At 40.0% G+C, this 202,440-nt stretch overlaps 2 protein-coding genes and 1 non-coding gene across 10 annotated transcripts; 2 read left to right on the top strand and 1 right to left on the bottom strand.

Annotated features, from left to right (window-relative positions):
- Positions 1–55,556: 55,556 nt before the first annotated feature.
- Positions 55,557–201,747, top strand: cep85l (centrosomal protein 85 like). 2 transcript variants are annotated; one of them, XM_008120324.3, is made up of 13 exons: positions 55,557–55,863; positions 84,764–84,925; positions 112,327–113,111; positions 140,996–141,117; positions 175,198–175,300; positions 177,079–177,258; positions 179,487–179,639; positions 182,206–182,360; positions 187,827–187,944; positions 188,561–188,611; positions 192,718–192,825; positions 195,351–195,564; positions 196,446–201,747. In XM_008120324.3, exons 1-13 carry the CDS (start codon positions 55,812–55,814, stop codon positions 196,604–196,606), a joined length of 2,364 nt encoding a protein of 787 aa, XP_008118531.2. In that variant the 5' UTR covers positions 55,557–55,811; the 3' UTR covers positions 196,607–201,747. The 2 variants fall into 2 exon arrangements, with proteins under 2 accessions (XP_008118531.2, XP_003215642.2); XM_003215594.4 differs by having other exon boundaries at positions 55,559–55,863; positions 175,198–175,315.
- Positions 97,547–127,667, bottom strand: pln (phospholamban). Of its 7 annotated transcripts, none has more exons than XR_010005748.1 (3): positions 127,103–127,235; positions 105,371–116,784; positions 97,547–97,605 (listed from the first exon to the last, which is right to left on the bottom strand). XR_010005748.1 is itself a non-coding variant. In XM_008120304.3 (2 exons), the coding sequence occupies exon 2, from the start codon at positions 120,961–120,963 to the stop codon at positions 120,805–120,807; it is 159 nt and encodes a 52-aa protein (XP_008118511.1). In that variant the 5' UTR covers positions 120,964–121,077; positions 127,103–127,240; the 3' UTR covers positions 118,239–120,804. The 7 variants fall into 7 exon arrangements, 1 of the variants encoding a protein (XP_008118511.1); XR_010005751.1 differs by having other exon boundaries at positions 97,591–97,605; positions 110,419–116,784; positions 127,103–127,218; XR_010005749.1 differs by lacking the exon at positions 97,547–97,605 and adding an exon at positions 105,240–105,254.
- Positions 187,377–187,479, top strand: LOC134295776 (U6 spliceosomal RNA). The gene has a single exon (XR_010002383.1). It is a non-coding gene; the product is annotated as a U6 spliceosomal RNA (small nuclear RNA).
- Positions 201,748–202,440: the final 693 nt, after the last annotated feature.

The raw sequence follows: 202,440 nt of genomic DNA on the forward strand, positions 1-202,440 counted from the left end.
TCAAGAAACCAGCTCAAGAATTATCCAAATGCAGAAGCATCACAAAGGAGAATATTAGGATGGAACACATGGTTAGGATATAAAGATCTATTAGAAAAACAGGGAGGAAAATGGAAAATGAAAACCCAAAAGGAAATGAATAAAGTAGTTAAAAAATATCTCATGGTACCAATATTGGCAAATAGGAGAAGATTTTTAAAAAGACAAGGAGGTAGGGTTTGCCGACCAAAACAAATTTTGGGATAAAATAATGCAGTCAGATAGGAAGTGATATCTAAAATATATTGCTAGAATGGGAAGTGGAGAAAGAAAAAGAAAAAAATATATATGAAAAGATGGAAAGAAAATCTAGGCAAACAAATCAAACAACACGAGTGGGAGGTAATATGGAATAAAAAATTAAGATACTGCTATGCAATAGATCTAAAAGAAAACTGGATAAAGATAGCCTATAGGTGGTATATTAACCCCCAGAAATTAGGGAAATATTATAAAAATATAAACTCAAAATACTAGAAGTGTGGGAAGAAAGAGTGAACATATTACCACATGTGGTGGTCTTGCGAAAAAGCCAAAACATATTGGAAAAAATTCAAGAAAAATTAGAAAAGATATTAGAAATCAGGATACCATTCAAGGCAGAAATATTTTTATTAGGGATACATGAAATGAAATTAGAAAAAAAAGATATATTACTATTCTTATTAACAACACGGTGCAACATAGAAAAATGCTGCATAAAGTCTACCCTATTACCCGGGACTTTGATTTTACAAAAACTGTCCAGACCCTCTTAGAAAACCGCAGCTTCTATGTGGAGTTTCAGGGCCAGAAAAGCAGATGGAGGAGGCAAAAGAATGGTTTACCCCAAGGCAGCGTTCTTGCACCGACCTTATTTAACATCTTCACGAACGACCAGCCACAACCACCACTCACAAAGAGTTTTATATATGCTGATGACCTTGGCCTCACAACACAAGCGAAAGATTTTGAAACAGTTGAAAAGCAACTCACCAATGCCTTGAAAGATCTCTCCAGCTACTACAAAGAGAACCACCTGAAGCCCAACCCTGCCAAGACACAAGTGTGTGCTTTCCACTTACGTAACCGTGAAGCCAACAGGAAACTGAAAGTTACTTGGGAAGGCCAAGAGCTCGAACACTGTTTCCATTCTAAATATCTTGGTGTCACCTTAGACCGAACACTAACATATAGGAAACACTGCACAAACACCAAGCACAAAGTAGCTGCACACAACAACATCCTGCGGAAACTGACTGGCAGTGCATGGGGAGCAGACCCACAAGTAATAAGAACATCAGCCTTGGCCTTGTCTTTCTCAACTGCTGAGCATGCCTGTCCTGTCTGGCAAAAGTCTGCCCATGCGAAGCAGGTGGACATAGCACTAAACAAAACATGCAGAATAATCACAGGATGCCTTAAACCTACACCTGTTGATAAACTCTACAAGTTAGCTGGCATTGCCCCTCCTGACGTGCGACGGGAAGTTGCTACTAACTGTGAGAGAAATAAGGTCGAACATTGTGAAAGCCACCCTCTGCATGACTATCACCCTCCTCCCGCCAGACTCAAATCAAGGAAAAGCTTCATGAGAACCACCACTCCTCTTGATGTTCCTCCAGCAGCAGCAAGAGTGTCCCTCTGGGCAGCTAAACCAGGCAATTCCAACTGGATGGCCCCCCATGAGGGTCTTTCTCCAGGGGCAAACCAAGAATGGGCAACTTGGAAGTCCCTGAACAGACTCAGAAATGGAGTGGGCAGATCTAAAGACAACTTGGCAAGATGGCACTACCTGGAGGGAATCCTCCACCTTGTGTGACTGTGGAGCAGAACAAACAACTCTGCATATGTATGCTTGCCCACAATGTCCTGCCTCATGCACGGAGGAGGAGTTGTTTAAAGCTACGGACAATGCGGTTGCTGTTGCCCGTTTTTGGTCTAAAACTATTTAGTTGCTTGTGATTTCCTTTTTTTTCATCATTTTAAAATGTATTTGTTATGCAATGCTTTTGACACGAAATAAATAAATTAACAACAGGGGCAAGAATCTGCTACTGGAAGAAAGAAGAAATTCCAGAAAAAGATGATTGGCTAATAAAGGGGCTAGACATACGAAATATGGACAGAGTTACTTTTCTACTAGCAAAAAAATAGAGGGGAACCAATAAAAGAATCAAATTGGAATGGAATTATGGAATATTTGAAACAAATAGAAAAACACCCACCAGAGGGAAAATATGAAAATATGAAAAGAAGAAAAGGAGAGGTGAACTAAGAAAATCTAAAGAAGAAAGAAAAGGCGAACACCCTGAAGAAGCTGCCAGGAAGTTTTTTTTATACTTGATTTTTAACCTACCTTTTTCCTTTCCCTTTCTTTTCCTCTCCCCCTCTCTTCCCCCTCTCTTTCCCCTCTGTACTTTCTGAAACTATTAATGTTTTAACCTGTATAAAATCAATAAAGATTATTATATATATATAAATAATTATCCAAATGCACATTCCTCTCTCCCTGAAAGGAGAGAATTCACCTTTGGTACTATGAACATCTGGGCATTGTTCTGACAGCCAGAAGCAAAATGATGGAGGCATCTCCCAGAGTTTTCCAGGTGGTCTCCCATAGATCCTGAAAGATGATATTGTTGTTACGTATGTGGATGTAGGAAAAAAGCTGTACATTCATGAAACACTAAATGGGGGGTGTTCATAGGAGTTCTTAGGGTGGGCAGTCTTTGTAGGGAAGAGATATTTATTTTGAGAAGGGCAATGTCCACCAAATGACATACAAAGAAATAATTGGACTTCTGCCTGTCCCACTAAGAGGATCCTAATCTGTAAAGTTCTAGGAAGACTTCTCTTTCAAAAATAAACATTTCAGGGAGAAAAGATTCCATGTGAGGACTGAAACTCCTCGGTGGGCAGCAGAGGGTGCAAGGGGGTTTGACACAGTCACATCAAATGTCAGAACCCACAACACAAGCAGGATATCTCCAAATAAATCACAACATGTCTCCTCCTTACAGGGGTGTTGAAAAGCATGAGCAGATCATTTGGACAGAGATGTGTTAAGAAACAACATGAAACCGTGTGCCACCATGTAGTACAAATTTCTAGGCTGGATGAGCCCACAGGAGCCAGGGAGAGTGCTCTGCATTTTATGTTCCGTTTGTTATGAATACAAAAAAAAAAGCACCCTCTTTTTCAAAGGGGACAGTAGAAAGCTGCCATTTCAGCACTACAGTATTTCCAAAACAAAACATAAAGATGGGGGGTTGGGTGGAGATCTGACAGGTTGCATTTGCTGTCACATGAGTGAAAAGATTAATATTGATGGAGGAGAAATATTGAATTAGCCGTCTAGCTTCCTTTCTGTAGATGCTGGCATATCAAGGGCTATTCCCTCTCCTGAGAATACCGGGGCTCAGGTGGCTGGGAAACCTATCATGACTTCATACAAAATCCATGCCAGAATGACCTAAAAACTACAGGCACTGGTCTATTTATTATTATAATTCTCATAATTACTACTACTACTACTACTACTACTACTACTACTTTTATTACTGTTCTGCTGCTCCTTTATTATTAAAATTGCATTTCAGAGTAGTTATTCATCCCTTGTTCCAGCCAATTCCATCTGGAGTGATCTTTCCTTTTTAAATGAACAGATTCCTCGGCCAGATTAAGCTGCCGCCTGACAGACAGCTTTATGCTACTGCCAATAAAGCTACTTCAAAACAGTTTTTAATAGATATTTGAATGCAATCTCTTTCCCATTCATGTTCTGCTCTCCTGCAGACACCCATCTAGTCCCCCCAGGACTCAAGGCTCAAGGACAGCCTTTGGAGTGGAAAGAACAGGGCCCTTATAACTAGTATGTACCTTTAGGGATTTATTGGTTGTTGTGGCAGAGGCTTATTGAAGGATTATTTTTTTGAAAAAACACGCACCCATATACACTCTCCTAACACACATTCTATTCCATTGCCACATATGCCAATATCCCCCCACCCTTTTTGACCTTGCTGTCTTTGCGTTTTAGCTACCATAAAAAAACTCTGTTAAAACAGCAGTCCTCTCCTCCATTATGTTGATGGGGTTTTTTAATGTACACTCTTCTTGTTCTCTGAGATGTACCCTTTGTTTGGATTTGTCAAACAGGATTAACCTATAAATCCACTGATCCGGTGGCTGCTTTCTCTTTGTAACTGGTGCTTTGCAGGAGAAATTAAATATTTCCTATGTGACAACCACTCCAGAGGATCCTGTTTGAGTGTTGATTTAGGATTGTGGGTGATCAGGGTTTGAATCCTGCTCAGGCACGGAAACGTACCTTTTTACCCTAAGGGAGATTCAATGTCAATACTAGCACTTATGTGAAAGTTATTCATGCCAAACAGGATGGAGAGAAGTGGCTTTTTTAAAAAAAATAATGCACATACAGTCAAGGAAGGATTTGCATTAGCAACTGATCGGGGGCATGCAAATATTTATTATTTATTTATTACATCACTTCTACCCCACCCTTCTCACCCATCAGGGGACTCAGGGCGGCTTATATATATCCTCCCTCTGTGAAGCATGCAAGGAGTGAAGCAGAAACAGGAAAGCTAGTGGAAGTAAACAAATATATTATCTTTACACAAAAAAAAGCCCACTCTCTATTGATTGCTTTCTGCTCTTCCCCTTTCGTTTCCTGTTTGTTCTTAATTGACTTCAATTACTGCAAATTTTGGCCTCTTCTACACAGTCATGTAATTCAGATTTTTAAAGAAGATAATCCAGATTATCTAGGTTGCTGTGAGTTTTCTGGGCTGTATGGACATGTTCTAGAAGCATTCTCTCCTGACGTTTCGTCCACATCTATGGCAGGCATCCTCACAACCTCTGAGGATGCTTGCCATAGATGTGGGCAAAATATCAGGAGAGAATATTTCTGGAACATGGCCACACAGTCAGGAAAATGCACAACAACCCAATGATTCCAGCCATGCAATACCAGATTATTTGCTTTGAACTGGATTATATGAGTCTACACTGCCATATAATCCTATTCAAATCAGATAATCTGGATTTTATTTGACAATGTAAAATGGGCCTGAGTTCAAAGTGCAAAAGGAATTCATACTCAATTAGCAGAAAGGAAAGGGTGGAATCTGGCCTTTCCCTGTAGACTCATGCAAAACCAAATGCTGCAGCCTCTCCTAGGTTGAATGCTCATATTCATTTATAAAACTTTTACCATTCTGACAATGGCTCATGTATCCTTCTTATCTATAAAACACATGATTTTACTCCTCCCGGCTCTGCTCAGTTGCAGCCTGAGAAGGAAGGAAACAGCTGTATGAATTTTTAAAATCCCCTTTTCCCATTTCATATGCCTACTGGAAGGTTGCTTTAAAAATTAATGTAAACAAGCAAAATAATACAGTAAAAAAACAACCTTTAGCTATAAATAAACTATATGCAAGACCCACACATTCCCATTCCTGATAGCCCACAATACATGATATTATTTTTAAAGAAAGAAACTGTGAGTGTGATGTGGTATATATTTTATAGAAATAAAATAAAGTCATAAAATAAAATCAAGTGAGATTTCAGCATAAGTTCATATTCCTTTGGAAATAAGGGAGAAGTGGGGGCTGCATAAGAAAAGAAAGGTTATTCCCTTTATTTGTTCTTATTTTCTTCTGTGCACACATGTGAAGGTTCGAAGGAGAAAAAGAGAAAAAAATACACAGCGTAGGGTTTGGAGACTGAAATGTTGGCAAAGTCCAGGGACGTAGATACATTGTAGCATCACAGGAAATATGTTTTATTTTGTATAAGTGGAAGTTGTATGTCCCTAGAGAGACCTCCTCCGGGATCAGGGTCCTTTCAATAACCACTGATGCAGACCTGTCACCAGCTGGGGAGCCGCGGGGGGGGGGGGGGGGTTTACTAGTATGCTGATGCAGCATCACAATTGAGGGACCATCTAGGATACCTGGGTACCAAGGTGGAAACCCTCAAGTAGGTTTAACTCCATGTGACCTGGACTCAGTCCTGCCATACCTGGGGGAATGTTAGTTCCCTGAGAACATGCGCTGATCCAGACCAGTTTAAATTAAAAGGCTAAGACAAAATGTGTAAGTGGAAAGGGAAATGGACCGTAGGGCTGATGCTAGCTGCTGGTCCAGGAGGGATTAAGGGAGACTTCATCTAAGAGATAGGTGTCGTTGCAATTCATTCCGGCCCCACATCCTTGGAAAACTACAATTCTAGTTCATGGTCAGACTATAACTCTCTTTAATTTGTTTGCTGGGATTTATTTGGAAGAGACCTTGTGGGCCATCCAGCCCAACCTCCTGCCAAGAAGCAGGAAAATCACATTCAAAGCACCCCTAATAAATGGCCATCCAGCTTCTGTTTAAAAGCCTCCAAAAAAGGAGCCTCCACCACAGTCCAAGGCAGAGAGTTCCACTGCTGAACAGCTCTCACAGTCAGGAAGTTCTTCCTAATGTTCTGCTTTGATAACCTGGATTATTTAGCAGTATAGATCCAGCCTAAGATTATCCCAGTCATTTTAGGACTGTATTCATTTGCTAACAATGCTTATCTCACTTTTGCAGTCTAATTGCTGATCCCCAGCAGAGAAACCATATCCAACATGCAGTATACATTTTTGAAATCCAGTGTGGTTTTCCTTCACAATTCAGCTAAATAGTGTCAAAACATATGGATCGTATAATTAAAAAGTTTGCTGCAACCCCACCTCTATAGTTCCAAGACATTTTTTAGAATGTGAAATGAATAATGAACAAATTATTCACATGAAGACATCTTCCACAAAAGCAATGTTTGTTTGCACTCAGATAGTCAAGGACAAAACATTGTGTGAGAAGCTACCCTTAAATGCATTTTCTTCAGGGTATTTCACTAATGGAAAGCCTGAACATGCTGGAGGGCAAGATCAGGATGTACTTTTCCCACAGTACATGTGTCCTTCAGTTGCCCTTCTGGATTTTAAATTAAAGCCAACACTGTATAGAATATATACGTATGCATGCATTCACGTCTTCAGAATCATAGTGGGAAGTCAAACATGATAACAGAATGAAATAAAACAAAAGAACAAAGCTCAAGACACCAGAAACCATGAATTATTGAAGTTTTGGTCCAGAATATTTTTTGGACCTAAAACTTTGGAGTCAGATACCAAATAAGTCAGGAATATAGGCTGACAGGCAAATAGTGCTGATCAAGAAAAAATAAATTAAACCCATCCCATGCTTGGTTTGTTTGAGAACTGCAGCTGCCAGGCTCCTGTTTCTGGTTTCGCTCCACAACACACATTGGGCTGCCTATTAAGGCAGCTAAATGCACCTCCAGTCCAAAGGTCCCTGCAAATCAGTCTCCCATCTTTTTGATAACACAGCCTGAACAGCAAATTGATAAACTCAGCAGATATAATATTTAGATGCAGAAGTATGAGGCAGATTACATAAATAAAAAGAGATGGGATAAATGTGGGGAAAAGATAATGCTATTATAGGCTTTCAAAGGACTCTGGTACATCACAATTTCAATCCCTGCTTAGACATGGAAACCATCATGATGCCTTTGGCCATGCCATGCTTTCTCAGACCCCATCCACACTGACATATAATCCAGTTCCTGAATCCAGATTATCTGCTTTGAACTGGATTATATGACAGTGTAGATTCATATAATCCAGTTCAAATAAAATAATCTGGAATTAGAAATGGGGTGATATGGCAGTGTAGATCCAGCCTCAGTCTTAGGCCCCATCTACACAGCCATATAAAATCCAGATTATCTATTTGAACTGGATTATATGGCAGTATAGATTCATATAATCCAGTTCAAGACAGATCATATGGATTGTTTGATAATCTGGATTATATGGCAAAGTAGATCCAGCCTTAAAGAAAGGCAATGGGAAATCTCCTCTGAATAAATTTTGCCAGGAAAACCCTAGAATAGTGTCATAACAATTTACAGTTGACTGGTAGGCACATAGCAACAACATGTGCAGCTGAGTCTTAACCTTGACTTCCAAGTGATTATGCTGTCAGATTTAAGACTGAAGATAAGAGGATCCGTGCCTGAAGAGCATTTAAACTAAACCGAATGGACCAGGACAGAGTAACCACTCACTAGGATGAAAACACATCAATCTGGTTAGAGGGGATGCAAATACAGTACAAGCAAAATGCTTTAAAGAGTACAAGCATAACATACATACATACAACAGGGACATGAGATTTTATACACTTGACAGCTATTCAAACCTCCTGTTCCCCTCCCTGACTGGTCAAAAAGGGCTGGTTTGGATCTATGCCCTGATTGGCTGGGGCTCTGCTGATGTCATCTCTTCCAGGCAGGGTTTGCCTCTTGCGGGGAGGAGACGACTGAGGAGGAACAATCAGCTATGGGGAAAGCTCTGGAAGGTCCAAGCCCATATTTGGAAAGGCTAATCCATTTCCAATTGGCTTAATTGTCCAGTTTCGGGTGACAGGGTAATGATTTGGGAAAACAAAGTTGTGAGAACCCAGGAACAAAAGGTGATCCCTGCAATGAAGGCTTGGGTTTGAAATAAGGAAGTCCATAAATGTACGTATTCTGCACTTCTGTTTCTGTGGTCAGCCATCTCTCAACCCAAGTGGAGCATTTGGCTGGGAATAGCTGGGGGATTAGCCCAACTTTCCTGTTTGAGAAATGTCTCAGTGAGGTGGCTGAAAGGTAAAGACCTCTGACATTCGTATTGTTATATCTTGGCATGAATTACATATATTATATACACACATAGATCGAATATTAAAAGATACAATGCAGACAGAGAGTTGAAAATAGAAGGATACATTCTTGTATTAAGGGTTGAAACAATAAAGTCTTTGTGGGAAAGCTGCTGCTGCCGGCCTGCTCTGAACCTCTGTCGATATGTATCAACAAATATCTGCAGATGTTTTTTTAAAAGAGTTAAAATTCATTTTTCTCTATTCCTGTGTCCTTGGGAATTGTTTCTGAAGTGGGGGTGGGGGGCGGCGGTATTGCTCTTGACAACAATTATACCATTCTGGCACCAAGTATTTTTCCACCCACCCCTTTAGCTTGTTTACTGGGTTTGTGGTTGGGGAAGGTTATAAAAAATCTTCATAAGTTAATGGGGAGAGGAAGCTGTACCAAGAAAAGAAACAAAAGCAAAAGCCACTAGTTCTTCACCTGCATTATGAGCCCATATTCCTTTCTGAATTACAAACTAGGCATACCAAGAAATCAAACATAGTTTCAATCTTCAGTTCCAAGCCCTCTTAGTCAAGGCAAGCTAATACCCTTTGTTTATTTTTTGCAGTCTGGGTTTAGTTATCTGTTTGTTTTAAAATCTCATAGCCCACCTTCATTAGTTAGACAAGAAAAAAGGAACACAAAATTGAAGTTCAGTAAATGGATATTTAAAATTATAATAGTTTTGCAGAAAAGCGATGATGGTGTGACCAGGGAAGCAAAGCAATCATTTTAAAGTTGTTAGTGCAGCAAAAGAGCAGTGAAGTCTTACAGTCAGTAAGATATCTTACTGTTACAGTTAAAATGGCACCTATATGTTTGGAAAAATTACTTTTTGGACTACATGTACCAGACTCCTCTACCTAGCTTGGCTAGTGGGCAGCTGGCTGAAATATTCTGGGAGCTGTAGTCTAAAAAGTGACCTTTAGAAACTGCTGTTTCTGCATAGAATAGATGAGGTTGACAGTAGGCTTGTATCTTTTGGCTGTACCTTAATCCGTTTCTGCTGGCCAGATACCAGTAGCCCTTCCCCCCGTATCCATTTTCACGTGCTTCCCGGAAATGGATGGGTAGCCGGATAGTCATTTTCGGTCTGTAGCTGAAAAATGCAGCTATATCCGGCCCACTGGTGGCAATAGAGAACTTATGGTTCCCCTTTCTGTTTCTGGGAGCCTTTCCTTTTTCCTTCAAGGGAGCCTGGGTGTCAGCAACTGGGTTTAATGTTTTGTTAAAGCTGAGGTTCAGAGAAGGAAGAAGCGATGACCTCCCCGGGCATCCTTTAAAAAACCCTCTTTTTTCTCTAATGCAGGCCCTGTCTGGAGTGGGCATGCTTCCGTCTCCAGGTTTAATACTTCCTTAAAGTTGTTTCTACTTTCTACTCTGATTAGGTGGTAGTAGTTTTCAGAAAATGAGGATTTTCTTTTTGTTTGCTTGGAGGAAAAAAAAAAGCTAAAAGGGTGACCCTCCCAAGCCCCCAAATGTGCGTGCTCAACCCACCCACCTGTCCCTGCAAGTCCCCAACTCCCAGTCAGTATCACTAAATAAAAATAATCAAGAGAATAAAGGAAAATAAATGAAAATCAAAAAGATTAAACTGTAGTACCAAATAGGAGAGGAGTAGCCAAGATCGGCTGCCAAGTGGTTCCGTTATGGATGATGGCTCCATATGGATGATGGATCCATGATGGCTGGATGCTTGCCATTACGGGCACCCAAACAAACCAAAGAAGCTGGATTGGCCAAAGGAAATGGCTAAAAATGGATCTGGCTCAAGCCTAGCTGACACTTCTGTATACCTGATTTTAGCCTGTGATTACTTCTCTAAACACCCACATTTCCAAGCAGGTAAAGAAAAGCAGTTAACCTTGAAACTTCAAACTATCACACCTGGACATGGTTGTTGGTGCAATGTAGTTGCTTAATCCCACAAAAGGGTAGACAACAGAAATCATTAATGCTCTGTCACCCAGGAACCACTTCACACCACAACATTATAGCACTATGATTCTACTTTAACTGCCATGGGTGCAGACCATTGAATCCCGGGATTTGTAGTTTGGAGAGGAACTAGATGAATAATAGAGAGCTCGAAATGCTCCTTCTTAAAATGCGAATCCTAAAGTTCCATAGGATGGGATCACACAATTAAATTGGAATCATAGCACCATAGTTGTGAAGTATGAAAGGACTCATAGAAACACTGTAATGCTATGTTCATTTACTTGGGAGGTAATCCTTTGACCTCATTTAGGCTAAGTTCTGAATTAGATATGTTTTCTCCATGGAACTTCTTGGCCATAGAACTCTTTGCTTGGAGGCAAGCAAATGATGATATAAAGTGCATCCACACTGTAAATGGATGCAGTTTGAAACCACTTTAACTGATATGGCTCCTGGGATTAGCTTGTTTGGGCACTAGTACTCTATGGCAGAGAAGGGTAAATATCTTACAAAACTTCAAATCTCAGAACTCCATAGCATTGAGCTATGATAGTTAATGTAGGATAAAACTGCTACAATTCTGCTGTGTGGATACAGTCATATTTGCTGTTTTTGCAGATCTTGGTTTTCCAAGCGATGTGACTCTCAAGCAATTTTCTTCTGCCTAAACTGTGATCCATCTTAATGCGCTTTAAATGTCCTATATTGTATGATTAATGTTGACTTCCTACATTTTTGAAGCAAAAAGAAGAGTGTTGTTCTTGTTTACAATCCTAAAAATATTTAATTCTATAACAAAATCTTAAACAGGAATTGCACTAAAAATGTGCTGGGCTTAATATGTACGCAGCTGAATGAAAGACCCAATTCAACTGCATCTGTCCTAAATTTCAAGCATTGTTAGTTCTGCCGAACTCGCATTCTTCATTTCCCTGCACTCCTTTCCAGCCTGCATGCCTCAGTGCTTAGCTATTGATTTTCATTTTCACTGCACCAATTTAAAGACTCACCGTAAACAAGCCCAACACTTCCAGCAATCACTTATCAACAATTTAGTGGCATTTCTTCTTTTCAAAACAATTTGGTTTCTGTGCAATTGGAACAAAATAAAGCAACAAGAAGCCTAATCAACAATAAAGCCTAATCTTTATTCTCCCTCCATTTGCACCACTTATATTGGGTTTTCAGAAGATGTGATTGAATACCTAATCATAAGTGACAGAAATATAAGCACATATTAGAAAGAAATGGCTGTGTGGTAGATTTGTCTTAGATTGCTATTTGTTTATATACTAAAGTTTGTTCCATTATTATCATATTGAATCTTGATGTTTTTCTGCCCACATTAAAATTCATACCGAATTTTGTATACATTTTTAGAATGTGCACATTTGGGGGCACTAATATACACATGTACATTTCAAAGTCGAGTCTCTTTTACAAGAGAAAAGGCGGAATATAAATGAATACAACAACAATAATATGCATCATTTCAATGGGTGGCTAGCTATTTCTGTACATGTTTTATATATACACTTCATGACTGTAGAAATATGGACTTGAATTCAGTGCTGTGACTTCTATTTCTGTAGTTCTACATAATAGAAAATGAAGGCCAATTTTACTTGATCAGTTTTATACAGGGCAACAATGATATCATTTGATTTGAAAAAACATCTAAAATTTTGTATGAGATATTACCAAAGGAATATATACATACAGTAGAGTCTCACTAATCCAAGCCTCACTTATCCAAGCCTCTGGATAATCCAAGCCATTTTTGTAGTCAATGTTTCCAATATATCGTGATATTTTGGCGCTAAATTCGTAAATACAGTAATTACAACATAACATTACTGTGTATTGAACTACTTTTTCTGTCAAATTTGTTGTATAACATGAAGTTTTGGTGCTTAGTTTGTAAAATCATAACCTAATTTGATGTTTAATAGGCTTTTCCTTGATCAGTCCTTATAATCCAAGATATTCACTTATCCAAGCTTCTGCCGGCCCGTTTAGCTTGGATTAGTGAGACTCTACTGTAGTTATTTTTAGACTTTCAAAACTGAGCTGTTTTAGAGTATAATCCTATGTACACTTGTCTGGATGGAAAGGCCACTGAACTCAGTGGAAATTACTTCTGAGTAGATATACATAGACTGCATTGTTAAATCCTATATGTTTAACTGAAATTACTGGGCTGTAAAGATATTCAAAAGGCCAGCATAATGCAGAGGCCTCAGCAAAGGACTATGTAGATTATCACTCGAGGCTTGTACCATGCATTACAAGCCCTTTAACAACAATAGAAGCACTCACGATGGCACAATGTCCCTGTTAAAAAACTTCAAAGCAACCCAAAACTCATCCACAGGCAGGGACAGTTCAACCGTTAGGCAAACTACGCGGTTGCTGAAGGTGCCATCCTCTAGGGGGTGCATTTGAGGCGCCGATGCCCTAAATGAGCAGCTTCTTTTTTGTCTTTTTGTCTTTTTTTCCCCTCCTCGCTATGTGGGGCCCACACTCTCTGGGCGAAGGAAAAGGCCACGGACTTGACGAGGAGGAGAGGAGCAGCTCATGAAGGAGGAGGCCGGGGGCTTGGCAAGGAGGAGAGGGGCAGCTCACTCAAAGTTCAAAGCAGCCATTGCCTTGATATCTGGGTTATATACCTGTGTGGAAGGACCCTCAGTGCTCTTCCCCACAGCCATATAACCCAGAATATCAAAGCAGAATAACCCACAACATCTCCTTTGAACTGGGTTATCTGAGTCCACACTGCCATATATCCCAGTTCAATGTTTGGTGTTAAATTCACAAATATAGTAATTTCTACATAATATTACCATGTATTGAACTGCTTTTTCTGTTGATTTGTTGTAAAACAGGATGTTTTGGTGCTTAATTTGTAAAATCATAATGTCATTTGACATTTAATAGGCTTTTCCTTAATCCCTCCTTATTATCCAACATTTTTGCTTATCCAACGCTTCTTTTTTTCCATTGGGGGGGTTGGGGGGGAATTCTGTTCGCTTACACTTGAAAATTACCTAGGGCCGGCCCTGTCCACAGGTTGTACTTTTCAAGAGACAGGGGACAGTCACTTTTAGGCTTCAGAAAATACTTTCTAAGTGTGTTCAATGTTTTCAAGTGGTGTGGCTTAAAGAGTTGGCCATGTTTAGCCTGCAGAAGAGAAGGCTGAGAGGAGACATGATAGCCATGAACAAATATGTGAGGGGAAGCCATAGGGAGGAGGGAGCAAGCTTGTTTTCTGCTGCCCTGGAGACTAGGACACGGAACAATGGCTTCAAACTACAGGAAAGGAGATTCCACCTGAACATTAGGAAGAACTTCCTCACTGTGAAAGCTGTTCAGCAGTGGAAGTCTCTGCCCCAGAGTGTGATGGAGGCTCCTTCCTTGGAGACTTTTAAGCAGAGGCTGGATGACCATCTGTCCGGGGTGCTTTGAATGTGATTTTCCTGCTTCTTGGCCGAGGGTTGGACTGGAGGGCCCGTGTGGTCTCTTCCAACTCTGTGATTCTATGATTCTATGATAAGTTCAAAGCACATCTGCAGTGACTGTGGGAACAGTGTTGTGTGACTGTGGGTATGTTGGGGACATCATTTGGAATTGCTTCCCTTCCCCAGCCTGACCTGCACATATCCTTTAAGACTCGCTCCCAGCCTATTTGGCAGCAATGCTGTTCACCATGTCTGTTCACAAAGTCGCCTCCACCTGCAAGACCCTGACATGTGATTTGCAATAATGGCAGGATGCAGTTTTGCTCTGAGTCAGTTGTACCTACATTTAATAATTTGCTTCTCTTAATCAAATTTGAATGCCCAAGATAAAGCTGAATTATTTTTATGCACTGCTGAAGTTCCATGCAGCCTATAACAGATTGTCATAAATTCAGCTGGCTAGGCTTCAGCAAACAAATCGTATGCAATGTGCAAGGCAGCTTTTATTCAGAGCTCCATCTGTCCTAACTTTGGGCCAGGTCTGACACAGCCTGTTAGAGCTGCCTCACTGGGGGAAAGGAAAGTGTGAGCAAAATTGCATGCTGGCACTTTTTTCGGTCTGTGTAGCTATCCCTTAGTACAATTCCAAGATGAAGTCAGTATACTTTGAATCCCAAGGTTGCAATCTTATATAAATTAGCATGTATGTGTGCATTTCAATACACTGAGGCATCTCCAGTTCTCATAAGTTAGAGTTTTAAACGTTTGCATGATGTAGTCCACCATGAACTACATGATCGCTTCTATGGGGCTACAGGTGGTGTGATGTCTGTACAATTGGCACTTATTTTAGAAAACCCTTGATGCACATCTGTTTGTACAAATTACTGCATTTTTAAAAAGTCAAATAAAATGTTATCTTGGAAATACCACAACAGAAGGTTGTGTTTTCCAGCACTGCTCTTGGAAAGCATTCAGTGTGTACAGATTGAAAAGCTGAGAAGGTTTCCCCAGTCTGTAATTGATGGAAGAATATTTCTCATGTCAGCAGAACAGGGTTATTTTAAAATAAATGTTTTGCTCTGCAGCTTTCTCATCCCATTTTCTAAAATGTACATTGTAAAACTGATGGCTTTTGTTCATCAGATTCCTGAAAAAATATATTCTGTTGGTGTTTTGCAGAGACCGAGAAAAACAGTTTGCTATTCAGACTAATTCTGGTTATCTTCAGATATGATGCGATGTAGAATATAAATTAGTCATGTATTCACATTTCATCAGAAATGTGAATGTCCACATAGCTTCCTACATAGTGTGAAGGGAAAATATCTACCTTGATCTTAGCTGTGATGCAGAAGTGGTTCCGGTCCAGCTTACCTGTCCGAATATATCTACTACCTTATGAGCCAGCTAGATCGCTAAGAACTACCAGTGAGGCCCTGCTCTCAATCCCACTGCCTTCATAGGTACGATTGGCAGGGAGGAGAGACAGGGCTTTCTCGGTGGTGGCCCCTCAGCTGTGAAACTTCCTCCCCAGGAGATCAGATCAGCCGCCTCCCTCCTAGCTTTTAGTAATTTAATTTAATTACTACATTTAATAATTTGCTTCTCTTAATCAAATTTGAATGCCCAAGATAAAGCTGAATTATTTTTATGCACTGCTGAAGTTCCATGCAGCCTATAACAGATTGTCATAAATTCAGCTGGCTAGGCTTCAGCAAACAAATCGTATGCAATGTGCAAGGCAGCTTTTATTCAGAGCTCCATCTGTCCTAACTTTGGGCCAGGTCTGACACAGCCTGTTAGAGCTGCCTCACTGGGGGAAAGGAAAGTGTGAGCAAAATTGCATGCTGGCACTTTTTTCGGTCTGTGTAGCTATCCCTTAGTACAATTCCAAGATGAAGTCAGTATACTTTGAATCCCAAGGTTGCAATCTTATATAAATTAGCATGTATGTGTGCATTTCAATACACTGAGGCATCTCCAGTTCTCATAAGTTAGAGTTTTAAACGTTTGCATGATGTAGTCCACCATGAACTACATGATCGCTTCTATGGGGCTACAGGTGGTGTGATGTCTGTACAATTGGCACTTATTTTAGAAAACCCTTGATGCACATCTGTTTGTACAAATTACTGCATTTTTAAAAAGTCAAATAAAATGTTATCTTGGAAATACCACAACAGAAGGTTGTGTTTTCCAGCACTGCTCTTGGAAAGCATTCAGTGTGTACAGATTGAAAAGCTGAGAAGGTTTCCCCAGTCTGTAATTGATGGAAGAATATTTCTCATGTCAGCAGAACAGGGTTATTTTAAAATAAATGTTTTGCTCTGCAGCTTTCTCATCCCATTTTCTAAAATGTACATTGTAAAACTGATGGCTTTTGTTCATCAGATTCCTGAAAAAATATATTCTGTTGGTGTTTTGCAGAGACCGAGAAAAACAGTTTGCTATTCAGACTAATTCTGGTTATCTTCAGATATGATGCGATGTAGAATATAAATTAGTCATGTATTCACATTTCATCAGAAATGTGAATGTCCACATAGCTTCCTACATAGTGTGAAGGGAAAATATCTACCTTGATCTTAGCTGTGATGCAGAAGTGGTTCCGGTCCAGCTTACCTGTCCGAATATATCTACTACCTTATGAGCCAGCTAGATCGCTAAGAACTACCAGTGAGGCCCTGCTCTCAATCCCACTGCCTTCATAGGTACGATTGGCAGGGAGGAGAGACAGGGCTTTCTCGGTGGTGGCCCCTCAGCTGTGAAACTTCCTCCCCAGGAGATCAGATCAGCCGCCTCCCTCCTAGCTTTTAGTAAGCACCTTAAGACCTGATTATTTAAGAAGGCATTTGGTGAATGACAGAAACATGGAAATATGGAAGTAGTTAAAGATAACCTTGGGATTGTTGCAAAGCCTAAATGTTTTATGTATTGTGTCTGATTGTTGTTTTATAGTTTTATACTTTTAATGGTTTTAATCTATTGTCTTTGTTGTTGTTTTGATATGTGTTGTTTTATACATGTAAGGCATTGAATTTTGCCATTGATTCTGTTGGGAACTGCTTTGAGTCCCCCTAGGGGTGAGAAAAATGGTAAATAAGTGCAATAAATAAGTAAGTAAATAAATAAATAAAATTTCATGCAATAAAGGCATAATCAGAACACCCCTGACAGATGGCCATCCAGCCTTGGTTAAAAAGCCTCCAAAGAAGGAGCTTCCAACAAACTCCAAGGCAGAGAGTTCTACTGTTTAACATCTCTTACAGTCAGTAGGTTCTTCCTAATGTTCAGGTGGAATATCTTTTCCTGTAATTTGGACCCATTGCTCCAAGGGCAGCAGAAAACAATCCTGCTCCTCTTCCTTATGACATCCTTTTCTAACATTTAAACATAGCTTTCCTGTGTCCTCTCAACCTTCTCTTCTGCAGGCTAAACATACCCAGCTCTTCAAGACACTCCTTCACAATGTGTGTATATATGTGTGTCTTCAAGTAATCTGTTGGCAAACCGATGAATTTCATAGGGTATTCAAGGGCTGGTTTAGTCAATTCCTTCCTCTGAAAGAGAGCCTAAAGCACTACATATTTGTTGGTAGTCTCCCATCCACTAACCAAGATTGATCCTGGTTAACTTCCAAGATCAGAAACGACATAGTGTTTTTAGGGTATCTGTTATTCTTTCATGACAGCTCAGTGCTAAAGGATAACATTCCAATATAAAATGTCCTTGGGACAGTCACTGGCATCTCCAGGTAGGCTGAGAGTACCCTTGAAACCATTAGAATCATTTTCCAGTCACAAAAGACGGCCCTGACCAAGATGGAGCAACTGTCTGATTCAGCAGCTCCCGATGTTCTTAGACACTTGCAACAAAAAGCAGAATTTCCAATGTTTTTATGAGTCACAGAGGAACGCATGTGCCTCAGGCTCACTTCCAAAGAGAAATAAAAAAAGGTGTGACCACTTCCTGCCCCTATGGTGACACCATAAAACCTGTGCCTGCAAGCATAATATAAATATCACTGTGAGTTCAATTTATCACAGCTCCAGGCAACTGTTTCCCAGATGCATGTCTGCAAATATGCATCTCTCCCTCAGATGTTACGGTATTCAGGGCTAGGGCATGTGGTGGTTATGCTATAGGCACACTTTAAACTACTGTGTGAACAGTGAACAGTCATCTGTATCTGGGTGTAAGCCTCAATGAACTCAGTTGCACCTTAGCCCTAAGCGAGGCACTTGTAAGATTGCATGGTTAGAAGCCATGTCTGCTCAATGGAGCCTTCTGAAAATAATTCATTTTTATCCAACAAAACTGAGTGGATTAAAAATTACAATGTTTTATTTAAAATGCAGCCTATTTCACCCAGCAAATGTGGAAACCATCTGATAAGACAGATCAAAAATATTTGGCCTTATAACCCAGTGTAGATATGATGACTTTAATGTGTATTCAATAGCATAATGTAAGTGTGAATAATTCTGAACAGATATCTACTAACATTATGGATTTTGTCAGGTTGTCGTAAGGTCCTCATAAGGGTTTCGTTTTAACACGTCAGTTTAAAATTTGCATGTCAAGTCCAAGCAAGTGCGAAATAGAGAAACGAAGGTTCTGCATTTGTGTGCTGATTTGCTGTTGCAAACTACAGTGTGTGGTTTGTACGTCAGTCTGTGTTTCTCATAATCTGCAGAAAAATACCACGGTTTCCTGTCAGTAGCATCTCAAATGAATATTTCCACAGGAAACTGCTAAAACAAATTCTTTTTTATGTGCCTTCAAGTCACCTGTCAACTTTTGCCGACTCCATGGATTTCATAGGGTTTTCTTAGGCCAATATTCAAAGAATATTCTTTCTTTGAAAAATAGCCCTTAGCACCTGGCATTTACTGGCAGTCTACTGGTGCTGCTTAAATTATAAGTACGTATTTGATTGCTTTCTTGTTACTTTGCTCTGCTTTTAGAAATTTAGTCATTCTTTTTCAAATGCCTTAGTGCTTTAAAGGCTATGGATCAAATAAGAATACCATCTCACCTGAAAAATGGAGACGGTTTCCCCATATCACATGATCCAGAACTTAAAGTTGCACTGAGTTCTATGATTTTTTAAAAATAGTGTAGTTGAAGTAAAATGCTGGAGGGAATTTTAAAGAGGTGGGTGTAAAATATTCCTGCAATGATGATGCCTCAGAAGTAAAGTGAGCCCTTTGTCATTTTTTTAAAAAAATTATTTTTATTTTAATTTTTTTAATTTTTATTATTATTATTATTTTCTTCCTTTCTTTGATTTTTATTTTAGTTTTAAATGTGGGAGTGAGAAAGTTTTAATTTAATCTAATAGGGGAGGAGATATTTGACTGTGATAGGAAGTGGGTTTGCAAGACTGGTATTAAAGGTCATAGGAAATGATCACATAGGAATTGAGAGTACCTTGAGTTTAATTGATTGTTGAACTGATGGTTTTGGAATGTGATTGATGGTTTGTGTATTGTTTGTTGATATATTGCTGATTGAAAGTTTGAGTGAAATAGTCAGTAGGAACGGTGTGTAAACTTTGAATTTTGAAGGTCAAGAGTGGTTTACTATAGGAAGGCTTTCTGGAAGGTTATAGGAAATGAATATGCAGGAAACTCAGAGGAATAATGATCTTCCTTACCTATGTGATCTTCTGGGGAAATCGTTCACTACGGTTCTGTATCAGATGGAGATACTGAACAAGAAAATTGACCATCTTTTTAAAGGAATTTCCCTAATTGTGAAAAACTTTACTCCTATAGACATTTCAACAACTGTACCAACCAGTTTTGTTAATACTGATGAGGAAACAAGTGCTTTGGAAGGCCAGGGAAGGAAGAGGCTGGAGGGGCAGAAGGTAGTCAATAGGATAGGATCTGAAGCTACTAAGGGAGGGGAGGGGTTTGTGCCTGGGGGAGAGGGAAAGGGGAGGGATGGTTGGAAGGAGACCAGCAGAGTCTTGCAGAGGACAAACAACTCTTTGACATCTGAATTGTTTGGAAATCTCTGGACACTCCCTGCAATTTTCAACATCTGCTACGAACAAACAATGTGGCAGTGGAAGTTTCAGACTCACTACTGAACAGAGGCAGATGGACATCTAAGAGAGGGGTCCAGATATCTCTATCACAAATTCTATCTGTAAGCTGGTCGGAAGTGAAGATCAGGACTATTGACTGGCTTCATAGAGATTATCAATCCCGGAACCGCTCCTCATGTCTTCTTATTGGACTGGAAGACAGATTGTTAGTGGAGGATTTGTTCGCACTTGGGCCCAAATTACAACAGTGGGGCATCACTCTTAGAAGGGTATTAGTAGACCCATTGATCCGCCCTTTGGTCACCGGGCTGACATCTGATACACAAGATTCAATAATTTCCAACAATGGGGTTGAATGTTCGCCGGTGTTGGCCCGCCTCTCAGAGTTCCATTTCGAGACTCCCTCCCTAATTTCAAGTCCTGCCTGCTTCAACTCCCAATCCTGCCCACAAACGCTACCCTTGTTCAGTCCCCTCTCCATGTCAGATGACTCCATGTCAGATGACTCCTTCTCTCTCCTACCAGTGGAGATGGGCTCTTTCCCTAGACAAACAAATACATTTGGAGGCTCTCCATCTTTGGACAGCTGACTAATCCCTTCAGAAGGCAACCTCAATCAGCCAATCCACCAGGGGAAAGAGGGGTCACACGGGTGGGGCACCATCGAGGTGGTGTGGAGGAGGAGGAAGATCGGTCACTTGCTGCCCAGGGAGAAGCGCAACAGAGTTCTTGCGACCCTGGAGAGGAATAGGTGTGGTAGTCTCCAGGACAGACCCCCTGGTCTTAAGGTTCTGCTTTTGAACGCCAGATCCGTCAACGGTAAGACAGCTGTCATTCAGGATTTGATCCTGGATGAGGGGGCGGATCTGGCATGCATCACCGAGATGTGGTTGGACGAGCTGGGTGGAGTGAATCTCACCCAGCTGTGTCCACCGGGTTTCAGGGTGCATCAGCAGGCCAGGGCTGAGGGGCGGGGAGGAGGAGTCGCGGTGATCTTTCGGCAGTCCATCGCCCTGATCAGATGCGCCGTTCCGCAATCTTCGAGGTTCGAGTGTGTCTTCTTGAAGGTGGGAGCCCGAGACAGCTTGGGGATTCTACTGGTGTACCGTCCACCCCGCGACCCAGCAGTCTCTCTGTCTAAGCTAGCAGAAGTGGTCTCCAATTCTGCCCTGGTCTCCCAACAACTCATAGTTTTGGGAGGCTTTAACATCCATGCCGAGACCACATTGACAGGGGCAGCTCAGGATTTCATGGTTGCCATGACGACCATGGGGCTGACTCAAGTTATATCTGGGCCCACACATCAGGCAGGACACACGCTGGACCTTGTCTTTATTGTGGACGGTGGGACAGTCAGAGTGGAAGAGCAAAATATCCTTCCATTGTCATGGTCTGACCATCATCTGATCTGTTTAAGTTTCGCCGTGTCTTCTAACCTCCGAGGGGTGGTGGACCCACTAAGATGGTCCGCCCCAGGAGGCTGATGGATCCGGATGGACTTCTGAGGTCTCTTGGGGATCTTCCTGTTCTGGAGACTGGCGATCCTGTCGATGTCCTGGCTGATCGCTATAATAGTGAGCTGGCAAGGGCTCTTGACACGATTGCTCCCGAACGTCCCCTCTCGCTTCGTAGAGTCACGTCGACTCCTTGGTTCACTGAGGAGCTGGCTGTGATGAAGCGTGCGAGGAGGGGACTAGAGTGCATCTGGAGGAAATCTCAGGATGTGTCTGACCAAGCACGGGCTAAAGCCGCTATTAAGGCTTACTCCGTGGCTCTGCGAGCAGCCAGGAAAGCTTTCACGACTGCCCGCATAGCGTCTGCAGCCAACAGGCCATCGGAGTTGTTCCGAGTTGTTGGGGAGCTCCTGCGGCCTCCTGAGACCCAGGGGCTTCCTGATGACTTGGCAACTCGGTGCAGCGATTTCGCGCACCATTTTGCAGGCAAAGTTGCTCAGATACGCCGTGAGTTGGACTCCAGCTTAACTGTAGTTCCAGCGGAGGTAACCGAGGTACCTGTCTGTCCGATCTTGTAGGATTCTTTCCGGCTTGTTCTTCCTGATGAAGTGGAGGGGATTCTTGGGTCTGTGAGGGCGACCACTTGCGCTCTGGATCCTTGTCCTTCTTGGCTGGTTAAGCTGGCCAAAGATGGGTTGTTGGATTGGTTTGTGGCTATTATAAATGCCTCCTTGGGTCAGGGGTCAGTTCCATCCTGCTTTAAGCAGGCAGTAGTAAAACCATTACTAAAAAAGATCTCTTTAGACCCATCTGTATGTAACAACTACAGACCAATTTCCAACCTCCCATTTTTGGGCAAGGTTCTGGAGCGGGTGGTTGCCATGCAGCTCCAGGAGTTCCTCGATGACACTGACTTTCTGGACCGCTCGCAGTCTGGCTTCAGGCCTGGGCACAGTACCGAGACGGCTTTAGTCGCCTTGGTGGATGACCTCCGCAGGGAACTGGACAGGGGGAGTGTGACCCTGCTGGTTCTCTTGGACATCTCAGCGGCTTTCGATACTATCGACCATGGTATCCTTCTGGGGAGGCTCTCTGGGATGGGGCTCGGTGGCACGGTTCTGCTGTGGCTCCAGTCCTTCCTGGAGGGCCGTTCCCAGATGGTGAAGCTGGGGGACACCTGCTCGGACCCCTGGCCATTGACCTGTGGGGTCCCGCAAGGGTCTATTCTATCCCCCATGCTATTTAACATCTACATGAAACCGCTGGGAGAGGTCATCCGGAGTTTTGGAGGGTGTTGCCATCTCTACGCAGATGACACGCAAATCTACTACTCGTTCCCATCTGACTCCAAGGAAGCCCCTCGGATGCTGAACCAGTGCCTGGCCGCTGTAGCGGACTGGATGAGGAGGAACAAGCTGAGGATCAATCCTGACAAGACAGAGGCCCTCCTGGTCAGTCGCTCGTCGGATCGGGGTATTGGGTGGCAACCTGTGCTGGATGGGGTTGCACTCCCCCTGAAATCACAGGTCCGCAGTTTGGGAGTCCTCCTGGATTCAGCGTTGACGCTTGAGGCTCAGGTGTCGGCGGTGGCTGGGAGGGCTGTCGCACAACTCAAACTTGTGCGCCAACTGCGACCATACCTCGTGAAGTCTGACTTGACCACGGTGGTGCACGCCTTAGTTACCTCTAGACTGGACTATTGTAATGCGCTCTACGTGGGGCTTCCCTTGAAGACGGCCCGGAAATTACAATTGGTCCAACGCTCGGCTGCCAGATTAATAACGGGAGCGAGTTACAGGGAGAGATCTACTCCCTTGCTTAAGGAGCTCCACTGGCTGCCGTTCATTTTCCGGTCCCAATTCAAGGTGCAGACCATCATTTATAAAGCCCTAAACGGTTTGGGACCCACCTACCTTCGTGACCGTATCTCCTACCATAAACCTGCCCGAGCCCTTCGATCGTCAGGGGAGGCCCTCCTGTCGCCACTGCCTTTATCTCAGGCCCGCCTTGTGGGAACAAGGGAGAGGGCCTTTTCTGCTGTGGCCCCCCGTTTGTGGAACTCACTGCCCATTGAGATCAGGCAAGCCCCCACTCTTTTAGCCTTTAGGAAAGATTTAAAAACATGGCTCTTCCGGTGTGCTTTCGGAGAGTAACTGTCATATACCTCCTTTGTTACTTCCCCCAACATCTATCCTCTAGACTGTTTCACTATCTCATGTCCCTGTTCCCCATGGTTTTATTCTTATCTCTTCTTACCCCGAGTTTTAACTTTGTGTCCATGCGGCCCGCCCTTGTTATGTTATGCTGCTTTTGATTTTGTTCTGTACTGTGCACTGTTATTTTTGTATTGTTTAATTGTATTATGATATGTTGTTTTTATATTTTGTTATATTGTACTGTCTTGGGCATGGCCCCATGTAAGCCGCCCCGAGTCCCCGTTGGGGAGATGGTGGCGGGGTATAAATAAAGTTTTATTATTATTATTATTATTATTTTCCCTTGAAGGCCTGGCTGTTGTAGGAGAATAAGGTTTAAAGTGGACTCTACTATTCCACATTGTTTCTGGGAATTGTATTTCAATGATTCCCTAGAATAACATAAAGCAGTAAAATGATAATACTAGCACAGCAGGAACCATGTTTTCTAATCATTTTGGATATGCATTTTTGATGTTTTTAAAACTACCAGGAAGTTACCATTTGACAATTCCCTTTAAACACATACATTGAAAACATTATAAGTATGCTTTTGAGGAAGTGTCAAAAATGATTTATGTCTCCTAATGAGCCCTTGATATGCTGGTGGAGTGCATGGTTCTCCTAACCTTAGTCATAAAAGACATCATTTAGCATGAAGACTAATACTTGTACCTTTTGCTTAATGGTAATGGTTTCCTGGAGCTGGTAACAGGAAATGGGGTGGAGTGGAAGGCGCATCTGACCTGTTCAGATAAACCATTTTCCACACACTGAATTATGGTACTCTTTGAAGACTATCAATATAAACCCATTTAGAGGCGGATCTCTCCTTGGAGTTCGATTCTAGAAATGCACTTAGATTAAAACTGCATTTCAAAAACAAAAGGCTGGGCGACCCAAAAAAATGCATTTTTTTTCTCCCTATATGTTGTAAGAAAATCATGAGTTGCTGTACATCTGCTTCATTGGCAATGTGGAAAATGAGCCAAAGAAGAGAAAGGCGTGGAGGCTGTTTTCATTGGCTTTTGTAACAACCCAAGGTCCTTCAGGTTTAATCAGCACTCTTAAATGTGGAGTGTTTGCTCACTGCCAAAATTGCAGCTCCTTCCTCGATAAGCAATTGCTAGAGTTGATGCTATCTGCTTATCTTAAATGAAAACAACAAAGAAGTCTTTCAGATTAACATGTTTTCTAAGGGTTTTACATGCTAGCTCTGGTTACAAATTGCAGTGAAATTGCAAACATTGACAGACAAAAGGGGTGTGATATAGTTATCCTGTGCTGTGGTTTGTTTTGGCTTGGTCTTGGAAGGCTGGCTGTAGTAGAGTGGTGGACCTAAGGTTCAGATTTGGTTGTTTTCTGCAATAGATGCACAGAATCTATGCAGTTGAAGTTACCATTTCATTGTCTAAACACTGCCAGATTAGAAACCAATGCCAATCACACAGATTTTATGTCATAAGCAAAATTGGAAAGGAATTTGAAAAGTTTCTAATCCAGTTCTCCTATCAGAGTTAGGGAACCGGTGGTTATTTTTTCCCCAACATCAATTTTTTGCCCATTGGGTACAACTGATGACCTCTTCACACAGACCTCTTCACACAGGCCAACAGAATAACCAAACATTGTGGCAAATCTGACAACCACCATGGGGGGGGGGGACCCATGTCCCACATCAGATGTCTTACATGTCAGGAGCTAGTGGTCAGTGGCTCAGAGACACTGGCAGCAGTCCAGGGGCCAACACTTTGACTAGCAGTGATCTAAGATAATTTTGGGATTCATCTACACCAGTGGTTCTCAATCTGTGGGTCCCCAGGTGCTTTGACCTACAGCTCCCAGAAATCCCAGTCAGTTTACCAGCTATTAGGATTTCTGGGAGTTGAAGGCCAAAAGAACTGGGAACCCACAGATTGAGAACCACTGATCTACACTGCCCACTTAGGTCAGTTCTGAACTGGTTTGACAGAAACGTGTATCGCTGCGTAGATTATGAGATTGCCATTTCTGCAACAGGTTCAAGCCCAGGATGGTGATTACATTGTCACAGAAAGTGGCCTCATACCAGTTCTAGAAATTGCAATATTTGTAGCTTGTCAGCTGAGTTGTCTTTAGAAGGAAATTATTTTCATAAAACTCATGTGCCATTTTTTATAAATTGTTTGCACAATATTCTACTCTTTGCAAAACAATAGTGCTCAAAATAATGGATAGTTCAAAGACATATGGGTCAAGAAAATGGCTTGTCTACCAATTTATATGGCAATTTACATGTATTTTTTTGAGCTAGGAGAGAACTGGAAGGATATTGTCTGTAATGAATGACTGATCCTGAAGAGGGCATTATTTTGTAGCTACCACACTTGTGAAAAAAGAAAAGGGCAGGGAATTAACCAATCAGTTATTTTAACCTTAATCTGCTACCAAAATGTCTCCTATTTGTGAAGTGTTTTAGAAGCTTACATTTATTCAGCCCCAGGAAAGCTCAATGATCTCTCACCACTTGTAACGCTACAAATGAATTAAAACGGTGTACAACAATCAACACTATTAAATAATATCAATATCAATAATATATTGCCTTTTTCCTAGCCCTAATGTACAAAAGTTAAAACAGATTCAGTGTTGTGATGGAGCCTTCGAGTAGAGATACTACTAGTTGTGTTAGAAGAGGCAGGAAGACTGCTCGTGAGCAAGACTCCGATGAGGAGTAACAAAGGAAGAGAATCCGGGAAATACTTATGGAACCCACTGATGATGAATCTTTTGAGGGTTTTGAAGGGGATTATGGGACTGGGAGTCAGGAGGATGGGATATCGGACTCTGGGAGTGAAGTGATTGATTGGACTAGGGTTCAAGAGATCAGGGATGTTTTTGAGGAACCCACAAGCAGTGGTACATTTGAGGGATGGCACAGCGAAGATACAGCTGGATCTCAGGGAGTTATGGGTTTGGATAGAAGGTGAACTAGCTGGAGAGATCGTAGAAGGGCAGCAGCTAGAGGAGGGATTGGTGGGGCGTTGGCCGACTCCAGCTCTGATGAGGATTTGCAGCAACAAGGTTCAGCTGTAGATAGGGCCTTAGCTGGCTCAAGCTCAAAGGAGGACTTGTAAATAAAAGTAAGTTTGTTGCAAATGTAACCTTGCAATCGGCAAGGTGTTTGTTGGGTGCTTTCGGGATCCCTGTTTCAGAAGATGTGTTTGGAAGACTGCTTTGGGACCTGCTGGCTTGCCTCCATCGCTTTGGGTCTTTGTGATTGACCTTGGACTGGAATTCGGTGATTGGGACTTCTCCCTAACTATGCGGATTGGAACTCGATGCCTGTGACTTCCCCCTAACAATGCAGATCGGACATGGCGGCTGTGACTTCTCCTTTATGACGCGGATTGGCTTCAAGAACATTTTGGGGCAAGGTGTGGCCGCTGGTCGCTGCGGGTTGTTGCTAAGCTCCAACGACTAGGTGGAGCGAGTTTACAGCCGTTTCAGTGTAGTTTTTTTTAATCCAGATTATTTTCCAGGATAAGTGCGGCTGGTGGGAACGAGGGACAGGGCCTTCTCGGTGGTGGCTCCTCGGCTGTGGAACTCCCTCCCCAGTGACATCCGGCAGGCTCCATCCCTTCTGAGTTTCAGAAAAAAGGTAAAGACCTGGCTTTGCGAACAAGCGTTTAATGAATGAATTATGATGGCTTTAACTCGGTCCGGACTAAGGTTTACGTGCAAGGTTACGTGTAAGGTTTATGTGGACGAATGGATTAAGTATTTTATTATACTGTTTTAAATGTATTTATTGGATTGTTTTAAATTGATTGTTTTAATTGCTATGTTTTATTTTTCTACTGTATTGTTAGCCACCCTGAGTCCCTTCGGATGAGAAGGGCAGCATATAAATGATGGAAATAAAATAAATAAATAAATAAATAATCCAGATTATATCCCAAATTGAGGTTTTTTGAGTTCTTTTTGGACACTGTTATTTCACACTGAAGAGAAAGTGTTTTGAGCCCTTTTTGGTTACTTTCTAGGCTCTTTTGTGTTGTTTTGCAATAAACTGAGTTTTTTATATTGGCCGGCGTCTGACTCGTAACATTCAGCTAAATATATATATCATGCAAAAATTAAAATATAATTACACCATCAGTAGAATGAAAAGCAAGCACATAATACACTTTTAAATATATCTCAGTCTAACAATAAACCATCTGTCTTAATTTTCACAACATTTCAAGGATGTTGAATCTGAAAGCTATTTAGTAACTGCTATTTTTAGAGCTCTTTCTATTATATGGTGTGTGTGTGTTGTGGCAGTGTTATATACACATACCAATGCAATTCAGGACTGTGGGATAGATGTTGTTGCCTAAGAAGTAGCACATTTACAAAAGCACATCATACCTGGTGGTTGGTGCACAGGAATGGATACAATAATAAATAATATTTGTCTATGACTGTGTCATTGTAAAATATCTTTATTTTCAGCAGAAAGGTTAAAGCAAACAGAATTCATCCCAGCTGCCGTTCTGTGTTTGTCAAGTTGCAAAAGGCATCATTTGTTGCCTGTTGAAATCATGTTTTATTTGGTATTTGTATTGTCTTCAGTTTTTGTTTGTCATGTACCAGATAATGGTGTGATTTGCATTTTATTTCTATGTAATCTTTAACACACCGAAGTCTGAATCACCCTTGCTATAGTATTTCCAATTTCCATGTTGTATGTAGATACTTCTGCTGTATTCTTGGAAATGCTGTACCCTGGCACATGAAGCAAAAAGAGGGAATGAAAGAAGAAACATGCATCTGTAAATTAAATATTTTAGCTGTTTCTTAGCATAACATTCTCACATGGCCAAATGTGAGGTGTAGCTGTGACCAGCTGCAGTAGAAAACATCCTTTGCAACAGAACAAGAACCAGACATTTGTTGCCAAAGACAGACTGTCACTTCAAATGTCAGAAATTACAGAAGTGAACTAGGTTGGCAACTGAACCTTGCATCAAAGCTGGGGATGCAATAGCCCTCTCCCCCCTTTTGCCTGTGGAAACAGGCTGACTTTGTGGGTGTGGAACACACAGCTCTTTCTTCTAGGGGTGCATCTACACTGGTGAATTGACACTTTAACTGCCAGTGACTCAATGCTATCGAATCCTGTGATTTGCAGTTTGGTGAGGCAACAGCACTCTTTGGCAGAAAAGGCTAAATACCTTGTAAAACTACTGCTCCTGTGAATCCATAACATTAAAATATGGCTGTTAAAGTGGTGTAGATGCACCTAAAGAAAGGGAAATATATGGCAGAGAGGAGGGGTGAGCAGATAAGGCTAGGGGTTTAGTTTTCTGCAATTATTGTTGTTCCCTCCTCACTAGTTGCCAGAAACAGTTGCCTCAGCCTCCTGAAAGACTGGGTCAGGCCTTCTGTGCAAAGCTGCTCTAAATATGCCTAAGCCAGTAATAAAACCATCTGAAACCAGATTTACAGAGAAGTGCCTTCACTGTTCATGCTCAATCACTTGCACAGGAGGGAGGAGGGGGGTTAGCCGCTTGTTAACTGGAAAGAAACGCCACTGTCTTTCTAGAAAGTTTATGGATTCAAAGCTTTCTGGCAAATAAAAATAAAAAATTGAATATTCCACCTATGCTAAAAGTTGCTGCATTAAATTTGTATGAGATCAAATTAAATATTTCCCCCCAGAGCTGCAAATTTTTACTTTTTCTAAACTACCCATTGCATCATCCACCACCTAGCATGACCACCAAAATTACTCAAAGGATTCTAGGATTTCATTTAACTTTTCCAGCCCCTGACCCCCATATAATACATTTTTGAAATTAATTTTATAGGGTAGATGGTGAACAGAAAAAAAACCTTCTTCATAACCATAAAATGTGGGAAGGAATATCATCTCATGAAACATTCAAAAAGTATAGCATAAGCAAGAAGAATTACTATTTTCACTGTTCATAATTAACTTAATTTACACCATTAACTCATTAGAGGATGGGATTGAAGGGAAGCTTTGGGTTCCTGTAATAGCATGCTGGTTTTCTCAAAGATTAGCAGGAGTTTATTTCCGAAGTTATCCCTATGTACTGTCATCCAACATTACAAATGCCGGGTGTGACTATCTCCAGTTGCTGCTAGGTTTTACTTTCATGATTTTTGTGTACAACCTACTACAGAGGGGAGGATGCAGAATGAAACTGAGAATATCCAAAGAGGATTCCACACCTCTTGACATCTCCCCCACCTTTTCTTACCAGGAAAGCTTCACTATAATTAGAAATCTGTTTACTCTATCTTGGCCCTACTTAAGTTTCTTGGGTATTGCTTTTCACTGGAGGCCAAGAGGAGCAACATCAGCCAGTGCAGAAGCACATGTCTTGGAACGTGCTGCATGTGTGGCAACAACCTTTAGTGGGTGCAACGTGAGCTCCCTTCCTCAAAAAGGAGAAGGGGAGCCAAGAAGTGAGCTGACCCTCCCTAGGCCTCCCTCGCATGTCGCCAGGTGATCTGTCTCGGGATGAAAGTAAAATGAACTTCACCCACAAGGCTAAAAGGAGGGAGGGGTCATGTCTTAAAATAAGCTTACATGTACTTCTTACTTAACTAGAAGAAACTCCATGAGACCTTGTCCAAATGATTGAGAAACCCTGATCCCATCCGCCCTTTGGTAGTGCTATAATTGAACTGGTTCAATTCCAGCAGCAATAACATAGTATACTGTTAGTACATAATGTACAAATATCCTATTGATGAGAGACAGGACCACAAGATTCAATATTATTTAAATAAGAAGGGAAAGAAGAAACAATTCACAAAATAGCAGGGCAATACTGTGGAGAATATCTTAGAAATGTTACTTTTAAATGTTACCCAAATTCCTGTGTGTTCTGGGTACAGCTCAGAAATAGTAGATTAACTTGCTCTTCTCTTATTTTTCTGCTGATGTGGCTTACTTTCCTAGATTTCTTGATTGGTGTTGCAGTCAAACAATTGCTTTAATACACTAACCCATGTTAAACTTGGGATTGGAGAATGTATAGCCCAGAGGATGTATATAGTCCCCACTGTTCTCTTTTGCAATCTCCAGACACTCCTAGTCCATCAAGCTCCCTGATCTTGTCAAGGTTTTTTTTTTTTTTAGCTGAAAAATGAATGCAAAACATAACGCACACAAAAGTGAGTGAGTCCTTGGCATCCACTGCAACCCCATGAAAATCAGCTGATTACTGTAATTATGAGTGATGCAACATCATAAAAAGGACCAATGGTGAAGTCCACAAGTATTCAAAAGGAATGCTTCCAACTATTACTGCAAATGCTGACCCCAGCTTTTAGAAGTTAGAATTTATTAGAAGAGATGGCTTTTCTTCTAGCACAGTAGTTCTCAACCTGTGGGTCCCCAGATGTTTTGGCCTTGAACTCCCAGAAATCCTAACAGTTGGTAAACTGGCTGGGATTTCTGGGAGTTGTAGCCAAAACCATCTGGGAACCCCAGGTTGAGAACCATTGCTCTAGCAGATGCAGTAAAACTGGAAAACATCTGAAAAATGATGCCTAGAATTGAAGGATGACTAGGATTTCTCATGGCCCTTTGATATCCCTTTCTTTGTTTATTGTTGTTCATACAGTGTTGGGGACTTGAATAATTAAGTGAAAAGATTTCCTGAACTACACTTTCTTGGCTTCTCACCTTCTCTCTTACCACCTATTCTGCTTTCTAACTACTTGCTGGAAACTCATACCCCTCCTGTGTCTCTGCAGAAATATATCCCACTGAAACCCCATGTACCTCCTTAGTGTGATGCTACTGCTCACACAGGACGGGGCACTTGGATACCTCAGGCAACTTTTCTCCTTTCCCCACCAGCTCTTCCCTCTTGATTTCTCTCTCCCACTGTCTCTTCTTGCCCGTTCTGTTCTATTATCCTTCTTTAGTGAATAATTCTATTTGAAGGATAGGAGACGTTGGCCTTCCTGTCAATTTATGCCAGCTCCATGAATTTCAAAGGGTTTTGTTAGGCAAGGAATTTTATCAAATTTTCTTAGGAATTTCCTTCCTGATATTCATTTTCAGTCTCCTATCCAAATACTAGCCAGGCTGATTCTGCTTAGCTTCCAAGATCAGATGGGATATTTAGGATGTTTAGGCTATTTTCAGTGCCTTAGAGCAATGCAGAAACTCTGGAAATGTGGAGGGCTGATTCAGAGCAAAATTTGCTGCACAACTGAATCACTGCATGCACTCTGCAATAATGCACATTCTGCTCATTTAACTGAATAATGCTTCCTTGTGAATTGATTTTGTAAAAGAGCAACATAAACAGGGATGGGAAAGAATGAATTTAACAAGATGGAACTAAAATATACCCTTTCCCATCTCTGCTTAAGTCTTTCTTTAAAAAAAAATCTACTCAGAAGAAAGCCGCATGCAGTTAAATGAGCAGAACTTGTGCTACTGCAGAGATCTTGCAGTGTTTCAGTTATGCAGAACTTTTTCTCTGAGTCTGAAGCCCTGAAAACATTTCTGATTAAGAATTCTTTGCCTTTAATTCACTGACAGATCTTTGCAGTCAACTGCAACTTTGTATCATAATACTTACAGTACATTAGTGTCCTCCAGCTAAAAAGCACTATTATTGCTCACAAAGATTCAACAACTTTTTAAAACATTAAATAAACAAGACTCTTGAAGAGCAAATTAGCAGTATAAGGTGAGTTCTCCATATTTGCAAATTAGATTATTTGTGAATTTGATTAATGGGCTCTCTCCAGAAACTTCTAGATCCTCCAGGCTGCCTCTATGGTCAAAATTTGGCATTGAGCTGTATAGCACACACTAGTTTCTTAGAGAGGTGTTCTCTCAGGAGAAAAATAGAGACAAAACAGAATTAACCTGGTTACAAGATGAGACATCATACTCTAGAACAGCCTTTCAGTTTCTGGACGTGTTGAACTCCCACAATCCCCAAGCAACAAATGTATTATGGATTTTATAATTGATCAGGGTTGGGAAGAGTAACATTTAGGACAAAAACATGAACTTTTGAAGGAGACAAGAACAAAATGTCTCCCGGGTTCAACACTGGCAAGCTCCTTGCCATTCACTGTAAATCTAATAGTGTTCTCTTTTGAAAACTATCATTCTAAATAATAAAATAATTAATGGTAACTTTATTAAACAACTTCAATTGTTTATCACTAGAATTGTGCAATTTGGGTAAACTGCAATCCGTTTTGGTGTCCTGGACTTTGGTGAGGGCCCTAATCCATTTTTCGGGAGTTTCCTGAATTCAGGACAGAAACCCATTTTTGATCTGGGAAGCCGAAAGATTTGTTTTCAATCTGGCCAATTGGCGACAGTGTGTGTGTGTGTGTGTGTGTGTGTGTGTGGGATTCCCAGGCTCCCCTTCCCATCATTTTAGGCATCATTTGTGCTTATATCCTTCGTTAAGACCTGGATTAAAAACATTAGAGTTAAGATACCACTCTTTCTGAGATCCTTTCCCTTCTGTCTTTAGAGGAGACCTGGGTTTTAGGCGAGGGCTTAAGAAACTCCACTTCCTGAGATCCTTTCCCTTCTAGCAGCTGCCTCCCTCCCCGCACTTCATATGTAACTGAAAGAAACTGAAAGCAGCCAGCTTTTTGACAGCCACTGTTCTGTTGCTGCCAAGAATAAAATTATGGCAGAGCCCATGCCATTACTGGCGTTCAAACCAGCCAAAAACAGTTTTTGAAAACAGATTCATGCACAAGCCTATCACTACAGTGGTCATTGCAATGATCACCAATGTCACAGATAACAATTTCTAGCATGTAGTAATATTGAATAATCAAACTCAGTTATCAAAGCCCCAAGCTATATCTTTTGTCAAGCTGCGAGCAAGGGTTAATGCAGAAGATCCAGTATAATCCACCCCTGTCTCCTATTTTCACAGTTCCTAGAGCTCTTACTCTTTCAGAGACCACCAAGGAATATGGTTGGCATTAATTAGGGTGGGTTTTCTGTATGTCAGGAAGGTGATTCTAACTTTTCCTCCACAATTCAAGCACATTTATCTTACTTTATAGCAGCATGAATATCAGCCAGGGGAAAATTGTAAAATAAAAAGTGGTTGTCTTGTTAAAAGTAATTTGTCCAATATGCTCATGCCAAATTGACTTTATGTGGGAATTCTGATTTGAAAATCAATGTGTAATTGTTTTATGGAAGTTATGGAAAACAATAGGATCATTATCTTAAATCATGCTTGATGTTGATTATGGGTTTTTGCCTTTTTTGATTTCACAAGAACAATTTAAACTACTTCTGTTAGCTAACAGGCTATCTACATGTGAAACAAATGGACCTCATAAACATTAGAGCATGGATCCACTTCAAATCCAATTTCTGCCTCCTGGCTTGTAGTTTATGGATGGGGCCTTTAAACTGCTCAGCAAACAGACCTGGGCTTCACTAAACTATATACCCCAGAATTCTTCAGGAGGCAGAAACCAGTTTCAAAGTGGATCCATGATCTAGTGTGATGAGGCTGATGTGATGTAGCTTTGAGCTCATCCAAAGTTCCCTTAATATTAGGCATATTGAGGCCAACCAAGTATCCAAACTAATAATATATGGCTATATATACATTTCTGTTATTGAGAAATAAATATGACATGTGAAATCTACAGCAAGAATAAACTATAGAACTAGACTATCCAGTTCTGCCTAATCAATAACCATCCATTTTAACATCTATAACTGGTATGGCTATAGATCTTCGATGATATCTTACATAGCAGTAATGGTCTTTTCGGATATATTAGTCATCACAACGTCTATTCAAAAAGAGCTTTTTCAATTAGCCAGTCATTAGTGGTGTAATACTCCTAAAGCTTCCTCTATGCACATGCATTGAAGTTGTCCCATAGTACTTATGTTTGGGGAAAAAGTAATCATATGAGTAAAATTGGTTCTGGAAAGTTCCTTGGTATTCAGAGACATGCATGCTCTTTTGAATAATTTACCTAATTCTTGGAAATTAACAAATGACCAATGGAAATGTATTTTTCACATCTCTTTGACTGCTAAGGTTGATGCCTGGTTATTGGAAAGATAATTTCATTTGCCTTGATCTGATGGATAGAAGATCATACAATGCTTGCAACATTTGAAAGAAGAATGTATAATAGACTTGTATTTGGACATTTGGTCAGCTTTTATAGAAACTTAAGACTAGTGTGGTTAATATTCCTCCTTTTGTAGTTTTTATTTTCCTGCTTTTGTTAAACTGGAACATTGTTGTATGTAGCTGAGAACCCTTTTGAGTGCAAGCTGCTCCGAGTCCCTTAGGAGGTATGGTGGTGGGATACAAATAAATTATTATTATTATTATTATTATTATTATTATTATTATTATTATTATTATTATTATATAAAAATTATATCACAAAATAAAAAGAAAAAATGTTAAAAAATAAAAGAAAAATGTATGGGTATGTGAGTGGTTGGTACAATGTTCATTAAAAGCAATGCCAGAAATACTGTTTCATATGTGCCCATGATATAATACATTTGCCCAGTCTCCGTTTGAAAACAAACTGCTTTCAAAAATTAGGTCCCTTAATAATTTATTGCTATAATTCAAAGAGGGGGTTATCAGAGCATGGGAGACTTTAGCAACAAGAGTATTTCTACCCAAGCAGGGTCGCCGTTTAGACATCACCCATAGTCAATAATAACTGCTCCAAGAATCTACCTGTGCCTGCAGCAACAATAAAAGTCAAGAAATTGCTAGTATAGTCACAGAGTTTCTCCCCTTGAAAATATCCTAATTCATGTTATTTCCATGTTTACCACAAGCGAGTGAGATGGCAAAGGGAAAGAAAAGGGATAAAGGGTCTTAGGTCCCACACCACTGAAGAAAATCCCACATTATCTGCTTTGAACTGCAATATATGACAGTGTTGACTTAGATAATCCAGTTCAAAGCAGATATTGTGGGATTTTCTGCCTTGATATTCTGGGTTATACAGCTGTGTGGAAGGGCTCTTAGGGTACTGTAGTTTTACAAGACCTTTAGCCTTTTCTTCCAAAGAATGCTGGTATCTCACCAAATCCCAAGCTTACATAGCATTGAGCCATAGCAGTTAAAGTGATGTCAAGATGTTTTAATTGCCCAGCATAGAACAAGTTGAAAGTAAAGACCTTGAAGACAATGAAATATAGTTCCAAATAAACATAGCTCTAAGGAATAATAGAACCAGATGTGTTCCAGGCTTTCATGCTAACAAATATCCTACTAAACCGAGTAAGTTAAAATTGGGAGAAAATTTCAAAGTGATCTGCTATCTTTTAAACTTTGTGGGCTTCTTAATTTCTGTTCCTGTCCCGGTCTTCCCTCAGGACTAAACAATGGAGATGATGTTGAATATGGTTTTACTTAGTTCACAGAAGGTTTCATTTAGTCTGCGTTGGGTAAGGGGCTCTGTTTTTGCTTAAAGCTTCTACATCTATCTGATACATACATATGCACGCGTACACACATGTAGCATTGTGGGTCATTTCTATTCACAAGGCAAAATACTACCACATGCTGGATTTTGAATGACGGTCTTAGAAATCTGTAAAGCTGTCTTGGAATGGTTTGTGCACAAAACTCCCATTGGCTGCCAAATGACAAACATGGCACTTGTTTTCAGCGGTAAATGTCACAAAAACAATAGTAGTGCTGTGGATGAAAAGGCTCATGTTACCACAACAGACCATATATGCCAGCTATGCAGTTCAACATTTGTTTTGTGGAATGAACTGGGCAAATTGCTATTCTCTGTGGATTTCAGTGACCAATTTCTATTAGCCCCACTGATGTTGGGATAATTGGTTTTCCCATTAGAGTACATGTGTGAAAGAGAATTAAGATGCATTTAAAAGATATTAAACCCTTTAAAAATCTTAGTAATTAACTCTCCTGTACTAAATTTGGACACTTTAGTTCTCCAGAATGAGAGCGTGTTGCAGGATCCACACAGAACTAGTCCCAGAGTGTGGTGATCCTTTCACATTGTCAGCTTCATATTTGTCAACAATGTCTCCAAATCTCAGTGACTTGCTGATTTTGTTTAAACAACAAAACAAAATGACTAAAACAAAGATCCTTCAAAATCTATTGGGTTTTGCCATTGGACTAGTACTTGCTGATCTCACTCAATGTACAGTTTGTTGCTGTTTGGTGCCTTGAAGTCATTTCAGACTTATGATGAGCAAGTCAAAGTTCTTTCCATGAGAACATTGGAAGTCCCTGAAGTCAAGAAATACCTCATAATACCAAAGTCTATTATGTTTTGTTGCATCTCATTTGATTTTATTCTATGTTATGCTTTCTAGCTTTGAGTACTGGGGATGAAACAGCCTCTGTTTTGTACATACACATACTTCTTTAAACGTGTAGAATTTTAATACATTGGAATAGATCAGAATTCCCATCAGAAAATACCCCACAACTCACACACTGGAAGATTGTGGTGGTGATTTTTTTCCCTGGCATAAAAATACTGTTTAGTCACCTGGCTGGGAGGCTGTTTCCTGCCTGGACTCCTGCCTTGATAGCAAACACTAGGGCACAATCCTGAATATATACTGAGTTGAAAAATAGGCCCGCCCATACTCCATTTCATGCCCAGATATATTTAGTTTCCTGTTTACTGTCAGAATAAGCTGAAAGGTCTTCCCTGTCCACATACAATGTCCCAAGTTTAAATAATGCTGTTTTTCCCCTTCCCATAAGGTAACTTTTGGTCACTGGAAGCTAGTTGGAAAGCAGCTCCACCCAACTGTTCTGTTAGAACATCCTTGCTCGCTTCTAGCTATTCCTGCAACTGAACCATTTCAGCAGAGAGTCCAGTGATGTACAAACCACATGTTAAATACTGGGCACCAACCCTGTGTTCAGAGCTAATGGAGGTGAGAAAAAGAACAGCTTCCCTTGTGGTGTTTCTCTTTATTGCTCCCCTCCAATCTCCTAAAAGTGGCCATTTAGTTTGCAGCAAAGAAATGCTGATCTTTGCTGGTTTAGATGTTTCAGTTTGGAGAAACTTTCTGCAGCTGAGTTGTAAATAAGGGGAAATGGGTTTATAGTGCATTGGGTGCCAGTCAGATCCTGGAGTGCAGTAATGAAAGTAGGTGCTATCACAATAATCATATCCCAAAGGAAATCTTCAGCATATTTCCCATCTGCTTTCTATTCACCATTATTTCATAACCTGCAATTAATTGCATGAAAGGAAGGAGATCAAACATATATGTGCAGAAAAAGAGGGGAAAGCAGGGGCCACAGAGGGAAAATGGACTGTCGAATTAGAGTACTTTCGCTTTAATCATTGTTTCCCCCTTTTCTGAGAAATACAGCCTGCAGCCTGTGATGAAAGTCAGCTGTTGTGCTTTTGCTTCTCTTTGTTTATTGTGATCATTTTTTGGAGTTAACGAGTGGAAATTGCTATGAAGACTGAAGTGCCTTGAGAAATCAAAAGGTATTTTTGAAAGAAAGATAGAGCTGATTTTTTAGCATCATTCTGTGAAAAATATTCCAAATTCATTGCTAAATCATCTTTCTGATTCCCGATGCATATATTATGCTTCAACATATCTGTGTATTTTGCAGTTAGATTTTTTTTCCACGTCACACCAGCGCACCAGAGGTTTACGGGATTTTTTTTTGTGGCAGGAGCGACTTGAGAAACTGCAAGTCGCTTCTGGTGTGAGAGAATTGGCCGTATACAAGGGCATTGCCCTGGGGACACCTGGATGTTTTTGATGTTTTACCATCCTGTGGGAGGCTTCTCTCATGTTCCCTCATGGGGAGCTAGAGCTGACAGACGGGAGCTCACCCCGCTCCCTGGATCTGAACCACCAACCTTTCAGTGAGCAGTCCTGCCCGCACAAGGGTTTAATCCATTGTGCCACTGGGGGCTCTGGTTTACACGATAAATAAGGGGAAGTGACAATTAAGAGTGGAGGTAATCAATTAACCCTCCCTGGTTGTCGATTAGCCCCCTGCTGCCCAGCCACGCCCTTGGGGCATTTCTTGGCAGCCCCCATCCTGAATTCTTTACTGGGCTTCACCAGAGGCAGGTGTCTACAATGCACTCTGGATTTTGTGGAGTTTTCTTTCTGGATTTGGGATATATCTGGATCTGCTGAAGTGCATTTTATGGCTTCATTCTGGACAATATCACATTAACATTATAAAGCAGAAGTACTCATTTCCCTATCATCTGCTGTCCTGCTGCAGAATTCTGGGAAATGTAGTTTAGGCTGGGGCCTTTGGCATTCTCAGCTAGCGAGGTCCACAGCTTCCCTTAAGTACATTTCCCAGAATTCTGCAAAAGCCAGCCACATGATAGAGAAACAGGCCCCTCAGTTTTATAACGCTAATGTGATATCATCGTCATGCTTTCCTGTGAGTTTTTTTAATGCACTGATGACAATTGTAGAGTCAGCTTCTTCAGAATAAAATCAGGTGGCAAAAGAAAGGGGTTATGTAAAAGAGAGTGGGGGAAGAAAAGTGGACTGTTTCAGGAACCCAAGCTTTACATCAGTAGTTCTCAACCTGTAGGTCCCTGGTATTTTGGCCTACAACTCCCAGAAATCCCAGCCAGTTTACCAGGTGTTATGATTTCTGGGAGTTGAAGGCCAAAACATCTGGGGACCCACAAGTTGAGAACCACTGCTTTACATGAGTGTAGGAGGTAATCTAAACCCTATTTAGGGATGTTTATACATGGGATTATAAAAGAAACAGGAATTTATTAAAGTTCAATGAGCAATGGGCAGATCATGATAAACTACATTCATACTGTGGTCAGTCCCTTTGTGGTCAGAAGAATGTAGCAGCAGCAAAGTCCTTTAGGTGCACAATGAAAATAAAACATGATGCTAGATTAGATCTCTGTATTCCAACATTCGGTTCACACTCTGGCCAATCAAATGGTCCAGTTTCTTGGTTGCACTTTGCAGCATGTTTTCTAGCTCTAAAAGATTTTGGGGGTGCTGTAAAATATTGGAATGGTATCCATAATTCCTATTGTGGTTGAACTTTGGATAAGTTGATTGTATAAGGTGGTTGTCTCTGCTCTTTTTTTGACCAGGGACCACTTTGACCAGGGACGACTTTAACCAGGAACCACTCTCCAACATTAGTACCAAAAGGGTTATGAATAAGTTTTTGGTCAACTTTAGATTCAGCTTGGTTATTTGGGGTGCTGATTCAGAAAATTGCATTGGATAGACCACCTTAGCTCTAGTTTCTGATACAGAACAAATGCCATCCAGTAGTCACCATCTGCTTGTTCACAGAAAACCATATTTACGAGGGTTATCCAGAAAGTGCATTACTTTTTGGAATTAAAAATGAACAAAGTATAGGAGAAAACATTTACCATATGCAGTTGAAAGCCACATCCAAATACCACATCTCACGTAGTCGCTATTCAAATCTAGGCACTTACCATAGCGATGAAGGAGCTTTGCAACTCTTTCCCCACTAACTTCTGCCACTTGCTTCCTCAACCAGTCGGTCACCCCTTCCAGCAGCTGCGTAGTGTCACCAAAACGCTGTGTTGCCAGCCATGCCCCCATTGTTGGAAACAAGTGGTTGAGGAAGCAAGCGGCAGAATTTAGTGGGGAAGGAGTTGCAAAGCTCCTTCATCGCTATGGTAAGTGCCTAGATTTGAATGGCAACTACGTGAGATGTGATATTTGGGTGTGGCTTTCAACTGCATATGGTAAATGTTTTCTCCTGTACTTTGTTCATTTTTAATTCCAAAATGTAATGTACTTTCTGGATAGCCCTCGTAATAATCTAGAGCTGATGTGGTCTATCCAATTAAATTTTCTGAATCAGCACCCCTAATAACCCCAGGAACAGGCCTAAAACAAAGACACCAAGGTGCCCCCACTTCCAGGTGCCACTGTCAGAACCCAGGCTGCAGAGCACCAATAACCATGCACAGAGACCAGAATCTATCTAATATCTTTATTAAAGGAATATATAAAGTCAATAAAAACAAGTGAAGAATATAGTTCAGAAATAGACCTTTCAGGAAAGGTCAAATATAGTCCAGGAAATCAATGTCCAATATGAGATATTAGAGTCCAAAGTTATAATCCAATAACCGAAACACACACTTTGCCGAGCAAGTGTGGGGAAATGACAGGGTCCTTTAGTCCAATGGAGCTTGATAACAAGGCTGGAGAGCAAACTAGATTCTTGGCAAACAAGGCTTGATTCAAGGCAACAAGAAGCAAGGAACAAGAACAGGGTCTGTGGCGAAATCCGTGGCGAGGTCCGGGGAACAAGGCAGGGCTGGAAACGAGAACAAGGTCCTGGAAACAAGGAACTGGAGTAGCGTAGTCTACACACGATCTGAAGCTGACGAATTGACTCCGCAAGGATCTCCTTGCGGGTAAACACCTATATAGGATCTTGTTTTCCCGCCAAGGAACACTTTCCCTGGGGAACAAGAAGTGAAACCCATACTATGTCCAGATGCATGACTCCTTAAGATTTCCCAAGGGAAACAGGCTTAATCAGTTAATTGTCTGGCAGCGATCCTGGCGCTTCGGCGATTCGCCTCCCTAGCGCCTCTATCTCAATTATAATTATCCCGGCGAGAGAACGGGGGAGATTTCTGCCCAAGGCTTGTTTGGCTGACTTCTGGAGGGCAAACATCCTGCAGGTGCAAGGGCTCCAATTCTGGCTGAAACGGTGGGAAACCAAAGTTTTCCTCTTCGTCTGCCACAATAGTACTTGGAACGGGACTACATGGCCCATGAGTCATCACAGCCACATGGAATGGCTCCACACAGGGGGAGGAGGAGGAGGAGAAGCAGCAGTCAGGAGGCTTGTTGTTGCATCTTTCATGGGTAGTCTGCCTCTCCCCTAAACATCCCCGTTGCCTCGGCACTATAAGAGGGTTTCGAGAGAACAGTCACTCTTGTTGCAACGGTGTAGTAACAGTGAGGCCGTGAACCATATTTTAGTTCTTGGGGACCACTGGTGGTCCACAAACCACAGGTTGGAAACCACTGGTATAAGGACAGTATGATGTGGGTGCATACTAAGTCAGTATTTTCACTGAGCTATCTACCAGAGGCTTCCAGATCCTTTTCTTGGTCAACTACTGCCAACTCAGATATCATAAGTATTTGTGAAATTGGGATTTTTGCCCAAATATGCACCACTCTTTGCTTGTTTACACCAAATCTCATTTGTCAACCTAATAGCAATCTTCCTTAGTTTGGAGAGATCATTTTGGAGTGCTTCACAATTGGTTTTTGCTCTAACCATACTTAAATAATTAGGTGTCATTGGCAAACTTGGTCACCTCACTACTTAACTACTCAATTTAGCTCATTTATTTACAAATTTAAAACTACCACTTCAGATATAGATCTTGGTAATATTCATTTATTCTACCCATAATTTATTCCTATTCTTTGTTTCCTATCAAATCCATAAAAGGTCCTCTTATCTTATGAATCATAAATAATAGAACCATAGAATCATGGGCCATCCAGTCCAACCCCCTGCTAAGAAGCAGGAAATCGCATTCAAAGCACCCCTGACAGATGGCCATCCAGCCTCTGCTTAAAAGCCTCCAAAGAAGGAGCCTCCACCACACTCTGCGGCAGAGAGTTCCACTGCCGAACAGCTCTCACAGTGAGGAAGTTCTTCCTAATGTTGAGGTGGAATCTCCTTTCCTGTAGTTTAAAGCCATTTTCCTAGTCTCCAGGGCAGCAGAAAACAAGCTTGCTCCCTCCTCCCTTTGAATGCTAATTTCGTTCACTAGAAACTTTACCCAAAGCCTTTTAGCAGTCTACATAACTAATGATAACAACTTCTTCTCATATATTTACAGAAATGTTCAAAAACCTCTAAAATGTTAGTGAGACTAAACTATATTTGCAAAAGCCATGTTGATTTTATTTTTAAAAGAAGAACTTGCCTTTCTATACATTTGACAATTTATTATCTTTAATTATGCTTCCATTGATTTGCCAGGGAGAGAAATTACGCGTACTGACCTACAGTTTCTTGGTTTCTTCCGATCACTTTTCAACTTTGGTATTGCATTGGAAACTCTCTGAGGCTGATAAAGGCTGATAAATTCTTTGAACTCCAATTATTTGGGGTAAGGTAGGGGAATATGAACATTTTAGCCCCAGCCTATGAATAATATATAATTTAGGGGCTTTTCTTTAAATGTGCCACATTAAGCAACAGCAGAAAATTTTGCCAGTTACATTTAACCCAAGGTCAGTGGCATAGTACCTACAAAAGGGCGTGAAATATGGAGTTGCCAATGGGTTTCCATAAAATGACATAGTCGTGGTCCTCTTGTCATGGCCTCTTATGATCATGTCCTCTGATCATGACCTCTGGTGACCCATACTTCTCATGACATTCTTCTGTCTTCTACTTTAAACTTTTGAAATATAAGTCCATTTGTAGAGATTTAAAAGCAGCTCTGTCATTACAAGCATTCTCCTCAGGTCATATGTCAGCATGGCATCATAAACTCACCCATGGGGGTTGTCATTCCTCTGGTGGTACACCATGTACCCTTCTCTTCTTCCAAGAGGAGCAGGATATTGTTTTGCTACAAAGAAAGAACTGTAGCAGCCAGAGTAGGACTGCAGTTGTAAGCATATCCACTTGGGAATACTGTAGTTCTTATTCAACTATATAACATGTATCCAATGAATTGTAATTTGGAAAGGTGAACAAGATCACTGCTGCAATGATTAGTTACAACTATTTAGTGTGACTAATAATTGCTATTAAGATTTTGCTGAGTACCAGCTTGTCCATTGATTTCAATGGTATAAGTACATTTTGCTGGAATGAGCAGAGCTTGACTGTTCCTAGGTTTTAAATCCTATCAACATTTATTTGAGAATAAGCTATAGTAAACTTATATCTGAGAAACCATAAATAAAATGTATACACATGTATCATATGTCATCATATACTTTAAAATATTTAAAGTAACGTCAGTCAGAAATTGTAGAACCTGCATATTTATTTCTGCTACATAAATGGTGACAAAGGTTTGCTTTTCAGTAGTGATACTTACTGAATATATCTTTTCAATGTAACTGAAATAATTTCTCTTATAGTAAGTATTCACTGGAAATATCTTAGTGCATCACATTGTTAAGGTTTTCAAGACTATATATTTATAAGGCAATGAATGAGAAATTTGTGGATGGGATCCACATATTTTGTTGGTAGGTTGTTCATTCACTATGCTGTGTTCAGCTGAAGGAATGCATGCTGTTGTTGGGATGCAGGCTCTAGGAATTAATTTATTGCTAAGGAAATGCAGTTACTTCTTCACTGCCAGTAAAAGCTGCAGTATCTACTATGCATAGTGTGGTTGTGGAAGAATCCGAATGCAAAGAAAAAGAGTAGAAATGTGGTTCAATTGCCAAATATATGTGCCATGCCCAGTCCCTGGCATTCCCAGTAGCAAGGATTATGGGTGGGGAAGGCCTCTTCCTGAGCAGCTGTGTTCCTGCTTCTGATGTATTTTTATTTCAATATATTTGTGCCTCTGTTTCAGTACAAAATATAAAACACTAGCTGTGCCCGGCCACGCGTTGCTGTGGCGTTGTCTGGTGGTGTTGGTGAGAAATTGTTGAGGTAGTGGTGGTATTGAATGTCTGTTGTATGGTTGTCTTAATGTTTAGTATGCAAACTGAAGTGGATTATATGGCAGCGTGGAGTCAAGATAATCCAGTTCAAAGCAGATAATATAAGATTCTAAATGGGTTATATAGCTGTGTGGAAGGGCCTTGAGTCTACACTGCCATATAATCTAGTTAAAATCTGATAATCTGTGGAAGAGGCCTAAGTGAGGCCTAACTGTGCCTGTCCCCTGGGCTGAGTAGGTTGCTAGGAGACCAAGTGGGCGGAGCTTAGCCTTCAAACTGGCAGCAATTGGATAAAAACTATTATTCCTCTCCCTGTAATTTGGACTTTATTTTTCTTTTCTTTTTGTTGTATCAACCTAGAGCCATGAATGATGGGTTGTGTTGTCAAATTTCGAGGTTGAGGGGCCTGTAGTTTTGTTGTTTTGTCTGCTGCCCTGATGCCATCACTCTTTTATATATATAGATTCGCAGCAGCCATAGTACATGTTAAGTATTCCTTATCTGAAATGCTTAGAAACAGAAGTATTTTAAATTTTGGATTACCTGCCCCCAGAATTTAGAATACCTGTATTTACATGTATGTACATAATGAGGAACCCCCGATGGCGCAGTGGGTTAAACCACTGAGCTGCTGAACTTGTGGACCAAAAGGTCGTCGGTTTGAATCTGGGGTGTGGGGTGAGCTCCTGCTGTTAGCCCCAGCTTCTGCCAACTTAGCCGTTTGAAAACATACAAATGTGAGTAGATCAATAGGTACCGCTCTGGCAGAAAGGTAATGGCGCTCCATGCAGTCATGTCAGTCACATGACCTTGGAGGTGTCTATGGGCAACGTCAGCTCTTCAGCTTAGAAATGGAGATGAGCACCAGCCCCCAGAGTCGGACACGACTAGACTTAATGTCAGCGGAAAACCTTTACCTTTACCTTACGTAATGAGATGTCTTTGAGATGGGACCCAAGTCTAAAAATGAAATTATTTTATGTTGCATATATGATGCTGCTGCTGCTGCTGCTGCTGCTGCTACTACTACTACTACTACTACTACTACTACAACTAATAATAATAATAATAATAATAATAATAATAATAACAGTAATGCTTACATTTATTACCCATCTCTCCTTATGGCATACACATGGCATGAATTTTATACAGGTTTTAAATAATTTTGTGCATTAAACAAAGTTTTGTACCATCAGAAAGCAAAGGTATCACTACCTCAGTCACCCATGAGGACAATTTTGGATTTTGGAGTATTTCGTATTTTGCAATTCCACATAAGGGGTGCTCGACCCATAGTGTCTTTAGGAGCAAAGAGCACCTCCTTCACAGTTCTAGGCCATTTTCTGGCACTGTAAAGATATATTATTTATTAACTGCAATTCTTGAAAAGCTGAGTCTGTAACCTTATGCATGCTTGGATGGGAATAAGCACCACTGAACTCAGTGGGACTTATTTCCCATTGTTATTCAAGTAATTTGTCATAGGATTGCTATTCTACACTACTTTGGTGTGCTTTGATTGATAACTCTCAGCTATCAAATCACCAGCAACAACTAGCAATCATTTTTCATCAGAACAGGGTTCAATAAGCAACATTCAAGTGTTTTAGGGTCAGGTGATTCAGTTATATTTGTTTTAATAATATTATAATGAATAGAGGCTTGAAACAGGGGAAACTTTCTGCAAGGAGTGCTTTAGGGCAGTAGCAACAAGTGTGTGAGTTTGGGGCAGTTCTCTCATATTGCCTGCTAAAGGTTCAGGAGGAAAGAAAAGACAAAATGGAAACTATACCTGCTGGAAGGTATCTTTAAAAATGTTTATTCATCCATCTATTGATATACGTCACTAGCAGCAAACCCCAGTATACAAAATCCTTAATGAAAGATTAATTAAAACTCACTAAATAACAATGATACCATATTTCTTTGGAAAGAGGATTGAATGAAACTAATGTGATGTTGTGTCTAATATACTCAGGAGTAGAATATGAAAAAGATAAATTTAATCCCTATAAATACTTGGAAAGAAAATTAAGCATTTCTCCTGTGCTATTCCTAAATCCATGCTCATATAACTTGAGTGCCAAAAAAGCTTCTCACAGCTACTTTTAGGTATCATAAAAATAAATATAGCACCACAGCAGATGAGATAGATCGGAGCATGTCAACAAAGTTAAAGAAGATAACATACTAAATTATATGCCTATATATAGCCTCCAAACGTAGTAATTGAGAAGAACTTTACATGTCTGAATAAAACTAAGCCCTTGGTACATGACAACCTTGGTACTATAAATGCCAGAGAGAACTGTTCCCAGATGTATAGTGCAGCATGCAGGTCACATATCTATATATATAAATGAGTGATGGTATCACGGCGACCAACAAAACAACAAAACTACAATTAGGGAAAATGATTAGGATGTAATGGCCTTGCAGCTTCAAAGCCTGGCTGTTTCCTTCTTGAGTGAATTTTTTGTTGGGATGGACTTAATGTCAGGGGAAAACGTTTACCCTTTACCTTAACTACCACCAATTCCTCAATACTTTATTTCCCATACCACCATACTTCGCCAAAGCAACGCGTGGCCAGGCACAGCTACTTATTTCATATTAAAGTAGAATCTCACTTATCCAACATTCGCTTATACAATGTTCTAGATTATCCTACGCAGTCTGCCTTTTCGTAATCAATGTTTTTGTAGTCAGTGTTTTAAATTCATTGTGATATTTTAGTGGTAAATTTGTAAATACAGTACAGTAGAGTCTCACTTATCCAACATAAACGGGCCAGCAGAATGTTGGATAAGCGAATATGTTGGATAATAAGGAGGCATTAAGGAAAAGCCTATTAAACATCAAATTAGGTTATGATTTTACAAATGAAGCACCAAAACATCATGTTAGACAACAAATTTGGCAGAAAAAGTAGTTCAATATGCAGTAATGCTATGTAGTAATAACTGTATTTATGAATTTAACATCAAAATATCACGATATATTGAAAACATTGACTACAAAAATGCGTTGGATAATCCAGAACGTTGGATAAGTGAGACTCTACTGTAATTACTACATAGCATTACTGCACATGGAACTACTTTTTCTGTCAAATTTGTTGTATAATATGATGTTTTGGTGCTTAATTTGTATAACGATTACCTAATTTGATGTTTAATCGGCTTTTCCTGAATCCCTTCTTATTATCCAACATATTCACTTATCCTGCTGGCCTGAGACTCTACTGTATATTGATAATCTGTTTAGAACTGGATTATATAAGGCCCCTTCTTCACAGCTGTATAAAATGCACACTGAAGTGGATTATATGGTAGTGTGGAGTCAAGATAATCCAGTGCAAAGCAGATAATATAAGATTATAAATGGGTTATATAGCTGTGTGGAAGGGCCTTGAGTCTACACTGCCATATAATCCAGTGCAAATTAGATAATCTGTGGAAGAGGCCTGGGGCCTAAGTCTGCCTGTCCCCTGGACTGAGTTGGTTGCTAGGAGACCAAGTGGGCAGAGATTAGTCTTCTAACTGGCAACAATTGGATAAAAACAATTATTCCTTTCTCTCTAATTAGGACTTTATTTTTCTTTTCTTTTTGTTGTATCAACCTAGAGGCGTGGATGATGGGTCGTGTTGTCAAATTTTGAGGTTGGGGGGCCTGTAGTTTTGTTGTTTTGTTGGTCGCCGTGATGCCATCACTCATTTATATATATAGATTGGATATGTATATTTTATGGGATTACGTGAATTGGATATTTTACTATTTTTATCTTTTATTATTATTATTATTATTATTATTATTATTATTATTATTATTATTATTATTATGTCTTTGTCCTGTATATTGCTCTGGCAAATTTCTTTACAGGAATCAATAGTGCTTATCTACTGTGCAGCAACAATTCATTTATGAATCTGCCGCAGTTCATAACAGGACAAACCAATGACTCATGCACCGATGTAAACGTGAACCTAGTGGCGCTTATATGAGCGTAACTAACATTCCTCCTGCTCATCAAATTTGTACTGGCAAAATTGGTGTCCTCCATCGACTTATCCCCTTCTATTAATAGTAAACATTTTGGTCTTCAGAACTGTCAAGTATCTTCCTAGGAATTTGTACTTCTTTAGATGGGCTAGGATTAAGAAGCTAACCCTATGGATTTCACAGAATTTTCTTAGACAAGTAATACTAAGAGGTGTTTTTGCCAGTTTCCAAATAAAAATAAAAGAATTTCACACTGAGGGAATAGGGATGGAGGGGGGAAGGGATAATATGGAGATAGTTTTTTCCTCTGAAATATTATCCATAGAACATGGTATTTGTTGGTGGTTTCCCATTCAAGTACATAACCCTGCTTAGTTTCTAAGATCAGATTGTATTTTAGTGCCTTTAGGGTATTTGCTAGGCCAGGCTAGCAAAACTGATACTTCTCTAAATCAGGACTTCTTATATCTTCATCAAGATAGCCTGCTGTCACCAAGATTGCTTGTCATACAAATGCTGAATATGTCTCTCCCATTGTTTGAGCTTCATATTAGTGTCCAGATTGCACACTTCTTCCCCCAGTAGCACAATTTGTGTCCAAGTGTACAGTAAATGGACTGCATTTCTTCCTGCACCAGATGCTCATCTTAGAGTACTTGACCCTGTTATTTCTGCCTGTTGTTCCACCCATGTGCACCTCTGCTCCTTTTGTGATTACAGGCTGCAGTTTCCTTGGCTTCCTGGCTACAAGGTTCAGGGTTTTGGCCCATTCCTTTACTTAATGGGTCAGGACATAGACCTAGATCTTAAAAGCAATACAGATGTACTATAACATGTGTTTTAAAGTCCTAGATGACCCATAGCCTCCAGGGTTGCCTAGATCCATCCCACTCAATTCCAACATCCAGATGCAGTTCAATTCTAATTTTTTGTAGCCTTCGGCTGTGAGAGATTTGGCAGAGAGGGACTTCATTTTGAGAACTGAGAACTGTCTTGAGAATTGTCAAGTATCTTCCAAGGAATTTGTACTTCTTCAGATGGGCTTGGGTAAATAAGCTGACCATATCATGAGTTAAATTTAGAAAGCTTCTTACCTCTGTACTTAATGGGTATTTTTAAGGGAGAGGAGGCAACCTTTCAATTTGCAATTTTCTCATACCAGGAGTAAGAAACAGAAATTAGGATGCTACTGTACTTTTTGTGTTTGAGTACAGAATGAACAGTTCACTTTGCTCAGTGAAATCCAGGATGTAGAACTGTATAATTTTGCATTTTTGGATCAGCTGCAGTTTATTGGTATCATTCCAGTTGAAAATATCTGTGGGTGAATATGTTTGCTTTTACTTTATCTGTTTCTCCGTTACATAAGAAGACTGCAGTATTTTGACTCGTGAATGATGTCATAAATACTAGGCACAGTTTGCTAAGCTTGTCCAAGTAATCCTCTTTCAGGCCATCGTTTGTGTTTGCACATACTGTGTAAGAATATGATGTGTATGTTGTGCTCATACTAGGACCTAGTAAAACTAAGTAAGAGTTCTTAATAAGAATAGCAGAACACTGGATTTCATTAAGTGTTAATCAGAGGCAAGATAAGAAGGAAATACCAAGATAAGGCTCATTTCCACAGTCCATTTATAGAAAGTTGCCATTTTCTTGCAAAGGGGTTCTTAAGTGAAAAGACACGACACAATGCCTAAGTTCAAACATATAAAGAAGATTGATTCTGTCTGTTCAGGCATGAACTAAGGTTATGGTCTTCTGTTCCATTACCGGTATTAATCGACATAGAAATGTGTTATTACCAATTGCAGCCACTGTGCAAGGTCACTTTGCTTATCATGTGCTTTACGAAGAACTGCTGTAGACAGAACTTTTCGCATTTCACTATGATTACAACCACTTGAATCTCACCAATTTTTGCTTCTAAACCAGGAGTAGATAACTGCAGTGGGTCTCTGATGCTGCACCCCTCTTGGGAGCACATGAGGACGCTGTACAGACTGTCCAAAATAAAAATCTGGAAGTGGCCACTGCTGGTTCAGCAAATGGATATTTTAAAAATATTTCATGCATACACATGTTATCTATGGGTGCATCTAGACTGTAGAATTAATGCAGCACGACACTACTTTAACTGTCATGGCACAATGTTATGGCATCTTGAGAGTTGTAGTTTGACAAGGTCTTTAGCCTTCTCTGTCGAAGAGTACTGGAACCTCACCAAATTACAAATCCCAGAGCTCCACAGCATTGAGCCATAGCAGTTAAAGTAGTATCAAACTGCACTAATTCTGCAGTGTAGATGCACACTATTTGGAAGATGAATTGCATCTGCTGGAGGACTGCTAAGAGAGGTAATTGACTTCTTTTTGAGAAAATGTCAATTTTTTGCTGTTTTTGAGAGCCAAAGAAACAATCAACGGAGATGCATGTGAGTCTACAAATACACTTGCTCCACCCTCGTTCTAAAACTAATCAATGTTTCTCATTATAGCTGATCTGAAGTGAAATCTAGGTAGCTTAAACAATGGTTTGATCATGAGCCTGTTAACAAATCATGGTTTCTTTCTCATTTGAACCAGCTGTAGTTTAAACTAGGAGAAAGAGTTTCTTTTAGCTAGGCTGTACTAAAGAACTCTGGCTAGTTTAAAGGAGGATGTAAAAATGTCTAATGTGTTCCTCATGGCCATGCTGATATGAGAAGGATGAACATGCAAGTCAGAGACTTATAGTGCTTCTTCGATAAACAGCATAAAAAGGGCCATAGCTACTATAGTTGTACTATATCTTTCCAGTAGTGCAGATTTGCACAAGACATATAATGTGTATCAAGTGTAAAACTCCACAAAGGCTAATCATGTAATTTAAGGAAATTGTATTTTTAATATTTTAACCAACTGGGAGAGAAGAGACACCTAATCAGTGAACTGTATTATTTCTTACAGAATCAATTAGCATCTTCTATTCTTTGGTCTTGAATGATAAGTTGTTAATTATTCCACCTGTTCGGTGTTTAAAAGGGAGGGGGAGGAGAAAAGGTTATTATTTTAAAAAATAGAGTTACTGATGTGCATTAATGGCTTTCTTTTGTGCACTTTTGTGGGAGTTTGTTGCCTGGCCATTGCAGTTTGAATCTAGCTCCAAACTGCATTAAATAATCAGTGCAGATGAGGTCTGAACTGTCATTGCCCCTTTCCCTTTCATGTTCTAGCACATCTCTTGAGTTTGACATGTCTCAAAAACTCAGCCAAATAATGCATGTGTCTAATACATAGGCATGCATTCAAAGAAAAACGCATTGATAATTGCAGTATGTATTTTACAAGCAAAGCAATATCTCTGGCTGCCAAGTCTTGAATGACTGTAAAGGGAGAACTGTATTTTATTGCCTGTGACTTGTCCTGTTTCCAGATGTTTATTTCTGGCTGCCATGGCAAATGCACTCTTCCCAACCAATCTCAAATGGACTCAGATATGTGAAAGAAGAGCTCCAAACAATTGCTTGCTGCACCAACTTTGCATTCCCTTGGAACCCCAACTATAATTCACTTCTAAAACTTGTGGGGGGAAATACATGAGTGAATGTGTGAATATACAAGGAAATCCCATATCTTGGGGTGCATTTATACTGTAGAATGAATTGAGTTTGACACCACTTTAACTGCCATGGCTCAATGCTATGGACTCCTGGGAGCTATAGTTTCACATTTAGCCTTCTTTTTCAAAGAGCGCTGGTGCCTTCCAAAGAGCATTGAGCTGTAGTAGAAAAGTGGTGTCAAACTGCATTCATTCTATGCTGTAGAAGGACCCTTGGCTAGTTACAGGTAAAGTTCTGGCAAAAGTTAGAAAATGCATTTATTTAGAGAATGTAGAAAAAGGTAGATGAAAGGCACTAATATATATTACCTTCAGATATTTTGGATGTGCAATTCTGAGACAAAGAGTGAGAATGACAGTGGTATCAGGAGCCTTTTACTTGAAATGTTGGCTGATTGTGTCAAAGAAAATAAACTGTGTTGGAACCTTCCTCTTTTAGTTGTAATGGTGGTATGTTTAACAGTGAAACCACTTCAATGAGTTGATTTTTTTTAAAATGTTACAATCATAGTAATGGACCTGTGAACTCCACAGCACATAGGGCACTGAACATAGCTTTAAGATAAATGAGAATTTCCACTGTCTTTAGGTTCACTATGGTGTTATAGACAGACACAACCATGCTAATTCTTATGTGTGTATCCCTGCATGTCTCTGGCAGGAACCATACCTCCCTGTGAAGATGTGGAACTGTATGGAGAAACTCTGATAAAGTTTAAGGGGCCTAGTTTGAACCAAACCCACATTTTGTTTGTTTGACATAGTTATGGTCTGGTAGACAGACAGCTTCAGTAGTACAGTTGTAAAATCTGAGATTATAATAATAATAACTTTTATTTCTTACCTGCCTCTCCTCAAGATGGAAAATAACATAGTGAAAATACATAAAATATAAACTATCAAAACAAATATTAAATGACATAAGTGTAAGATTAAAATACATTACAGTAATTCATATCAGTAATATATGCCAACCCACATAACAATTTCCTAAAAACACTCCCAAAGAGAGATCAGAAAGTGTTGTTGAAGGCATTCACGGCTGGAATGAACCCAGAGATCAGAAAGGTGGCTGTATTTTTTAAATCTCAATCTCTGTATTTCTTTTTTAAAATTCATATTGCAAATCTCAGCCAAGAAGTCTTTTGTAAATCTAACGTGGCAAACCACCTCCAACTACCATGGATACAACTACAGGGATAGCTACACAATTACTGGGGGGGGGGGGGGGGGGGAGAGAAATCCAGTTCTCATTCAGATATTATGAGACTTGCAACTAAACTCAGGGCCCATCCAGTGGGACCTGTCTCTGGTAAAAACAAATTAATTTTCCTCCTCGTCCCTCCTGTCTCCTTAGGCATCATTTTTTGGCACCAAGAGGATCCGAGGAGAACCTTTATGGCGGCCAGGGACCGTGTAAGTTTTGGGTGCTAAATTTGTGGCTTGGGGGTGGCTTCTTGCCATCCTGATTTGCCTGGGCATGGGTGTGTAGGTGTAAACAGAAATCAGCACTGAAGCGGATTATTTAAACCCGCTTCGGCATGGTTTTTGGCGCTGCCTGGAAGAACCCACAGTGGGAGTTTTAGGGGAAAAGAGCATCAAATATTGACAGTCCCTTAATCAATAACACTTAAAGTCCTGTGAATCCTTGCATCACCACAGCTGCTCAGCTTTGTATACCAAAATTTCCCAAAAAGGACTTCATTTTAAATTAATTACTCTGTATATATTGACGATGAGTTAGTGCAATGCAGTGGTTTGAGTACTGGATTACAACTTTGGAGACAAAATGGGTGGCCCTGGGCAAGCCACTCTCTCTCAGCCTGAGGAAGGCAATGATAAACCTTTTCCAAAAAAATTCCGTGATAGATTCATCTTAGTTGTAAGGAATTTGAAGGCACAACAACAAACATTTATTATTCTTTAAGTATGGTGTTGTGGCTTGAGTGTGGGATGAAGATAATGGGGTTCACTCAGCCATGGAAACAAAATGGGTGGCTTTGGGCAAGCCATACTCTCTCAGCCTCAGAGGAAAGCAACTGGCAAAGCTCTTTTGAACAAAGCGGCAGGTGGGAAAGACCTTGAAGGCAGAACAAATAAATATTTTGGATCCTTTGATGTAGTTTTTTTTAACATGTCAGAAGTGACTTGAGAACATACTGAAAGTCTCTTCTGATGTGAGAGAATTGGCCGTCTAGAGACATTGCCTAGGGGGCACCCTGATGTGTTAGCTGGGAGGCTTCTTTCATGTCCCCGCAAGCTAGAGCTGACAGACAAGAGCTCACCCCATCTTGTGGATTCAAACCGGCAACCTTCAGGTCAGCAACCCAACCTTCAGATCAGCAGTTTAGCCGGCACAAGGGTTTAACCCATTGTGCAACCGTGGCTCACTTATGTGGTGTGGTGTAGGGGATTCGAATCCCCACTCAGCCACGAAAACAAAATAGGTGATGATATGCTGTCAAAGGCTTTCATAGCTGGAATCATTGGGTTACTGTGAGTTTTCTGGGCTGTATGGCCCTGTTCCAGAAGCATTCTCACCTGATGTTTCGTCTGCATCTATGGCGGCATCCTCAAAGGTTGTCAGGTGTGTTAGAAATTAGCCAAGTGGGGTTTATATATCTGTGGAATATTCAGGGTAAGAGAAAGAACTCTTGTCTGCTTGAGGCAGGTGTGAATGTTGCAACTGGCCACCTTGATTAACATTGAATAACCTTTCAGCTTCAAGGTTTGGCTGCTTACTGCCTGGGGGAATCCTTTGTTGGGAGGCGTTAGCTGGCCCTGATTGATTCAAGTCTAGAATTCCTGTTTTCTGAATGGCGTTCTTTATTTGTTGTTGTCGCTTCCGACTCTTTGTGACCTCATGGACCATCCCATACCAGTGCTCCCTGTTGGCCGTCGCTACCCCTAGCTCTTTCCAGGTCAAGCCAGTCACTTCAAGGATACCATGTGTCTATCTTGCCCTCTTCCATTTTCCCCAGCATTATTTTCTTCTCCAAGGTGTCCTGTCTTCTCATGATGTGGCCAAAGATGTGGTGGCGCCTGCTTCTATGGGGTGGTTGCATGGCCATCTGCTAGGACTGCTTTCTGTGTATCCCTGCATGACAGAATGAGGTGGGACTGGATGGCCCCGCGGGGAGGGTGAGGGGGGGCTGTCTCTTCCAATGAACTCTGTCTGGACTTCTCTGGAGTCGCCTGGGTTCAGGGGCCACAAACTGGGCCTGGGCAGAGCTGCTGCCAGTCAGAGGAGAGGAGAGCAACGGCCCCTGCGCGCGCTCAAGGAAGCGCTTCCTTGCGCGAGCGGCCCCGCCCTCTCCTTCCCTCACAGTCTCCCTCAGAGCAGCCTCGGCCCAGTTCCCGCCTCCCTCCCTCGCAGTCTCAGCCCCTCTCTCTCTCTCTCTCCGTCCGCGGAGGAGGAGGAGGAGGAGCCGCAGTGAAGTGAAGGGGAGCCTTGTCCTTCTGCGCTGAGGGCGGGCGGACGGGCGAGATGGCCGCGGCGGCGCCCAGGCCCGAGAAGGGCGAGCGAAAGGCCGGCAGCCACCAGCAGTAAACCCCTTCTTCCGTCTCCCTTCTCTCCGCGTCTCCTCGGCCGCCATGTGGGGGAGGCTGCTCTCCGAGCTAGGGCAGAACGGCGACTACCGAGCAGGTAAAAGGCCACGCGTCACGTCTGGATGCGGACCCGTGTCGGGGCTGGGAAGACGCGCGTCAGGGCCTGCCTCTCCCTCGGGGGAAGGAGGGGAAGGAAGGGAAGCGGAGTCAGAAGGCCAGGCAGTTCGCTTGCGGCTATAATTAGCGCTTTCTCCCCCGGCCGCCTTGAAATCTGGGCGACACTGCTTCATTTTGTCTTCCTTGGTGCGTGTGTGTGTCTGGTAAGGGTTTAAGACATGCTTTAAAGCAGGCATGGGGAAACTTGGGCCTTGCAGGCGTTTTGGACTACAACTCCCACCATTCCTAACAGCCTCAGGCCACTTCCTTTCCCCCCTCAGCCGCTTAAGCGGCTGGGGGGAAAGCAAGTGGCCTGAGGCTGTTAGGAATGGTGGGAGTTGCAGTCCAAAAACCCCGGAGGGCCCAAATTTTCCCATGCCTGCTTTCAAAAGATAGGGCGGATCTACACAATAGAACCAATTGCAGTTTCATGCCACTTTAACGGCCACTGAATCCTGGGAGTTGTAGTTTGGAGAGAGACACCCTGGCAGGGAAAGCTACATAGACTTCTGATACTCTCTCCATAGGACAAGGCGCCTTGGCTTCTCAAACCTCTTTAAACACACAGGACACAGTGATTTGGTTTCCGCTGCCAAACTGGGGGTTAAACCAACCCCCTCATAAGGGATACAGACACATGCACAAATTGTGATGATGAATGTATGGGGTATAGAACAAAATTTTTCGTGTCAGAAGCAACATACTGCAAGTCTTTTCTGGTGTGAGAGAATTCACCATCTACAGAGCCATTGCCCAGGGGATGCCCGGATGCTGGGAGGCTTCTCTTATGTACCTGCAAGCTAAAGCTGACAGGTAGGAGCTCACCCGTCTCATGGATTCGAATCTCCGACCTTCAGGTCAGCAACCCAACCTTCAGATCAGCAGTCCAGCCGGCACAAGGGTTTAACCCATTGTGTCACTGCGGCTCCTTTTATTTAAATATATGATATGATGATACATGATTTAGTTTTTATTTCATGGACTCATAGCTTTCTCCTTAAGTTCATGCAAGACACCTACATACTGCAGATGACATATTTAGCATGTTGCAGCACACAGCTTGGAAAGCTCTGATCTGCATAGAATTAATGTATTTGGATACCACTTTAACTGTCATAGCTAAATGTGATGAAATTGTGGGAGCTTTACAAGGGTTTTTGCCTTTTCTCATCTGAACTGCAATTTCATGTTTCCATAGCTTTGAGTCCTGGCAGTTAAAGTGCTGTCAAATTGCATTCCGTCTTCAATGTAGATGTTAGAATCATAGAGTTGGAAGAGACCTCACGGGCCATCCATTCCAACCCCCTGCCAAGAAGCAGGAAAATGGCATTCAAAGCACCCCCGACAGATGGCCATCCAGCCTCTGTTTAAAAGCCTCCAAAGAAGGAGGCTCCACCTCACTCTGGGGCAGAGAATTCCACTGCTGAGCAGCTCTTACTGTTAGGAAGTTCTTCCTAATGTTCTGGTGGAATCTTCTTTCCTGTAGTTTGAAGCCTTGTTTTGCTTCCTAGTTTCCAGGGCAGCAGAAAACAAGCTTGCTTCTTCCTCCCTAAGACTTCCCCTCACATATTTATACATGGCTATCATGTCTCCTCTCAGCCTTCTCTTCTGCAGGTTAAACATGCCCATCTTTTAAAACCGCTCCTCAGAGGGCTTGTTCTCCAGACCCTTTATCATTTTAGTCGCCCTTCTTTGGACACTTTTCAGCTTGTTAACATCTCCCTTAAATGTGGTGCCCAGAATTGGACACGGTATTCCAGGTGTGATCTGACCAAGGCAGATAAAGAGGTAGTATGACTTCCCAGGATCTAGACCAGGGGTCCCCAAACTTTTTAAACAGGGGGCCGGTTCACGATCTTTCGGACCATTGGAGGGCCGGACTATAGTTGGCCACTGAGCAATAATTATAATAAATAACAACAACAATAATAAAAAAGAGTGTTGGAAGAGACCCTTTGGGCCATTGAGTCCAATTCCCTTCTGCCTTTGTGCACCGAAAGCACAAGCAAAGCACCCCTGACAGATGGTCACCCAGTCTCAATGTTTATTAATAATAATAATAATAATAATAATAATAATAATAATAATAATAATAAAGAGGGTTGGAAGAGACCCCTTGGGCCATTAAGTCCAACCCCCTTTTGCCTTTGTGCACCAAAAGCACAAGCAACCCACCCCTGACAGATGGCCACCCAGCCTCAATGTTAATAATAATAATAATAATAATAATGAGGGTTGGAAGAGACCCCTTGGGCCATTAAGTCCAACCCCCTTTTGCCTTTGTGCACCAAAAGCACTAGCAAAGCACTCCTGACAGATGGCCACCCAGCCTCAATGTTAATAATAATAATAATAATAATAATAATAATAATAATAATAATGTGATTTTGTGATACGAAATCCAGCATATCTATCTTGTTTGCTGTGTCATACAATATAATAATAATAATAATAATAATAATAATAATAATAATAATAATAATAATAATGGTTGTAAGAGAAGAAGAGACCCCTTGGGTCATTTAGTCCAACCCCCTTCTGCCCTTGTGCCGTGGGGGCCGGATAAATAGCTTCGATGGGCCGCATCCGGCCCCCGGGCCTTAGTTTGGGGACCCCTGATCTAGACACTATGCTGTACTCCTATTTATGCAGGCCAAAATTCCATTGGCTTTTTACCCATAGAGAACAGAAAAATCAGTCCTATCCAGTGTTTTTCTTTATGTGGGGTAGCTTAGGGAAAATTTGAGAAAAAGAGTTTGAGGGCAGAACCTCTGTATAGTCTCTCTCCTTTTTGCACATGTCATTAAAATAAATATAGAAGTATGCCTTCAATCATGGATCCCAAGACACACTGAGACTAAAGAGTTAATGCAGTTTGACATTACGTTTAATTGCCATTGTTCAATGTTAAGGAATTGTGGGAGTTGTAGTCTTACAAGGTCTTTACCTTTCCCTGCCAAAGATTGTGGGAGTTGTCATCTTATAAGGTCTTTAGCCTTCCCTGCCAAAGAGTGCTAGTGCCTTAACAAACTATCAATCCCATGACTACATAGCATTGAGACATGTCAGTGAAAGTAGTATCAAACTGCATTAATTCAGCAGCGTAAATGCACCTCCAGCTGCCTTATAGAAGACGTGTCCTCTCTGCTTCCAGGAAGTAGTGACAATTGAGAGGAGGAACATAGGTTTTTTTATTTGAAGGAAAGCAATCAGACATTCATAGTCTTGAAAAGAAACCTTTTCCTGTTGAGACGTCAACAAGGATCACTGATAGCTTAGAATATTACTTTAAAAGTGCTGTTTAGATCTGCTGTCATTTTGGCCTGTCCGGTTTACATGCCAATGTTTTGAATAATTAAATGATACAGTTAAATCTGATTAAACAATGATAAAATTATGCTTAATGTTCTTGCCCAAAGGAGACTGCTTTATTTGTCAGTCTTTAAACTTTCTTACTGTTGGGAAACAGTTTGCTTGCAGTATCTGAGAACAAGCTGTTCTTGGCTTCGCAGTGTGTTAGAATAAATTGCCATCCTTTTGGTAACACTGAATTCAATAAATCTGATGAGTGGGATATGCAATTTTAAATTGCCAGGGGGATGAAATCTTTTTAAATAATCCACTTTAAGTTATCTCTCTCTATATAAAAGAGTGATGGCATCAGGGCAGCAGACAAAACAACAAAACTACAGGCCCCCCCAACTACGAAATTTGACAACACAACCCATCATCCACGGCTCTAGGTTGATACAACAAAAAGAAAAGAAAAATAAAGTCCTAATTAGAGAGAGAGGAATAATTGTTTTTATCCAATTGCTGCCAGTTACAAGGCTAAGTTCCGCCCACTTGGTCTCCTAGCAACCTACTCATCCCAGGGGACAGGCACACTTAGGCCTCACTTAGGCCTCTTCCACAGATTATCTATTTTGCACTGGATTATATGGCAGTGTAGACTAAGGCCCTTCCACACAGCTATATAATCCATTTATAATCTTATATTATCTGCTTGGCACTGGATTATCTTGACTCCACACTGCCATACAATCCACTTCAGTGTGCACTTTATACATCTGTGAAGAAGGGGCCTCATATAATCCAGTTCTAAGCAGATAATATAAGATTATAAATATACAGTAGAGTCTCAGTTATCCAACATAAACAGGCCGGCAGAACATTGGATAAGTGAATATGTTGGATAATAAGAAGGGATTCAGAAAAAGCCTATTAAACATCAAATTAGGTAATGATTATACAAATTAAGCACCAAACATCATGTTATACAACAAATTGGACAGAAAAAGTAGTTCCATGTGCAGTAATGTTATGTAGTAATTACTGTATTTACAAATTTAGCACCAAAATATCACAATGAATTTAAAACATTGACTACAAAAACATTGACTACTAAAAGGCAGACTGCGTTGGATAATCCAGAACACTAGATAAACGAATGTTGGATAAGTGAGATTCTACTGTAATATGAAATAATTACTGTGGTAATCCAGTCCAACCCAATTCTGCCATGGAGGACACAATCCAAGCACGCCCAACAGATGGCCACCCAGCCTCTCAATAATAATAATAAAAATAATAACAACAACAAGAAGAAGATCATACAGTCATAAGGTCATCCAGTTCAACTTCCTTCTACCATACAGGACGACACAAAACAAGCACTCCTGACAGATGGCCATCCAAGATCTGCACAATAATAATACACATCGAATCATAGCATCAGACAGTTAGGAGAGACCCCTAAAGGCCATCCAATCCAACCCAACTCTGCCATTGCACGATACAATCAAAGCACTCCCAACAGATGGCCAGCCAGCCTCTTAATAAGAATAAGAATAATAAGAATAAGAATATCATACAATCCTAAGGTTAGCAGATACCCCTAAGGATCATCCAGTTCAACTTCCTTATATCATGCAGGAGGACACAATCCAACCACTCCTGACAGATGGCCATCCAATATCGGCACAATAATAATACACATTGAATGATAGCATCAGACAGTTAGAAGACACCCGTAAAGGCCATCCAGCCCAACCCAATTCTGCCAAACACAAGCCAAGCACTCCCAACAGATGGCCACCCAGCCTCTCAATACTACTACTAATTATAATAATAATAATAACATCATCATCATACAGTCTTAAGGTTTTGAGTGACCCCTAAGGATCATCCAGATCAACTTCCTTCTACCATGCTGGAGGACACAATCCAAGCACTCCTGACAGATGGCCATCCAGCCTCTACATAATGATGATGATGACAAAGATGATGATAATGATGATGATAATAATAATAATAATAATAATAATAGAAGCATAGAATCCAAGAGTTTGGAGAGACCCCTAAGGGCCATCCAGCCCAACCCTTTCTACTATGCAGCAGGACACAATCCAAGCATTCACAACACATGGACAACGTATAAATACTATACAATACTACACAGGGACATAGACCCCCTCTACCCTTATCACTTTCACAGTACACAAACAACCAAATGCATACTAAACATAAAGACAACCATACAACAGACATTCAATACCACCACCACCTCAACAAGTTCTCACCAACACCACCAGACAACACCACAGCAACGCGTGGTCGGGCACAGCTAGTATGTTATAATATTAAAATACCCCATGTTGATTTTATCGTGTATACCATGATTTTGTTGTTGGCTGCCTCTTTTATTCACTGACTTTGTAAAGAGAGATACCATTGTTCTTATATAAGTGACTTTGTTTTCTAATTTACTGAGACCCTCCCCCCCCCCCCAAAAAAAAAAAAGGAAAAAAAAGAAATACCCAGAGGTTTTCTTGATTTGGTGAGGAGGTTATGAGGTGATAGCAGTTCCAGAAATGAATTCACAGTGTATGTCACTAAAATAATTTTATATTTGCTGGTATTTTTTAAAGAATAGAGATTGTTTTTTCCCCCTGTAGTTTACATGAAAATATTATAGTACAGACAGTCCTCAGGTTACTGAACAGAATAGGTTCTGGAGGCTTGTTCTTATATTAAATTTACATGTAAGTCAGAACAGGAACATTTTAAAGTGTAACTTCAGCCAAATATATATAATTATATGTATATGCAAGCTTTGGATAGCATAGGGAAGGGTGAACACCCCTGTGATGTTTTCTTTGCTGTCTGTGCCCATTTAGAAGATTTCACCTCACTTTCTATCCCTGTGATAATAGGATTTTTTTTTTAAAAAAATGGCTTGTTGTAGAAACAAGGATTGGTGATAAAGCTTCCGTTGAGATGCCTTTTCCCCGTGATAACTCTTTCAGGAGTGAATGTTTAAGTTCATTGTTTGGTTATATATACCAAGATACTATTAGGAACAAGAGCTGGTTCTCCTCATATTGTTTTGTTATTTTATTGATTGCAGAATAAAATGGGACAGCCTTTTAATGATAATTAGTTATTATTTTATTTGCACCATATATGTTTATGCAAGGTTTACTTTTCAAAATATTGTTCACTTGGACTTTTCCCATTCAGAGTAATTTCTGCTTTGTATTGACTTACTTGATAAAGTTTTCTATTTCAGAACGGCTGAAAAAAATAGACCATTGCACATTTTAGAGAATTATAGTAAAACTAAAATTAGTATCATTTAGAAAACTGTTATTATCTAAAGTGAACCAACCTTTATCAATGTGTGGCCTTTAGATGTTTCAGAATATTTTGAATACCTCACCCATGATATTGTGCATTATGCTAGGACAATGAAAGCCTAGCCTAATAATATACATTTAATTACTTCTTAATAAAATATTGATTTATTGTAGCAGGAAGCCCCAGACAGGAAAAGGCAATATACCCCAGTTATTTTCATCCTGTTAGGAAAATATGTAGCAGAAAAACAAGTGGTTAAAAGAGTCTAAACCTTTTACAATAATCAGTAGAATTTAATGACAGTTCAGCCTCCTGAAGGAAAAAGACACAGAGGCTTGTGAAAAATGCACAGCTGTTACAAAGAATTGACAGTGCCTCCCAGCATGTTCTACTGTTACATCAATATTGTTTTATACCTAGATTGCTTAAATAGTGCTGAAGAGAGGAATAAAACAGAATGATAAAAAAATTTGTTGCTGTTGGATTGAATTGTCGTACTGACAAACAGAACTTGACATTCTTGTTGTCAGAGTTGGAGCTCATTGTGCTATGTTGATTTTTATTTCAGTTAAATATGTTTACTAAAAATCTATATCATCTACTTGAAGCCATGATTATGCCTGCTGAGTGCTAGAACATTAGAAGGAATTCCATTTAATGACTGTTTGGTTTAGTGTTTTCATTGGCTGAGGCATCCAGAATATAACAGTTCTCTGAACCAATCAGATTAGTTTAACTATGATGGCATAATAGTGTAGTATGAATTTTATACTTTAGCCATGGTTAATGTTTTTCCTCATTACTCTGAAGGTGAGCAAGTGCTGACATTTACATTCTGTTTGTAAAGAATTCTGTTGTTCAGTGTTGCTATGAAAATGTGTCTTAAACTCAAATTTTGATGTTTGCTGTTCAATAAAGTTATGTGCTGACATATTATGTAGGGATCACTGCTTCATTGATAGCCCAGATCTAACAGGAGTCCACTTGTTCAAGGCATAGGTTTCTTGTGCTGATTACTGTTTGCAAGGGAGGAGGTTGTTCCTCCATCTGTTCTTATGTTTGTGGAATCCCTTCACCATCCACCATTCTCTGGTAATCTGGGTACCTCATTCCTTTCAAATTTATTTGACAGGAAGATATTTTTTACAGTTACCACACTACCATTCGTTTAAGCAGTGATTCTCAACCTTTGGTTCTTGAGCTACTCTGGACTTCGGTTTTCACATAAGCTAACCAGTATGGCCCATGGTGAAAGATTCTGGGAGCTGAAGTACAAAGTATTGGGAGAACCAAATGGTGAAAACTACTGATTTATAGCATCTCACAAATGATTAATCGTGTACTGTATGTATTATGCAACTATTAGTAAAGGATAATAGTTTCCCCTGATGTTAAGTCCAGTCGTGTCCGACTCTGGGGGTTGGTGCTCATCTCCATTTCTAAGCCGAAGAGCCGGCGTTGTCTGTAGACACCTCCAAGGTTATGTGGCTGGCATGACTGCATGGAACGCCGTTACCTTACTGCCGGAGCAGTACCTATTGATCTACTCACATTTACATGTTTTCAAACTGCTAGGTTGGCAGGAGCTGGAGCTAACAGCGGGCGCTCACTCCGCTCCCTGGATTTGAACTTGGCACCTTTCGGTCTGCAAGTTCAGCAGCTCAGCGCTTTAACACACTGAGCCACCGGAGGCTCCTATGCAACTATTAAACCCCAAATAATAATGTCCCATGTGTTTTTCTGGAATGTGTGAATAGTCATATCTAATGAGTTGTTTCGTATTCCCACTAAGGCTCCATCTACACTGACTATTTCTTGAAGCTAGCCAGACAACAAACTCCCACAAAAGCGTGTGAAAGAAAGTCTTTAATGTGTATCTGTCCTCTGTGGTTTGTGTAATCACAATACAGGCCTCAAGCTGGTTCCAGGATTTCTTATATAATCATCTGCACAGCAAAACCACTTTCTTCAGTGTCTGAAACTGCATTAAATGGTCAGGTTAGATGGGACATGAGTTGGTCATATTAGCATTAAGGCTGTTTTTTAGAAAATAAGTTCTGAAAACCTATCTTCAAGGTTGGCAGTTGTGAAGATAACAGTGAGCACTAAACTAGCTGTTTAGGAACTCAAGACATTTATATGTAGTTGCTTCATCACGTATATCCCATGGTTTATAGACATTTTATGGCACCTTCCTTAATTACACAACAGGGCTTTGGGAGGCACTGAATAATTCATTGAGACAAAGTGCACTATGGGCTATTCCACATTTACAAGTTATGAAGGAGATTAATATGTCTCCCCTCAAGATGGGTCTGCTTCTGTTCTAGGACTTGCATTTTGCCAAAGTATATCACTTCATTATCTTAGGGCAATAGCAATGGATTTATTTTAAATCAAAATTCACTTTCTCTAACGTCTCAGAGGAAGAATGTAGATACTATGGCACACCATCACTTTGTCTTCTAGCATATCATTTTAGTATCTTTGCCTGACAGCGAGTATTGTGGGCTTTGTAAGCTAACTTGATTTGTTTTGCATCTTTTGGTTGACCAAAGAATTCTATTGACACTAGATTTTTGTTTTGTTTGTTTACAGCTAGCATAGTACCCCTAGAAGTATTCCAGAAGCCTTCAGATTTCTTACATGTGACTCTCTAATCTGGCCCAGCTCATGCAGTACTGATATAATTCCTGAGTGGTATTTGGTTGCATGATTGTTACTGGCCCTGTAGGATATTCCTTACATCAGTAATCATGATGATCATGCATAATATTATAATAATGTGTTTTTTGGGGGGGGGGGGGGGAAGTCTTGAAGAATGTATTCACTCTCCCTTTTCTCCAAGACCAAGAGTTACTGATTTTTGCTTTTAAACAACAACACAACATTTGTTGTAAAGGCAGTCCTCCTACATCAGTGGTTCTCAACCTGTGGGTCCCAGCCAGTTTATCAATTGTTAAGATTTCTGGGAGTTGAAGGCCAAAACATCTGGGGACCCACAGGTTGAGAACCACTGCCCTACATGAAAATATCACTAAAGTTCAAAAAATATCACTGCAGTTCATAGGCTGTATGAAGGCCCCCATTTTGCACCCCAGCATTCCAAGGGTTTTTAAAAAAAACTTTAAAAGGGTATTTGTATATTCTAGGGATGCAGTATACTAATCTGCAGTGTTTGGCACCCAGGACATGCCTTTTTCATATGAAAATGATTACCAGTCATTTTTGGTTTTGAAAAATAAGTCTCCATGGGCCTAAAACAGTTCAGCTTCCCAGAATTCATTGAAATTACTTGTCCCCATTAACTCCTACAAAAAGTGGGGAGGGGGGGCTTCCTGAGTAAAATTGAATACTTTTTGGGGTGCCCACCAAGGACCTAGAGAGGTGTCAGTCTCCTTTGGATAAGCTTGCTTATCCCAGATACCGGTATTCTTCTGTTGCTGCTGTGTAACTATTAGGAGGAGATTTAGGCTCCTTCTAAACCTCCATATAATCCAGATTATCAAATCAGATAATCCACATTTTCTGCTCTAAACAGGATTATGAGTTTACACTGCCACATTATCCAATTCAAAACAGATAATCTGGATATTATATGGCAGTGTAGAAGGGGCCTTCGTTATTTTTTAACTTTTAAAAAAACTTTTTAAAGCAATTATTTGCAAAAGTTTCTCACAGAAACTGAGGTTTGGTACCTACTGAGTGTTGACACACAGCTGCAGTCCTATGAACACTGTGCTATTCAACAAAGTGGGGCTTATTTCCAAATGAGCGTACATAAGATTGTGCTGTAGAAGTATTTCATAAAACACAAGATTAGAAGTTAATTTGCCTATATATTACTAGCTGGAACTAGCTCTATAATTTGTATATAGCTTTGTTAAATTGATAGATTCTAGACATTATTGATGTACTCTTAAAAATAAGCTCTTGCCTTAAAATGAGCAGACATGACTCAATCCATGAAAACTCCTTGGAGTCCAGCATAGAAAAGAAAAAAAAAGGTTTGTGTTAGATATACCTCAAGAAGATCCAACCAGTCCATCCTCCAGGAAATAATGCCCAGCTGCTCACAGGAGGGAAGGATATTAGAGGAGACAGGAAAGCTTGGAAAAGATCATGATGCTGGGGGAAAATGGAAGGAAAAAGGAAGAGAGGCCGACCAAGGGCGAGATGGATGGACGGTATCCTTGAAGTGACTGGCTTGACCTTGAAGGAACTGGGGGTGGTGACGACCGACAGGGAGCTCTGGCGTGGACTGGTCCATGAGGTCACGAAGAGTCGGAGACGACTAAACGACTGAGCAGCAGCATACCTCTCTTTATTTTTGGCTATCGTTTTTTGGTCTGTGTCTTCAAACTTATCCCCTCCTCCCATGTTTGTCAAAACAAGATATTTACTCTTTACCTGGATGGGAGAGGACCAGTGAATATCAAATAGTGTAAGCTACATCTTACAGGAAGGAACTGGCAAAACCACCTCTTAAGTATTCATTGCCTAAGAAAACACTATGTCTATGGAATTGACATAAGTTGATAGAAAACTTGAAGGCATATGCCTTTTCTCATCCTTGCAAATTGCAGTGGCAGCCCATGAGTAAATCAACAAAGCCTTACTTGTTTTGAGTATCCATACACTGAAGCATTGACAAGTATGTCAAAGAAGATTGGATTTAAAGTACCCCACAAAAGCCATCATGGTCAAGTAAGTCATTATAGTACTGTACAACTATTTGTAGCATGTTTAAACTGTACAAAGTAGAGTCCCATGATGAAAATTTCTGATATTGTGTTTTTCTAAATGTTTCTTGGAAACATAACCTCCTAATTATTGAATAATTTGGATCATTGATCCAGAAACCTTCATAAAGACAGCCATCAGTACGCTCATGAAATAATTACCTGAATCTGTGCTGTTGTTTATGTGAGAATTATAATATGTTGACAATATCTGCTGTTCCTTCAATAAGGTTTTTTTCTCGCCAAATCTTTGTCTCAGGTTGTATATAATGAGTGTGACCAACATCATATGTAATGTCATAATTTAAAATTGAACATATGTAGTGAGATCACAATCTGTTATGAGCTTTAGGTATCTCATAAATTTGATAGTTGTGTTCAAACATGAAACAATTGCTCTATGGATGAAGATAACTGACTATAACTCACGTCTACCTTGTCCTTGGGGTGGTGGGATGGGTTTGGGCCTGTGGTGGCAGGGATAAAGTAATTTTAAAAATCTGTTTTGAGCTTTTAAAGCTCAAAAATTGGAGCCCTACAGACAAAAATGGAGAAGTGCTGGCCTGCAAGAATGCGGGGCTGTCTTTGCAAAAACGGGAATTAATGGTAAGTTTATCATATTTTCTGTTTAATGATTTGGTCCCTTGTAAGGAGCTGTACTGTTGAAGATTTTAGGTTCAGTCCCCAGGATCTCTAAGGAGGGAAGGAAGATATTTGTCTGAAACCTGGAGAGCTGCCAGTCCCTGGCAAAAATATTAGTCTAGACCAGTACATCTCAACATGGATGATATTGCCCCTGGGAGGCGTTGAGAGGATCCAGAGGAGCAGTGGTAGCCTTGGGTATAGTTGGGGGGGGGGGGGGGGTGTATGTGTGCAGTGGAAGCACAAAGAAAAGAGTTTTTTTTAAAAAAAAAGTTTGTACATGTTTCATCTGTTGTGTAACATAGAGTTAAAGTCACTGTGATTACTTTGTTTTCCAAATGAACATACAGAATGCAAGTTATAATCTATCAATGGTCAAAGTCCGCTGACAGGTCTTAATAAGCAACTTCTGGCAGATGAGCGTGTCATGCATTGTCAGGAAGTCCAGCATGCATCAGCAGGAATATGCTCATGTCATGATATTTTAATACAATTTAATATCAAATAGATATATCTAATGTAGAGTAAAGAACAAAACCTATTTTATTAGTTTTCTTAGTAACAAAAATACAACAGCTTTCTATTATATTGTAGGGTGTAGGTAGAAATATAGATACATAAAATAATGCAAATTTGTTACTACATCTTTCTGTTTATTTGCTTAAAGAAGGGAGGTTTTCACCGGGATGCAGAGTAATTTTTTTTCTGTAAAAGGGGTGGTAGGACAAGTAAGTTTGGGAACCTCAGGTCTAGACTGATGAATGTTCTGGCTCGGTAAATACACATGTGATCTGAACAGAAAGTGGGTTCTTGCTTCAATTTGTACTACTACTGTTTTTTTAACTTCCTGTGTATTCTGTATCAGATTCAGATTACACAATGCAATAACTTGAAAAAAGTGTTTTCATTGGAGTGAACTGTAAGCTAAAGAGCTCTCATTGACCATATATCTTTAATACAGTATTTTTCAATATTGACACTACAGTAAAATACAAAACAATTATCTAACAGTAGAACATCTTCAATACAGTAGTTTTGATCTGCACAACCTTGATTTTTCAAGGATTTCTATTATACCTGCCACTTAACAACAGAATCTTCTTGTGCTTCCCATGTCTTTCTGGCCATTTCTTTCTCTTTCCTTTTATGATGGGGATTTATGCTGGGATTGCCTTGATTAGTGGCATTGCTTCTCTGGTCACCTTATTTGACTTTTTAAAATTTCTTTTTAAGAAGTGCTGTAACAAATGTGCCTGGGTACACAATTACATAATGAGCAAGCAGGGGATAAAATAAATCTCAAAGCAGATGGAGGCTCACATGAAACATTGCATTTTCTTCCGGTGATGGTGCTGAGGGTGGCTGAAAGAGAGGAAACAAGAACACAGCTGTCCATATTCACACCTAACCCTTGTGATGGGCAGTTTCTGAGTTAATGCTCAGTTGCGGTCTTCGTGCATTTGGTTATGTTGCAGTAATGATCATCTGATCATTTCTCCAACATTTAGGCTTAAGAATGTCATATTTCAGGAAAAGAACTGTAAACAACCATCCTTATTAAACACTGTAAAATAAAATCAGCATTGTTGTGAATCAGTAATGAATGAAAATGACATTCATTGTTCAGTTTCACAAAGGCTACAGTCTTCTCAGTTACATGTTAGATTCATCCTTCTTTGGCAATAGACAGTGGTCTTCACCCAATATTCTAGCAGAATGGGCACTTATTGAATAGCCTGCTTGTTAATATAAAGCACAGCATATGAAATACCTTTTCCATGCATTGCTTTTATTCACAGTGATAGTCCAGCTTCATAGATAAGAAACATCTTAAATTGATCGGCTTAGGAGGCCCGAAGGTCCTGAAATGGTTTGATTGTACATAAAGTAGCAGATGTCATTGTTAAAGAAAATCTATTTGTTGTTCCTTATATGCTATAATAGGAGGTACGCTGTGTGTGCACTGTCTCCAGGATCAAGTGTACTGCCTTCCACACAACTTTCAAATCCTATCTTTGGTTTGTAATCTCATGTGTAGGAGTTGAACACAACATACAAGCTGTTTGTTAGTTTACTACATAGCTGCACTTACATGTTCTTCATTACCCAGTTGTGTTTTCAGAGACTTGGCTAGCATTTGGGGCATTTCTTTTCAAAGATTCTCATCCTTTTCCAAGTTTATAGTAATGCATACCATACATTAAAATTAGCCCTTAAAGTTTGTTTTCCCTTTCAATATATCAAGTCTTATCTGATTACATTCAGTTGTAAACATTCCACAAAATTGAGTCTAGTACTGTGCTGTTAGCTGTACCCAGCCACGCATTGCTGTGGCCCAGTGTGGTGATATGGAAAATAAAGTACAGCAGTCTCGCTTATCCAACGTAAACGGGCCGGCAGAACGTTGAATAAGCGAATATGTTGGATAATAAGGAGAGACTAAGGAAAAACCTATTAAACATCAAATTAGGTTATGATTTTACAAATTAAGCACCAAAACATTATGTTATATAACAAATTTGACAGAAAAAGTAGTTCAATACACAGTAATGCTATGTAGTAATTACTGTATTTACGAATTTAGCACCAAAATATCACAATGTATTGAAAACATTGGCTACAAAAATGCGTTGGATAATCCAGAACATTGGATAAGCGAGTGTTGGATAAGAGAGACTCTACTGTAATGAGAAAGTGCTGGTTCTAATTATTTCTGATATTCTGATAAATGTAATTTTTCCTTCCTTCCTTCTCTACCTCTTTCTTTCCTTCTGACTTTCCCCCCTTTTTTCCATCTCTCTTCTCTCTTTCCTCCCTCCCTCCCTTCCCCATCCTTCCTTCCCTCCCACTTTCTCTCCTTTCCTTCTCTCTTTCCTTCCCTCCTTCATTTCTGCCTTCCCCCCTTTTTCTTTCCTTTCTTCTTTCTCTCTTTCATTCCTTCTCTACCTCTTTACTTCCTTCCTCCCTTCTCTCCTTCCTTCCTCCCTTCTCTCCTTCCTTCCTTCCCCCTTTGCCTTCTTCATTTTCTCTTCTTCCTCACCCTCCCTCCTTCTCTCCTTCTAAAAAGAGGAGGCCTACTTCTTTTTGTGGATTATTTTCATAATATCCGACTATATTTAACACAGTCCTTATATTATTTCTCATATATCTATTAGGTAAAAAACCCGTTTGATCTTCATTAATTCTGTCCTTTAAAAAGACCTTTAGTCTGTTAGAAATTATATTTGCAAAAATTTTGTAATCGTTATTTAACAAGGAAATGGGGCAATAATTTTTTACGTCTGATGGATCAGTCCCTTCTTTATGGATTAGTGTTATGTTCACGCTTTGCCATGAACTTGGTATTTTTGCATGGTTCAAGATATTATTCATAATTTCTTTTAAATAACAGATCAACTCCTCTTGAAATAATTTATAATAGATAGCTGTTATTCCATCCGGGCCTGGTGCTTTGTTGTTGGGGAGGTTTTTTATTGCCTGCTTAATCTCATCCTCATCAATCGGCTTGTTAAGCACTCCCCTTTCTTTCTCTGTGAGTTTACCCAATTTAGCTCTTTCTATATATTTTATAATGTCTTTTCTTTTAACCTGATCTTTTTGGTATAGCTTTTTATAGAACTCCTTAAATTGTTTTGCAATATCAACATCTGTTCTGTAAGTTTTCCCTTCCCTTATTATCTGTGTTATATGCTGTTGTTGCCTCCTTTTTTCTAATTTCTTGGATAGCCACTTGCCTGGTTTGTTAGCATTTGCAAAGTGGTTCATTTTTAAGTATTTTAGATTTCTTGCCATTTTTTTCTATTTGGGCTGAGTTAATTCTATTCTTAATCAATTCTATGTCTAGTCTTATTTTTTTGTCTCTTGGGTTATTTTTAAAAAGTTTTTCTTTTTCTTTTAATTCTTTATACATTTTTGTTTGCATTTCCTCTCTTCTCTGTTTTTCCGAGATAAACAGTACCCCCTCATCACAGCCTTACTCGCATCCCAGACTGTTTCCATATTGATTTCCTTATTATTATTAATCTCAAAATATTCTTTCAGCAGCTTCTTATTTTTTTCTATATCCACTTCTGTTTTAAGGAGGTTCTCATTTAATCTCCATCTCCTCAATCTCTGATTAACTTTAATTTCAACTTTAACCGGGCAATGATCAGAATTTACCCTCGGAAGAATTTGTACTTTGTTAACTTTGGTTACAAGTGTATTTGAGGCCCATACCATATCGATGCGTGACCAAGATTGGTGGCGGTCGGAGAAAAAGGTGTAATCTCTCTCTAACTTATTATGGCATGCACTAATTGTTATTGCTGTGGTAAAATTGCTCCACTGTGTCCACAGATTTAGCCATCTGTTATTCAAAAAAAAGTTTGAATTGTATACCTGTTTAATATACCTATGTACCCAGGGTTACATAAATATCTCTCAGGCAAAAAAGGATCACAATTTGAAAAAGTTTAAGAAGTCCTGCTCTAGATGTTAGAATCATAGAATTGGAAGAGACCTCAAGGGCCGTCCAGTCCAACTGCCACTATGCAGGAATACACAAAGCACCCCTGACAGATGGCCATCAAACTACTGTTTACAAGCCTCTGAAGAAGGAGACTCCACCATGCTCCAGGGCAACATATTCCATTACCAAACAGCTCTTATCATCAGGAAGTTCTTCCTAATGCTTTGGTGGAATCTTTTTTCCTGCAATTTAAATTCATTGCTCCATGTCCTAATCTGCAGAGCAGCAGAAAGCAACCTTGCCCCCTCCTCAATGTGCCATTCTTTCAAATACATAAAGATGGCTATCATGTAATAATAATAACAACAACTTTGTTTTTATACCCTGCCTCTATCTCCCCAAAGGGACTCGGGGCAGCTTACACGGGGCCAAGCCCAGATGATTACAGACATTGTAATAAAACACATCAAAATAAAAACAGATCAATAAAACATTTATTTATTTATTTAATTTATATACCGCTCTTCTCCCCCAAGGGGACCCAGAGTGGTCTTACAGAATGGCAAGATTACTGCCACATATAATACAAAATATAGTAAAAACCAACAATAGTAAAACACACTTAAAAACCAATATCACACTCAATTAAAACAGTAAAATACTGTGTGACCATTACAACAGGGCCAGTAGCATTGGGCTACTGTAACATCATAAAATCACATTAAAATAAACATGGTGTGATAAAAGATCTGAGGAAACTCATAAAAATGAAAAATCATGTCTCCTCTCAGCCTTCTTTTCTCCAATCTAAACATATTCAGCTCCCTCAGCTGTTACTCATAGCTCTTATTCTAGAACACTGAGTCTACCACCGTAGGAGCAGCTGCCAAAGTCTCTTCTCACCCCTACCTGTTGCCGTTGCCCTCCATCACAACTTCTTAGTTTAAATTGATAAAGACCAATTTCCTGATGAAAAGTTCTTAGCAGTATGAGAGATCTTGTACAATGGTAACTTGAAAATGCATTGCAAATATAGCTAATATTGTTCAGTTTTTAAGTAGTTATAATAATGTTGTGAAGGTCATCTTACTTCAGGGTCATAATGATCTTAGCAGCTCTTCAACGTGTAGCCACTCAGTGAGCTTTTGAGCTATTGCCATGTCGCACAATGGCAATAAGATTGCTTGAGGCTTGATTTTGACAAATCTGTACCTTTGCTTTGAAGTATGCAAAAGTTTTGTGCAGTCAAGCCTTGCCTAGCGCTCTACAGTTCGTTAATTTTGCAGAGTGGCACCAACTGTTGTTACATTCTCCTTTTTAAAATGGTTTTTAATAACTTCATAACTCTGAAAAGGCTGTATTACAGTTCTCAGCATCTACCAGAGAAAGCACATTCTGTCCAGGCTTACTGAAAACTCAATTCTGAAAGTAATGTGGTGTAAAACACCATGAAGATGTCAAAAGAGCCTTCTCATATACAATAATGGAGGACAGTTTCTGTAGGGTGAAGAGTGCATTGGTTAGAAAGAATGGGGAGGTGAGCCAGTATAGCAGGCATGAGCTAATGTGTTGCTTTTGTGTGCCAAAATGAAATAAGAAACATCTGCAACTCGAGATTTCTATTTTTGCTATGAATTAACTGACTATGTAAAAGTTAATAGGCAGAGAAATAATAGGGAGGGATGAACAATGGTGTTCTGAAGCCCCCACTCCACCACACTTGAATAATAAGGCATGTTTGGATAAGTGAAATAATTTAGCCAAACAAATCTTCATGTATATACATGGATGATTACTGCAATTTGCACTGTTCCATAAACAGAATTGGAAAAGTATTTTTCTATTCTTCAGTTTGGAGAATTTTGGATTTTGTATTTGTGTGTGTTTGTCTGAAAGAAAATAAGTTTTAAATAGAAGAAATAGATTTTTGCCATGAGAAGGGGCTGTTAGTTGCATAAAACAAAGAAGCTTCTCCCTAGTTACTGAAATTCTTGTGAGGCCATTTTATTAAAGCAGGAAATGAAAACGAGACAAGCTCCATGTGCTAATAGATGGTCAACTCTTTATTTCTTTAAAAAGCTCAACTCATTTAAGCCTGTATAAAGAAAGGCCTATTTCAGCAGCATTCAAAAGAAATCTCTGAAGTTGTAGACAACACTCTCCAAAAGATTGGACCATTCAGTAATTTTAAAGGTATGAACCATTGATCATCAATTAGCATGTGGAACTTGCCTCCTTTTTCATTTCCTACTTATACCCTTGTTTTTCAGTACCCTCTTTACATTTTATTTAAAAACAGATTTCCCCAGTACACAGTCTAAAATTAGCAGTACTAAAATTAAATTTAGGATTGCAAACAGAAGAATATAATGAAATGTTATTTGCTATAGTTCTTTCTCTTTGATTGGGATATCAAAGATATCCAAAGTCCCCACTAAAATAAGGGGCTGGGCTGTGGCGCAGACTGGTAAACAGCTGCAATAAATCACTCTGACCATGAGGTCATGAGTTCGAGGCCAGCCCATGGCGGGGTGAGCACCCGTCAATTAAAAATAAAATATAGCCTCTGCTCGTTGCTTACCTAGCAACCTGAAAGATAGTTGCATCTATCAAGTAGGAAATAAGGTACCACTTATAAAAAAAAGTGGGGAGGCAAGTTTAACTAATTTACAACGTTGGAATGAGGAAGTGAGGAAGTGCCATCAGAGTGGATGATAAAGCAGCTGCTCCCCCCTGTGGCCAGAATCGAACATCCCCTCAGGAAAAGGTTAAATTGCCTCTGCGTCTGTCTGTGTGTGTCTCTGTCTCGGTTCAATGTGTGTATGGGCATTGAATGTTTGCCCTATATGTACATAATGTGATCTGCCCTGAGTCCCCTTCAGGGTGAGAAGGGCGGAATATAAATACTGTAAATAAATAAATAAATAGGATCAAGTAAAATCTGAAAAACATGAAAACTGGCTGGTGGAAATCCCATCCATTTTTATGTGTTACACAGATGTGCTCAAACTTAAACATGAGCTTTAAAAAACTTTTCAGTTTGTACTGAAGCATATTATTTACAGGCTGACTTTTTTCTTGCTTGTGTCTCTCTAATTGCATTTCCAGCCCTCTGGACTGTGACATAATATGCCGTGTTTGTGCATCACTGTATAAATGATGATGACTGCTTGGTGCAAGTGGTGGGTGAAGAGGTCAAAGAAGATATTCCTGCTGAGATCTTCCTTTCCCCATTCTTGTATATATGTTGTTGTTTATTCGTTCAGTCGATTCCAACTCTTCGTGACCTCATGGACCAGCCCACGCCAGAGCTCCCTGTCGACTGTCGCCACCCCCAGCTCCTTCAAGGTCAAGCCAGTAACTTCAGGAATATCATCCATCCATCTTGCCCTTGGTCAGCCCCTCTTCCTTTTTCCTTCCATTTTCCCCAGCATCATTTTCTTCTCAAAGCTTTCCTGTCTTCTCATTATGTGGCTAAAGTACTTCATCTTTGCCTCTAATATCCTTCCCTCCAGTGAGCAGTAGGCCATTATTTCCTGGAGCATGGGCTGGTTGTATATTCTTGCAGCCCAAGGCACTCTCAGAATTTTCCTCCAACACCACAGTTGAAAAGCGTCTATCTTCCTTCACTCAGCCTTCCTTGTGATCCAGCTCTCCCCTCCATAGGTTACTACGGGGAGTACCATTGCTTTACTATGCGGACCTTAGTGTGCCAGTGTGATGTCTCCGCTCTTCACTATTTTATCGAGATTGGTCATTGCTCTCTTCCCAAGAAGTAAAGGTCTTCTAATTTCCTGGCTGCAGTCTGTGTCTGTAGTAATCTTTGAGCCTAGAAATACAAAGTCTGTCACTGCTTCCCATGTTTTCTCCCTCTATTTGCCAGTTATCAATCAGTCTGGTTGCCATAATCTTGGTTTTTTATTTTGACGTTTAACTGTAACCCAGCTTTTGCGCTTTCTTCTTTCACCTTGGTTATAAGGCTTCTCAGCTCCTCCTCGCTTTCAGACATCAAAGTGGTATCATCTGCATATCTAAAATTGTTAATGTTTCTTCCAACAATTTTATCTCCAGCCTTGGATTTATCAAGCCCCGCACGTTGCATGATGTGTTCCGCATGCAAGTTGAATAGGTAGGGTGAGAATATACAGCCCTGCTGTACTCCTTTTCCAATCTTGAACCAGTCTGTTGTTCCATGGTTTCTTCTTACTGTTGCTACTTGGTTGTTACACAGATTCCTCAGGAGACAGACAAGGTGATATCCCCATACCACCAAGAACTTGCCACAATTTATTATGATCCACACAGTCAAAGGCTTTAGAATAGTCAGTAAAACAGAAACAGATGTTTTTCTTAAACTCCCTGCCTTCTTCCATTATCCAGCAGATATTGGCAATTTGGTATCTCGTTCCTCTGCCTTTTCTAAACCCAGCTTGAATATTTAAATTTATTTAAAATTAATGGCTAGTTCTCAGAACACCCATGCAGTCTTTGAGCAGTGTTCTTCTTTTCTTCTTCCTTCTATTAGATTAAATATCATGAAATTTTGCAACAAGTGCCATTTTCCTTATACACTTCCATATGTGTGTAATTTGAAAATGCCCATGACGATTGCTTATTTAATAAAAATATTTGTTGAATGGAGATTACTGTATACCATTTAAATGAAAGTAAATTACAGTATTCCCTCACTTATCGTAGGGGTTACATTCCAGGACAATCCGTGATACGTGAAAATCCGCAAATTAGGGATGCAAGGCTTCTCCTTAGGAAGAAAGTAGAAAGAGGGAGGGGGGAAGGGAAGGGAAGGAAGGATGGGAAGAAGGGAAGAAAGAGGCAGGAGAACATGGCTCCGCCTCTTTCTCCTCCCGCAGTTGTTTGGGCTCCTCCACTCCGCAGCCCACACCCAACTGAGACCATCACCACTGTAAATCATAATTTTTTATGATTTATAATATTTTAATGTTTGTTTAAAAACTACGAAACAGCAAGTTAGCGAAAAGCGAACTACAAAAGTAGTGAGGGAATACTGTATATACATGATTTCATTAGATGCATGAAGAATCAACAGCTACGAATTTTGAATTATGACATAATATAGATCAGCACTGGAGTTTTACATAAGTAGAATAGTAAATTAAACAATTTTTATTCTAATTGAGTTGCCACTTAAGTCCACAGATTTGGAAGACTGAAGTGCATTATTTATGTTCCTTGTATCTTGTCTTCCTCTTTTATGTCATTTTGTTCTTCCTTGTGTGTGCTTTTGGAGAATTTTATTTATTTATTTACAGTATTTATATTCCGCCCTTCTCACCCCGAAGGGGACTCAGGGCGGATCGCAATGTACATTTACATGGCAAACATTCAATGCCATGTGAACATAGAGACACACAGAGGCAATTTAACTTCCAGCTTCCTGAGGGTCTGCTTGATTCTGGCCACGGGAGCAGCTGCTTCATCATCCACTGTGACGCCGACTTCCTCATTCCAAACAGTGCTGGACGATTTTTATGGCGTCGTAATTTATTTAAATTAGCCTCCCCACATATAAGTGGTGCCTAAATTTCCTACTTGATAGATGCAACTATCTTTCAGGTTGCTTAGGTCAACAACGAGCAGGGCTATTTTTTTATTTCAATTGTCAGGTGCTCACTCCGACACAGACTGGCCTCGAACTCATGACCTCTTGGTCATAGTGATTTATTGCAGCTGGCTACTAACCAGTCTGTGCCACAGCCCAGCCCCTTTATCTGATATAGCTCCTAACGTATCTAATCTAATATATATTAGAATATATGTTTTTTTAAGACTGTCACATCATAAAACGCAATTTTACATGTGAGATCTATAGACATATTATTTACTTTTATATTTTACAAAATTTGTTGCTGGTTCAGATATACAGGCAGTCCCCGAATTACAAACATCTGACTCATTGTTAAGAATAGGGAGTGAGACAATAGTAAGTGAGAGAAATCTATCCCTAGGAAGGGAAATTTGCTCCTGTAAGAATTAAGTCTAGTTACGTCCGACTCGGGGGGGGGGGGGGGGGTGCTCATCTCCATTTCTAAGCCAAAGAGCCGGCATTATCCAGAGACAAGGGGAAACCTTTACCTTTACTTCCCTGTAAGAATTATTATGGGGAAAAAGGAGTCTTCCCTGAAGCTTTATCATCAATCCTTGTTTCCAAAACAAGCCATTTTTTTTTCAAAATCCAGTTATCACAGGGACAGAAAGTGAGGTGAAATCTTCTGAACCTTTACTTCCCTGTTCAGAAGATTTGCATGTTTTCAAACTGCTAGGTTGTCAGAAGCTGGGGCTAACAATGGGAGCTCACCCCATTCTGCGAATTCCAACTACTGACCTTCCGATCATCAAGTTTTGCAGCTTAGCAGTTTAACCTGCTGCACCACAGGGATGCTGATAGCAAAATAAACACCACAGGGGTGTTAACCTTTCCGTGTTCTATCCAAAGCTAACATACACACACACACACACATATATATGTTTTTGGCTAGAGTTACACTTAAACATTCTATCTGTCCCAACTTACATACAAATTCAACTTAAGAATCCATTTATAGAACCTATCTTGTTCAAACCTTGGGGACTACCTGTATAGCTATCAGTTGTACCATATTTGAGAACTTGAGAGCAGGCTATAATATATTTCAACCTGTGATAGTGAATTTCCTGCTCTAGGTGTAAATGCAATTAACTAATATCTTGATTTCGATATTAACGATGATGAAAATTATTGAAAGCACATGAAAAACTTGGGACAGTTTTTCCTTGGGCTTCCTGCTCCCAGTGCCTTCCACCCAGTCTGGCCAAGGAGACTGGTAAGCTGGAGGCCAAGGGGCTGTGCTTCCCAGCTCGTCTCCCTGGAAGAAGGAAGGAGGACACAGGTCAAAGTAGGGGGAGCTGGGAATACAAGGGCCATCTGTGGAGCGGCCTCCCCTGGCCTGTTAGGGCACGAAGTCCCCTTCCCTATTGGTTGACTCATCCTCTTCTGTATGAAAAACTCATGTTCCACAAAGGAGGAATGAATGTTGCTCTTTCTGGTTTTTTTAAACTGTAGTACCTTTAGTTGGTCTTGCAGTCTTACTTATTTAACATCATTGTTTTCTATGTTCCATCACTGAAGTGAACAAAATTGGGCCATTTTTGGCTAGAATATAGCATACTAGCTGTACCCGGCCATGCGTTGCTGTGGTGTTGTCTGGTGGTGTTGGTGAGAACTTGTTGAGGTAGTGGTGGTATTGAATGTCTGTTGTATGGTTGTCTTTATGTTTAGTATGCATTTGGTTGTTTGTGTACTGTGAAAGTGGTGAGGGTAGAGGGGGCCTATGTCCCTGTGTAGTATTGGATAGTATTTATATGTTGTCTATGTGTTGTGAATGCTTGGATTGTGTCCTGCTGCATAGTAGAAAGGGTTGGGCTGGATGGCCCTTAGGGGTCTTTCCAGACTCTTGGATTCTATGCTTCTATTATTGTTGTTGTTGTTATTATTATTATTATTATTATTATTATTATTATTATCATGATCATCTTCATCATCATCATCATTATTATGTAGAGGCTGGATGGCCATCTGTCAGGAGTGCTTGGATTGTGTCCTCCTGCATGGTAGAAGGAAGTTGATCTGGATGATCCTTAGGGGTCACTCCAAACCTTAGGATTGTATGATGATGATGTTGTTGTTGTTGTTGTTGTTATTATTATTAGTATTGAGATGCTGGTTGGCCATCTGTTGGGAGTGCTTGGATTGTGTCCTGCATGGCAGAATTGGGTTGGACTGGATGGCCTTTAGGGGTGTCTGATGGTATGATTCGATGTGTATTATTATTGTGCCGATATTGGATGGCCATCTGTCAGGAGTGGTTGGATTGTGTCCTCCTGCATGATATAAGGAAGTTGAACTGGATGATCCTTAGGGGTATCTGCTAACCTTAGGATTGTATGATATTCTTATTATTCTTATTGAGAGGCTGGCTGGCCATCTGTTGGGAATGCTTGGATTGTATCGTGCAATGGCAGAGTTGGGTTGGACTGGATGGTCTATAGGGGTCTCTCCTAACTGTCTGATGCTATGATTCGATTTGTATTATTACTGTGCAGATCTTGGATGGCCATCTGTCAGGAGTGCTTGGTTTGTGTCGTCTTGCATGGTAGAAGGAAGTTGAACTGGATGATCCTTAGGGGTGTCTCCTAACCTTATGATGATGATGATGATGATGATGATGATGATGATGACGACGATCTTCTTCTTCTTCTTCTTCTTCTTCTTCTTATTATTATTATTATTATTATTATTATTATTATTATTATTGAGAGGCTGGGTAGCCATCTGTTGGGCGTGCTTGGATTGTGTCCTCCATGGCAGAATTGGGTTGGACTGGATTACCACAGTAATTATTTCATATTACAGTAGAATCTCACTTATCCAACATTCGCTTATCCAGTGTTCTGGATTATCCAACGCAGTTTGCCTTTTAGTAGTCAATGTTTTTGTAGTCAATGTTTTAAATTCATTGTGATATTTTGGTGCTAAATTTGTAAATACAGTAATTACGACATAGCATTACTGAGCAATGAACTATTTTTCTATCAAATTTGTTGTATAACATGATGTTTGGTGCTTAATTTGTATAATCATTACCTAATTTGATGTTTAATCGGCTTTTCCTGAATCCCTTCTTATTATCCAACATATTCACTTATCCAACATTCTGCCGGCCTGTTTATGTTGGATAACTGAGACTCTACTGTATATTTATAATCTTATATTATCTGCTTAGAACTGGATTATATGAGGCCCCTTCTTCACAGCTGTATAAAATGCACACTGAAGTGAATTATCTGGCAGTGTGGACTCAAGATAATCCAGTTCAAAGCAGATAATATAAGATTATAAGTTGGTAATATAGCTGTGTGAAAGGGCCTTGAATCTACACTGCCATATAATCCAGTTCAAATCAGATAATCTGTATCTTATAGGCAGCATGGAAGAGGCCTGAGGCCTAACTGTGCCTGTCCCCTTGGTTGAGTAGGTTGCTAGGAGACCAAGTGGGCAGAGTTTAGCCTTCTAACTGGCAGCAATTGGATAAAAAACAATCATTCCTCTCCCTCTAATTAGGACATTATTTTTCTTTTCTTTTTGTTGTATGAACGTAGAGGCATGGATGAGGGGTTGTGTTGCCAAGTTTAGTGTTTCTGGGATGTGTAGTTTTGTTGTTTTGTCCTAGGCCAATTTTTTAAATCCTTTTTACATATATAGATTAGAGTATAATTATGTCAAAGCACGTATTTCATTTAGTTCTAAGTATATATTTGCTAGTACAATAGCTTCTATAGTATTATAAGCGCAATAGCTGGTCAGCATTCCTTCTATTAGTTTTATTTTAGACAACTCTTTCAAACACATAAAGCAGTTACTAGGGTGTAGCCGGATCCTCCAGTGGCAGACTTGAGCATCTTCTCTGGGAACAAGGTCCATGTAGGAATCTATGTGTAGTTTCATGAGATATACAGATTCAACTATATAACTGCATGTAACTACGACCTCAAAATTGTCTTTTCCTAATTGCATTTCTCAGTTTAATTTTTGTAGAATTTCTTACTATAAAATAAAGCTCGATAAAGAAACTAACCTGGTGAATATTTATAAATACTTTGTTCATCCCCGCATATGTATGCTTGCCCACAATGTCCTGCCTCATGTACGGAGGAGGAGTTGTTTAAAGCTGCGGACAATGGGGTTGCTGTTGCCCGCTTTTGGTCTAAAACTATTTAGTTGCTTGTGATTTCCTTTTTTTCATCATTTTAAAATGTATTTGTTATGCAATGCTTTTGACATGAAATAAATAAAAAATACTTTATTTGTACATATCTGTACATATTCAAAGAATTGTGTAGATTTGAGAATTCAGTGGGAACCAGGACTATTTTGGCATTTGCAGAGGTTTCAGAATTTGCTGAAATGTTTCTTGTCATCAGTGTGTAGTGCTTTTCTATTCCTCTCTCTTTGCAAACTAGTTAACATGGCAGTTTGTTCTGACTGGCATGACTGAAGAAGGAGCAGCAAGTCAATGCTAGCATCATAGCCATTCTTATATATTGTCTGCCCATGTTTTTCTTGGTTCAATACAACTATTTCAATATTTCCATTGTAAAGTCAAATTCTGGGGGGAGGGATTTAGGGAACTGGAGATAATACTGATGACATGGCAGTCAACACAGTTGTGTTCTGCAGTACTCTTTAAACATTTTGGTACCTCAGCTTTATAAACATGCATGTCTAGCACAGGGCGAGAATCAAGTTAAACAGTTAAACAGTATGCTATATATAATCTTGCTGAAACATTAAATTTCTGTATACAAGCAGTCCCTGAGTTACATACATCTGACTTACAAACAACTCATAGTTAAGAGCGGTGGTAAGACAACAGGAGGTGAGAGAAATCTACTCCTTGGAATGGAAATTCACTCCTGAGAAAGTTATCATGGGGAAAAGGTGTCTCAGCTAAAGCTTTATTACCAATCTTTGTTTTCACAGCAATCAATTTTTAATCCCATTATCACAGGGACAGAAAGTGAGGTTTAATCTTCTGAACAGGGGCATAGACAGCAAAATAAACATCACAGGGTTGTTAACCCTTCCCTATTCTGTCCAAAGCTTTTATATATATATATATATATGTATATGTATATGTATATGTATATGTATATGTATATGACTGGACTTACACTTAAGAAATGTTTCAACATATATAGAAGTTCAACCTAAAAACAAACCTACATAACCTATCTTTTTGTAACTTGGGGACTGCCTGTATATGTACAGAAGACAGAGGATAGTGCAGACTGGGGAAAACTATACTTACCTATCTTTATGTTAGTGACATTAATAAAGATGTAATCATAAAGATGAAAACACTGTAAAATGGCTTATGAAAAAATGGCTATTTGTAACAGGTTAAGATAGTATTGTAACTGGATGGAAAACAACTATAAATGTTGAATCTACATAAAAATATTTTAAATGTGAAATATAAACAGTAGTGTATATTTTCACATTTTAATTTTAATGAGATTTCCAGATTAGTCCAAACTACTTTGAGAACAAAATATTCCAGAGGACAGAATGTGTTGTTTCTATTATATAAATTGAAATGATTTTAATTCCTCTTTTACAAGGACTTCTTTGGCTACACTTCATGAACAGCAGTACTGAATCTCTGTGTCTTTAGAAGTTCTTTTTTTTTAAAAAAAATTGTGCACTGAAGGTTACTAGCTGAATGTTTTCACATCGTACAATATAAAGTATTTGTTGATGTGATGTGAAGTTACTTATTATAATAGAGTTGGAAGAGATGACATGGGCCATCTAGGCCCCCTGCCATGCAGGAAAAAGCACCCCCTGCAGATGGCCACCCAATCTCTATTTAAAAGCTTCCAAGGAAGGAGCTTCCACTTAAACAACAATATGTGAGATTTCCATAACTTAATTGCTTTATGACCTCTTTTATTATTTAAATTAAATAACACTTTAGAACTCTGGGTATCCTGCACTAATAGAAGCCAGGAATATGTTCAGCAGCTATTAATTCATAAAACTTCATAATAGTAGGTGTAGATGGTGTTCCTGACTACAGGGGATGCTTTGTGTCACATTGTGCTGACAAGTTTTTATTTGGCCAGTAGGGGAATTATGAAATTTACCAATGAATGGGCTGAATGAGATTTACTATATTTTTGGTGTGTTTCAGATTTATGGGGGAAAAAGGCTAACAGTTTATTAATATAGAGGCTTTATGTCATTGTGATAGCTTAATGTCATGGTTGCTATAATCTGGTCTCTTGTTAAGGGTCTTACAGATTTCACTTAGCAGAACATCACTGGAGGGAAATGGTTAAAAGTCCTTTTGGAAACAGTTGCGTTTCATCCCTCAAATAATTGTGGTTCTCCTAAAAACATTTTAGCCAATGAATTCATAAATGAACATGAAATAATTAATACAAAATAGTCTGGATTGAAAAACAACTTTTTATACTGGTGTAAAAGCACAGTTTTCAATTTGTATTACTTCTTGTTTTCTCAAGATCTTAACAGACAAATGAATATTAAAAAATTGAGTATTTTGTGGGTTCCAAGTAAACTGAAGTTGCAGGTCAGCAGGAATATTATTTTAGATGAGCAAGTGAGTTTTTATTTTTATGAATTCCAATCCATTTGCAACTTCTGTGGTGAACAGTGCCATTAGCGTAGCATTGAAAGGGCTACATGTTTTGTTGTTCCTTAATGTTACATATACAGATGCATTATTATGTAAAGTTGATTTAACATAGTATACTTCCTTCTACAGGCCCAGAATATTCCTCATCAGGATGGTTGCCTGGTCCTGATCCATTGTGGCAAGCCACAACTGCCCCATCAAGCGGTCGGAGTAGCCACATCAGGAGGCACAGCATAGCTTCTGACAGTGGGGACACTGGCATTGGAACCTCTTGCTCTGATAGTGTGGAAGGTGAGTAGGATTTGTTGTTTTAAAACATGCAATACTACACTGTGTGATTACTATGAAACTAATGCCACTGAGTTTAACAAAGTTTATTCCCAGGAAAATAAGAGTATTGCTTTAATTTTATTTAGTCATCTTTAGTTCCTCTGTGAGATATACACATAAACTTGCATCATAAGTGCAAAAGCATAAATAATTAGGAAGGAATACTGAGGATAACAAAGTGGTTAGAAAATGTGACAAACAAGGAAAAACTGCAGGTACATGATTAATTTAACATAGAGCAAAATGTTTTCAGGATTGAAAGGTTGAGGGAAGCACTCTAAGTATTTTAAAATTTCTAAAGGGAATTGTTAAGGGTGAACTCTGTGATGTTACTAATGTAATGTAGGACCCCAAAGTAGTGATCTAAGTTTTATCGAAGGCTTTCATGGAGGGAATCACAGGGTTGTTGTGTGTTTTCCGGGCTGTATGGCCATATTCCAGAAGCATTATCTCCTGATGTTTCACCCACATCTATGGCAGGCATCCTCAGAGGTCGTGAGGTATATATATACAAGAGAATATACCTCACAACCTCTGAGAATGCCTGCCATAGATGTGGACGAAACATCAGGAGAGAATGCTTCTGGAACATGGCCAGACAACCCGGAAAACACACAACAACTAAGTTTTAGTTTGCATTTGGTTTAGTTACTATCAGAGAGCAATCAATTTCCTAATTACAATTTGTAACAGTGCATTGAGTAGCCTTTGTCTTTGGAGATTTTATAGAAGAAACTACTAAAGTGTCTAATTATTACACAAGTAGGAGTACTTCATGCCAAGTGAGTTTCTGCTTGGTTTCACCGTTTACTGCTTCATTAGATGACTAATTTTTTTAAAGTTTGTGTTTTGTATGTGCTCACTGGTACATTGAATGAGCAATGAAGTTATCAAATGGCAACTTAGCGGCTACAGATTAGTTTGGTTGCAATTTTTTTATTTTCTTTCTCCCAGGCATGTTGCTCTATGGCACATCACAACACAAGTCTTCAGTTGTCTCTAGATCTGGAAAACCATTTCATTGCAGTGGGTTGAAATATAAGGTCTGACAAGCTTGCTTAACCTTCTCTTGTTACTGCTTGTTTTCCTGTTTTACTTGCAGAGGAAATAAAACACTTACCATAGGTTCTGCTGATGCAACTCATCTACTTTGTTTTCACGCTGTTAGTCTAAATCATGCAGTTTTTTATGCTGTCTGAAATTTTGCATTTGACTGTTTTTCAAGGGAATCGGAAAACCTTACGAGGCAGAACAGAATTTCACTTTCAGCTCATTGGATTGCCTATTTAGTCAACACTAGCTAGACTTTATGAAATCTTTTTGAAGAAATAATTGGGTTGCAGTGTGTTTTATGATGTAACTCAGGTATCCTGCCAGGAAGACTTTTATTTTCAGGCTAATACTTCGCTGTGTGTTCTCAGTTGCAGTGCTGAAGAGGCTGCCTTAATTATTGATAGCAGAAGTTGCTGTTAAACAACCTGAAAGGATACAAGAAGTAAAACCAGGGTTTGACCATTCAAGACGTCAACGAAGATGAATATAATTGTGATCTGAAACTCTGCTCAGTATAAAAAACACTATTTCACAATAATTAACAAAATCTTTGATGGTGCTTTTCTTCCCTCTCACCCATAAAGCTGTTCACTTCTGGAGGACAGTCCTAGAATTTTCAGTATTATTGGGGAACAGTGCCAATTTTAAAGCATTCATCCCATTTTGTTAATCTAAAGGCACAGACTTGTACCTTTAGATTACACTTGTATACCTAAAAGATTGACAATAAATATGAAGTGCTGTTGGCTCGATTTCAGACGAAGCAACTGGCAAACCACTTCTGAGTGTTCTTTACCTTAGTAAACATTGTGAAATTCATGGGTTATCAGAAGTTGACGGGAATTTGAAGATCCACACATACTGTACTATGACTATATGATCCTGTCACTGTCCCATCTTGCTGAGCAAATATCACAGAACTTTTCTCTTATTCAAAATTGATTAAACACTTATGGGAGATATGCCTTCTTTGTCAAGTCAAAATTTATTGCGAAGAAAAAAAAGTGCCAACTCAGTAGGGTGGAAGATGAGAAAATAAAAAAGGAAGTTATTTCAGAACCACTGGCAATTATCTTCGAGAGTTCTTGGAGAACGGGAGAAGTCCCAGCAGATTGGAGGAGGGCGAATGTGGTCCCTATCTTCAAGAAGGGAAAAAAGAACGACCCAAACAATTACCGTCCGGTCAGCCTCACATCAATACCAGGCAAAATTCTGGAAAAGATCATTAAGGAAGTGGTCTGCGAACACTTAGAAACAAATGCGGTCATTGCTAATAGTCAACACGGATTTACCAAAAACAAGTCATGCCAGACTAATCTGATCTCTTTTTTCGATAGAGTTACGAGTTGGGTCGATACAGGGAATGCTGTGGATGTAGCGTACCTGGATTTCAGTAAGGCCTTCGACAAAGTCCCCCACGACCTTCTGGCAAACAAACTAGTAAAATGTGGGCTAGACAAAACTACGGTTAGGTGGATCTGTAATTGGCTAAGCGAACGAACCCAAAGGGTGCTCACCAATGCGTCGTCTTCATCATGGAAAGAAGTGACAAGTGGAGTGCCGCAGGGCTCCGTCCTGGGCCCGGTTCTGTTCAACATCTTTATTAACGACTTAGACGAAGGGTTAGAAGGCACGATCATCAAGTTTGCAGACGACACAAAACTGGGAGGGATAGCTAACACTCCAGAAGACAGGAGCAGAATTCAAAACGATCTTGACAGACTAGAGAGATGGGCCGAAACTAACAAAATGAAGTTCAACAGGGACAAATGCAAGATACTTCACTTCGGCAGAAAAAATGCAAATCAAAGATACAGAATGGGGGACGCCTGGCTTGACAGCAGTGTGTGCGAAAAAGACCTTGGAGTCCTTGTGGACAACAAGTTAAACATGAGCCAACAATGTGATGCGGCTGCTAAAAAAGCCAATGGGATTCTGGCCTGCATCAATAGGGGAATAGCGTCTAGATCCAGGGAAGTTATGCTCCCCCTCTATTCTGCCTTGGTCAGACCACACCTGGAATACTGTGTCCAATTTTGGGCACCACAGTTGAAGGGAGATGTTGACAAGCTGGAAAGCGTCCAGAGGAGGGCGACTAAAATGATTAAGGGTCTGGAGAACAAGCCCTATGAGGAGCGGCTTAAAGAGCTGGGCATGTTTAGCCTGCAGAAGAGAAGGCTGAGAGGAGACATGATAGCCATGTACAAATACGTGAAGGGAAGTCATAGGGAGGAGGGAGCAAGCTTGTTTTCTGTTGCCCTGGAGACTAGGACGTGGAACAATGGCTTCAAACTACAGGAAAGGAGATTCCACCTGAACATCAGGAAGAACTTCCTCACTGTGAGAGCTGTTCGACAGTGGAACTCTCTCCCCGGGGCCGTGGTGGAGGCTCCTTCTTTGGAGGCTTTTAAGCAGAGGCTGGATGGCCATCTGTCGGGGGTGCTTTGAATGCGATTTCCTGCTTCTTAGCAGGGAGTTGGACTGGATGGCCCATGTGGTCTCTTCCAACTCTACTATTCTATGATTCTATGATTCTATGAGTAAAAATACAGTAAAGTCTCACTTATCCAATCTTCGCTTATCCAAGGTTCTGTATTACCCAGCGCAGTTTGCCATTTAGTAGTCAATGTTTTTGTAGTCAAATTTTCAATACATTACAAAGTTTTGGTGCTAAATTTGTAATTATTACATAACATTCTATATTGAAGTGTTTTTTCTGTTGTAAAACATGATATTTTGGTGCTTAGTTTGTAAAATCATAACATAATTAGACGTTTAATAGGCTTTTCCTTAATCCCTCCTTATTATCCAACATTTTCGCTTATCCAACGTTCTGCCGGCCCGTTTATGTTCGATAAGTGAGACTCTACTGTAAAATTAGTCTAAACCTTTTTTAATTCCAGGTTCGGAATGCAGCCAATATAGAATCATAGAATCATAGTTGGAAGACACCTCATGGGCCATCCAGTCCAACCCCCTGCCAAGAAGCAGGAAATCGAATTCAAAGCACCCCTGACAGATGGCCATTCAGCCTCTGCTTAAAAGCCTCCAAAGAAGGAGCCTCCACCACAGTCTGGGGGAGAGAATTCCACTGCTGAACAGCTCTCACAGTTAGGAAGTTCTTCCTAATGTTCAGGTGAAATCTCCTTTCCTGTAGTTTTTAAAGCCATTGTTCCGTGTCCTAGTTTCCAGGGCAGCAGAAAACAAGCTTGCTCCCTCCTCCCTATGACTTCCAGCTTGCTCCCTGTAACACTCCTAAGCAGTGCGAACACTGGAAACCAACACGGAGGCCAATAAACAATCTGATATCTTTATTAAAGCAATAAAAGTTCTAAACAAAAATAAGCAGAGTATATAGTCCAGCAGTTGACCTTTTAGAGAAGATCAAAATTAGTCCAATAAAATGAAGTTATATGTCCAGTATTAGAGTCCAAAGTCTATAATCCAAATAACCGAAACACACTCAAACTCTTTGGAAGTTTGAGTGGGAAAAGAGCAAGGTTTCACAGGAAGATTCTTGAAGTAAAGTCCAGAACAAGGATTCAAGGCTAGGCAAGGTATTTCGTGGTGGATCTGAAATGCAGTCCAAACTTGACAAGGAGTGGAACGCAACTCCCGGTCTACTCGTGAGTAAGCGCACCGGAGGGCCGCTTGGAAGCTCAGGAACAAGAGACGATGTTCTTCTATGAATAGTCACGTTGACACCGCAAATAGGGAAAGCTCAGTGCAGAACTTTTATGGAAGTTCAAGAGCTCCCCCCAAGCAGGTGTTTGACTCCCCAAATCTTCCCAGAGAACGGAGCTGTTTCAACATCGTACCAGATGCCTGCCTCCCCAAAACTTCCCAAGGCAAACAGTTTAGTCACAATCGTTTCTCTCCGCTAATCTCGCGCTTCGCCTTAAAAACTGCTTTTGGGAGCTATGTGTTTTGAGAAAAGCCTCCCTATCAAACACCAAGCTTTCCGGAGAAACAGGCTGTTTCAAGGGCGTCCGTAATTGGCTCTGACACGAAAATGTCAACAGGGGACATCTGGAATGGAACAGAATCTTGCTGAGATGGAAAAAAGCCCAAATCCTCTTCAGTTTGATCTATGATGGTTGAGGGGTCATGGGGCAAAGGTCCCTGAGACATCACACTCCCTCCTCCCTATGTCTTCCATTTTTGGACTAAAAGAACCATCCAGCTGAGCTGTTTTGAGTGGTCAGAGGACTATTACATACTAGTCTTCAAGGAAAAATCCCTGACCATTCGGCAGCCCGCTGTGAAGAATTTGCAAGATATTTTGAAGATAAAGTAGCTCAGATATGTTCCGATTTGGATGCTGTTATTGATAGGGTTCCAATGGATGTAATTTTGGCTCCTGCTCGTCCAGTGATGATGGGTACCTTTCAGGTTGTGCAGCTTGAGGATGTGGACAGGATCCTTGGAGACGTGAGAGAGTTACCACATGTATTCTAGATCCTTGCCCTTCCTGGTGGATCAAACAGGCCAGATGGGGACTGGCAGAGTGGTGGTGGTCAGTGTCTTCTTAGAACAAGGCAAAGTTCCAGCTTGCCTAAAGGAGGCAGTTGTTAGACCTATATTTAAAAAGCCATCCACGAATCCCTCTATAATAGACAAGTCAGTTTTTTCCCTCTATTGATTAGCCTCTCTCATTACTATTGTTGCTGTATTCTCTTGCGCACCAATTTCAAAAATAATTCAGAGCAGAAAGTGGCATTCTTCAAGTGAAGAGATACCTACAATTTCAGTACCTTTTTATTTTATCTTGATGAGAAATTAAGAAAACTTAATTTTGTTGCACATAGTTGCATAAGGAAGGAACATACCAAACTACAATACACAAGAGTCATGAATATGTAAATATGATGCATAGTAAGTTGAACAAATTATTAATTCTAATTGTCACAATATTAGGGCTCATGTAATTTTTTGGACATTTTTTCCTGCTCCTCAGACTTGCCTCTAACAAGTGTTTTGGTAAGTAAACAGTTTAGGAAATTAGTTAAAACAATTCTAAGGTTGAAACAGAACAACTGTGTAGGGAGATGTGTTGTCGAAGGCTTTCATGGCCAGGATCACAGGAAACTTTCTCCATACCTCACAACCTCTGAGGATGCCTGCCATAGATGTGGGCAAAACGTCAGGAGAGAATACTTCTGGAACATGGCCATACAGCCCGGAAAACATACAACAACCCTGTGTAGGGAGAGCATATATATGCTTGTGTTTCATCATTGTGCTTGTGTGGATATGTATTTTACAAGTGATGTTCCTGTCCAAACACCTTCTTTCCCAATTTCGTTTTCTCTTTCATTTCAAAATCTTGAATATGTTATTTTCTGTACTTTTTGGAAAATGTGACAGGCAGCACTGTTTGCTCTGTCCACTCCTCGGCAGATTGGCAGATGTTACAGATTTGTTCCTTGATATTTGTTTTATTCTTTTTTAAAAATAAACCTCAACCATTTATTTAGTATACAATACTTAGTTCCTGCTTTTACAAGGGGCTGCTGCTGATCCAGGCCTAGCTTAAGTGGTGTTTCAGCCTGAGCTACTCGCAAGACGATTCATTGACTTCTGCTTGAAATGTGTTTTCTCATGAAAACCGCAATACAATGCAAGCAGTGTTTAAACTGCCAGGAGCGGAAGTGAAGCTTAAAGTCTCTCCCTTCCCTTGTGAAAGCAAACCTTGTTGCAAGATGTACTAGCTACTCAGCCAGTGATATAAAAAAGTTTGTTTTTAAGTCTGATATCTTGTCAAGATCAAGTGCTTAAAAATGGCAAAGAATAAAAAATGTATTTTCATTTTATGATAACACAGTGATATTGATAACTTTTCAAATAGAGTCCCCATTTAATTTGAATAACTCATAAATCACTTCAAGCATTTGTTGTTACTATTTGCCTTAAAGTGAACTAGTGACCCTATGAAAAAGAGACCTTCCAAACACTATCACCACTGGCTGTCTTCAGGAAGTGGCTTCCATGACTGAATCAATTCAGCTTTAGTATGTTCTTCATATTTTCCTCTTGCTTTCTGCTATAATAAGATATGCTGTTTTGAAGGCCTGAAAAATAAATAATACATGCATTGCAGGATGAAAGTTCAGGCCTAATTTTTTTCACCTTTATATCAGTAAGTCACAGATCTGTTTGAGAAAGTAGTGGAAGCCATTCTCCACATCCCTGATTTAGATACAAAGTTAAGAAAAAAGAAATTGAAATAGAATCCAACTTTCTATCTTCTTCAGAAGGCAAGCTTGAAAGTGGAGAATAGAAACTCACATTGGGATGCATCTGGTAATTGGTCGTATGAACTTCAAAAAGAAACATATTTGAAAACCTCTCACTGGCGTTAATGCTTTCAAAGTGTCACTACTGGTTTGTCTCCTTTCACACCTGGTGAATCCTTTGTGATTACCTTCACAGGCTAATATATGAAAGCCTGGAGTGGATTGTTGTTTATTCGTTCAGTCGCTTCTGACTCTTTGTGACCTCATGGACCAGCCCACGCCAGTGCTCCCTGTCGGCCGTCACCACTCCCAGCTCCTTCAAGGTCAAGCCATTCACTTCAGGGATACCATCCATCCATCTTGCCCTTGGTCAGCCCCTCTTCCTTTTTCCTTCAATTTCCCCCAGTATCATTCTCTACTCCAAGCTTTCCTATCTTCTCATTATATGGCCAAAGTACTTCGTCTTTGCCTCTAATATCCTTCCCTCCAGTGACCAGCCAAGCATTATTTCCTGGAGTTTGGACTGGTTAGATCTTCTTGTGGTCCAAGGCACTCTCAGAATTTTCCTCCAACACCACAGTTCAAAAGCATCTGCCTTCCTTTATTCATCCTTCCTTATGGTCCAGCTCTCACATCCATAGGTTACTACAGGGAATACCATTGTTTTAACTATGCAGACCTTAGTTGCCAGTGTGATGTCTCTACTCTTCGCTATTTTCTAGATTGGTCATTGCTGTCCTCCCAAGAACTAAACATCTTCTGATTTCCTGGCTGCAGTCTGTGTCTGCAGTAATCTTTGTGACTAGAAATACAAAGTCTGTCACTGCCTCCGTGTTTTCTCCCTTTGTTTGCCAGTTATCAATCAGTCTAGTTGCCATAATCTTGGTTTTCTTGATGTTTAACTGCAACCCAGCTTTTGCACTTTCTTCTTTCACCTTGTGTATAAGGCTCAGCTTGCCACGATTTATTATGACCCACACAAAGATTTTAAAATAGTCAATAAAACAGAAATTGGTGTTTTTCTGAAACTCCCTACCTTCCTCCATTATCCAGTAGATATTGGCAATTTGGTCTCTCATTACTCTGCCTTTTCTAAACTCAGCTTGTACATCTGGCAACTCTCGCTCCATGTATTGCTGGAGCCTACCTTGCAGAATCTTGAGCATTACCTTACTGGCATGTAAAATAAGTGCCACTGTACGAAAGTTTGAGCATTCCTTAACATTTCTCTTTTTTGGTATGGGGATATAAGTTGTTGTTTTTTTTTCCAAACTGATGGCCATTCTTGTGTTTTCCATATTTGCTGGCATATGGCATTCATCACCTAGACAGCATCTTCTTTCAAGATTTTAAACAGTTCAGCTGGGATCCCATCTCCTGCTGCCTTGTTATTAGCAATGCTTCTTAAGGCCCATTCAACCTCACTCCTCAGGATGTCTGGTTCTAATTCACTCACCACATCATCAGTGCTATCCTTAATATTATTATCTTTCCTATACAGATCTTCTGTATATTCTCGCCACCTTTTCTTGATCTTTTTAGCTTCTGTTAGGTCCCTGTCATCTTTGTTTTTGATCATGCCCATTTTTGCCTGAAATTTACCTCCGATGTTTCTGATCTTCTGGAAGAGGTTTCTTGTCCTTCCTATTCTATTATCTTCTTCCACCTCCATGCATTGCCTGTTTAAAAATAGTTCCTTATCTCTTCTGGCTAACCTCTGGAATTGTGTGTTTAGTTGGGCATATCTCCCCCTTTAACTTTTGCTTTTGCTTTCCTCTTTTCTTGGGTTACTTGTTTGAGCAGACAACCATCTTGCCTTCCTGGTTTTCTTTTTCTTTGAGATGTACTTTGTTGCCGTTTCCTGAACAATGTTGCGAACTTCTGTCCATAGTTCTTCTGGGACTCTATTTATTAATTCTAGTCCCTGAAATCTATTCCTCACCTTCACTACATATTCACTAGGAATATTTGTGAGATCATATCTAACTGGTCTGTGTATTTTCCCTAATCTCTTTAGTCTGATTCTAAATTGTGCAATATGAAGTTCGTGATCTGAACTATAGTCAGCTCCAGGTCTTGCTTTCAGCAACTGGATGGATGTCTGCCATTTTTGGCTGCAAAGGATGTAGTCAGTCTGATTTCAGTGTTGACCATCTGGTGAAGTACATGTATAAAGTCATCTTTTAGGTTGTTGGAAGGGAGTGTTTGTTATGCACAGTGAGTTTTCCTGGCAAAATTCTATCAGCCTACATCCCACTTCATTTTGTTGTCCCAAACCATGCTTGCCTGTGATCCCAGTTGTCCTTTGACTATCCACCTTAGCATTCCAGTCTCCTGTGATGAAAATAATGTCTCTTTTTGGTGTATTATCCAGTAGGTGCTTCAGATCCTCATAGAACTGATCTATTTCTGCTTCTTCAGCAGCTGTGGTTGGGCTATATTTGGATCAATGTGATGTTAAATGGCTTACCTTGAACTCAAATTGAGATCATTCTATCATTTTTTAAATTGTATCCAAGCACTGCTTTAGCGACTTTATTATTACAGTAATTATGAAGGCTACTCTATTTCTTCTTTGTTCCTCTTGTCCACAGTAGTAGATCTGGTGGTCATCTGTTGTGAAGTTGCCCATTCAGGTCCCAGCACCGTCGGCCGTTAGCCTTTCTTTCAGCTTTGAGCTATCTGCGTCATCACATCTGGGGCTAGTTGAACTTATCCTCTGTTCCTCCCCAGTAGCAGTGGGAGAGCAAGAGAATTAGGGAAGTGGTCCCCATGCCCCAACCTTTTTTTTTGTTTAAGAAAAATGACCCCCCCCCCAATGTAAATGAAAAAAATGGATTATGAAGTATTTTATTTTAGAATAATAGATAAGCTTTAAATAAGGTGCTCATCTATTAACTTGTCTGATGATTTCTAAACCACTTTTGACATTGATTTTAAAGAATAGAGGCCATTTTCATGTATTTGGATTGGAATGCAGACTCGGGTTCTGCCAGGCATAAACCGCTTCTATTTAACTGTTCTTGTTTCCTTCCATCTCCAGAATCCTGCATCTTCTGCAGCAAATGAAATAAATTGTTATTTGTCTCAAAATACCGCAAAGTCAAGAATTAAATTGATATGTAGAAATGGAGAGAAGCTTTTCACCATCTAGATAAGCCTTCATTTTTAGGTATCTACTAAACTGATATAAATAAAGGCTGAGAAGAAATAGCAACAACTCAGAAAATGAGATTGTCATAGTGTTGTTTCTTATAGCAAAATTAATATTCCATCGCTCCCTCTCTTCATGACTTGTTCAAAAAACGTTATGTCTATGATCTCCCCCAAATTTCTGATGACTCTCAAAAATTGGGGGGAATAGAGTGGCCTTAAAAATCTCCAGATCTGTCACATTCAGAGATTTATTAGCTTAGCTTAAAATTATTTATTGAATTGTAATGAATACTTTAAAAGCATTTCTCTACAATTGTGTGATATGCAAAAAAGGATTTACATGAAATATATCTTTGTTTTGATTTTTTTTGACACAGGTACTTGCATCTTTATACAGAGTAACAAACTGTTTGAAAGAAATGTAGAATTAAAGAGACTGTGTACTGTTGTTTAGCAATGTGTCATTTGAAATAAGAGGTAAATTTGAGAGATATCAGTTTGTTTCTTACTTTTCACTCTTAATTGCATATCAAACTACAGATCTGTGGTAACTATGTAGTTGCAGTTTAAGATAGATTTTGTTTTCATATTCAGATGTGTGAAGGTGGCTCTGATGTGGACTACAACTGCTGAATATAGGTGAAAGGGATTTACATACAACAAATTCCTTCCGACCAGTTGACCCTAATAGAATTCAATTGCATTAGCTTTCATAGAGGGGAGCTTTTTGAAATCTTGTTGAGAGAGGCTTTAATCTCCTGTGACTATGTGCAATGGTTCAGGTTTAGATCAAGACCATGAATTTAAAAATGATCATGATATTTATGTAATTATTTAGTCCTGATATCAGTAACTTATTGTGACCTACAGTAAGTTATTTTTAAAACAATATGGTAAATGACATAGCATGATTTGGCAGGCAGGCTTTGCGTTTGACATGAATGCAATATTTAGAGGGTGTCACGTTTCTGAACTCTTGAGTATTTTGTTCCAAAACTAGAGGAGAGATCCCAGCAGTTGGGAGGATGTCTATCATTGGTTCATGAAACATTAAATAATAACACTTTTAGCAAGTCATCAGCTCAACAAGGAATAGTGCTTCAACATAACTAAAAGTATCATGGAAGTAGGGGCAGTCAGAAAAAACTACTATATAGAGTGCTCTTACTACAGATGCTTCATATCAGAACTACTATACTGTTTCCTTGAATATTTTTCCCATTCCCTCTTGTCTCAGTTTTCCTCAACAATCAGAATTCTATTCCTATTATCCTTTTCAGATATCCTAATGCAGGGGTCCCCAAACTTTTAAAACAGGGGGCCAGTTCACGATCCTTCAGACCGTTGGAGGGCCGGACTATAGTCGGCCACCAAGCAATAATAATTAATAATAATTAATAATAATAACAACAACAATAATAATAACAAAGAGGGTTGGAAGAGACCCCTTAGCCATTTAGTCCAACCCCCTTTTGCCTTTGTGGACCAAAAGCACAAGCAAAGCATCCCTGACAGATGGCCACCCAGCCTCAATAATAATAATAATAATAATAATAATAATAATAATAATAATAATAATAACAATAATAATAATAATAAGGGTTGTAAGAGAAGAAGAGACCCTTTGAGTCATTTAGCCCAACCCACTTCTGCCCTTGTGCCATGGGGGCCGGATAAATAGCTTCGATGGGCCGCATCCGGCCCCCGGGTCTTAGTTTGGGGACCCCTGTCCTAATGTATTTTTGCATTACTTCTTCCCCTGTTCCATTTCTACCTTAATGAAATAATTGTGTGTATATAATGCCTCACTGGTGAGCAATTTAATTCATTCTTCCTGAAAAGAGAAAAAGAGGTATCTCCCTTAGAGAAGTTCTGGATTTTCTTCTGTAGTCCCTTTGCAGCACACACTAGCATGTAACTCAGCAAATACAGAACAACTACTGGCAATTTTAAGTCAATTCCACAGACTAATCACATTTTAATTGGGATTACTCAGCATATTTTATATAAGCTTGCTTGGACTTAGTAAAGATGTACTTTATGGTTTCTACAGTTTTGGCCATGACTGATGTGATTGATGTTTGGTTTATTTATCTAGTGAAGCATATCCAAGGTATCTGGTGTGTTTGTGCAGGAAGTGGATGGGGACTTTTTCTTTGGGGACAGGAACCGTTCGAAATAGTGTGGGAGATCATGCTAGGGTTGAAGAGAGAAGCAGGGAATAGTTAGTATTTGCACTTCACTTTCCCTTTAGCGGAAAACTTCCTCTGAATTCCAAACCCCCTTGCAAACAAAAGGAAATTGTTTTGTAGAATATCCATCTGACTGCCTCAGCCTTTGTTTCTCAGGTAAATGATTGGGAATTGACCTCAATTGTAAGAATTTTTGTCAAATGGAAAAATATCCTTTCTTCAAGCTACAAAAATGATTAACTCCTTCTCTATATAGCTGTTGCTTCAGGGCAAAGGGAAGGACAGAATCATTAATTCTTTACTGTGGTTGTTGGATATTTTGTGTGTGTGTGTGGTTTTGGTTGTTTTGGTTTTATTAGCACCCTATTGCATTGAATGCTTACGGCTGCCTGTTGTAAACTGCTCTGAGTCCCCAGGGAAATAGGAGGGATATAAATAAAGATGATGATGATGATGATGATGATGATTATTATTATTATTAAAAACTACTAGTAAGCTGTCACATGATGCATGTGTTAGTACTGTAGTTTCATTAAAATGTTGGAACTGTAACTTAGCAGGATAATTTGAGCAGCGGTAAAATATCTGATTTTAAGATGGCAAATGAAAAATTGGAGAGAAGGAAACCAGACTGTCTTACCACAGAATGTAATTCCGTGGAGAAAAGCAAAAAGCTTTCAGCCAGATTTCTTCCTCACACCAAATGCACTTAGTGCAGGAGGTGATTCTCTTGGCAACATGTATTGATTTTTTTGGTTGGAGACTCAAAGTCTCTTAAGATTTTGTAATAGAAGACTGTAATTACAGCATTCCCTCACTACTTCGCGGTTCACTTTTCGCGGATTCGCTGTTTCGCGGTTTTTCAATAAACTCTAAAAGACTATTACAAATCATAAAAAATTTATCATTTTCCACCTAAGGAACGGAGGAAAGAGAAGCCAAAGGGAGAGAAAAGGAGCCGAAGCGGCAACAGGAGGAGAAGGAGGTGATTTATCAACACAAGATTGGTTAATAAAGACTTAAAATAGTGTACAACTACTAAAATAATGCATAAATATTAAAACAAATATAGTGTCCCTACTTTGTGGATTTTCACTTATTGTGGGTGTCCTGGAACCTAACCCCAGTGATAAGTGAGGGAACGTTATAGTTGGAAAGCAAACGGGCTATAAATAAAAAAATAACTTTGTTGACCAACCTGCTGATTTTATATTGAACCAGAATTAAAGATGTGCCTCTTGCTTGCCTTTGGATTCCTTTTGAACTGTTGCTAGGCGTCTGAGTATTACAGTGAATTATACAAATATATGTCTGCTTATCATATTTAAGTATACCACAGCCATCTTTTCTTAGCTTCAGAGGGAAAGAACATTAAGTGTTGCTGCCTGAGTTTTTTGCTACAGAACTAATCAAGGATTTTGATAAATTATGTAGAATATTTTGAAAAACAGGGATTGGTTGCATCAAAACAGACATCTTAAAACTATCTTCTTAGAAATTTTACATTTCCACATCTAAATGTAAAATGGAGAAGGTGTTCAAACTCCCTATTTTTTATAGATTTGTAGGTATGAAATGTGTATTTGCCTGCCTGCCCTTAGTCTGATACTTTAGACCAGGGGTCCCCAAACTTTTTAAACAGGGGGCCAGTTCAGGATCCTTCGGACCGTAGGAGGGCCAGACTATAGTTGGCCACCGAGCAATAATTAATAATAGTATTAATAATAGTATTAATAATAACAACAATAATAATAAAAAAGAGGGTTGGAAGAGACCCTTTGGGTCATTGAGTCCAACCCCCTTCTGCCTTTGTGCACCGAAAGCACAAGCAAAGCACCCCTGAGAGATGGCCGCCCAGCCTCAATGTTAATAATAATAATATAACAATAATAATAATAATAATAATAATAATAATAATAATAATAATAATAAGGTTGGAAGAGACCCCTTGGGCCATTGAGTCCAATCCCCTTCTGCCTCTGTGCACCAAAAGCACAAGCAAAGCATCCCTGACAGATGGCCACCCAGCCTCAATATTAATAATAATAATAATAATAATAATAATAATAATAATAATGGTTGTAAGAGAAGAAGAGACCCCTTGGGTCATTTAGCCCAACCCCCTTCTGCCCTTGTGCTGTGGGAGCCGGATAAATGGCTTCGATGGGCCGCATCCGGCCCCCGGGCCTTAGTTTGGGGACCCCTGCTTTAGACTCTTGCAATTGGGGCATCACCCAGTCGAAATTAAGCATTGGATCTCCCTTTAATGAAGAAAGAGATTAAGCAAGTGATTAATTTCCTCACTGAACTAAACAAGTGTTTGAAGTATTTAATGTCTGTGTTTGCCATCAAAAAACCTATTAATGATGATACAGAAATTAATTACTTCAGAATGTTTTTGCTCACTATCAAATTCAACATGACCAGCAAAAGTATAAAAGTGTTTAAAATGTATTTGAAAACTGGTTGTCAAGGAAAGATCCTACAAAGAACATCATGGTGAGGTCGGAGTGGAAGAGGAAAATATTCTTCCGTTGTCATGGTCCGATCACCACCTGATCAGTTTAAGACTCACTGTGACCTCAAACCTCCAAAGGAGTGGTGGACCCATTAAGATGGTCCGCCCCAGGAGACTTATGGATCCAGATGGATTCTTGAGGTCTCTTGGGGATCTTCCTGTCATGGAGGCTGACGATCCTGTCGATGCCTTGGTAGATAGCTATAATAGCGAGATGTCCAGGGCAATTGACATGATCGCCCCCGAACGTCCCCTCTCGTTGCGAAGAGTCACTTCGGCTCCCTGGTTCACGGAGGAGCTGGCAGTGATGAAGCGCTCGAGGAGGGGATTAGAGTGAAGCTGGCGGAAAACTCGTAGCGTTGCTGACCAAGCACGGGCTAGAGCCGCTATTAGGGCCTACTCCGCGGCTTTGCGGGCAGCCAGGAAGACCTTCACGACTGCCCGCATAGCGTCTGCAACTAACAGACCATCGGAGTTGTCTCGGGTCATCGGGGAGCTCCTTCACCCTCCTGAGGGGGGAGGGGCACCCGAAGACTTGGAAACTCGGTGCAGCGATTTCACACACCACTTTGCAGACAAAGTCGCTCAGATTCGCTTCGACTTGGACGCTAGTTTTGTTGCAATGCCAAAAGAGGTAACTGAGGCACCTGTCTGTTCGAACTTGTGGGATTCGTTTCAGCTTGTTCACCCGGATGATGTGGACAGGATCCTTGGGGCGGTGAGAGCGACCACTTGCTCCGCAGATCCTTGCCCCTTGTGGCTAATTAAATCGGCCAGAGGAGGGTTGGTAGAGTGGTTTGTGATGATAATTAATGCCTCTTTGGATCAAGGCAAATTTCCATCTGTCCTCAAACAGGCCATAGTGAGGCCCATATTGAAGAAGGCCTCCCTTGATTCGACCATTCTAAACAACTACAGACCAATCTCGAACCTCCCTTTCTTGGGCAAGGTCCTGGAGCGGGTGGTTGCCTCGCAACTCCAGGGTTTCCTGGATGACACCGATTTTCTGGACCCATCGCAGTCCGGCTTTAGACCTGGTCACAGTACTGAGACGGCTTTGGTCGCCTTGGTGGATGACCTCCGCAGGAAACTGGACAGGGGGAGTGTGACCCTACTGGTTCTCTTGGACATCTCAGCAGCTTTCGATACCATCGACCATGGTATCCTTCTGGGACGGCTCTCTGGGATGGGCCTTGGGGGTACTGCTCTGCAGTGGCTCCAGTCCTTCCTGGAGGGCCGTTCCCAGTTGGTGAAGCTGGGGGACACCTACTTGGACCCCTGGCCATTGACCTGTGGGGTACCGCAAGGTTCCATTCTGTCCCCCATGCTTTTTAACATCTACATGAAACCGCTGAGAGAGGTCATCCGGAGTTTTGGAGTGCGGTGCCATCTCTATGCAGATGACACCCAACTCTACTACTCCTTCCACCGAACTCCAAGGAAGCCCCTCGGGTACTGGACCAGTGTTTGGCGGCTGTGATGGATTGGATGAGGGCAAATAAGCTGAAGCTTAATCCCAACAAGACAGAGGTCCTCCAGGTCAGTCGTATGTCCGATCGTGGTATTGGGTGGCTACCTGTGCTTGACGGGGTCACACTCCCCCTGAAGGCACAGGTCCGCAGTTTGGGGGTCCTCCTGGACTCAGCGCTGACGCTTGATGCTCAGGTGTCGGCGGTGGCCGGGAGGGCCTTTGCACAATTAAAACTCGTGCGCCAACTGCGACCTCACCTCGTGAAGTCTGATCTGGCCATGGTGATCCATGCCTTAGTTACCTCTAGACTGGACTATTGCAATGCACTCTACGTGGGGCTGCCCTTGAAGACGGCCTGGAAACTCCAACTAGTCCAACGTTCGGCAGCCTTGCTTCTAACTGGAGCTAACTATAGGGAGTGGTCAACCCTCCTGCTTAAGGAACTCCACTGGCTGCCGTTCACCTTCCGGACCCAATTCAACGATTTGGGACCCTCCTACCTTAGTGATCGCCTTCCCCCCTACGAACCTGCACAATCTCTTTGTTCGTTGGGGGAGGCCCTCCTCTCGTCCCACCTCCATCACAAGTGCGGTTGGTGGGGACGAGGGAGAGGGCCTTCTCCGTGGTGGCCCCTCGGCTCTGGAACTCGTTCCCCAGGGAAATCAGGAAAGCCCCCACCCTGGTAGCATTCAGAAAGAGCTTGAAAACCTGGCTCTTTACTCAGGCCTTTAGATAAAGATTGCTCATCCCCATAGCAATCTGTATGTGTGACCATTCTTGTACCGGTTTGCACTTTTTACCTATGTCAACTTGATATAGACACAGGATCTATTCCCATCCCAGTTTGCACTTCCAAGAATTTGCAGCACTTTATCAGTCACCTCGTGTTTACAATATTTATATGGTGCACCTTACCCAGTCTACTTTTACAACCTCTCCGTTTTAATCCATGTTTTTATTAGTTCTTGTCATTTGTTTTTATTGGCTAATGTTTAAATTTTTATAATTGTGCATGTTTTTTGTCTCTTGTGTTTTATATTGCTATTGTTTTTATTCGGGCTTGGCCCCATGTAAGCCTCCCTGAGTCCCCTTTGGGGAGATAGAGGCGGGGTATAAAAATAAAGTTGTTATTATTATTATTATTATTATTATTATTATTATTATTATTATTATTATCATTAGAGTGATCCATTGGTGTTTTAATTGTAGCAATCAACCAATTAAAGGAATGTACAACTGTCATGCCAAACCACTTAGGTTTATTTTTTTTAAAAAACAAACAAATCCAATGTAAAAATTGAATCTGATAAAGAGATCTGAATATGAATAGAAAAAAGAAGCAAGAAGAATATGCTTTTTACGCGCACACGCGCACACACTGCATGAATTTGTGGGTTCATAATGTGCTTCCTGAAAGTATATACCAGTATAATAAAATAAGCTAGTAAAGCTATCACAGAAATTATAAGAAAATTACACAAATAAATTGCTAGAATGTATATAAAAATAGACATTTTCATACCATACTCTAGCACAACCTGAAATCCCCAGATGTTTTTGGCCTACAATTCCCAGAAATTCCAGCCAGTTTACCAGCTGTTAGGATTTCTAGGAGTTGAAGGCCAAGAACATCTGGGGACCCCAGGTTGAGAACCACTGCACAAGTAATATTTGTGAGTAAAGCTTTAAAAATCTATTCTAAGGCCTATAGCAGTTAAAGGACCAGGCTGTTCCGAGATTTCCACAAAAGTCCTCAGAGTTTCTGTCTCAATATAAGATAAGATAAGCTCAGAAGCATTTTTTTGGCAAGAATACAAACTAAGGTAACAAGCATTGCTGGAAGTGGCCATTCCTTTCTCAGTTGCTTTTGGGAGGGAAAATGAGGTGTACCTGCCTCCGCGATAACGTGTGGTTTTAACACAACGACGGCTCCACTGCCTTGAACATTGGTTCAGTTCTGTATAACTGGGGCTGGAAAATTTGAAGGATCAAAGTGCCACATTGCAACTCTGCCCAACTTATCTGGAGGCACATTTCCTCCTTTTTTACCTATTCATTTATAATACAGTAGTTGCCAATTAATATTTAATAAAAAGAATGTAACAATAAAACAAAAATGGTTTTAAAGTATGTTATTAATCATGAAATTGCTGATGAGCTTCAAAACAAAGAGCATGCTTGTATGTATGTACTTAGTTGTGAGATGGAGGTACTTATTTTAAAGCAAAGATGGCCCAAATGTATCCTGCATGTAGTTTTTTTTGTGTATCACAAGCGACTGCAAGTTGCTTCTGGTGTGAGAGAATTGAACATTTGCAAGGACGTTGCCAGGTTACCCCCAGATGTTTGATGTTTTACCATGCATGAGGAGCTGGAGCTGACAAAGGGAGCTTAGCTGCTCTCCTCGGATTCAAATTGCTGACCTGCCTGTCAGTATTCCTGCCGGCACAAGGGTTTAACCCATTGCGCCACTGAGGGTTCCTGCGTGCAGTTCAAGGATGGGTAACCTTGGAAGATCCAAGAACCACTTCCCATCACTCCCTGGTCCATTCCCCTCATGGCCGAAGTAGAAGTGGTCATTTCTTATTTTACTTTTATTTTATGTGTGCTAAAACAATGTGTATGTGTTGGGACACTTTGTTTCAGAGGAAAATTCTGCACTCTGGAAGTATGGTCCTTTTATTTTCTGGTGTAGACGATTGGGGGCTCCAGGGCGCATGTATCTTCCAACCTACATGACATCTATCCTTGCTTTAGATCTTGTTATTGTAAAACCAAATGTCATTGGTTTATTGACTAAATATTTGTTTGTCACTACAGTGGTCACTACAACAAATTCAGTGGGATCTTGCTGCTAGTTGGTAGAGTAATTGATATAATCAAAGGTTTAAAATTACAGCAGCTTCATATGTTCTAATGCAGCAATATTAATTTCATAGTTTTCCAGAGTTCATTGCCTCACTTGCAGAAGGGCACCTCTAATCCTTTGGATAATCACTGCTTACACCTAATGAGGATGGGTGTAGATTTACCTTGCTTAGAATGCCTTTTTTGATGATCTTAACTTCACAGGAAATTCATTAGGAATGCTGCACACTAAGCCTTTGTTGAACTGATCTCAAGTAAATATATGACCCAGTTTTTTCATAGTATACATATCTAAATAAATAGGATTGCTATTGAAAGTGGCACCACTTAAGCAACTAAAAGACAAATAGCAAAGATTTGCACAATGTTTTTGTTTGATGTGCATGGAATAGAACATCTTTGGCAAGTTTTATCATTTGGAGATTTGACAGTACATTCCTAACAGTTCAGTTGTACTTCAAGCAGTATATTGTATTAGAGATGAAGTAATATAAGATTTGTTTTTTGATTCTGGAGAAACTGTGGCATAGAATAATGGGATATATAAGGTTCCTCACACTTTTCATCTGCATAAAATACACAGTTGTTTAATTTTTTAGAAGCAGCATGTTTCTTCTCCTGGCAGGAAGTCTTTTGTGTAGAAAAGATTTAGTCTTTTGTGTAGAAATTGTATTTTATGTACAAAGTCCTACAAGTACTTCTGAATTCCCAAAACACAAATGGTGCTTGAAGACTGCACAGAAATCTTCTTATTCCTTTTTCAGGATGGAAAATATTGGGAAAATCGTTAATTCCTCTGAGAACAAAGAATATTCAGAGTTACATCACCTTTCAATCTTATCTCTACAACAAAACATTACACCAGATGTACAAAGGGGTTACAGAAGACACAAAGAGCTGATTTCTACATACTGTGCAAAGTATGAAGTGTTGGTCAGGAAGATTTTTTTTCTCCTCTATTCATGGGGTCATCTTTATGCGACAGGCAACTTGAAGGCGCATACATACACAACATATTCCTGGATTCCCTGTTCCTTATATTTTGACCATCAGACAAGACTAATAGCCTGGCAAAAGAATTTTGAAACTTAGGCTAGAGAAGTCTACCAGAAACATACTCTTACAATCAGAAATAATTCTACCTCGCTTAAAATTCATGCAGGTAACCTTTACAATGTGGAAGAAGGCTCTGTGTTTTTCCCCGCCCATATGTGTAGGTCGTGTCAATTTATGACTGTGTGTGGTGGGGTGTTCTTATGAATTAAATATAAAGCAGTGTGTTTTTTTGATCCTCATTTGCATTATTTATAAAGGTTTGATTTTAGTTGGTGTTCTCTTGCTTCTGAATAGTAAAGCCAATTTGAATGTGTCAGTGCATTGCCCAAGGCTAATAGTTCATATAGGCAAAATACCATCTCGCTACATCAGGCCATATGAGAAACAGTGCTTCTCTTCCCATCTTCCCATTAATGACCACTTTTGTTAGTATTGTCTGTATGAAGATTTGCCACATGCTTATGGCCTGCTGAGTGCACAACTTTATGGCCTATAGAATTGGCTGTAATAAAGAAAGAAATTCTATGTACCTGTGACTATGGGGTCCTGTGGCTGGCTTAGTCAAACTCCATTGATTTTTGATTTGCAAACCTTTTGTATTAGAAGTTTGTGTGTCTTTAATGTATGCAGTTTTGTTGTGTGTATATTTAGTGATGTATGCCTCTGGTGTACTTGGTTTTTGACATTTGTGCTTGCATGATACATCAGCCTCAACAAGAACATACACACACACACTTAAATTGCAAGATTAGCACAAGTAAAGCAAAACCTGCTTATGGGAAGTCATAAGGAAGAAGAATACAGCCTAACATAAAATTCACAAATATATTTCAGACATTTCAATAAAGTATTGTTTTTGAGACATTCTTGGTATTAATTGTAAAGCAAAGTACATAATCTTATTGTCCTTTGTCCCCATAACTTAAGAGGGACGTTATTAGAGGCTGAATTTCAACTGGTTGTCACTGAATTAAAATTATTTCATGATCCAAACCCATACCCAGCTACTATGCTACATTTTATAAAGCACCAGAATGCTAGATGCCAGTAATCTTCTCTGCTTACCTCTCTAATAACATTTGAGCTGAAATTGGATTAACATACCGATACTTTTATAACAGGATTGGCAAAACCTGCAGTGGTTTGTTTTCTTGTCCTCTGCAGCAAAGCTTCTAAGTGGTCAGCACTTTCATTGATTATACATTGTAAATGTTTGTAATGTTAATTGCATTTCAAAAATGAAGGTTTCAGCATTTTATGAAAAAATTTAAAGCCTAGTTATCTCGGAAACAGTATATAGTGAATTATTATTACTGATTTTGGTAGCCTGTATGTTCTGTTGCTTAAATGAAGACATAGTGGTAGATCTCAGTATGGATTTCAGTATTGGGGACCAGAATTACGCTTTGCTGCTTTTAGTCACAAATGAAAACAATTATTATTTGATGCAATATTTCCTTGAATGTCCACTAACATAGATCTGGGCAAGAGAACATGTGGTCTGTATTTCTCATCAGCCTTAGCAAACCTGACCAATAATAATGAGACTAGTAATTGATCACCTTCTCAAGGGCCACAGATTTGCTGGCTCAAGATATCTTATATGCAATAGATGGGAATTGTAGTCTATTGGTAGTCATCTGAACAAAGCTAACTCCATACTTCTGACCATTCTTCCTGCCACAGTTTCTAACAACCATGTATTTGGATCTGCTGGACTTTTTTCTTCTTCATCCTATACAGTAGAAGGGCCGCATTATTAAACAATAAACATACGATTTAAGGTTATGCTTCTGAGCCCTTGTTTGTCTGAAATCTAATCTAGTATTATATCTCTGATCAGAACATTTCTTTCTGTTTGTTTGTCTTGTGGATTCCTTATAAACACATTATTTGATTTGTAGTATTTCTGCTACACCTTGCTTTTAAAAAATATCACATCGTCTTGTTACTAACCTTTTTCTTTGATTTATCAGATCACTTGTACCCTTTTGTCATGTGCAAATTGTTTTGGTGTATTACCCATTTAACTCTCTTCATGAATAATGGCGAAAAGCATTCAGGCATCAGAAAATCACTACTTGTATGTTTCTCTTCATTGGGTATGTGTTTATGCATATATCAGATGTTTTATTACAGCTTTGCTGTAGACCAGATGCCATTGCAATAAAGGATTTGTTGTTACTATTAGGTGCCATAAAATCAGGTCAGATGTAGCACTGTGTAAAATAGCTCCATTTATATTTCTACTCCCTTCATTTAAGAACTAAGGGGTAAAATAACGAGTAGCATTTTGCAGAAGAGGTTTTGTACGAGGCTGAATGATTTAATGTTTCTGGACAGGTGGTCAAAGAAGCTGATTGTATTTACATCTCGCATTTATCTTTGATACATATTTAGTGAAATACTGGGCATTGCAAGAGGGTTTACTTGGCAAGGATAGTTGTGGCTGGTCTTCATTGTATCAGGCAAGGAGCTGCGGTGGCGCAATGGGTTAAATCCTGGTGCCGGCTGGACTGCTGACCTGAAGGTTGGGTTGCTGATCTGATGGTTGGTGGTTTGAATCCACGAGACTGGGTGAACTCCCATCTGTCAGCTCTAGCTTGTGGGGACATGAGAGAAGCCTCCCAGCAGGATGGTAACACATCCAGGCGTCCCCTGGGTAACGTCTCTGTAGATGGCCAATTCTCTAGCACCAGAAGCAACTTGCAGTATGTTCTCAAGTTGCTTTTGACATGATTTAAAATTGTATCAGGTTAAGTTAAATCTGAGTCACTATCAGAATTTGGTGAAAGTTCTTTCCGTGGACTCTCATCTGAACATTGGCCATCTTCTAGCTCCTTCATGAACTTCAGGTTTAGGCATTACAGTGGGAACAACAGGTTGACATACAACACACTTATCCCACATAAACGGGCCAGCAGAATGTTGGATAAGCGAAAATGTTGGATAATAAAGAGGGATTTAGGGAAAGCCTAGTGAACATCAAATTATATATGATTTTACAAATTATGCACCAAAACATCATGTTTTACAACAAGTCATTTTCTCATCACTTTATGGTGCTACTTTTATGCATCTCTTCTCCAAAATTAAAATGCGGTTCATTGTATTTTTCTGAGATGGAAATGTATCTAATGGTTCATAATGCATTTAAGGGGTGTTATATAAATTCACAATAGTTAGGTCTCTGTTCTGTCATAATTCTATATTTTCCCTTCTCTTCTGTATCCTGTTAGTATTTCTGTCATATGACACCAGAGGCAGTCCCCAGGTTACAAACAAGAAAGGTTCGTAAATTTGTTCTTAAGTTGAATTTGTTTGTAGTTAGGAACAGGTGCATCTTAAAAGCATAACTCGAACTTTTAGATAATATAGGGAAGTATTAACACCCCTGAGGTGTTGGTTTTGCTGTCTATACCCATATTCAGAAAATTTCTATCCCTGTGTTAATTGGATTGCGAAAAATTTGGCTTGTTGTTGAAACAAGGATTGTGATAAAGCTTCAATGGAGACACATTTCCCCCATGTTAACTCTTTCAGGAGTGAATTTCCCTTCTTAGGAGTGGATTTCTCTTACTTCCTGATGTCTCATCCCCAGTTGCAACTATGAGTCTTTTTAAGTTGGATGTTTGTAACTCAGGGACGGTCTGTAGCTTGTTTCCAAACTGTGGGAATGCAGCAATGTTGCGGTATCAGTATACACAGTACCTCTCCATTCTGACATTAAAGCCAGTTGGAACAAGAAGAACATAATGGACTAGTTGTGTTTATGTTTATGTTGTGTTTTTTGATTTAGAACATCTGATAGTTTTACAGCAACCTTGTACACTATTGCTGCTAGTCATAATCTCCAGAGGGTGATGGTGAAATAGAGGATACAGTTGCCTCCGAACACTGATCTCTGATTTACACAGTGTGGACAGGCGGTCCCATCTTTTTCCATTGGTTTGCATAATTCCAAACCAGATACATTCTTTGGGAGATATTTTTTGAGACATTCTTTCTTGATAATTGATTGTGTGCATTAAAATAACAAATAATCTCTATTCAGTTTGAAAATTACCAGTACATTTTGTTGTAAATTCTACATTATATGACTTAAAAACAGGAATAGAGAAATCGTAAAGTATCTCCTCCCTTGAAATTATGTGGCAGGAATACTCATCTTGAACTGAAGCAAAATAGAAGCCTGTAACCAAATATTTATTAGTCTGAATGTTGGCAAACAGCTCTTTGAATAGAAACATCTTCACTGTCTTGTATGTTTGGAGTTCAATTAGAGGAAAATCAGCCAAGTGTACACTTGCCCATTTTCTCAAGGGCATTCATTTAATTATGGCTGAATAGATGGAGCATTAGAAATTAAACTTACAAACAATGCATGTAACATATCTGAATTGCCTCTGTTCCAACAAACATAATAGGACCGTTGCTGTCCCCGTGCCATGCATTAGTTAGAAGCACAAGCTGCTAGCTTTAATTGATTGATCAATGTGATTAATCAACAAAAAAATAATTAAAGTTTAACATCCTCTCTTTCACCCTGCTTATTTGGCGGAACTGTTAATCACTAAAGACTTCAGGATGTGTGACTTTGAGAAAGATCAGTGTATTGCAGGGCACAAAGAACCATATTCTGTATGTCCTTGGTGTCTTAACTGAAGAAGGACTTTGAACTATGACCTTTTATTTTAATTGGTATCCAGTGCTTCTCAAATGGTTTAACATTCACACTAAAACTGCTTTGGTTTCTTCTCTAACAAGACTAATTACAGAAAACTGCAGGTTTCAGCATTCAGCTGCAATCCATGCCAGTACAATTTTTGCAGTGCTGTTTAGCAATTGTACTCAGACGTAAGTTCCCTTCAGTTCAGTGAATTGTATTACCACATAAAACTTACCTTGAATTCAGTGGGATTTGCTAAACATGTAGAAAGTTGTACTGCTAAACTGTTATCTTCCATACTGCGGCTTTTTAATCTTTAGATATTGTTAAACTGAAGTTCCTAGGTTTCCTCACCATTGCTGAAATTCAAAAACACGTGAAGCTATGGTAGTTTTCCCACTTCTGGTTTCTTTAAAAAGCCACAAATGTAACTTCAGAATGATGATTAGAGTGAAATGGTAAGACTTTTTAAAAAGCTTTGCAGGCTGGAGCAACGTGAATAGCTAGGGAGAAGGTTGAGCCATGTGCCATAGTAAAGGCTAAGATTCTAATGCCAGGATTAGCTGCTTATTTTTGCTTGTCTGCTGGCTCCGATGCAAAGTAGCAGTTGCTGGGCATAGGAGAGCTGCTACTCAAATTCCCATAACCTTTGCCTCACCTTTGTTAATTTTAACTTGCTTGTCTGTCTAGGAACATTGGTACATTGGGATTTTTCTCTCAGCCTACTGACATTTCACATTCAAGATGGAGCCAGAGTGTTGAAAGCCAAGGCAGTAACTTTATATTTGCTGCATATTGCATAGTTTCCCTGGTACAAAGGTTTGGATCTTAACTTACGTTCCATTAAATAAAACCTCCCTGTTCCCATTTTAGCTCTCTACAGCCCATAAAGATATCTTCAGAGGCTCTTTCAGACAATGCAGGAAGCCTTCTGGTGTGTTTGGGGAAGGGGTGGGGTGGGGTTGTAGTGTTAAGGTGAAGATAAAACTTGGAGGTCCAGTGAAAGCGTTTTCCTCTTGTACAACTACAACTCAAGATCCAAATCACTGTCTACTATTGGGGTTTGCAGTTTAATTGTCAGATTTTTGCCCTAGAATCTTCCAGAGGCTGCACAGATTGTCAGAGATGCATCGGGGGACGAGACACAAATAATGCCCCCTAAACCTCCCAAAACTGTTTACAGGTGGTTAGAATTTCACTTTTAAATTTGGTTCACTTTAGTTTCTTTTCTTTGGTAACACACAGTGGAGAGGGGCCCTGTAATGTATTGTAATGGTAAATTGTTTTTGTAGGCTTCTGGGGAAGGCAGTTCAGTTTTTGGGGTGCAGGAGAATGGATTTTGGGGAGTGTAACGGGGCCAAGAGCCCTTTTGAAACAGCTCCTGATGGCTGCCTGTGAGCACAAGGATCTAAACTTTACTTAATCCTGGACAACTATTTGAACATCTCCTGTGATCCTATGAATAGAAGAATGCGGTTTGCTAGTGTATATTACAACTAGGAAGGAAATGACCATATATCCATCTAATCAATGATATTTTGTGCAACTTTTAGCTGTCAATGAAGTAAATATCCCAGCAGTCAAGTAATGCCCAGTCATGCAGCTATAAACAGGGGAAAATAGTATATAAGAATTGATACAGTAAATATTGTAAATATTGTTTATATCTCTCCAAAAGCTGCAGCTGCTATGGTAGTAGTAGAAGAAAAAGTTAAGATTGATGGCAGTTGGTTGTTTTGTATGTGAGTCATGAAAGGATTCATTTAAATTAGCTAATGTCTGAAAAATAGAGATTCAGTAAATGTAAATAATCTTGGCTCTGACCTGTGCTTGCAGGTCTTTCTATGTAACAAAATTTGAAAAAAAATCTGTTTCTGGTTTGAAGGTGTTATTTCCTGTTTAATTGTGAGGTACTTACTTTGAAAGTAGTTGTTATACTTATGAAACTTCGTTTTTGTGGCTGCCACAAACTATGTTGAATTGATTGAATAAACTTTTTCTATTTTTTATAATAAAACCAATTAGGAAATTACATTTATAACCCAGGAACAAAATCATGTTACATAGTGTATTGTGGCCTGTGATGTTGGCTTGCTTTTGTTAGCACTACCTTCACTTACACATTGAAAATCTTTCTCCCCAGATCATTCGACCTCAAGTGGTACCTCCTCGTTTAAGCCTAGCCGCTCCCTAGTCTCAATTCCCACTGCCCATGTGATGCCGACTAATGCCAGTTCTTCGCTTTCCAAACATCGGGAACTTCTCAAGACTGACTGTTCAAAATGGAGCACGAGCCTTTTGAGGTCCGCTGGAAGTACACATCAGGGCATGCTGGACAGCTCTCTTGACATGAAGGACTTGAGGCCTGTAAGGAAATGGTCATCTTTGTCGAAGCTCAGCCCATCTGTGAGCTGTAGCCAGGATGGGGGCATTTATGCAGCAGAGTACAGGGTCAGCATGGAAAAAATGGGAAGAGACAAGACTGTGTCACCACCATTAAGAACAAATGGGACAAGCTGCTTGCACAGTAGTATGGAAGTTCTCAAAACTGAAGACAGAGAAACAGGGAAGATGAGAAGTTCTACCCTGGACTGCAAATACAAGTTTGAAAGTTGCAGCAAAGAAGACTTGGGGGTTCCTGATCCCTCAAACAGGAGACATGCCTTAGACATGACCTATAGTGCCTTACCTGAAAGCAAGCCTGTTATATCAAACTGTGAGGCTTTCCATCCTGGATATATAACTTTGGGGGCACAGGCTGTGAGCGGGCTTCCTATTCAGCCCTCTGAGAGGACTCAGAGGTGGCTTACAGAACAATTTCATACAAATCCACCCGAGTCTAGATCTTCTGAGGAGTCATACAGTTTACCTTCTTGGCAATTACAGCAGCTTGAAGAATTTAGAACGGGAAGTGAGCATCATGTACAGGTAAGAATTTAAATGCAGCATTTACTGCCCTCAAGTGGATAGAAAAAGAAATTGCATAATACACTATTAAAGAGCACAGCCTGGTTAAGTCTGCTTCAATATGGAATGGAGGGGAGGAGGAATCTTGTGGCATATTTTAGTATGAGCTTTTGTGGACTCCAGGCCACTTCCTCAAATTCATTTATGCATCCAACAATATATTAATAAGTGAAACCAGTGGTCCTCCCGAGTATTTATTCTAGTGCATAACTGTTGTTCTATATTAAAGATTTTAATTTAAAGTAAAAGTCTTGTAATTGAAATATTGTAAAAGCTTTAGTTGAAATAAAATGGGACTGCATTTACCCTTATATGTAATCATGAGCTTGCAAAACTATAAAAATTTTCAATTATTTTCATATATTTCTGGATGTGGAGAAGAAAACAATAAGAAGAAAGAAAGAATTACATAACCTTAATTTTCATTCTTTAATAAAATTCAACTTTTTCATGTATTAAGATTAGGTACATCTTTATATCTTTAAACTGATGCAGTTCTTAATACTGGTAAATTATGTTGACAGCAGTACATTTTGATAATTGTCCTGTATATTTGGGTGTGTATAGGTTTTCTGCTAAGAGTGGCCTTTCCATTTTTCACAGCAGTGAACAGTGACAAAACAATGTGGCTTATAAATAACTAGTTAAGTGGTTTTAATTATTCCTTAGCAGGTAACTAGATTAAACCATGGGAACTAAAACAAAAACCATAAGAATGATAAAGTCTGAGGATGTTTTTAGGAAGATGACATCTCCTATGTAAATGTGAAATTTTTAAAAGAGTTCAACACACCAGTAAAATGATTTCAAGCTTGGGCAATGGGGAATGTTTGGGTCTTTATTGTATGCATCCAGAGTTTTGTCATGCTTCTGGTGTTAAAGGATTAGGTGCAAAAATACCTCAATTTTGTGAAACGTGGCGGTTTTATAAATGAATGTGGCCACGATTCAACAGTATACTTAAGTATCTCATGGCAGCAGAACTAAGACTTTCTTCCCTTCACCCTATTACTACATTGTTCTGCCCAAAATTTGCTGATGGTTTCTCAGCCTTCCAGTGCAGCATTTTATGCTACATGGGAGCTACAGGAGGATACACAGACCTCTGAGATCCAAAAGTGTATAATTGGGTTCTGCATAATCTAAAACAGATTATCCAATTTTTGTTGTTGTTACTTCTGGCTGATAATTTTGGAAATGATTATGAATCCGTGTAGCTGTTTTCCAGATAATACTGCATGTGGCGTCTGAGGGTTTTGCATTCTGTAACATAAGATTACTGGAGTTTCATGCAATATTCCATTTAATCTAACAAGCCTAACTAGTCATTCTATTTTTGAAGATCACCATTCCCCTAGGGTGGGCATGTAAGCATACATATCTCACAAGTATGTCCAGTGACACAGCATATAAAACTTGTCTAGTAATTTCACTGAGCTTTCTGAGCAAGACAGATCTGTAAACAAAACTAATAAGAAGGCTAAGTAGTAGTATTTTAGTGTAGGAGACATCTGCATTCAGAATTTTAAAAAATATTTGTTTAAAATAGTCATTACACGTCTATATTTACATCAAATCAAAGAGCAACAAATAGAAAAGAACTATTTAAGTACACCCACTGTAATGTGTACTCTGTAAAATACTATCTTCTAGCTTGGAAGGCCTATGAAGCTACAGACGGAGTTAAAATTGATCTGAAAATCAATAGAGGGAATGGCCTAGATTTGGAGTGTGGGCTTACATTTATGACGTAAGGATACGAATAACTTAATGTGTATGTCATTAAGAGGATAGTCTGTTAGTCTCCCAAACATGTCATAATTAACATGCTATTGTGGAATATACATATCCTCTTAAAATCATTTTCATGTTTGTTTGTTTGTAAGCACCATATACTGTATACTAATAGAGAAGTTGAAGACCTATTTTGATGCCAAAATTATGGATTTTGATGTGACCCATGGAAAAGTCATTCCACAGGGACAGGAAAGCACCAATGTCTCCTCGAAGCCAGTTGCCCCTGGCCACCACTACTGCCATTTTCCCATCCAGGCATTAAAAAGGCTTTTCATCAGTCTACTCAGAGAAGGTGATGGTTTCTTTTTTGATAAAAGTTAAGGTGCTGTATTAACTCTTGTATAAAGGGGGCTATTTTTGCTTTTAGTGAGATGAAAGAAGACAACCTAGTCCATCCCAGGAGAACCTAAAAGAAGCACCTTTCCTCTCTTGGTATTTCTTTGAGACATGTCTAAGAATCACTGTTACCACCATTTTATCTGCCAGGTACTCAAAAAAGTCAGAAATGGCATTGCCAAGAGAATAGGGAGGTTAGATGTTTCTTTTAGGTTCTCCTTGTATGTTCTAAGCTTTTGCTTTTCACCATTGCACTCAAGAGAAGGGGATGGTTCTTAAAAAACAACAGTTCAGCACAGTAGTTATTGACTCATGGAAAATCACAGTTTTTCTAGACTTATATATAGATATACATAGCAAGTTTCACTTGTGTTTAGTGGGCTTTATCCCCTAGTATATATGAGTAAAGCTTAGCACTGCATGCTGTGAGAGGCCTGCTTCTGAATGAGCATGTCTACTTGTTGGCATTAAGTCTTTTTCTGTACATTCTGTAATTACTATTTGCCCTCCCCTCCCACCAGGTAAAAATTACAGGAGATTGCACTTTTCTTTATACAGTAGAGTCTCGCTTATCCAATGTTCTGGATTATCCAATGCATTTTTGTAGTCAATATTTTCAATACATCATGATATTTTGGTGCTAAATTCGTAAATACAGTAATTACTACATAGCATTACTGCGTATTGAACTACTTTTTCTGTCAAATTTGTTGTATAACATGATGTTTTGGTGCTTAATTTGTAAAATCATAACCTAATTTGATGTTTAATAGGCTTTTCCTTAATGCCTCATTATTATCCAACATATTCACTTATCCAACATTCTGCCGGCCCGTTTATGTTGGATAAGTGAGACTCTACTTTATAATTATCTTCTTCTGATAGATATTTCATGCTTGCTGTTTCCTCTATTCTTCCACTGTTTTTCAGATTGTGGCGATGCAGTTCTTGCGTTGTTTTTTTCCTCCCTGTTCTGCTTGAAATGTTGTAGCGCTGAAGTCCACAATCCACTTTTCGAACAGTAGATACTTAAATATAGGTCACTGGAGTGGCTTGTTATTTTAATTCCAAAACATGAAGGTGTCGCTTTTCTACACTGTATTCTTAGTCTGTCTTGGTATAAAAATGCACACCAACAAATTCTTATTCTTAATTTATCTTTTTAAAAAAGCTTCCTCGATCAGCAGGTTATTGGGTTGCGGGGTTTTCCAGTTTTTACTTGTTTTGTACTTTAAAGGTTCAAGTTGTCATGGCAAAGTCTTCGACCAGAAATTCACATCAACTTCACAAGGATGTACATGACAACAAGAACCAAGAAAATAAGCAGGAAATTAAGTAATAGGTTGAGACCTCTATTTGTAGTAAGATCCATTTTGAAGAATAGCTTGAACAGAAGACTTAATTGTAGTTTTTTGCTTTGCTCAATTTCAGTAGCAGTAGATTGAGGTTGCCAGTTTTGAATATCACATCTTCAATACTCGACTCCTGTCTTGGCATTCACCTAAGAGAAAATGCCTGATGAGCAACAGAGGTTAAAGCCAATTTTATATAGCACTAAAAACAAAACATGAGCCTTGAGTAAAAAGATACAGAGAATTCAGTAGCATGTGGTAACAAATATTGGTGGGTACATTTGATAAGGTAGCAGGTTGTTTACTTATGTTGTTTATTTTTTGCAATGAATAGAATAATTCCATATTTTTATCATTGTGTGCTGAAATACATATTTTTAATTTTAATAATAATACATAAGTGTCCCAGAAGTTTTTAGTTATTTGAATCTCCTGTCATTCTTAAATAACATTGACTATTCAGAGAACATTTAATTGTTTAATTTTAATCAGTTTAAAATTTTATTGTGAATGTGTTTGATTGTCTTCAGGAGCCACCTTGGGAAAAAGCCAAACTAACCAACTAAAAATTAACTAAATTTAGTATATAAAGTTAATTCATGTGTCTAAAAAGTGACTGTTCCTCTGTAGATATCTGCTGTTGTGTTTGCTTCTGTCTCCATGTCACATTTCAGGTTTATTCACCTGTCCATATTTCCAGTTGTCACACTCACTTTGACAAGTTGTCCATTATCAAAGAGGACCAGACCTTCCTTTTTATCATATACCTTGGAATGGGGCTGAATGAGCTTGTGAGGGATAGTGAATGGCCATTCCCTCCCCAGTTTCAGATGGGCAATCTTGAAATGTTTTTCATTCTGGTTTCAGAAGGGAAGACTAGAATCAGCTGCTTTGGTGGTGAACAACAGAGGTGGTTGAATCTCCAACCCAGTGTCTAATTCTTGAAGGAAGCTTGGACTTGACATTTTGATAGAGATTGGCTGAGAGACACATTTCATGTTCACTGTCAAATTAAGCCCCAGTCTTTTCTTCCATCTTTAGACTCAACCTCTACTACAGCTATAAAAGTATGGACCTGAAAAACAAGAACCCAATTGAGGGAGATCTATGAGGTTATAATCCCATGTTGTTATTTTGAATTAAATCTTGTATAATATAGTAGAGCTAAAATCTACATAAAAATCTATAGGATTGTGCTAAAGATGTTAGTGTGGAGACAATCAGTAAGTTCTTACTTGGCTTCCAAGTCAGAACCAAGATTTGATGACACCTGTTTATATTAGCTAATTTGTAGTGGAAAGGTGGAGTATTTTGATTCAGAGCAAGATATTTTCTCAAAACCTTCATCAGATAATCTTGGCTATTGAGAAGTATCTTCCTGTTTCTAGCTCTTGTCTTTTTGTTGATAACATAGAAGACACAGATGGCCACAAGTAATTTTCCAGGATCTGGGAGCCTTATATGACCCCCCTTCCCAAGCCTCAAAAAGGTCTGCTTCCAATTTTGCTTGGAAAATTATCAAACTAATTTTTTAATTTACAAAGTTATATTGAATTTATTTTCTACTTAAAATTAAAATGTTGTGAAATAACCCCAAAGCATCTTGTTAATCAATTAGCCTTCATCTTTATTTTAGGAACAAATGGTTATCTTTCAACAAGGCAGAAACAGTTCATATGTAACATAATTATATGAAGAAAATTTTCTTATCATATTTAACAGCTTTGATCATATAAACTATTAGACATTCTTCTTATCACATCAATAAAAGCGATAACATATCCATATACAGTTAAAAATGATTATATGAATACTAATAAAAGTGATAAGATTCGGTCTATGATAGAGTTTTAATGCTATCAATACACACATATATATTGGAGAACTTTCATCTGAGAATGGATTTTTCATGCATTCAGCTGACCAAGTGATACCACTAACTGGCTTGGTTATGAGAAGGCATAATAGATTAATGTACTTCTGATAGTCTCATTCCCTTGACTGTTGTTAAGGAAGTTGACTACTCCATCATATACTTCTTTTACCCCCATTACTTCCCCCTCCTTGGCATGAACTGTCCTTAGCAGCAGTTGGACTTATATTTGAGATAACCATCGCGATTTAAATGAATCAGGATTTGATTTTTTTTCCAAAGCTTTGGCTAGTAGTAAATTCAGTTAATATTAACTTATCATTAAGTTCATTGCCTTAGCTTTAACCAAGATTGAGGTTAGAAAAAAAATGTGTAGTTTAATTTATATTCCCTAACCATGTTAAGAGAGTGGAAATTTTACAAATTCATCAGTAACAAGCTTAGCATTGCATTCGTTTGTCAGTTTAGTCCTCTCAGTGCTAGGGCTTGTAAATACTTGTCCCCTCCAAAGAATAACTGGATCATCATATGCTATATTAGTCCATCTGACATGAGTGATTAACAGTAAACTCATTCAGACTTCTCTTGATTAGGGAAATTGGAATATAAATATTTGATATGAGAGATTTTCCAAAGAAAAATATAGCCTCAGATTTTGTTCCCCCACATCACTGGCTATGTGTGACTTTCTTTGTACATCTCTTTTTTATTTAATAAAATGTATCCAAAATTACCATATTTACTTGAGTATAATGATAATGCTCCATTGATTGTAATGTGCACATCAATTTTCAAGGTGCACATTGCAAAAAAAAAAAAAAGTAATACATGGTTTCCCCCTCCTTGCTGGCCATTCTGCTGTCTGCCTCAGAATGGCTTGTAGGCAAAGGAAGCCATTCCCATCTAAGGCTTCATTCACAAGGCCTTAAAAACCAAGAGGGAGATTTTGAAGGCCTCCTGAATGAAACTAGTTGGGAAGCCTTGGCCTGTTGGATGGGCACAGGTGGGTTTAGGTGTGCGATTTTAACATGCCACCAGATCTAATGCGCACCTCACTTTTGGCTATGCAACTTAGCCCAGAAAGGTGAGCATTAGATTCAAGTAAATATGGTGTTTTACATTTCTGAAATATAAAGGTCTTACAGTTTTATTAAGTTCTTTGGACTCCACTTTTATGAGACAAATCAAAAAGATGTGACCAAAGGGCAAGGGACATTGTGGACTGGCAATAGTTTTTTGGTTTAACTGCTATTGAGTTCTGCAGAAATAGAAAACATTAACTTGGTTTGTTGTCGAAGGCTTTCATGGCCGGGATCACAGGGTTGGAATCCATACCTCACAACCTCTGAGCATGCCTGCCATAGATGTGGGCGAAACATCAGGAGGGAATACTTCTGGAACATGGCCACACAGCCCGAAAGACATACAACAACCCTATTAACTTGGTTGTTTATACAGTCTCCAGTTTTACATTTGGGGAGTTAGTTTTACTATATATTGCTTGGTTTCATCTCCATAAAAATCAATGTTAAAATTTCTACTTGTTATACGTTATCTAGTAATGTTGTTCACCTGTTTCTCACTACCACACTTTGAAAGGGAATATCTGATTTTGCAAGTAACATAAAGCTATAATAATGTTTGAGCACAATCTCGGTCCTGGTTCTTAATTTGAGAACAATTGATGATAGATTAAAGTGAATAATCAACTTCACTGTAATATTGTTATTTTTCAGATGTTTAACATTATTTTCAGTTTCTGTTAAAAATATAATCGAACAAAATTGTTAACAGCTTGAATTCAAAATCAAGATAGTCACATTCTTAAAACAGATTGCTCAAAGGTTTTTCTAGAATATATAGTATACCTTTTAATAGTTCATTCGTGGCTGACTTTAGTGTATTCATTGTTCAGATTTACAAAAATTTATAGTTTCTACTAAACATTTTATAGCTATTTTTACTAACACATCAATTCAAGTAAAACAAACAAACCAAACACAGTGGACTGCAGCTTTCACAGAAGACTTCCTTTTTAGCAGGGCAAGTAAGATTTAGCTCATGCATAGCCTTGTGACAGTAGGTGTCAAAATTGCTGTCCAGTACAGGTGATTTTAATTCTGTTACAATGGCTAATAAGTGAACTGTGCAGCTGATGAGACATTGCTTAGCCCAAATGCTGGACTTCCTTGCAAGCATGTCCTTGTTCTGGAAGATTCTTGCTTGGTTCTTTTCCCCCTTTGGCGTGCTGTTTCCATTTCATAATGGAGTGAAGATGAATCAAACATGCTGGGCTTCAGAGAAGCATCACAATGATGCAGATAAGCAAGAGGCATATTAAGATTAGGCAAAAATTTATAAAGAGCTCCTGAAGCCTTTGGCGGGTTTGTGGGTTGACCTCAATAGTTGAGGCTCTCCTCAGAGCAGAGCGGGTCATGTACTGCACCTTCTCCATGGCAACGGGAAAGCAGACACTTAATAAATAATGTTTTTTTAGGAAGCCGAGGTTTTCGGGACAGTGCAAAGTGCTTAAGATCTTCTCTTTGGGGGATTAAGAATCTTTGTGGAGCTAGGGAGAGCAGGAGAGTGAAGTGTTAGACAAAAGGCAAACAGTGCTTTGGCTAGTGCAAGTGCAGATTACTTCAGAGTGGACACACTGATTGAAACAAAATACATGACCTTTCACTTCTTTTTTTTTACATCAAAAACAGATCTTAACAGTAAGCCTATGTGTGTCTTTCAGTAAATTCCCCAGGCTTTTTCAAAAACAGTGGTGATTGCAGCTTTCTTGTGTGCCTTTGCCATGTACCAGTTACCACATGCCCCCAATGAAAACTACTCAAACACACATACTTTGAATATATGTCTCAAATCGATCCCCAGATGTAACTTCTGTATACATCCTTAAACTCATTACAGAGAATCATAGGGCATAGCCAGGTATTTTTTGCAAATAGTGTACAAAATGACTGGGTTAGATATTAGACCTTTGCCACACTAAGGCCACAATCCTACATGGGGGTGATGAAGCATAATCTATGGGGTTATGCAGCAGTTATGCAACATTGCCTCTTTAGTGAATTACAGCGTTATGCAATCAAATACGCAGCCAAATGTGCATGCACATCTCCAGGTGCAAAGTGCACCGTATATGTGCATGCACACCCATCTTCTACATTTGTAGGTGTACATAAACATGCACAAAACAGTACTCCGGCCCTTGTTTTGATAAGATAAACCAAGCCCACAAAATAGTTTGTGATGAGTTGCTTATAGAGCTTACTCAAATTCCCTGTTCTGTATGCTTGCCTAAGATACAAGAACAGGGAGGTTGTCAGACACCTAGCAGTCCCAAATACGTATTTAGTAAGCTGTGTTGACCTTAGGTCATAACTTCTGGAGGAATGTTTTACATAAATATACTCCACAATTTCATCTTGTTTATCCATTACTTTTCACTGGTTTGATTCTGGATAGATGAAGGGTAGGAGACCATTAGCCGTTAAGATATTTGCCTAACTGACACCATGTTCAGTTCTTTTTGGGGGATTTACATTTCTCAGGAATAGACACTGTTATAACAAGGCAGACACAAGTGTTCTCAAGGGACTTGGTAAAAATGGTATTCCTCCTTCTAGCCAAATATGGACTGCAATATTTGAAAATGTTTATCTTGCTCCAAGCAAGCTATATTGAATTAAGTACTAACAGATTAAATACATTTGTTAAACATGGTTTGACACTTCACAGACTTGTCTCATAACTAGTTAACAGCAATAGTTGCATATGTCTATTTTTGAACTGGCATACTTAATGAAAATGCAGATATTCTTCCCTTGTAATATTTTAAGATGGAAGTATTCCATGAAATTTTCCACCCTCTCTGGAAAAGTCAGATGGAAGTATACATTTGGCAAGCTAAATAGTTCCTTTTTTCTGTTAACTGAATCTAGTATAGACTCCCTGATACAAAAGAGATTAAAGCTGTTGTGGTGAACAGGTCCCATTTATTTCATTTTGTGCTTGAGGTTGGACAAATATTGAGTTTAGCTGTATGTGGTTATGAAATCATTTGTATGCCTCTATTAAAGTACGATAGCTGGAATGACCTTTGAAGGGTATGAGAATCACTTAGATGTAGATCCCATCTTGCAACCTTAGCTTCATTGTAATAAATTAGTGTTTGAAGTGCATTGTTTTAATGTTCATTCTGCTAATGAAACTGAACTCTTAATTCAGGCTTACCATACTGTTATAATGCAACCCTTTTTTGAATCACAGTTATATATGAATATTTTCTCTTTTTTCTGCTTCCTTCTGATAATTATGGATCCTTGAATTTGTCAAGTAAAAAATACAATTTCTTGTAATTCGTGCTGGAAATGTGTCAGAATGGGCTTGTTCATGGTGTATTGAAAGAGACATGTGGCACATTGTACATGACAAACCACAATTTCATAGATCTCTTTAGCAAAAGGGAGACTCACACATTTTCCCAGGCTTCTTCGTGTCTTATGTAGTGCAGCTGGCTACAGACAAAATACTTTAGAAATCTTAGTGAATTGTGTGTGTGTGCTCTTTGAAATAACATAGAACATTTTAGAATTATTTATTTCTGATTTTAGTGTATAGCAATTGGCAGTTGATTTATTCAGATATGTTTAGCAAGGAAAGGCCAAAATAAGAAGACATACCATTTCTGTTTCATCTTGGGAACTCAATATTTTGTAACAGAAACATAGCATTTTGAACAGTTGGTCCTCTTTATGCTGACCACCTTGCTGGGGCCAGCACTTCTAAAACATATTGATTCTGCATTCACACCCTATTTTTTTCTTTCATCTGTCTATCCACTCCCATGGCACTCCTTGACAGAGGACATTTCATTCTCTGCATGGGCTTATTGCCCCAGGATTTGTTCAAAAATTTAGATCAACATATGCTCAAAACACAAAGCAGTGATGGATTTGGAATCCTTTCAATACGAAGCTTTCCAAAAACACAATCTAAACACAAAGTCAATTCACTCATGAAACCAGCATGTGTTGGATAGTCACTCTGAAGTAGCGTGTTGCCTATGGAACCCCATCCAGATCCCGGATGGGATTCCATAACAGATCCTTGTGCACTAGCTGAAATATTTTTATCTATCTCTGTGTATATTCTTTCATTTTATCATTAGGCTGTTTTAATCTACTTTATAGTTCATATTGTTTTAATTGTATTGATGTATGCTATGCTTTAGGTTGTATTTTTTAAAATACCTAGGAAGCTTTGGCTTTTGGGCAAAAGCAGTTTATCTATTTTGGACAGAAATACAGTTAAATAAATAAGAAGACAAACATGTTGAACTTATAAAATATTTTAAAATTTGATTTAAGCAATGTTATTTTTATTTTGGAAAGTGAGGATGCTTGCCATAAATGTGGGTGAAACATCAGGAGATAATGCTTCTGGAACATGGCCACACAATTGTTTTACAAGAAATTTCCAGTGAGGGCTAGACCATCAGAAACTGTGTTAGGTTAACAAAACTGGCAGAGAGTCTTGTGGCCCTTTTAAAGAATATCAGACTTTATTTTTCATATGTTTCATGGACTGCAACCCACAGAAACTACTGCCAAATCAAACTTTTTTAAAGGGTGGTGGTTATGATCATTTTTATTCCAAGTTCTTTTAAAAGCAACAATGCACTTAAACAATAAAGGGGTCACTGGTGTTGAAAGGAAGGGAGGAGTAGAGAACAGTATGAGATCCTGGGAAAACATGTTCCACAGTAGATTATGCCAAAGATAACTTTTTCCCTCTTTAAGGTGCCGCAAGACTCCTTGATTGACTGTTTTCTTCCGACCAAGACCTTGATTAATTTTGTCCCAATATACCACTAGAGGTCACCAGTGTACTGCCAATTCTGTCTCAAAGCAGCAGATTGTAAATAATAAATAACTCATTGATTTAGTAGCATTTTAATGGTTTAAATAATATTTTAATAGTGTATTTTGTATTGTATTTAATAATCTGGTTTTATGTATTTATTTGTTTGTCCTATATGTGAAATACCGATGTTCTAAGCATTAAATAGACTACTACTGCAAGAACAGTGGGTTCTTGGTGTCTGCTGGGGTTTAGTTCCAGGACCCCTGTGTATACCAAAATCTGTGGATGCTTATTTCCCATTATATATAGAGATGTTATATCTTATATAAAATGTAGATGGTTGAATCCATGGATACCAAATCTATGGATACAGAGGCCTGAGTGAACTGCAGTTTGAAAAAAAAGTTACTCTTCTGTCCCAGCAATTCCCAAATTGTATATTCCTATCTTATCTGACTCCCTGACTCCTATTTGTGTCATTGTATAAACAACAACAAAAATGATTAATTTTATGTAGGTATCAGATCAGTTGGGATAAGCAGGAAAGGTTCAATCAAAAGCCTGGTGGTAATTCTGTGGGTTAACATATCACCATGAACACTGTGGAAGCATCAGTTATAAGGGACAGTAAATAAAAGGAGGTTAAAAGCTTAATAAAATTGAAGTAACAGGAGGATATTTCAGAAAACTGTTGTAAAAAAACAACAAAAACAGTGTGGTTGTGGAGACAAAGTTTGAGAACAGAAATATGTGAGGACTTTTGGAGAAGGGGGCTGAGGGAACTGAAATGGCGCACCTAGAAAGAAATACAGTAATAAAAGAAGCTGACGTGAGACTATAAATTATTACAAGGAAATCTTAAAGGTTTAGGGGAAAGCTGTAGTTTTTCTGTGACTGTAGAAACACGCTCTGTGTCATCATGATAAAATAGGAACAGGGAGGAAATTTTTTTAGAGTGAAAAACTCAGAATTATCTGGGTTGTTGTGTGTTTTCCGTGCTGTATGGCCAAGTTCCAGAAATATTCTCTCCTGACGTTTCGCCCACATAGAGGTTGTGAGATCAGAGTGATCTGCTTTCGACATACTTTTTAAAAGTTGTTAAAATGTTGAGCTAGCTCACAGGGACTACCAAGGGAAGAATAGATATTGGGGCACAGAAACATTGGCTGAGATCTTTCCCATCACCATCTGTAAAAATGTGATGCTTTGGTATCTCTCCCTGAAATTTAAAAGAAACACCTATATATTAAAAATATCAGGGTAAGAAATCAAAACACTTTTTATCATTAAAAAGTGTAGTGATTCTTTCTCCGCTCTTTTATACCTTATAGGAATGTCTGTATGGAAGTGGATCAGATTTTGCTAGTTCAAATATGGGGAAAATAAGCATATCCCACTGAAATTTTAGTAACAATTAACAATTTAATAACAATTCTCCAATTTTTATTGGTTTTCAGTTATGTTTTCAATTGTAACAGCAGTAGTATACTCCTGGCATTCTTATTGTAACTGTTCGGTATATGAAATTATACAACTGGTCACATATGTTGCAACAGGGGGTACAAAGGCATTTGCATTTATTAGGACATGTTTCAGAAATGTTCAGCTTTTCCTTCTTTTTAGAACAGCTTTTTATTGATCCAGTAATAACATATATCTATACCAAGGCTGCAATCCTTTATACACCTTATATTTCAATAACATGAATGTAATGAGACTTTCTTCCAAGCAAACACATATAAAGATTGCTTTGTAAATGGACTTGAATGCCTGCTTTCCTGCCTTTCTATTGCTGAAATTTATCGGTTTTTCTGTTTTTCCTATTTTTATTTATGATTATAATTAGATTTATAATTAGGGGGCACTTTTAATAAATCACTTTACTGGTTGAGAAACTTGTACATTATTCATACATTTATCAATTTATATTGTATTATGTATATTCAGGCCATTGTTGAAATACATGGCTTGTTTATGACATGACATTAGTTGCAACATTGAGGTATTTCAATTCATGTGACTTTAGTGGGATTTCTCACATTTACAGGTGCTGGTTACGATCCATAATCTAGGCTGCTAGATCTATGTGACAAACAAGCCTTTGGGCTTCTGTATTTTAAATACCATCCCTCTCACATGATTATCTGCAGTGGGTCTGATTTTCAAAGTGAGGGGAAAAAATTCCACTAAACATGAGGAAATCTGTGGGTTTCTTTATGTTACGGTCTGGGTATATTTGTATAAAATATATTGTTTTGTTAAAAAATAATAATCCCCAAATAGTAACAATAAATGCTACAAATGAATCAGTTACCAAAAAGAAAAGGTAAGGTAATACCATATTGATTTAAAACAGAAAATTGAGAAACCAGAGAAGGGATGAGTAATATTAAGTATTTCTGCCAATGTGAATGCGATGATATATAATCGCCCTCCTTAAAGAAAAAAGTGCTAAAATACAGCTTGACTTAGTTTTTATACCATTCTTTTTCCACCCTCTCCTCAATTTTCCTCTTTTTTTAAGAAACATACATGCCAATTAGAAATGCTTGTTATGTCTGTATATGTTACAAAATAAATCTACAAAGATACAGAAGGCAACTGGTCAGAGTTTTGTATCAGATTGTTTTTTTCCCCCAACAAAAGCTATAGATTTAATAGGGTACTTTAGAAATACACAACTCCTAGTGTATTAGTAATAAAGCAAATACTCTTACCTCAGGAACCGTTTTTATTGAATTGTATGATGCTATTTCCTGGGATATGAAAAGGCGTTCTCTGTCATCGGCTTTGTGGGAACAACTGAAGTTGTTAGAGGGAAAAATAACAAAAGTTTCATAGGCAGGGCTCATGATGTCACTCAGGAATGTTTCTCTGATGATTGGTTATAGAAGAGCCTTTATAAGACCAGGGACCTTACAGGGCCAGCCACATTTAGAACAGTGATGTTTAATATTTGAACTATCATCAAAAGAGGGAGAAAAGCAGTTTATATTCTTGTAAATTAAATAAATATGAACAAAGACATGTTGATGGATTCTACCAATAATACAGGTGGCGACACAGTCATGTTTTATGGTATAAGTTCTTATTGTGATGAACACTAGGATATCCTTTCTTATTTCTTGACAGCCAGTGTGGTGTGGTGAGTTGGGTGTTGGGCTGGGACATCAGGGTTTAAATTCCTGCTATACATAGAAAACCACTTGATTACCTTGGGCAAGCCACACTTTCTCAGTCTTCGAGAAAGGCAAGGGCAAATCTTCTATGAACAAATTCATAGAATCATAGAATCATAGAATAATAGAATAGTAGAGTTGAAAGAGACCTCATGGGCCATCTAGTCCAACCCCCCGCTAAGAAGCAGGAAATTGCATTCAAAGCACCCCCGACATATGGCCATCCAGCCTCTGCTTAAAAGCCTCCAAAGAAGGAGCCTCCACCACAGCCTGGGGGAGAGAGTTCCACTGTTGAACAGCTCTCACAGTGAGGAAGTTCTTCCTGATGTTCAGGTGGAATCTCCTTTCCTGTAGTTTGAAGCCATTGTTCCGTGTCATAGTCTGCAGGGCAGCAGAAAACAAGCTTGCTCCCTGCAGACTAGGACAGGGTGGTCATGAATCAGGAATGATTTGAAGATACACAATAACTACAGTTGTACCTCCTCTGTCCTGTAAAACTATTTTGAAAATGAAAAACAAACTCATGTTTTGCTCTTACAGGTGCTAATGGTGAGCATGAGTTAGCTCAGTGGGCAAAACAGTAGTTCACCATAGCCTGCAGTTGTCTCTGTACCCCTCCTGTAGTTTGAATGAATGGGGGGAGGCAACAGTTTTGAAGGCTATGAATGATTTCCCCAAAGCCCTGCTACCTCTAATTAAATGAAAAGAGGAGAACAGTTCCTATCACCTCTGACTACTGATAGTGCATGGAATAAAAAGGAGGAGCAAAACTCGCTACACTGACCCAACTGAGACCTGAGAAAAAAGAGAAGCAAAACCTAATTTTGTGCTTTGGCTAGATTCCCAAGATCTAGGTAACACCTGGCCTACAGAAGATTCTGGTGGGGAAGTGTCCCCATCGAACCTGAAGTGGTTCTGCACAACTTAAATAAGTGCATACATTTCAAACTTACATGGGTCTGCTCAGAATGGGAGCTCCTCTGTGGAGATCCATTTGCATGTGCTACTACCTGAAGAGAACTAGGTTGGTGAGACAGGACTTGTTCGGTTGTAACACGTATCTTGCGCACTTCATTTCTAAGAGAAGTTAGTCTGGCTGCATCTTACTTGAATTTTTGTATCCCACCTAACTTGCTTTTTGTTGCTGTTTTAGTAATACCATGCCATTCTGCAATGGATTGTGGTGATTAGAGACACCACAGGTAGGTCTCCATTCTGCATACAGCCAAAAGATGCATTGCCCTCCAAAACATCCCTTTCTGCCTTCATTGGTAGGGAGCGGGTTTTGGTACAAGAGACAAAAAAACCATGGAAATAATAGGGATATAAAAAAGTAGTTTGGGCATATTTCAGCATTCTTTGTATTCAGATCTAAAGATATGCATATTTGAAATGCCAGATCAAGGAAAGCCTTAACACTTATAAACAAAAACATTTAGAATCTTCTAAAAGCATTTAGAATCTAAAGACTGATTCCAAACTTCATCCAGAGATGATATTTTTATTTTACCGGCCTCCACTTTTCTAATAAATTCCATTTTTGTAGTCAAATTTATAGATCTATGCATTTGGAATTGGCTTGAAGAAGCTGGTGAGGCATATCTACTCTCTCATTTCCTTTTTTTCTGCTTATGTGTGCTCAGGAATGAATTCCAAATGCAGATGCTGTTTTCCTTGCTTGTTGTAATAAAACATACAGTTGAATTGTGAAGCTGAATCGTGTCCCCTCACTGTTCAAGCTTTATTGCATTGTTGACTACAAACATGATTCTGGAACCCAACAGTAAAAGTTTTATTTTTCCAGCTGTCCTTCCCATTTCCAATGCTGATAAATGTCTTCTCACTGGGCAGAGGACAAGGATGAATAGGGGCTGGGCAGGCATAAAACAACTTTGTAAAACATTGCTTCTTTGTCAGGGGCTTTGCTTGCTGACATATGCCCATGTTCTAAATATTTCATAACATAAACCTGCATAGCTATTCTCTTCTAGAAACTTTATCACCTGACATGTAATGTTAATCTTTTATCCAGACCTACTTCCTGGAGTAGATTGCAAATAAACTCCCCTCAGCAAGGGGAGGAGAGGAAGACGCTACAGCGTTTCTGGAAGTGAGAGCTCTTTCCCACCCCCTCCTCTTCTCCTGCTGAACTGAATACCACCTGGGCCTCAGCGAGATGAGGAGAGGAAGACGCTGCAGCGTTTCTGGAAGTGAGAGCTCTTTCCCACCCCCTCCTCTCTTCTCCTGCTGGACTCAATACCACCTGGGCCTCAGCAAGGGGAGGAGAGGAAGACGCTACAGTGTTTCTGGAAGTGAGAGCTCTTTCCCACCCCCTCCTCTCATAGAATCATAGAATAGTAGAGTTGGAAGAGACCTCATGGGCCATCCAGTCCAACCCCCTGCTAAGAAGCAGGAAATCGCATTCAAAGCACCCCCAACAGATGGCCATCCAGCCTTTGCTTAAAAGCCTCCAAAGAAGGAGCCTCCAAAGAAGGAGCCTTTCTGGAAGTGAGAGCTCTTTCCCACCCCCTCCTCTCTTCTCCTGCTGGACTGAATACCACCTGGGCCTCAGCGAGGGGAGGGGAGGAAGACGCTATAGCTTTTCTGGAAGTGAGAGCTCTTTCCCACCCCCTCCTCTCTTCTACTGCTGAACTGAATACCACCTGGGCCTTAGCGAAGGGAGGACAAGAAAGACGCTACAGCGTTTCTGGAAGTGAGAGCTCTTTCCCACCCCCTCCTCTCTTCTCCTGCTGGACTGAATACCACCTGGGCCTCGGCGAGGGGAGGAGAGGAAGACACTACAGCGTTTCTGGAAGTGAGAGCTCTTTCTCACCAATTTATGGCAATTTATAATAGGGAAATAATAAATCAAATAACATCGTCCGGACCAGGGGAAGTGGAAGAGAGAGGACAGCATGCCAGGGGAGGGGGGTGTTCCTATGGTAGGGGAGCCCCTATAGAGGTGGTGTCTGGGAGGGGGGATACGGGAAAGGAAGACCAAATCATTTAATTCGGCCTAGGGTTTTTGGTAGGACATTAATAGCTCTAAAACGGTTTCCTGACATAGCTAATCTGGGTAGCCAGGATGGCAGCCCCTCCAGATTAAAGGTGGTGCTGTTTAATGCCAGGTGAACTGGAAAACATCTTTCATCCAAGACCTCATCTTGGATGAGCATGTAGACCTGGCATGCATTACGGAGACCTGGCTGGACGAGATGGGAGGAGTTAATCTCACCCAGCTCTGCCCGCCAGGTTACTTGGTACAGCAACAACTGAGATCTGGAGGGAGGGGAGGTGGGGTCGCGGTGGTCTATAAGGATTCCATCCCCCTGACCAGGTGCCCCGTCCCACAGTTGACCAGGTTTGAATGTGTCCACCTGAGGGTAGGAGACCGGGACAGATTAGGGATTCTGTTAGTCTACTGACCACCCCGCTGCACTACAGTCTCCCTGCCTGAGCTAGTTGAGGTGGTCTCGGGCCTAACGATGAAGCGAAAGAAGAGGGAACTAGAGTGTGTGTGGCGATCAGAGTATAACGAGTCAGATCGAACACGGCTAGGCTCCTATCTTAGGGCATATGCCGTGGCAATCAAAGCCGCAAGGAGAGTCCACCTTGTGGCCAACATTGCGTCTGCACAGAATCGTCCGTGGTGCTGTTCCATGTCATCAGAGGGTTGTTAACTCCCACCAATCAAAGTGGGAGCCCTGATAACTCGGCAGGCCACTGTGAAGCATTTGCTCGGTTCTTTGCGGACAAAGTTGCTCTGATCCGTTCCGACTTTGACACCATGTTAACGGCAGTCTCTGAGGATGTATCGAGCGCACCTGCTTGTCCAGTCTTGTTGGATTCATTTCAATTGGTTGAGCTCGAGGATGTGGACAAGATCCTTGGAGAAGTGAGACCGACCACATGTATCCTGGACCCCTGCCCATCCTGGCTGGTGAGAAAAGCCAGAGGGGGATTGGCCAAGTGGGTGAAGGTGGTGGTGAATGCCTCCCTTCGGTAGGGCAAGTTTCCAGCGAGCCTAAAAATGGCTGTGATCAAGCAGCTGTTGAAAAAGCCATCACTGGATCCCACTCAATTTGGAAACTTTCGGCCTATCTCCAGTCTCCACTATTTGCGCAAGGTCTTGGAACATGTGGTTGCCTCACAGCTCCAGGGATTCTTGGTTGACCCTGATTTTCTGGATCTGGTATAGTCTGGCTTCAGGCCGGGGCATGGTACCGAGACAGCCTTGGTCGCCTTAGTTGATGATCTTCGCCAGGAACTGGACAGGGGGAGTGTGTCCCTGCTGGTTCTACTGGACCTCTCAGCGGCCTTCGATACCATCGATCACTGTATCCTTCTGGGGCGCCTTGCTGGGATGGGGCTTGGAGGTACTGTTCTGCAGTGGCTCCGGTCCTTCCTGGAGGGTCGTTCCCAGATGGTGTCATTGGGGGACACCTGCTCGGCCTCACAACCGTTGACTTGTGGGGTCCTGCAGGGCTCTATTGTCTCCCATGTTGTTTAACATCTACATGAAGCTGCTGGGAGAGATCATCAGGAGTTTCGGGGTCCGGTGTCATCTGTACGCAGATGATGTCCAGCTCTGTCACTCCTTCCCACCTGTCACTAAGGAGACTGTTCAGGTCCTGAACTGGTGTTGGCCACTGTGTCGGACTGGATGAGGGCCAACAAATTGAAATTGAATCCAGACAAGACAGAGATCCTCCTGGTCAGTCGGAAGGCCGAACAGGGTATAGGGTTACAGCCTGTGCTGGATGGGGTCACACTCCCCCTGAAGGCGCAGGTGCGCAGTGTGGGGGTGATCCTAGACTCATAGTTGGGCCTGGAACCCCAGGTCTTAGCGGTGGCTAGGTGAGCCTTTGCACAATTAAAACCCATGTGCCAGCTGCGACCATACCTTGGGAAGCCAGACTTGGCCATGGTGGTCCACGCTCTCGTTACATCCTGTTTAGACTACTGCAATGCACTTTACGTGTTTGGAAGCTTCAATTAGTCCAACGGGAGGCTGCCAGGTTAATAACTGGAGCGGCGTTCAGGGAGCGTACCACTCCTCTGTTACGCCAGCTCCACTGGCTGCCGATTAGCTACCGAGCACAATTCAAGGTGCTGGCTTTAGCCTATAAAGCTCTAAATGGTTCCGGCCCAGCTTATCTGTCCGAACGTGTCTCCCGCTACGACCCATCTCGAAGCTTAAGATTATCAGATGAGGCCCTGCTCATGGTCCCGTCAGCCTCACAGGTGCGGCTGGCGGGGACGAGAGATGGCTTTTTCAGTAGTGGCTCCCCGCCTATGGAACGCCCTCCCCAGTGAAGTTAGGCAGGCTACCTCCCTCCTATCCTTACGTAGGAAGGTTAAAACTTGGTTGTGGGGCCAGGCTTTCAAATAATAATTGGCAGCATTAATTATTATCATGTACGCTGGAACTCAATCGACAGACCCAGTTTTTTTAACTGAACACGCCTATCTGTATTTTGTAATGTGTTTTATGAATACTGATGTAAGTTAATAAGAATTTTAACTGATTTATATTGCACTGATTTATAATTTTTATATATGTGTTTTTTGTAAGCCGCCCTGAGTCCCCTGTTGGGTGAGAAGGGCGGGATATTAATATTGTAATAAATAATGTCCTCCATCTATGACTGCATTTGCTATTTGCAAAAGGTGTGTGTGTATACATACATTTTATGGAAAAGAGAGAAAATAACTTTCTGAAGATTAGTCATGAATTCAGAAAAGATATCACACATTTAATTTCTGGGGAGGAAATGAAAACGATTACATGACTTGGAGTGCTTGCATATATATAAACAGTATATATGTGTAAACTTTGGGTCGGTTTCCTTTTTCTTCAGGGGACAAATATGTGCAGCTGTTGCTTACATGGCCTTAAATGGAAATGATCTGGGCTTTCTCCAGAGGGATTAGGAATCTACCCCTGGAGATGCTTCTCTATATTTATTTAGAGATCTGTTAGAAAACTGAGTATCTCATGTAAGAAGGAAAGCTTTTTTTACCTTGTTATTGGAACATATTTGGCATAATTGCAGCAAACATTTAGTGTCACATTACTCCACTCAAAACGTTGTGATTCCACGCCTAGAAGTTGCTGTTCTCTCCATATGTCCAATACCTCTAGTTTGAGGCACCAGTGTTCAAATTTAAGTGCTTGTTGTGGGAGCCATAAAAAAAGCATTTTGTGTAGGTTTAAACCTTGGCATCTCATGTTAAAGAATATCAATATGGCTTAGAAGCTTTATAATCAACATAAGAGTTGCTTGGTGCATCAGAATAAGAAGTTTCACATGTTTAGTGTTTGTTATGGAATTGAAGCATAGGAGGAAAGACCATCCTATCTCATGTGATTGTAATGACGGTAGCATTCAGGTGAAAGCATGTTTGCCATTAAGTCAGCTTGAACTTACAGAAGTGGTTGCTGTTAGACAAATCAAGCATCTGAAAGATTTGAAATTTATTATCAATATTCTGAAAAGAGGCAATTTTAAAGATTGTTTTGGGATTGGATTTTTAGATGTATCTGAGTTCTCTTATTTTGTTCTATATTTTCTTTTGCAGACTGCTTGCCTGATGAGATTCTTGGTTTATTTAAAGTTGCCTTTCTTTTAAAAAAAAAAAAAAAAACCCACAACAATTTATTGCTTTAGAGAAAAGGAAAATATGCTCTGGGAACATAACCAGAACATTTCATTGACTAATAACAAATAAGACCAAATTTAGAATGTTATGCTAGAGTATGAGAATGCTATTAATTCTTTGTTCTATAACCTGGACTAAATTTGAAAGGATGTGAAAGATGATAGGCAAACAGAGTATTTCTTCTCCCTGTAGCAAAAAAGAAGAAAACACTGAAGGTCATCAGTATTCTGTTTTGGTGTGAAGCTGGAAATGGATATTAAGCAATACTTTTCAGAAGTTTTCTGATATGTTTGGCTTTCAAATAAACTTTGACTGTTTGCCTAATAATTTTATGTGCTTTTTTGTGCTCAATGCTTCATAATTCCCCTTCTCCTGTCCATAAAATATGTCTTTTATTTACAGCAATTAATGTTTGAGCATGTGTAATCATGGGAAGATTGAGATAATAATAGAGAACACATATATGCAAAGGATATAATTAACTTGTAATCAGAATTATAATAATAGCAAAGTGCTTTGGAAATCAGTTCAGGATTCCTTGTGCATTTGAAAGTCAGGAATCTATTAAATTTTACCTCGTTGCTGGCTAATTCTAAATTTTAATGGCATTTGGATTTCTTTGTCCCTTTAACCCATTTAGAAAGGTTATAGAATCAAAGTTGAACACTAGATTGTTTGCTTGAACTGAACAATATGAATTCACAATCCTCTTCTACTCCCAACTGTGGTGTAACATGTCGCTGTGGAAAACATCACATATTTGGCAAAACAGCACCAGTTGATGTGCTAAGAGGCTTGTAACTTCAGAGCTGTGTTGAGTGTTCTTCTGATAAACTGTTCCAGGAAGCAGTGAGATTAGCTGTGTTCTTTGACATGTTATGAGTGCTGGATGAACACAGAGGCAAAGGCATATGAAGGGGAGATAAAAGGCTGGAAAGCCAATTGGGATACTCTTCTAGTAACCAAGAATTTTGGAGCTGAATTATCTCCACTTCAACTGCAATTATAGACTATAGGCCAAAGATCGAATTTGTCACTCAAACTGTTAGGATTTTAAAGCCATGGTTTACAAGAGTGCATTCTAGATTTGTCCAGCTAAGTTGAATAATGCTCAGAAAGCATATCCTCTAAGACTTAACTGGTCACTCCAAGTCAAGTATTACATGCTCTGAGATTTTCCAGCTAAATAAATTGATATGCGCAATTAATTCTTTTCCCCAGAGCTACATGTACCTCTAGGAAAAGTGAGAAAACACACCTATCCTTTGCAGTCTTTAATACTCCAGATGTTTTCAGCTATGAATCTCACCAAATCCTAGCAATCCTAAGCAGTGGTAGTTTTCTGAAGTTACCATAAGCATTGACGATTGTTTAAGGGGAATAGAAATCCCATAACCTCATTGCTGGACGAGGCAACGAAGACAAGGATATGATGCCTGTAGTTGTGGACAGAGTACTATTGATGGTTGAACAAAACCCACATTTGTGCCCCCCCCCCCCAACGTGAACTCACTACCTTGTAGGAATCCTCTTCCTCATTTATCTTCTCTCTCATTGCAATTCTTATTCTCAAGTAAGGATGGATAGGATTGAAACTTTTGTCAAGTGTAACTCCGCTGTATTCAGGTAACGATAAAACACTAAAAATGTAATATTTCACCCTCCCACTCCAATTTAAATAAGCTTTCCTCCTAAGTAGGTGCATAGAAGATAATAGCTGGAATGCTTAATTAATATTGCCAAACAGCACCAACTTACCTGTCTGAACACATCTCCCTCTATGAACCAATTAGTAGATTAATATCTTCCGGGGAGGTCCTGCTCTTGGCTCCTCCAGCCTCATAGGTGCGACTGGTGGGGACGAGAGACAGAGCCTTCTCGGTGGTGGCCCCATGGCTGTGGAACTCCCTTCTGAGTGAGATCAGGCCAACCCCCTTCCTCCTGTACTTTAGGAGACAGCTAAAGACCTGGCTCTGGAACCAGGTGTTTGGCCCATCACAGGAATATTTTATGTGATGTGTTTAATAATGTTTAATGTTTTATTAAGGAAGAGTCAACTTTGATGTTTTACACTTTTTTAAAAAAATCAAGGGCATAGAATTGTTGTCAACACTGAACCTCCTCAAATCCCTTTCGAGGTTGAGAAGGGCGGTATATAAATAAATAAAAATAAATATTCATGGAGGTTAAGGTGGAGAATACGTTAGGTTTCTACCTAAAGCAATATAGACTTCTCTTTTCTTACTACATGAACAGAATAAGTGGTTTTTACTTCATTGTTGTGTCTTGGATAACAGATATATGCTGTGTGTAGGCAGTATTCTGTTCTATTCCTTTCACTTTGAATATGCCTATAAATGAGTTATTGTTAACAACTTCTCTTTTTATTTTCATTTTAAAAAATAAGCCTTTATGGATAAGTATGACAAAAATTCACCCAAGGCTTTTTGACTTGCTTCTTATGTGTTTAAATTTAGAGAAGTTGACTTTAGTTAAAGTCCACATCTATGTGATAATTAGAGTTAACAATACAAGTGCCTGGTTTTACGAAACTTAGACATGTTTTGCCATTGGATCTTAGGTTCTCCCGCTCACCATTATTTTATCTTAGATTTTCATTCATTGCCTCAACTTCATGCAAAACACTCTTTGAAACATCCTGTAAAAATGGAAGATCAATGTTTTCCTTTATCAAGCTACTGACTGTCGAAAGTCAAGTGTCCTTTTAAGTGTCCTTCATAGTGTCAAGATGCAGAGGTTCCTTTTCTGGAAAGAAGCCAGACAGTTAAACCCTTTAATTTATTCTTCATAGTAAGATGTTCTGTTATCTCACCCAGGACTCATAGTGGATTTATTTCAGTTACCATGCAGGGTCGATTCCCTTTTCCAGTTGGTCATAACCAAAACTTGTATCAGAGGATTTTTTCTTCTTACTGCACTACCAGTCCTGTTGGGTTTGGAGGGATGGGACACCTCTTTGTATTATTTTCTTAGTGGCCTACTTAACTAATGTCTCCCTTACTATTTAGATTCCTACTCTTCCTCTTTTCTTTTATTTTCAATTGATAGTGGGTTTGAGATGTTCATAAAATGTGGCAGTGCCACTGTTACTTACTACTATTTTATGCTTTCCTTAGTTCTTATGATTTCTGCAGCAATACTAAATTCATTTATTTGAAGCTGCATAAATCTGTTAGAAAACCCTCCATTTGGAAATGCTTTTATACTTCTATATGGTACAGTACACTGTACAGCTATGATACATAAACATTAAAGTACATTTGTTAACAAGACGTGCTGTGTATGCATATATATCCAAAGGTTTCTTAGGTTTTTAGACACTCAGCCAAAATATTTAACATTGCCCGACTTCTTAACTTTGTGTTACCATTGGTACCAACTCCAAACTGAGTATATATTAATTAGTATTCCTCAAATACTTCCTAGCTCATCATTATCATCTTTTAAACTTGCTATTATTAGGTCATATCATGCAATAAACAGCTTCAAAGAACCTGAACGATCTACATTGAATTTGAAGGTAATGGGAAGATAAAATGAACACTTATTAAAACAAGTGTTTCTATACTTAGGAGAGAGACCTTCTGTTATCAATGGAAAATTCCAGACACATTTGCTCTGAACATCATCTGAAGTGCCACCTAGAAGTGTTGTCCTCAACATTGGCCAGAAAATAAGTGGAAGGCTTCTTGGCAAATGTGCTGTTGATTTTTGTGCAGGGTTTCAAGGAACAGCTTTCTTTGCTGAAATAGGCATTTGATATTTTTTTTCTTAAAAGCGATGCCAAAAAATTCTAGATGATCTATTTTTAGCATTTAGATGTTCATCACCCTTTTGGAAAACTTTCTGTTGTTGATGCTCCAACATTTCTATAAAGAAAAAGGGATGATTGGGAACATCACAAATGTTAAAAAATGTTTTCTTTTTTAGATTATCTATTTTGATCAGCTCCTCTGTGACACTATAGCAGACCAGTTCTGATTTCACATTAATTATAAAAATGCATGCGAGCTCATTTCTCCTTGGGTTGCTGTAGGCAAAAAACCATAATTGTTCATGAGTGCAGTCTTCATACATGAGGGTGGCACCAATATTTTGTTCCCAAATACAAAATATTATAGTGGAAGAGTCTGGTGGGAGCTGCTCCTTTTCATAGTCCTTCATTGTATACAAGGATTCAGTTCATGTGACACTTGTATGTGTATTCACTGCCTCACTCCCAATTGAAGGTTCTTTGTGAACGTACAGTGATGATCCCACAATGGTTGCATCAGGGGAATTGGTGCTGGGAAAACCTGTCTGAAAGTGTGCTTGTGTGTGTGAGTGTGCATGTGCATGCACCTTCAAATAATCTCTTGACTTTCTGAATTCTCAGAGGTGGGTTATACCATTTCCTACATCTGAAATACTAATCAGTTGCTGGCATTCATTAGTGGGTTCCCATCTAGTTACCAACCATGGCTTCCAAGATCAGACTGGCTAGGGAGGGAAACCAACAATTATAACAATGGTGCATAGGCTTAATCAGCAAGTAGAAACCCCCTTCATCCTACAGTAAGCAAAAACTTTTTTTTTGCCTAGGGTAATAGGATGAGAAATTAAACTGATCTTGTGTCACAACACTGTTTCTTGCAGCAGCACACATCTTATAGGTAAAGGTAAAGGTTTCCCCTGACGTTAAGTCCAGTCACGTCTTATAGACTTGTCATTTTTCTATGTTCATTTCCATCCTAAATGTACTTTGTTTCAATAGTAATTGTTGTTTTGCTCTTTTTTCAGTTTCTCTAGCTACATTTCTGTTTTGTCTGCTATTCTTGCATGAAATACATTGTACTGTCAGTTTTTACCCACTTATTATCCATGTTCTTTGCTCCCAATACTTTAACTGTTATTGTTCCTCTCTCAATGGTCTCTGCTGTGTTTCTATAATTATCGTATGGAGACCAGACTAAACACAGATGGACTTAAGACTCAAAATGATTAATACTTGAGATTTTCTATTCAAAGATTCAGAAAAAATAGTCTTAATATTTTGTTTCACCAAAGCAATTTTATATTGTGGAAGAAGTTCACACTGTGATTTTATATACTTACTGATTACAAAACAATTTATCATTGTACCCACTTCCAAATGGAATTTACAGCTTTTCCTTTTAAGCAGACTCTTATTTCTGTTGGGAGTTTCCCCTAAAAATCAGTTAGTTAATGAATTAATGAATTAAATTGTTGACTGAATCCTTTGAGCTGCTGTTCTCAGTATTTAGAAATATCAGATTACCTGTCTTTCTGTAACAAAATTTTCTTTGTTAAGGACTGTTGTAAGTATTTAACAGCATTTGTGCTGTATGGATCAGAAGTACCTTTGTCCTTGGCAGCATCAAGAGAAGTATATTTGTAACCCTAAAAAAATTGGATACAAATAATGGAAAATTACTTGTATGCTTTTGTGTAAGGACCAAAAATAATTAAACTTGATCATTTCTTAAAAAATAGGCAAACATTACCTTTTTAAATGGAGCCCCCAGATGGCGTAGTGGACTAAGTGACTTGAAGGTTGGGTTGCTGACCTGAAAGCTGCCAGGTTCGAATCCCACCTGGGGAGAGTGTGGATGAGCTCCCTCTATCAGCTCCAGCTCCATGCGGGGACACGAGAGAAGCCTCCCACAAGGATGGTAAAAACATCAAAAAACATCCGGGCATCCCCTGGGCAACATCCTTGCAGACGGCCAATTCTCTCACTCCAGAAGCAACTCCGGTTGCTCCTGACACGAAAAAAAAAAACCTTTTTAAACACACACACGCAACCAAAACATATTGCATACACATTTCCCCTGCAAAATTTCCAAACATTTATGATTTCATAATACCATAATATCTTGGAGCTTTGAATTCTTGGAATCTATCACGTTGCCAAAAGAAAACAAAATGCACTGTTTAACGCTGGACAGACTTACCCCCCCCCCCCCCCCCAAAAAAAAGTCATCTACTCAAGATTTCTGGGCAAGCACTCCTATTGTTGCGGGATAGTATTCTTCCAAATATATCAACCTATTCAACTTAAAAATATTCATTTATTTAATACCTGATACATAGAGTCATTATTTTCATTGAAACATTAACTAGAAATTTTGCATCATTGGGAATAATGTATTTAGTGATAGTGAAAAAACACAATATCTTATATTCTGTAAAATTCTTCAGCTGATTCCATTACAACAACATGTAAAATAAGGAAACAAGCAGAAATAATAGAGATTAAAAACATCCATATATGGTAGAGCAGCTGTAGGCCTTATTCTAGATACATCTATGGGAAGAGGAAAGGCAGGACTGGTTTCTTTATAGGCTTCCACGAATGGCTTTCTGAAGCACATTTCTCTTAACTGAACATGTAGGTGATGTGAAATTGGCTGAGACAGTGACACCCTTGCTTTCTGATAGTTCAAGGTATTAAACTTTTATTTCATGCACAAAATTATTAAAAATGCTGTTTAAGATGACCTCCAAGTTATATGTATAAAGTGTATATGAAACATAAATGAATTTCATGTTTAAACCTGGGCCTTATCTTCAAGGTATGTACAAATATACATAGATATTCTAAAACTTGGGGGGGGGGGGGTGTATCCTTTTTAGGGATTTCATATAAAGGATACTCAACCTGGAATTCTAAATGTATATGTATGAGTAGGCATTATTTGCTATTTTCTTTAATAGCACTGTCTCTTTGTATATCTTTTCTTGCAGGTTCTGAGTGGATCATCTCGTCAGAGTTATTCAGCAGCAAACTTTCAGGATTATAATAACTGGGAGTCCCTGATGAAAATCAAAGAAGGATTGTTAAGGCAAAAAGAGCTTGTGATTGATCGGTGAGTAAATTCACTCTTTGGTTCTAGTTAGATTTAATCATATTTCTAAATCAGTTGAGCATCTTAAATACTAATTTTAAAAAGAATGGTATCTTGAAAAATATGAACTACAAGGGCAAGATAGTGGAATTCATACTGCTGGCCTTGAAATAGATCAGGGCTGCTGGGACATAGAAAAAAACCTATCTGATACCTTATATTATAAGGCCATTATGTAACTTTATGATACATTCTGGACAGATGAAGCTGCCCTGTGGTGACACCATTGATTTGTATTTTCCAAGAAGGTCAACTTGACTGGTAAGAGTTTTCCAAGTTATTAAGCAGAAATTTTCCCAGCTGTCCTGTCAGATCATCTTTGGCTGGATTGACTCCTTCTGCAAAGCACCAAATTATATAGAAAGTCTTGTTATCCTAGTTCATAAGGGTACAAGAAACTAGAATTGGTACAAGAAAGGGCACATTTCTTATGAGGAATAGCAAGCATATTTTATAGTGTTGTAGTTTTTAAAAACAGTGTTTTTTTTAGAACATGACTAACGTTTGTAAAATAATGAATGGCAGAAAGAGAGAGAGATCGTGGGAAAAATGTTACAACCCAGAGTGCTCCAGTTAAATTTTTGGCACCTCCAGAGTCGCAAACAAAATGTTTCACATATAACCTAATTGATTTAAGTGACCGAACCCAAAGGGTGGTCACCAATGGTTCTTCTTCATCCTGGAAAGAAGGGACTAGTGGAGTGCCGCAGGGTTCGGTCCTGGACCCAGTACTGTTCAACATCTTTATTAATAACTTGGATTAAGATTTATAGGACATGCTTATCAAGTTTGCAGATGACAACAAATTAGAAGGGATAGCTAATACTCCTGAGGACAGAATCAGAATTCAATATTGCCTTAATGGATTAGAGAGCTCGGCCAGAACTAACAAAACAAATTTCAACAAGGACAAACGTAAGATACTACACTTATACAGAAAAAATAATGCAGAATTACAGAATGGGTGATGCCTGCCTCAACAACAGTCCATGTGGGAAAGATCTTGGAATCTTGGTGAACAAAAAGTTAAACATGAGCCAACAGTGTGATGCCGCAGCTAAAAAAGCGAATGGGATTTTGGGCTGCAACAAAAGCAGTATAGTGTCTAGATTGAGGGAAGTTGTGGTGCCTTTGTTTTCTGCTGTCCTTGAAACTAGGACTCGGAGTAATGGGTTCAAATTACAAGAAATGAGATTCCACCTGAACATTAGGAAGAATTTTCTGATTGTATGAGCTGTTCACCAGTGGAACTCAGAGTGTAGCTGAAGCATACACATTTCAATAAGCTTGATTTTTCTATAGCAAGGGTTTCTCAAACTCCTGGAACCTTTGGGGCTCCGCGGGTGATAGTGAGGAGATCCTTGAAACTAGGACTCGGAGTAATGGGTTCAAATTACAAGAAATGAGATCCCACCACTACCACCACCCAGACTTCTTTCTTTGTTGCCCTAATCCCCCTCCCCCCAGCTTTCTTTACTTTCAAAACTTTCAAAAATATTTCCCTCCCACCGCTCAGGGGGCGCTTTGGTTGTGTTTTTCCTGCATGACAGAAGGAGGTCTTCTCTTGAAATACTGTTAAGTCTATGTTGGTTAAAATTGTTCTTTTTAAATATTGTATTGTTCTTTCTTTCTTTCTTTCTTTCTTTCTTTCTTTCTTTCTTTCTTTCTTTCTTTCTTTCTTTTTGCACTATGTGAATTAGTTCACACAAACACTCTCTATTTACCACAGGCCCGACCCATGCCTGATATATATACATTATATAAAAAATAATATATAACATCTATTGTGGCTCCACGGGAAACTTTTGCTTCAAAAAGGGCTCCACGACTGAAAAAGTTTGACAGCCTCTTGTGGACCACCCAGGACTGTAGCCAAGGGGGAGGGGGGTTGGGGTTCAACCCTCCCCCAATTTTTCAGGTTTTTTTTAAATAACTGGTATACTCATGAATTTTAATTGATTAACCAAATCCTCATGAGTGTCCACTGAAGTTTATCTGTCTTGAGTGTCCACTAAAGTTTTATCGATGGAGCCTGATTTCTAAATTATTTTGCATTATGGAATTCGTTTTTTAAAAGTTTCAAACCCCTCCCCCCATTTTTTTTTCTGGCTACGGCCCGGGCCCACCAGTGGGCTGAAGCCCACAGGTTGGGAACCACTGCACTATAACCTTTGGTCCCTCTTTAAACAAAAGTGCAGAGTGTGAACAAGTTTGTGTGACCAGATGACAATGCTGAGATTATTGGCATAATTCAGTTGTTGTTCTGGTTTCACACACACACAGAGCTGTAAGATGCTCTTTCCCTTAAGCCTCACCAAAACAATTTATTTTTGTTTTGTTTCTTCCTTTTTCCTTATTGTATGCTATTTTGATGGTTTTAAAATATTAAGTATTACATGCATGTATTTTAGCACTAGAGGGAGTAATGGATTCTTTTACTTTGGTATACTGTTTGTGTTTCTCCTTTTCTGCGTTGAAAGCACAATTGCACACACACCAGTTAAAACTCTGGTTTGTAATACTTTGATTGTTCTGACCTTGATTGGCCATTGCATGCTACACATTTTCACTGCAGTGCTGAGGTTTAGTACTGGCACTGTTTATTTGGCAAGGATTACCTAGAATGGTAGTGTGAATACATGCCAAGCGCCAAACGTATGACATGACGCACAGAAAATAATAGCACACTCATCAACATTTGCTGTGCTCTTTTCTAAACAGCTTAGGCATGTTCAGAAAGCTTTTAAAGGAAAGGTAAATACAAAGGTTAGGATATGAGTGAAAAGTTTTCATTCTGCTGGATATAATTATGTTTGAAATTCTGAAGCAGTACTTGACTCTTGCATTTTATCATCACTCATAAAGCTATAGCTAACTTGTGCATAAACTTGTGAATTATATATTTGTAATTTTTGCTCTAGATATAATGATTTGTGCTTCAGTTTCTCAAGTGACAGTATACTCAAGAGAGTATGTGTAGGTTATATTGTTATATTGGTCATTCGTACATACAAAGAGGTATACACACACACACACACACAAATCCTATTGAGCAATTCTATCCATCTGTAGGTCTATACAGCTAGCCCTCGTATTCACAGCTTTTGCATCCATGTATTCAATCAACTACAAATAAAAAAAATCCTCTGACGCTCTTTTGAGTCATTCACCATCTATATATATAAAAGAGTGATGGAATCAGGGCACTGGACAAAACAGCAAAACTACAGGCCTCCCAACTTCGAAATTTGACAACACAACCCATCATCCACGGCTCAAGGTTGATACAACAAAAAGAAAAGAAAAATGAAGTCCTAATTAGAGGGAAAGGAATAATTGTTTTTATCCAATAGCTGCCAGTTAGAGGGCTAAGCTCCGCCCACTTGGTTTCTTAGCAACCCACTCAGCCCAGGGCCTCAGTTTCGCTGTTTAGTTTAAATTAGAAATGGTCAGAACATTAGAGACTCATCTCTGGTTGCTTGAGAGTTTGTATTAATGCTATGACAGTTGACTCTCATTTAACCGGCACCCGTGGGGAGTGGTCGATGCCAGATAACTGAGATTCGTCTCTGGTTGCTTGAGAGTTTGTATTAATGCTATGACAGTCGACTCTCATTTAACCGGCACCCGTGGGGAGCGGTCGATGTTGGATAACTGAGAGTCGTCTCTGGTTGCTTGAGAGTTTGTATTACTGCTATGACAGTTGACTCTCATTTAACCGGCACCCGTGGGAAGCGGTCGATGTCGGATAACTGAGAGTTGTCTCTGGTTGCTTGAGAGTTTGTATTAATGCTATGACAGTTGACTCATTTAACCGGTACCCGTGGGGAGTGGTCAATGCTGGATAACTGAGAGTCATCTCTGGTTGCTTGAGAGTTTGTATTAATGCTATGCCCCATAGTATGCCATCACATAACCCTGTATGGACTAGATATTAATACTGAAATGCAGCCATTGAAAGCAAATATAAGACCAATGCAGTTCAAACTGAATTATATGGTCAGCATAGACCCATGTAAACCAGTCCAAGGCCGTTCAAACCGCATTATATAATCATCATCATCATCATCATAAGGCAGTGTAGACCCATATAACACAACCCAATGAAATGCAGTGCAAGAGCCAACACGGCCAACTTGGTATAGTAGCGGTGTTTGGAGGTGGTTGAATTTGCGATCCAGGAGTTGTACTTCACCCGTATCCAGAGAGCACTGAAGATACCCAACGTTACATCTGGACCAAACTTGGCACACAGACTCAACATACCCAACTGTGAATACTGGCACGATTTTGGGGTCTGGGAATTGTAGTTCACCTGTATTCAGAGAACACTGAACCCAGCAAGTGATGGATCTCGACCATACTTGGCACACAGACCCAACACGGCCAACTGTGAATATTGGGGAAGTTTTGGGGGAATTAACCCAAATTTTTTGGGAAATTGTAGTCCGCCCACATCCTTCATATTATTACTGAATATCATGGCTATTGATTACAGCAGCCTGGGGGAGGCGCCTTCCACTGAGCCCTGTTTTCTGCTGGTCCTTCTTCAACACCCTGGACAGGAAGGGAAGGGGGTTCAATCAGGGCCAGCTAGCACCTCCAAACAAAGGATTCCCCCAGGGAGGAGGCAACCAGGCTTTGAAGCTGCAAGGCCATTACATGCTAATCAAGATGACTAATAACAGCATGTATACCTGCCACACCGAGACTATTCAATGTATTCCAGCTCACCAAACTAGGATTACAATAGGAAGAAAACGGGCATACTTTGCGGCTGCAAGGCTATTCACTGCTAATCCGCCTGGCCAACAAACAAATCCAAAAAGCCACAGCAACGCGTGGCCGGGCACAGCTAGTTTTATATATAATGTACACACAATTTACTGAATTGATATAATGGGCCTTGAGTATTCACAGATTTTGGTAACCATGAGGAGTCCTGGAACCAAATCCCAGCAGATACTTAAAGGTGGACTAGAAAGGTACAGAGAAATAGCAAAGAAAGAAGAGGTATTATAGTTGTGAGAATCACTGTTTTTTTTTTATCTGTAACTGCCCTGTACATTCTTCTTGACAAAGACAAAGTTGGTTGAAAATGGGTTTCATTTATCTTTACCTTTGTAAACCTGCATATTGAAGTGGTTATTTTGGACATTACTAGGGGTAGTGATGGCAGGGAATTGTGAATAAATGCACCACGTGTTATTGTTGTTAGTGAAATTTCCTTGGACCTTCAGGGAATTAATGTAAAATGATTGGGTCTGTCACCGTCTCAATATAATCAGTATTTTGGAAATTTTAAGGAGGATTCATTAGATCATTTCTGTTGTTGTTGTTATACCTTTCCATATAATATTGTATTTACACAGTATTGGTTAATGTCTATGAATGGACACAACTAATTGCAGATTATATGATACTAGCTGTGCCCGGCCACGCGTTGCTGTGGCGAAGTATGGTGGTATGGGAAATAAAGTATTGACGATTTGTTGGTTGTTTAAGGTAAATGGTGAAGGTTTTCCCCTGACGTTAAGTCCAGTCGTGTCTGACTCTGGGGGTTGGGGCTCGTCTCCATTTCTAAGCCGAAGAGCCGGCGTTGTCCGTAGACACCTCCAAGGTCATGTGGCATGACTGCATGGAGCGCCATTACCTTCCCGCCGGAGCAGTACCTATTCATCTACTCCCATTTGCATGTTTTTGAACTTTAGGGTTGGCAGAAGCTGGGGCTAACAGTGGGGGCTGTCTCCACTCCCCCAATTCAAACCTGCGACCTTTTGGTCCAGAAGTTCAGCAGCTCAGCGCTTTAACACGCTGCGCCATCAGGGGATATTATTTCGTAAAGCTTGTGAATATACAATATTTCTGATTGTTTTTTTTTTGTTGGAGGCAAGTATGAATGTTGCATTTAGGCAAAATGATTAGCATGCAATGGCTTTGCAGCTTTAAAGCCTGGTTGCTTCCTCCCTGAGTGAATTTTTTGTTGGAAGGTGTTAGCTGGGCCTGATTGTTTCCTGTCTGGAATTTCCTTGTTTTCAGAGTGGTGTTGTTTGCGATATTTTATGTGCTTCTACTGTCTGTGGCCCTTAGAAAACAGAGGATTTGCCAGACCTTGGTGATGGGAATAGTTTGTTGGGAGGTGTTAGCTGGCCCTGATTGTTTCTTGTGTGGAATTCCCCTGTTTTCAGAGTGTTGTTCTTTATTTAGTGTTGTGATTTTAGAGATTGTATTATTCTGTTTTATTATACCACAGTAATTATTTCATATTACAGTAGATTCTCACTTATTCAACATTCGCTTATTCAATGTTCTGGATTATCCAATGCAGTCAATGTTTTTGTAGTCCGTGTTTTAAATTCATTGTGATATTTTGGTGGTAAATTCATAAATACAGTAATTACTACATAGCATTACTGCACATGGAACTACTTTTTCTGTCAAATTTGTTGTATAACATGATGTTTTGGTGCTTAATTTGTATAATGATTACCTAATTTGATGTTTAATCGGCTTTTCCTGAATGCCATATTCACTTATCCAATGTTCTGCCGGCCTGTTTATGTTGGATAAGTGAGACTCTACTGTATATTGATAATCTTATATTATCTGGTTAGAACTGGATTATATGAGGCCTTTTCTACACAGCTGTATAAAATGCACACTGAAGTGGATTATATGGCAGTGTAGAGTCAAGATAATGAAGTTCAAAGCAGATAATATAAGATTATAAATGGGTTATATAGCTGTGTGGAAGGGCCTTGAGTTTACACTGCCGTATAATCCAGTTCAAATCTGATAATCTGTATTTTATAGGCAGTGAGGAAGAGGCCTGATTGAAGAGGCCCTGAGCTGAGTGGGTTGCTAGGAGACCAAGTGGGCAGAGCTTAGCCTTCTAACTGGCAGCAACTTGATAAAAACAATTATTCCTCTACCTCTAATTAGGACTTTATTTTTTTTCTTTTTGTTGTATCAATCTAGAGGCATGGATGAGGGGTTGTGCTGTCAATTTTCTAGGTTGTGGGATGTTTTGTTTTGTTGGTCGCCGGGATTCCATCACTCTTTTATATACATAGACTAGCTGTGCCCGGCCACGCATTTCTGTGGCTTAGTCTGGTGGTGTTGGTCAATCTACATTAGGTTGTATTTATGCTGTGACCTCCACCCTTCTTTATACTCACATTAGTAGTAGTATTTGAAGTCTGTTACCTTCTTCAATTTTTGTGTTGATTGATAATTGCTTGAGATCCCTGTTGTCTTTGGTTTGTTGTTAATCGTGATGTCTGATTCTGCTGAGTGCTGTTTTATTTTTATTGTGGTACAATAGTCTTTTTTTGTTTGGCCTGTGTAGGTGTTTATTATTATTGTTGTTGTAGTGGTCATGAAGGTTGGATAAGTTAGATGCTACTGTATTTTTTTGGAGGCCCAGTGTAGCACTGACTGGCCTCTCAGCCTCATTGCTGGGCTGCTTCTTGCCTGTGATGGTGTTAATTCTTATTGATGTTGTTGTCATTGTTATTATTGTAATTGTTTTTTGGAGGCCAAGTGTGAATGTAGGGATTGGGGAGGTGGATGAGCACTGAATGGCCTTGTAGCCTCAGTGCATGGCTGATTCTTGCATGTGTAGGTGTTTATTATTAGTGGGTGAGTGGATGGATAGATGAGTGGATGGATAGATAGAGTGGGTACTCTCCTTGTTTCCTTTATTCCTATGCTGTTCCCTTTCTCTGCTCCGATCCTGAGCTCGCTGATAAGAACACACTGGTCAGAAAGGAGGGTAAATATAACTGGATCAATGGTCTTTCTCTCCCTTTTGCTCTTGGTCTTCCGGGCAGAGAGGGAAGGGGTCTTGTCCTTGGCGTTTCTTCCCTTCCCTTCCCTCCCTCCTTCTTTTGTTCCATCCGTCCCAGCCTTTCCTGCCTGCGGAGCCATGGAACTGGATCAGTGGGTTGGATGGTGGGGAAAGGGAGAAGGAAGAGGCCTCTAATTGAAATGCATGCACTCCATGCCATGGGGTGCTGGGATTTGTAGTTTGCATCCAGTCCAACTCCTTTCTTTCTTTTTGTCATGGAGGAGGACCCCACCCAAACCCCTCAGACAGATGGCCATCCGGTTTAGTTGTGTTGTTATAGTCACGATGCGTTGTTGTGAGTTTTGTGGGTCCGGATTGTGGTTTTGTGGTGTGGTTGTGTTGTTACAACCGGGAGGGAAGGCTTTTGTGTTGTGTTGCCAAGTTTTGTATTTCTGGGGCGTTTAGTTGTGTTGTTATAGTCATGATGCGTTGTTGTGAGTTTTGTGGGTCCGGATTGTGGTTTTATGGTGTGGTTGTGTTGTTATAACCGGGAGGCAAGGCTTTTGCGTTGTGTTGGCTGTGATGGGCTGGATGAGGGCGAACAAGCTGAAACTTAATCCTGACAAGACAGAGGTCCTCCAGGTCAGTCGTATGTCTGATCGGGGTATTGGGTGGCAACCTGTGCTTGACGGGGTTGCACTCCCCCTGAAGGCGCAGGTCCGCAGCTTGGGGGTCCTCCTGGACTCATCACTGACACTTGAGGCTCAGGTGTCGGCGGTGGCCGGGAGGGCCTTTGCACAACTAAAACTTGTGCACCAGCTGCGACCATACCTCGTGAAGTCTGATCTGGCTACGGTGGTCCATGCCTTAGTTACCTCTAGATTGGATTATTGCAACGCACTCTACGTGGGGCTGCCTTTGAAGACGGCCCGGAAACTCCAACTAGTTCAGCGGGCGGCAGCCAGATTCCTACGCACTCTACGTGGGGCTGCCTTTGAAGACGGCCCGGAAACTCCAACTAGTTCAGCGGGCGGCAGCCAGATTCCTAACAGGAGCGAATTACAGGGAGTGGTCTACGCCCCTGTTCAAGGAGCTCCACTGGCTGCCGTTCACTTTCCGGACCCAATTCAAGATGCAGGTGCTGACCTACAAAGCCCTGAACGGTTTGGGACCCACTTACCTTTCTGACCGCATCTCTCCCTACGAACCCGCATGATCTCTTCGTTCATCGGGGGAGGCCCTCCTCTCGCTTCTGCCTCCATCACAAGCGCGGTTGGTGGGGACGAGGGAGAGGGCCTTCTCCGTGGCAGCCCCCCGGCTCTGGAACGCGCTCCCCAGGGAAATTAGGCAAGCTGCCACCTTGGAAGTGTTCAGGAAGAGCCTGAAAACCTGGCTCTTCAAACAGGCCTTTGAAGAAGTACCGCCCACTGTATACTAAACCCTTGTACTAGCGGTCTCTTCTGACCAGTTGTACCTCTTGGTAACTCCTTGACATAGCCTCAGTGTTCACCCCATTTTAAGGCTCTTCCCATGACCCTGTAGCACCTTAACTTCCTTCTTGTTTACAAGTTCCACTCAGTACACTTTGCCCAGCTCATTTTATGTTTTTATTGCTGTGTTTCTCAAGTGTTTTATAATGATTGATGATTTTTAATGCCTTTTAAATTTATTTGTGTGTTTTTGTACTGGATATTATTGTATGTTGGTTTTATATCTGTAAGCTGCCCCGGGTCCCTCTGGGGAGATGGTGGCGGGGTACAAAAATAAAATTATTATTATTATTGTTATTATTATTGCCAAGTTTCGTATTTCTGGGATGTTTAGTTTTGTTGTTATAGTCACTGTGCAAACAACTTTATCATTATATATATATAGATTTAATAACACAATTTGTATTCATCTTCCTTCATAGAGTTTGGCATAAATCCTTGATTGTGTCTTTCAGGGGTCAGATTTGCTCACAAGGAATTTTGAAGGACATTGGTGTGTTCTAATATTTCCATTTTCATGTGTAATAAGATGGGATGAGGGGCATTAGTTAAAAAATATGTGTGTGATATCCCCAATTTGTCTCGCTGGATATTAGCTGAAACTGACATTTGCATTACATTTTGACTGAATAGAATTTCTAAACTCACAAATGCATAAAACTGCCCACTGCTTGGGAATAAATGGGAAAGCAAGTAATGGAAAAATTGTCAAATAATCTGACTTGGTATAAAGCAATGCATTATGTCCTTATTTGGTAGCATAATGAAAAGCTCTGGAGGTTCTTTAGAGGGTTGTAAGAAAGGGTGTTTCTTTCTCTTTAAAGGCAGAGCTTATCAAACCAGAGTGCTAGTTGGGAAATTCTGGCCATAATTCAAACATGAACAGTTCAGGATGGGACCTCATTACAGAATTGGAATGAAGGAAGCAAGAGATATTTGCCCAAATGCATTGATCCCTGTCCCCATCAGATTGCTTTAATTAAAAATCAGCAGTCTATTAGGTTTAGTTTTCTGTTGCCATCAGTGGTGAGCCCACTATTTCTGGTAGCTCACTATCCAGGTATGGCATGATAGTAATTCCCTATATTTTGTTTCCAACACTTGATATGAAGTGGTGTTCTTCTGCCTCCAAACATTCCTTGTCACCTCTGCTCCTCTATAAATTTGCTTGATGATCCCCCATTTGCCATATTCAGGGATGTATGCTGATCCTTATGTAGTCTTATGTATGTACTTAGATTCAAGTAAATACAATACTTTTTGTCTTACATCCTGAAGTCGCCCTATATATACCTATTTGTGTTCTAAGGGCATCATGTTTAAAATGTGGCAAATAGAAATGTAAGCAGTATGAATTGCTAAAATTTCCCCAACAGAATGGCATCCATCTGTTGAACAGGTTTCACTTCCCCTTACTGCCTCCTACATATTCATGCTGTTCTGCTCCAGAGAGGATTAAGTGGTCTTCCAGAATAGATTTGAGGGATGTGGGGGCCTGCATGGAAGAGGAAAGCAAAATGGAGTTTCACTTCTTAAGTGAAAGTCAATGCAATACAATGCTGGCAGTTAGCTAATGTTTGAAGCAGATCTTGGAGAAATTCCCCTAATTACTTGGATCTAATCCTTACCTTTTTTTGGCTAAATTACCCTCCCAAAATTAGAATGCTCAGTAGATTCACTTAATATGATAAACTTAGTACTGAGCCAAATCAAAAGGCGAAACTGCTTCAGGAGCACCTGGAGCTTCTATATGAGGGATGTTACCTCAAATTCAATTGCTGTGATTCAGTTCTATGCAATCCTGGGATTTGTAGCTTGTTGAAGCATCAGCATTCTTTGACAGCTCCCAAACTGCAACCCCCATCACTCCATAGCATTGAGCCAAGGCATTCAAAGTGGATTCATTCTACAGCATAGATGCATCCTAAGGTTTTCTTTTCAGTCGCTGGTAACTTTGGTGTTCAAACATTTTTGTATTTAAAGAAGGAATTTTAAGCAGGCAGCAACAGTCATACACACCTTTTTTGGCCAAATTACAAAGACTGCACATTTTGTTGCTGCACATTACATTTACCAGCAAATCCTTTTTTAGTTTCAGGGTTTTGAAAATTAAGGTGCAAATTAGATTGGATAATGCATTAGATTCAAGTAAATACAATATGTTTTTGGACTACCACTCCATGCAGACTGAGCAATTCTAGAATTTTCCCCCCCAAAAGCTCTTGTGGCTGCAGCAGAGATTTATATAATGAAATTTATACCTGTTGTTACTTACTCCTTGAGAAGGCTGTAGAACATAAATTCTTTAAATCACTGATTTTTTTCTGTTCCTGCTGTGATAATTGACAATCCCCGAGAGTAAAGCTCTACCTGCAATCCTTGTTTCCACAACAAGCCAAATTTTTCAAATGTACCTGTCCTGACTTACATACAAATTGGGTTTAAGAACAAACCTACAGAACCTATCTTGTTCGTAACTTGGGGACTGTGTTTAAATACATCTATGAGGAAATGTATGTGCTAGCAGGAATTCTGGAAAATGGAACATTTACACATGTAGCTTTCATGTTTAGAAATACATTTTCTTGTTAAATATCAGGTATTTGTGTTAGAGGCATTATAGTGCAATTGCAAAAAAGTAACACTAAAAGTTGGATATAAAATGTTTTTCCATTGACTTGACATTTAGTTTAAAGTGTTCAACTTGGTGTCTATACCTCCTGGCCTTTTGAAAGTTTGTGCCTAAGCTAAAACCATATTAGAATGCTTTAAAGATTCTAATAAACTTGAATTCTTTTAATAATGATTCCGGTTTTGGTCTCCTGGTTATAAAAGATATTTGTTCTTACAGTGTAACTAAACAGAACATAGCAATTTTTGTCTTATATCTAAAACTGAAGCAAAAACATAGAGGCTTTTTCTGAGACCCAGGCCTCCCTTCCTGAATCTGAAAGTCTTTGGAAATTTATTGTAAATGTTAAAAGTAAATCCCACAGTGTGTGGATTAGTAAAAATGGAGCAGGTATATTAGCTAAAGCTCATTGCCAAATAGCTTATCTTCGTAAATATCAGTAGGATTATCTGAAACTGATTCACACAAGATTGCACATTTGAAAGTAGTGCTAGAAATAGGTGAAAAGGAAATTGGATGGTTTTATTTCAGAACAGGACAGACTCAAATTACAACTGTTAAGAGGAAGGGAGGTAGCTGTATCCAGCTCACTATGAATACTGTTTCCTAAGTAATAAACAGTTTCAGGGATATGAGACTTGTGTTACATTTTGAGGAAGTAAGAATTTTGTATCTTAAATTTTTAGTTTTATTATAAACCCGCTTAGGTATCTGGTGATGCCCAGGTAAGGTATTTGGTAAAGAGAAACATAAGAATTATTTACTGTTGAATTTTGGATTTTAAGAATGTACCCATTAGAAAATGCATAAGAATGTGGATAAACTACAACTCCCATTATCTCTCATTGTCCCCAAACCACACCAGTAAAGTTTGCCATGTTGAGTGTGTGTGCCATGTTTGGTCTAGAGCCATTTTCGGTTGGGTTCACAGCGCTCTCTGGATGCAGGTGAACTATAACTCCCAGTATCCAAGGTCAATTCCCTCCAGCCCCCCCCCCCCAAATACTTAAAGTTGGCCATATTGAGTCCGTGTGCCAGGTTTGGTCCAGATCCATTGTCGATTGGGTTCACAGTGCACTCTGGATGTGTTTGAAGTATAACTCCAAGCATTCAAGGTCAATTCCCTTCAAATCCTGCCAATACTTAAAATTGGTCATGTTGGGTATGTGTGCCAAGTTTGGTCAAAATCTGTTGTTGATGGGAGTAACAGTGCTGTCTGAATTTGGGGTGAACTATAACTCTCCAAAATCCTCGGTCAAGCCACCCAAACCCTTTTAGTATTTTCCGTTGGTAATGGGAGGTCTGTGTGTAATGTTTGGTCCAGATTCATCGTCAGTGGGGGCCACGGTGCTCTCTGGAAGTGGGAGCTGTCTTGGAAATCACCCACAAACATAGATACATACATACCCATCCACAAACATACAAACATGTTTTCACTTTTATTATACAGATAGATAGATGTAGATATCTTCTCTCCTCTGTGGTTTCTCCAAAATATTGCTGTCCTTTGCTAGCAGCCACTCTCCCTCTTTTGTTCTTGAATGTTAATTATTAATGATGGCAAGTTGTCTTAGTGACACTGCTGCTTGATGCCAGTTTTCACAGGGAAGTTGTTTTGATGAGAGAGAATTGCAAATGGAAAATCTTTTCCCAAAAAGTTGCACTTCTCCTCAGTTATATGATATTCTCTAGAAAAATACACTTTGGAAAATAATAAGAATAAAAATATGAATAAACTTCATTTATATCCTGCCCCCTCTCCAATAGGACTTGGGGCGGCTTTCCCTTGTTCCCACCAGTCGCGCTTGTGAGGGTGGTGGGATCATGAGAAGGGCCTCCCTGTAGGACCTTAAGGTCCGAATAGAGCGATAGCCGATCTAGCATATTTATGTAACTTCTGTTTACTAAACAAATGTTTTTATTGTCTAGTAACCCATAAATATTTGTACTGAATTTTGTGTTTAGCCCAAAAACAAAAAACAAACCCCACAGTGGAAATGTTTTTGTTAGAATATGTATCTTTAGGTTTTGTGACATGCTCTCCCCTTACATTTTTTGTTGTTATTTAAGAGGAAGAGGCACTGAAAATTGTTGGCACACTTTTTAACCCACCAAGCTGTGCATGATATGTAGTTGTCCGCTCACCTGTTTCCAACTTAATTTTAAACTACAGTGATACCTTGAGTTCCATATGTGTTGGCCAGTGTAACAGCAAGGCAAAACCTGCACATTCACATGGAAGAATAAAATATACTTTAAGAGTTACATTCATTCTATGACTGTCACGACCCAGGCTACAGAGCACCAGTAACCATACACAGAGGCCAGAATCTATCTAATATCTTTATTAAGGAAATATATAAAGTTAATAAAAGCAAGTGTGTGAAATAGTCCAGAAGTAGACCTTTCAGGAAAGGTCAAAATTAGTCCCAAGAAACAATGTCCAATATGAAATATTAAGGTCCAAAGTTGTAATCCAATAACCGAAACACTCACTTGCCAGGCAAGAGAGGGGAGATGACAAGGTCCTTTAGTCCATGAACTTGAGCAAGGCTAGGAAATAACTTGATACTTGGAACACAAGGCTAGATTCAAGGCAACAAGGTAACGAGGAGCAAGAACAAGATCCGTGGAATTACTTGGCAAAATCCGGAAAACAAGGCAAGGCTGAGCCCTGGAAAACAAGGCAAGGTCCGTGGAGGTAAACAAGGCTGGAAACGGGAACGAAGGCTTGGAAACAGGAGCGAAGGCTTGGAATCAGGAACAAGGCTTGAAACAGGAACGAGGCTTGGAAACGGAGCGCGCTGTCCACACACAACTTACTCCAGTAGCTGACGCATTGACTCCGCAAGATCCCCTTGTGGGTAAAACACCTAAATAGGGTCTAGTTTTCCCACCAAAGAGCAGTTCTCTGGGGAACCAGAAACGAAAGCTAATCTCTGAGTCCAGATGTATGACTCCTTAAAGATTCCCATGGAAAGCAGGCTTAATCAGCTGAATTCTTAGCAGCTATCCTAGCACTCCTGCGAGAGGCCGCTTGAACTCCTCTCTGTTGTTTACAAAACTCGTGGCGAGAAAACACAGGAGATTTAGGCTCAGGGCTTGTTTGACAGACTTCTGGAAGACAAATCTCTTGCAGGTGCAAGGTTCCCAAATCTGGCTGGGAAGATTCCAATTCTGACTGAGACGGTGAAAAACCCAAGTTCTCCTCTTCATCTGGCACTACAATGCCATGAGCGGGACTACATGGCCCATGACTCATCACACTATCCCCCTCCTCAAGCCCCCTCTCAAACTGGGACTCTCTCCCCGAGGCGCGAGGCCGCGGCTTGGCGGGATAGGTCTGATGGAAGCGGCGGGTTAGATCAGGAGCATGGACTGTGGAAGCGTCTTCCCAAGAGCGTTCCTCGGGGCCAAAACCCACCCAGTCAATGAGATATTGTAGGCGGCGGCGGTGAAAGCGAGAATCCAAAATGTCCTGAACCTCGAACTCCTCCTCCCCATTCATCAAAACAGGAGGGGGGGGCGGCCGGTCTGTATCAGGGCGCACACCATCCGCCGGAAGGAGTAGGGAGCGGTGGAACACTGGATGAATGCGCATTGAGCGCGGAAGTTGGAGTTTGAAAGTCACGGGGTTAAGTTGCGCCACCACTGGATAGGGGCCAATGAAACGGGCATCTAACTTCCGGCAAGGGCGATGGGAGGGCAAAAAGCGAGTGGACAGAAGAACCCGGTCTCCTACCTTGATTTCGGGGCCCGGCTGGCGATGTTTGTCCGCGTGACGTTTATAGTCCTCCTTGGCTTGGTCTAGTTGCTGGAGCAAGAGTTGTTGCACCGCTGTGAGTTCCTGCAGCCAGTCCTCTGCTGCGGGAACTTCTGAGGTTTCAATGACAGGGGGAAAGAAACGTGGATGGAAGCCGTAGTTTGCAAAGAACGGCGTTTCTTTAGTAGAAGCCTGGGCCCCATTGTTGTAGGCAAACTCTGACAGCGATAACAGGGAAGCCCAGTTGTCCTGCTGGTAGTTCACATAACAGCGAAGGTATTGTTCCAAAGTGGCATTGGTGCGCTCAGTTTGCCCATCTGTTTGGGGATGATGAGCCGAAGATAAACGAGAGTCTATGCCCAATAGTTTTTGTAATGCTTTCCAGAAACGAGAGGTGAATTGGGACCCACGGTCTGTGACCAAACTCTTGGGCAATCCATGCAATCTGAAAACATGTTGGAGGAATAGATCTGCAGTCTCTTTGGCCGTGGGAAGGCCATCACAGGGAATGAAATGGGCTAACTTGGTGAAAAGGTCCACCACCACTAGGATCGTGGTGAATCCACAGGAAGGTGGTAGATCAGTGATAAAATCCGCAGAGATTATTTCCCATGGGTGGGATGGGGTAGGGAGGGGATGCAGAAGCCCTGAGGGCTTTTCTCTTCTTGTCTTGGAGCGCTGGCATACTGGGCAGGTGTTGACATATTTTTCCACATCCTTGCGGATCTTGGGCCACCAGAAATCTCTTAGGATCAAATGCATGGTTTTAAATAGCCCGAAATGCCCTGCTGGCTTGCAGTCATGACACAGACGAAGTGCTTTTTCCCTGCCCGGTCCTGGGGGGATGTAAACATGATTTCTATAGCAAAGTAGCCCATCCTTAAGCGAAAAGGGAAAACGTAGTCCTTGGCGAAGTTGGTCCTGTGCCCAGGCGTCTGCTTGCTGACTAGCCCTGATTTCCTGAGCACAAAGGGGTCCTGGAGTAGGGGAAGTTGATTCAATGGGAGTGGATTTGGTGTTTCCCACTGTGAGCGTGGCAAAGTTCTCGGGTTGTAGCAGCTGGGACTCAAAGGTCTCTTTGCGCCCTGCAGCGTATTCCGGTTTCCGTGACAGAGCATCTGCTTGTTTGGTCTGGGCTGGGGTTACATAATGAATTTGGAAGTTAAAACGTTCAAAGAATAAAGCCCAGCGTTGTTGCCTTTGATTTAGCTTGCGGGCAGTTCTTAGATGCTCTAGATTCCGATGATCAGTATGGACTTCAATGGGAAATTTGGCCCCTTCTAACCAATGTCTCCAAGTTTCAAAGGCTGCCTTTATGGCCAATAGTTCCTTTTCCCAAATGGTGTAATTTCTCTCTGGTGCGGTCAATTGACGGGAATAAAAGGCACAAGGATGAAGATGATCTCCCACTGGTTGTAGGAGTACAGCCCCAATTGCCACATCGGAGGCGTCCGCCTGCACGACAAAAGGGGTTTCAGGATCTGGATGCTGAAGGATTGGCTGGGACGTGAATAATTTCTTTAGTTGTTGGAACCCTTTCTCTGCTTGATCTGTCCAGCGGAAAGGCTGTTTTCCACGGATGCAGCTGGTGATTGGGTCAGACCAGCGGGCAAAGTCTGGAATGAACTTGCGGTAATAGTTCGCGAACCCCAAGAATCGTTGCACCTCTTTCTTGTTGGTTGGCGCCCGCCATTCCAATACTGCTGAAACCTTTGCCGGGTCCATGGAGAGCCCTAGTGGTGAGACGCGGTACCCCAGGAAATCTACCTCTTGTAGATCAAAAGCGCATTTTTCCAGCTTGGCATAAAGTCCATGATCCCGCAATCGTTGTAACACCATTCTGACGTGGTTCTCATGCTCTGATTGTGATCTAGAAAACACCAAAAAATCGTCCAGGTAGATGATCAAGAACCGATCTAGATAATCCTGAAAGATGTCATTGACAAAATGCTGGAACGTTGCGGGAGCTCCACATAAACCATAATTCATAACTCGGGACTCGAATAATCCGAATTTAGTCTGGAAGGCGGTCTTCCACTCGTCCCCTTCTCTGATGCGAACTAGATTATAAGCCCCCCGAAGATCCAGCTTGGTGTAGACCTTGGCTCCTCGAAGTCGGTCTAGTAGGTCCGAGATCAAGGGCAGGGGATAGCTGTTCCGCTTAGTGATATTGTTCAATGCTCTATAGTCCACCACCAAGCGTAAGTCCCCTGACTTCTTTTTCACAAACATCACTGGGGAAGCGGCTGGGGATTGAGAGGGTCTGATGAATCCCTTGCGAAGGTTTGACCCTATGAACTCCCTGAGAGCTTCTTGCTCCGGTTCAGTCAGGGAGTAGAGATGTCCTCGCGGGATCGGGGCCCCCTCCACCAAGTCAATGGCACAGTCATAAGGTCTATGTGGGGGTAATCTCTCGGCTTCTTTTTCATTGAATACATCCCAATATTCTGAGTACTTCTTGGGCAAGGTGATAATGGGTTCAGTGTCTGTGGCATGGCAGACCTTGGCTACAAGGCAATGGTTTTGGCAATATTTTGAAGCAAACTGCAGTTCTCTGTTGGACCAGGAGATGCTTGGGTCGTGAAGTGTCAGCCATGGAATTCCCAAAATCACAGGGAAATGGGGAACCTCGGTAACAAAGAAGGAAATCTCTTCCATATGTTCCCTTATCCACATTCTGGTGGGTTCCGACCACTGGCTTACGGGACCCGTCTTGAGGGGGCGGCCATCGATGGCTTGCACCACTCGGGCATTCTTGAAGTCATGGTATTGTAATCCCAGAGAGTCGGCATACTCTCTATCAATGAAATTGTTTGTGGCTCCTGAGTCTATCATGGCATGGACCATGACTGGCCCCTTTTTTGCTGACCACAAGGTGACCACTAGAAGAAATAGGACCCCGGTTGGCGGCTCTTGAGTGGGTTTTTTGACCGGGTTGGCGAGCCTCTCTACGCCCGGTCGCTGGCTTCCCCCGCCGGCTGTGCGCCAGCCGCCTCAGACGTCTTCGTCTCCGTGGAGGACGCCGCCGCCAGACGGGCGGCGGGCTTCCCTTTGGCTGGGCACTCTCTGGCGAAGTGGCCCCCGTTTCCGCAGTACCAACAGAGATTTAGCCGTTGGCGGCGGGCCTTCTCGGCGGCATCTAACCTGGGACGCACATTGCCCAACTGCATCGGCACCTCCTCGCTCCCTCTGGGGTATGGGGCTGGTGGCGGGGGTCTCCATACTGGACGCGGCTGGACGCCGGTGGGAGCGGGAGGTTTCACCCCAGTCCTACCGCTCTGGCCTCGGACCCATTGTTTTCTGTTGGCAAGCATGACTTCAGCTCGTAAACATTGATCAATGAGTGCTTCAAGAGAGTGGGGAGGATCCACCTTGGAGATTTCTTCCAGCATCTCAATGTTGAGACCCTCCCGAAATTGTCCTCTGAGGGCTACATCGTTCCAGCCGGTGTTGTGGGCCAGCACTCGGAACTCGGCTATGTACTGGGACAAGGGTCTGTCCCCTTGTGTGATGACCCATGGGCCTTGTAGTCCTGCACAGGACATTGTAATTCCTGATGAAGATGAAAACTTGGGTTTTTTACCTTCCCAGTCTGAACTGGATTCCTCTCAGCCAGATCTTTCCCAGGCAGATCTGGGAACCTTGCACCTGCAAGAAAGTTGTCTCCCAGAAGTATGTCAAACAAGCCCAGAGCCTACTTCTCCCGTATTCTTGCGCCGGGAGTTTTGTAAACAACAGAGAAGTTTGGATTCAGCTTCGCGCAGGAGTGCGAGGATTGCAGCTAAGAATGTGGCCAATTAAGACTGCTTCTCGTGAGAATCTTTGGGGAGTCTCACATCTGGTCTCAGAGTTAGCTTTCGGTTCTGATTCCCAGAGAACTGCTTCGGCGGGAAAGCTAGACTCTATTTAGGTGTTTTACCCGCGTAGTAACTTCGCGGAGTCAATTCGTCAGCCTACGGAGCGGGTCGTGTCTGGACAGCGCGCTCCGATTCAAGCCTCGCTCTCGCTCAAGCCTTGCCTTGCTATCCAGCCTTCGCCTTGCTTCCCAGCCTTTGTTTACCTACGGACTTTGCCTTGTTTCCCAGAACCAATCCTTGCCTTGTACCACGGATTTTACCAAGTTATCCCACGGACCTTGTTCTTGTTCCTAGTTACCTTGTTCCACGTTCAAGCCTTGTTTCAAGTATCAAGTTATTTCCTAGCCTCGCTCAAGTTTCATGGACTAAAGGACCTTGTCATCTCCCCTCACTTTGCTTGGCAAAGTGAGTGTTTCGGTTATTGGATTACAACTTTGGACCTTAATATTTCTTATTGGACATTGCTTTTTTGGACTAATTCTGACCTTTCCTGAAAGGTCTAATTCTGGACTATTTTCTACACTTGTTTTTATTAACTTTATATATTTCTACAATAAAGATATTAGGTAGATTCTGGCCTCTGTGTATGGTTATTGGTGCTCTGCAGCCTGGGTCGTGACAGTTTGACTCCGCCACCCTAAGCACCAATTAACCTCGGCCAGAATGTCTACCGGAGTCGTACCTGGGCCGAGCGGCCAGCCGATTACCTACACCATCGACAAGGAAGAGGTGGACCGAATCCGTGATAAGCTCAATGCACAGGATGGAGAAATAAGGGGTTTGAAGGAACGCGGTGTTCGTCTTCCGGCCATGGCGTTGCCAACCAAGTTTACTGGAGAAGCTTCTAAGGTTCATGTCTTCCGTCGCCAATGTCAAGCTTATCTGGAGGCCCGTGCTGCCGAGTTTCCCCAAGAAGACATCAAAGTGGCATGGGTTTACAGTCTTCTAGACGGGCCAGCGGCCAGCTGGGCGACGGCACTGTTCGACCAAACCTCTCCACACCTAAGATCAGCGCAACACTTCTTGGACCACCTCAAGGAGACTTGGGGAATCGAGGACAATTTGGAGGCAGCCGGTCACAAACTCCGTCGCCTTTTCCAAGGAGACAGACCTATGTCTCAGTATATAGCCGAGTTCCGAGTGCTGGCCCACAACACCGGCTGGAACGATGTAGCCCGCAGGGGACAATTCCGGGAGGGTCTCAACATTGAAATGCTGGAAGAAATCTCCAAGGTGGATCCTCCCCAGACCCTCGAGGCACTCATTGATCAATGTTTACGGGCTGAAGTCATGATTGCCAACAGGAAACAGTGGGTTCGAGGCCAGGGCAGTAGAGCCGGGGCAAAACCCCCCGCTCCCGCCAGCGTTCAGCCACGTCCGGTGTGGAGACCCCCACCGCCAACCCCATACCCCAGAGGAGGCGAGGAGGTGCCGATGCAGTTGGGCAATGTGCGTCCCAGACTAGATGCCGCCGAGAAGGCCCGTCGTCAACGCTTAAACCTCTGCTGGTACTGCGGGAACGGGGGCCACTTCGCCAGAGAGTGCCCAGCCAAAGGGAAGCCTGCCGCCCGTCTTGCGGCGGCGTCCTCCACGGAGACGAAGGCGTCTGAGCCGACTGGCACACAGCCGGCGGGGGAAGCCAACGACCGGGTGTAGAGAGGCTCGCCAACCCGGTCAAAAAATCCATCCAAGAGCCGCCAACCGGGGTCCTGTTCCTTCTCGTGGTCACATTATGGTCAGCAAAAAGGGGACCCGTCATGATCCACGCCATGATAGACTCTGGAGCTACCAACAATTTCATCGATAGAGAGTATGCCGACTCTCTGGGATTACAATATCATGATTTCAAGAATGCCCGTGTGGTGCAAGCCATAGACGGCCGTCCCCTCAAGACGGGCCCCGTAAGTCAGTGGTCGGAACCCACCAGGATGTGGATAAGGGAACATATGGAAGAGATTTCCTTCTTTGTTACCGAGGTCCCCCATTTCCCTGTGATTTTGGGAATTCCATGGCTGACTCTCCACGACCCTAACATCTCCTGGTCCAACAGAGAACTGCAGTTTGCTTCACCGTACTGCCAAAACCATTGCCTCGTAGCCAAGGTATGCCATGCCACAGACACCGAGCCCATCATCACCTTGCCAAAGAAGTACTCCGAGTATTGGGATGTATTCAATGAGAAAGAAGCCGAAAAATTACCCCCACATAGACCTTATGACTGTGCCATTGACTTGGTGGAGGGGGCCCCGATCCCGCGAGGGCATCTCTACTCCCTGACTGAACCAGAGCAAGAAGCTCTCAGGGAATTCCTAGAGACAAACCTTCGCAAGGGATTCATCAGACCCTCTCAATCCCCAGCCGCCTCCCCAGTGATGTTTGTGAAGAAGAAGTCAGGGGAACTACGCTTGGTGGTGGACTACAGAGCATTGAACAATATCACCAAGCGGAACAGCTATCCCCTGCCCTTAATCTCGGATCTACTGGATCGGCTTCGAGGAGCCAAGGTTTACACCAAGCTGGATCTTCGGGGGGCTTACAACTTAGTTCGCATCAGGGAAGGGGACGAGTGGAAGACCGCCTTCCAGACCAAATTCGGATTATTCGAGTCCCGAGTTATGAATTTCGGTTTATGCGGAGCCCCCGCAACGTTCCAGCATTTTGTCAATGACATTTTTCAGGACTATCTAGACAGGTTCTTGATAATCTACCTGGACGATTTTTTGGTGTTTTCCAGATCACAATCAGAACATGAGAACCACGTCAAAATGGTGTTACAACGATTGCGGGATCATGGACTTTATGCCAAGCTGGAAAAATGCGCTTTTGATCTACAAGAGGTAGATTTCCTTGGTTACCGCATCTCGCCTCTAGGGCTTTCCATGGATCCAGCCAAAGTTTCAGCAGTATTGGAATGGCGGGCGCCAACTAACAAGAAAGAGGTGCAGCGTTTCTTGGGGTTCGCGAACTACTACCGCAAGTTCATTCCAGATTTTGCCCGCTGGTCCGACCCCATCACTAGCTGCATCCGTGGAAAGCAGCCTTTCCGCTGGACTGATCAAGCAGAGAAAGGGTTCCAGCAACTAAAGAAACTATTCACCTCCCAGCCAATTCTACAGCACCCAAATCCTGGAACCCCTTTTGTGGTGCAAGCGGACGCCTCTGATGTGGCAATTGGGGCTGTACTCTTACAACCGGTGGGAGATCACCTCCACCCCTGTGCCTTTTATTCTCGTCAACTAACCACACCAGAGAGGAATTACACCATTTGGGAAAAAGAACTACTGGCCATAAAGGCAGCCTTTGAAACTTGGAGACATTGGCTAGAAGGGGCCAAATTTCCCATTGAAGTCCACACTGATCATCGTAATCTAGAACATCTAAGAACTGCCCGCAAACTAAATCAGAGGCAGCAACGTTGGGCTTTATTCTTTGAACGTTTCAACTTCCAGATCCATTATGTGACCCCAGCCCAAACCAAGCAAGCAGACGCCCTGTCACGTAAACCGGAATACGCTGCAGGACGCAAGGAGACCTTTGAATCCCAACTACTACAACCTGAGAACTTTGCCACGCTCACGGTGGGGAACACCAAATCCTTTCCCATTGGTTCAACTTCCCCTACTCCAGGACCCATCTGTGCTCAAGAAATCAGGGCTAGTCAGCAAGCAGATGCCTGGGCGCAGGACCAACTTCGCCAAGGTCTGCATTTCCCCTTTTCGCTTAAAGATGGGCTGCTCTGCTATAGAAATCATGTTTATATCCCACCCGGACCGGGCAGGGAAAAAGCGCTTCGTCTGTGTCATGACTGCAAACCAGCAGGACACTTCGGACTATTTAAAACTATGCATTTGATCCTAAGGGATTTTTGGTGGCCCAAGATCCGCAAGGATGTGGAAAAATATGTCAACACCTGCCCAGTATGCCAGCGCTCCAAGATACGAAGGGAGAAGCCCTCAGGGCTTTTACACCCCCTTCCTACCCCATCTCGCCCATGGGAAATAATTTCTGCGGATTTCATCACTGACCTACCACCTTCCTGTGGATTCACCACGATCTTAGTGGTGGTGGACCTATTCACCAAGTTAGCCCATTTCATTCCCTGCGAAGGCCTCCCCACGGCCAAGGAAACTGCGGATCTATTTCTTCAACATGTTTTCAGACTACATGGATTGCCCAAGAGTTTAGTCACAGACCGTGGATCTCAATTCACCTCTCGTTTTTGGAAGGCACTACAAAAACTATTGGGCATAGACTCTCGCTTATCTTCAGCTCATCATCCCCAAACAGATGGGCAAACGGAGCGCACCAATGCCACTTTGGAGCAGTATCTTCGCTGTTATGTAAACTATCAACAGGACAATTGGGCTTCTCTGTTACCACTGTCTGAGTTTGCCTACAACAATGGAGTTCAAGCTTCTACAAAAGAAACGCCGTTCTTTGCAAACTACGGCTTCCATCCACGTTTCTTCCCCCCTGTCATTGAAACTTCAGAGGTTCCCGCAGCAGAGGATTGGCTGCAGGAACTCACAGCGGTGCAACAACTTTTGCTCCAGCAACTGGACCAAGCCAAGGAGGACTATAAACGCCACGCTGACAAACATCGCCAGCCGGGCCCCGAAATCAAGGTAGGAGATCGGGTCTTCCTGTCCACTCGCTTTCTGCCCTCCCACCGCCCTTGCCGGAAGTTAGATGCCCGTTTCATTGGTCCCTATCCAGTGGTGGCGCAATTAAACCCCGTGACTTTCAAACTCCAACTTCCGCGTTCAATGCGCATTCACCCAGTGTTTCACCGTTCCCTGCTCCTTCCGGCGGATGGTGTGCGACCTGATACAGACCAACCGGCCCCCCCTCCTGTTTTGATGAATGGGGAGGAGGAGTTCGAGGTTGAGGACATTTTGGATTCTCGCTTTCACCGCCGCCGCCTACAATATCTCATTGACTGGGTGGGTTTTGGCCCTGAGGAACGCTCTTGGGAAGACGCCTCCACAGTCCATGCTCCTGATCTAACCCGTCGCTTTCATCAGACCTATCCCACCAAACCACGACCTCGCGCCTCGGGGAGAGGGCCCCAGTTTGGGAGGGGCCTTGAGGAGGGGGATAGTGTGATGACCCATGGGCCTTGTAGTCCTGCACAGGACATTGTAATTCCTGATGAAGATGAAAACTTGGGTTTTTTACCTTCCCAGTCTGAACTGGATTCCTCTCAGCCAGATCTTTCCCAGGCAGATCTGGGAACCTTGCACCTGCAAGAAAGTTGTCTCCCAGAAGTATGTCAAACAAGCCCAGAGCCTACTTCTCCCGTATTCTTGCGCCGGGAGTTTTGTAAACAACAGAGAAGTTTGGATTCAGCTTCGCGCAGGAGTGCGAGGATTGCAGCTAAGAATGTGGCCAATTAAGACTGCTTCTCGTGAGAATCTTTGGGGAGTCTCACATCTGGTCTCAGAGTTAGCTTTCGGTTCTGATTCCCAGAGAACTGCTTCGGCGGGAAAGCTAGACTCTATTTAGGTGTTTTACCCGCGTAGTAACTTCGCGGAGTCAATTCGTCAGCCTACGGAGCGGGTCGTGTCTGGACAGCGCGCTCCGATTCAAGCCTCGCTCTCGCTCAAGCCTTGCCTTGCTATCCAGCCTTCGCCTTGCTTCCCAGCCTTTGTTTACCTACGGACTTTGCCTTGTTTCCCAGAACCAATCCTTGCCTTGTACCACGGATTTTACCAAGTTATCCCACGGACCTTGTTCTTGTTCCTAGTTACCTTGTTCCACGTTCAAGCCTTGTTTCAAGTATCAAGTTATTTCCTAGCCTCGCTCAAGTTTCATGGACTAAAGGACCTTGTCATCTCCCCTCACTTTGCTTGGCAAAGTGAGTGTTTCGGTTATTGGATTACAACTTTGGACCTTAATATTTCTTATTGGACATTGCTTTTTTGGACTAATTCTGACCTTTCCTGAAAGGTCTAATTCTGGACTATTTTCTACACTTGTTTTTATTAACTTTATATATTCCTACAATAAAGATATTAGGTAGATTCTGGCCTCTGTGTATGGTTATTGGTGCTCTGCAGCCTGGGTCGTGACACCTTGGGAGAGGCGCCGGAGTTTATGGCCGGCTGCCTCCAAATTGTCCTCGATTCCCCAGGTCGCCTTAAGGTGGTCCAAGAAATGTTGCGCTGACCTTAGATGGGGGGAGACTTGGTCGAACAGTGCCGTCGCCCAGTTGGCCGCTGGCCCGTCCAAGAGACTGTAAATCCACGCCACCTTGATGTCTTCTTGGGGAAACTCGGCAGCACGGGCCTCTAGATAAGCCTGGCATTGGCGACGGAAAACATGAACCTTAGAAGCTTCTCCAGAAAACTTGGTTGGCAATGCCAGGGCCGGGAGACGGATTCTGCGTTCCTTCAATCCCTTTATTTCTCCCTCCTGCGCATTGAGCTTATCACGGATGCGGTCCACTTCCTCCTTGTCGATGGTGTAGCTAAGTGGCTGGCCACCCGGCACGGTTCCGGTAGACATTCTGGCCTAGGTTAATTGGTGCTTAGGGTGGCGGAGTCAAACTGTCACGACCCAGGCTACAGAGCACCAGTAACCATACACAGAGGCCAGAATCTATCTAATATCTTTATTAAGGAAATATATAAAGTTAATAAAAGCAAGTGTATGAAATAGTCCAGAAGTAGACCTTTCAGGAAAGGTCAAAATTAGTCCCAAGAAACAATGTCCAATATGAAATATTAAGGTCCAAAGTTGTAATCCAATAACCGAAACACTCACTTGCCAGGCAAGAGAGGGGAGATGACAAGGTCCTTTAGTCCATGAACTTGAGCAAGGCTAGGAAATAACTTGATACTTGGAACACAAGGCTAGATTCAAGGCAACAAGGTAACGAGGAGCAAGAACAAGATCCGTGGAATTACTTGGCAAAATCCGGAAAACAAGGCAAGGCTGAGCCCTGGAAAACAAGGCAAGGTCCGTGGAGGTAAACAAGGCTGGAAACGGGAACGAAGGCTTGGAAACAGGAGCGAAGGCTTGGAATCAGGAACAAGGCTTGAAACAGGAACGAGGCTTGGAAACGGAGCGCGCTGTCCACACACAACTTACTCCAGTAGCTGACGCATTGACTCCGCAAGATCCCCTTGTGGGTAAAACACCTAAATAGGGTCTAGTTTTCCCACCAAAGAGCAGTTCTCTGGGGAACCAGAAACGAAAGCTAATCTCTGAGTCCAGATGTATGACTCCTTAAAGATTCCCATGGAAAGCAGGCTTAATCAGCTGAATTCTTAGCAGCTATCCTAGCACTCCTGCGAGAGGCCGCTTGAACTCCTCTCTGTTGTTTACAAAACTCGTGGCGAGAAAACACAGGAGATTTAGGCTCAGGGCTTGTTTGACAGACTTCTGGAAGACAAATCTCTTGCAGGTGCAAGGTTCCCAAATCTGGCTGGGAAGATTCCAATTCTGACTGAGACGGTGAAAAACCCAAGTTCTCCTCTTCATCTGGCACTACAATGCCATGAGCGGGACTACATGGCCCATGACTCATCACAATGACCGAACTCTTAAGTCAAAATGCTCTCATCTCAAAGTGAATTTTCCCATTAAAATGCTATTAATCCATTTGGGGGCCTACCCCCCCCCCCAATTTTTGTTACATGATTTTAAATAAGAAAATGTACTTTATAAATAACAAATAATGTATAAATGCACATTCACATGGAACAGTAAAAAAAAAGAAATATCAACTTTAAAATGGTAGAAGCACTAAGTTGTGGCAAGGAAGCACATTTGAGACAATAAAATATGTGTTGGCCAGTGTAACAACAAGGTAAAACCTTCACATTCACATGGAACAATTAAAAAGAATGAAAGATCAGCTTTAAAATAGTAGAGCAAAATTGTTGCACCGTGGTAGAAGCACAAAGTTGTGGCAAGGAAGCACAAAGTGAAGAGGCAGAACCAGCATTTCCTTCATACTGTACTCTTTCTAGCCTCCTTCCCTTTCTTGCTCTCTCTCTTTTCATGAAGCCAAACATACCAGGAATAAAATCCACACAAAATCAACCAACCCAAAGTTCCTCAAAGTGTATAAGAGGAAAGCAGACAGCAATCTCCCAAAGCGGATAAGAACATGAGAAGAACACCAGGCACAGAGGCTGCCATTGAAGCCCTAAAGTCATATACTCTCATGCTAGTGCTCCCTCTGGCACTAGCTCTTAACTCAATATGTTACTCTTATGTCAAAGTGAAACATGGGAACTAGCAAAAACTCTTTTAAGTCAGGATGCACTTTAAGCAGAGATTCCACTGGATTTTGAAGAATGTTCAGTTTCACTGTCACCGCAGTAGAATCACTTGACCAATCATATTTTTAAATCCATTTCATGCTAATAATGGTAGTTGACAATTTTCAAAACTAGGTATCCTGTCACTCTCTTTTCTGTTATTTTAGAAGCATACTACATAAAATACTTAAGGAAATAAAATACTTGGAAGGGTACAACAATTCAACAAAGGAAATTCAGCACAGTGTAAGCATCAAACTTTTAGAAACTAGCCAATGGCTCAGAAATGGAAGAAATGCAACTGCATCGAAAAGATGAAAAGTAGTACATGAAAGAACTATATAAAATGGTCTAGTTCAGATATAACACTCAACTGTACATTAGAAGCTTCTTTGTTAATTCCGAATATGAGAAACAGTGACTTATACAGACCAATTACATCTCACACCAGAACAGTTGTGCTACTAGGGTGATGCAGGAAATACAAATCACACTAGGTAACACCAACCCTATAAAATTTTATAATAAAACTTTATTTGTATTCTGCCATATTTCCCCAGGGGAACTCAGGTGGATTCCAACATACAACAGCAAACATTCAGTGCCTTCATAAAACAAACAGATTCTGACCTAAAATCCTAGAAAACCCCACATATGAAAATAATATTAAGACCTAACATCATATTGAAACCTAACATCAGTAAATTAACCCTACTGATACCACTGCCATGACAGGAATTAAAGCCAGGGCTGAGGCAGACAAAAGTAACGGGAAGAAGAACCTGCTTCACCCACTCACTTGCCTGCCCCTGGAGCCAGAATTTTTTCACTGCATAATAGTCACCACCTCTTAAAAGTTACACTCCCTTTTTTTGGGAAGAGGGGGAATGTGACTATTATGTGGTAAAATACGGTATACTGTTATATATGTTTGGTCTGTATTTGAGTAATTCATTACATAGAGAAAAATATTTAATTTTGCAATAAAATGCACAGGTGTAGGTATCAATCCTGTGCTCCCCGAAATACCATAATTAGGCTAGGGTAGAATATTCCCAAAGTAGTTGCAATATGCTCTGCTGCCAATCCACCCAAAATATTTCACATCCAATGGGATCAGAAGGAGAGTTCAAGATATAAAATCACATTTCCATAGCTTCCTCTTAAGCAGCTATTAAAACTGTATCTGTCCTGGAGATGGCATAGTTCTCTGTATTGGTTTTAGTGGGAGGAATCAATCAGGCCAGCTCCAGGACTGGTTTTATTGGGTAAAGAGAAAAGGAACAGCAATAAAAACTTTATCAAAGCAGCTGACAGAAATCTCCCACTTTCTTACCTCCTTTGCACTAGTAGGGTTCTGGATGCCATGACAGCTCACCCACTCATGGTATTGTTCTGTTAAAAACACCTATGAACAGAAATGTTAAATTGCTCATGAAAGAGGCAGTTTCTATTCAGAAACAGGTTTCTGAGAATATAAAAATGGAACTCGAGGTCAAAGACAACCTTTTATATATAATAAGGAAAAATTTCAAAGCTTTCTAAGCAATTGCTTTTGAAAAACATTTTAAATCTTAAAATAATAAAGCACCAGGCCCAGATGGCTACACGACAATTTTCTTTAAAACAAGAAAGGAGCAAAAGATTGGAGAGGTTTTTATAGATTCTTTTTCTCCTCAAGATCAACTTTGATTTATCTCAGCATTCTACTTAAAGGAGTTAAAAATACAAAGCCTCTTGCACAAGACTGATTCTCTTTCAACTATTTCTTAACTATATTTATCTTTATTTCTAAAAGAGCAGTTTTGAAAAATTACCATTTTTTATTTCTAGTCTGATTGTTTAATACTGCAAAAACATTGTTGATCTAAGACCTAATCTAAACATTCAAATGTGAACTATGAATGTCAATAGAAAGAGAGAATAGTAACCTATTGTGATACAGTTCATTCAAGAATAAGTGTCATTATCTTGAGGCATTTAAGCCACAGATTCTCTCTGGTTATCTCTAGGTGCCAGTTGTTGCTATAATCTTACCAATGGTTTGGAAAAAGGAAAGAGAATTAACAGTCCATACGTTTCTTAAAGGTAGTTTGTTTGTCCTTGTGTACAATTACTAAGCTTACAATTCAGAAATAACGTTATTAGTACAATAACAACTCAAATACACAAACTCATGCAAGAATTTTTACTCTCTAGAAATCTGAATCAGGTTAGGTGATTTTTAAAAAGGGGGGATTAGTAAAATAGACAAGATATACAGCTTAACTCAGTTCCAAAGTGGTGGTTATAGGCTGAGTAAATATTCGGCAGATGTGTAAGTAAGAACTTATGTCTGACATGGCATACTAAGTGATGGTTACTCTCTATTTCTGTGAACTCAAGGTTGGTTTTAACTCACTTGTCCCTCCCAGAAAAGATTTATAGCCCTGGGCTCCCTACTGCTCACACAGTTGCTACCTGCTGTCTGGAGCAGACTGACACAGACTCAATATATTTGGTAATTAAAAACAGAAATGGTTGTGCCTGCACCTGAAATAATCTCCCCAACACCAAATATAGATTATTATATGATCAAAGGAGGAGGAATTCTTAGGAACTGAGAACATAGCGTAGTTGTTAATTGTAAGGATGTTAAAGCAATTGCCAAAAGAGAGAAAGTTTGCAAGTGTCTGAAAGAGTATTCTGTGATTGACGTTGTTTGGGGTGGGGTCATTTTTTATAATGTGAGGTTAAATTATTGCATAGTAAAGGGTTCAGGAAGTTTTATATACTGAAATCTCTTAGAAAGTGGTTGAATTACTTGTAGATCGGCAGACAGTTGAGTATATTGTTTCCATTGCTACACATGGACTAGATTTGTGAGATCATAATTTGGTTATTTTTTAAGCAAAGCCCTATCACTGTTTGGTTATGCAGTGGATTAAGAGCAACAGCTGTTGGAGTAGCAAAGGATTAGAACAATTTTACAATATTATCAGCTTTAGGCCTTCTGTTGTCAGGCAACTTGGAAGATTTAAGGATTATGTGAAAAAGATGTAACGTTTTGATATTTTGGCATCTTTTTTAGCTATCATTTTGACAAAGCTTTTAAACAATCACATTGATTTTACTGGGAAAAACTAATGTTATTGAATTGCATGAGATATAATTAATCATTCTATTTTTATAAAAAGGGTAATAGAATGGAGCATGGTTATCAATCTATCATAAGATATGATAGTTATAATTACTTTTTTGTACTTTTCTGAATGCACCTATAGCAAGTTGAATTGTATTTGGATATATCTAGCAATAGTTACTGTATGGAGGATATTGAAGTGGTGGAAAAAAGAATACCTGTTGAAAATATTTTACCATACACTCAAAACAGCTTGTTCAGTGTTTGTTTTAGTAGCTATTTTTCAAGAATAGTATGAATCCTATAACACGATCTATCAAATAAACAGTTTTAATACATAGACATAGTTCATGTATTGAATTCACATTAATAGTAAAAATACCCAGAGCCAGATAACATCAGCTGAACCAGGACATAAAGAATGGGTCCTTTTCCTCCTACAGAATATTGATATTAAAATAGACTTTTAAAATGTATGCTTTTTTTCTCTTGATGGTAAGATAGACTCTATTATGGCATCATTGTTATTATATTTTTTCTGCCTCAGGTTTTTGACTTTTGTTAGAGCACAGGCAGCAATGAAGCACATGAATACCAAACAAAACCAACACTCCAGTCCTTGCAAAATCATCTCAAGGTTTCTGTTGTGTACTTATGGTGAAATTATTATGGGTTTTTCTGGGCACAATTTCTTCAGAGGAAACTTTGCCATTACCTTTATCTGAGGCTATGAGAGTATGACTTGACTAAGGTCACCCAGTGCATTTCCATGTCAAAGTAGGGATTTGAATCCTGTCCTACAGAGCCATATTCCAACACTCAGACCATGACATCTTATTGACTGTCTTGGTACAGAACTTGTTTAAGAGGTTAGCAGATAGCCACTCTCTCTTGGCATCTCAAAGTAGATAGAAGACATCAAAATATAATACAGTCATGCCTCAAAGATTATGAGATGTCAAAAATCTGCCATATCTGTGTGAAATAACATTTTCATGAACAAAAATATGCACTCAACATAGAATATATTAGTCTTGTGCATTTCGGCTGAACCTTGGTCCGTTTCTGCTGGCTGGATAGCAGTAGACCCCTATATCCGTTTTCTAGCACCTCCCAAAAATGGGTGGGTAGACAGATAACCATTTTTGGTCCGTAGCCAAAAAATACGGCTAGATCCGGCAATGGGGAACTTACGAGGCTCCCTTTTCATTCCTGGGAGCCTTTCCTTTTTTCCTTCAAGGGAGCCTGGGTGTCAGCAGTGGGTTTAAGAAAGCACCCTTTTTTGGAACCTTTCCTTTTTTCCCTCCAAGGAAGCCTGGGTGTCAGCAATGGGGTTAAGAAAGCACCTTATCTGTCCCATTATGGGGGGACTTCCCACAGGCTCCCCTTCCATGTCCTTCATTAAGAGCTGGTTTAAAAATATCAGAGTTAAGATACCACTCTTTCTGTGACTATTTTCCTTCTGTCTGTGAAGGAGACTGGGTTTAATGCTTCGTTAAAGCTATTTCTATTCCGGGGAGAGGCACTGCAGGCAGGCAGGCGCTTTTTCTCCTTGCAGCACCTCATACAGCTTCCCAAGGCATTTTAAGGAGGCCCAGGTAAGGAAAAGTGCTGACCTGGAGCTATCCACCCTGGGCTTCCTTTAAAAAAACTCTTTTTTCTCTACTGTAGACCCTGTCTGTAGTGGGCACACTTCAATCTTTGCTTCATGTTTAATGGTTCCTTAAAACTGTTTCTACTTTCTACTCTAGATGAAAAGTAACTAGGTGGTAGTAGTTTTCAGAGAATAAGGGTTTTCTTTTTGTTTGCTGGGATTAGTTATAATAATTGTTATCTTTTAGAAGTATTTGAAGGGAAGAAAGGGAAGGAGAAAGAAAGCTTAAAGAGTGACTCTCAAATGCCATCCCACACGTCCCCAACTCCCAGTCAGTCCCACTAAATAAAAAGAATCAAGAAAATAAAGGAAAAGTAAAAAAAAATATTAAACTGTTATGCCGAATAGAGGAGAAAGAGCCAAGATTGACTGCCATGTGGTCCCGTTTCGGACTGGAGTCCATGAGGGCTGGGCCCTGGCCGTTACGGTCACCCAAACAAACCGAAGAAGCTGGATTGGCTGAAGGAAACAAACAAAAATGGATCCGCACCCAAATCTAGAATATATGATGATATTGTCTGGCTGAAAATTATGAAAAACAAACTTCATGCAAAATAATTATAAAATCATATTCTTGGACGTTGATATTTATGCTTCACTAATATAATCTTATATTTTATATTTTAATGATGATGATTAGACTCCCATCTCTAATTTAGAGCTGTCTCTACTACATATTTACATGCCTAGCAGAAAAAGTAAACATTTCAGAAAAGGATGTATTTGTTTTGTTAATTTTTTCTGATATTTTGTGACGGGGAAAAAAAATCAAACATGGACTGTAGAACATGTTATTATAGCATGAAAACAATGTTTAAGATACAGTGTTCATGTGTGAAGTTTAAAACTGCAAATAAAAACATCTCTAAAAATCTGTAAGTCCTCGATCTTGAATCTGTGATCAACCTCCGATGGAAGTTAACACAGATTCTTAGAGACATGTTCTATCAAGGAATCTCTAGTCCTTTAGCTTGGTCATCCTTCATAGAGTCATACTAGAGGACCTAGAGATTCCTAGAGAGGACATCTTAATTCAATCGTTGAACATTCAAACCCACAAAAGTGAAATCTGAAAAGAGAGAGGGCCAACTGTATGCTGATTTTTAAAATATATATATACAGTTTTTGCCCTTAAAAATGTTTTCACACCTATGGCTTCAACATTTTCATAAATGAGCTGTGTTATAAAGAACTATAAAATTGAGAAGGTGAATCAGGACACTTCACTGGCAGGAAGGCTCCCATGCGTATGCCAGAGCTTTTATTCCCTCAAGCATGGAAAGATCCATCTTATGGTTAATGTAAATCCCAGTATTGTGGGAAAATCAAGGGCAAAATAAAATAAAAATTAATTCCCACATGAATACTGAAGACAATAGAAATATTAAAAAAATAGCAGTATAACCCAAGAAAATTTCTTTATTTTTGTTTCTTTTCCCTCTTTTTTTTTTTTTACGAATTATAGGCAGAACCAGCAAATTAATCTTTTGTATCAGAAGATAAGGGAAAATGAACTACGGGCCCAGCAAGCAAGACTGGGGCATATTGTGAATTGTGAAGACTCTTACGTGAGTACTTTCCAGGTGAGATGTGATTTTTTTATTTGTAGGTATTGTGTCTCATGAAATGAAAGTCCTCAACATATGATACCCAGAAGGAGAGCCTTTTTACTTTGTATCACATAACAATAAAATGGTTTATATGAATATTTTATTGATGAATCAAATTATGCTGGAATATATATTTAATGGAGGGATCTCATTGTTTGAAATCAGTTTGTATTATTTCATATCTGTTCTAATGTCAAAACTGGTAACTTGCTTTAAAAGTATTAAGTTTAAACATCTTGTATACAAAAGTGACTGTTCTGTTATGCATATTGATGAGCTTATTACTATTCTATCATGAAGGATCTGTGTAGCTGCATTTCTTTAGAAAGTAGACTATGCCATACCTTGAATAGGTTTAACTGCAATACTATCAAAATCAGTTCATTGTTCTTCTACATTGCAATTATGGTAAATATACAGTAAACGGCATAGTCTATTTTGTGTCCCAGTTACATTAATGTGATTAATTTTTTCCTTGATTGTAATACTTCATATTGGAGATTACAAACCTAAACCTTTCAGTTTTACAGGACTGAAAGTTCTGTTCTTTGATCAGATTAGAATATACAGCAACAAGTTCTGATCTTTCTATTAAAAAATACATAGCTAGAAACTCTGAATCAAAATAAGAATGTTAACTTAGTTTTCCCTTTGAATGCTGGTTTTCTAGGAGTCAACGCTGCCAAGCGTAGGTAATTTAAGGTTTTCCAGAAGTTTGATTAAAACTCCAGATAGCTCTAGACAGCATTGTCCATGAGCAAAGATGATAGGACTTATGGTCCAGCAAAATATGGTAAACAGGATGTTCCACATTCTTGCCAGTTGGTCAAGAATTATTCTGTCTATCAAAACAACAGTAGTTTGTTTAAACGTTTATTGAACATAGACAGTTAATAATTATGGCAATATCAGCAGATGGTTAAAAAGAAGAAAAGATTCAGTGGACCCCTGGTAACCGCTGGGGTTTGATTCCAAGACCTTCGGTGGTTTTAATAAGATCATATCAGAGTCAAATAATGAGTAAAGTTAGTAAAAAGTGAGTAAAAAGTTTGCTTTGTTGGATCAAATCAGGCAATTTAGAGCAACAACAACACAAAGTAACAGTCACTGTAGGTAACAGTCTTTTAAGATAGAGTGCCTATTATCAGAATCAAGTAACTCAAAAAGAATGCTCAAAGTCAGAAAGTTGACTAAATATAAATGTGTGGGAGACAGATTGACAATGTTGAGGTTTGTAAGAAAAATAAATGAAGAATGTGCAAGAGTATATGAGCAACATCACTGCCATAGGATACATCTGCAACCATGATCAGAATAGCTTCTGACAGAGCAGAATACTGTTGTGATCTGATAATGGATTCAATTTTTTAACAGCCATTTATTTCAAAGAGACTCTGACAACAAATTATTTGAGCAAAAACCGGATATTTCCAGGGGAATTGAATTAGAACCAGGAAGTATTCAACAATTTAGAGAACAGGTGCGACATTTTCAAGATTAGGTAGTATTTGAATTTACAGATATTTTTCAGTAGATGGAAGTGTGGGTTCAGATTTGCTTCTCCCTATACTGTATTTGTTCTCTTACCGAAATGACCAACCATAACTTCCAGATGAAAAACTTCCCAGGTGAGAAGGTTGAATTTTATTCCACCAATGTGAAGCTACTAGCAGTGTTTTCCAAAACTCACTTTGTCACGTTCATTCTTCCTTCTATTCTCTGTTTTTTCCTTGTAGCCTCAGTATGAGAACACAGCAATGCAGCCTTCATTTTCAGAGAGATCTCCAACCCATTGTGAAAGGGAAGAGCTGGAACAAAAGCTTGCAATAGTACAAAATAAAGAGCTACAACTCAGTGAATTTTTGAAACAAATGGCAAACAAAGCTAGTGAGGAAAAGAAGAAGATGGAAGAGAAGGTAGGTCTGAAGTTGATGTTACAAAAATGAATGTATTGCTGTGACCGAAATACTCACTTTATCAAACCATCAGCTATTTTTAACGCTGATGCTCATTCGTAGCAGCTTTTTAAAGAGTGCTACTTATGACCCATCAAGATAATTCTCTCTTTTTAAACAATTTCATTCATCTGAAAGAAAATCTGAAAGCCTTTGACAACAAAGAAAATCTTATTGTTTTTTTCATTGATGTTCTACTTGAGTGGAATGCATCTAGATTTAATTATTTGGATAACAGTATCTTTGAAATCAGTTGCACTGGTCATGAACTTCCATAATCTGTATTTAGTCCATTCTTTTGGAAGATGGGAGAAAAAGAAACTAATTCGTCTTGCTACCTTCTATTTTTTCTATCTGTGGTTAGATTATCATCTATTATGTTGTTTTAGTTCCCACCCACAGGTGCAAGAAATACAATTAAAGAGGCATTGGATTAGTGCTAATGTACTACACATCAATGCATATGTTGTAGCTTCTTGTACTGTAACAATAATACTGTACTATTAAGATTCAAGGAACAGTTTTATGAACTGCAGTAATCTAAATCTTGATCTAAAATAAGTATCAACATCCTGTGCTCAGTATAGAACATTATGGTTATGCTAGCTAATTATGTTTGATATTCTGGTTCTTAGTTATGCAAGACATAATTGGCCTACCCATTTCTTAATTTTTTGTTCTTTTCTGTTTTTCCTTAATTTTCCCCCTCATTATGCCATTTTAAAAAGCACTTTGAAGGTATCACCACTGTTATTTCTCATTTGATGGATAGTATCTATCTATATATATAAATGAGTGATGGCATCACGGCGACCCACAAAACAACAAAACTATAGGCCCCCCAACCTCGAAATTTGACAACAAAATCCATCATCCATGCCTCTAGGTTGATACAACAAAAAGAAAAGAAAAATAAAGTCCTAATTGGGCTCGGGCTGTGGCGCAGGCTGGAGAACAGCTGCAATGAATCACTGCAATGAATCACTCTGACCAGGAGGTCATGAGTTCGAGGCCCGCTCGGAGCCTATGTTTGTCTGTCTTTGTTCTATGTTCAAAGGCATTGAATATTTGCCTATATGTGTAATGTGATCCGCCCTGAGTCCCCTTCGGGGTGAGAAGGGCGGAATATAAATGCTGTAAATAAATAAATAATTAGAGGGAGAGCAATAATTGTTTTTATCCAATTGCTGCCAGTTTAGAGGGCTAATCTCTGCCCACTTGGTCTCCTAGCAACCAACTCAGCCAAGGGACAGCCAGGGTTCAGTTAGGGGACAGGCAGATTTAGGCCTCACTTAGGCTTCTTCCACAGATTATCTAATTTGCACTGTACTTAAACAGTATTCTAGATTGCCTTGCATTATGTTGTTGAAGGCTTTCATGGCCGGAATCACAGGGTTGTTGTGAGTTTTCCAGTCTGTATGGCCATATTCCAGAAGCATTATCTCTTGATGTTTCATCCACATCTGAAGCTGGCAAGGCCATTAATGCTAATCAAGGTGATTAATTACAACATTCACACTGGCCTCCAACAGACAAGAGTTCTTTCTCCCACCCTGGACCTTCCACAGATATATAAATAAACCTTCCTTGCTTAGTTTTTCCAATATACCTCACAATCTCTTGAGGATGCCTGCCACAGATGTGGACAAAACGCCAGGAGAGAATGCTTATGGAACATGGCCATACAGCCCAGAAAACTCACAACAACCCTGCCTTGCATTATATTTCAAAGTACAGATTTTAAATTCGATTGCTTAAAAAGATCTTTGCTAACAATGAAGTTATCATGGCACAGGTATCTATGCTGATGTTGATCATTAGCACAATGAGGACATGTTTTCTAGTTAGACAATAATTTAAAGTCTTGAAGAACTGTGCCCCTGCTGTACCTGCTCCCACTAATAATAAATATAGTTATGGAAAATAATTGCTGTCTTAAAAGGAAAAAATGCTCTGGATAGACATGTGTTTAATGACTGCAAAACCATTCAGCCATGGAAATAGTGAGCAAAAGCTCTTAGTGTATTGAGAAGATAAATACTCTATTGTGATCTGTTTATCTTTTAATAAAAGCACTGTTTTACTTTATGCTGAAAAGTGAGTGCTGAGTTTTTTGGGGGAGGATCAATCTTGGCACAGATGTGTTTTCTGCCTCATGTAATGAAGCACACATTTTATTCCTTTTCTAGCTCAAAACCAGAGACAGGTACATAAGCAGCCTGAAAAAGAAATGCCAGAAAGAGTCAGAACAGAATAAAGAGAAACAAAGAAGAATAGAAACCCTTGAAAAGTACTTGGCTGATCTGCCAACACTGGATGATGTTGAAAGTCAAAGTAAACAGGTAATTAGTGTTTCGTGTTCAGAAAACAGAGAGCACACTTAGAGCTTTTTCTCTGAATGTATTATATAAACTGAAGTGCATACTATTGGCGGATAGAGTACTTTGATAAAATATAAAAATGACATATAACAGTTTGGAAATGTGTCTCTCTAAATACCATTTACATTTCACACACACACACACACACACACACACACACCTGAAAATCTCTTACATTGTTTGCATTTCATTGGATCTTGTACGGTTCCACTAGATTGTGCTCAAATATATAAATAAAATAAGTGCATTAGGGTTCTGTGGCAGATCCCTTTACCCAGGCTGGTTCCATACTCCAACCCCTAGGTTTCCTGCCACTCACCTTCCCCTTGTTCCCTCAATTATTCCCTTGCTGGATTGGGTTACTGGGTACCTTAAATGTCAACTTGGGACTATTGTGTGGTGTCTTTAATTTTGGCATATGTGTCCTGACTCCTGAATCAAGTTTAAATAACAACAAGAATAATTATATGAAATGCAATAGAAAATACCATAACCTCTACTAAACCAACCTTTAAGCTCCCCAAAACCATAAATAGTTCTCCTATCTTTCTCAAACCCAAATCCCTTTCTGCTTCTGCTTCAATTTCTGCCTGTATCAGCTCAAGACCCTGTCTGTGTCACCATCACACTGTCACTGACAGTTCAAAACCATGTCTGAACTTCACAGATGGAAGCCTCTGCCTTTTGATACATTATGTTCCCCCACAACTTCTCTAAGCCATGATTAGCCTTTACACCAACTCTATCCCACACCTCCTTCACAGGCTCTTTTTTATTATTGAAGTTGTTCAGATTGCACTACACGCTTTGTTACATCTTGCTATTGCAGAAATTATTTTACAGTTGCATCTTTCTTTTGTGATAAGGGAGATTCACCTTATTCAGGAGGGTTTTGGCTCCTTTTGTTCTTCGTTATCATAATATGCTAAAATGTATACATTACTTTTGCCATATCAGTTACATACATCCCTCAAAGAGGTCATGATGTTCTTATTATATATATCATTTGTTTTGAAAGTGTTTATAGTACAGAAGACTCAATTAACCAGCACCCATAGGGATTGTAGATACTGAATCAATGTAGTTTCTGGTTGCTTGAGAATTACTGTTAAAAATAGGCATAACTAATATTTTATCCCATATTATACTTTACCATGCACTCTGTATTGACTTGATATTCATATTGAAATATAATAATTAAAAGCAAATAAAGACAAACTTAATTTAATGAAACACAGTTTTATTGTATTACAAAAATTGATTTTATTTTAATTTTATTTAATATGTTATTTCTATTTTTGCCAGTTGCTTGAGAGTTCTGATTACTTGCATTCTCGTTAACTGAGAGTCTATTCTAATTAGAAAAATCTGTAGAACAAACCATTTGAGAGTATAAATCAATATTACAAACAAAAGCACTTTGTAAGTGTACATTCTGATTTCATGTTTTAATTCAGATATCTACACAACTGACCTTGCAAGAGTAATTATTTGAATCAGAAAATTGTAGCCCTAGGCATTTTATTCACTACTATCGAATTCAAATGAGGTTTTCAATAGAATTCATTATTATAGTTGGTTAGCAAAACAAGCATTTTTTAAAAAGCAGAATTTTGTAAATGGAAAATTGGAGTTTCAGCTTCAAAAATAATGTGAATGTAAAAATGTTTGTGGAAAATATGCCCACTGTGTTTTGATTTTTTTTTCTTGGCATAAATTATAAGTGGAGTGTTGAAAATGTTTTGGTTCCTGAAGAAATGTTTGTGCTGAAACACCCAAAGTGTGTTGCATTTCTTCCCATTTTTGATTTTCTCACCTTCACATATATGTATACATTTCAGTGTTAGCTTGACAATCGTATGTCCTAACCCTTGTGAATTTCACAATTTGCAAATAATACAGTAAGACCCCCTTATCCTTAGATTTGGCATCCATGATTTCACTTACCCATGTTCCAAAATATATATACGTCTTTGAAGTGTCCCTGAGCCTTGCTAGATCCTCCAGTACAATTCTATTCTATGCTTTCAGTTCAAGTACAGTAAAATAGAGAGTTTGCTATTATCCATGGTTTTGGGTATCCTTGAGATGGTGGGTGTGTGATGTTCTTCAAACATGGGTTCCTTCGAATATATTCCCAGTGGATATTAGGGTCATGCCATATAAGTCACAGGAAATGTTATAGAATGCCATGTATTTATTTATTTATTTAAAACATTTATATTCCGCCCTTCTCACCCCGAAGGGGACTCAGGGCAGAGCACAACGTATATACGAGAAACATTCAGTGCCAGAGCATAAAATAAACCTTAAATATACATAAACACTAAAATCAGTAGCCAAGCTCTCTCCCTTTGGTTTGATTCACTTTCTTCCAAAGTCGTATCAGTAGTGGGCATCTTAGCACAAATCAGTTCCTTCAGTTTTGCAAAACTTGGACAGTCAGTTCTCTTTATTTAAAATCAACCCCTTTGGTGGACATAGACTATGGCAAGCATGTCCTTGGATAAATATATTTCATCTCTAGCTTCAGGTTCTTGAAGAAAAGAACAAGCAGATGAAAGGTACTGTGGCTGAGTTGGAAAGCGCGCTTGAAGAGTCTAAGACACAAAATCAAGAAAAAGAATTGCAGCTGGTCTGTCAGAAGCAGAAAGAAAAGGAATTGGTAACAGCAGTACAAAGGTATAACCAATTGCTTTTGTTTATAAATGTTGCTATGTACAGTTTATTTCAATCCAGTTCTGTGTTGATCTAGTTATAATGAATGGGCTCAAATGACCTCTTATTATAACATCAACAGTCATATTGAATTGTAAAGTATTGTCTGTTATAAAGAGATTGCTTGATGGCCGAGAGAGTTCTGATGTGCTAATATTCCAGGTGCCTAACTAGAGTAGGTGACATTGTCAGAAAACCGATCTAGTTCTAAAAAATAAAGGGTATCAGAAATACTGCTAATGTATTTTCTGTCTCTGCTGTCATCATAAATTTAGTGGTGAGGGCAGTAGTTTTGTAACCCTCCAAACTAGTTTTGAAAAACGTTTGCTCCTCCCACTTGCTCCAGAGAGGCAGAAAAAAGAAATCCCTTCCAGATCTCCACATTGAGGAGAAAGCCTTAGAAAGCTGGCATTTTTCTTAAGTACTACTCCAGAGACATGTTCATTGGTGTTCTGAGTCATTGTAAACCCAAACCAAAAGAGGTTCTTTTCTTTAGCTGCTGGTAAGCGAGTAAGAATTGTATGCATTGTTGCTTAACAAGCACATGCTTAACAGTTTCCGACTGACTTGGACATCTCAGGAAATGTTTACAAAGAAGCCAAGCGCACCATTCATACAGTTTTTCCTTCCATTCTACCTGAGTAATGTGTAGTCTCTATATACGATAAAAACTGGCTGGATATTTACGAGGGTTGAATGAAAAGTAATGTCTCCACCTTCGTAACTCCTCAATGACTGCACGTTGCTTAAGTCGCAGGGTTCCATACTTCGCACTTTAACAACACAACCGTTCAATGCTAAGGCTTCCCCCCAAATGGAACTGTAGAGGAGAGTCTACTGAACAAGCCAGTACCTGCCGCATACCAGTACAGCCATCTGTTGAGGAGTTATGAAGGTGGAGGCATTACATTTCATTCAACCCTCGTAATGTGATAATAGAAGTGTTCTTTCTCAGGATAACAACATCCAGAAAAGTAGCTGTGTTAATTTGTTGCTTCCAAAACAGTTGGAACTTTGTGACCTTTAACAACCAGGAGCTTTACTATGACATAAACTTCTCCAGATACACTCATCAAGTTAGTTTGGGAATGTCCTCTAGTCCTCTCATAATTCAGTTACCAAACACAAGACTAAAGGGGCAAACATTCTTGTTCAGGTTGATTAGTAAAAACATCCCAGTCTGGTAACCAGACTTTATGTTGGATTTTGAGATAAAACTTCTGTTTACCTTTTAACTCACAGAGTGCTTTCAGCAGGCCAGTATATGTTGTTGTGAATGAGTCTTCTGAGGCTGCTAGTGATAATGGTAGGATCAGGAGGGGAAGGAAGAATCCTTGCGAGGAGGGCTCGTTGGAAGATTTACATAGGAAAAGAGTCAGGGAGATAGATGAGGAATCCTCAGATGAGGATTCATTTGCGGATTTGGAAGGGGATCCTGAGATGGAAATGGATGCTGAGGAACCGGTGGCAGCGGAAGGAGTTGGCATAGGCTGGGCACGGGCTCCGGAGGATCTTGGGGAGGAAACTGGGCCCATGGATGCTGAGGACGCAGGAGAGGCTTGGGTTTCTTCAGAAGCAGACCCCACATGGTCTGCCTGGAGGAATGAGGGCAATTCCGCAGGTGTGGACAGGGTTGGGCGTAGGCAGAGCGAATCTGACTCTGATGAGGAACTTGGGACGCCTTATCCTAAGGCGTTGGCTGTTTGGAGCTCGGACTCTGATGAGGAGCTTGGGACACCTGATCCCAAGGCGTTGGTTGTTTGGACACCCAAGGAAATCTAAATAAATTGGGGATTTTTGGCCATTGTTCCTTGCATGTGGCAAGGTGTTGTTGGGCGCCATTGGGTTTCCTGTACTTGACTCCGAAGACTGGCTTGGGACTTTGCAACCGATCTGCCGCTTGCCTCTGTCGTCTTGGCTTTTTGTGTTATCCTGTGATGTGGACCCTGTTGTGACGACTTCACTCTTTGGACCTTGGACTGGAATTCGACTTGGCATATCTCTTCGCTCCCAAAATTCGGCTTGGCTCTATTCCTGTCTCCATGGCTGTCTTCCGTTGCTGACTACTGGCTTCGCCTTCGACTCTGACGCTGTTTTTCCAACCCTGACTTCGGACTGGCTTGACTTCGCTACGACACTTCACTCCTTGGACATCAGGCTTGGCTTTCAACGCAGCGACTTGTTGCTATTGCTTCAGCGTTTTCCAGCTTAGTTTGCTTGTGCCGTTTTTGGCGAAGAACTTTAGCCCGGTTTGGGCTTTCTCTTTAGTTTAGTTTAGTTTTTACTGTACTCTTGGGTTTTGAGGAAGTTTTGAGCTTCTGGGATTATTTGCCTTTGTTTATTTTGCCATTTTGAGTCTGCCTTGCAATTTTGAGCTTGATTCAAGCACTTTGGTTCTAATCCGGATTATATCTCTGGATAATCCAGATTATATGCCGGTTTTTTTCTTTTGGCATTTTCTTCATTTTGAATGCTTATTTACACTGAAGTTTAAGTGTTATAAGCTTTTTGGACAGTTTACTGAGCTGTTTTGAGTTGTTTGTTAAATAAACTGCATTTATCTAACTGGCTGGCGTCTGACCTTTGACATATGTGGTGTCCTAGGTTATGGGGAAGGAAAAAATAAGGTTTGTAAAAATGTTTTGCAGAGAAAAAGATCTATTTAATGGTTGTTAAAAATCTACAATACATATATTTTGCTCATTTTCATCAGTAATTGCAGAGGAATATAAATTGCTACATTTCTGTGGCACAGTATCAGATGGATAGTAAAAAAAAAAAAAGACAGTGTCACTCCAGCACAAAGTAAACTAAGTGGAACCTCTTCATTTAGAAAAAGTGTAATGTGTTTTAAGGGGAATTAGGGCAACACTCCATTGGAATTATGCAATAACGACAACTGCAACAAACTTGTTTCTTAATAGTCTAAACTGTGTGGCACTTCAGTTCATGACCTCCCTCGCTGAACGGCCTGTGCCACAGACACTTTGTTCAGATGATGAAAGGTTAGGTATTTGGGACAGTTAGCCAAATCACTGACTGCATTGTTTCCATCTTACATCTGGTACCTCTTGTATGTGTGAGTGCATAATCCATCAGATTGATGGATTATTTTCTGAAAGTTTCCAAATATGTGACACAGAGCCTTGTTTCTAAATTTAAACAACAATTGTCATTGTCATCATTTGTGTTTTTATTTTTGAAAGATGATTGAGATGCTGTGAAGGAGAAGTGTGATTCCCCCCTGTTCTGGGACTTTTGCATGTCATTGTGAGGATAGAATAGATGAAGCTTGTTTGTGGGTGAAGTTGCAAAGATTTTCTGTGAATGAATTAGGCCAGTGTTTATGTGAAGCAGACATAAATTTGGGTAGGCAGACTGTAAGTTTTAATCATTCAGTAGCCCACACATGACTGCTGAGCTGCATTTAATTTATGTATTAAAGGTTTACATTTTTTTTCTTTTGCATTGCCATGGTTTCAAAGAGATTCACAGTTGAAAACACTGGATGTAGCAGTCCATACATCAGTTTTTGCTAGTCCGTTTAGCTAAGCTGATTCCTCCCCCCCCCCCCCCCCCACAGTGTTTAGGTAGTTTTGGCAGTTGTTGCAGAAATATTAGACATCTACAGATAAAAGGTAAAGTTCACAAATTTCTAGTTCAAATTACCTCACACCTCTGAGGATGCCTGCCATAGATGTAGGCAAAACGTCAGGAGATAATACTTCTAGAACATGGCCATACAGCCCGGAAAACATACAACAACCCTTTAAATAATCTGTTCACCCACTTTCAATCATACTCAAACCTAAAGAGGAAAGTTATGATTCTCACACGTTACATCATCTAAATAAAACAAATTGCCACTCATTGTGTTTAGGAGACATATTTCTCAGAGTTTTGTGAAAGCAGTTATCATGCAACCTCTGAAAATCTCAAAACCAGATTGCAGTTGTTGTGCCTTTAAGTCATTGCTAAGTAATGGTGACCCTATCACAGGATTTTATTGGCAGAATTTGTTCTTTTTGTCATTGTCTTTTTCTGAGGCTAAGCATATGTGACATGTCTAGAGTTGTCCACTAGGTTTCTATGGCCTAATAGGGATTTGAACCCTGGTCTTTTTGAGTTCTACTGCAATAGTCAAACCACTACTCTTCAGTTTGAGGTATATTGGGTTTATTTGGAAATAAAGTGTTTTTATTTTGGATTACCATTTAGTTTCATAGCTCAGCACAAAGAACTTGTAAAATAAGATACATTCTGTTCCTATTAAATAACTATGGCCAACTCTACCATGTCCAAAGAGTTTATAATCTCAAATTTCTATAATTTGAAATATTCCTAAAGCCACAAATATTTTTGCTACCTACGTGTTTCAAGTGATCAAAGATGGAGGAAGTTAAAAAGATCCCATGTTGTCCTATCTTGAGCCAAAACTGGCCTTCGTAGACAAATCTGCCTTTCCTCACCATTGAGTAAGCAGAACAAGAGTACTCTGCCTCAAGTACGTTTGTCCTCAAGTACAGAAAGCTTCTTCCCCCTTCAGCCAATATTTAGTAGTGCATCTCACTGACTACAAAAAATGAAAAGGAGATAAAGAAGTGTGATAGACTGTAACCATTTTACTTGAAAAAGAAAAACACAACTGCTATTGGTGTTCAAAACGTTATTCGGAAAAGAGCAGCAACCCTATTTGCAGAAGATCCATGTTGTCCAGACAATTGAAAGTTTCAGGTAGGAGAGTACTTGGAACTATGAGTTGCTCAGAGCTTGCAGTGAAAGGGCTTTAGACACTAGAAACACTACTGAAAATCCGAGTTTAAGATGATGTATGCTAATATTTGGCAACTGGTTTGCACACCTGATTTTAAACATGTGGATATTGTACTAGAAACTGAGAAACTCAGATCTTTTCAGACTAGGAGCTAGATATCTGTAAAAGGATAGAGGTTTTGAGGGCTCCCTGGAGTATTACAAATTTTGTTTCAGTAGCTCATATATTAAAATTTGAACACCACAGAGAAGATTAGCATTGTCCCTCTGCAAGGATGACAGATTCGGCACTGAGGATGTCACTTCTTCACATAAATGAACCTGTCATGTGTATAAAAACACTGACCTAATTCCACACATAACACACCAACATTTTAGTGTTATGTGCAGTCACTTATGCACACAGCAGTCAATCTTGGCTTGATATTATGTTTGAACCATAATTGTTACTGTGAATTATCCACAAACCTTTTTCAGGGATGTGCGAATGGGAAGCTAGACAAATTGCATTTGCAGAATATATGCACTTTGTCTATTAAATCTTGTCAAAAATTATTTCCTGGACACCAAATACTACATTGCATTTCTCTTCGGAGCTGTTGAGCAATTTTTTATTTGCTTCTTCATTCTCTTTGCCTACGGTAATCCAAACTACAGCCTGCAGCAGAAAGTAGAAAAATGCCTGGAAGATGGTGTCCGCCTTCCTATGCTAGACACAAAACAGCTTCAGAGTGAAAATGAAAGCCTCAAAGAGAAAAATGACAATGCTAGCAAGGTCAGTGCATTAAATTGGTTAGCTTACCCTTTCACGTGTCAAACACGATATCATCTCTATGCCGTTTTTCTATTCTTATTGTGTCAGTCTGCCTTTTCCCCTCCCCCAGCTGTGTTGCCAGCAGCAGGAAGTAATGCACCGCTGGGCAATCAAAGATAGGTGAGGGACATGGCCAGAATTAGGTGGGAAGAAGTGAACGTTTTAGTTCAAAACATGCAGACATTTACTTACTGACCAATTAAATTCCCATAATGAGGGCTACTGGCAAGTAAGCACCTATGCATTTATATGAGGCTGACATAATTGCCACCTGCCTCTACTCTCCTGCCAGTTTGCAACCACTTTTCATTGTTGCTTCCTAACCATTTCTGGGCATGTTTTCATCTCTCTCCATCTTCCATTACCACACAGTACTACTAGCAGTTCTTGCAAGCAGTCATTCTTACTAACATCAGTGCGTTGCAAGTTCTAGTCATGATCATACACACCCCTTTTTAGGACTGCATCTCCCTTTCATTTTCAAGACCACAATAAAATAGATAGCTTCCTTCAATTAAATTATGGCAGAGACAGCAATGAAATGTACAAAAATATGTTTGTCTTCTTTTCCCAACAGGTCATAGACAATCAACAGAAACAGATTGCTCAGATGACTATAGAAATCCAGGTAATGATACTGAGTTTCACAGTTTTAAGCCCTTTTAAATTTGTGATACTGTGTTCTTCGTCATTGTTTTAATTGTTGATGTACGATTCATCAAAAACTTCTCCGGTTGTCTGCCCACTCACTCCGTTTACTGAGAAATTCCTGAAATCAGGAGGGGGGGCGCGATACTGTTTCATGATCCATCAGTCAGAAGTTCCATTTTCACTCCAGGAAGATCCAGCCCGTTTGGCAACAATGAGGGAAATGACGAGGCTTTTTTATGGCTATTGGGATGAAAATGGCCACACTTGGAGACTAATTTATGACTGCAAGCCCCCTGCAAGTTTCAGAACATTTGGGGCATCCATTGATATATAGGATTTTTTTTAGTTTCTACAAATAAAGAAGGAAGGCTTTTGGACTGGTGCAGGAGTACACACACACACACACACAAGCCAGAAGGTAGGACTAGGGAGGGAATAGCAGAGACTGAGAGTCAAAAAGGTGAAGTAGAAGAAGAAGGGGCTTTTTATTTTTTTGGTGGGAGAAACTTAGGCTGCTAATGCAGGACAGAATACAAAAGCCAGAAGGTAGGGCTGGGGAAATACTCCCCGTGATGATTCAAGGGAGTCAGCCTATTTATTTTATTTTATTTTATGGATTTTGTTGATTGATGTTTTATTATGGTTTTACCTTTTTGTGTATTTCTGTTTGATGGAATTTATATGCTGGCATGCTGTAAATCACCTTGGGTCCGCATTGTGGAGAAATGTGGAGTAGAAATACCCTAAATAAATAAATATTCCCTAAACCTATCCCACACTCAGTCAAGTTAAAGCAAAAAAAGGTAAAACTTAAAAAAAATTAAACACACGAAAAAGCCCTTCTTAAACTCACACACACACCCCAAACACATGCCCACTCACTCCTTCCTAGTGGAATTAGTAAAATAACAGGACTATAGGAAATATATTAACTAAGAAAATTTAATGCAGAAGAAAAAGATTGGAATTCTCAAAAAGCAATCCCTAAATACTAAAAACCAGTGACAACACTGGATAGAACACATGGAGCTAGGTAGCACTATCTCTCTCTCTCAAACACCAGGACCCCACAGAAAAATGGCGGAGCTCACCCTGGTATATATAGACCAGCTTTGCAAAAGGTCATGTAATCCACTTTCTTCTCATTGGCCCTGGCAAAGCTAATGGAGAGGGGCGGGAGCAGCATGCGTGACTGCTTTTCTCACATGGCAGACAGATTCAAACAAGAATTAGCCGCCATGTGCCATGTCATTGCCGACCTCTGCACATTGAACTGGATTATATGGCAGTGTGGATGCCGATAACGCAGTTCAAAGCAGATATTGTGGATTATCTGCTTTGATATTCTGGATTATATGGCTGTGTGGAAGGGCCCTTGCTGTTCTTTCTTGAAGACCCAATTACAACTAATGATGATGAACCTATGTATTTTTGTTGGTGGTGGTGTTCCTGAAATTGGATTGTGTCTTACAATCAATGGCATCTTACAATTGAAGAAATACAACAACTATAATTTATTTAGTTACAAAACATTAAGATTAAGGGGGGCTGGTGCTTTAGTTGTCATTTGTTTAAATTGTGGTTCCTTCTTTCATCTGAAACTGGCAACTATGGATTAATATATTACTAACACAGTTCCTTCCAGATTTCATAACTTGTTTAATTTTAAATTATAATTCCTTCTTGTATATCATGGGAAACTACAGTTTAAAAGAACTGTGATTGAAATCCTAAATTTAACATTCAAGAACAGAGTATGTGAACCTGATTTCATTCCTGGGTCCAGGATAGAGTCTGTGAAGAATAAGGACAGGAAAAGAGGCTAAATATTAAATAAGAGTAGAAGGGAGAAAGCAAATATAAGGAGCATTGAAAAATAGACATGGTAGAATTGAACCCAGAAACAGCAGTGGAAATAGGTGGTCAAAGGCAACCAAACAAGATCAGAAATTTGAGATTCAGAGCAAAAGACAGACTCTGAGCAGTACTTAGCAGGAGGGAAGGAAGGAGGTACACAGTAAAGGGAAACAAGGATCTAAGAAGAAGAGATAAAGCTTTGCAACTGAGTTTCTAGGAACAGATCTGTTTCAATGTCTGCTTTCTATTTCCTTTATCTTCAAGGGCTGTTGGGAAAACAGGGTTGTGGAGATCAAGGGATTCACATTAGTCCTAGCTATGCCTCCTTGTGCTGCAGCATACACAGATAGGGGTTGAACCTCGATAGCTGTTGATTAAGTGATTGGCATTCGAGAGCAATTTCTCTGATGCCAGAGAAAGAGGACTAGTACGTTCATTGGCAGGAAAGAGTCATATTTGCCATATCTGAAACCATCAAAACTCAGAAAATACATTTTGATACAGAGCTATTGCATTGTTAGCTAGTTTTCTGTCCCAAACTATGAGACATTGGTACGTGTTTAATAATGGAAGACTAAACTTGAAAAGAATTTAATTCCATTGTTCACAGTTCTTTTAATGTAAAGTTGAAAACAGTGGAAATATGTGATAAGAACTTCAATCATTTTTGCTTAATCCATAGGGATCTTAAATGAGTTTACTTCATGAGAAATGTCTTACAACAGTGGTGGCAAACTTGTGGCCTTCCTGGTGTTTTGGACTTCAGCTTCCAGAATTCCAGGTCATTGGACAAGCTGACAATGGCTTCTGGGAGTTGGGAGTCTGAAACACCTGGAGGACCACAAGTCTGACATCCCTATCTTATGGGCCCCGGGAATCCTCTGCACTCACAATATATGCAGTTTCAATGCCTTCCTCTCAGTGCTTGATAATCTGAATGATCCATGACATCTTTATATTACAAATGTGATTGACCTGGAAACATTCTGAAGACCTCACACACTTGATCAACCTGCATTGTGTTCCCTAAGGAAGAAATAAAGCAGGGCATAAATAAACATAAGAAGAAGAAGTCATCTGGGAAACTGTTATTTTCTTGATAACACAAAGTAATAATTTAGTTTTAGAATAGGTAAACATTTGGGATCCAAGAGCCTTCCCCCTCCTCCCCCAGAACTGAAGACAGACTGCACTAAACTCTGGAAACAGCAAAACAAAACAAAAATAAAAAACACCCCAAAACCAAGCTCATCATTGAAAATGACTTTAAAAGACATTTTCAATGTCACAGGGTGTGAGAGAGGAGGTTTGCACTTTGTTTTCAAAGATAAATGATCTCTTCCTTGAGCCACAAGGATAAAAAACTCATGTTTAAAAATGAAGGAGACATTACTGTTTGAGCTATAAAAATGTACTTGAGACTACATGTGCTGAAGACTGTTTGCTCTAAATTTAAAAACTAGATGGCTAAATGTTGAGATTGAAGGTAGTTAGATTTTTGTCAAAAAATTGTACAGACTCTCCTAACATAAAGTTCCTTTCTTAGTACATGCAGAACTCAAGATGACAAGGATACTAGATATTCTTCTTTTTATTAATTGTGAACTAGACCAAAGATTAAAGGCAAACACCCTGAGGTGCCAGATGCCCGCTTTGGCCAGCTATTCTGAGATTCTCTTTCATACAAAACATTTCATGAGACTGACTCATTGCTCTCACAGTTCCGCATTTGATAGTAGTAAATTATGATGTTTTTTAACCTGATTTTGATCTTTTCCCTGTAGGCATTTTGTTAGCTACAGTAGAGTCTCATTAATCCAAGATAAACGGGCTGGCAAAATCTTGGATAATAAGAAAAAAGCCTATTGAACATAAAATTACATTATGATTTTACAAATTAAGCACCAAAACATCATGTTTTACAAGAAATTGACAGAAAAAGCAGTTCTATACACAGTAATGTTATGTAGTAATTACTGTATTTACGAATTTAGCACCAAAACATAGCAACATTTACTACAAAAACAATGACTACTAAAAGGCAGACTGCCTTGGATAATACAGAACCTTGGATAAGTGAAGCTTGGATAAGTGAGACTCTACTGTATTATATCTTTTAGATTGTGTTTATAGTGTTTGAACTGTTGATTTGTATTTGGACAACATGTTTTAAGAGGATCTTCTTTCCTTCCCTGCTTCCTTTCTTTCTTTTTTTTCTGCCCCTAGTCTTTGCAGGAAAAGGTTTTGCAAGAAAAACTGACAGTTCAGAAGCAGAAAAATGAACTTGAAGATAAGGATAAGATTACACAGCGCTTGCAAAGGACTGTGATTGAGGTGAGTGCTGAGATCACATGTTTCAAAACATGTGACCCATTGCCTCCCACCTTGTTTCATATTTCTGCATACTTTATAAAACTGGAAAAGATGATTTCATGGTTTGTAAATAAGAGGGAAAACTTTATATAAAAGATAAGTGGGCCTGAACATTTTTCTAGATACAGTGTTCCCCTGCTACTTAGCGGTTCGCTTATCGCGGACTCGCTGTTTTGCGGAAAATTTATTATTTGTTTGTTTGTTTACCTACCCCATTGCTGCTTTTAATAGTTAAATAGCTTTCTCTCCCTTGCAAGCCCCGGGGAAAGTGAAGCCTTTTCTACCAGCGCCAGTGGGCCCCTTGCTTCCTGTGGCGGCGAGATCGACGGCTGCAAGTGTGGCAGAGCAGCGGCGGCAAGAGCAGCAGCGAGGAGCATGACAACGGCAAGACCAGCAGCTGCAGGATTGGAGGCGGTGACCCCTGCGGCAAGAGCAGCAGCTGCAGGATTCGGCAGTGGCAACCCTTGCGGCGGTGAGGACTTCCTGGTGCCCCTACCACTGCTGAGAGGCTGCACCAGGAAGTCCTCACCGCTGCAAATGTTGCAGTCACCGAATTCGTTGCCACTGAAATTGCCGCCTTCAATCCTGCAGCTGCTGCTCTTGCCGCTCTCACGCTCCTCGCTGCTACTCTTGCTACCGCCGCTCTGCCACACTCGCAGCCGTCAATCTCGCCGCCACCGGGAGCTCCAAGCAAAAAAGCAGGCCCAATACCTGCCAGGCCCACTCGGTGGCCTTAAATGAGCTGCCTGGGCCGGCCCCTGGCCTGGCCAACCAGGAGGCAGGGCCGGCTTGCCACCGATTAGCCAGGTGGCCAAGCGGCAGGAAATATTCTCGCCACACGGGGCTTCTGGAAAGAAGAAGCCCCCTTCCGATGCCATGGCTGCCATAGGGCACCCAACCGGGGCTGGACTCCACATTTTCCAGCATGACTGGCTGGAGCACCGGCAGAAAAGAAGCCTGGGCACCTCTTACAACCTCCTCTGCTGCCGCCCGCCCTCACTCTTCTTCCCTGGCTGCAGGAGCAGAGGCAGCCAGGGCAACATGACAAGCAGGAAGCAAGGGGCCTACCGGCACCAGTAGGAAAGGCTTCACTCTCCCCGGGGCTTGCAAGGGGGAGAAAGGCCACTTAACTATTAAAATAATATTTATATATTAGAATAAAAATAGTGCCCCTACTTGGCAGATTTCCACTTATCGCAAGTGGTCCTGGAATGTAACCCCCACGAAAAGTGAGGGAACACTGTATATACATTGTGCTGTAAGTTAGAATTTTCCCCAAGTAGAGATGTCCAGTACAGTCAGCCTGATGGTGCTATTTTTTGCTTGATGCGGAACAGCCATATCTGGATTTGTTCCTTACATTGCATTCTTAAAAGATCATTGGCATGCTTCTCTTGATCATCACCGCAGTGGTAGTAGACTGCCTTTTACTCAACATAAGGACGGTGAATACAAGAGCATGTGGTTCTTGCAAACACAGCCTAAAGGTTTTGTGTATATATGTGTATACATATACAGTTTCCTGTATTGTTGAGGAAGCTTTAGATTTCTATCTCCTAAAATGCAACCCATGCTTCAGGCCCTGGAAATGCCATACATAGTAGTAGCAGGGAACCTTGCTGAATCATGCTTGGGCTGTAGTGTAGGGAAAAGAGTAGTCTCTGAAAGTCAGGAATGCATCTTCTGGGACCAGGACATAGGAAATCATGGAAGGCAGAGCTTTGGGTCTAACCTGTGATGGAATAACTATTATGGTCTTTTTAAGGCTTAATTATTTTTTTCTGATTTCTATATATATTTATTTATAAATAGATGGACTTTCTCCTGTGAGCACTTATATCCAATTTCAGATAACAAAATATTCTGTGATGGATATTTGAGAAGACTGGAAGTAGTAAGCCCATGGGAATATGCTTTATTTGATCAAAGCAAAGTTTACCATGTTTAGTTTTTGATTTCTAATACCGTGTTTCCCCAAAAATAAGACAGTGTCTTATATTAATTTTTGCTCCCAAAGATGTGCTAGGTCTTATTTTCAGGGGATTTCTTATTTTGCTCCTCCTCCTCCGAGGAAGATGCGTGCGGCGCAAAGGTGAAGGAGGGAGCCACCGCCACTAAGGAAGGCACATGTGGCGTGACGGAGCCTCTCTCCTCCTAGGTCTTACTTCCAGGGATGTCTTATATTTCACAATTCACCAAAACCTCTACTAGGTCTTATTTTCAGGGAAGCATGGGACATGCCTCTGGAACCTGATGGCCAGGATGTGGTGTTCATTGCTATCTTCTATTCATTCTACCTGCCATCTAGTACTCAGAGATATATGGCCTTTTAACAGAGATATATGGCCTTTTAAGTATTACTTTAAATAAAAATTATGTCTGGCCATTTTTAGCAAATCTGTGTTGAGTTAGAATTGCTGCAATAAACAAAACAAGATACTAAAATTGCAATTTTCTCTTTTTTTCTCTATTTCTTTTAAACCAAGAACCAAAGATTAATGGAAGAAAATGCTTCTTTGAGGGAACAAATTCTTCAGATGGAACAGTGCAGGCAACCGCTGCCTGAGAAACTGCCTATGGCTGATCAGTTGTTCAAGGAAATGTCTCATTGTTTGTTTGACTTGAAAGCACTTTGCAGTATTCTTACTCATAGAGCTCAGGGCAAGGAGCCTAACATGTCCTTATTGCTGGGAATCAGATGTAAGTGACAAATGCACATTGCATCCTTTCCATATTGGGAAGTCTTATCTGTAAAAGTGAAATCCAGAAGGTTTAATGAGAGACCGAGGAGGCAGAAATTATATTCTATTTATCATATAGTAAACCAATTAGGTGTCTTCCTGTTTCACATTTATAAACCTCTAAGATTATTGTAGAAAAAAATGCTTCCTTTCTGCCTGATTGGAAATGAGTTCTGGGGGAAAAGAAGATAGATCAAACTTCCAAAGGGATAGGATAGCTGTGTTAGTTTGATGAAACAAACAGAGGAAAGAGTTACGTGGCACCTTGAAGACTAACATATTTATTATAGCCTAGTTTGGGTGAATTGTAGCTCTATACATTTACAATAGCAAAAAATGCTGGTTAACTATTTATTCAGAGGGTGAAAATATAAATTTTTATAAAAATCACTTCTTGCAGGATCTATCTTTATTCTGTTGATTGGCATTCAGGCACCATTCTAAAAGGAAAAAATACTTCCCTTGAACTTTATCTCTACAAAGTATAATGATCATTTCAAGAGAGCATGTGTTAGAAAATCACTTCCTGCAGGATGCATCTTTATTCCATTAACTGGCATTCAAGAACTATTTTAAAAGGGTGTGTGTGTGTGTGTGTGTGTGTGTGTGTGTGTGTATTCCCCATGATTTTTATTTCTGCACAGTGTAATGATAATTTTAATGGAGTGTGTATTAGAAAAGGTGTATTTTCATAGTTTATTTACTTGACATAACATGAAAACACAAGATGGATTATTTAATTTAAAATTAAACATGTAAATAGTTAATTTACTGAAATTTAGCCCTGACCTCTCTCTCTCTCTGTCTTTCTTTCTCCTATTTTTTCTCAAAAAATAACAGCAATGAATTGCTCATCTGAAGATGAGAACTACCACAGCACAGAAACTCTGTCAAAGAAACTCTCAGAAGTGTGTCAGTTACGAAAGGATATTGATGAATTGAGGACTATAATATCAGAGTGTTATGCTCAGGATATGGGAGAAAATTGCATTACACAATGATAAAGGTTGACCTCACAGCAACAATGTCCAAGTTATTAAATGCTGCTCTGGTTTTAGTTCCTTGTGTTTCTTTTAAGAAGCCATACTGGAAGACACACCCTCTGTGACCACTCACACCGTTTCAAGCATGTGCGCTTATTTTAAAGGATAAAGTAATCATCAATTCAAGACAAAAATATATACTGAAATCTGGTTTCATCAAAACTACTGAATATTGGTCAAAGCTGTGAAGAATGTCTGTTGACAAAAACTTGGTTTTGTTTCCTCAATTAAGGATGTAAAAATAATGATATACATATGATTTTCTGGCATAGAAACTGGAGTGTTAGAAGAGGGCACTCTTGCTACTACTGTACCATTTTTCCTATTCAGCCAAGCTTGGGGTTCAGTGGGGAATTGGTTCCAGGACTCCATGTGGCTACCATAGAATGTGGTTATGTATAAAGGGACAAGAAGGGAATTTGAGGGCACCCAAAGGCAGCTGCTGGCACATGTTCAAACCTCATCCTCCCCTCCCAAACCTGCCAACCACTTTTTCCCTCCCTCGTTTCTCACAAATGATCCCTTCCACACCTCCATCATTGTTGCGTCCCAAAGGGCACCCATAGTCCCCCCTCCTTTCTCCCTTGGCCTGCCTCGGTCTCTTTTTTGCCCTCAGCAGGGGAGTCCCAGAAGCAAGGCTACCATCCGGGATGGGGAAGAGATGAGACATTTTACAAAAAAACAAAATGAAGACTGTTTTATAAAATATTAGAATATTCTATTACTATTACTATTTGTATTGTTAATCTGCCATTGGTTGAATCCGCAGATTCACAGCCTGGAGATATATGGAGGTCCCACTGTACAAAGTTATCATTAATAATCTGATTGGAGAAAATATTGGAAGTCCTTTACTACCTGATGGCATTGAAACTAAAAACAGTTTTATGGAGCAAGAACTTAGACAGATGACTTTGATATGTTAAGAAAAAGTACCTTACTGTGTTCGTTTCCTCTGTTTGGTAAACTTTGTTTTAGTTAGCACTTGATGGTGAGTTATCAACAACTTAGAGTGAGCTGAAAATAAACTCCCATATTTTAGATAAAGCATAAGGCTTTTGGAGAATCTAAATACCTTCCCTCATAACCTCTAAATATTCTATACTAATTTGAAAATATTAGTCTGATAACGTATTTCTATTCTGAGTGAAGGCAGGCTAGATTAAAACACACAATATGTACATCACGGAAATACAAGAGACTGTTGCATGTTGGTAATCAGTACCAAATAATTCTACAATTTCAGTTTGTTCAAGAGCTCACCCCAGCCTTCAGGAAGATTACAAGGCAAAAAGGAACTTTTTCCCCATAAAGTATCAGTGAAGCAGTTCCTGGTGGATACTCATAGCAAGAATTAGGATGGAAACCAGAGAAGAAATTTCCACGGGGAAATTGACAGCAAGGGAAATTATCAATGGGTTCAGCCATGTGTGCTTAGAGTTCTTCTTTAGACCTATCCATTCAGTGTGGGAAGGTTGGGATTGGAGGCTTGTAACCCCTCCTTGATTCTTTTCAAGATTTATGTCATTTGATATTTGGGTTTATGTCATTTAGTTGATGAACATGATATCACTTTATTCTAACAGTCATTTGAGATGGAATACTTTCTTGAAAGAGGAAGGAAAGAAGAATATTCATTTTGCATATTTGTAGTTACAATTAGCCACAAGGTGTGGAGACCATGAGACTGGTCTTGCCAACAGTCATTACTTAAACAAAAGCTTGTATTAATTACATTTTCAGTTTTTTATGTCAGTATCTCTGTTTAAGACATTTTTAAAGGGTCAATGTTTCATTGATCTTTCCTCCCAAACTTTTGTGTGGCTTTTGTTTAAACATCATTTGTATATGATTGTAATTATTTTTTCAAAAACCTTTTTGGACATTTTTTCAATATTGTATTTATTTAAATTGTTGTTTCTTGTTATGCTGTTTTGCTTTCTGTCTGTGGAAATAATTTAACATTGATCTTTAGTACTGCTCAATATTTTGAATGGCACCTTTGTAGGTATTACCTTTGAACCATTAGGTGAGCATGAAGCAAGTTCCATTTTAACATAACATTATAAAGCAAACGACTGGAATTTAAAATACTAAGACTGCAATCTCAAATATAATTAAATCTAAATGAGTGGTATTTCATTTAGAATTTAGGTAGTTTCCAGATGAGTGGCCAGGAATAGTTTTTGTTGCTTTACTTTTATATCAACAAACAACTAACAGTGAGTGAAAGCTCTTCAACCTGAAAATAATTTTTGTTTTTCTTTGATTCTGTGATGATATAAATTAAGCACTACAACTTCAATGCAGAACTAGGAAAGAATATTCTATTGATTTAAAGTAGAGCAAGTTTGTTTAAACTAGATTTGTAGCAAAGGCTAGTTTTTATATTTTATATTTTATAAAACTATATTGTAGTTTTATTTGACCCTATACATAAGGTTAGGCTGTGGAGGGAGTCCTTAGGCCCTTTTTTAATCTGCTACCTTCATTTCACATGATCTGATCAAAAATTGTAATACTGAAGATTTACTGAGTACTTAGGAATCAGGCCATATCCATTTTTGTCCATGAAGTATGTAGGGACAAAAGTGTTGAATAGGTAGAACATTTAAGACCGTCCTATCCTTATTTTTTGCTTCTTTTTTTTTTTTGTACCAGCTGTTTTCATTGAAGGATAGCATTCGGGATGCTTTAAAAAATCCCAAACATGCAAGGCTCCAATAGGTAATACCGTAATATTCAGAAACATGGAACAAATCACATTTGTTACATTATGACATAAAGATAAATCATAATGAAATAATTTTCACCTTATTTTTCAGGTCTAGTTTAAAAGTTAACAAAGTTAACAGAATGAAGGAATCAGGGAAGGGGTCTTATTTTGTGTCTGAAACACGCTCTGTGATGAATAATATCTTATGAGTCTTCCTTTGGATTTCTTTTACGTCCTACTCAGATACTATCAAATTTATTTATTTTAGTTTAAATATCCCCAGTCCAGAATTTGCTAACTGTCCCAAACAATTTTTTGATATTGTCAGAGTTGAAAGCACCAGTCTTCTCTCCGAAGCTAAACTCATAGTTCCTATATAAAGGAAGGAAGGCCATGAACTCATTTGCTCATACCTGTGGTTTCTAGAACTTGGAAAGGGCTTTATATTTGGAAAAAGCCCCACTTATTGACGACTGGTTCTGTCTCAGTCAAGTGAGGTCAGTGAAGGAAGATGATAGCCAAAGACAGAAATGGCATGAGCAAAAGCTAATAAGCCATAAAGGCACAGTATTATTATATATTAGGATTATCTTCTTAAAGAGGGTATTCTGCTTAAATAACTAAATAACTTGTCAGTTTACAACGGCCTTTAAATGGTTTAATATTTATGCTAAGAAGTGCATGAGTATTTTCAGTTACTATATGTTCAACCCATTTTATGAGGAGTGGTTGACTAATACTAGCATTTTAAGAGATGTGGTTAACAATGGTCATTACTTGGTAGACTGATTTAGTCATGACAACTTATTTTGCCATCCATGTAAAAGACAATCCCAAGGGCTGGAAAATATATTACTAAGGAATGGAAATGTCTGTTATCAAGCATGAACAAATTTGTACCAGTAGTGTTCATATTTCAGGTTGTCTTTTTATATCTGTAGTTGAAGTTTCACGGTAACTACTGTAACGAAAGAATGTATTTCAGAAGGGAGCTTGGAAAGTCATTTTAGATGACTAACTGTTATTTATATGCAATGTAATATGTGTAGTGTCATACATATATCTAGGAGAGTTGTGCAAACTTGGCTAACTCTGCAGCTTGATTGAGCCCCTCCTGGCTACAGTCTGAGGGACCCTCATTTGGAAGTTAAGCCCAAACATTTTAGCCCAGATCAAGATTTCCCAAATAAATGAGTTTAGGGATGGATATTAAACTGACATTTTAGATATGTAGATTTAGAAGCACAGTTCTGTATTATTATTTTTAAGTAGGTTGTCATACTCACTGGCCCCAGCTATAATTTTTTTAAAGAACTGAAAACATTTGTTATGTCAACCAAAGTTATTTTTTTATCTCTTCCACTGACTTTTAATTTTTACTTTTCTGGAAGAATGGAGAGAGATTATTTCTTGCCAGATACCAGAATAAGTGTGCGGTAAAGTGTGTTTTAATTTTCACTTTCCTAAAACATAAGGGGCGAGCCTTAGAAACCAAATTTGGCATTCAGTCATGTTTCTGTAAACTTCTTTTCAGCTTAGGGATAAATAATGCTCCATGATCGATTTGACACAGTATTCAAAATTTGGGTGCTTTTCTACTCAAAAGTTGAAGAAAAGCATTACTCTTTTACAAAAAGGCCATGCATATTAAAAATTTGCTGAAAAGAAATCCATAGATTTATTAATTTCACTTGTCCATGCCTCTGTGCCTTTTAATTTTGCTTGTGGCTTAAATAATAATCTTTCCTTTTTTAAAAAAAAAAGCCAATCTGAAGTTGTTGCACTTTGTTCCCCCTGCTTAGAGAAGTTTTTAGCTTATAGGTCTGGGAAAAGCAACTTTCATATATAGAAATATTTTTGAAATACTGTGGGTTAACCTTTGGAAAGGTAGTCTGGTCTTTCTTTACCAGTGATTATGCATATGGGGAAGGTGCAGGAAGTCCAATCAGAATGTATTTATTTTGTATATATTAGGTATATGATAATCAGTGGCAAAAGCAAGGGAAAAAAGCACAGTAAGCATGTATTGGATCAGTCTCCTAAGACTGGTAGGTTTTTTAACACTGGGTTCAGTTTCTGAACCACCTAGAATACCTCATGTGTACATAGAGTTGTCATGACTTAATCAAAATACATTCAGTGTTGTTATTGTTTTTTAGTTATTAAAGGGCCACTGGCTGGTTCTTATCGTCAGGCCTGTCATTCTTGCCTCTTTTTGTAATTTTTTAAAAGTAGTGTTTACAGCTAGAATTTTGAATGCCAAAGTTCTATTTATTAAATGATAAAGTTTTCATTGTTAATTACTAGTATTTTTCCACTCTTGTTTGTTTGATGTTTGGATTTATATCTACAGAACAAAAAATAAATTTTGTTACAAAATCTAGACATTTTGTTTGATATTTCTTATTTAAAATACTGAGTCATTGTGCAACCTGTGGAAAATGCATCATTGGGACTATCCCAATGCAGAGAGCGAGGGACGTAAAGAATACAAGCCGGAATGTTGCCTGAGCTAGATTTCCAAACAAACGTGGAGTTATTGCTAGAGCGAATGTGCAAAAACAAACTTTATCAAAGCACTGTCAGTCCTTTTGAGGCACCCTAGCAAATTGCAGGCTCAAGCCATCCATTCAGTCAGTGCTGTGATACTTTTGCATGGGAGACTTGGGTAGGGTGGAGAATTGACAGACAGTTACAGTAGCTATATATTTTACTCAAGTCATAAACCAAAGTTGCAGATAGTTACTTTTTCAAAGATATAAATGATTGTATGAAACCACAATTTTTATTAGTGTACTCTGTGAATGCACACTAATGGGAGAAGGCTGTGCCTGCGCAGGCTCCAACGGAAACTCTTCCAAGCTAAAATTTGAATTTTGGCGGTAACCACGCCCCTCTCCCCGCAGGGCATATAAGGCAGCCCTGGGCGTCTGCTCCCCAGTTTGCTAGTGGGGATGGAAGGGCGGGTTTGTGTGAATTCACAACAGAGTACATTCGAAGAAACATGGTTACAGGTAAGCAACCTGACATTTTTCTTCGTGTACTCTTTGTCGCTTATGCCCTGGATAGACTGGGT

The sequence above is a fragment of the Anolis carolinensis genome, chromosome 1 (assembly GCF_035594765.1).
Source record: "Anolis carolinensis isolate JA03-04 chromosome 1, rAnoCar3.1.pri, whole genome shotgun sequence".
Lineage (NCBI taxonomy): Eukaryota > Metazoa > Chordata > Lepidosauria > Squamata > Dactyloidae > Anolis > Anolis carolinensis.

What these genes read in the sequence shown, in the direction of transcription:
- cep85l (XM_003215594.4), top strand. Translation starts at nt 55,812, where the DNA reads ATGTGGGGGAGGCTGCTCTCCGAGCTAGGGCAGAACGGCGACTACCGA. An exon ending in TTGCTCTGATAGTGTGGAAG is followed by an intron (nt 84,926 to 112,326) that starts GTGAGTAGGATT and finishes CTTTCTCCCCAG; the next exon opens with ATCATTCGACCTCAAGTGGT. An exon ending in AGATGACTATAGAAATCCAG is followed by an intron (nt 188,612 to 192,717) that starts GTAATGATACTG and finishes TTCTGCCCCTAG; the next exon opens with TCTTTGCAGGAAAAGGTTTT.
- pln (XM_008120304.3), bottom strand. Translation starts at nt 120,963, where the DNA reads ATGGAGAAGGTGCAGTACATGACCCGCTCTGCTCTGAGGAGAGCCTCA.